Source organism: Zalophus californianus, chromosome 3 (genome assembly GCF_009762305.2).
Source record: "Zalophus californianus isolate mZalCal1 chromosome 3, mZalCal1.pri.v2, whole genome shotgun sequence".
In the NCBI taxonomy this organism is placed as follows: domain Eukaryota; kingdom Metazoa; phylum Chordata; class Mammalia; order Carnivora; family Otariidae; genus Zalophus; species Zalophus californianus.
Genome location: NC_045597.1, coordinates 173107667 through 173396024, shown reverse-complemented (window position 1 = coordinate 173396024; position 288358 = coordinate 173107667). Strand labels below are relative to the sequence as shown.

General features: G+C 37.2%; 2 protein-coding genes and 1 pseudogene across 2 annotated transcripts; all 3 read left to right on the top strand.

Annotated features, from left to right (window-relative positions):
• Positions 1 to 28176: 28176 nt before the first annotated feature.
• On the top strand, positions 28177 to 47727 carry LOC113920304 (annotated as a pseudogene).
• Positions 47728 to 93457: 45730 nt separating this feature from the next.
• ABCA12 (ATP binding cassette subfamily A member 12) lies at positions 93458 to 261249 on the top strand. Its single transcript, XM_027590137.2, has 53 exons — positions 93458 to 93526; positions 106636 to 106729; positions 146841 to 146994; positions 157008 to 157099; positions 160197 to 160294; positions 162911 to 163096; positions 164783 to 164961; positions 170983 to 171095; positions 175477 to 175555; positions 178887 to 179005; positions 180062 to 180168; positions 186470 to 186726; positions 186825 to 186937; positions 188150 to 188274; positions 190149 to 190322; positions 193102 to 193266; positions 193592 to 193802; positions 195351 to 195490; positions 197658 to 197777; positions 200985 to 201075; positions 203200 to 203379; positions 203941 to 204256; positions 207235 to 207349; positions 213066 to 213395; positions 214691 to 214760; positions 214849 to 214983; positions 216360 to 216506; positions 217433 to 217619; positions 219715 to 219933; positions 221119 to 221315; positions 222105 to 222265; positions 223662 to 223898; positions 224625 to 224775; positions 227736 to 227988; positions 228604 to 228690; positions 229486 to 229579; positions 232469 to 232596; positions 235110 to 235197; positions 236917 to 237022; positions 240621 to 240675; positions 241248 to 241425; positions 243328 to 243443; positions 244466 to 244625; positions 245741 to 245994; positions 248016 to 248220; positions 249313 to 249422; positions 249724 to 249865; positions 250821 to 250955; positions 253043 to 253146; positions 254578 to 254670; positions 255959 to 256064; positions 259171 to 259308; positions 260843 to 261249. The coding sequence occupies exons 1-53, from the start codon at positions 93458 to 93460 to the stop codon at positions 260948 to 260950; spliced, it is 7791 nt and encodes a 2596-aa protein (XP_027445938.2). The 3' UTR covers positions 260951 to 261249.
• On the top strand, positions 225244 to 225704 carry LOC118356826 (10 kDa heat shock protein, mitochondrial). Its single transcript, XM_035726720.1, has one exon. The coding sequence runs from the start codon at positions 225349 to 225351 to the stop codon at positions 225655 to 225657; it is 309 nt and encodes a 102-aa protein (XP_035582613.1). The 5' UTR covers positions 225244 to 225348; the 3' UTR covers positions 225658 to 225704.
• Positions 261250 to 288358: the final 27109 nt, after the last annotated feature.

Here is a 288358-nt window from a genome sequence, read left to right as displayed (position 1 = left end):
GGCCTTAAATAAATGAACAACACTACAGCTCGATTCTGGCTAATTATCTAGTCATTGCTGAATTTTTAAGATACCAATTACTGGTCAATTAATTGATATCTTTATCAATAAAAATTAACATAACTTAGGAGTTTACATAGAAAAAGCAGCCTCCTCAATTAAGACTTTCCTAAAAATGCTTTGTCATATGGGCATCCCTTGTTACACATCCACTCTTTGGGATCACTCCATATCTTCCTTTTGCCAATGAAGAAGAAGGCTGTGGGCATTTTTCATCCTGAAGGCTGTGCTCTGGACTCTGGCAGCAAGCAGTTATTTTGCCCGAGATCCTGCCCATCACTCATTTGCTTTTCTGCGTGTGTACTGAGACAGCTAAGGTAGACAGGGGTCAATTTCCCTTCTAAATGAAAACTACTTGAGGGCTTTTTGTGTGCTGACTGCCAATTGTCAATTAAGAGCCAAGAAAAGGAAACCCAAGCAAGTATTTTAACACAAGAACATTAAAATAACTTTACGATTCACAAGAAGGGTTTGACTGACAATAATTCCTTGAGATAAGAAATTAATATATATATGGCTATTTCCCTGTATGGATCAGGAAGCTGATGCTTCTAAAATAGTACATGCTGTGGACTATTCATGACCTTGGTTGCCCCTTCTTGTTAACAAGTGTCAGAGTAAAGACCTCTCTGGAGGTTTTCTCATTTCTAGTCAGAAGTCTTACCTACTTACTGATCCATTCCTTTCCTTACTTGTTTGGAATACATTTCTTTTTGATGTTTAATTAATCTATAGCATGGAATCTTTTTTAAAAATTCATGTTATTTAAGCCATTTTCCTTATTTTGTCCTACATTTCCCCCCTAAATCTTTGTGTTTTGACTGTTATTTTGATACAGTCTCAGGATTATCTAGTAAGTAAGTAGCTATTAATTCATTTACTCTATTGAACAAAACAAACATCCCATCCAAATGGAGCTTACATTCTAGAGAGGGGAGGACCTATCATAAATAATAAACATAATAAATAAGTAAATTACATCATATGTTAGAAGGTGCTACATACTATAGAAAAATGATAAACAGAGCAGAACAAGGACAATGGAGAATCAGGGTTGGGCTTGAAGTTTTAAGTAGGGCCTTCCTGAGAAGGAGTTGAGGGAGCTAGTCCTCTGAATAGCTGGAAGAAGGCAGACAGAATTGGTAAGAAACAGGCCTTCAAGCCAGAGAGTACCTGGCTTGTTGAGGATTATAGAGGAGGGGACTGGCATAGTTGGGGTGGAGTGAATGGAGGGGAACACACAAAGGGAGGCAGTTGAAGAAGTGTGCTGGGGAGTAGCCCATGGGAAGAATTTGTGGGCTGTGTAAGGGCTTGGCTTTTGATTCTGAGTGGAATGGGTGACCACGGAGTGGAAAGCTAGAATCCGAGCAGATATTTTAAACAGGATCACTCTGGCTGGAGAAGAGACTACGTCTGTGATTTGTGGGGGAGAGCTAAGTGTAAAAGCAAAACAAATAAGTGAGAACTATATCAAACCACATCAAACGGAGCAGGGCAATGGGGCTGGAGGGGTGAGAGGTGGTCTGCCAACCCAATTTCCTGATGATTGAAAGTAGAATGCGATAGGAGGTAAGAATGGCTCCAAGTTGTGCCACCCAAGCAACTGGACAGATGGAGATGCCATCAACTGCGAGGGTGAATAAAAGCTGTGAGTGGGTACGCTGGGGGGCTGAGGGGGCAGATCAGGAATTCAGATTGGAATTACTAGCTTTTAGATGTAATTAGACATGAAGTGTTGATCAGGTGGCAGGATATGGGAACCTGGACTTCAGGAGAGAAGTCGGACTTGGACAAGGTATGAGAGTATCAGTGTTATATGCATGTGGCTGGATACTGTTGGGGGGAAACAAAGCACCAAGGACCTATTCCTGGGTACCCCAAAGTTAAGAGGATGAGAGGAAGACCCAGCAAAGGAGACAGCAAAGGAGTGGGTGGCGAGGTAGCAGGACAATCAAGCAAGTGTAGTGTCCTCCTGAAGAAAGAAAGGGTCATGGGGAGGAGAGGCTGCAGATGCCCATTGAACTTTATCCACATCCTGTAACCCTCCTGCATTTTCCTACCCGGAAAAACTATCAAGTAGCCTTGCAGCATGGATATTTTCTTCTGAAGGAAAACACACAGGAGAGGGAATTTTTGTCATTCCTAGTGTTCCCCTACCCCCATTCATTACACATTTGTTTTTTTAAAAGAAAATATTAGTATGGAGTGAATTTTACTATCTAAGAATAAAATGCAGTAAATAGAAACTTGTTGAAATAATTCAAACTACAACCTCTTACTTCTGAGATAATAACTCTGTATTTCACAGAATTCTATATTCTGTATTCTGTTATTCTTATGCATGTGTTAATTTGACTATTTTGATTAGTTCGGTAATCTCTCATATTGGAGGAGCTTGTACTATCCTATTTTACAGATGCAAGAACTGAGGCTTTAAAAGTTACTTATGACTGCCTTTTTGACATAGCCAGTATTACAGATTTCCACAAAGCATATACTTTTCAAATGTGCATCTGTGACTAAAATTTGAAGGATAACATATCTACAAGAAGAATATCAATTTTATCTGCCTTTCTCTCATAAGGGTACTTTATAAAGACATATATTAAAGAATATTTATTCCTAACATTCTGAAAGAACCTTTGGGAAATTTTCACCCAGAAAATATGCAGTCTTTTGCACTTAAAATTCTAAGCAAGGTGGATTTGATATGCATTGGGAAAACCTCTTCATCGGGCAGGTTTGGAATATTTACCAAATCTTAAAACTTTGGAATGTCCAGTTTTGATCCAACAATTCTGCAGTTAGAAGTTTGCCCTAAGAGGGTGCTTGGGTGGCTCAGTCAGTTAAGCATCTGCCTTCGGCTTAGGTCATGGTCCCAGAGTCCTGGGATTGAACCCCCATCAGGCTCCTTGCTCAGTGGGGAACCTGCTTCTCCCTCTGCCTGCTGCTCCCCCTGCTTATGCTCTCTCTCTCTCTCCCTCTCTCTCTGTCAAATAAACAAAATCTTTAAAAAAAAATTTTCCCTAAGGAAATAGAGATAACAAGAGGCTCCTGGGTGGCTCAGTTGGTTAAGTGTCCGGCTCTTGATTTCAGCTCAGGTAATGATCTCAGGGTCCTGGGATCAAGCCCCAAGTTGGGAGAAGAAAGCAGGTGACTAAGCAATTTGTGTGGTAGAATACTCTTTTTATTGCAGATTATATCTCTATAGAGAGAAACACTGGAGGTCAGCTAGTTTTTATGTAAAGGGCCAGATAGAAAATATTTTAAGTTGTGTGGGCCACATGGTTTCTGTTGTAACTACTCAGCTTGGCTGTTGTGGCAAAAACAGTCATCCACAATATGTCCATAAATGGGCATAGCTGAATTCAGCCCCTGGGTTAGTTTGCTAGGCCATGGGGTATGGTAGTTTGCTGACCACTGATCTATAATTGTAAACAATGATTATCTCTAGGAATTATAATTCTTGATTTAATTTTCTTCTCTTTGCTTCTCTACAAGATCATAGTTCTTTTTTTTTTTTTTAAGATTTTGTTTATTTGAGAGAGAGATTGGATGAGCTGGGGGAGGGGCAGGGGAGATGGAGAAGCAGGCTCCCAGCTGAGCAGGGAGCCCAATGTGGGGCTTGATCCCAGGACCCTGGGATCATGACCTGAGCTGAAGGCAGACACTTAACTGACTGAGCCACCCAGGCATCCCAAGATCATAGTTCTTTGTTGCCAACAGAAATACAATTTTGATAAAATGAGGATAAAGCATTTAATTATATTTCATTTTTATATTATCAATGATTTACTGCTATTGATAGTAATTCAATCAGAATAGGATTGGGCCACATAACTATTACAAAATATCAGAAGAATAAATTAAAATAAAGGCAACTCTTGATTACTCAGAGACTGAGCATGTTCTTTTATAGTCTAGTTCTTTGCAATGGTTTAAATTCTGGACCAGCTTTTCCTGCAATGCAGATTTCCTATGCAATATGTGCCCCCAAATAAAAGATGATTTTCGTATTAGCTTTGGAAAAACATAGCTAGGAATTAGGAAGTTTGGTTGGTAGGACAAATAGACATTACATTTCAAAGAATTTTCCAAAACCTAAATTTTGGAGTATCAGAAGCATTCTTTGCTTCACGAGAGGAAGGAACAAAGTCAGTTGCTTGTGTAACTCAAGTAATGTGCCGTGTTCTCAGGGCTTCCAGCCTTGTGCAGTCCATTCAGTGGTGTGCTGGCAAATATTTCACAGCCAGCATTGGTAGGGAAGAGGGGGAAAGAGACAGTGGTGGGGAGGGGGGTGCTGATTTGTACTATTTGCCAATTTCTGTGGTATAAATATTCCCAACTGTGGGCAATTTCAAGCTACCAGTGGGACTCATAAAATTCCTGAATATTTAACAATCCCCTGTGTAAGCCTGTGTGCACCAGCTCCAGCATAGTACTGGGTCCAATTGAAATGAATTGAGGCCCCATCCCACTTATTGTAAAAAACACCAGGCCCTACTTTTCCACCCTGGTACCCCTCCATCTTTCCAGGAAGCCCCAAGTGTGTACATTCTCTCCTGGCTGGGGCTCTCCTGCTGCCTGCTTTTTCACAGTTGCTCTGCTCTTAATCCTCTGGCTGCTGAGGTTGCTATCTGCTGCCATATGGGCCTCAGCCCTAGGCCTTCCTTTAAAGGGCTGTTATAGGATGACTTCTTGTCATTCTCATTTCTGTTCCACCAAGTCTTGCTAGCTCCAGCTTGAAAAAAATTTCTGAACCCTGGATAATACTGTTCTGTCCATCTCCCATCTCCTAGACTCATCCAAGACACTGGTGTCTCTTTCCTGGATGACTGCAGCAGCCTTATAATTGGCCTCCTGTTCATCCCAAACAGTAACCAGAGCCATTAAAAAAAATTAAAATGTAATACTTACAGGTACCAAGCAACAACAACAACAAAATATTTGAATGTAAGAGAAGTCAGAAACCTTTTGCTATCAAGTTGTTCAAATGTCAGCATTTAGTTACAAAACATGTATCAAAAGAACTCATTTTAAAAGAACAATTTTAAATGGGTGTGTGTCCCTTGTTTTTAATAAAATTCGATTTGGTGCGCAGCCACCAGTCTCAAGTGGCAGAGGTAGCATTTGAGTTCATGTCTTTGTGACCAGACAATCTATGCTTGACTCTCAAACAGAACTGACTTTGTGTTAAGAGTAGTGGCCTGAGCACCCAGAAGGAATCTCATTGATCTCACCTGGTGTTGGTCTTTATAGATTCCAGGATGGCTTTGGTGGGATGAACCACAGGGAGTGGTACAAGGGGGACCTTTGCACTTTCACGACAATCCTAGTTGTTGCTGGGGGAATCTGAAGCCTGTTTGGGGGTGTTGGTGATGAGTGGCTTCCAGAGCCCGTGCTCTAGTCTGGCAGCAAAAGTGTGATTTTCTCCCCAGCTCTGACTACTCTTCATAGTTTCAACCAGACCCCAGAGGCCTGACACCACCCCTTCCCTGCATCCCAGAGATAGCACTGGAGGAGCACACAGGAGAGAGACAGTCCTCTACTCAAAAGACTGGCAGTGCAGGACAGACTCTGGGAGAGGTAGGCTGGCCACAGAGCTGTGACCGGCTTCTGCCTGAGGCGAGTTCAGTCTTTTATCACACAGCTCAGGAGACTCCATCGGCTTGAGCCTTACCACTCCAAGCTGCTGCCCTGCCCAAAATTTCCATTTACACTTACTATAGGGCTGGCTATGGAGTCATGAACATCATTTAAATATAATCTCACTTTCGTGTAATAAGACTATAGGGCACTGAGCTGTGCTGTCTTTGTATTTCAATTTTACTATTATGAAAGAAAGGGCTTATTGACAATATTTTTTCCTGACAATTCACTAGGTGCTGTCAACAGCAAAAATCTTAATGGACTTCGCTGTGTGAGCCATATGTGTTATTCCTTTTTTTTTCTTACCCTCAGGGCCATTTGGAACGAAGGATTCTTGGGAAATGGACAACATATTGTCAAGTTTGAAAGCATATGGGGCTGAACAGGATTTTGCTGAAGGCTTGTGGTCTTATAACACAATATTTATAAGCAATTAAGGTTCACCAAAGTCTATAAAAACTTACCACAGCTGTGAATCAAATTAGTGCCTTGACCCACCCAATTAGACAAAGAAAACATCAATATCATAGGGAGGCAGCCAATTCCCCTCCTAGAATTAATGTAAATAAAAATTTAATGAACACTGTTTTCAAACTAGAAGAAGGAAGCTATGCTAAGAGATGCAAAACTGCAGGAAGGAGAGAGTCCCTTCAGGTTTGATTAGTGAACTGACAGGGAGAAACGTTTTTTGGTATCTCAGCTAAATTTTCTTTTAGATTCCAATCAATCTCTCTCCTTTTTTATAAGGACTGACTGCCCATAGATTTAAAGTCATTGCCTTGTCAGTTGAGGTTGAAGAGCAAAGAGTTTCAAGCCTTGTAGTGAGCCATTGCTGAATTATTCAGTGATTTCAAACTATACCCAAATGCAGGTGTAACAGCCAGCCATATGCATGCTGAGGTCCTTCATCCTTGCCAATGAGAGATAGATGTCTCAGATCTTTGGATGGAACAAAAACAATGATATAAGTACTTACTTCCTGTCACTAGTTTCCTGTTCTCATTTCCTCTCTGCTTTCTCTGTTCTTCAGTCAGAGTTTTCAATGACAAAACCAAGCAAGCATGAACTTGACAATAAATTTAAGAAATCTAGATGAGGGAGTTGAAAGTAGGGAAGACTTACAAATTGTCAATTTTCCAGTTGGAAGGATATTTTGGGGGTCTTCTCTAGATGGAAACAAGACTCCCATCAAAATCCTTTTGTACTTTAAGTAGCAACTGAAAGATGCTTTGCTCTAAAATTCTATAAACAAATGAAATTTTAAAAATGTTTTGCTAGAACAACCCTAGGCTTGTCTCAGAGTTATTGCATATATTTATATATATGAAAATGTATTTTATCATTTATGGAGAGGAATGATATAATTATCAGGTGACTAAAAAATAATAAAAACCAGAGAAAATAAAAAAAAATGTTTTGCTAGAAAAGAATAGTGGGGCAACAGGAAAAATGGTTTTCTCAGTTTTCATGCTATTTATTTTGTCTGTATATCCAAAATAATCCTACACACGCTGTGGAATAAGTTGGTTTGATTATTTTGATTATCTTCAGTCAGGCCATTAATAGGTTTGTAGCATGCTAGTTTTACTAGCAGCATGTGTCATAGTCTTGACATCTTTATTTACCCTTGGGATTTAAGAATCATAATGCCTTATTTTTTTCCAGAGTGTACCTGGTGCCCTGCAGACAACTTAAAAGGCACATTTTTTTCCCCTAGATATTTCGGTAGCAAGTGTAAAATAAGCTACCAGAATCTTAGATAAGTTTTTACCAGAGAGGGGTGAGGGATATAATACATCTCATAGATGTGAAGACTTTATAAAAATTATTTGAAGATCATGCCAGAAGTGAGCTCTTAAATTCAAAATGTTGTCATTTTTTTCCTTTTAGACTTGATGTATTTCTTTAAACACTCAGGAAGGGTAAAGGTAAATTATTTGCATCCTTCCATTTTATGGGGAACTTACTTGTTTTGGGAAGTCAACTTGAATATTAAACTCTCCTGGCTTGCACTTCTTGCACCAATTCACCTGTTTGTATTCCTCATTCCTAAAGATATCATGGAGATCATTAGCGACAGGTTTTGTAGAATTCTTGACAAGGAGCCAATACTTGTACTGAATAAAATACATACTTTTTATAATTGATCAGAGAAGGTAAATAACCCATTCTGTCATCACCTTCAGAACCACTGCATTTCTACTAATTGAATTATGTTTTCTAGTGGTTTGAATTTTCTGTTTGAAACAGAACAATGAAACAAAATAGCATCTCTTTTCTCTAAACTTCCCTCATTTATTGAACTCTACAGTACAGAGTGAATTTATTCAATATCATATTTTAGTTATTTAGATATTTAGATATTCAATACCATATGTTAGTCACCATTACGCTTTTTTTTTATCTTCAGGTTGAATAAAATTTGTAGACATTCGTGAGGCATTAAATTGATTTTATTGTATAAGTCAAACTGTAACACATTAATGTTCGGTTAATATATTCCATTTCCCCCACTAATCCATTCTCTGTCCCTCCTTTCCTTTATTTCCTTTCCTTCCTTATGTCCGTATATTTGCTAAATATCTACAGTGTTTTATTCAGAGTTGAGTAGATATCCCCTTCTTTCCAAGGAGCTCCCAATTGTGGGGCAGCTGATGATCTCCCCTTTAAAAATCTAACCTATTTTATGACTCATGAACTCCCTTGATAGAGACATGTTACCTATTATCCATTTGTATACAGTTTTCTTCCATTGTTTTCCACCACATTGCAAGCTATTTTTTGTGACTTATTTGATGTTAATTGCTTCAATCGCTTCTTTAAAAGATACAATTACATTTGTTTTCTTTCAGTTCCCTAGCAACTTCTCAGTTCTTCAAGACCTCACAAAAATAATTCAGGTTGTGGTGAATTCATTAACAAATTCCCTTTGTAATTTAGGATTCTTGTCAGACCTGCCAGTGTGTGCAGAGCATATTAGAAATGAGCATCTTCCTTAACCTGCTTATGAAACAAAAACAAATAACAACTCCTCTTCTTTTAATAATTCTTATTTTACTTTGAAATTGTCCATTGTTACGTTCTTTTAAATGAAAACATGTTGTTTTTTTCTCAGCCATCTTAGATCATAACTGTTTCAGAATTTTCAAGTATCAATAGGTTTACAGTGTTTTAAGGGAAATGTAATATCTGAAAATTTCATTTATTTCCATACAAATTTTTGAACTGACATCAATTTTCTGATGTTCTTTGTTAATTGTGATAATTCTTACTTTGTGAGAGTAATTGATACATAAAAGTCCTACTGAAGTCATCCATCCTTTCAGTTTTCCCAGAAATTAGATTTCTTGCATAATTACTTATTAACCATTAAGTGCTTATATTTTCAGAATACAATGGAAATATTAATCATTTGAATGTTTAAACTTTTGTCCATATCCATGAATATAAGTGCTCAAATGTTATCTAATATTCACCACTAGATTTTTAAAAATATGTATATATTTTAAAGATTTATTTATTTATTAGAGAGAGGGAGAGAGAGAGAGAGTATACGAGCAGGGAGAGAAGCAGAGGGAGAGGGACAAGGAAAGAAGCAGACTCCCTGTGGAGCCCAACATGGTGCTCGATCCCACCACCCTGAGATCATGACCTGAGCCAAAATCAAGAGTTGGTCACTTAACCAACTGAGCCACCCAGGCACCACTAAAAATATATTTCTACCTTTTATTGTATATCATGGGAAATTATTTAATATCTATTTCTTTAGATGTCTTAGTCACTGATATCCAACCTTGGTTTTTTAAAATTTTATTTTGAAAGGGCAACTGGGTGGCTCAGTGGTTAAGCATCTGCCTTTGGCTCAGGTCATGATCCCAGGGACCTGGAATTGAGAGCCCCACGTCAAGCTCCCAGGTCAGTGGGGAGTCTGCTTCTGTCTCTCACTCTCCCCACTTGTGCTTCTCTCATTCTCTCTCTCAAATAAATAGAATCTTAAAATTTATTTTGAAATTATTGCAATCTCAGTAAAAATTTACAAGAATAGTATAGTGACCTCTCTATACCTTTTACCTAGATTCATTATTTGTTTACAGTTTGCAGCACTTACTTTATAATTTCCTAAAGTACTTGGTCTCCCACTCTCTAAATATGTATATAATATACTATATACATATATATGTGTGTGTGTGTACATATGTATATGCATATGTGTATATATGTATATATCTAGATGGGTAGAGATATAGATATTTAAATAGAGATATAATTGTTTTCATGAGCTATTTTTTAAAAAGATTTTATTTATTTGAGAGAGAGAGAGCAGGGGGGAGGAGCAGAGGGGAGGGACAAGCAGACTCTGTGTGAGTGCAGAGCCCGTTTTGGGGCTCAATCCCACAACCCCAAGATCATGACCTGATCCGAAATCTGGAGTCAGACACTCAACTGACTGAGCCACCCAGGCGCCCGTTTCATGAGCCATTTGAGAGCAAGTTGTAGGCATCATGCTCCTTTACCCTTAAATACCTCAGTGTGTGTGTCATAAGAATAAGGACTTTCTTTATTTTACATAACCAGAGTACAATGACAAAAATCAGGAAGTTCAACGTGGATCTTCTATCATTATCTAATCTACAAAACATTTTTAAGTGTTGCAATTTCACTATTTTGATAATGTTCTTTATATATTTTCCTCCTAGTCCAGAATTCAATCCAGAAACCACATTACATTGCATTCAGTTGTTAATATCTCTTTAGTTTCCTTCATCTGGAACAATACCTTAGCCTTTCTTTGTCTAAAATGACATTAATAGGATTTTTAAAATCTTTTTTGTGTGCGTGAGAACATTTTTTTTAAAGATTCTTTATTTGAGAGAGCAAGAGAGTGAGAGTGAGAGAGCAGGGGGACGGGGAGTAGCAGAGGGAAAGGGACAAGCCGACTACATGCTGAGTTCGATCTCAGGACTCTGAGACCATGACCTGAGCTGAAACCAAGAGTTGGATGTTTAACTGACTAAGCCATCCAGGCACTCCTGTGTGTGTGAGAACATATAAGTTCTACTCTCTTAGCAGATTTCAAATATACAACACAGTGTTATCAATTATTGTCACCTTATTATGCATTAGATCCTCAGACCTTATTCATCACATAGGTAAAAGTTTATATTCTTTCATGAATCTCTCTTCCTCTTTCCTCTACCCTGGTAACCACCAGTCTCTCTTCTCTGTTTCTGTGAGTTTATTTTTTGGTTTTTTTTTAGATTCCACATGTAAGTGAGATGATGCAGTGTTTGTCTTTGTTTTATTCCCTTAGCATAATGCCCTTGAGGTCCATTCATGTTGTTGCAAATGGCAGGATTTTCTTTTTTTGCATGGCTGAATAATATTCTATTATATACACATACCACATCTTCTTTGTCCATTCATCAACTGATGGACGCTTTGGAAGGTACATATATAAATGTCCAAACAAGGTATGTTTCTGTACACTGCATTTTCAATAATGCTGCAATGAGCATAGGAAGGCAGTTATCTCATCAATATCCTGTTTTTATTTCCTTTGGATATATACCCAGAAGTAAGATTGCTGGATCATATGGTAGTTTTATTTTTATTTTTATTTTTTAAAGATTTTATTTATTTGTCAGAGAGAGTGAGAGAGCACAAACGCGGGAGCAGCAGAGGGAGAGGGAGAAGCAGACTCCCTGCTGAGCAGGGAGCCCGATGTGGGCCTCGATCCCAGGGTCCTGGGATCATGACCTGAGTTGAAGGCAGAAGCTTAACATCTGAGCTACCCAGGCACGCCTTTCTTTTTATTTTAAAAATTTTGAGGAATCTCCATAATTTTTTTCATAGTGGCTGCACCAATTTTCTACCAACAGTACACAAGGGTGCCTTTTTTCCCCATAAAATGGCATAAATATTTTTGAAGTATACTGGTTAATTTTTTTGCAGAGTGTTCCTAGGTTTATCCCTAGTTTGAGATTTCCTCATGATTTAGGTTATACATTTTGGGGGAGGAATACCAATGAAGGGAAATTGTGTCCTTCTCAGGGCACATATCTTCTCATATCTTTGTAATTTATATCACTTTGTGATTTTATAACTAATTTGTGGGGAGATAGTTTGAGATTATATAAATATCCTGTTCTTCATGAAACCTTCATCCATTAGTTTTAGCATCCATTGATGATTCTTGCCTGAATCAATTATTTATTGATTAATCAGTTGTTTAAAAGGTAATTTTCTGTATCATTTATTCCTTTTACATTATGGTGTAAAGAAGACCTTTCTTTCTCCTTCATTCATTCATTCACTCATTTACTTATATCAGCCTGTATTCTTAGTTTCTTATTTTAATTATTTGGATTACATGCTGTTACTTTCATTATTTAAATTGAGGCACAAATTGTCCAAGTTCAGTTGAGAGCTGCTTTTTTTTTTTTTAGAGAGGGGGAGGGGCAGAGGAAGAGAGAGAATCTTAAGCAGGCTCCACGTCCAATGTGTAGCCTGATGTAGGGCTCCATCTCACAACCCTGAGATCATGACCTGAACTGAAATCTAGAGTCAGAAGCTTAACTGAGCCACCCAGGCACTCCAGTGAGAGCTCCTTTTGAACTTTGTCTTTATAGTCTCATTTTCTTTCATTCAGTGATAAATAGATCTATGAGTTTTCTTTGCTTATATTCATTTGCTATCTGAGTAACAAAGGTGCCATCTTAATGAAATCAAATAGTAGCAGTGGGTAAAAGTATAATATTCAAAAAGTTAAAAACATGACTCATATATAGCCATAGTCAGTGTGTGTTAAATAATTATTTAACACAATAACAAAGGGACCAATAAGATGGTAAATCTGATTAAAGGGGGCATTTGAGAGTCTGAGTACTTATAGCCAGTGAAACACAGAATGCGGAAATAAGACTGCACAGTTAAATACTAAACTGGTTAACGTGCTACACAGCAATAAAACTGTAACCATTTGTATTATCTTTTCTATGAACAGAAATCTGAAAATTAACATGTAATTTCACAGAGACTAGGTACTAACTGATATAAAACAGTAAATCAAACAAAGGTACATTTCTCCTAGAAACTGAAGTAATCCTTGGGTGGGTCTGTTACACAATACTTCCTATTACATTGTAAGAACAGGCACTATCCTTTGCTTTAAGTCCAAATTTTAGATAATTTTCCTTATTACCTCGAAGTTATATTTCTCTTAAAATTCCAAGTCAGACCTTCTGAGTTCTATTCTTGAATTTTGTAAGAAAAATCTAAAATGTTCATTGGTGTCTTTTGTGGATCTTCTTAAATCTCTTACTGCAATTTAAGCCAGTTTCACCTGTGAAGTTAAAATTTGTCTGCTATAATAATCCAACCTGAATGTGAAAACTCAGAAGACTCTTGGCTTCCTTTTCCTTGAAAGAAGTAATTCTTTACATGTTTTCTGTTGGTTTTTTTTTTCTGTTTTCTTATCTTTGAGTGTTTTGTTCTTTTATCGGAATTTTTTTGCTTTTTTCACAGTTGTTAAAACTAGAGTCCCAAACATAATACTGTATTCTGTTAAGTCTAACAAATACCAAATACCAAGTATCTAACCATACCTATATCTGCAAATATTATACAGGGTAGCACCATAGACTTACTATTTTTTTTACCCAACAAATTAAAATATGATATATCCTAAATCATTTATATCATATATAACTAGATTTTTTCTTTACTATTATAAATGTTTATTGTTTACTCATCAATTCATTAATTTAGCCCTGCATTCATTTACTTATTTATTCATTAAAAAATTTAGTATAGTAAAAACTACATAACATCAAATTTACTGTCTTAACCATTTTCAAATGTACAGTTCAGTAGTGTTAAGCATATTCACATTCTTGTGTAACCATCTCCAGGACATTTTCATCTTGCAAAACTGAAACTGTATGTTCATTAAACAATGACTCCCCATGTCCCCCTCGTCCAGCTTCTGGCAACCACCATTTTACTTCATGTTTCTATGAATTTGACTACTCTAGATACTTTTTGTGGGTGAAAACTTAAAATACTTGCCTCTTCATGATTGGTTTATTTCACTGAGCATAATGTCCTCAAGTTTCATCTATGTTGTAACATGTGTCAGAATTTCCTCGCCTTTTAAGGCTGAAAAATATACCTTTATATGTATAGACCACATTTTGTTTATCTATTAATCTCCCAGTAGATACTTGGGTTGCTTCCATCTCTTGGCTATTGTAGATACACTGTTATGAACATGGTTATGCAAATATTTCTTTGAGGTTCTGCTTTCAGTTCTTTTGGGTATATACCTGAGAAGTGGAATGGCTGAATTATATGGTAATTATATTTTTAATATTTTGAGGAACCACCATACTATTCTCCATTGTAGCCACACCATATTCCATCCCCACCAACAGTGCTGCACAATTTCTACACATCCTTGTTTTCTGTTTTTGTGATAGTAACCATCCTAATGGGTATAAAGTGGTATCTTAACATGGCTTGAGTTTGCATTTCCTGAATGATTACTGATGTTGAGCATCTTTTCATATGCTTGTTGGCCGTGTATGTATCATCTTTGGTCACTCAGTCATTTTTAACCATCCATGGAGTGCCTGTTAAAGCCCCAGACTTTGCACCAAGTGCTACAGAAACAAAGATGATTAGAATAAGTTTCTAGATCTCAAGAAGTTTGTAGTCTAACCTGTCAACAGGTGACTCTGAAACAACCTGTCATCAGGTGACTCTGAAATGAAGTAATAAGTATCTTGAGAGAGGTATGCACAAAATGCTTTCTAGTCATTCATCTTACCTTTTATCTCTAGTATTTTTCTTCTTAGTATTTGCTTCTGAATATACTGGTGACCTGGTGGTTGTTCCTTCAGAGATAATTTATAAGTTGCCCCTTTAGCCACTAATACTTACCTTTTATGAGTTAAATTCAACAGAGTTGAATTTCCTGAGGACCCTAATTGACCAAAATAAAATGATATAAGCCTCTCAAGCTAATTTTAGTTACCACACACTTGTTTATGGCCTGTCATGATGCCCAGGATCTGACATATTGCCTCACTGTCAATCCCTAAATTCTATAGGAATTTCTTATCTCTGAAATTAATGAGGAGGTCAATGTTCTGCCCCTCAACAATTGTTCTGTACTTCCTGTCATATAAACATGACTCAAACACTGTACTGCATTTCTTTTCCCAGTCCTTACTCCTTTTTGACAAAGACTTGGGAAGCATCAGGAGAAGGAGGAATACAGAGAAATATGAGAGAAGATCTGTTACCAGCATGTGATTAGTTGACCTGGGATCCCACCTATCCTTGTTAAATTGTCACTGATCCAGAAAATTATTTCAGGTTTACATTGAGCCAGCCATGGTTCTTAAAGTGTTACCAATCCAACTACTTGTTTCAAGCCCCAAACCTACCACCTTTATGGTATGATAATAGAAATCCATTCATTTTCTCTCAGGAAATAGCTAAAATAGTAGCAGAATCAGAGTTATGTAAAGTATAACCTACCAAGGACTCAAAACAGATCTCTCTTGCAAGGAAAGTATCAGTGATTCCCACTAGGCTAATATTTAGCCATTAATCACCAATTAACTTTTGACTTAATTTGTTATATTCTTCAGTCATATATATGTCAGATTGTGGTAATTTGGTATTTCTTAGAAATCGATGCTGCTGCAGTATTCTGGGATAGGCAAAAACAGGGCAACATTTACTCAAATCCACAAAAATAGTTCCAGTTATAGCCTGTCATTTTATTTCTACCTTGAGACAAGATCCTCTGAGTATAAGAATGTGATCCTGTTTATGTATTTTTTAAGCTGGACAAGAATAGATGCTGAAAGTCACAATTGTTACTGACAGTTGAATATGACTTCCATTCTAAAACTTGTACATATTTTGACTTAAATGTCTATTTGGAATAATATTTAAGAATTTGATGTCACTCTGTTTCCTGAGATTTATTTCCTGAGAGGTTTTCTCTGTAAATTATAGCAAATAAAAGAGTAAATACCTAACAGAAATCTGTTATGCCCCTGACAGTTTGTAGTGATACAGTACAATGGTATCAAAGTGCTATCCTTATATAGTACCATATCAATATCTGGGAGCTTTTTATAAAGGCAAATTCTCTTTGAAATGGAAAAGTTCCTTAAAAAGACAGCAGTTTCCAAATGAACCCAAGAAGAAATAGAAAACCTGACTGGCTATATAACTATAGAGAATAAATGTGTAAGAACTATATACTAAATGCTACAAAACTTTACTGAAGGGAATTAAAGAAGACCTAAACAAAGGGAGATACGTGCCATGCGTAAATTGGAAGTCCCAATACTAGGATGACAATTCTCCTCATATTGAATCAATGCAATACCAATCAAAATCCTGGCATGTTTATCCTAAAATATATATGGAAATTCTAGGAACCCAGAATAGCCAAAACAATTTTGAAAAACGAAGAACAAGTTTAGAGGACTAAGTACCTGATTTTTGAAGGTTTACTGTAAAGCTACCAAATTCAACCCAATATGGAGCACATAGAGAATCCAGAGATATATCCACACATACATGGTCCAGTTGCTTTTCACAGATATGCTAGACCAATTTAATGGTGCTGAAACAATTGGATATGCATGTGGGGGAAAAAATGAACTCCTTTTCTTACTTAATACCATACCCTAAATCAACTTGAAATGGAGCTTGAAGGTGAGAGCTACAACTATCAAGACTTCTAGAAGAAAAGATAAGGTAAATAAACATAGACTAATCATTGTGACATTGGGTTAGGCAAAGATTTCTTCAAGAACACACAAACTACAAAAGAAATGCAATTTTATAGACCTGACTCCACACCTACTGAATGATAACCTCTATTGGTGGAGCTCAGGCATTTAAGAAGCTCTCCAGATGATTCTTTTGTACACTATACTTTGAGATGCCTCATAAGTGTAAAAACATAATGCCATGTGAGTAACGAAATTTATCTTCATTCCACCATTAAAATAATTGAAGAGTAGAAGTATGGAAAAGACATATGATTCTCTAAAACCAAACAAAACCAAACAAGACCCAAAATGACAATGAGAGTTGAGACAAATTACAGTGTCCAGCATGGTGCATATCCCAGGAAGCAAGATAACATGGCACAGAGTTGGAGAATAGGAAATAATGAATATGTAGATAATGTTTGAGGAGTGAAAATCTTCAGGAAGTTGAGTCTTCAGATTTTTTTTTAAGAGGGGGGTAAAAGTAAGGAAATTCTGACGTGTGTTACAACATGGATGAACCTGGAGGACATTATGCTCAGTGTGAATGAAATTTTTTTTAACAGACTCAAGTTAATAATTTTAGAATATTTTCCAAGTTCCTTCTGGTGACTGGATGATGCTTTGTTGAACCCAACTCTGCTCTAAGATTTACCACCTGGGTCTCTAGGTTCATAAGAATTACTGAAGGTCTTTTTGTTTACTCCTCTATTATCTAATAATTATTCACTTAATGAATATGTGAAATAATTGAAAGCATACTTCTCCCAGAATTATCAGATATTATCTAAACAGGAACATTTCACAACTAGGTCCCCATCAAAGTGAATGCCTTGTCATTAATTTCACAGAGCTATGTTATCTCTGTCCACACTATGATTTGGGTATTGGTAACTACATTTTAGGATAGCATGTGGAGATCACAAGAAAGCCTCTTAAAACAAACCGAGAGTTCTAGAGGGGAGGGGGGTTGGGGGGGTGGGTTAGCCTGATGATGGGTATTAAAGAGGGCACATATTGAATGGAGCACTGGGTGTTATATACAAATAATGAATCATGGAACACAACATCAAGAACTAATGATGTATGGTAATTAACATAACATAATAAAATAAAATTTAAAAAAGAGTACACCTTCACAAAGCCCAGAAAAATACTTTGTCCATTTAAAATCTGTGCTTCATGGGGGGCGGAGCAAGATGGCGGAGGAGTAGGAGACCTGGATTTCATCTGGTCTCAGGAATTCAGCTGAATAGGGATCAAACCATTCTGAACACCTACTAACTAAACAGGAGATCGAAGAAAAGAATAGCAACAACTCTCTGAACAGAAAAGCGACCACTTTCTGAAAGGTAGGACGTGTGGAGAAGTGAATCCGAGGCGATATTCGGGAGGATAGACGGCGGGGGAGGGGGCCTCCGTTGGCCGCTTCTGGCAAGTGATAGAGCAGCGGAGCACAAAATTGGAACTTTTAGAAGTTGGCTCCGCTGAGAGATGTCGCTCCAGTGGCTAAGCGGGGGGTGGAACTCTCGCGGGACAGTGTGGTCTCAGGACCCTCTGGGTCACAGAAAGACCGGGGGTGCCTGAGTGCAGCAGAGCTCCCAGGTATCAGAGCGGGGAGGCCGGCTGCAGAGACAGAGCCGAGGCGTGGGCTCTCAGCTCGGGGTTGCCATAAACTGTGATCCGCGGCCCAGTCGGGCCACTGCTCCTCCAGCAGGGACCCAACAAGCGGCAGATCTGGGGAGACTCCCCTTCCTCCCCCGGGAGGAGCGGCGGGGGAGCGCACCGCAGGGATCTGCTGGGTTTGGAGACTCCACACGGGGTCGGGTGCCAGAGAGAGAAATGCTCGGTCACAGGCCGGGTGAGCACGGAGTGTGGCCAGAGACCAGGGAGATGGGAGTGACTGATTGCTTTTCTCTGGGGGCGCACTGAGGAGTGGGGCCCCAAGTTCTCGGCTCCTCTGGGGCGGAGATTGGGAGGCCACCATTTTCACTCTCATCCTCCAACACTGTACGGAAAGCTTGCAGGGAACAAAAGCTCCCAAGAGCAAACCTGAGCAGATTACTTAGCCCGGACTGACAAGGGTGGGGCAATTCCGCCTCTGGCAAAGACATTTGGGAACCACGGCAACAGGCCCCTCCCCCAGAAGATGAGCACGAACAGCCAGCCAAGACCAAGTTTACCGATCAAGGAGAACGAGAGAACTCCAGCGCTAGGGGAATACTGCACATAGAATTCATGGCTTTTTTACCATGATTCATTAGTTTTTCAAAGTTAGTGTTTTTAACGTTTTTTTTTGAATTTTTCTTTTTCCCTTTTTCAAGCAACATCTTATCAATCCCTTTTTAAAAAAGAAAAAAATTTTTATTTTTCATTTTTAGAGTCATATTCTATCCCTTCATAGTACTTACCCTTATTTTTGGCATATATATATACATATATATATATATATATATATATATAAGTTCTCTCTTTAAAATTTTGAAATACAGTTTCTTCTAACATATCAAAATATACCCTAAATCTCTAGTGCATGGCTTTGTTCCAGTCTCCTGCCTGATCACATTCTCCCCCCCCCTTTTTTTAAAATCTTCTTTCTTTTTTCAAGCAACTTCTTATCAATTCCTTTTATAAAATCTTTTATAATTTTCATCTTTACAATCATCTTCCATCCTTTCATTGTATCTACCCTTATTTTGTACATATATAAGTATTTCTTTCTTTAAAATTTTAGGAGGCACTTTCTTCTAACAGACCAAAATACACCCAAAATCTAGTGTGTGGCACTGATCTATGCACCAGCCTGATCATATTTGATCATATTCTGTTTTTTTTTGTTTTGTTCTGTTTTTGTTTGTTTTTATCTTTTTCTTTTTTTCTCTTTCTTTTTTCTTTCTTTCCCTTTCTTTTCCCCTGGTTTCAGGTCTTTTCTGATTTGTTTAGAGTATATTTTCTGGGGACGTTGTTAACCTGTTAGCATTTTTGTTCTCTCATTCATCTATTCTCCTCTGGACAAAATGACAAGACGAAAAAAATCACCTCAGCAAAAAGAACAAGAGGTAGTACCGTCTGCCAGGGACCACCTCAATACGGACATTAGTACGATGTCAGACCTAGAGTTCAGAATCATAATTTTAAAGATACTAGCTGGGCTTGAAAAAAGCATGGAGGTTATTAGAGACACCCTTCCTGGAGAAATAAAAGAACTAAAATCTAACCAAATCGAAATCAAAAAGGCTATTAATGAGGTGCAATAAAAAATGGGGGCACTAGGGGGCGGAGCAAGATGGCGGAGGAGTAGGAGACCTGGATTTCATCTGGTCTCAGGAATTCAGCTGCATAGGGATCAAACCATTCTGAATACCTACGAAATCAACAGGAGATCAAAGAAAAGAATAGCAACAACTCTCTGCACAGAAAAGCGACCACTTTCTGGAAGGCTGGATTGAACAACTTTATCCAAAGCTACATATCACAACAGTTTGAATTCAGATGTAGATATGAAGTGCAGCTGTCTTCTGTTAATCCAGATATTAAAGAAATTTGCAAAAATAGACACAGTGAGAGAGGGAATACAAGGAGTGTGAGTGGGAGAGGGAGAAGCAGGCTTCCCGCCAAGCAGGGAGCCCGATGCGGGCCTCGATCCCAGCACCTGGAATCACGACCCAAACCGAAGGCAGACGCCCAATGACTGAGCCACCCAGGTGCCCCGAAGATGTTAGATTTAAAATAAAACAACTAACTGGAAATTATATTAATGTTATCAAGAAATATTCTGTTGGGTTACCAGAAATAAATTCCAAGGAAATTTAGAATACCTCCTCTCAAAGAATTTGTTTGAGAGTATGTATTATTTGCAGGCATTTTTAGATTCAGCGCAAAATATATATGATTCTTCTATTAAAAAAAAATGGGGGCACTAACTGCTAGGATAGATGAGGCAGAAGAGAGAATTAGCAATATAGAAGACCAATTGATGGAAAATAAAGAAGCTGAGAAAAACAGAGATAAACAACTACTGGATAACGAGGGCAGAATTCGAGAGAGAAGCGATACGATAAGAGGAAACAACATTAGAATAATTGGGATCCCAGAAGAAGAAAGAGAGAGAGGGCCAGAAGGTATATTGGAACAAATTATAGCAGAGAACTTCCCTAATGTGGGAAAGGAAACAGGCATCAAAATCCAGGAGGCACAGAGAACCCCTCTCAAAATCAATAAAAATAGGTCAACACCCCAACATCTAATAGTAAAACTTACGAGTCTCAGAGACAAAGAGAAAATCTTGAAAGCAGCTCGGGAGAAGAGATATGTAACCTATAATGGTAGAAACATTACATTGGCAACAGCCCTATGCAGAGACCTGGCAGGCCAGAAAGGACTGGCATGATATCTTCAGAGCACTAAACGAGAAAAATATGCAGCCAAGAATACTATAGCCAGCTAGGCTGTCATTGAAAATAGAAGGCGAGATAAAAAGCTTCCAGGACAAACAAAAACTAAAGGAATTTGCAAACATGAAACCAGCCCTCCAAGAAATATTGAAAGGGGTGCTCTAAGCAAAGAGAGAGAGTAAAAGCAGCATAGACCAGAAAGGAACACAGACCATATACAGTAACAGTCACCTTACAGGCAATGCAATGGCATTAAATTCATATCTTTCAATAGTTACCCTGATTGTAAATGGGCTAAATGCCCCAATCAAAAGACACAGGCTATCAGATTGGATTAAAAAAGAACCCATCAATATGCTGTCGGCAAGAGACTCATTTTAGACCCAAAGACACCCCCACATTGAAAGTGAGGGGGTGGAAAACCATTTACCATGCTAATGGACACCAAAAGAAAGCTGGGGTGGCAATCCTTATATCAGACAAATTAGATTTTAAAACAAAGACTGTAATAAGAGATGAGGAAGGACACTATATCCTACTTAAAGGGTCTATCCAACAAGAAGATCTAACAATTGTAAACATCTATGCCCCTAACATGGGAGCAGCCAATTATACAAGGCAATTAATAACAAAAGCAAAGAAAGACATTGACAACAATACAATCATAGTGGGGGACTTTAACACCCCCCTGACTGAAATGGACAGATCATCTAAGCAAAAGATCAACAAGGAAATAAAGACTTTAAATGACACACTGGACCAAATGGACTTCACAGACATATTCAGAACATTCCATCCCAAAGCAATAGAATACACATTCTTCTCTAGTGCCCATGGAATATTCTCCAGAATAGATCGCATTCTAGGTCACAAATCAGGTCTCAACCAGTACCAAAAGATTGGGATTATTCCCTGCATATTTTCAGACCACAATGCTTTGAAACGAACTCAATCACAAGAGGAAAGTCGGAGAGAACTCAAATACATGGAGGCTAAAGAGCATCCTACTAAAGAATGAATGGGTCAACCAGGCAATTAAAGAAGAATTAAAAAAATTCATGGAAACCAATGAAAATGAAAACACAACTATTCAAAATCTTTGGGATACAGCAAAGGCGGTCCTAAAAGGAAAGTATATAGCAGTACAAGCCTTTCTCAAGAAACAAGAAAGGTCTCAAATACACAACCTAACCCTACACCTAAAGGAGCTGGAGAAAAAAACAGCAAATAAAGCCTAAACCCAGCAGGAGAAGAGAAATAATAAAGATCAGAGCAGAAATCAATGAAACAGAAACCAAAAGAACAGTAGAACAGATCAACGAAACTAGGAGCTGGTTTTTTGAAAGAATTAATAAGATTGATAAACCCCTGGCCAGACTTATCAAAAAGAAAAGAGAAATGACCCAAATCAACAAAATCATGAATGAAAGAGGAGAGATCACAACCAACACCAAAGAATACAAACAATTATAAGAACATATTATGAGCAACTATATACCAGCAAATTAGATAATCTGGAAGAAATGGATGCATTCCTAGAGGTGTATCAACTACCAAAAATGAACAAAGAAGAAATAGAAAACCTGAGCAGACCTATAACCACTAAGGAAATTGAAGCAGTCATCAAAAATCTCCCAACAAACAAAAGCCCAGGGCCAGATGGCTTCCCAGGGGAATTCTACCAAATATTTAAAGAAGAATTGATACCTATTCTCCTGAAACTGTTCCAAAAAATAGAAATGGAAGGAAAACTTCCAGACTCATTTTATGAGGCCACCATTACCTTGATCCCCAAACCAGACAAAGACCCCATCAAAAAGGAGAATTACAGACCAATATCCTTGATGAACATGGATGCAAAAATTCTCACCAAAATACTAGCCAATAGGATCCAACAGTACACTAAAAGGATTATTCACAGTGACCAAGTGGGATTTATCCCTGGGCTGCAAGGTTGGTTCAACATCCACAAATCAATCAACGTGATACAATACATTAATAAAAGAAATAACGAGAATCATAGGATCCTCTCAATAGATGCAGAAAAAGCATTTGACAAAGTACAGCATCCTTTCTTGATCAAAACTCTTCAGAGTATAGGGATAGAGGGTACATACCTCAATATCATAAAAGCCATCTATGAAAAACCTACAGTGAATATCATTCTCAATGGGGAAAAGCTGAGAACTTTCCCCCTAAGGTCAGGAATGCGGCAGGGATATCCACTATCACCACTGCTATTCAACATAGTATTAGAAGTCCTAGCCACAGCAATTAGACAACAAAAAGAAATCAAAGGCATCCAAATCGGCAGGGAGGAAGTCAAACTCTCACTCTTTGCAGATGGTATGATACTTTATGTGGAAAACTCAAAAGACTCCACCCCAAAACTGCTAGAACTCATACAGGAATTCAGTAAAGTGGCAGGATATAAAATCAATGCACAGAAATCAGTGGCATTCCTATACACCAACAACAAGACAGAAGAGAGACAAATTAAGGAGTCGATCCCATTTACAATTGCCCCCAAAACCATAAGATACCTAGGAATAAATCTAACCAAAGAGGCAAAGGATCTGTATGCAGAAAACTATAAAATACTCATGAAAGAAATTGAGGAAGACACAAAGAAATGGAAAAACATTCCATGCTCATGGATCGGAAGAACAAACATTGTGAAGATGTCAGTGCTACCTAGAGCAATGTATACATTCAATGCAATCCCCATCAAAATACCATCCACTTTTTTCAAAGAAATGGAACAAATAATCCCAAAATTTCTATGGAACCAGAAGAGACCCCGAATAGCCAGAGGAATGTTGAAAAAGAAAAGCAAAGCTGGCAGCATCACAATTCCGGACTTCCAGCTCTATTACAAAGCTGTCATCATCAAGACAGTATGGTACTGGCACAAAAACAGACACATCGATCAATGGAACAGAATAGACAGCCCAGGAATGGACCCTCAACTCTATGGTCAACTAATCTTCGACAAAGCAGGAAAGAATGTCCAATGGAAAAAAGACAGTCTCTTCAACAAACGGTGTTGGGAAAATTGGACAGCCACATGCAGAAGAATGAACCTGGACCTTTTCCTTACACCACACACAAAAATAGACTCCAAATGGTTGAAAGACCTAAACGTGAGACAGGAGTCCATCCATCAAAATCCTAAAGGAGAACACAGGCAGCAACCTCTTCGACCTCAGCCGCAGCAACTTCTTCCAAGAAACATCGCCAAGGGCAAGGGAAGCAAGGGCAAAAATGAACTATTGGGATTTCATCAAGATAAAAAGCTTTACAAAGCAAAAGAAACAGTCAACAAAACCAAAAGACAACTGACAGAATGGGAGAAAATATTTGCAAATGACATATCAGATAAAGGGCTAGTATCCAAAATCTATAGAGAACTTATCAAACTCAACACCCAAAGAACAAATAATCCAATCAAGAAATGTGCAGAAGACATGAACAGACATTTTTCCAAAGAAGACATCCAAATGGCCAACAGACACATGAAAAAGTGCTCAACATCCCTCGGCATCAGGGAAATCCAAATGAAAACCTCAATGAGATACCACCTCACACCAGTCAGAATGGCTAAAATGAACAAGTCAGGAAACGACAGTTGTTGGCGGGGATGCAGAGAAAGGGCAACCCTCCTACACTGTTGGTGAGAATGCAAGCTAGTGCAACCACTCTGGAAAACAGGATGGAGGTTCCTCAAAAAGTTGAAAATAGAGCTACCCTACGATCCAGCAATTGCACTACTGGGTATTTACCACAAAGATACAAATGTAGGGATCCAAAAGGGTACGTGCACCCCGATGTTTATAGCAGCAATGTCCACAATAGCCAAACTGTGGAAAGAGCCAAGATGTCCATCGACAGATGAATGGATAAAGAAGAAGTGGTATATATACACAATGGAATATTATGCAGCCATCAAAAGAAATGAGATCTTGCCATTTGCAATGACGTGGATGGAACTGGAGGGTGTTATGCTGTGTGAAATAAGTCAATCAGAGAAAGACATGTATCATATGATCTCACTGATATGAGGAATTCTTAATCTCAGGAAACAAACTGAGGGATGCTGGAGTGGTGGGGGGTGGAAGGGAGGGGGTGGCTGGGTGATGGACATTGGGGAGGGTATGTGCTATGGTGAGCGCTGTGAATTGTGCACGACTGTTGAATCACAGATCTGTACCTCTGAAACAAATAATGCAATTTATATTAAGAAAAGAAAAGAAGAAGATAGCAGGAGGGGAAGAATGAAGGGGAGTAAATCGGAGGGGGAGACAAACCATGAGAGACGATGGACTCTGAAAAACAAACTGAGGGTTCTAGAGGGGAAGGGGGTGGGGGGATGGGTTAGGCTGGTGATGGGTATTAGGGAGGACACATTCTGCATGGAGCACTGGGTGTTATGCACAAACAATGAATCATGGAACACTACATCAAAAACTAATGATGTAATGTATGGTGATTAACATAACAATAAAAAAATAAAAAATAAATAAAATGTGTCCTTCATATCATAAATTTGAAGTAGTGACGATTAAAATGCCTTCTAAAACAAGCAGCTGAAAGCAGTTGAAAAGGGAGTTAATAAAACATATGTATTATATAATTTAACATTTTAAAAATACTTAGAATGGTGCCTGGCATGTAGTAAACACAATACAAGTATTTGATAAGGAAATGAATTCAATAAAAATATGTACATGTATTTATTACTGAACATCTACCCATATGGCAGGCACTGAGCAAAGTGCTGGGGTTAAATGATAGGCCAAAATGGTGGGGTTAAGTGATAGGCCGTTGTCTCCATTGGAATTTAGAGTCTAAAAGTTAGACACTTAGATAATCACATAAATAAAGATAGAATTAATAGTAATAAAGACATATCTGGTGCAATGAGTACATATGATGTAGTCTGATGAGTCAAGAGGTTTCAAAGAGGAAGTAATACTTGAACCAAATTCTGAGTCATGGAAAGAAATTAACTAGGCCAAGGAAAGAGCATGTGTTAATTCTCTGGGTAAGGAATAAAAATGTCACCTTTTTGAAAATGAGAGCAGATTTATTTGACTAATGTAAAGAGTATGAGGTGTACAGGTGCTTACAGTAAAGTTAAAAGGTAGGTAGGTGTTACTTTCTGCAAATCTTTTAAACCATGCTAAGAAAAGGATGGAGATCCTTATCTTCAAATCAGTGAAGGACATCAGAGGTTTTAAGTACAGAATGAGTATGTCTGTGTGAGTGTGTATATCTGCATGCAAGCATGAGTAGGAGAGGATAGAGACAGAGACAGAGAGTGAGACAGAGAGAGAAATCCTAAATGAAAAGAGAATTCTGGCCCCCGTTTAGAGAATGGGATATGGGTGCAGGGGCAAGAGTGAATGCAGGGAGATGGGTGGCTAATACAGTCATCCAGGAAAGAAACAATGATGTCATAGACTAAGGAAATAAAGTGGTAGCTGTGGCTTTAGGGAGAAGTAGATAGATTTGCCTGTTAAATCAATACAGTTTATTACTGCATTGGATTTGGGGGAGAGGTGATAAAAAAAAGCAGTATTAAGGATGACTCATGGGTTTTCATTTTATATGTCCTTCATTGATAAAAAGAAGAGTGGGGGAAGTGGGAGATTTTGGAGTTTGGCTTTAAGTGTTTTGAGTTTGAGGCAGCTTTGTGAGTTTTACTACACTTGATCTTAGCCAAAAGGCCGAGAAGCGATGCTTTGTGAGTTTTTCAAGTAGAGCTATGAAGGAGGCAATTGCTATTTGGGATTTGAGCTCAAAGAATGGTTTGAAGTTGGAGATATGAATTCAAGAGTTAACTATATTTAGTTGGTAATGGAAGCCATGTGCATGGATGAGTTTGTATAGAGATTACAGAGTGAGAGGAAAACAGGGCTTGTGATGAATCCTGAGGAATTTCCATATTTAATGAGTGTATAGAGGGACTAGAGCTTCAGGGGAGACAGATAAGTGAGGAGGGCACCATCACAGGAGGTCTTTCTAGAAAAGTGGGATGATCAACGGTGTGGAATGCTGCTGAGGACTGGTGAGAAGGATTGGAAAAAAAAAAAGAGCAACAGGGCAGTTTTGGGGGACTGTAGGGTCAGATGATAGACTGAAGTGAAATGAAGAGAATGCTCCAGAAAATAGCAAATTGGATCAAACAGACTAATTTCTGTTTAGGAGTAGAGGAGGCTTAGTCTGGAGTTCTGCTTACTGATTCTAAAATGTGAATGAAAAACAGTCCCAGGAACTGGCAGACACCATCTTAACCAAGTGATGCAAATTAGCATCTTCAGTAATAGGATAAACTGATATCCTGTGCCTCCTAATGGGATCATCTCTGAAGGATCCAGCAGAACTTAGGTAGACGTTCAGCCAACAATGCATAATCTGAATTCAGTCATGGGTCAACAGTCAGACAAGCCCAAATTGAATTGGTCTGTACTCTTAAAAATCCATGTCATGAGAGAAAAAGGAAGGCGGAGGCACTGCTTCAGATCAAAGGCGACTAAACCAACACATAACTAAATGCAATGTGTGCTATTGAATTGGATCCTGAATCCATTATTGGGACAATTGATGACATTTGAATATGTACTGTATATTCGACACTAAGAGTCTTATAACAATGTTAAATTCCTGAATTAGATTATATTCCTACTATTATGTAAGAAAACATCCCTGTTCTTAGGAGATACATGTCAAACTATTCTTGAGTAAAGGATCTCAAAGCTGCAGTTGACTTTCAAATGATTCAGCAAAAGTAGTATGTATCTATGTATATAATGTACACACAGACACACACTAAGCAAATGTGACAAAATGTTAGAAATTGCTGACTCTATTCTTGCAAGATTTCTGTAAATTTAAAATTTATAGAAAAGTTCATTGTGCTATTTATGCAGTTTTTCTGTAAATTTGAATTTTTTTCCTAGTAAAAAAATTAAAAATGTATCAACTATCAGCTCCACACCATCTGTTGTTACTTGTTATTCAAAAAAATGTGTCATATACAGATTAGAAAGAACAATTTTGGATATTGTGAGTATTAGTAACAGCATTCATCTGTGGCCATCAGTATAATTTGAACCCTAATTTCAGGGGTTAACAGAGGAACCAGGACAGATTCCCCCCATGAGTTTTCCTTCACAAGACATTCTACTGAAATTGTGAGACCTTTTTTTTTCCTCTCAAAAAATCATCACAATGATTGTACATGAGAACTTAGATAGATTAAGCTAGCATCCATGGATACCATTCTAAGTATAAATCTGGATTCCAGGTATCGTAGGGAACATGGAGATGAATGTGACCATCAGGGCTCTCAAGAAGCATGTGGTCCAATATTGGTGCTCAGACGAGATCACACTACCACAAAAATTTGTGAAAACACAATAAATGAACTTCAGAGGACGAAGAAGACTACAGAGCAATATTTCTCAGACTCTGGATTGGCCATAGTGGTAAAATGTCACCACTACAAAAATGTTGGGGAAATTTACATACAAGAAGGATATGAGAAACCACTTTCACTATCATTTTATATGGAGAGGGCATATTAATACCAAAAACAATGAAGGATAGTATCAAAGTAAAGTTCTTAAAATTAAATGAATTTCATTGTATTGGGAGAAAAAAAGAATAATAAAAGCTCAGTGACTGGTGCCAGCTAAATTAAGGAGTTCTGAGAAGGTCAAAACAGTTTTTTAATATTGAAAGGAAATAAGGGCACCCGGGTGGCTCTGTCGTTGAGCGTCTGCCTTTGGCTCAGGTCATGATCCCAGAGTCCTGGGATCGAGTCCCGCATTGGGCTCCCTGCTCAGCGGGGAGCCTGCTTCTCCCTCTGCCTGTCTCTCTTTGTCTCTTCTGAATAAATAAATAAAATCTTTAAAAAATATATATTGAAAGGAAATAAGACTCACTTGAGTCCTTAAGCAGCTATGCTTGTTGCAGGTAATAGAATAGGCTTTGAGAAATTCACACGTAGGAAACCTACATACAGGAAAAAGGCCTGTGTTATTTTCTATAGCACATCATGGGCATTCAGTGAGCTACACATGCATAATTGGGGTAGAGGTAGTAAATATTGAATTAAGTAATTAAATAGTGTCTTGAAGTCTTGAAAACTTGAACCTAATTTCAAAAGCATTTAAGAAAATGTGAGAAAAGTTGCTTATTTAAGAAAAAAAATTATAAATGTGTGTATATCTATATACCTAGACATGCATATACATATTCCTTCTAAAATATTTGAAAATAATGCTTCAAATTGATTGAGAGAAATACTGAGTTACATTATAGATACCACTGTTGAGTTAATCTGTCCAAATTTCCCTAGTTTTAACCAAAAAAAAGTACACATAATACCTGTTCAATATGAGAAGCAAAGATTAAAAGGCATAATATCAGTTTTGTATAATACTTTGAACTGCTGATAGATGTTTCCAGTGGACATATTTAAAACCAGACTTTTCAACTCAGTGCAACAATGAAACTTATTCTTTTGGACAATTCAGTGAACTCACCACATAATTAAAGAGAGAGCAGTTACATGATAGTAAAGTGAGTTTGTGGAAAAACAAAAAAAATGACCTTGTGCCTTGTTTCCATAAATAACATGTTTGAAAGCAATTAATTTACTCATGGTTAAAACAAACTTGCAGACATTAAATATGCATCCTTACTCTTAGATTACTTTCTACTGAGTACCCTAACGTAAGGTGTGTAGTTAAACTAAATTACATTTCAAATTTTCCCAGTTATGAACTTAGGTTCAATATTTATGACTCTTTTACTATGTATTATCCTGCTAAAGCTTCCGGCAAGTTCACTAATGATGAATGTTATCTTCTGGCTTTCTGACTGCTGTGTCCTAGAGATGCATTATAAAGAGTGAGGTGCATACTTAACAGTCAAGAGGAAATCCTGCACCAAGGATAGTTGTCAGTCAAACCAGCTCTCCTGTTCTTTTTATAAACAGGAATACAAAACTAGAAAAATCTGAGATCTCCTTACAATATCTTCATCACAGATCAGTGAAATGCAGTTCGATCATGATGTCATTAGAATCAGAAATATGTCTTATTAGTGGATTCGACAGAGGTAGATATTTCTTAATATTCTCAAAACATTTTGACTTTGTATCACTTGTCTAGTCCAGCCTGTGGGATTGAATAAGAGACCTGCTTGCTGATCTTATCCCCTCAGTCTTTAATGCATCTATTTCCACACTAGCCATTGTCACCAAGATCTGTGTATTATCTCTGCTATAACTCCTTGCAGAGGAAAAGGAGCTATGAGAGAGTGATGCCTCCGTGTTTTTATCCAGCCTTGCAGTCTTTTTTTTTTTTAAAGATTTTATTTATTTTATTTTAGGGAGAGAGCACGCACATGAGCAGGGTGAGGGGAAGAGGGAGAGGAAGAGAGGGAACCTCAAGCTGACTCCACGCTGAGCCCGGAGCCCAGAACCCCACGAGGGATGGATCTCACAACCCTGAGATCATGACCTGAGCTGAAACCAAGAGTCGACTGCTCAAACAAATGAGCCACCCCCTGCCTTGCAGTCTGGGTAAGTCATCAGTACTCTACTCCGCCTCAGTTTCTTTATCCCCGTTGGAATCATTTCACAGCGCCCCCCCCACCAGGGTGTGAGCTAATAGCACCATAGACATTATGCACATGAAATTAGTACCTCCCTAATGGTATGCCTATCTAGAAAAATAACTCATGGGGATTGAAAGGCATGAATAGAATGCAGGGAAATTGGAGGTATGGTGACACTGGGAGAATGCCCTTAAGGCTGCTTATTATTCAAAGCTTTGGTAGAAAGCCTGAGAGCATAAGAAATAGATTTGAATAGATTAAATCCATTACTCAGGTATTTTCTGAGCTGTGCTTATTTACCCACCATAGAGAAGAAATAGCTGATAAGAAACACTATTGGATAATAGGGAGAGAAAAAGGAAAAATAATAGGAAATGGCTCAGTGGAGCTGTTTATGGCAAGTGCAGTTCATGGACATGTTTCCTATTGTCCTCTGCCCTGAAGTTAGAACAGAATGCCTTTGCAGGGTGACTTTCTTCAGAAGTCCTTGGAATGTGGCTTTATTAGATTTAGAAACAAGCTAAGCGATTTAGAATTAATGTTTAAATTTTCTGTCCTATATTTATTTACAGGGGAGCAATCTGAGATTTAGGGATAGACAACCTAATCCCAAACATAATCTTGGCTCCTATGGCTTTTGAGATGAGTCATCAAATACTTTACTTACAGGAATTTTACTTTTTTCATTTTTTCTTATGCTGCAACTTTATTGCACATCCATAGACTTGATTCTGTTAAGTTAGCTTTTGATTCCTAAAGCTGAATGCCTAAGGTAGGAGAGAAAAAGCTTTAATAATTTTACCGTGTTACATTTTATATTCAAATAAGGTATTATAACCAGTGTGAGCTAAATTGAAAGCACACATGGGGAAGGGGCAGTTAAAACTTTTTTCATTGATATTCTCAGGACTACAAACTCACCAGGGCCACTTTGGGGCAAACCAATCAAATCAGAGTTCATTCAAGTGTCAATATCATAATGTGGAAAGGGCATCCACTCTGTGTGAAGATAAGGGGGAGGGACAAGGCATTATCCACCAATAAGGAATGCCAAGATGGTAGGCAGTGTCTCTATTGCTATTTTTAAAAACTATGTGGGTCAGCATTTGCAAGCCTGGCAAAACAAACAACTATTTCTTCACAGACTAGTACCAGCTCTTTAATGATCAGAAAGTGCCTTGCAAGTTGGTCATGATTATTACTAAACTGGTCTTCTGCCACCATTTTATTTCCGTGTTATTTCATATTTAGGAAATGGATTAATTCTTATTATTTTCCTAATTTAACATTTGGTGTATCTATATACAAATGGTATTAGAACATAAAAACTGCTCTGCAACTTATCTTACTTTAGCAAAATACCAGGAGCATCTTTTCATGCCAGGCCACACTACCCGGTTGCAGAGTATTCCAATTCTGTATGTAATTATTTACAAAGGCAATCCCGTATTGAGGGTGTTCCCCACCTCCATTTTTTCCTGCTTATACAATTATTCATTCAACTTATGTTTTCTTTAGTCTCCAAGTATCAAATTTTATTTTATTTTTTTAAAGATTTTATTTTATGTATGTATGTATGTGTGTGTGTGTGTGTGTATGTGTGTGTGTGTATGTATGTATGTATGTATTTGAGAGAGAGAGCACAAGCAGGGGGAGCTGATGAGGGAGAGGGAGAAGCAGGCTCCCTGACATGGGGCTCAATCCCAGGCCCCCAGGACCTGGGAAGTCAGATGCTTAACTGACTGAGTCACCCAGGTGCCCCTCCAAGTATCAAATTTCTGAACAAATTTTAGAGGGGTGGTGAGTCTGGATACCAGTGGCTTGGCATTAATTAAATGCTGAGGTAAGCCTGGCATGGTCTCAGTACTAGTTCTTAGAGACACTAGTTGACCTGCTAGAGGTAGCAAAAGTTTGATTGCTTTAACAGTACTGATTATCTGTAACTTTGTGTTAAATTTTGAAAGATTTTTAAAATAAATTATATATTCATGTAAACCTTCTATGCATCAGCCATAGTGCTGTGTTTTCTTCTAATATTAAACTTTTATTAGAGTGAGGTATAGAATTAAATAACAATAGCTGGCATTTATTATAAATTTTCAAATTTTATTTGTGATATATATATTACTGTACATATGTGGCAGGTACAGTTGCTGGTATGTATAGTTGCATGTACCATATATGTACTAAGTAAAGAATCATAGTAAAATTAATACTTACATCCTCACCCCTCAAGTTAGGAAATAAAACTTGATTAGTGCTTTAGAAGACCCCTGTGCTATGCCTTGATTGCATCTCCTCCTTCCCCACCCCACCCCCAGTTACCACTGTATTGAATTTTGTCTTAATAATTCCTGTCATTTTCTTAATAGGTTAGCCAGCTAGTTTTGCTATAGGAGTACCTAGGTATGTGCTCCAAAGCAATATATTTACTTTTCCTTATTTTTGAATCACATAGAAGTGGTATCATACAGTATGTATGCTTCTAGGACTTGCTGGTTTTGATCATCATTCTGTTTTTGAGATTCATCCACGTTTATATGTGTAGTAGATTGTTCATTTTTACCAATGTGCTGCATTATATGAACATACCACATTTTATTTATCTATTTTACTGGTAATGACTATTAACCCAACATAGTAGTGCTGTCATAAACATTTCTCTACTTGTCTTCTAGCACACATACGTAAGACTTTCTGTAGACAGTAGCATTCACACTTTTGCCTGAGATACACAGTAAAAAACTGTATTTTTCTTCACAATTCAGTTAGTACACATACATGACATGTAAAGAAAGCAATTTCACAAAACAATACTTACCCTTACTAATTGCAGTGCGTTCTAATATTTCTATTCTATTTCATTTTTATTTTAATTTTGTTTTTTTTAAAGATTTTAACTTATTTTGTTTTGTTTACTTAATTTTGTTTTGTTTTTTTTTAAAGATTTTACTTATTTGAGAGAGAGAGCACATGTGCGTGAGAGAGTACAAGCAGGGAAAGCAGCAGGCAGAGGGAGAGGGAGAAGCAGACGCCCCGCTGAGCAGGGAGCCCGATGCGGGACTCCATTCCAGGTCCCTGGGATCATGACATGAGCTGAAGGCAGATGCTCAACCGACTGAGCCACCCAGGCACCCCTCTGTTTCACTTTTAATTGAGTGTGTCATAACATGCAGTTTGAAACACATTGCCTTTGAATACATACACAGGAGTGGAAGTATCATGTCACCGCATATGCACATGTCCAATTGTATTAGATGATGCCAAACACTTTTCCAATGACCTTTTGTGGTACCATCTTCATTTCTTCATTCATTCTCTCAATCCTTTGACTATTTTTCAGTTGGTCTGCCTGTCTTTTTATTAATTCATAAGGTATACTTTATATAGTTTGGATGCAAATTCATCATCAGTTAAATATATTGTAACTATCTTGGTCAATTTGTAGCTCATTTTTTCACTCTTTTAATGGTGTCATTTGATGAACAAAAGTTCTTAATTTTTCAATCTTCCCTAAGGTTGTTGATTTTTAAGCCTTGCTTCAGAAATCCCTTTTTACCTTGAGGTCATGAAAATATTCTCTTATGTAATCCTTTGAAAGTTTTATACTTTGGCTTATAAATATTTAATCAATCTGAAATTGATTTTTTTATATGGTGTGAAGTAGGAGACAAATTTCATTTTTTCCCAATGGAGACACTAAATTATTTCAGAACTCTTTCCTGCAGTGCCTTTTCATTGCTTTTGCAGTGCCAACTGTATTATTCTGTATGGGTCTGTTTCTAGACTCTGTTCTATTCCATTGGTCTATTTGTCTCTGTACCAATACTATGTTGTCCTAATTATATAGCTTTGTAATAAAACTTGATATCTGGTAGGGTCAGTTTCTTCAGCTTGCTGTTTTTCTTCACTTAACTTGACCTTGGTCCTAAGGTCTCCTATATAAATTTTTAGAATGACTTTGACAATTTCCCCAAAATAAGTTTTGGAGATTTTGATCAGAATTGCTTTGAATCTCTACATCAATATGGGAAGAAGTGACCTTTTTAGGACAGAAAGTTTTCCTAACTAGGAAAATGGTCTAACTCTCCATTTTATTCAGGTCTACTTCAGTGTCTGTTAATATGTTTTATAATTTTCTACAGATAGATCTTTCCACTTACTGAATTTATTTATTAGTACATTATATGTTGTTATACATTTGTTACGTAAAAATGTGATATATTTTAAAATATTTATCTTATATGTACAACTTCTCCTTTCTTTTTTTTTTAAGATTTTATTTATTTATTTATTTATTTGACAGAGAGAGACACAGAGAAAGAGGGAACACAAGCAGGGGGAGTGGGAGAGGGAGAAGCAGGCTTCCTGTGGAGCAGGAAACCCAATGCGGGGCTCGATCCCAGGACCCCGGGATCATGACCTGAGCCGAAGGCAGACGTTTAATGACTGAGCCACCCTGGCGCCCTCAACTTCTCTTTTCAATCTAATAGTCTATCTGTAAATCATTTGAGTTTTATACTGAAACTATCATATGATTTATAAATGATGACATTGTTTTTCTTCCTTTCTGATTTTTATGCTTTTTTTTTTTTCATTTCCTTATTGTAGTATCCTGGAGAAGGTGTCAAGGGAAAAATGAAGGGGGGGAATCAGAAGGGGAGATGAACCATGAGAGACTATGGACTCCGGGAAACAAATTGAGGGTTTTGGGGGGTGGTGGGGGGATGGGTTATCCCAGTGATGGGTATTAAGGAGGGTACATATTGCAGGGAGCACTGGGTATTATACACAAACAAGGAATCATGGAACAGTACATCAAAAACTAATGATGCACCGTATGGTGACTAATATAACATAATAAAATAAATAAATAGAATTGAAAAAAATAGAATACTTTGAAAGGAAGTGATGACAGCAGACATTTTGTTTTGTTCCTGATCTTAAGAGAATCTTCACAACTATTTATCACTAAGTGCTGTGTGTACTTAGTTTTGTTATTTGTAGACACCACTTTGTGCTGTATTAACTTCCATATCCCTCTCGATTACTTTATTACTTTCCACTTGCCCCACCAGCTGGGTGGCCTGGGTGGCTGACCTATATGGACCACTTCAATGGCTTTTCTTGGCTTCTATTGGCTTCTTCTTGGGTTCAGTCACTGGATATGGCTGGCAGTAGAGGAAGAAGTGCCGAGGGTGAAAGAAGAGGTGTCAGAGTTCACCTGGTTCTTTCACTGTGGATTCACCCAAGTCCTTAGTTTACATTAGGGTTTACTCTTAGTGTTGTATATTCTGTGGGTTTAGACCAAAGTATAATAATATGTAGCCATCATTATAGTATCATACGGAGTATTTTCAATGCCCTAAAGATCCTCTGTACTTCACCTGTTTATCCCTCTCCTCCCACTCCTGGCAACCACTGATCTTTTCATTTTTTTCCATGGTTTTGCCTTTTCTGAGATGTCATAAAATTGGAATCATATAGTATGGAGCATTTTCAGACTGACTTCTTTGACGTAGTAATATGCACTTTTGGTTCACCCATGTCTTTTCATAGCTTGATAGCTCATTTCTTTTTAGCTTGAAATAATATTCCATTGTTTGGATTACTACATTTATTCATTTACATAGTGAAGGACATATTAAGAGGCTGTTTCTAAGTTTTGGTAGTCATGGGTAAAGCTGCAAGAAACATCATGTGCAGGTGTCTGTGTGGACATATATTTCACCTCTTTTGGGTAAACACCAAGACATGTAATTGCTGGATCATATGCTAAGAATATGTTTAGTTTCATAAGGAACTGCTAAACCATCTTCCAAAATGGTTGTACCATTTTGCAATCCTACCATGGATGAATGAGCGTTCTTATTGCAGCATTTGGTGTGGTCAGCATTCTGGATCGGGGCCATTTGAAAAGGGTTAGTGATATTCAATTGTAATTTGCATTTCCCTGATGACACATGATGTAGGCCATCTCCAGTCAACTTTTAGTGGGTAATTCTAACCTAATTCCTCTGTAGTCAGAAAGTGTGATGTGTTGGATATCTTTGAAATTTTGTGAGGTTAGCTTCATGGCTTAGCCCATGGTCAACTTTTGTATAATTTTTATGTCTGTTTAAAAAATTATAGGGGCAACTGTGTGGCTCAGTCATTAAGCGTGTGCCTTTGGCTTGGATCATGATCCCGCAGTCCTGGGATCAAGCCCTGCGTCGGGCTCTCTGCTCGGCTTGAAGCCTGCTTCTCCCTCTCCCAATCCCCCTGCTGTGTTCCTGCTCTCACTCGCTCTCTCTCTCTGTCAAATAAATAAACAAAATCTTAAAAAAAAAATTACATTTTCCCATTGCTGAATGCAATATTCATTCTGTCAACAAAAATTTACTGAGGGTCTACCAAGTGCCTAAGCATTGTTTTAGTTGATATAGATACAGCTATAAACAAAGGGACAAAAATTCCTGCATTTTTGGACAGCATATCTAGGGGGAGGAATTAAATTAAAAATTAATTAAACATTGGGTGCCTGGGTGGCTCAGTCGTTAAGCATCTGCTTTCAGCTCAGGTCATGATCCCAGGGTCCTGGGGTCGAGCCCCACATCGGGCTCCCTGCTCAGCGGGAAGCCTGCTTCTCCCTCTCCCACTCCCCCTGCTTGTGTTCCCTCTCTTGCTGTGTCTCTCTCTGTCAAATAAAAATCTTTTAAAAAATTAATTAAACATTAAAATTAAAAAGTGGAACATACAGTATGTTCAATAATGATAAAAAGGTAAGGGGAAAATAAAGCAGGAAAAGGGTCAGAAGTGCTAGAGGCAAAGTTTGTTAGTATTGGTCAAAGATGGCCTCCCTAACTAAAAAAGATGCATTTGAGTCAAGTCTTAAGAAAGAAAGAAAGAAAGAAAGCCATGCAACTATTTATGAAATTGAATACATATTAGCTATTATATTTGCATTTTATTCTAATTATTTTCATCAGCTATATATTCCAGAAATCTATTTTAATTATTTTGTAAGGACTTTGAAAATTTCTAGAAGTTCCTTTTTTTTCTTTTTAATTTTATTTTTAAGTAATCTCTACACCCAACATGGGGCTCAAACTTACAACTCTGAGATCAAGAGTTGTGTGTTCTACTGACTGAGCCAGCCAGGGGCCCCTAGAATTTCCTTTTAAAATCACTACAACTGTTCATATTTTCTCCATCAACCTGAAAATAAGCCTATCCTTTTTCTAAAGAAACTACATTCAAGAGAAATTTTGGAAGTTTCTCCCAGTTTGGATATCTCCTCCCCAAAAATATTGTAACAATGGTGTTTTACACAGTACTTTATGGTAAATTCACGATATTTAAATTACCCATCTTATCTACTAATATGAACACTTAACGACATTTTCCTCCTTAGGGAAATACCTTCTCAGTTCTGAAAAACCAATCTACAATTGGATCAAATATCACTATATATCCCTGAATTTAATTTGTACTTTATTTGATTAAAACTCCCCCCTCATCCTATTAGAAAAGTTTTAATGAGACTAAAATAACTCCATTTTAATACTTAATTTGAATTTTCTAGTTCAATGTAGAATACTTTCAGATATTACAGAAAAAAACATATTTTCTTTAATAATGAATTAATATATGTGAACAAATTATTTCTGGGCCTCAGATTTTTCATCTATAAAAAACGAGCTGGTGTTCTGGTTTATTTTCCTTTTCGATCTTTTCCAGTCTTGCTTACCAATATATCTTCCAAGATAAAGTTGGTACCAGTATTCTTCTTATTGAGGAAAGAATAATATTGGAGAATAATTCCTGAAGTTTGTTTGCTAATGCAGAGCAGGGTACATAAAGGAAAGTGCCTTGAATAGAGATGGAGGGAAGCAGAAAAAGCAAAAGACCTGGAGCCTAACAACATGGTTGGAAGTTGGAACCTGAGGCGATGAAAAAAGCCAGAAGAGTTTTTAAGGAGGATACTTAATATTCAATTTAAAATCTTTTATGTTTCTTCAGTGTAAATTCCCAAATGGTCAGAATGGTATAGTGTAATTTTCAAAAGTTAATAATATGGCTCTCATGCAAATATAAAATGAACATATGTCAAGGATTTTATTCAACTCATTAATTAATGCAGGAAACTGATATTAAGACTAGTTCAAGTGAGAATGTGAAGAATGGTGATAAATATGAAATCAGGAATGTGAAAATGAATTTGCTAAGAGATACAAAACTGGTTAATTTCTTACAGATCAGTAACATTTTATGTTTGGGATCGATCTTTTCTGTAAAGCAGAAATGAATTGTGTCTTTACTGGGCACAATTCATTCTTACTGCTTTGGACAAGAATCCTTTGTGTTACTATCAGTTTTTTACAACTCTGAGGGAGTTGTAAAACAGCCTAGTTAATAGAAAGATAATCAGAGGTGCACACCTGGATAAAATCAGATAATCCCTAGAGGGTCCACTAGACCGTGTGTAGGCCTTCACTGAAAGCACACACAGTAATCTCAGTATTATCTGTTGCTCATTTTAAAGTCATAGACAGTTTTTCTTGGTGGAGAGGACAAGTAGCACCCACTAAGTCGTATGATTATGGTAGAGGATTGAAATACTTGTTTGAGTTGATGTGTTAAGGAAACAAAATAGCATGGACAGAATGGTGTGAGAGTCTATGCACTAATCTAATTAAGTAGAAACTGGAGTTCCAACACTTAGGTGATCCTGAGAACAGAGACTGTCTGGGAAGTCTTGGAAGAGGACATTGGACTGCTTATGAGATGTAACTGGGGGTCAACCAATCTTGTCTGGATTTTAATTGACAAGGAAACCCCAACCACAGCTGACCTTTTGGCTGCACTGTTCATAAAATGATATTCAATTGTGAGAGTTAATTTCCTTCCACTTCTGTGGGGAAGTTTTGGAAAATAAAAAATTCTAAAACCTATTAAGTAATGGTGACATCCTCAAACATAGCAGTGATTACATTGCTTTTCCAAAGGCCAGTCTAACACTTCAACATCCTTAAAGACCATGGCTGTTCCTGATTTGGTACCTAATACTAACAAAATCCGTGAGTAGATAAACAGAGATGTGCTTTTATCAGCAATGGCTTTTGAAGTGCCCTCATAGTGGCTGAGGATTCTTCTCATCTACTTTGTGCCTATCAGAGATTGCAGATCACTGTTTGATAAGTTTGGTGTTAACTAGAGAGATCAGAGATCTAGCTGGATTTGGTTCCAACAACCAAATCAAAATCTGAAGTTGGCTATTCTAGACTTCTTAATGCTACAGTGCCATTTTGTAATCTTTGGGAGAAATTCAGGACTGGTGCCAAGAGATAGCATAGCAGTGTGGTCAAGAGTTCTGGTTCTATAGCCATTTCCTTGAGTTTGAATCATGATTCTCTCTCTTACCAGTTATGTAGCCCTGGTGAGTCACCTAAATTCTTTCTGGCTTAGGTTCCCTAATTGTAAAACAGGATGACAGACATACCATTTTCAAAGAGTTGAAATGAGCATTAAATAAATTTGTGTAAAAAAGCTTGACACATATTAATGACTATATGTATGTTAGCTTTTGTTCTAAATTGACAGTTTTATCTCACAAGATCAAGGTTGAAAAATGTTTCCATGAGTAATATGCTTTCAGATATGTTCAAATACACATACAAATGTATATACACATGTATGTATATGATATATATAATGTATTATATGTGCGTATATGTATGTATGTATATTTACCAGAGGTGTATGGAGCAGAATTCTACTCAGAGAAATAGAACAGATAAGATACACACACACATGCACACACACACACAAAGAGAGAAAACATGTAGCACATATTCTATATATTGTATATAGACACATATATACACAGAGGTAGAGATTGATTTCAAGGAGTTGGCTTCCACAGTTGTGGGGCCTGGCTAGACAAGCCTGATATCCATAGGGCAGGCCCAACAAGCTGGAACTTCTTGGGTAGCAGCTAACACTGCAGAGCACAGGCAAAATTTCTTTTTCTCAGAGAAACCTCAGTTTTGCTCTTAAGGCCCTTCAACTGATTAGATGAGGCCCACCCATATTATTGAGGAGAATCTCCTTAAAATCAACTGAGTATACGGGTGCCTGGGTGGCTCAGTCGGTTAAGCGTCTGCCTTTGGCTCAGGTCATGATCTCAGGGTCCTGAGATCAAGCCCCACATTGGGCTCCCTGCTCAGCAGAGAGCCTGCTTCTTCTCCCTCTGCTGTTCCCCCGCTTGAGCGCTCTCTCTCTGTCAAATAAATAAATAAAATCTTTGAGAAAAATCAACTGAGTGTAGATGTTAACCACATCTGCAGAATACCTTTATAGCAGCAACTAGATTAGTATTTGAGTGAACAAGTGGTTACTGTGGCCTAAAACTAACCATCATTAGAGGCTTTCAATTCCAGATTGCACTCCCTGAGGTCTAGGCTTTTTAGTAAAGGATTATGAGGGACACTTTCATCTGGGCACTACTAGTCCTACTCTGCTGACATCTTTTGTTTTCAATTCTGAGAGATACAATTAAGTAGTTATTTGTTAACAATATCCAGCTACCAATATCCAGAAGTTATTTTTCCTCTATTTTTTCCCACTTGAGAAGTACTTTAAGAAAATTATCAAGAAGTCAGTTGTTCCTGGCACAAGAGTCGGTCACTTTCCATCATCCACTTGGGGCACAACTTTCCTCATAGGAACTGAAGAGAGCCTTGAGGTGACGGGAGGGGCCTTACTTTTCTCCCATTAAGATTCTTGGAATCACAGAATTTCAGAAGCTAAAGAGCCACCCTCCTTCCTCATTTTACAACAGAGGCACAGAAGCCAAAGCAGCCAACATCACACAACAAATTGGTGTCTGAAACAGGAATACAACAAGATTTTCTAACTCCCTGGTGAGGTTTTAATCCCTCCTGATCTTTTCCACTCTCCTTTTCTCGGTCTACACATTTTCCTCAGGTATTCAAAGTATAATGACAAAAAGCTTAGCATTCAACCCAATGATGCTATAAAACATCTTGAGACTTTTTCAGGAAACTTAATGTTAAGTCAGGTAGTTATAATTTCATTTTTTCCTTCTTACTTATAGTAGTGGGGTGAATGGTGGAATACTTGGTAATATAATGCTGTAGATAAGCACAAAAAAATCTAAAGAGAAAATAGATACTTCAGTGTGAATCACTAAAAATGTAAATTAATGTTCATTTCTAAAATGTCTCAACCTATGTAAAAATGGGTAGAAAGCTTTGTTTCATTATCATATAGGCCAATAATAGCTACAAAAGGTGTCATCCAAAACAAGTGGATGTATTTCACGTGAACACTCAACCATATGGACACGGAGGACACAGAGTCTTTTATTAGAATTACCCATGAGCATATGTCTCCTTACATGCTACAGAAATCCTTGGATAATCAAATATCATTCATCTGTCTTAACCTCTAATGCCTAGAGCAGTCCTTGACACATCTGGCAATTAAGAGATGAGATGAATGCCGTGCTCTCCTAGAATTAAGGCCTCTACTTGTAATAGAGGTGGTTGGTAATGACAAAACATTTCCCAGTTCTTTTGAAACGGAGCAAATAACCATTACTTATTAGTTATTTATAAGATATACTTTCAGAAAATAGGTTCAGTGTATTTACACTAGAGCTATCAACAGATGTTTTCAAAGAGGAATGATAAGGCATGGAGATAACATGACATTAAAAGTAACACCATGAATTATTACTTTGTTTCCTCATATATAGTGGGAGTGGAACATGAGCTATATTATAGTTTTTTTGTGAATATTTTCCATTTTTTCCATTAAAAAGGGGCTTAATGATAAAAATAAGAATTAATATTTAGTATTTACTTAGTACTATATTGCACATCTAATTATAAATGTTGGGCTTGTAATATATAAAAAAGCTTTATAGGTTTGTTACATGTACATAGGACTTGTATAGTTATGTTTACACTACTGCAGGGTCAAATGTGCAGGAAGAAAAAAGTGAAATGGCTAAAGCACAGAGGAATTTCTTATGGAAGAGAGATGCAGTAACATGATCCCACCAGTAGACATTGTAACACAGGCAGATCTTAGCTAGGAGGTCCTTTGTGGGGTAGTATTTGTTGAAGGTTGGAACTATTTCCAATTTGGTATTTATAAATCAATCATTCTTTGATAGACCTGCATTTCTTAAACATAATTTGAATTCTAGGACAAGCTCAGTCTCAAGAAGTTCATATGTTTTAGAGCAAAGTCTGTGAAATGTACTCTACTTAAATTTCTTAATTTTCAGTGTTTGGGATCAACCTTAATATTACCATGGAGAGGGTTATGTAATTCTCTGTAAGATTTGAGCCACTGAAGGGGAACACTGTACTTGTCTCTTATGCACTATAGTACTAAACATGTGTAATAATGGTAGCAGCAATTTCCATTTATTTAATGGTCAGCAATTAATTTAATAATATCAAAATATCAATTAACTTAATAAATTCTATTTAATGTAGGCATGGCTCTAGGCACCTGGAACACATTTACAGTATTTGATGTATTTATTATCAGCTTTACAAGGTGGATTTATTATCTCCATTATAAAGGGGAGAACTAGAATCAGAGAAATATAGGAATCTAATTAAGAAGTGGCGGAGCCAGATTTCAAGGTGAGATTTGTCAGATTCCCCTAGGTCTGTTTCCTTTCTTCCATGGGGTCTGCACTCAGCAGATGCTGAATGAATGAATGCTCTTCTTTAAAATCTTTATAAACTATGTGACAGTTGCCCAGTATGCATGTAATTTTAAGGATCTAATGGGACCTTTAAACTTTAAGGAATTAATACTGTGTTCTAAAGTAGACATTTAATTTCTAATAGCACAAAAGCAAACATCTGGGTATTACATTCATTCATAAGGTTTGGGAGTGTTTCAACGGTTCTGATAGACCTTGTTTGTTCACACCTCCACTCAATACATTGATTTGCTATTGTACATCCACCAGGGAGGGGACTCCTTATTCACACATGCAAGATACCTTCTTTTTAGATCATCACTTTGATAAGCACATGTTCAACTGGAATCATCTTGAGTAAGGTTTAGTATATAAAAGTGTGATGAATTGACACATAATTCTCATCATGATTACAAAGTGCAAAATGTAAAATTCTCCTGACCTCTATAGGGAAAGAGTTTTGGCAAGCAATGTAAGTTTTCTCATCACTACAGGAAAGAGTTGGCAAACTGTCACTGACCACCAAGCTTAAATCCAATCTTGAGAACAAAGAGGAAGTGATCCTGTGTTCTATAAGGATAATCTAGAATTTTTATATGGGTCCTTATCTTAAGTACGGTTGAATAAAACAGTGAACAAAGAGTAAGAGTTATAAATTGTATATACCATTTACTGTATGCCAAGAAATATTAAAAGTGGTCTACTTAAATTTTCTCATGTAATCCTCCCACTTAAACCTGTGAGGGAGGCAGTATTAACTTCATTTTACAGATGAAGATGCTGAGTAGAGAAAGTAACTTGCCAAGAGGCACACAAGCAGCAAGGAGTGGAGGCAGGATTCAGACCAACATCTGCCTAATTCTTGTGCGCACATTCTTAACTTCTTTTCAAACTGCTTCTGAGAAGTCTTCCTTGACTTGAGGATTTAGGAATTTGACACAGTATAGGATGTCTGTGAACATCTGAGACTTCACATGCTCACAGCTGACTTTCCTCTCCTGTCCCACAACCCTGCCCCTGATCACCCTCCTCTTCTTTATTTGTCCCTTACTCCTTTTCATATGATCCCCCAAACATGAAAAATTGGCATCTCTCCAGTGCCCTACTGTTTAATTTGTTGCCAAGCTCTGTAACTTCTTCCTGCAATGTGCCTTGAATTGGTCTCTGACTTTTCCTACTGATTCCTGACTTTAGTTCAGAGCTCATTGCTTTCCATCTAGAAACCTGAAGTCATTTTCTGACTGGTTTTCTCTACTCCTTTATTATTCTTGTTGTTCTTGTTAGTACTATTATTGTTATCACATTTTATCATTGTTCTAAGATTCATCCCAAAGTTAAGCTGTGATGATTCCTGTCCCCTGATTTTTAAAAACATCCTTTCATCTCTTTTGCATTTGGAATTATGCCCAAATTTCTCACCTAAGGTTGTGGGGAGGCAAATTGAGACCTCTCTTCCCAGGGGCTATCAGAAAATACTTGGAGATTTTTCCGACCATTCTCAAGTAAGGCTGGAATTGAAACAGTACCAGGAAGTAGTCATATGCTTCTTATCGTAATGAGTCCTGGGTTGTTATTTCACAAGCAGGGCAATCAAGGCCATGTTACAAAGAGAAACATTATTTCCTCATAGGGGACTAAACTGTGTTGTGTTTAGAAGAAAATTAATGTTTGCTGTAGTGAGATGTGTTTGCCTTGGAGTACACTAGGGAGGAACCCAGCTGTGACCTTTGATGGTTCAGCGTCTTCCCCACATCAAGGGAGCAGAACCCACTTACCCTTCCTCAGAGCCTGAAAAATCTAAGAAAGAAAAACTGCCCTAGGATTTGGTTGAAGATCAAGGCTCCAATGCTAGCAAAATTCAAGAAGGAAAGTAGCTTTCTTTTCTTGACAAGAAAGGGGTGCAGTTTTGAGATGAAAGAGTTTGGGATTCCATGTGTGGAGAGTTGAGATTGAAAAGGGATTATGAGGTGATGTTCCGAGGGATCTAAAAGATAAACCATGGCTGGGCATAAGAGAGGCAACCTTCCTCTCCATCACTCTCTCTAAGCATAAACTCATACTCTGATTTTTCCTTTCTCCTTTTTCTCCCCCTCTTCCTCTTTTTAGCACTTATACTCCATCATCTATAAATTAGTTTGATTATTATCTATCTCCCTCTACTAAAATGTAAGTCCCATGAAAACACAGAACTTTATATTAATCACGGTTATCTCCCTAAAGTCTTGAACAGCGCCTAGCTCAAGTTAAGCACGAGTAAATATGTGTTGAACAAACGAAGGAAGGCTAGAATGAAGGAAGGCATGAAAGAACCTTCAGAAGGCACCAACTGTGAAGTTTTTCCCCATCACATATGCTATGAGGGACTGAGTTGGACTCAGTTTTTCTATACAATTCTGCTTGGTGAAGCTTACCTGACTTTTTAAGAAGTAAGTTACTTAAATAAACCTAATATTGAGCAAAAGAAGTAAGGCACAAGAGAAGGCATACAATATGATTCCTGATTCCACTTATATAAAGTTTAAATAGACAAAAGTAAGCTATATTGTTGAAGGATGCCTTCAAGGTTTATAAGGCCACTTAAAAAAAAAAGGCAAGAGAATGATTATCAAAACCTCCAGGATAATGAAAGTTAGAAAGAATGTGTGGTGGTCTGGGCTATTTTCAGCCAGTATTATGTACCCTCACAGCTCCCACAGGTTGCTTGCTCTCAGTTGGTGCTCTTCTGACTTTTCCATGAACTTGAACATATCTCGAATAATACCCAGAGTGGTTTGGAAGGTATTATGGTTACTATTATTGTATAGCAAACCACCCTAAAACTTAGTGATCTAAGAAAAGATTTTATTATGTTCATAGACTCCACCAAAGAGTACCAGACTAATTACTTGCTGATCTAGGGCTTGAATCAAGCCCTGAGTTCCAGTAGTTACTTTGTGTACTCTGACCCTTTGCTTTTCTTTCACTGCGTTTTTTCCCTCTTCATCTCCAAGTATTTTGGTTTTCAGGGAAGCAGAAACAATAAAGGATGCCATTCTCTTACTAGGTAAACTTCAATGCTGGAAATGGCCTTTGACCTGTCTGTTGATTTGTCTGAGAGTTTCCATCCTCTAGACCCTGCCTTAGGCCAACACTTGGTCAAGATGAAGAAAGAACAGAACCCCAAAAAATAAGGTAAGGGAAACAAGTAAGCTGAAACATTAAGTAAAAATTCATTATTACAATAGGAGGGAGGATTGGTTTCTTCTAAATAAACTAGTCAAAGAGAAGTCATAGGTGAGATTAGACAGTGACACGCACATCCTGGAATTCCAGACTTTGAAACAAGGCAATTTGTTGTTTTGGTTATAGAAAGCATCAATGTAAACTCATGGGAAAACAAAATCTAGGATTCACATCGGGTTTTATCTGTCTTCATGCTGAGCGTGCTCTCTTACTTGGATGGGATGTTGACAGATTCGCTAACAGATTGGCTCTAGCATTACAGATTGGCTCTAGCATTACAGAGGCACAAACATCACATGGGGACCCGGTACATTGAGGTTTACAAAGCAACAGGTGAAGATTTTCTTAAAATTGCTGGTGGTACATCCAATGAGGTAGCCCAATTTCTTTCCAAGGAAAATCAAGTCATTGTCCACATGCGGGGGCTCCCTTTCACAGCCACAGCGGATGAAGTGGTGGCCTTCTTTGGACAGCATTGCCCCATCACTGCGGGGAAGGAAGGCATCCTCTTTGTTACCTATCCAGATGGTAGGCCAACAGGGGATGCTTTTGTCCTCTTTGCCTGTGAAGAATATGCACAGAATGCATTGAGGAAGCATAAGGACTTGTTGGGTAAATGATACATTGAACTCTTCAGGAGCACAGCAGCTGAAGTCCAGTAGGTGCTGAATCGATTCTCTTCGGCCCCTCTTATTCCACTTCCAACCCCTCCCATTATTCCAGTGCTACCTCAGCAATTTGTACCCCCTACAAATGTTAGAGAGTGTATACACCTTTGAGGTCTTCCCTATGCGGCCACAATTGAGGACATTCTGGACTTTCCACAGATATTCGAACTCATGGGGTTCACATGGTATTGAATCACCAGGGCCGCCCATCAGGAGATGCCTTTATCCAGATGAAGTCTGCGGACAGAGCATTTATGGCTGCACAGAAGTGTCATAAAAAAACCATGAAGGACAGATATGTTGAAGTCTTTCAGTGTTCAGCTGAGGAGATGAACTTTGTGTTAATGGGGGGCACTTTAAATCGAAATGGCTTATCCCCACCACCATGTAAGTTACCATGCCTGTCTCCTCCCTCCTACACATTTCCAGCTCCTGCAGCAGTTATTCCTACTGAGGCTGCCATTTATCAGCCCTCTGTGCTTTTGAATCCACGGGCACTGCAGCCCTCCACAGCCTACTACCCAGCGGGCACTCAGCTCTTCATGAACTACACTGCGTACTATCCCAGTGTTTGAAAGATATATGGTGATCCTGAAACCGTCAGATATGACAACTTCTAGCAACTTCAGGGGAAGTTTGTCTATACTCAGGCTGCAGTATTCTCAGCAAACATGATTGGACAGTGGACTTTTACCCTATCTTTTGGTAGAGTAAAAAATTTGAGCCAGTGAAGCCAAATCCTTGTAGCAAGCAGCATGCCTGGCTCCTTGCTGATTGCAAATAGGCACTTAAAATGTGAATTTGAAATTGGGTGACTCCATTACTTCCAGCTAACATGGCATCATTGGTCTTTCCTAAGTTTTAAGTCTTGGACAAAAAAAAAATACTAGTGTGTACCATCTCCATCAAGAACTCTGTTATGGAAGCTTCATTTGTGTGTTTCCATTTTTCATTCTCCATCTCCCTGTCTTCTGCACAAGTGTGCCCTCTCACTAAGTAATTCAAGAATAAGGTCTTAGAATCCTTAAGTCACAAACTTAAAAGAAAGAAAAATCGTATTTTCCCACTCAAAAAAAAAAAATTGGAGATTGGTTCTCCCTTCTCTATGTGGTATCTGGAGGCAAGACTGTAGGGTAGAAAAAGGTTCAGAAGAGTTAAAAAGCATAGACCAAACTGGCCATTTATACTCAAAGTGTTATTTGGTTACTTTCTTAAAAATGGATTCTCAAAGTAAAAAAAAACATACACCCATAAAACACTATGATGGATCCCTTATACTCATGCTAGTTATTGGTCTCATTTCAAAGTTTTCTCACATTCACATCTGCCTACCCAGTGGACAAGAAGACATTGTCATAGAGCATGTGGTGAAGTGTTTGCATTTTTAAAAAATTGGAGGCGAGAGTAATAATGTCCTATTGCTTTGGGGACTGCTACAGAGCTAAAGCATCAAAGAATTTGTAAAGACCACCTATTCAGGTTAGTTTACACTTGCCATCAAAAATAAAATCCCCATGTTTAGAACGTTGATGAGAACGTGAAATACCTCTTCAAATACTTTTTCTTTTTGGCGTGACTTCCAATATACCAACCAAACTTGGGGGTTGACATCACTGCATCATTTTTCACAGTGATGACTTCTGAGCCGTCTTCCATCACACAGTGTGTAAATGGCCCTACAGTTTGCACTTGAAGGGACTTTCCTCACAATGCAACGTTCCTTGCTCATTTCTGGGTGGCCACCTGCTTCTTTCTCTATTCCTCTGCTTTCTTGTACCTCTTTGCTGGCTCCAAGTCACCCACACATCTCCACCCCTCTTGACTTCTTGGGAGGCAGGGGGCATCTGCATGGGGAAGATCCCATCTCACATTAGTCTTATTCTTCTTTCTGGCTCTTATCCATGATATGGATTTTAAATAACTTTCAATGGAAGTTAGCAGATAGTCATATATCAACAAAAGAATGGCAGTAGGCTAAAAAAAGAAAAGCCAAAGAAGTCTGGATAACCCATGAACTATTGTTAATTATACTGTCTTTTTTTAAGATGTTAATTTTTGTTTTAAGATGTTAATTATGCTGGGTTTTTTTTTAAGATGGTAGGAGTAGAATTTTAGAAGTTAGAATATAAAGAATACTTCATTTCAGATCAACTAAACTGACTGTGAAATCTTGCAGAACCAGATTCTCTCTCCATATCTCTCTCTTTCTGATTTTTTACTACATTTTGGCTCTTGGTATTTTTGAAATGGTACACTAATTATATGTAAAATATCATAGTTGAGCTTGATTGCGCATATCGTTCCAACAATATCTAATGCGTTTTATTGTTTGCCCAAGGGTTAAATATAATTGTTTTAATTCTTCACTTAAAGAAGTAGAAGGTGAAATGACTGGCACACAAGGTCATTTTCTTCAATATGTAATTTGTTAACCATTCCTAAAGTATCCGGTATTAAAGGCAATAATTTGAACAAGAGTTGAGCATCCAGTTATATATAATAAACTGTGCAGTGAAATATGTCTGCAGGCTAATTAAAGATACTGAGACATTTTACACTGCCTGGTACTTTTTTTATTCCAGCAATTTGGTATATACAGGCCCTGTCGGAGCTTCCAAATTAACGTTTACAGCATGAACATAACTTTGCCTGCTAGACAGCCAATCACCAGTATTGTGTTAAAAACAAAAACAAAAACCAGCTTGTGAATGTGAAAGGCTATAGGGAGAAGTGTCCACGATGGATGAAACCATTAGAAAGGATCCAGAGAGTGTGGCTATTTTGCAATTTGAAACTTTAGAAGAAAGCAGAAATCCATGTTTCAGTGCAAGCCAGGCACTATTTACACAAACCTCCAATTAAAACTGAAATAATATTGTAGTTGATCCTCTACAGTTAGCTTTATTATGGAATAGATTTAAAATCAATACGTGTGAAGTTCAGGAGAGGGTCATTGCATGAAAATGTTGGTAGTAGTAAAAAGTCCTGCAATAAATACCTAAAACATGGAAGTTTGCACTATACTTTGCATTTAGAGATGAAGCTAAAATAAAGACTAATGTTTAAAAAACGGGGCTGTGTAGAGGATTCTTGAAACCTAGATCTTGAGCAAAATTTGGGGGTCTTCTCACAAGAGAATCTACCTATCCCCTTACCTAATCCTTACCTGGTAACCCATTTCCACAGGCTGGGCTCATCTTCACAGTTGGTCAGGGTTAATCTTTCACAGATACCACTTGGTGAGAAGCGGGGGATTTCTCTCTCAGAGACCATCCAGAGATGAGCAGTGCCGCTTTGTTCCTTCACTGTGATTTCCCTCCCTAGGCATTTGAGGTTTTATGCGATCAAGTGTACTTGTCCTCAGTCGTAAGTAGATTGTACAACCTGGACTAGACATAAAGCCCCAGGACGTCCCTTCTAGCCACTGACTCCTTCCCCTGAGTCCTCAGGAGGCCCCTTGGAAAGGCCTTTGCTGTTGAGGTCAGTGTGTTGTCATTTTTTCCCTTCTTATTCTTGCAATGAAAATAACTTTACTTTTTTGTCTTTATTATTAAAGTTTCATAACATTGCTCCTTTTTGTTGCTGTTAGATTTCATTGTCTTTGCCTAAGATCAAAGCTGTTATATCCTTCAAACCTCAGAGATTGTTCCTAGCTGGGTACCAGGTGAATCCCCCACCAGCCCGGCCATGCTGCCATTTTATTCTGTTTTGGGGAAACCTTGGGCTAATTGTTCTCCCCATTATGAGAACATAGATTCTTTTTGGACACATTTGCTGAGCTGAACTGTCTGTCCATCACTGAAGGACTTTTACACTCTCCCTTCTGTTTTTCTACCAGTAGCATGAACAATTAGCACATAGCTGCACAAAGGAACAGATGCATGCTAGAGAACTGACTCCTAATTTTCTAATAAATAACCTTGTAATTAAATACAAACTAATGAATATTTTTATGAGTAATTATTTGTTAGATTCATTTGTTACTGTTTGGATTCATTATGAGTTTTTTTTTTTCAGTCTCTTTTTATTTTAGTTTTTGAATAGGCAATACTTGTATATGGTTCAAAACAGAAAAATATATAAAAAATGCATACTCAGAGAAGTCTCACTCCATTTACCCATTCATATAGGTAACGTTTGCCATTAGTTTCTGGTTTATTTAACCTGTGTTTCTTTTTCCAAAACTTAGTAAAAATGTGTGTTTATGTATATTATGGGTATTCCTTTTACCTTAGGCAAAAGATAGCATAGTACATACATTCTTTTGCTCTTTTACAGTAATAGCAGTTCATAGAAACCTTGTTCTTTTTGTTAGTTTCTGCAGAGTACTCCATGATGTAAATATTGTAATAAGTATTTTTGGTCAAAATATCCCAAAATAAAACTTCAAACTATAAAAATTATACATTGTAAAAATTGTTAAAAGATTAAAAATCTATGGAAGAAGCATATTGGGAAAAACTACACAAAATTAAAGTTAGTATAAGTAGTCATCATAAAATAAAACTAAAAAAGCTAAAACTTCACATGATAAGGTTTATGAATCACTAAAATCTGATACTAGAATAAAATCTGATACCACAATCTTCTTAACAAAATTTAGACATGTCAAATTTGACTTGGGAAAATTGAGTTTGTTAGAAGAGTTTCCAAAGAAAAATCACAATAGCAGAAGCTATAATTGGGAAAATACGATGTTTTCAAGAAATCCAATAGAATAATCATAGCTTGAGAGTAATATTTAAGTTGGAAAAGAGCAATTTCAGTAGAAGTAATTTCAGTTACATTAAAGATAAAAATGGAAAAAAAGAATTAACTGTCCTGTATAGAAAATTGATCAAAGAATCAACTTGGCTTAATGAAATAAGCTCCAAAAATATTTTCATGATGAAAATTGATCATGTTTGTATGATCCTGCTTAACGTATCTTATATGGGATCAAATTTATCTACTGGGGCATAAAGTGGTATCAAAATAAGCTGTACTAGCTTGTCCTAGGGTCCTTTTCTACACTTTTGCCCTTGATTTTTTTCTCATCTCCTCTTCTCTTTTCTAAAGTCTTCGATGTATCATCTCAGAGCTGCTTAACTATGAATCAACTCATCTTTTCTTTGAAGCACTTCTTTCTGCCTCCCTTTTCTCAACAACTCAAAGCCTCTTTGCTCTTCAAGCCCTTGACTTCATCTGGCAGGTTGGACCTCCTTCCTTCCTTTCATCACACATCATCTTTGTTGACATTTGCATATTTTAAATATTCATTAACATGTTGAAGAAAGAACCAGCCTTCCCTGCAAATGCCCTTATCACTTTTCTTTGAAATCTATGCTGACCTTTCTGGCTCCCTGCCTCTTCTCTGTCCCCTCACCTAAATTCCTGGTTCCCCAAAGTATGCTTAGTCCAGCAGCGGCTGGGGCCAGTCCTATTCTTGGTTGGGGGAACTCTAGGAGCCCTTAGTGAGGAGCTCCAATGACTCAGCATTTCACTAACCCTGCTGCCATTTCTAAGTTGGCAATGTGCCCTGAGTTGGTAATCATATTGAGGCTTGTGCTTTGATAAAACTTCCATCATATATCTTAATTCCAGAGTTTGTATTCCTGTCTTCTTACTTGTTGCTTCAGTTTCTGTTTTGATAGCACACTTGGTACTCCTGTCTCACTAAGACTGCATTGTCAGCCTTCTTTAGAGCCTAGAGTCTTACCCTTGACCTGTAGCCTCAGGTCTGGGGGCCTGTTTCCAGAGATTCTTGATGTCTGTCAGCCACCTGACTGGCTGACCTCTGAGTACTACCTGTTCTACACCACCCATTTCCAGTCTTCTATCTACTGGAATGCCTACCCTTTATCTCATGTTGAACTTCCCAGGCAGAGACCACTTGACTAGAATCGTCCCTCATCCCCACACATTTTTCTCCAGATAGGATCCAGGTCAGGTTATACTTCTTTCCATTTCTAGATACTGGCCTCACTCTCTAGCATCTGTTCAATTCTGGGAAGTAATTTCTTGCCCAAGTCTCAGGGTAAGCCTTCATTCCGAATTCCCATTTTGACAAAACCTTTACTGTATTTAAGTACCTAGATTAACATTTTTATTGTATCATTCTCCACTCTTTTTGGAGTTTACCTGTTAATACTTATTTCCTCCTAGGAGAGACTTTTTTGATTGATTAATTTTTATTTATTTGCTCTATAGTGCTCTTAAGTATCCTTAAGATAACAAATAATTCACTTACTATCTACAGTTTCCAAAGATTTCATATCATCACTGTTACTAAAATAAGAAAGTTATCCATAATTAATTTATTGAAAACTTGTCATGTGCCAGTGCATGTAGGAAACAAAGATAAATAAGATAGAGTCCTTGTCCTTAGCTAGCTCAGACACCATACAGTTAAAATACAGTATGGATAAAAGTCCCACCAGGCAAGGAACTCTGGGAGCACAGAGGTAGGCTTGACTTACCTACTTTGAAGTAAGAGTATCAGGGGTTGCTTCACAGCTTATTTGAGGTGGTTTCTGAAGAGTGAGTAAGAGTTGCCATAAAGATAAGGATATGCCTGGCAGAAGAAACAGGAAGGAGGAAGATAGGCAGGCATGCCAGAGCATGGCACAGAGCATGAATAATTTGGGTGGTTCCATTGTAAGCTCTATTGAATGGGGGAAGGGGCAGGAAGTATGCCTGGAGAGACAGGTTGGGGACCACTGGTGAAAGATCTTACATGTTATGCTAAGGAGTTGGGACCTGGTTCTATTGGTGATGGGGACCTATCCCTGACAGTTGAGCAATTCAACTGCCTGTTGGAGTAATCCAGCCCTTCTTGCCTGCCTCAAAATGTATTCACAGCATTTGAAGAATCAGCAAGACTTCTATGCTCCGGAAGTTACATAGTATCAGTGTGACTCTTCCAAAAGGCAGGTATCATTCTAGACATTATCCCTACAGATACCACATTTTACATACAAATATCTTTCCCTACTTTGTAGATACCTTGTAGAAAACTACACTTAATAGCTTAATATCAGATTAACCTGATATCTTGATATTTATTTACTTTACTTACATTTGAATATTATGGTGAGTATAGAAAATTTTTTATAAAAATAGTAACTTTTCACATGCATGCATGTGCATGTGTGCAAAAGAAGGACAAAGAGAAAGTGAGAGATTGGAAGGGTTTTCTGATTTGGCAATGTACGTTTTGTATTTCTCTAAGTTGTATTGATCATGTATGGCTTCTCCCTGTCTTGTTAGGATAAGCTGTTAAAATTTTCTGGCAAAAAACTAACAACTTTAATTTTATCATATGGTTCTATAAAATAAATTGTCTGTCAAGTAGCCATGAAGATATTTCCAAAACTCTTCCCTTTCACAAATATTTTCAACAGCTGTGATCTAGAGAAGCATGAAAAAGTACTGAGAATGGTGGGTTTTCTGCCTTGTTTGTACATGAGAATCTTAGTGAAATGCAGCAGGATGGATCATTTATGTGTTCAACGTCTATTTAGGCACTTATCTAGGTGCTAGGGGTGAGGTTTACAAAGACAGAGGGTGGTTCCCTTTTTTCCAGTGTCACCTTGATATCTATTAGTGACTTCCTTCTCTGTCCTCTAGCTTGAAGCTACTTCAGTCCAGCAGGCTTGGCCCTGCATTCCATTGGGGTGGAAAGTACATGGGCATTTATGTGCTCTTGGGGAGACTACAGCCAGTGAAGGAGCAATTTCCTGTGAAATTGCTTCTGTGCCTGGCTTCCCATTCTCTCTCTTGCTTCCTCCATTCCCTACCAGTTTTTCTTGGGAGCACTGGGGACAGTGGATGATGGTAGCTGTGTGTATCAACCAAGATTCTTCAGAGATGTAGAACTAATAAGAGATAGATACACACATATATTTATGCATATGTACATGCAGTTGATTCTTGTTATTCACAATGCACAGTAGTTATGTTCTGTTAGTTGCCGCAAATACTGAATTAGCAAATACTGAACCATTGGTCCTGGAAGAAATACAGGATTGGGTTCCTGGGGCCACCAGTGGCAACATTTTCCTCAACCGAGCAACACATAACCTTGTTTCATGTGTGTTTCTATTCTAAAGACACCTTATATATATATGATTCATTAACCCTGAACTCAACTCATGCCTAACACATGTCTTTTCTCCACAAGGCATATCCTAGCCTCCCTGCACTTAGAAACACAAGACAGCACTTCAGCGCTATGCTGGGGGGCCATTTTAAACAGCAAAATCAACAAAAAGCACAAAAATGCAAAAATATGGCACTAACTAGACCATGAAAACGATACTTGTTTATAGTCGTGAGAGCTCAAAGAAGGCAGAGATTTGCCTGTTTGACCTCAGATGAAAACATGCACATTGGGCAACTAGACTTTTCACTACTTTGTGCACAATGTCCATGAGTGATTGCAAAACCATCTTGAGTATTGATTTTGGGGTTACTAATAAATTTTAGTGAGTAGGCAAATTAGCAAATACAGAATTCACCAATAATAAGGATTGACTGCATATGTATATATATTGTATGTATGTATATCCATGTGTGTTGCATATGTATTTGTTATATATGCATATGTACAAATGCTATATACGTATGTGTGCAATTATACATATATAAATATACATACATTATATATGATGCAGGCAGGCTGAGTCCCAGGACCTGGAGGAGGGTCCCACAGGACTAGCCAAGAGAGTCCTTGGCTTCATGCAGGATAGAAATCAAACATGAGCCAAAGAATGTGAAAGCAGAGTTTATTGAATAGCGTGGATGACAGGTAGAGAATAGCAGATGGAGAGTCTGTGAGACTTGGACAGGAAAGGAGAATGAGTCTCGTCGTTGTTTAGGGTTAGGGATTTATATTGGAAAGGGGCCCAGGGTACATGTTTCTTTGGGAATCCAGGGTAGGGTCTGATCAAAGGTGAGTGTCAGGTGAACAATAGGTGTTATTCCATAAATCATTGAAGGTAGAGGGCATTGATGCCAGTGTCAACTGAGGTTTGTTCGAAGCTAATGTCCTGGGACATGTCTGGGGACATCTAACATTCTTAGATGTTATTGGGTCTTTCGGGCCTAGGATAAAACTCAGAGAATGACTAACTTCCTTGTTTCCCCCCTTGAAGTGGGAACATAGCTTCTTTGGCTTATTCAGAGGAAAGTATAGAACATGAATAAATGGGGCCTAGCAGAAAAACAGCAGAGATAGAAACTTTCTAAAGTGGAGTCCTTTCAGGTTCCCTGCATTATATACATATATAACATGTGTGTGTGTGTATATATATATATATGTGTGTGTGTGTGTGTGTGTGTATATATATATAATGTATACAAAATGTATGTATGTATATAACATATAATGTATAAATAAGGTGTATATACATATAACATATAATATATGTAATGTGTATAAAATGTATATATACGTTATACACACACACACACACACACACACACACACACACACACACACACACACACACACACACACACACACACATATACAAGCTGGAGCCCAGGCAGGAGTTAATGTTGCAGTCTTGAGGTGGAATTTCTTTTCCGGGAAACGTGTTTTTGTTCTTAAAGCCTTCAACTGATTGGATAAAGCCCAACCACACTAATAAAAGTAATCGCCTTTATTTAAAGTCAGCTGATTATAGATGTTATCCACATTCACAAGATACCTTCACAGCCAACACCTAGACTAGTGTTATTAATAACTGGGGTACTAGAGCTTAGTCAAGTTGCCATAAAAATCAATTCTCACACCATATAAACAACTTTAATCTGCAGTTGGTTTCCCCATTCTTAAAATATCTATGGCTATGCAGCCACCTGGTATCTCCATTGGCAGTTTCCCTGCAAGGTCTTTATCTTATCTCCTACTAGAGATCTTTCTCTTTCCTTTCTTTAAAAGAAGAAGATAACCATCATTTTGTTTCTTGGGATTATGCCCCATGTCTCAAGAAGTTTAGCCAAGTATTTTCGCACATAGCTATAAAATATAATCCAGTTGGCATCTTGTTTTATCTGGATGGGGGATCAGAAATAAAGGGTTTGGGCAGATTTGAGATGGCCTTTGCAGAATGAATAGGATTGCAGGAGGTTGAGCTAGACTGGGTGTGACTGGGGGAGGGACAGGTAAGTGTGAACAAAAGCACAGGCATGAGTTAGGTGCAGAGCGTACTCATGGGAGAGAAGTTGTTCTGAGCTGGCTGAACATGAAAATAGTTGTCTATGGGCTGAGGAAGATGGACATAGAAAAGTGGGCATGGTGCACACTGCAAAGATTCTTGAATGAAATGACGAGTGATGATGTTACAGGGTTCTTGTCTCATGGAGTTGAAGAATGAATCTCGCAGACACAGAGGAGCGAAGTGATAGTTTATTAAGTGAAGGTGAGAACAGAAGAACGAAAAGCTCTCCAGAGTGAGAGGACTCCCGAATGGGTTGCCAATGAGGGCTTTTATTGACACTCTTTTATTTAAGACTGACCAGGAAACTTGCGGCCTCAAAATTCCCATGACATGTTTTGTTGAGCAAGGATTTATGGTAACATCTTTAATGGTTAACTTCTCCTTTGAGGCCTGGTCATTTTTCTTTGTGGCCATTTTCTATTTTCAGTGGTCACAATGTAATTATCATCAAACATTTCAACCCTAGTGGTTGGGGCAGGGTGGTCTGAGTTTTCTTCCTGATCTTTGTTTTTGTTCTGTCTCAGTGTCTGTATATCTGAAATACCCTCAGAGTCCAGTTGGGACCCCTATTCTTTCCCCACCTAAAGTCCCATTCTTTCCCTATTCAATGAGGAGCTATTGAATGAACACAGCAGCTTAGGCATTGTATCTATTTTCATTTCCACCTCTCCCTGCCACCTAGCCTCCCTCTCTTCCTAAAGAAGGCCCTGCCGGAGCTCAAAGTCTTTGAATGCAGCCTGTTGCTATGAGAGCCTGGCTGGAGGTCTAGGAACACTGGCTGTAAAGGGGGAGACAGGTAATGAAATTGAAAAGGAGGATTTGGGGGGCTAAACATTATTAAGTCCTAAAGAGTATGATATATACCCCACTTTTCACTTGCCACCTGAGTGGAAAACCGGGAGAAACTCTGATAAGGCAGCACCACATGCAGACAGGGCTGTCAGGGAAGTGCAGCAGACTGAAAAGAAAGGCATTTGCAAATGTAAAAAACCGCCTTTTCCTCTCCATTCCAGAGAGTGACCCCAAAGAGGGTGGAGTGCATCCTCTATTCTGTTCTCCAGGCTGTGAAATACCGAAATCACAAAGCACTGACTGAAAATGGCTGTTTCCTTTGTTCTCCTGCATACAGCTAAGGGACTTTGGGAGGTATTTACAGGCAGTTCAAGTGCAAATGGATGTTGAGTAGTTCTCACTTTCCAGAAAAAAAAAAAAACAAACCCTCAAACAAGTTACCTCCAGGTGCATCCCAAATGGCATGTTGATTGACTCGGTTCAAAAAGAAATTAGGGATGTAAATGTGTTTCAGAAAATTATTACCCAAATCACAACATCCTCTTCAGACAGTTGTTTGATTGAATACAGAAAAGAACATTAAAAATCTTCCCCAAAAACCTTTGCAAAAGTATTAAATGATAAACTGGTATGAATTCTCTTCTTGCCCTCTGAGAAAAAGATCTTCTTCGCCTTTGATATTAATTCAGGTTTGTTTGCATGTATAATTCAGACACATTTGTAGGTGGCCTTCTGTCAAAATGTCATGAGATTTCATATTTAGAATAACTAATACTTGGAGTGATGTAATGAGTATTGAAATTATTGGCCAGCCAACTGTCACTGGTATCTTAAAGTAAATGGGGTGCAATGTGTCCCAAAGTAAATATGCTTAACCAGACATAACAATAATAAAAATATTTTTCATTTGTATGTTAGTTAACCTTCCCAACTTTTTTTTACTTTTATTGTTTTTTATGCAGACCTACTAAATATCTGAAGTTTCTCTTGATCAAAAATTTCTGCCTTATTAATTGATTAATTGATTCCTTCTATAAATAAAGGTCAGTTATTGTTAGACCCTAGAGAAATGGCAGTGAACAAGACAGTCAAGGATGCTGTTTGTGTAGAGTTTAAATCCTGCTGTGGCAAAACAGACAATATAAATCAAACAGATGTGTAAGAACATCTCAGAGCTAGAGCTTCAGTTCCCCCCTTCCACCATTAAATCTGCCATTGATGATTAATTTCAAAAAACAACATCATCCATCACTTTAAATTATCACTGGTTATTTCATAGAGTTTTGGCAGTAATTTTGTAACATGCATGTGTGAAGTTAGGAGGAAGGAGGGAACAAAAAAGAATGTGTAATTTTTTCTGATGTAGATCTTTTGTAAGTACCTAACAGGTTGACTTTTCTGTGTTCGCTCAAGGATGGTTAATGGATAATTCTGGAAAGATAATGCTATTTTTTTACTTATTATGCCACTGGCCCTTTCATGATGCTCTCGTTTCTTGCAAATTTCTGAGGACTATGAGGAACATGTATAAAAGCCCATAAACAAACAAACAAACAAAAATTGTATTGATCAGCAACGTATTCATTTGGTCAATGAACCAAAATTATATATTGCAAACCGCTCTGAACAAACTGTAGTTTTTGGTACTCAACCAAGTGAAAAAATCCATTATCTTTTATTTGGACTGAGTCTCTCTCTCACTTTCCCTCTCTCTCTCTCTTTGTCTCTCTCTCTCTCCCTCTCTCTTTCACCTTCAGTAGCTCAACAGTCTCTCAAGAACCACAAACTGAAGGCAGGAGGCCAGCATCCACAGGGCAGGACCATCTCTGACTTTAATCCCTTACCCCATTTCTTGGAATTTTGTCTGCCTGTTTTTCAGGGACAATACACTTTTTTTTTTTTTTTTTTTTTGTAAATGAATGAATCACTGCAAAAGAGAATTGAGATTTGGTTACACAGTTAATTGAAGAGATTAACGTCAGAGGGAAATCTTCTTAGGAACAAACCAAGCAGTAACCCATTTAAAAGAAGAACCTGCTGGGGCGCCTGGCTCAGTCGGTTAAGTGTCTGCCTTGGGCTCAGGTCATGATCCCAGGGTCCTGGGATCGATCCCTGCGTCATGCTCCCTGCTCAGCAGGGAGCCTGCTTATCCCTCTCCCACTGCCTGCCGCTCTGCCTACTTGTGCTCTCTCTGTCAAATAAATAAAACATTAAAAAAATAAATGAACCTTCTATATATTTCTGTATGCAAATATGACACAGAGCCCATGCCTCTTGTCTGGTTTCTGTCCTGATATAATTTTCCACCTACAAGAGGTGAGAGAGAGAGAGAGACAGACTGTCTGAGGACTAATAATGGATTTTTTTCATTTGGATGAGTTCTGAAAATTACAAAATTATAGGTCTTAGTAAAAGGACACTGTTTAGAAAGGATTGTATTTTGCCACTTTAATAAAATTTCCAAATATACATATTTTCTCCCACTGTGTCATAGAATGTTTAAATTGTACATTTGGGTCTATGTCCTCCCCATCTTTGGAAAGAACAGCAAATTGTAGTTTTGTAGAAAAAAGAAAAAACAAAAAAAAATTAAAAACACTAGACTTGGAGGCAGAAGACTAGATTATACAATTTAAGAATTCTGAGACTTTGGCAAGTCGCTTCATATTTCTGGGCCAGTCTTTTTCATCTGTAAAACAATAGGTATCCTTAGATGATCTCTAAGCTGCCTTTCAAGCTTAATTATTCACCTCCTTTGAATAATTAAGCCAACAGTAGTCATACCGGACTCCCAGATTCTGTCCCCATCTAAAATGCGCTTCCTTCGTGTCCCGTCTTATTAGCTATGTCCGTTGTCCTCCAGGGAATTATAGAACTACTCTTAGGGTGATGGAAGGGAAGAACATATTTTTTTAAATTAATTATTGGCCTCTTTCTGTGAATATATTGTGTTTGTATAATATTTTTATTAAAATTATTTTCATATGGAACAACTGTATGGAAATGCTGTGGAAAATGAAAAGTTCACTTAAAATCCGTTCCAAGCACATTTTGTTTTGCTGTCTCCACACATTTATTACATGGGAGATTCTTTCCATGCCTCTATTCCAGAGACAGAAATCAGTGTATAATTCTGAAATGATTTTTTTTTAATAAACTGGAGCTGATTCTCAAGTAAAGAAATGCTTCCAGTTTTCATGATTGTACTCATGCCTAGACTATGTCACAGACAGTTCCCTTCTGACAGTTCTTTCCTTGGACCCCACCTGTCACCATATTTCTTAGGGTCTGCTAGTCCTCTCCTTATAACCACTTCCACTTTTGCAACTAACTTCAGACTGCTGACCTGCTAGATGAATCTGCCAGTCTCTTTATTTTAAATAAATCTTTGTGTAGCTGTGCATATATATTTTTTATTTTTATTCACTTTTTTTTTCCGGTGTATGGTTATGTAAGTTCTGACATATGCATAGTCACATAACCAGCACCACAACTAAGATACAGAACAATACCTTACGCCAAAATTTTGTTGAGCTACCCCTGTGTAGTCAAACCCTTCCCCTACCCTGACCTTTGTCAATTACTGATTTGTTTCCTGACCCTAAAGTTTCACATTGTCCAGAATATCATCTAATTGGAATAATACAGTATTGATCTTTTGAATCTGATTTCTTTCATTTACCATAATGTCTTTGAGATTTATTTCTGTTGGTGCACATACGGGTAGTTCATTCCTTCTGATTGCTGAGTAGTAATTCCACCACATGGATGTACAACAGTTTATTAATCCACTGAAAGGACATTTTGAGTTTACAGTTTTTGGCAGTTACGAATAATGCTGCTCTAAATTCGCGTACAAATTCCTATGTGAATGTAAATTTTAACTTCTCTTGGATAAATATCTACTGGAATTGTTGGGTTATATGGTAAGTATGTGTTTAATTTTATTAGAAACTGCCAAACTGTTTTACAGAGTGGCCGTACCTTTTTCACATGCCCACCAGCAATGTACGAGAATTGCAGAAACTCCTCTAATAATACTTGGTATAGCCAGGGTCTTTGGTTTTATGGGTGAGTACTGAAATGTGCCTTTTTTACCACAAAAATGTCTTTTACATTGTGAAACAAAATACTTATTCCAGTTTAATGTACCTGGACTTGTATTAAGTCACCAGTATCTGGAGCAATCCCAAGGATCCTGAGTAGGCATTTGACTTACATCTGGTTAGTCAAGAGGATGTATAAAAGAGATGCATCCCTGAGCAAAGACAGGCTCCCATAATGATGAACTACACATCCCAAGCTATATAGGAAACAAATGTGTAGTTTTAGACTAGCCCTCTTGCCCCTGTAGCCCACTATGAAGGGTTCAGAAACAACTAAAGACTCATCAGATCACACTTTCACACAACTAGGGAATATTTAAAATAATAAGAAGGAGACGTTTGTTTTATAGCACAAATTAAAATGTAGAACTGCCAAGCTTAATGTCAGACATGAAACACCTTTAGTCTTATTTTTAATAGGAATTACATCTGAATCCTTTCTTGGGGTTGACTTCTCTCCTGCTATTTGCCTACTGTATGTCTTTGAAGTAAGTGAATCTCAGATTTATGCTGTTGTGGTGTTGTAGGTGTACATTAGAATAGCTGATATCCTTAGGATGACTTTTGTCCTAATAGCATCTGAAAACCTTATTGACTTCCTCATTTACTAGATTAGCCTAGTACTCATGGCTTCCCCTGTCTTGAGACTCCTTAGAACCTAGTATAGCTGGGTTATATCTTAAATTGGAGTTAGGTTCTCAAGTCAGTGAGAAAGGAAAAACTGCCTGTAGTCCCGGTTACTACCAAAATTCCTTTAGGATGATGCTAAGTTGGAGGCCACCCCAGCATCTCACAGCTGAACTCAACTCAGCCAGTTTTTCCTCCAGCTTTAGAACAAGGTACTTTTTCTTCCGTTAAGCACCAGATGAAGGAGTTGGCTTCTGTTTAGGGGCCATGTTGTAAGAAAACTATCTTCCATGTCTGGGTACCAGAATTCTATTTAGTGCATCTGATTCTCACACTATGAGAAACTCAGAGGAACTGAGATAAACTGAGAGAACAGATTCATGTCTCCTACTTTTACTCATCTTGGGCATACTTTCAGCATATTGAGAGATGGCAGGTGGATTTTCTGGCACCATCTTAATTGTTATTTTTTCTGTCTTTCCTCCTACCCTTTGCCTACCTTCCCAAGGTATATGGTTGGATTTCCATAAGAAAAATATTATAAATGTTTGTAATGCTACTGTTCTGTACTGGCAGTGTAGTCGCTGGCTACTGTATTCTTTTCCATTTCTTCATAATGAAATGGGGAAAAGTTGATAGGTTTTACATACCTCTTGATATCTAATGGCAAACTCGGCCAGCCCTACTCCTGCCCCAGGCAGTGCCCCCTGCAAGTGGCATATTTGATGAGCTTGCCCACAGAGCAGTCATAACCAGCACCGTTGTTGCACTAGTGAGAGACATTCTCTGATGCTGCTTCTCGCCTGAAGAGTTCTCCTCCTGAGGTCTATAAATGCTCAGGCAGATTATAGAGTTGGGCTCATTAAAATCTGGCTGTAGAGCAATGGTGGTAACAGAATATGATGTGTTATTACTTCCATTTTCATTTTCCGAAATGAGCATGGCATTATTCATTGGAGATACATTAGACCTTTTGGACATGTTTTTATGCAATTAACTTCACAGAAGTAAAAATGCCAACAAAATTTCCGAAATATGGTAATGCAGATTTCTAAGTCTGGTTTAATAACACAAAATAACTGCTGTTTACATGTAATAAATAAAGTATGTAGAAATAGGTGAAGACTCAAATGTACTTAATAAACACTTTTAAAAATAGGTAGATAAGAATTGAAAAATTGCTAGCACAAAGCCTTACATAATAGGCATTCATTAAACATTAATCTCCCTGTTTTCTTTCATTTTTAACCCTCTGTATTTAGAAGATGGGTGTTAAAGTCCTATTCATAGCAAAAAGGAAAAAAAAAGTGCTTAAGTAAGAAGAGTTAGTCCTTGGATCACCCATTTCACTGTTTATTTTGGGAAAGAAATGTGGTACAACAGAAATATTATTAACCAGACCAATCTAGACTCAGATCCCAGCTAGCTGTGTGGCCTTAGGTAAACTCTTTAATTCTCTGAGGATTGGTTTCTCATTCTTAGAATAGAAAATAATCTGAATATTCAAGGCAGTGGATGATAACACTGCCTTGCAGAATCATTCTGACAATTTAGGATGAGGCCATTAAATATTCAGTTCATTGCATTTGTATAGTTTTGGTTCCAAGCAACTTTCTACCCATGTAATTTCCTAGGTATCTCTCTCTGGAGGGAGATTTTGTAGTAAGCACATGGGCTTCTGGACCTTCTCAGTCATTTCTCAGTGGAAACCAATGACTCTTATTTACCTAACCATGTTGCTTTACCATAGAAAAAGAATGCACAATTTTTACAGACATAGGCATGCTGGTTACCAGGGTAGTGGGAACTTATCCTAAATTATTATACTTTAGGGGCGCCTGGGTGGCTCAGTCGTTAAGCGTCTGTCTTTAGCTCAGGTCATGGTCCCAGGGTCCTGGGATCAAGCCCCGCATCGGGCTCCCTGCTCAGCGGGAAGCCTGCTTCTTCCTCTCCCACTCCCCCTGCTTGTGTCCCCTCTCTCGCTGTGTCTCTCTCTGTCAAGTAAATAAATAAAATCTTTAAAAAAAATTTAAAAAAATAAATTATACTTTATCTTATGAGTGTGATTGACTTTCACTGCTTCTCTTAGAGACTTTGTTTAGGTGCAGATGAAATTAAATTTTGGAGCCTACAAAGCTGAGGACTAGAAGCTGAAGGTTATATGTTTAGTAACCCAAGGAGATCTTCTGGATAGAATGGGTGAACTTCTTTGCCTGACCACTCTACATCTGCATTCCCATTAAAATTTAAATTTAATCATTATTAAAGTAATGAGCCAATAATTTTAAAAATAAAAAGTAATACTTGGCTTATAATGAAAAACTCCTAACTCCCGCTGCTCAGAGGCAACCACATTCAACTCTTTAAGCTATTTCTTCTGGTGTTCGCCTCCATGTTTCTAAATTGCATGCATCTTGTATTAATTTCTTGGTTTTTAAAGTTTTAGACATTTTCTGTTTATTTCATACTAGAGAAGAAGAGGATTTTGCTACCCTATACACCAACTAATCCATATCCCTACTGCTAACACACACACACAAACACACACACACACACACACACAGACCCCCCCCATATGCTTATATTAAAATTTTTGTTGAGAACAGTTGAAGCATTACAATGGTTATATAAATATTATTCACAACTGAGACATTGTTGAGTATTGTAGTTGTGCATCTTTTTTCTTGCATTAACTTTTGCTTTTTTCTAATTAACGTTGAGGAAGGACCACTCTATAAGATCATGCTGTATAACCTAGTTAATGAGTGCTCCAATCTCAGCAAATGACGTACTCTAAATATTCTACTGGAACAGACTCTGGGGTCCTTTTAAAATGTTGTCCACACCCCCTTCAAATGCCCATTTTGAAATTTATTTACTTAGACCTACAAGCCCTATGCTTTGAAATCTCTCAACCCGGAGATCCTGCTGACTCCAAGGCAATTCCTGGAAGAGACCTTAGGTTTTATTCAAGTACACTAAAAAAATAAAAATAAAAAATAAAAAAAAATCACACTAGACTGTGCTGAGAATCTGGGATGGGATGGTTTCAGCCTCTGGCTGGTGAGCATCTCTTTTCTCTTCTTGCATGTTCTTCTTCTTCTTCTTTTTTTTAGAGATTTTATTTATTTATTTGACAGAGACACAGTGAAAGAGGGAACACAAGCAGGGGGGAGGTGGTGAGAGAGGGAGAAGCAGGCTTCCTGCCAGTCAGGGAGCCCAATGTGGGACTCGATCCCAGGACCCTGGAATCATGACCAGAGCTGAAGGCAGACATTTAACAACTGAGCCACCCAGGTGCCCCTGCATGCTGTTCTTCTTAATGACAAGGCTTATTTCTAAATTCTGAGTTTGGGTCTTCATTTCCTCAACATTTACTACTGTTCTGGATTTGTTATGTTTTTCGCAAACCCCTCTGAATAATTTCAAACATACTAGGATTTTTGTCATGTTTATTTCTTCTTGGAGACAGGTCTCCTGAGGCGTTGGTCCTGCTGTAATGGGGACTGGCCAGTCCAAGGCTGGTGGCACAGCTGTCCTGCTAGGAATCCCCTCCCTTTCCCCACCACAGAGAAGGCTATTCACCTCTCTCTTCCTCGAGGCTCTGTTTCCTGCAGTGCATGTTTTTATCTTTCCTGATTTACTCCTTTGTTTGAGGCAGCATATCCTTCAGTAGATTCCTGGGAAAGGATTCCTGATAGGTACTTCTATTTACATTTTTTATGACCTAAAATATCTTTGTCCTGTTTTCACACTTGCCAGTTTGATTTGGTTCAGTATTAGGGCAGAAATTCCTTTTTTTCAAATTTTGAACACATTGTTCTGTTATTTTCAGCTTCCAGTGTTGAAGTTGGGAAGTCTGATGCTATAACTGATTATCTTTTCATTCTTTTTATTAATAGCTTTATTCAATGATAATTTTAAACTGATTCTTGATCCTTTATAAAAGATGAGGATTTATTTTTTTACTCTCTGATGATGTTTAAAATCTATCCGTTATAGCTATTATTCATGAATTTTATATGATGTGGTTTGATGTAGGATTTGTCTGTGGGTCCCTTAAACCTAGAAATACATGCCTTTTAGTTCTGGAAAATATTCTTGTTTTATCTTTTGGTAATCTGCTATCTTCTGTTTACTCTAAATTTCTGGAACTTTATTTATTTTTAAAGATGTTATTTATTTATTTGAGACAGAGAGAGAGAGAGCTAGAGAGAGAGCATGAGTTGGGGGGGAGGGGCAGAGGGAGAGGAAGAAGCAAACTCCCTGCTGAGCAGGGAGCCCGATGTGGGGCTTGATCCCAGGACCCCAGGGATCATGACCTGAGCCAAAGGCAGACACTTAATGGAGTGAGCCACCCAGGTGCCCCTGGAACTATTATTTTTGAGATGTTGGACTCCCTGGGTTGTTTCAATAGATAAAGTTTTACTATCTTTGTATTTTTCACTATCTTGGTATTTTATTTCTACTTTGTACTTCATTTTTCAATGCTCCCATTTGAAAGGATTGAGAACCTGCCACCGCAAAATATGCCAATTTGGAATGTTGACCCTTTTGAGTTAAAAGCACTTAAGAAACAGGTGGAAGAAAGGTACTCTGACCCTCTCCTCTTTTTCCCCCTAAAAAGAGAAGATAAAACTCCCACATGAAAGATACTTTCCCTGAACATTCTCATCACCAGAGACAGGAATTAAGGCTGAAAAGAATCTGGACAAATAAATCTTGTTAAAATAACCCTTATCTTCCTTTAGCCTTCCTGGATATTTTAGCTACTCATTTCATAGTTACTGTTCTTTGTGCAACCTAGCATATAAGCATGTAGGCCTGACCACTTTGTGGGTCTGGAGGCTTCCATGTACATGGAAAAATATAATTTGTATACTTTTTTCCTATTAATCTCTCTTATGCAAACTTAATTCTCAGGCCCAGTGACAGACCTTAAAAGGGTAGAAGAACAGTTTTGCCTCTTTTACATGTTAAAAGGTTTGTGTTTTTATCATACTTTTAATTTTCTTTCTTTTATTTGTAGCAAAACATCCTTTGCTTGTTTTGTGTATGCTTTTGCTTCTTTTAGATTGTTGTAGCATCTGCTCTTACCTTTTTAACAAAATTAATTTAAATGTTTTAGTTTCCTTTTGTTTCCTCCCTTATCTTTGTTTTCTCTGTGTTTCTTTTTTTCTGTTTGTTGAATTTCTGCCTTCCATGCTAAAACTTCCCTTTCCTGTCTGGTGGTTTCTGGCTGCTTAATTTTAAAGAAAATGTTACTGGGAACTCTGTTTCTGGGAGCACATTTGCCAGTTTGTGGACCTGCCACAAGGTGATTGGATGTGGGTTCTGGCTCTCCCACCAGGACACTCCCAAAATAATTTCTGAAGTCTTTTCTTTTGGGTAGGTCAGTTTCCCCAGAAAGAAAACCTCCAGTTTCTTACCTAATTATATAAAATTTACTGAAAGCATTTTAGGAGTCCAGCAAGAAAAAGGTGCTGGTGAAGGGAGTGGAGAAGGGGGGACTAGCAGATTTTTATCAGCCCTCTAAAAGTTAAGAGCTTTTTGGAAAATGAGCTAAATCTTACTCATTTTAGTATTCTTTGTGGCATTGGGCTAAATCCCTTACATATTGTGACATGGGAGTGCATGGACAGTTTGTCTGGGATATTTGTCACACTCTTGAGTGTATGCCTGAATATCCATGTGCAACCCTTTAAAAACTGAAAGAGGATGAATGGCCTTCACCAATAGAGAAAGCCTGCTCTTGCAGGCTGAGTATCCAGCTGAGTATCCAGCTACAAGATAGCCAATAAAGTAGTTAACATGTATAAAGTACTTAAATTAGTTTCTGGGACAGGAACTATTATTAGAGTCATAACTATCAATGATTTTATTTTATTTTTTTAAAGATTTTATTTATTTATTTAAAATAGAGACAGGGCATGAGCAGGGGGGAGGAGGCAGTGGGAGAGGGAGAAGCAGGCACCCCGCTGAGCAAGGAGCCCAAACCAGGACTCGATCCCAGGACCTTGGGATCATGACCTGAGCTGAAGGCACATGCTTCATCGACTAAGCCATCCAGGTATCCCATAACTATCAATGATTTTAAATCAACTTATTAATTAAATAAATATCTTTTGAGCCTATTTATATATATATATTTGAATAATACTCTTCCCTCAGGTATCTTACAGTCTAGGAGAGACCCATGAAAAATTGATAAATAATTAGATTTACAATAGTATCAAAAATAATAAAATACTTAGGAATAAATTTAACCAAGGAGGTAAAAGAGCTATATGCCGAAAATTACAAGACATTGATGAAAGAAATTGAATACATAAATAAATGGAAAGATATCCCATGTTCATAGATCAGAAGTATTAATATTGTTAAAATGTCCATACTATACAAAGCAATCTGTAGATTCAGTGCAATCCCTATCAATTCCAATGACATTTGTAACAGAAATAGGAAAAAAAAAATCCTAAAATTCATATGGAATCACAAAAGACCCCAAAGAGCCAAAGTAATCTTGAGAAAGAAGAACAAAGCTAGAGGCATCACACTTCCTGTTTGAAACTTTGTCATAAAGCTATAGTAATCAAAACAGTATGGTACCAGCATAAAAATAGACACACAGACCAATAGAACAGAACTGAGAGCCCAGAAATAAACACACATACATATAATCAACTAATATTTGAGAAGGGACTTAAGACTCAATAGAGGGGTGTGTGGGTGACTCAGTTGGTTAAGCCTCTGCCTTCAGCTCAGGTCATGATCTCAGGGTCCTGGGATTGAGCCCCAAGTTGGGCTCCCTGTTCAGCATGAAGTCTGTTTCTCCCTCTCCCTCTGCCCCCTCCCCCCTGTTCATGCTCTGTCTCTCTCTGTCTCAAATAAATAAATAAAACCTTAAAAAAAAAAGACTCAATAGAGAAAGGATACTCTCTTCAATAAATGGTTCAGGGAAAACTGGATAACTGCATGCAGAATAATGAAATTGGGGGTGCATGGGTGGCTCAGTCAGTTAAGTGTCCTACTCTTGATTTCAGCTCAGGTCATGATCTCAGGTTTGTAAGATCAAGCCTTGTGTGGGGCTCCGTGCTGGACATGGAGTCTGCTTAAGACTCTCTCTCTCTCTCCCCCTTTCTCTCTGCCCCTCCACCACCTACCTTTCTAGAAAGAAAGAAAGAAAGAAAGAGAAAGAAAGAAAGAAATTAGACTCCTATGCCAGTCACAAAAATTAACTTAAAATGGATTAAAGGCTTAAATGCATGACCCCAAACTGTAAAACTAGAAGAAAACACGGGGGGAAAAGTGCCTGGACATTGGCCTTTGCAAAAATTTTTTGCATGTAATATCAAATGTGTAAGCAACAAAAGCAAAAATTAAAAAAAATAGTGGGACTACATCAAACTAAAAGCTTCAACACAACAAAAGAAATGATCAGCAAAATAAAAGGGCAACTTACAGAATGGAAGCAAATATTTGCAAACCATTTATCTGATAAGGAATTAATGTCCAATATATATAAGAAGCGTATATAACTCAAGAGCAAAAAAACCAAACAATCCAATTAAAATATGGGCAGAGGGACTGAACAGACATTTTTCCAAAGAAGACATACAGATGGCCAATGGATACATGAAAAGATGCTAAACATCACTAATCATCAGGGAACTACAAATCAAAACCACAATGAAACATCACCTCATACCTGTTAGAATGGCTATTATCAAGAAGACGAGATATAACAGGTGCTGACAAGGATGTAGAGAAGAGAGAACTCTTGTGCACTATTGCTGGGAATGTAATTTGGAAAACACTATGGAAAACAATATGGAGGTTCCTCAAAAAATTGAAAATAGAAGTACCATATGATCCAGCAATCCCACTTCTGGTTATATATCTGAAGAAAATGGAACCACTACCTCTACCTTTAAGAGAGATGTGCACCCCTAGTTTACTGCAGCATTATTTATAATAGCCATGACCTGGGAACAACCTAAGTTGTCCCATCAACAAATATATGGATAAAGAAACTATGATACACACGCACACACACACACACGCACACACGAATATTCTTCTACCGTAAGAAGGAAGGAAATCCTGCCATATGTGATAACTTGGTTGGACCTTGAGGGCAGTATGCTAAGTGACATAATTCAGGCAGAGAAAGACAAATACTGTATGTTCTCACTTACATGTGGAATACAAAAAAGTTGAACTCAAAGAAATAGAGAGTAGAATGGTGATTGCCAAGGGGGGGCGGAGGGAGAAATGGAAGTGGTTCATCACAGGGTACAAACTTCTAGCTGTAAGATAAATAAGTTTTGGGAATGTGCAGCATGATGACTATAATTAACAATATTGTGTTATATATTTGAAAGTTGATAAGAGATTAGATCTTAAATCATCTTTCTCACCACATACACAAAAATGGTAGTTATGTAAGGGGATGGAGGTATTAATTAACCTAATTGTGGTAATCATTTCACAATATATAGATGTATTAAGTCATTGAATTGTACACCTTAAAATAAAATTAACATGTTATATATTAATATCTCAATAGTTCTAGGAAAAATATAAATAATTAGGGATAACACCCGCAGGATGAAAAACAGAGAATGAGAGAATGAATATCTATGTTACTCAAGAGAATAACAGAGACCCAGTGAAGTCACCTTGCTCAAGGGTAGAATGAATCCTTTCTCCACTCAAAGAGAATCAAGGACTCCTTCCTGCCAGGTGTCTGGGGCTTCAACCAATACATATTTGCTTTGTTTTTATTCTACTTCAGAAAGGTGCTCTGAGGCCCTTTAATTCATGTAGCATAAATATTTCCTCTGAGAGGTGGCTCACTCAGATATTTGTTTCCTCCTTGATAGTACATATTTAAAGATGTGCTAACATTTAAGGACAGGTTTTATTTTCATAGAAACAGGAAGTATACACCACTCAGAATACTTTTGATAAGAATTTTAGCTGTTTTCTGTTACCCTTAAAGAAACAAGGTACCCAGAGGACTTTAGCAATAGGAAGCTAAAATGAATAGTATTATCCTGCAAGAGGATTCAATAGGGTAGAGGAAAGCATTAGCACATAATATAAAATGATGGGAAACTAGGTTAGTCCTCTTAGCAGGCTGGACTGTTGTCCTTTGAGGGGCATCTCTGAGACCTACTAATGTGTTTCCACAGTGGCTGCTGATCACCCCTGCATTTCTATTCCTTGCTGAGATCAAGGGTGGCTTATGTTCTCAATAAAGATGCCAGGCTCGAAAAGAAGTTGATTTTGTAAAAACTAGCTTATTGAAAGGAAGATCTTGACTAGCTATTGGCATCATTACCAATATATTGCTTTGCTTATTGGTCTAGCTATTGGCATCATTACCAATATATTGCTTTGCTTATTGGTCATGCGTACAGGGGTCATGCAGAAAGGGAGCTCCTTCCCCAGGCAGTGGCACTCGACTGCCTTCAGTTACAAGGGAATAGAGGAATGATTTAGGCAAATATTATTTTTTCAAAAAAGTTTACTGAGAGCCTTTCTGGTGTGAGGCACTGTGTAGGCCCTGGGACACAATGTGATTCCTGTATGTCATGGATTTTGATAGATATACAATCCAGTAAACGAGATAGCCAGCGATGAAATAAGCACACACAAAATCTAAATTGCAACAGTAATAAGAGCTATCAAATAGATAAGCACAGTGCTATGGATTTTAGATGAGACATTTTTAAGGAAGTGACAAGTAAAAAGGAGTGAGTAGGTATGAACCTGGAGTGGATGCGGGGAGGTGTGTATTAGGCCCTGGCCCTGGGGGTAGGAGGGAGGGTGGTGAGGGGCACTGACAAGAGGCAGGTGGAGAGAATTTGGGAAGAGGATGATATGAACATAGGCATCAGACCATAGCAGCTTTTCACTCTAATAGGTTTTATGGATCATTAAGGTGTTCCATGTTTGTCCTAAACACAAAGGAAAGGCATTCAAGGACTTTAAAAGGGGGTGTGTATGATGTCTTTACACCTGTGTTTTGGAAAAGATCATTGTGGCTGCAATCTGAAAAATGATTTGGAGAGGGAAGGGTGGATGACAGAGCATGTATCACTGATCAAACCTTGTTGAGAACTGTTACATGAAAGCAACATGTACTTTATAAGAGAATAAAGCTGAAAAGGATGTCAAGAAATTTAATCCGATATTCTCTTTTCAGACCAACAGATGTTGCAAACTTTCAGAACAAATGACTTCATAAAGTCTCCCAGAAGAGAAAATCCACCATATTTCTTGGGAGCAGATACTGACATTTGACTTTATTGCCGGGGAGCTCATTTCAGTGTTTTAAAATGCTGTGCGTCTTATTGGATAACCTTCACAATAACATTGAAAAGCAAGTTGGTATCATAATTTCAGTTTTACCGAAGTGGGGTTTAAGAAGTTAAGCACAGTGAGTAGTGTCATATCTTGGGTCATGAAAAATATTTTGTAGCAGTGCTAATTGATGACTTTCTTCCTAACCTTCTGGTTCTCGGAGTTGTCCAGATGACTTCGCCAGAAATGTCCCAGAGCACTTAAAGTTGGACAGATGTCAAGTATAATGTTTTCATTTTGGGGGCATCTCCGTAAAATTATTCTAAGCATGAGGCTACTCCCTCCATGCTACCTCAGTTTTTACTTTTTACATTCACATTATGAGCGTTTTTTTTTTTTACTTAATTTCACCAATCTCTCCTTGTTACTTATTAACCTTTAAAAGCAGGTTTATAAACAAAAGTTTTATGAACTCATACACATTTTGTTAAGTTCTCCCCTTCTCTATATAGACCCAACAAAAGCTGTGCGTCCAATGCAATGCAAGTAGTAACATTTTCAAAGGGTTGATGTGTATTAGTTAACCTCATGGAAAATGCTGTACATAAACTTTGGTCTCTAAGGCAAACTTTGTCCATTTTTTTTCCTTAGGTGATAAAACATGAAATTTATTAATTATTTTAAACATGAAAGTATAACTAATATCTTTCCATAAGGTTTTATTTTACTCTGGTTTGGCCTAGATTTGTAATATTGACTTCCCATGTTTTAGTGTTTCCAAGAAGCTTTAAATATATTTTATGTTATAAAACAATTCTTGGAGAGCATCAATGGGAACACATTCCTTCTTTCTCTCTCCTCCCAATTTAGGCATAATTCTGGTTTAGAATCTGAACTCAGGACTTTTCATTAGCTCTTTTTAAATGGCATTAGAGAAAGTAGTTTAAAAAGTTTGAGAATGCATCATAGTATGGCATTTTCAGAGAAGAAAGTATTCATATCATAAAATGTATCATAATAGATGCTGAAATTCACCTTTGAAATGTTGGCAAAGCATATAATGCTATATCCGGGTCATTCAGCTGTTATTTTTCCTGGATAATGTAGCCAAAACCACTTATTTGTTTTTAACTATAACACCCAAGTTAAGAGAGAAAAGCCTTGGGCTCTTTTGAGATTTTTTACATAAACCTCTATACCGTGTTAAGCTAATACATTTTCCTGGAGAGATTTCTAATTTTACCATCATTTAGTCAAAGTATTTTGAATTCTTTAGATCCCATAATGAGCTTAAGTAGCAGTCTGGATGAGTGAACTTAGTGGCTAAAATTAGTAAATAAATGTTTAAGGAAGAACAGGATAGTCACAGGTCTTAAAGTATCTCTCCCAAATTAGTTAATAACTTTACAGTTTAGAAACTTAGCAGACTCTGTTTTAACCAAGGGCTTAAGATTAATATCTTGATGTATGATACAACTGTGGTGTTAAAACTGTGCTCTGGAAAGAAATTCCATGCTCTTTGATCATATGTACCATGATGGAATAAAAACCTGTGAAAATATAAATTCCATAATGTTTATAAGGTGGGGACATAATCTTTATTCAACATATTTATTATACCTTTAGTGTTTAATAAGTATTCAGTTTTAAGCAACTACTGATTTGATAAATATTCAGTTTTAAGTAACTACCAATTTATTTGACATTTATTGAGCATCTACAAGCAAATCTAGTATAGAACACACACAAAGAAACGTACACGTTAAGGCAGAATTCTGTAATGAATTCTATTACATGGTTGGGCCTACACTGGGTTCAGAATTTTGACTTAAGCAAATGTGTTGGGTCTTCCTAGTCCAGGTGACTTTAACTCTGAAGTTAGTTAGTTAAGTTAGTTAAGCATAATTGAAGTTAACCCAAAGAATAAAATATCCATGAGTCCATATTGATATAAATAAATACTTGAAAAACTATATAAGTGGTATAGAAGGGACAACACTTCTTTATAGAAGAATTTCACTTAGTAAGTGCTGAAGGAAGGTAGGAAATAGAAAATCACTATTATAACAACACAATAATAATTGCTACAGGCAAGACCCACCAATGGATGCTACAATTAGTGGGTGCAAGTTTAAAGAGGAACAGAAGAGTCTCACTGTTAATCTCTTCCAAAGTCGTAACTTTATAGTAAAAAAGCCTTTAAAATAACAAAATATTCTCTTGATTTCCATCTGTATCTCAGTTTTCCTTGCATACAAACCAATTTCAGCATTTTCCCTGGAGAAGAATGATGAGAGTATCTTTAGAGCAGGCATCAAGTGAGAAATGCTTGTAGTCTCAAGATCCACCTGGGTGCTTACTTCTTCAATAAGTTCTGATGTCTTCAAAGTACTTTCTTTGCAAACAAGGTTGTTAATAAGTCTTGTTATGTGGGTATTATTATCTGCAAAGTGCAATATTAAGGCTCTTGTTGTTATTGAAGCTGACTTATAATATGTAACACCTAAGCGCTATTCTTTTTGCTAGAATATCTTATATAAGAAAATGATAAAGCAGTTCTCAAATTTCTTGTATGTCATATAGAGTACTTGTGGTAGAAGAATGATAAGAGGGGCCATTGTCTTTCTTTTTATGGCTAGTAATTTTGCTGTACTAGTCTGTTCATGATTACATATCAGTTCTGTGTATGTTTCTGAGTATACATATACACATAGCATGTTCAATAATACCATTAACAATTTAATTCATATAGTATTCATAAAATTAACATAACTATAATGGTTATGATCTGATATATGATATGATATGATATATATGATTCAGGAGAAAGATGTTCGGCAACATGTTTCTTAGAAAGAACTTTGGATCTAGGATTCATACCTTGTCAAATCTCAAAAATTCTTTATTTTCAACCATGGGAAATATTTGGCAGTTGATAGCTTTTTGTTTGCATTTTTAACTTTTTTTAGATTCAGAACTATAAGAAAATTGTTTTTGTTTTTGTTTTTTCTTAAATCTTAGTGAAGCCTTGTGTTGTACAGTATGACCAGTGTGATTAATAAGAACAAAATGTGTTTGGGGTACTTCATTTTTCCTTAATATATTTTTTATTCACGTTTTTCATTATGAATGGATCAAAGATAATTTATCACACATGTTTTTATACACAATTTTGGAAGTTTTTCTTCTGCAGAAATTCTGAAGATGCAAAGTTGCCATTTTGTTTGCAGTTCCTCCTCTCAGAATGTGAAGATTGCAAACTAAGTCCTTTTCTTGAAATAACTTGAGGCCCAAATATAATAACTAATAGAAAAGCACCATTCTTAAAAGCTATATTATTTATTGTGATAAATACTAGTACATGAAGCAATTCTACAAAGATTAGTATAATTTTAATCTCTATTACTCTGTTTTTATTATTAATTAGAAATTATTAGGCTAAGAAGTATTATATTTGTAACAGTTATGTATTGCTGTATCAGAAGTTACCCCAAAATTTAGTTGTTTAAAATAATAAGCATTTACTATCCTCAGTTTCTATGGGTGAGAGATTTCAAATATCTTATCTTGGACATTCTGGGTCATGGTCTTGAGGTTGCAGTCTAGATGTTGGTCAGGGATGCCGTCATTTGAAACCTTAGCCAGGGCTAGAGGACGTACTTCCAAGTTGGCTTACACAAATGACTGGCAGGCTGGTGCTGGTTGTTGGCTAGAAGCCTCATTTCTCCCTACATGTTCTTCTTCACAGGCTATTTATGTGTCCTCACAACATGGTGGCTGGTTTCTCCAAAACAGGAGACTCAAGAGAGAGCAGGGTAGCAGCCTCAATGTCTATTTTGACATAGCCCTGTGAAATGGGAGGCTCACAAATCCACATTCATTCTGGATCCTCACTGGTCTCTACTAGAGTAGCAGATCTTGTTTGTTCTCTGTACTAGTTACCCCTGAGATGGTACTTTATGATAGTTTGGAGCATCATGCTGGTTCCACCACTAGTGGCCATTTGCCAAGACTATTTGTCTAGTATTGGAGTTTCCCTACACTGCAATATCTTTCTTGTTCATTCAATGATGCTTATAGCAATTGTTTGAAACTTTTCCAGTTTTATGATTCATACTATTCCTTCATAAGAAGTAGAGAACATTTTCTTTAAATTATTGAAAGCAAATGCCTTTTTTCCCTTCAAATATTTGTATATATGTGTAATAGTTTCAGCAATTTAAAAAAATAGTTAAAAAATTTAAGAGGTTAGTTTTCAAATACCTACAAAGTTCTGCTGCATTTAAATTTTTATTTGATATCAGTTCCATGTAATTGCTGAACATCTGCATGCCTTCAAGTTATTAGGGTCTTGTATCCAGTTGGTTCCACCAGAGAAGCAGAACCATCAGGAGATGTATATTAAGAGATTTATTGCAAGGAGTTGGCCTATGCAATTATGAGGGGTGGTTCTGCAAGTCTGAAATCTGTAGCCCAGGATGTCAGGAAGGGCAGGCTGGAGCTCTGCACTGAAGTGCTATCCCCAGGCTGAATCTCTTCTTAATCAGGGAAGCCTCAGTCTCACTTTTTTTTTTTTTTAATATTTTATTTATTTATTTGTCAGAGAAAGAGCGCACAAGCAGGGGGAGCAGCAGGCAGAGGGAGAAGCAGGCTCCCTGCTGGGCAAGGAGCCTGCCATGGGACTGGATCCCAGGACTCTGGGATCAGGACCTGAGCTGAAGGCAGATGCTTAACCGTCTGACCAGGTGTCCCTCCTCAGTCTCACTCTTAAAGCCTTTCAGCCATTGAATGAGGCTCACCCAGATTATCTAGGGTAATCTCTCTTACTTAAAGTGAATTGATTATGGACTTTAATCACATTTAGGCAATACCTTCACATCAACACCTAGATTAGTTTTTGGTTGAATAACTAGGGACTTAGCCTAGCCAAGTAACATGTCTAGACAATTTCAGGACCCAAAGTGTTTGTTCCCAGAATTTCTCCATGTTGCTCATGATCTAATTTTTGTCCTTCATCCCTTTAATCCTAGGGGTTCAATGTGCATGGTTACCTGATATTTTTAGATATTTAAATGGATGGATTCTAATCTACAAAGAAGAGTCACTATAGTCAGTATATTCTAAATGTAGGAAATGCATGTTTGTTTAAGTCATACATAATCGCATTAATTACTTTAAATCTTTGCTAGTTCAGACTTTATATTTACCCAGAACCTTCCAAAGACCAGTCTCCTCTGAATTTAAAGTATAACCAAGAAATCTTGATTTATGCTCAAATAGTTTTTTAAATGCCACAAACAAGTCATTTACTAATGATTTCCTTCTGCTGAAACTAAGTTTTTCTAAAACATGTGTTGCATTTGTTTGATACTACTGTGAATGTATAATTTTCGTATTAAGTCTACCTCTTTTTTTTCACTGACCCACTACAATTATAGTATTTACTTTGGTTCACTATATCATGTTAATGATGTCAAATCAAAGCCTTAATATACGTAAAAGTAAGAATTTCATCTATGAAAAATCATTGCTACAGACAATTGCTACTTGTAAAGAAATTTAACAGTTCTTTTGAGTTTGAGTTCCAGTAGCAGATATGTAACAACTATTATTTTTATATTAGGAGGGGGCATAGATAAGTTTATCAATTCACTAAAAGGCTGAACATTTCTACCACAGATGATCACTTGACACTTAATTGTTCATAAGGCATTCATCCAGATGAAGTAGAAGAGACTTACTTTAATTTTTCAGGGTATCATGAATGTGAACGCCCCAAAATGTTAAATCTTCAGAAAGAATGCCCAGGCCACCTGAGAGTATGTCACAGATCACAAAGGGGTCTGCACTTCTACTCAAACTGCCTTGGGTATAGGAAAAATACAAAGTGGCAATATTTCACAGGCCCTGATATATAATTGAATATTGCTTTGAGTGTGAAATAATTGCTGTGGAATTAATCTCATTATCTTCCCTGATTGTCATTGTTCTGGAGGTTCCAAGTGATCAAGCTTTATTTTAGCCAGTAATAATAGTAATTAACTGTAAGGAGTTGGTGAAATTTTACTCCTTGAGCAGCTGCTATCAGAATTTCTTACGGAGAGAGTACAGCCCTTATTCTAGTGACTTATATATAAGCTTTGGTGTAAATGCATCCCTCTGGAGTCTGGAGGTCAGGAGGTACCCAAGCTTCAGAGAAGGAGGCAAAATTACTCAGGAAAAGAAAAGGAGAGAGATTTAATTGTCCCAGAATGGGATGGGAAGGGGCGAGAGAAGAGGAGAAGCTGGTGACATTGAGAGTTCACACACTCTACCAATTTGTGGCCCCACTAAGGGTACCTATAAGGGCACTAAGATCAAACAAATACTTTGTGTGCATTTTTGCTTTTGGTGTTTTTTTTTTGTTTGTTTGTTTGTTTTTTTTATACACCATCATGGGTTGAGTTTCTCTCTGGGTTGTATAGCGTATTAACTCAAGCAACATGCATAGATATAGGAATTGGGGGGCAGAGAGGCCTTAGCTAACATCTAGGTTGTTTACATTTGCTTGTTCCTTTAATTTAATTCCCCAACAAATCTGTAAACTATTACCCCGCTTTCTAAGTAGAGCATTTGAGCCTCAGAAATTGACCTCGCTGGGAAGTGATAGAATGACCTCTACAGTCATCTCATCACCAGATTTCCTCTGCTCTTTCCCCCAAAACATTCTGCTTCCTTGTTAGTCAAAACAAGTCTTCTTTAAATAAGCTCACAGTGTTCTTTCCCACCCAGAAGTTGGTGCCTTCTCTTTCAGCATGATTTGAAATTTCTCACATGGTCTCTGGTTTAGGGAATGAAGTTGCTATATCAAAATGGCATCTTGTCAGTGACCTCCTGAGTCTGCAGAACCAGTACATCAACAGAACTCCATTTCATAGGCTCCTTGTGCTACACAAAATGCTTGTTGTTTGCGCTAAGCAATGAACTTTCTTTATTGAAAGAGGGTTGAGGGTTTGAGGGTTAAGCTGTAGGTGAGAATGGGATTATGTTTCCCATAAGAGCTTTAGCGGTGGGAAAGTTTGTGCAAGCCTCTTGGAGTGTTTTGAACAAGTTTCTTCTCTGTTATGCCTATATCTAAATCACAACCACTTTCAAAATCATTCCATGATCCAGAGAGAAAGCCCGAGTAGGTGCAGAATGGGCAAGATTAGCTTCATTGTGGTCATTCAAATTGTTATTTTAGATTAAGATGTATTTGTTTTGTGTTTCATGTGAGTGTTTCCTCCTAGTAAGAAGATTAGTGTATGAACTTAGTAAAAACAATTAATGAATGTGCAGTTATTTAATTTAAAATGGTTTCAAATTTGTGTTTAGAAAAATACTGTAGATGTATCTATATACTACAAAATTTGGTTCAAAAGATCTGTCCAGTTCTCTGTAGCAAGACTACTGATATCATGACCATATGCTCCATTTGTCACATGCTATTATTAAGGCACTCATTAAAATGCATATCTGGAGGGCCAGATGTTTCATTTTTATTATGTACCATTTTCTTCACATTTACAATCCATGTATGCTTATATAAAGGCTAAATTTTTATGAATGGTTCTTTACATACTTATGCATATGCTTTGTATATCTAGTTCGTAAAGAATCATATATGAGTATGTATTTATGTTATATAAACACATGTAAAAATGGATATTTTTGAGTATGGACTTTTGAATTTATCCCACCCTATTTAAAAAATACATTCTTTTGTTCAAAAGTCAAACTACAGATACCAATATACATGACAATTGGTTGCTCCCTTCCATTTCTTCCTGATATTTTTCCTCCTCCTTTGTTCCAAAATACTGCTTGTGAAGGTCTGATGAAAGGAAGATGCTATTAAAAGAAGGCATGTAAAGGGGCAGAAAACAAAGACTTTTTTTAATTTAAAATTTTTTTAAAATTTAAATTCAATTAATTAACATACAATGTATTATTGGTTTCAGAGTTACAGGTCTGTAATTCATCAGTCTTCTATAACACCCAGTATTCATTACATCCCATGCCCTCCTTGATGTCCAAAACCCAGTTACCCCATCCCCTCCACCCCACATCCCCTCCAGCAACCCTCAGTTTGTTTCCTATGAGTAAGGGTCTCTTATGGAATGGAATATTGCTCAGCCATCAGAAAGGATGAATACCTACCATTTGCATCAACATGGATGGAACTGAAGGGTGTTACGCTAAGTGAAATAAGTCAAGCAGAGAAAGACAGTTATCATATGGTTTCACTCATACATGCAATATAAGGAATAGTGCAGAGGACCATAGGGGAAGGGAGGGAAAATTGAATGGGAAGAATTCAGAGAAGGAGACAAACCATGAGAGACTCTGGACTCCAGGAAACAAACAGGGTTATAGAAGGGACGGGGTTGACGGGATGGCGTAACCCGGTGATGGATATTAAGGAGGGCATGTGATGTGATGAGCACTGGGTGTTATATACAATTAATGAATTGTTAAACAGTACATCAGAAACTAGTGATGTACTGTATGTTGGCTAATTGAACATAATGAATTTAAAAAAAAAAAAAAGAGTCTTTTATGGTTTGTCTCCCTCTCTGGTTTCGTCTTGTTTTATTTTTTTCCTCTCTTCCCCTATGATCCTCTGTTTTGTTTCTTAAATTCCACATATGAGTGAGATCATGTGATAATTGTCTTTCTCTGATTGACTTATTTTGCTTAGTATAATACCCTCTAGTTCCATCCACATCGTTGCAAATGGCAAGATTTCATTTATTTAATGGCTGCCTAAAATTCCATTATATATACCACATCTTCTTTATCCCTTCATCTATCGATGGACATCTGGGCTCTTTCTATAGTTTGGCAATTGTGGACATTGCTGCTGTAAACACTGGGGTGCAGGTGCCCCTTCGGATCACTACATCTTTATCTTTGGGGTAAATCCCTAGTAGTGCAAACTAGGGTCATAGGGTCATAGGGTAGCTCTATTTTCAACATTTTGAGGAACTTCTATACTGTTCTCCAGCATGGCTGCACCAGCTTGCATTCCCACCAACAGTGTAGGAGGGTTCCCCTTTCTCCCCATCCTCACCAACATGTGTTGCTTCCTGAGTTGTTTATTTTAACCATTCTGACCAGTGTGAGGTTATATCTCATTGGGGTTTCAATTTGTATTTACTGGATGCTGAGTGATGTTGAGCATTTTTTCACATGTCTGTTGGCTATTTCGATGTCTACTTTAGAGAAATGTCTGTTCATGTCTTCTGCCCATTTCTTGATTGGATTATTTGTTCTTTGGGTGTTGAGTTTGATAAGTTCTTTATAGATTTTGGATACTAGCCCTTTATCTGATATGTCATTTGCAAATAGCTTCTCCCATTCTGTTGGTTGTGTTTTGGTTTTGTCGACTGTTCCTTTGCTGTGTAAAAGCTTTTTATCTTGATGAAGTCCCAATAGTTCATTTTTGCCTTTGTTTCCCTTGCCTTTGGAGATGTGTCTAGCAAGATGTTGCTGCGGACGAGGTCACAGAGGTTGCTGCCTGTGTTCTTCTCTAGGATTTTGATGGATTTCTGTCTCACATTTAGGTCTTTCATCCATTTTGAGTTTATTTTTGTGTACAGTATATGAAAGTGGTCCAGTTTCATTCTTCTGCCTGTGGCTGTCCAATTTTCCCAACACCATTTGTTGAAGAGACTATCTTTTTTCCTTTGGATATTCTTTCGTGCTTTGTTGAAGATTAGTTGACCATAGAGTTGAGGGTCCATTTCTGGGTTCTCTATTCTCTTCCATTGATCTGTGTGTCTGTTTTTGTGCCAGTACCATATTGTCTTGATGATTACAGCTTTGTCATACAGCTTGAAGCCCAGAATTGTGATGCCACCAGTTTTGGTTTTCTTTTTCAACATTCCTTTAGCTATTTGGGGTCTTTTCTGGTTCCATACAAATTTTAAGATTATTTGTTCCATTTCTTTGAAAAAAGTTAATGGTATTTTGATAGGGATTGCATTGAATGTGTAGATTGCTCTAGGCAACATTGACATCTTCACAATATTTGTTCTTCCAATCCATGAGCGTGGAACGTTTTTCCATTTCTTTGTGTCTTCCTCAATTTCTTTCATGAGTGTTCTATAGTTTTCTGAGTACAGATCTTTTGCCTTTTTGGTTAGGTTTATTCCTAGGTATCTTACGGTTTTTGGTGCAGTTGTAAATGGGATTGACTCTTTCTTCTGTCTTTTCTCTTTCTTCTGTCTCACTGTTAGTGTGTAGGAATGCAGCTGATTTCTGTGCATTGACTTTATATCCTGCCACTTTGCTGAATTCCTGTATGAGTTCTAGCAATTTTGGTGTGGAGTCTTTTAGGTTTTCCACATAGAGTATCATGTCATGTGCAAAGAGTGAGTTTAACTTCTTTGCCAGTTCAGATGACTTTTATTTTTTTTTGTTGTCTGATTGCTGAGCCTAGGACTTCTAGTACTATGTTGAACAGCAGTGGTGATAGTGGACATCCTGCTGTGTTCCTGATCTTAGGGGAAAAGCTCTCAGTTTTACCCCAGTGAGAATGACATTTGCTGTGGGTTTTCATAGATGGCTTTTCTGATATTGAGGTATATTCCTTCTACCCCTGCAATGTGAACAGTTTTAATCAAGAAAGGATACTGTACTTTGTCAAATGCTTTTTCTGCATTCCTTTCTTTTTATTAATGTAGTGTATCACAGTGATTGTTTTGTGGATATTGAGCCACCCTTGCAGCCCAGGAATAAATCCCACTTGGTTGTGGTGAATAATCCTTTTAAGGTACTGTTGGATCCTAATGGCTAGTATTTTAGTGAGAATTTTTGCATCCATGTTCATCAGGGATATTGGTCTGTAATTCTTCTTTTTGGTGGGGTCTTTGTCTAGTTTTGGGATCAAGGTAATGCTGGCCTCACAGAAAGAGTTTGGAAGTTTTCCTTCCATTTCTATTTTTTGAAACAGCTTCAGAAGAATAGGTGTTAATTCTTCTTTAAATGTTTGGTGGAATTCCCCTGGGAAACTATCCAGCCTTGGGCTCTTGTTTATTGGGAGATTTTTGATGACTGCTTCAGTTTCCTTGCTGGTCATGGGTCTTGTTCAGGTTTTCCATTTCTTCCTGTTTCAGTTTTATCTCTAGGAATGCATATGTTTCTTCCAGATTGCTTAATTTGTTGGCATATAGTTGCTCATAATATGTTCTTATAATTGTTTGTATCTCTTTGGTGTTGGTTGTGATCTCTCCTCTTTCACTCATGATTTTATTTATTTGGGTCCTTTCTCTTTTCTTTTTGACAAGTCTGGCCAGAAGTTTATCAATCTTATTAATTCTTTCAAAGAACCAGCTCCTAGTTTTGTTGATCTGTTCTACTGTTCTTTTGGTTTCTATCTTCATTGATTCCTGCTCTGATCTTTATTATTTCTCTTCTCCTGCTGGGTTTAGGCTTTATTTGCTGTTCTTTCTCCAGCTCCTTTAGGTGTAAGGTTAGGTTGTGTATTTGAGACTTTCTTGTTTCTTGAGAAAGGCTTGTATTACTATATACTTCCCTCTTAAGACTGCCTTTGCTGCATCCCAAAGATTTTGAACAGTTGTGTTTTCATTTTTATTTCTTTCCATGAATTTTTTTAATTCTTCTTTAATTTCCTGGTTGACCTATTCATTCTTTAGTAGGATGCTCTTTAGCCTCCATGTATTTGAGTTCTTTCCAAATTTCCTCTTAAGTGAGTGAGTTCCAGTTTCAAAGCATTGTGGTCCAAAAATATGCAGGGAATGATCCCAATCTTTTGGTACCAGTTGAGACCTGATTTGTGACCCAGTATGTGATCTATTCTGCAGAATGTTCCATGTGCACTGATGCTTTACTATGGAATATTCTGAATATATCTGTGAAGTCTATCTGGTCCAGTGTGTCATTCAAAGCCCTTACTTCCATGTTGATCTTCTGCTTAGATGATCTGTCCATTGCAGTGAGGGGGGTGTTAATGTCCCTTACTATCATTGTATTATTATCTATGTGCTTCTTTGATTTTGTTATTAGTTGGCTTACATAATTGGCTGCTCCCATTTAGGGGCATAAATATTTACAATTGTTAGATCTTCTTATTGGATAGACCCTTTAATTATGATATAGTGTCCTTCCTCATCTTTTATTACTGTCTTTGGTTTAAAATCTAATTTGTCTGATATAAGGACTGCCACCCCAGCTTTCTTTTGATGTCCATTAGCTTTATAAATGGTTTTCCACCCCCTCACTTTCAATCTGGAGGTATCTTGGGTCTAAAATGAGTCTCTTGCAGACAGCATATTGATGGGTATTGCTTTTTTATCCAATCTGATTCCCTGTGTCTTTTGATTGAGGCATTTAGCCCATTTACATTCAGAGTAACTATTGAAAGATATGAATGTAGTGCCACTGTATTACCAGTAAAGTGACTGTTACTGTATATTGTTTCTGTTCCTTTCTGTTCTGTGTTACTTTTGGGCTCTCTCTTTGCTTAGAGGATCTCTAATATTTCTTGTAGGGCTGGTTTGGTGATCACAAATTCTTTTTGTTTCTGTTTGTTCTGGAAGTTTTTATCACTCCTTCTATTTTGAATGACATCTTAACTGGATAAAGTATTCTTGGCTGCATATTTTTCTCATTTAGCACCCTTAATATATCATGCCAGTCCCCATGGTCTACCTTCCCATATATCCCCTCAGATTCACTTCTCTGCATCTCCTACCTTGCAGAAAGTGGTTGCTTTTCTATTCGTAGAGTCGCAGCTATTCTTTTCTTAGATCTCTGGTTGAGTACACAGATGTTCAGAATGATTTGATAGCTATCTAGCTAAATTCCTGGGACCAGATGAAATTAAGGTCTCCTACTCTTTCATCATCTTTGCTGCCTCATTGAAAACAAAGACTTTTAATTCTCTGTACTCTGGCCAATTAGTGTTTGAATCAAGGGATTTTCATCTAAAATATTTTATTATTGATTTGAATTGAAGTCATTTACCAGTCCCTATCCACCCAATACCATTCTTTCAAATGAGTTTAGTAATGACACACATAGGAAATATATAGGAAAATTGTGTGTTGCTCAAGATTGAGGGGACAGATAACTGGGTGACTTGTTTTTCCTATACTGAAGGTTTGGAATTTTAAAATTCTAGGAATGAAAAATTTCCAGCTTATTCAAGAAAAATCTATTTTTCTAAGATAGTTTCTGTTCTATTCAAGAGAATGCATGCTGCCACATGAATATAGAAACCTCTAATATTTGTGATATTCTCTTTTAAATTTCTCTGGGAACCGGTAAATCACCAAAGACTAAAACACATCCTGAAATCGGTTTCTTGTATTTTTTTGTGATTAAGAAAGAAGTGATACTAGATAAAAACAAATATTTGTCTTATAGCTGCTTTAGGTTTTGTGGGGGGAGAAAGATATAAGGTGCAAAGGAAACAATAGTATTTTTCATTTTCATTTTTTCCTCCTAAAAGGAGAATTGATTAAAACTTTCACTGCAAAAAGAGGACTGATCTTTCTTTTTTTTTTAAGATTTTTATTTATTCATTTGAGAAAGAGAGAACACACACACGAGGCAGGGGAAGGGGCAGAAGGAGAGGGAGAAGCAGACTCCCCACTGAGCGGGGAGCCTTACACAGGACTGGATCCCAGGACCCTGAGATCATGACCTGAGCCGAAGGCAGACCCTTAACCAACTGTGCCACTGAGGCACCTCAGGACTGATCTTTCTTAATACTCTACCTCAAATTTTTCCTTAAGTTTTAATAGGTTGGCCCAAAAAGGACCAATTATTTCTTATTTCTTATACCTACAAGATTATAGCAACATATGTAGTAAAATAACTTAATTCAACATACTTTACCAGTCTAACCAAGCAAATTATTACACATCCTGGGTGAGTAGGTGAGTAATCCTTTGCAAGACTGTAAATCACCCTGAAATTCCCAGAGTCACATGGCTCAATGGTATAAGCAAGATAATCAGTTAGTTTATCAAACTGGCTTTACTGACAAGACCATATTATTTGTGATGTGGTATTCTGTATCATTGTACCATCTTGGAGAGAGAAGCTGCCTTATAACTTAGCTTGGAGAGAGTGAGTCTTGTATTAAGCCCCCTTAAAATATGCTTTACTTCCTGGTTTTGTGGATCAGATTTTTACCAGTTGCTTCCTGGCATAGTTCTTCTATCCACATCATCATTGGAGTACCTCAGTGCTGATAAAGTACCTGAAAATCCTGAATCTGACATCTTCCTCACACCTACCTGCTTCATAGCACTGACTATCACCACCTTCTATCGCAGGTAAGGTGGATCTTAGGTAATGAGGTATTAGCAATTGGTGCCTCATTATCTTAAGCCTCTGAGGAAGCCTCACCCTCCTCATAAAAGAAGGATGCTGTTATTTTTGCCAGGAGTTAACTTCAGTTTCTCAATGTATTGCACATTTCCACCTGGGTCAAATGTACACACTTGCCATATTTTCTTATTCATGCTTGCTTTATGAGGGTCTATTAGAGAACAGGCTTTGCAGACACAGAGGCCTGAGTTCAGGTCACTGTTCTGACACTCATCTCATTAGCAGTGTGACCTAGGAAAGCTACTTACCCTATGTTTCCTCATCTGTAGAGCAGAGATTCTAAAATTGTCCTTACAGGTTTATTATAAAGATTAGATACTATATGTGATGAGCATCCCATAGCATCTTTTTTTTTTAAATAAATTTTGTGCCCAATGTGGGGCTTGAACTCATGATCCTGAGATCAAGAGTCACATGCTCTGCTGACTGAGCCAGACAGAGACCCCAATCCCAGAGCATCTTAATGTAAAAATCAATTAATGGTGGGAGGAAAAAAAGTAAGTTGTCTCTGATAGTATGGATAAAAAAAGGAGTAAAATAATGGATTTTGTTACCATCAAAGTTCCTAAGCTCTTTCGCTTCATCATTGATTTAATCCCCCGTTTGTTTCCCATTCAGAATAGAGATTTCAGGTCTCAACCACTAATGTTTTCTTTTTTCTTTTTTTTTTTTTTAAGATTGATTTACTTAGTTGGGAGAGAGAGTGGGGGGAGGGCTAAAGGTAGAGGGAGAGGAAGAGTATTTCCAGCAGATTCCCTGCTGAGTGCGGAACCCAACATGGGGCTCAATCTCATGACCCTGTGATCATGACATAAACTGAAATCGAGAATCAGACACTTAATTGACTGAGCCACCCAGGGGCCCCCCAACCACTAACATTTTCATCCTCCCACAGCATCAGTTTTATCTTGCTTTTTCTCTTTAGAAGAGTTGCCAGGAACTTCCCATTCTGAATCCTCAAAATGGCATCCTGAGTTCTTTAGCATTAAGGTCCCTCACTCTTCAAATTTTATCTGCTACCACTTTAAACCACCTCTTAGATCTAGTCAGGTCAGAGTCCTCACCATTCTCCAAAGATATAGACTTAATCCCCAACCCACTGTTTCTGTCTTCTAGGGGCTCAGAGTGTAGATGAGGAGAAAGACTGACTATGACAGAGGCTAATAAGGAGTTGAGTATCTTTATGAACAGAGGTCAATAGTAAAGTAGATGAAGAGATGATTAATTCATCCTGGAGTTGGGGCGTGGTGGGTGGAAGGGCTGGGAAAGGCTTCAGAGAGGAAGCAACACTTGAGTCAGTTGTTTAAGAATGAGCACGAGGGAGCAGCATGACAAAGCCTGAAAGTGAATAGTCTTCACCCAAGGCATTACAGCAGATGGCAGCAGGGATGATTGAGAGGGCAGAGACATACCTAATGAAGCTGGCAAGGGCCACACTGGGAACTTCTTGGCTGTTCTACCAAGAAGCCTAAAAAGAGCAGCCTTCTTTTTCCTGACTTCCTGGTGCAATAATTCTTTGTGCACTTATTTTGACAATAATTTTTCATTTTCAATAAATTTCTACAAGTGATTTACGGGCCCCTAGAAAACCAGGGAAAACCCTGAAGTTCTTTTCTTTCCTTCTCAGTTCTTCCCACACAGTGTAGTACACAAGATTGGAGGCAGCATCACACGGAGATGAAAAGTATTGATGTCGGGGTTGAGATTCCCTGCTGCTGTTCTCACCATCTCCACTTCTAACTAGGTGAACTTAGGCAAGTTATATCCTCTCTGAATGTCACTTTCTTCCTCTGAAAATTGGGATAATGCCACTTTCTACATGATAGCCCTCCCGTGATAATTCAGTAAGTGCTTAACAAATGTTTGCTACTCAGTTATTCAATAAGCATTATTTACCACCTAATATAAGGCAAGATCTATGTTAAATTCCTATTATACAGTGATGAGTTAAACAAATATAGGCTTTATAGTCTAGTATTTATTATTATTAATGTAGATCTTTAATACTACTAAAACAAATTAATGTGTTTCCGCTGTGTTAATATCCTACTTGTGTTTGGGCCCATTCCCTCTTGCCCTGGTCCTGGAGTGTGCTACATGATGATTGACTGCCAAGAGCTGCCACTCCAGTGTGTATGGTGCCTGTCAATTACACAGTTGTGCGGCCTTGGCCAAACCACCATTCTTACTAGGTTCAGTAGATGAAGTGACTCTGGAGGTGATCCTAGATAAGACCAACCTTAGGAGGATAACCACGCATGTTCAAAACTAATTCTGTGCATGGCTCAGTCAAATTTGGGCTGTTTGAACTGTTCTCCAAAACTTGCCGTTACTGGAATTCAGGAAAGCAGAAAGCTGGAATCCTAGGATTAGCTAATTTTTGTGCAGGCTATTCTGTGATAAAGCTATATATTTTTTGGTCTTACTGTTGGTGAGTGAGCACACAAAAGCAAATACTTCCTAAGTTCTGGTAGACTCCTTGCTTGATAAAGGGATGCATCTGTTGATCACCAAAGTGTAGAATCACCAGCATCAAAGAAAGGGAGCAGAAGCAGATATTATGGTCCAAGACTTGGAAGTCATCCCAAGGACAGCCTGTGTCTGCTGGCCTCTGGCAGAAGCACTGGAACACTAAATAGTGTGGCAGATCACCATGGTCTGGCCGAATAGAGTAATTTAACTTCTCAGTGCGACTATAGGAATAAAATCTGTCAACAGTTTACTGATAAATGTATTCATTCATGGATTGTGTATTGTTCTAATTTGCCCCTGTTTATTTGCTTTTTTTTTTCAGTTTAGCTTTTTGCTTTTTAAAAAACATTTTTCAGCAACGATGTGTCCTGGATATAGCTTATTTCTGGTTGCTAAATTGTTCTTTCTTCCCTCAAGGGGAACTCCTAAAATATCTGCCAAAGCACCTCAATCTGTAGTCAGGAGTAGGGCACAAAGCTATACCTTTCTCTGTACAAAACAAAATAAAAAAGAATTCACTATCTTTAATCTCCTTCCACATTCTCTTCCATTTCCTTTTGGTTGGTCTAATAATTTCTTTAAGTTCTATTCTGATCAGAGATTATGATTCCTGATTTACATAAGCTATAACTTCCAAGATTAATGTTAGCTAAGGCCTTTTCTGAAATGAAATCATAAAAGATGCTTTCAAAAGTAAATTTTAAAAGAAATTTGAAAACCTTAAAGGAAATAGTAGAAGCAGATATGGCCAACATAGATGCCGGAATATAGATATTTAGAGTGGGGCAAAATTTGGAGGTCTCATTGTCTATATACCCCACATTAAACTACTTTGAATTATGTTTTGTGAAAGAATACCCTAGTCCCCAAGTAAGTGTGTGTGTGACATTTGGAGTTATGACATTATGTGCCTTCCATTATAAAGGAATATATTACATATATTAAACACTTAACGCATAGTTTTGAAATTACTTTGAAGAGATAAATCTCCTGGGAAGTCATGGGTTGTAATAAAATACATAATCATCATCAGAAAATTAGAGGTAGTAGATGAAGGTGTACAGGCCAGAGAACAGCCTGAAAGAGAGACTATAACCAAAGTTAAACCAACAACAGAACAACTCCATGATTACACTGGAAAGATGACAAGTAGCTACTAGGAGAAACCATTTGATACTTTTCGAGCTGACCACTCACCTGCATCAGTCACGTGGTGAGTCAGTACTTTTTAAGCTGAAGTAACCTGACTGAATAAAGCGACTCTGTGCACCTGTAATGTCCCTCAACATGTAGAGTCACATCCCCAAATCCCACCTTGACTTCACAAGTGAATAATATTTATTTGGGAACCAAATCATTAGTTGTAGACGGTAACAGATGGCAGATAAAGAAGGCAGGGAGCAGGAGCTCAAGTCATCCGCAAATCTTGAGAAAGCCAGAAGAATCTTGGACACTGAATCCCAGAAGTGGTGAAGAAGAGTATTACTTCCAGAGGCACCCAGTGTCTGAAGAGCACCTTGTCTTTAACCTTATTCAGAAAAAAAATTCAAGAGCCAAGTTCTAGATATTCAGGACTGACTGCCTAATGGGGATTAGGCTTGGAAAGACTCATCACAGTAAGGACAGAGCCAAAGTTGAGGTAATTGGCATGTGCCAACATGGCTCCAGTCAGCCCCAGGCTGGCTGCCATCAACATTGCAGAGTCGACATGGGGACCAGGAAGCTGAACCAGCATTTGAACTCAAACATTGAAAGGATAACTCACACACTGCTTTTACTGATTTCACAAATAGAACCTGTATCAATCATAGAAAGGTGTAAGGAACAAAAGAGGGTTTCACTAGCCTTGGCTCAATATTCAATTAAATTCAGCAGCAGTTATTGACCATTAACCATTCTGAAGTATTTTGATATAAAATATGATCTTTAAGAGTTGACAATCTAGTGGAAAAAATAAGAAATGCAGGGTCCTTGAGAGAAATATAAACAAAGAACTATGCTGGATTAAAGGCAAGCGAGAGGACATCCTAAGGGTATTTCTTAAAAGGCATCATGGAAGATGTCAACCTGAGGATGGTATTGAGAGGTAGAAGCTTAGAGAGGGAGGAGTTTATCCCAGGTAGAAAAGATGGCATAAGCAAGTCAAGGACCATAAAACAGAGCTATGTTTGCACATTGTAATATATATGAGTTTGGCAAGCAGTCAAACATTTGTAGTAGACTATTGAAAAATTGGCTGAAGCCAGATTGTGGAGGCATTGATATCAGAGGGAAGAGGTTGTCATTAAGGTGTTTAAGCAAGGTTACTCCTGGAAACTTTTATGCCAGAGTTCTCCTTCACATGTATCCTGAAATCACAATTAAAATTACTTAATTAGAAAATACCTTGAATAATGTAAGCATAGAGCCTTTTTCTTTTCTCCTAATTTATGATAGATTTCTTTTACTGATTTGGATATTCAAGTGCATTAGAACTCTGCTATATCATAAATTCAGTGATGTCCTGCATCAGCCTGTGTCTTCTTTAATTATAAAAGCCTAAAACAATGTGGCTTTCCTATAATAGATGCATGAACCCCCATCCCCCAAATGAGGGAATCCACTGTATGTCATTTATGCCACCTACAGCCTACCTTTTATTTTCTGCAATTTGTTAACCTAATAAATTGTAACAGAAGGTGAAACCTAGCCAACATAGTTACTTCCCTCCAAATCAAAGCATTCAACTCAACTTTAGGCTAAAAATTGAGACTTTCTCCATGGATTGAGGTTCAGAGTGTTTTAGCTGAGCTCTGGCCTTATTGAGCTAAAACATCTTAATGACAATTTAAATATTATGAGTCACTTTTACAGAGTCTGTAAAATGCTATGTGTCCTGCCTCTGCTACCACAGACACTATGTAGAAAAGAAGGCGAGAGAATGTAGGACAAGTCCTACTGGCCTGGCAAGAGTCCCACCTAATTCCTCATGACGTGTCCAGTGCAGGTGACACCTTCAGGAAGGTGTGGATAGGCAGTTAATTTCATGGAGAGTAGGAGGTGTGGGTTCAGCTTTTTTTTTTTTTTTTTTACAGTAGGGCATTATCTGAATGATACTCATTCTCTCTTGAGGCTGGACTTCATGCAACAAGCAATAACTGGATGTTATTTTAAAATAAGCAAAGCCACTGACAGGTCTGATCTGTGTTTGTGTTTCGGAGGAAGAGCTGGTTGAGAAGTGCTTCCTGGTCAAGGATTAAGCCAAAGGAAAAATCCAGCAGCAGCAGAACTGTGGGTTTCTTACCCAACCCTCAGGAAAGTTATGCCGTGAAAAGGCTTTGACCCATTGACACAGCAAGTTGGACAGGGTAGCAATTCTTCTGTGAGGTGGAGGAAAAGAGAGGAATTCTCTTGTTCGTGGTGTTTGAAGGATGGCTTCCCAGTTTCATCAGCTTCGGGTCCTGATCTGGAAAAATTGGCTAGGTGTCAAAAGGCAGCCGGTGAGTAGAAAAAGGGAAGGGGGGTGCCCAGGGGTAATACTCCAGGCAATCCTAAAATGTGATGTTAATGAGAGGTAACAAGAGAAGAGTTTTAAGCCATTTTCTAAAGCAGGAATAAGATATGTGGAAAACATCCTGAAACTGTATTGTAGCTAATGGGGCAAGTCTAAACATACCCCCAAACCTGCCTTTTGATTTCCATAAGTTAAAAGGGTAAACCAGGACATGCCCTGGGCAAAGAAAAGGATGCATTTTTTGCTGGTTGAGTTGGAACTAGTGTTGAATTCTAGGTTTCAGGCCAAAATGCTTTCAGAACTTTTCTTAATAAATTTAGTTAAAAATGAGATGAAGAAAAATATCAGATGAAAGGAATAATAAATGGGGAGAAAAGCATTTGAAAACCAAAAGTGATGGAAAGCTTGTTTGAAAAGTGAGATATAGAAAGGAAATAGTTTGAAGGTTGTTGGTATAGAAAAGCTTCTACGAAATTTCAGTACCTAAAAATTATTTACTAGAAATGCCAAACAAGAGTCAGTATATGTGCCATGCTTCAAGAGTATTATTGAATCACTTAACTTTACGGCTACAGTCTATCTACTCTTTTACAACATCTTTTTTGTGCTCTTACATTCATGTTTGCTTTTTAAATTACAAAACTAGCTATTAGATCCTCATCAGATAGGGTGTAGGGAGATTGAGAAAAGAATTGGGTTCTGTGGGTTGTCACATATACAGAAGAATGTTTGAAAACCAGAGAAATTCAAAAAGGCACTCCATATATTTCATTTTAGAGTGGTAATTCCCAGCCTCAATGAATAATATAAATATCATGCAGATAATGTGCGTCCTAGAAACCAACATTTCATCCGTGTACCTTATCTCACTTCAAATTTGCTGGCAGTGCCTGACACCTTACTTAAGTGTCCTGATGTCTATATTGAGAAAGAGAAGGAATGTTCACTCACCTTTGTGAATGTAGGATTTAAAATCATAAGATGTTATGTGATTGCACGGGTGTGGGGTTTGGACATAAAATTTTAAATCATTAATATTTTTTAATTAAATCATTAGTGTTCCTTTTCAATTGGAAACAACACAAAAGAAAACCTGCTGTAATTATTCCATGGTAGGTTTTATGTGGAATTCAGCAGGAAAAGAGTCTGGATAGGTGGATGTGGTCAGAAGATGAGAGTTAGGTTCTTGGTTCTGCTTCTCGAAACTGTATGACCTGAGTAGCATAGCAGTTTCTCTGAGCACTGGTTTTCCTCTTTGCAAAATAAGCCCAGGCTCTACCATATCTGTCTCACAGAGTGGTAAGAACCAAATGTGCCACTGTATTTCAAAGTGCTTTACAAATGGTGAGACACTGGGCAAATAGATTATAGAGGGATTTGGAGTGATGTGTGTGTCCTATTTTATTCAAAGTAATGTGAAAGGAAATCCAGGAGAAGGGATTGTGGGAGAGAGGAAGAAATTTATATACAGTATAGCTCTTAAGTGATGAAAACTCACTAGTTAAAAATAAAAGCAGAAAGGGACTGAAAACATATCTGTTGTTGCTGATAAACTGAATGTGAGGTTGTATATTTTCCTTATAATTCCATTTTACCTAAAAATTAAAAAAAAACCCTCAGGTGAATACATTTTTTTCATTGAGAAATTTTATCTTTAAAAACTTTAATAAGTTCTTTCCTTATCTGTAAAGTAGCTAGTATATCAATTTTCTACTTTAGAGTTTTTCTCCATTTTAGTCAATTTCTGCCAGATATGGCATATTTAAAGGAGATGGAATTCAGGCATGCTAAAACATTTTCACCATGATACCTTGTATTATTCTTATGTAGTCAAAAATCCCTAAAAAGCCCCTGGTAATTATACTTTTGCCTAAGGAAAGAGAATACATGATCTATTAGTTCTTTTGGGGACATCAGAGGATTCAGATCTTAAGGCTACCTTGAGACCTAGGACAGGTTAAGTGTTGATTGCAGGAAATGAAATCAGAAATAGTCCTGAATTTGGGGAAATACAGAAGGCCCACTTGAATCCATTATGACCAACTAGAGGGACACAAGAGACTTTTAGAAAATGGTGGTGCCCATTTTAGAAAATAGTGGTGCCCAAAGGAAAAGGAAAGACAATTCTAGGTGGAGGGCAAGAGGGCAAAGACAGGTACATCTCTTCTTCATAGGTTGGCTCGGGCCAATCCTATTTTCTGCTCTTGGAAAGAAGACTTGAGGACACAGGTGGAAAGGATATACGTGTGGTAGTGTAAACAGGGAAGAATGAGACAGTCAAGGGGTTGGAAAGTTAGGATTAAAGACATAAAAGGAGGTGAAATGAAAAAAAATTGTGAAAAGAGAAAATATAAACAAAAGAGAATGTGAAAAGAAGAGGTATAAAATTTGAGGAGAGGACATTGTATATAGTGACTGACTTTGTCATCCACCAAGGAATTATTTAAAATGCAAGTATTTTTATTTCTCTCATAATCATCCTGAATATGATACCTTAAAAATGTAGTTTTATACCCAGGAAAATAGAAATGAAGCTGTGTGACTCTGGAAATGTGTAGTCTTTAGTGAATGTTAAAGAATAATCACTACAAAGACATCCTCCTTCACTGTGTTTTTAAGAGATTCTATCACAAAGCAAGAGGGTGGGAAGGATAGTCTGTAAAGGAAGAAGTTAGGAATCTACTAATGGAGAAACAAATGACATACAAGAAAAAAAACAAGAAAAACAAATATATAGTAAAAATATTAGAGGGGGGATTACTAAGGAAATATATTATAAAAATATATACTAGAATAGAAAGTGAGAAAAAGAATTTCAAACACCTATATAGTCTAAGAAATAGAAAGATAATGGGATAAGCTAAATGTTGAGTTTGGCTACAAAAAAAAAAAAAAGGCAGGATCTTCGATTTTGGAGGTGACCTCCCTCAAAATTGTTCTGAGGGTAAATGTTTCTCTTTAATTTTTAAATAAAATCAAACATCAGAATTCTGAAATATTTGGGATTATCTAACTGCCTTAATTTTACAGGGCCCCAGAGAGTTCAAGGGACTTATCCGAGGTGACACAATGAGTTTAAGGACTCAAAGTCAGATTTCCCCCAAAAAAGATTTATTTTTTTCACTACCTGCTACTGCCTCCCTGTTGCCACTGAGTTGAGTTTCCTTTTCCAACATTCTTGGATCCCTACTCAGAGTTCAGCTCACCAGTGAAGAGATCATGTTTGCTAAGGAGACCTTAGATATTGCTGTTTTTTTAGTATTAGTGGTTACAACAGTTCTCAATTATATGGAAAAAAAAAAAGAATGCTAAAGGAGTGTGAAAAAAATACATTAAGCACCAACAGAAATGTTAGGTAATATAGAAAATCAACTAGATACAGTTGCTACCCTGCTGGGCTTGTAATTTAGTTCTAGAAATAATACAGATGTGAAGATACATTCCACTGGAGATGGTTAGCAACAGGGAGGCTCACCTAATGAGATGCTAGTTAATGATAAGAAACTGAGTCCTGGCACAGCAGAGACTGCAGGATGAAAGACTAGATAGTACAAGATCAGAGTTTATCTTTCATTAAGAAGATGAATTCTAAAGGCATATCAAGGATTGACTTCAGATCTCCATAGAAGAAGAATCTAATTCCAGACTTAGGACAGAAGAAGGAAAATTACCTTGAATTGTTTATTTTAATCTAACTGTTTGGCTAGGGGGTCTCACTTTAGCTCAGTTTTTCCATCATAGACATTCCCACAACTTGACTGATTTCTAACACTTTATTTTTTTTAAGATTTTACTTATTTGTATATTTGAGAGAGAGCAAACATGCACATGAATGGGGAGAGAGGCAGAGGGAGAGAGAGAGAAGCAGACTTGACGCTGAGTGTGGAGCCCTGTTCTGGGGTGGGGGGGAGGGTCAAGCTCATGACCCTGAGATCATGACCTGAGCTGAAATCAGAAGTCTGCACTTGACCAGGTGAGCCACCCAGGTGCCCCTGATTTCTAACCCTTTGGCTAAAAGTTTGATACTTCCTCCCCAACCCCACCTTGCTCATAATAACATCCCCTCACAGTGTCTAGAGAAAGAGGAAGTGCTAGCTTCAAAATTTCGGAGAAGTTGGTCTATGCATTAAAAATAATGTTTTGACTAAAGCAATTTAGGATTAAACTGTAATCACAAATTTAATTCTAAATTGGATTAAAATAAACTAGGTCCTGAACAAATCAGGCAAATACCTGATCAAATGCCCCAGGCCCGTTTACCTCTTCCAGATCTATACCATTTATTCCTTTAATCCCTTTTAATTGTTCAAAAAAATTTAGATCTACCTGTTGATATTGATGCCTGCCGCATAGCAGACATACACATTTTGTTAGTTTAGTAAAATAATAAAAAGCAAATGAGCGCCTAGGTGGCTCAGTCTCTTAAGCATCCGACTCGTGATTTTGGCTCAGGTCATGATCTCACAGTTGTGAAATCAAGCCCCGTGTTGGGCCCAGTGCTGAGCTTGGAGCCTGCTTTAAGATACTCTCTCCCTGCCCCTTTACCCACCCCCCCAGTGGCACACTCTCTCTCAAACAAAAAGCAAATGAGATGAAAATGTTTTAGAAATGAGAGCAATAGAAAAATAAATTAGCTTAAAGTCCAATAAAAGGTTTTGTTTTACTATGCATCATAGAAAATATACCAATCTCAAGAGGTACCTGGGTGGCTCAGTCAGGTAAGTGTCTGCCTTCTGCTCAGGTCATGATCCCTGGGTCCTGGGATGGAGCCCCGCATCGGCAGGGAACCTGCTTCTCCCTCTCTTCCCCACTCTTGCTCTCTCTCTCTGTCACTATCTCTCTCTCTCAAATAAATTTATCTTTAAAAACAAAAAAGAAAAAAAAATTACCAAACTCCAAAATACATTATAATCGTGCCCTCTTTAATACCCATCACCAGGCTAACCCATCCCCCCACCTACCTCCCCTCTAGAACCCTCCCCTCTAGAAACCCAGTTTGTTTCTTAGAGTCCATAGTCTCTCATGGTTCGTCTCCCCCTCCGATTCCCCCCACTATCTTCTTTTTTTTAACATATAATGTATTATTTGTTTCAGAGGTACAGTTCTGTGATTCAACAGTCTTACACAATTCACAGCACTCACCATAGCACATACCCTCCCCAATGTCTATCACCCAGCCACCCAATCCCTCCCATTCCCCCCACTCCAGCAACCTTCAGATTGTTTCCTGAGATTAAGAATTCCTCACATCAGTGAGGTCATATGATACATGTCTTTCTCTGATTGACTTATTTTGCTCAGCATAACACCCTCTAGTTCCATCCACGTCGTTGCAAATGGCAAGATTTCGTTTTTTTTTTTGATGGCTGCATAATATTCCATTGTATATATACAAATTCTAAGGTGTCAATAAATATTGGCTATTATCATTTGGACTACTATATTGAACTGATACTAACTATAAGACCACTTGATAAGAATTCATCCTGGGGAAGATATTTTGAAATCATATTATCAGAGAATTGTTGAAGGAACTGGCATTGGTACCCTAGAGGAAAGGGGACTCTGTCTGTCTTCAAATACTTGCAGAATTCTCATGTGGAAAAAAGGGCCAAACTAAGAGGAATGAGTGTTAGTTTCAGGAAGGAAGATATCACCTTGTTATGAGGGAAAAAAAAAATCAGACAATGTGAGTTGTCCAACAACGAAGTCTCTTGAAATACTGAACTTCTAGTCACTGGAAGCATTCAAGTAGAAGCTGAATAACCATATGGCAAAGATGTTTTCCCTAACTTTTGATATACCAGTAATTCTAGACTTATTTCTTTTCTAGAATATTCCACCCTCTTTCCCATCTGTGGGTCTTCACCCATATGTTCCCTCTGCTTGAAAGACTCCCACTTCTTTCTCACATCCCATCCAACACACATATCCTTTCTTCTGGGCCTGACCCTTTTTCATATTTTAGGTTTTAGACTTAGTTCCCCTTCCTTTATCTTCCTTTTGCACTCTACGTCCTGTGTCTTAGCATCATCTATTACATTTGGTTGTAATTTTTTAATGTTTTCCTTCCTTAAAAGACTGATTTTTTTAATTGCTCTATCCCCAGTATCTGGTACACAGTAGGTGCTCAATAACTCTTTATTGTATTATGAACGTAAGACTCTCTAAGACCATGATTCCATGAAAGGGAATGGAAGATCTTCCATAAATAAAATCCAAGATTTTATTTTTATTGATTTTCAGAATTAGGCAAAAGAATCTCCATTGCATCTTGGAGATTGTACTGATATTCAGTATCATTCATTTCAGACACAACCAACTTCAAACCACACTAGTGCAAGGGACACAAACTCAAATGTCTGTACAGGAAAGAGAAGTAATATGACTGTGTGATGTGGGCCAAGCATAAGACAGTAGGGAATGGTGACATTTATGATGAAGACTAGAGCATGGATGCCCTATTTAAAAGCATTCAAATAGTAGTAGTTTCCTCAAAGTTTCAAATATATGGTAACACTTATTAATTTAAAGTTCACCTGTATCTTGTTTTCTTATTTACTTTCAGTGAAAATGATTTTTAAGAGTAATAAAAATGGTGGACACAAATAGAATCAGATGCCAGCAGTAATTAGAATAAAAAGTTCTGACAAAGTAATGGTATATGAATTCCCTAAAGCCGAAATTATGTGCTTTGCTCAAATTTTTCAGAAAATTAGATTTGAGAGGTTTTCAAAGATTTGAAACAATAGTTCTTAACAAATGCAGAGGCAGTTGTTACTAGGTAATTCAAATTAGTTAATAGGTATTACAGATTGGCTCTAAATGGAAATTTTCAAGTGAATTTATATTCGGTTCATTCAAGGAATTTCTTACAATTTAAACTTGAGATTTTTGAGTGGATGGCTTCTCTGACTTCAAGGTCATTGAAATGTGTGCTGCCATCACTGCTAATTTCCCAAACATTGTCCCCTGTGTACAATGGGATAGGTTCCTGAATATGAAACATGTTTGTTTTTTAACTCTTTTCTTAGCTCTTCATCTTTTCTCTTTTTCTGTCTTTTAAAAATTGGCTCTGGATTTTTAAAAATTATTTTAAAAATAATTTCTAAATTTTAAATTTTGAAACAATTTCAAATTTAAAGAAAAGTTGCAAGAACAGTACAAATAACTTTCTTTCTAGAGCCAATTGAGATTGATGCCCCATTACCTTGGACACTTTGGTGTCCCTAATTTACAAACAAGGACATTCACCTACACAACCCAATACCACCATCAGATCTTTAGACACAATTCAGGCTCCATCAGACGTCCCAACCATGTCTTTTATAACAAAAGATTTCAGTTCAGAATCATGTTCTGCATCCAGTTTTCATGTCTCTGGTCTCCTTCAGTTGGTTAGTCTTTCCTGACTTTCATGACCCTCACACATTTTGAACATTTAAGACTAGTTGTTTTGTAGACTATCTGTTGTCTCCTTATTTTTAGACTCTGGATATTTATCTTTGGCAGGAATACTACAGAAATGATGCTGTGTTCTTATACCTTCAGGAGGTACATGATGTCCCTTTGTCCCATTTTGGGGGGAAACTATTTTGAGACTATGTACATATCCCATTCCTCATTAAAATTCCAATTTATCTGTTTGTTTATGTATTTTTACCTACATAGATTCCCAGATTCCTAGTTTATTCAGTTAGATGTAATTTTTTATTGTCATAATATTTTCTTACTGTTTAAACTTGGCCAGTGGGTCAAACTTGATGCTCGAGTTTGTGATAGGCTGGTATCTGTGTCCTATTGACATCCCCCTCATTTTCATTTTTTTTAAAGATTATATATATATTTTTATTTGTGAGAGAGAGCACGAGCAGTAGTGAGGGGCAGAGGGAGAGGGAGAAATAGACTCCCTGACAAGCAGGAAGCCAAACGCAGGACTCAATCCCAGGACCCCGAGATCATGACCTGAGCCAAAGACAGATGCTTAACCGACTAAGCCACCCAGGCACCGCTCCCCATCATTTTCTGACATTCTCTAAGTGTATCTATCACCTTTCTTTCTTTCTTTCTTTATTTCTTTCTTTCTTTCTTTCTTTCTTTCTTTCTTTCTTTCTTTCTTTCTTTCTTTCTCTCTTTTTTTCTTTCTTTCTTTCTTTTTCATCTATCTATCTATCTATCTATCTATCTATCTATCTATCTATCTATCTATCTCTGTGTCTACATCTATTCTGTAGCTTTGGCCAGGCTTGGAAACAGTGACACTCTAATAACAACAAGCACACCTAGCTCTCAGATGTCTACTTAAAGAAGCTAGGGTTTCTTGGAAACGTGGCTATTCCCAGGGTTGGGACAGAGAAAATACACAATGAGGCAGAAACAACTTTTCTGAAACCAGAAGAAAAGGAAATAAATAAGTTATACCCACAAATTTATAGCTATGTTTCTTGTCTCTTTATGCATTTTGGAAACCAGGCGTTCATACCCATATCTTTAATTCTAACCCAACACTATAGCACTCTTGTTTTCCATGTTAATAATTTGGCTGATGGGTAGTGAGAGACCTGGCTCCTCTTATGGATAATGTATTTACTTTTTGGTCTACCTTCCTGTGTTGAAATCAATCACCTGCTTCTTACCCTGAATAGAAACCTTCCTTACCCCATCTGGGTTTTGACCTCCCATGTTTGACTTCTGAACTGTCTGTTTTCTCTTCACCTTGTTAGGGACGCACCTTCTTCCCTGTGTTATTGTGGTGCCTTCAGTCATAGTGTGGACTAGCCTTTCTCTGGGCCTCAGTGAAAGGATTTTCAGGCGCTGAATTGTTCTGGAAGGGAAAGGGAAGAGAAAGAGAACAGAATGGGACATCTCAATGGAAAATAAACCCTGGAGAAATAAGAAACAAATGCCATAGCCCACTAAGGAATTTTAAACTACTCAGTGTGCATATGCCTTTAGATGTCAGGAATGCGGGGTAGGGGGTGGAACACAAATGAGGTATAGAGGCAAATGTGAGATAATTAAAATATTAGCAAAAATAGGAAACTTTTGAAAACTGCTTTTCCCTTAATTTTCAAGTAGCCCCAATATCTATATGTGTAAAATCAATATATCAGCCCTTTCTCCGAACAAACAAAAATGAGTCATGGCTCATTGGTTTAGTATTTGGATACTTGACACTGCATTTGCTTCTAGGTTGTTTATGATAATATTTAGAATGGTGTTGGGAGCAATCCTGCTGCTATGAAAATTTAAATTTTGTTTGTTTCTTGCTTTTGTGATTAACTTGTCAACCTTAACATTCCCAAGATCACAGTGTGGAGGGCTTTGTGTTTGTTATCCTTCTAAAATGCAGTATGCAGAAATGTTCTCCAAACCTCTCTGAACTAAAAATCTCAGGGGAAATCTTTTGATAATAGATCGCTTATAGACTTGCAGTAGTTTTTACCTATAATAGAGTCCAAATTTCTTAAACTATTCTGATATAGATTGCATTTTTGTCTGGATTTAAATCATGTCTAAAATTAATTTCAAGATTTATCAAAACATCCTCATGGGACCATCAAATTAGATCAACTGAAAGACAATTTAAAGATATCCCACAACATATGCCCTTTATTTGAATGTGAATGTACATTTGAATGTACATTTGTGTTGGTACAATTGGTCTCAGCTACTCACTGAATTCTCATGAGGTTGCTATAGAAAATGAATAGATCCTCCTGAAAGTAACTATGGAGCACTAAACCTACCCAGATGATTTTTTTTTTTAAAGAATTACTGTGACTTCAAATATAAAGCCAAGAAATCCACAAACATAGTATTTTTAAACCCCAATTCTTTATAGTCTACATTTCAAATAAGTCACATAAAATAAAAATGGTACCTGTATCTAGGTCTTTGAAGAACGGACTCTAATTTTTGAATGTATCAGAGACTAAGCTAGAATAACACATCTTATATTTCTATAACACTCATATTTTTCTGATATACTTTCTGTAAGGCATTATTTTTTCCTCAGAGTAGGATGATAATTAAAAAAAAATCTAGCCCAAGTATCTTGATATTCCGATCCTCATCCCCTGTTCTGCTTCCCAACTGGGTATGTGACTTTGGGTAAATTAATGGATAAAGCTGTGCTAACCTTCTGCACCACAGAGAATAAAAAAGAAAGTTGGATCAGATCAAGGCTTCTTAGCCTCTTCTGTGCCATGGATGTCTGGCAGTCTGGTAAAGCCTATGGTCCTAAGAATAGTGCTTGGAAATCAATAAAATAAATAGAAATGCAAATAAAACCAATTGTATTGAAATTCAGTCATTAAGGCATTACAAAGCAAATTTATGATATGGTAGTATGTGTTTCTTTATTATAGCACTAAATAAATAAATATGGTAAACCCGTAACTACTATAATTTTTAATGTCACCATGAGTAGAAACAGACTTTTGAGGTATCTGCAACAACACTAATGTGATTTGAAAATATCTGTGATTTTTATTTGTGACAAAGTCACAAGTACTTCTAAGAACATTGTGGGTGGTTGCCTACATTCATCATTAATGGAAATGCTAAATTTCAATCAAAAGTTAGAGAAAATAAAAATGTGATTTTTTCCCCTTTTTTTAAAAGATTTATTTATTTATTTATTTGACAGAGAGAGAAAGAGAGCACAAGCAGGGGGGAGCAGCAGGCAGAGGGAGAGGGAGAAGCAGGCCTCCTGCCGAGCAGGGAGCCTGATGCGGGACTCAATCCCAGGACCCTGAGATCATGACCCGAGCCGAAGGCAGACGCCCAACCGACTGAGCCACCCAGGCGCCCTGTAATTTTTTTTCCTATCCAAGTTTACAAATGCCCTGAATTCTATCTATTAGTTCAAAGGAACTTGCCAACAAAAATATTCTAGGACTTTATAAACAATCCTCCTAGTTAGGTCAGGGGGCATACATTTAGAGCTGCTCTGCTTCAAGTGTGGTTCATGGACAGCAGCAACACCATCACCCACCTGCAGCTAGTTAGAAATGCAGAATCTCTGCCTGACCTCAGATCTACTGAATCTTAATCTGCATGTTTCTAAGATCCATAGGTGATTTGATGTGTATATCAATGCTTGAGAAACACTGCTACAGATGAAGCTGTTCAGCCTGTCTGGGAGCTTTTCAGCTATGATCAAGTATCCTAGGATTTCTTAGATCTACAGTCAACTTCTTCCATTTGCTAAAAACTTGCCCTTAAACCTGTAATCCATGAAGTTGGTCACAGGCCTGTCAGCAAGGACAACAGTGCTGTAGACACACAATGGAGATTTTCATAGTTACTTAAGGATCAGTAATTGAACAGGTCTAGATTGTTTTGAAGATTCGAAGAGACCCAGGCAGTAGTTTGAGATTTGTCAGAAGCAGATTGTCTCTGAAGTGGTGGGGAGTGGGGGAGAAGTGGTAACAAGTCTGCATAACCAGACAGAAACATAGTTCCAAGTTGAACTTTATTAGGTATAGGCGGAGCTGGAGAGGGAGGTTTTTGTCTCATGGAGTTGAAGAATGAACCTGGTTGACAAAGGAGAACGATCAAAATGATAGGACTTTATTAATCAAGGATACAGAAAAAACTCTCAGGAGTGAGAGGGGTCCTGACCAGGTTGCCAACGTGGGCCTCCACCGACAGTCTTTTATTTAGAACTGACCAGGGAGCTCATGGCCTTAACATTCTTGGGACGTCTTTGTTCAAGTAAGGACTGGTGATAACATCTTTAATGGCTTGCTTCTTCTTTGGGATCTGGTCATTCTTTGTGGTCCCAATGTGACTGCCATAAAAAGAACCCACCTCTGACGTCCAGGGCAGGGTGGTCTGGTTTATTCCCTTAACTCTGGTTTCATTATGCCTCGGCATTTCGGGGATTTTTGGTGAGCCTAGTCATGTAGTCCCCCGACCTGTCCCTCCCTACCTAACCCACTTGTCCCTTACTCATTGGCAGTGTTTGTTCTGTAGGGTTTGGCTGAGCACTGTAACTGTTTGCATATCACAGTTGATGTTCTTGCAAATAGGTAGTTTTCACTGCTCTGGAACCAGTTTTATGCGTATATAAAATATTAAGTAGTTCACATCTTATGAACTGAATAATGTCTACATGGGAAGAAAAGCTACTCCTGAAGTGTCTTATAGTGAAATCCTCTAATAGAAATTTCGATGTAGTGTAAATTTATTGATCATCTGTTTTGTACCAGTAGAAATTCAGAAATGAAGAAGACACTGTTTCTGCCATAAAAGAATTGCCTATTTATTGTAAGCCAAGTAAAAAAATATAGATAGGTAGATGAAAAGATGATGCAATGATAAAAGCAGATGCAAGATACTATTTATAGTGGTATGAGGGCGTGCATAGAACCTTAAGTTCCCATTTACTCATTTACTCATTGACCCACCTATTCATTCATTCCTTTACCCATGTTTATTGAGTCATTATCCAATGTTGTACACTAATCTTTATGGCTGACTGTAGAATGCTGACACTGGAAGTGGTAAGATAGGTCTAGGTTGAGATTATTTTGGGGTTTTGTATGCCCTGTTTAGAATGTTGAACCTCGGGGCGCCTGGGTAGCTCAGTCGTTAAGTGTCTGCCTTCGGCTCAGGTCATGATCCCAGGGTCCTGGGATCGAGTCCCACATCGGGCTCCCTGCTCCGCGGGAAGCCTGCTTCTCCCTCTCCCACTCCCCCTGCTTGTGTTCCCTCTCTCGCTGTCTCTCTCTCTGTCAAATAAATAAAATCTTTAAAAAAAAAAAGAATGTTGAACCTTTTCCAATAAGCAACTAAGATTTTTAAGTAGGGAAATTACTGATAAGATTTGAATTTTAAGATCATCACTCTTGGGACAGTCATGAGAGGTGACTCTAAAGGGGGCTTCAGAAGCTCATTTTAAGGAAAAAAGCAGTCTTGTGTTCACTTCAAGTTCTCTTGTAGTTTTAAAAATCTCTCATTCCATTCTAATTAATAGTATTTACAAGCAAATACCTGGTTTGTGTTGGAATTTTATATGTTGTACTTCTTGTCAAGTTTTTAGTTCGGTAAAATAATTAACATTTTTTTCCTGTCATTATTTTACAGCTTTGGACCCTTGTCTTGATTTTATGGCCAGTCATTATTTTCATAATTTTGGCTATTACCCGGACCAAATTTCCTCCAAGAGCAAAACCAACGTGTAAGTAAATGAGATTTGTTCGTTTCCCTAATTTTGGGATTCTTTTTTTTTTTAAGATTTACTTATTTAGGGGCACCTGGGTGGCTCAGATGGTTAAGTGTCTGCCTTTGGCTCAGGTCATGGTCCCGGGGTCCTGGGATCGAGCCCCACATCGGGCTCCTGGCTCAGCGAGGAGCCTGCTTCTCCCTCTCCCCCTGCTCATGGTCTCTCTCTCTCTCTGTATCTCTGTGTCTCAAATGAATAAATAAAATCTTTAAAAAAAATTTACTTATTTATTTCAGAGAGATCGAGAAAGAGAGAGAGTGTGTGTGTGCACAGTGGGGAGGGGCAGAGGGAGAAGGAGAGAGAATCCCAAGCAGACTCCTCACTGAGCATGGAGCCTGACACGATGCTCGATCTCATGACCCAGGTGCCCCTAATTTTGGGATTCTAGTTAAAATTTATTTTGATACCACCTTAGTGTTTTATTCTAAATTTTTAAATAGTGTTTCCACTTGGAAGTATTTGTATAAATACCTAGCCTGTTTTTTTCTCCAGCTTTTTGAATCAGTTAGAAAGGTGAGCCTGTAATATTTATCTAAAAAATTATGAAGCATGTAGGAGCCAAAATATATTTTAATCTTTGTAAAATTTTGACTCATTTATTATTCACCCCATTAAGCTCATGGTATGTACAGCACAATCAAGTAGCAATCTCAAGCGATCGTCCTTTACTTTTGTATTGTAGCAGAAACCATAGACTGGTATTTGATCAACCAAACAAATGATATGCAGAGTACTATACAAGTCTCTTATCTTTCTTCAGAGCTGGTATGAGTGGTGCAAATGTATCAACACATTTCTTTTGAAAGAACATTGTTTTCCAGTTAGTACTATTTTAGCTCCATTACTTTGTCATCACCCAGTTGAAAAATGGGCACAAAGCCAACTCAGACCATTATTTTCTTTTGGATCCAGAATGGAGATGCAGGAAAGACTCAGAAAAGTCCTCAGAACTGAGGAGGATGAGTTTTTTAACCCCAATGATCTGATCAGTGTTGTTTTTGCTTTTGTTCTTAAACTTTGGAGCCAGTTTTCTTGGTAGAGGAGTGAAGGTTAGGTGAGATGCGTGATGTTTCACAAAGCAGTCATCTTCTAAAAGCTTCTCATAGACCAAATTTCTGTAAATCACATTGTATTTCAGATAAATTTTGGTGATTTGCTTTATACTGAATTATTTGTAAAGAGAATAATGAACTAGTGACTTTTAAAAATAAGTGTTTGCAATCACCCAGTCCTAAGAAGTAAGATGACAGCCATGGTGGAATCTTGATTCATACACAATAGAATAATTTGGAAGAGAACATCAGTTCAATTAGTGTTAAGTATTAAAACTCTTGGTACTAGAATAAATAATTCCTTACATTTGAAAAGCACCTTACCATTTCTAAAGGACTTTTGCTCAAGTTATTATGCAGAGTTGTTGTTGAAATTTTATTAGGTTGTTTATAAAAGCAGCATAATTTTGTTCTCTTCATATTATGCATATATTAGTTCTTTATAACAGATTAAGTCCATTGTATATTGTTGAAATTTATGTATTCTTGCCTATCTTAAATAGCATGGACTTCAAAAATAATGCATTCAGCACATAAGGACAAACACTCTTTGAACTATTCTGGTTTAAGATGCTAATTATCAGTTCACTAATGATAGTGACAAAAGGAGCTTTGTTAGCTTCTTTCAACAACTTATTTCTACCAATTTCTTGTTTATAAGGATTTTTCAGTTATGTAATAAGCTCCTCCTACAAAACTTACAAGACAGAAATATAAGGTGTGTGAGTGGGAATAGTCTTAATTGGTGCTGCCTGATGGGATTTAGAGGTTTGTGGAGAAAATCATGGAGAGCTCTTATAGTTCCACTAAATTATGAAGAAAAAAATTGGAAAAACCATGTGATGAGTGCCTCAGAGACCTAATCTTTAAAAGGTTCTGCAAAAACACAATATCCAGAAGGAGATGAATAACCACCTTTTACTATGGTCTTATGATCATATGCTAATAATAATTAGTTATGAGGTGATTGTCTTTTTGTTTATGGGTAGAAGAGAAGAGAATTATAGGGAAGTTCAAACATTGGAAGTATTTTTGCTAGTCTCTCAGACCTTATAAGACTCAGTTAAAAAATAGTTTATTGTTTTTATTAGAACTTTATGAGAACTATTAGAGGGAAAGTACCCTCTCACTTTACAGAGGAGAACACTGGGACCCAGAGAGAATGTAATTTGCCAAAATTCAATCATGTGGGATAGGAGAGAAAGGTTTTGGAACCTACCTTTACCTTGTTCTTGGGATTTGTCTCATATTTTACCCTCTTATCCAGAGAGCCAAAATACAAATTGTGTCCAAAATGTCAACTCATCCTATAATCAAGTATAAAATATAATTTTATAATTGCAGGTGCTATCTGTATAGCAAATTAGAGAATTAAAACTAGTATGGGTGCAGTTACATTTTTTTCCCTGTCTTCTGGTAGAGAGGGAATAACTCCAAAATGAAAGTTTGGATTCAGGGATTTTTATTCTTTTTTTTAAATTATTGTTTTTCTTTGTTTCTCATATCATAGTGGAAGATTAAAATGAGTTCATAATAATAAATGATAAAAATAAATATTTCTTGATCTCATATGTGCCAGATGCTTAGGGAGGTAATGGCAATATTATTCAGTTCACAGTGGAGAAAACCAATGCACAGAGAGATTAAGTAACTTGACCAGGATTGCACGGTTAATAAGTGGTGGTGTCAGGATTTGAACCCAGGTCAGTCTGGCTCTAGACTCTAGTTTTAAGCTTATGGATTTACATTTCTTACATCCAGGAGTCAGTACTAATTTCTCATGTTGCATTATTTAGGCTTCACAAAAGTAGACTACAAGTTAGAGATTAGGTATAAAAACCCCGTCTCTGTCTCTATCATGAAATCAAGAAATATGGGGGGAAAGGTGCATGCTGATGTATGAATCAGAGTTATCCTAAATATTAGTATGCAGTGGAGAATGCTGTTTCTCTCCGACTAATTCTGCCTGAATCATTAGTTGTAATATCGTGGAAACTGGGTCCTGTTTAACAGAGTTAAATCCTTTCTGGGCTACAGTGACTGCTTCAGTGCTAGTTGGGCGACAGAGAAATGAAGAAGAAACTCCAGGCTACACCCCAGCTGAAACTCAGCTATAGTGAGAAAGGACTTGTCATCCCAAGGGCACATTCTGCTCTCAGAATAGCTGGGCAGATATGTAGGACTGATATATCATTCAGAACAAATATAATTAGTGATTCAAAGGGCTCCCTCCATAGTTTTATTGACTGATGGATGTCTGGAGAAGTCTGGATTTTTGGTGAGTAAGGAAGCTGCTGCAGTCTCTACCAAGGTGAGCACCTGTCCTGAGCATACTACTTACTTTTGGCATTGTTTGCCTTCACTTACGCCCTTCTGGGTTGTCACAAACAGCTTCGGTAACTAGCTTCTGCAAATAGTAAGTCCCAGGTAAGGAAAGCTTCCCAAGCCCGGCAGGTGGGCCAGGATGCTTCTTGTTCAAATAAAGAAATGGGCTCAGACACCACATTTGAAATAGTTGCAACCTCTTAGAATCTGTACATGCAATGACTTGTCAGGAGGCAAACTTTAAAGCCGAAAAATCATGCTTAGGAACAAAGACAAACAAAACAAAACAAACCCTCCAAAACGCATTTAGACTAAGCCCAGCTATAACATAGTGAGTTATCTTTGTCTCCTTTCAACACACACATGCCCACAAAGTGCAGGCAAGCAGTTCCTAATTACCGTGGAGCTCACTACCTTTCAAGAACAGAAAAAACCCTGCCATAATGAGATAAGTGGACTCCAAAAATTGCAGTCTTGCCAAATAAGGAGTCACATTTTTATGAAGTTAATGAAAAACAATATTTTCAAGTGGTTGAAAATACCACTAAAAGCACAATGGAAATGATACTGTGTAAGTAGGACCATAGCCTGGATTAAACTCCGATTATCTCGAGGCCATCACTTCCTAATAACTCGCCTTCTCCGAAGAGAAGAAATTCAGCCCATCTCACATCTGAAAATGAGCTGGTGGAAGGCAGGAGCTAACTGCTCATTGTATTACATTCAAATGTGTGCTAGCACAGGGTTATCCTGAACACTACCCATCTGGATGTAACTCCATAGCTTTGGTAAATGCACGATCACCATGACCAGCATGTCTTTTGACCTCCAGAGCATACCTTTTGTCTTCAGGGTTGCAATAAAAGTAATAATAGGGGTGGAAATTTATTGAACACCTTAGTACGTGTCAGACACCATGCTGAGTACTTCACATATATTTCCTTAGTGAATACATCATCTCTATAAACTATGTAGTATGATTTTCCTAATTTTAGGGATGACAAAACTGAGGCACAGAGATGTTAAGTAATTTACCCATATTCACCTGGGCACTATGTGCCCATGCCTGGATTTTAAACACAGTTTTACCTGCAGATACAGTAGTTGTATTCAAGTTGTGACCCCCAGCAATGGCAATTCTAAGGTCCGGCTCATTTCCGTTTATAGCACCTCCTTTTTCTTTCTCATACCACCTGTTAGCACTACCATAGATGGAACATGGCTATAAAAGTGAACTCAATCAGCTTTTCTACCTGTCAACAGCTCTAGGAAAAAAATGTGAGAAGGAAGATTGAAATTATTGATTAATTGGTGGCTTGTGGGATCCCTGCATGTTGCTATACCTACAGTCCCTGAATTGTTAAGAGGAAGTTATTGTGTGGTTTTATGTTGAAAGAGCCAATGAGGCCTCTTACTCGTGAGGGTTGTGACAGTCAGAGGAGCCAGGCTTTTTCTGGCCCTGCTCTTGCTTCTGACTTTCCATGTGGCATGTTTTCAGGGAGAGGTTGGCAAATGCATGAGGACAAGATTCCATTCTGGGGTACACCACGCTCTCCAGCATGCTCAGGATTTAACAGTAATAGCTGCACCCATAGTAAATAATTTCCTTTTCTATTTTGATTGGCTCAAAATTAATGCAAGTTTTGTTCTGGGAAGCTCAGAACTCATCATCATTCATCTCCTGCCAGGTGTTGCCCCATCCGATTTCTCCATTCTCACGTGTGCCAGCAACACCATGCAGTCTCTCAGGTTAGAAACGTCTGAATCATTCCTGACTCCTCCCGTTCCTTCACCTCCCATAACCATGAGCCTTCAAGACAGAATCAATCTTGTGAAATGTGTCCTGGAGTTACCCCTTCCTTTCCATCCTTCCTGCAGTCCCTTGATTCAAGATCTCATTGTATTATGCCTGTGTATCTTCAACAGCTTTTTATTTTGCGGGAGGGGCACTCTGGAAGCCCAGCCTCTAATTCTTCCCATAGTGTATCATCAGATAATCCCTTAAAATATTCTTTGGGTCTATTAAGTTTCAACTCCCCTTTATCCTACTTTCAAGACCTTCATAATCAGGATTCATCCAACTTTCTGTTCACTGTGCTCTGCAGTTGAGGCCTTTGCCTAGAGAGGCAGTGTCCAAATATCTTCCATACACCCCATGCTCATTCCCACTTGGACACACATGCTCATGTCTCTTCCTCCTCGTCTATCAAAAGGCAAGCTCACCTCTAAGGCTTACCCTTTTGCCTTCCCTGATCACTCAAAATTCCAATTATTTTTCCTTTATATGTCTCTTGTGGATGTATGGGCTAATGGTGGATTTTGAATGCTTTATGCTTTAATCTCGACTCACTCATTAGACAGATAGTACATTAATAGCAGAAATCATGTCACAGCATCATACTAATATCAGATATAGCATGATTCCTACCAGAGAGAACAAAATAAGAATGTAATATATCATTTGGAATTTAGTGCAGTTTGAAAGATATGGGTGATTGGATTATAAAATTCCATAATTCCATAATAATAAAGCTCAATGTGAATCTGATAGAGGTAAAGGACAAGAAGTTAGCTTGCTTTTGGTTTGGTTTCTACTTCTCAGATCCAGGTAAATCTGTGCCATCAAAAATATCTCTAATGTTAATACTGGGGCAAGAAAAAGTGTATAAAGCTCTGTCACTCCTCCCCAGGTAGATCCACCTGGGAATTTCCCTAACAAATACCTAAGAGTTCATGTGAATGTATACAGAAAATTTTTGTGTGGGAGAGATTTATAGTCTGCTTCTTGCCTAAGATTCAGAAAATGTTAGAGCAACTTTTGAATTTCCCAGCGAAAGCCCCATCATTTACTTCTTTCATCAGCAAATCAGTAGTTAACAATATTTTTTGGAAACGTTACTGACCCTTTAGATGGTACCATGGAGGTAAACTCTGTGAAACTCAGAGAAATGGAGACTGTGACTATGTCACCTAGCATTCTGCGCCGAGCTGGAGGAAACCAGCAGGAGGGAGGCAATGTGAACATGGCCTGGGCACACTCCTACATAGGGGCAGCTGCAACTCCTGGTTTTAGTTGCCCATCTCCCCCTGTTCCTAATGTGAAATTCTGCCATGCTCTCGTGCAATGCCAATGGGCACACCCTGATGCCAGATAACACGACAAAAAGATTTCTCAACTAATGCCTCGTTAGGTTTAGTACACAGAGTTGCATCAGAGAGTCGGAAATATCTTGAAGTATAATAAAACTTAATTTAACAAGTAGAAAAATAGGGGCACCTGGGTAGCTCTTGGTTTCAGCTCAGGTCCTGATCTCAGGATGGTGGGATCAAGTCCCACGCTGGGCTCCGTGGTCAGCCAGGAATCCGCTTGAGATTCTCTCTCCCTCTCCCTTTGCCCAACCACTCCCCTCTGCATGCTTTCTCTCTCTCGAAGTAAATAAATCTTAAAAAAAAATAGTAGAAAAAATAAAGAGTAAAGAATAGCTACTGATTGAGTGGTAGAAAATTTCTTGTCTTTTGGTTTTATTTCCCCTGTCCTTTCTGCATCATCCCTACTTCTGATGATTTACCTTATTAGCTTCCCAGAGGTGACTACCCCACTGACATCATCTCTGGGGGCCACATGTCTTCTTTTTTTCACTCTTTATCTCTCTCCTTCCCTTCATAAAGAGCAGAGGGGCTCCTGTTACTCTCAGGTAGGGACTTCTAATACTCAAGTCTATGTGATAAAGATAAATAATTGATTATTTATAAAATTCTCACAAGTACGGGCATCTCACTTGCTGAGGTCCCCAATATCAGTGGATGTTTCCAGTATACCCCTGAAGCTAAGAGCCAGATTCAAGAAAGTTCAACTTATTCTCCTTCACTTATCTGAGAGCACAGAGCCCAGACACAGGCTCATAGGTGAGGGTCTGGCTCCATGGTTGGCTGACGGTGTGTTCTCCTGAGTGACTGTTAAACGTTCTTTTTTTTTTTTTAAGATTTTATTTATTTATTTGACAGAGAGACACACAGTGAGAGAAGGAACACAAGCAGGGGGAGTGGCAGAGGGAGAAGCAGGCCTCCCGCCGAGCAAGGAGCCCGATGTGGGGCTCGATCCCAGGACCCTGGGATCATGACCTGAGCTGAAGGCAGACGCTTAATGACTGAGCCACCCAGGCGCCCCACTGTTAAACATTCTTCTAAGTACCCCCCAGGAAATCTGGCCTAGGACACCTTAGTCATTTTATGTTGCTCTCACTGTTCAACTTTTCTCATTCTCTTTGATTAGGTCACATTGTGTCTTTTGCTTTGATAAATGAACCAGTGTATATTTTTAGAGTAGAGCAGTCCTCATGGAAGAAATGCCATAGCATATGATATTCACTGGTCTTGACTCAGAATTTCATTGTGGATTCAAATTAGAATGACTTATAACATCTTCACATTAAGAAAAATAAAATCTGTGGTTATTTAAAAATAAAATCTTTTGGTTTTGGTTATGTAGTCACATATTTATATGTAAAATTATTATTATTGTGAGAGGCAGTATAAGGGCTTAGAGCACAGACTCCAGGTTCAAACTGCCTGGATTCAAACACAAGCCTTGGATAAGTCTCTTGGATACGCCAAGCCTCAGTTTCCACATTTACATATCAAAGCTAATAATAGCACCCTCCTCACAGAGTTATTGTGAAAATTGAATGAGTTAATACTTGTTAAATACTTAAATAAATGTCTGGCACATATTAAGAGCTGTATTAGTGTTGGATATTTTATATTTATATTATTTATAATATATAAGTATAGGGTATAACATCAATCATTGAGTATCATTGAGCTAATCTAGTATCATATTATTTGATATAAGAAAACTGAGGCTCAGAAAATTTAAGACTTGATTATAGTTTCACATTTATTCTTGCCTCTGTCATGTATTTAAAGGGTACCTGTTATGTCTGCACTAATTAAGAAAACCATGAGCCCTCAGAACAATCAAATCTATAGGAGGTTAATAAGTGTGTCAGAATCTGAAATAAATATGCAATGTGATAAATTCCACAGTAGAAGTAGGCTCAAAAGCAAATCAGCGAGGAGATAGAGTCCAACAACCTTACCTGGGATCAGGGCTGGGACTATGGGGATGCTAATGCAATGCAGACTTTCAGGGGTTAGCAAAATCTCAGCAATCAAGATAATCATATTTCAATACAATATTCTAAAATATAAAAATTAATTTTAATACTCATCACCAGATGGGTATTAAAGAGAGCCCGTACTGATTGGAGCACTGGGTGTTATACACAAACAATGAATCATGGAACACTACCTCAAAAACTAATGATGTAATGTATGGTGATTAACATAACATAATAAAATTTTTTAAAAAGTAAAATTAAAAAATTAATTTTAAAATTCTATGATGAACAAAATGTTAAAATTTTAGATGAAGTCAGGCTCAGTATTACTGACTTTTCTTTTGCCTTGGGCTCCAATGTGGCTCCCATAGCACTGCCTGTAATATCAGGAAAGGCTTCACAGGGAAGTCCTACATCTTAGCATGAGTTTTAAAGAATGAGGAGGAGTTTGTCAACTAGACAAGTAGTGTCTTTGCATTCCTCAAAGACAATGACCAACATGAGTGGGGACACAGGACGTGACCGAGTTAGATGTGCCAGGAATTTGGAGTTTGTTTTGTCTGGAAAAGGAGGATTTTTGTTGCAAGTGGGAAGCTGAGGCTATTTGGTCAATACTAAAAGCATTGAACTTTATTGTGGAGAGAATGAGGAGCCATTGGAACTTTTTACTAAATTAGCTTTGTTTTAAATATATAAGTATAACATATGTATGTTTTTTCTGGTCTTAGATATACATGCTTATTACTTAAAAATTAAATAATGTACTCTGAGTATGCATACTGTAAAAAGCAGAAGTCCTGCCTAATCTTGCCTTCTAACGATAACTATTGTTAACATTTTAGTGTACATTTCCTATTTATATCCTATAAATAGATATACTTAACCACTCTACCTTAATCCAAACCATATAAATACACCTGTTGAAAGATGTGGATTACCCTGGGCTTTCTAAATGGGCATCTAGTAGTGGTGGTGGAGGGGATGGCAGAGATGATGAGCTGGATGATGAATGGATGAGGTGCTGTATTGAGAGGAGCCGTGAGGACCAGACAGTCTACAGAGCTCCCCTGATGATTTTTGATGCAACTTTAAGTTTGAGAGCTATCTTTTCCTTTCTTCTCAGTTATCTTGTAAATCAGTTGCATTTTTTTTTTTTTTTTTTTTTACTAGCTCACTACTGTGAAAGTCAACCAGGGAATGGATTTAATTCTTTGAATAGCTTGAGGGAAAACTTTGCTGGCATGCCTTGCTTCATTTTAGCACTGGATCTCTCACTGTAATCTGCAGGATGCTAGAAGTCTCACACCATTTTTATGTCTTATGTTGAAGATCACATCTTCAGGACAGAACAGTTGAGGAGAATGCCTCCACTCTGAAAGTGCCATCAGATTGGTAACTAAGGAAGGGAGTGTTCATAATTTCCTGAGCTTGTATGTACATGGGTTTGTCAAAGATGATATCATGAATGTAGTTGCATGGCCAGGGGAGTCTAGTTCCATTTCAACAAGTACTCCACACACTAACATAGAATCACTTGCTTCTAGCTTCATCAATATTAGGAGAATGAGAAAATGTCAAAAATTGTTTTGTTATTTTGAGAATTACTGCCTTGTATTAAAATGGTACAAAGATGCTTGTGGAGGTTCATACTCTACAAGATGTGCCTAGGCTGTGAACAATAGATCTGTGTTCTGTCCTCAAGTTGCTTATGGTCTAACTCTGGAGTGAAAACACACACACACACACACACACACACACACACACACACATTATATGCCATAATAGCTTTAAAAAAATAAAAAAGTTAAATGTAACTAAAGTAAAAGTGTTAAACATAGCTCTGGGCACAGTGCTTTGCACATGGTGGTAACTCAAATATTTAGTGATTAATTGATAGTGACATGTAATAACAGTTTGAATACTTAGGAAAAAAGTATTAATAAGTCATATTGGCTATAAAAACTACTGGAAGTTTTAAAAAAGGAAGAGACTGCTATGCGTTAGTGTCATCAAGAATTACCCCAGGACTTAAATTAAGCTTGAAAGGAAAACAAATGAATATGCTAAATATGCAACAAGAAGAGATGTGTCCTTCAAGACTGAGGAAGATCATGATCAAAAACTAGCCAAGGATAGGTAGACTGATCCATTGGATCAACCAATGGAGAGTGTCAGTGCTGTAGAGTGTGAGAGACCATGCTGCTTCTGATCGTGTGAGGCTTTCAACATTCGACGGAGGAGTTTGGATTTTCTCCTTTAGGAAAAGAAACAATAAAAGTCTGCAAAGAACTATTTAATTTTTCTTTTTCCAACATGGGAGATAAACTAAGGGAAATTTGAAAAGGTCTTCCACCATAATTGTTTATCTTCATCCAGATGTTTTTATCATAGGCTCAATTAGTTATCTATTGTCTAATAAGGAATTGCCTCCCCGAACTCAACGGCAACAACAGAGAACATTTATTATCCTCCAGTTCCCATGGATCCCAAATTTGAGAGTGGCTTAACTGTGCGGTTTTGCCTTAGGGTCGCTCATGAGATTGTGTATGATTTTTACTGGAGTTGGCTGCATGATAGCTTGACTAGGGCTGGCAGATCTTATTGCTGACCTGCTTAACAAGTTGGTACCAATTGTAGGTACCAAGTTGGTGGCTCCTCTCCACAGGCTGTTTTAGTGTTTTCACGACATGGCAGCAAGCTTCCCCAGACCAAGCTATCCAGGAGACAGTCAGGCAGATGCTAGCTAGCCTCTTTACAACCTAGCCTCGGAAGCCTCCAAGCATTACCTCCACCACATTCTCTTCATTAGAAACAAATCACTAAGCCTCTGCCCAAATTCATGGGCAAGAGGATTAGGTTCTACCTTTGGAAGGAAAAAGTGTCAGAGATTCTATGGGCACATTTTAAAACCACCACATAGACTAACAAGAGTCATTGGTGCAATAATAGTGTGTGCTGAACATGCTTGAAATATTCAGCCCCACCACGGCAGAGTCATTGTTTGCTTGAGGCTATGCTGCATTCCTAGCACCTAGGACAGTGCCTGCATGTGGAAGCATCATTAAATACTTTCTAAACTATTACTATTTTGTAGATGAAGGTATTTATTTTCAGAGCTTGTAGCGACAGATCTCACTAAGTAAGTGTTGAAGCCAAGATTTAATTTCGTCTTACTACTCAAATCCTCTTTCTACTCCCCATGCTATCTATCAAGCAGAATCATTCATCTCTCTTAGAAACACTCACCTTGCTATTGGCATAGCTAACAGAACCACTCTCTGGAAAATCGCCTGGTACTTAGTCATCACCCAACAAATATTTGTTGAACAAATGAACAAATTTGGTACAACAATACATGAAGGCTAGAGATATGAAGAAATCTGTTCAAATTTACTTACAAGTCAATGGAAGACTGTGAAATACAGGCCAGCACGTGTGCCCCTTGTGCAGGTTATTATTTTGTCCTACTCATTGAAAGGATGCTGTGTTTAAAGTGTAGAAGTGAGATGCGGAGTTTCTGTGTTTTGAGCAGCTTATGATCTGATGACCACCTACAAGGATTCTATGGAGAATTAACTTTATATCATTGCATCATTATTTTGAATATAGTCTCTTTGAGAGTGGGAGTGGAAGAGAGTAGAAATAACTGCGTCTCAGCTAGAATTCCTCTCATATGAGTAGTAGTATGCTTCGATATTTAACCCATAGACAAAAGGATACAAATACATTTGAGTAGAGCATGACATACTTAAGCTCTCACACACCTCTCTACACAACTACTAATGCTATTTACTCTGGCAGAATTTTGTACCAAAATTGAACCTAATCTGCTTTGAAAACTTCACTCACCTCCATTGAATCCTGTTAGTTCTAATTCGCTGTTTTAAGATTGCATGCTAAGCAGAACTCTGAAAACTAGAAAAAACAAAAACAAAGCAACAGAACTTTGTTATAAATCACATTTCTTTCGGCGGCATGCCAAAAGCTGAGATTTAAGGTCTTCATTTTGTTGATTTATCTTTAGTTTTATGTGGAAATTTGGCATTAAGTAGATAATCCAGAAGGCAAATGACAGGGATGAGTGAATCTCAAAGGTGAGTTCAGTTCTGGGTTATTATGAATCCTGTGCTAACATTAGGTAATGTAGCCAAACCTCCAGAACAATAAGCAGTTTTTCTGCAAGGTTAATGCAAAGAGTATCAGATTTTAGCTCAAATAAAACCTAAAGCAAATGAACAAGAGTGGGATTAGGTTAATCTTAAGCATTAGGAAGGTTGCTTAAAGGTATTAGAGCCATGTTTCTGATCCCTACCTTTATTGCACAGATTTCTAGACATCTAGATGAGCACACCCACTGAACACTCAGCTATTCACTAAACAAATACTCATTTATCATAACACTGTGTGGAATCTAAAGATGAAGAACAGAAGCTTTTTAGATAAAAACATCAATAATCAAATTGTGAGGACAAGACTTACCATATCTGACCCTAAAGCCCATAATCTATTACATAGTCAACTTTGATAAGAAACAAAGAACAACAAATGCACCATTTTTTTTTTTTTTTAAATACAATCCTTGGAGGCTAGAGAAGTTAGCAAAGCTTAATGTGAGTAGGACTTAACTGCATCCTGAGGAAGACTAATAGGATAATTGGATTTGCATGAAGAAGACTGGGACATTTTTCTTTTCTTTTCTTTTTTAAGATTTTATCTATTTATTTGTCTGAGAGGGAGAGAGAGAGAGTACGAGCAGGGGGAGTGGCAGGCAGAGGGAGAAGCAGGCTCCCTACTGAGCAAGGAGCCCGATGTGGGACTCCATCCCAGGACCCTGGGATCATGACCTGAGCCGAAGCCAGATGCTTAACTGACTGAGCCACCCAGGCATCCCGAATGGAACATTTTTCAAGGGAAGGAAGGGAATAAACCAAGTTCATGGTGTTGCGATGTAAGGTGAATGGTCTTATTTTGCTTCAGGCATCCTTCCTTGAGCCTCTATACTAGGTTTGTTTTCAGCCCCACTCACCCCTCCTTTATATAATTGTGATTTACTATATATGTATTTATTTGATGTTTTTGTCTCTGGTCTCTACTTCATGAGGCCCCTGCCTAAGCTTGTCTTTTCCACCAAATATCAGCAGTGCCTCCCACTAACAGACACCCAATAAAGAAGTTTTTCCCCCAATTCCATTAGATGCTACTGAGAAATGAGTTTGAATGGGTGATATAGGTCCTAGAGACACAGAGTCTCAAATACCAGGGTGATACCATTAGGATGCCCTTACCTGATAAGCAATAAAGAATGACACATGGTAATAGGAATATTGTGTTTTGTGTTTATTAATCAAATAGCATAGAAAGGTCATATCAGGGTGAGTAGAAGGCTGGAGCAAGAAAAAGAATTACACATTTATTGAAATTACAAAAAGTGGTAGGCATTTGTCACTAACACAACTGATGAAACAAATGGGAAAGAATGATGTTAGGAAGAGTCAGTAGGAGATGGTGGAGATTGGGCTTGGGGGACAAAGGAATAGTTGGAAATAAAAGAGCTCTCCTAGTTTTTAATCTGGGATAATGAGAAAATAGAATAGCAAAAACTATAACAACAGTAATGATTCCTTTATGCAATATTGTCTTTTAATTATTGTAAAAATCTTGAGAGATTCATTATTCTGGTTTCCATTCTACACATGAGAAACTCAAAACTCGTAGGCAAATTGAGCTTACTGATCAAACCCATGGGCCTTTGGTCTGGGTGTTCAATTCAAGTCCCATTTCAACCTTTGGGATCTTGAGAAGTCACTTGACTTCTCTGAGCCTCGGTTTCTTCATCTGTAAAATGAAGATAATCAAAATACCTATCTCATAGCATTTTGCAGAGAGTTAAATAAGATAACACATCTAATAAGATGGCAGGTATTAAGTTAATCTGTTATATCAAAGAAGAGCAAACCTATAGTCTACTGATATATATAGTAAGTGCTCAATAAAAGATTTTGATTAGATGGCTTGTCCAAGATTAAAAAGCTAGTAAGTGAAAAAGCTTGTGAATAGCACCCAGGCCTTTTGATGTATTTGTTATACATATCTGTTGCTATTAGGGAAAAAAAAATAAGGCACAAGGATAGAGTGGTGAAAATATTAGTTGCTTACTAGCCAAAGGACAACACTTGTTTATTGCAATCCATGCATTAAGAAGTACTCATCTGATGTTTGAAGAGAAAAAGAAAACCATGATTCTCACCTTAGTTCTGCCAATCTAAATTATCCTAAGATTTGGGAAGGGATGTAAATTGCTCTTTGGTTTCTATGCTTATGTACTAAATCATATATGTGAAATTTTGCCAAGAGATACACTGGATAAAAATCCTCTTAATGCTAAATTAGTCCTATAATCTTCAGCAACAACCACCGTTAATGGAACTTGTTTCTCTTTGTGAGTCTGCACTTTAAAACTGAAGGCAATAAAGATGTTACATCAACTGTTTATAGTTGAGAAGCCAAGTACTTTTTAATAGAACCAACGTTTGAAAGAATTCTACTCCCTCCAGTAGGCCCCAGACAGCAATCACACAGGAAAGGGAAATTGAGGAGAAAATGTTTTCTGAGAGTAGAAATATTCAGAGGCTTTCTGGCCAGCACATTCATTTGTAAAAGATAGCCCTTGTTTTACTCTCATATCCTTGCTAATATTTGTCTTGATTTCCTTGCATAAGGGGGTTCCTAATAGTTTTAGAGTATCAATAATCCCTGTTTTCATTTTGAGATGTTCTTGTCCCATTCTTTGGAGAAGGCACATGGATATCACAAAACCATAAGCAAGAAAAGATTATACAGTTTATAAGAAACCTAGTTGGGCAAGAGTAAGGCTTAGAAAAAAAAGAAAAGAACAACTTGAGCTATAGCTAAAAAGAATCCAGTCAATCCAGAGCAGGTATTCATTCACTTTAGTTATTCCTATCATATCTCTGGGCCCTTGTTTATACAGTAGAGGTCTGAAGTACCAAAACCTTCTTTGAATGTGTTCCAACCAAGATTTGATTTATTTTTTTCTTTTTAAATTTGTTCCAACTCTTCCAGCTCTTTCAGTGTGCATGGACCTTAGCAGATGCTCAGTAAGTATTTACTAGATGGATGGGTATAGGAGTGCTTTATGGAATGACTAAATCAATGCATCATGGAGGTTTCCCCCAAAATACCAACTCCCTATTTGCTACTAAAACTCATTTGAGGAGCCACTGTGTTACATCACCAACATCATTCAGCATTACTAATAACCAATGCATGATCATAACTAGGAATTAACAAACTTTTGTCCAAGAATAGTTTTCTCCATTCTCATTTCCCTTTCTTAAATTTCACCTCCTCCCATTTATTAAAATCCTAGTTTGCACTGATGACAAATAACCCCAAACTAAGCCTCTGACAGCTCTGTTTCCAAATCTCCCAGTCAACTCATGATAAATGTATCTAATCCAGATCAGCTCAAACTATTGAAATCTAATGGCTTTTCATTATGGTGGAGTAACCCAATTGAAATACCTAAAGAAAAATAATTAAGGAAATGTGGGTTTGTTAGAAGTGTTCAATAAATCTATTACTAACTCTCTTTTCTTCCCTTTCTTCCAAACTGGCCATTTCATAATGCAGGAAATGGATCCCCCATCCTCCGAGTCATCCATAGCAAGAAAATGGTACCATCCTTTCCCTTCACTTTCATTTCCTTAAGTTACCAAGTCCAGTCATTTCTTCCTTCCTAATGAAACTCATCTGTCTCCATCTCCACTGCCACTGCCTTAGTTTAGGTCTTCCCCCTGTCTCTTTGCTAGGACTACAGCACCTTTTTATCTGGTTTCTGCACCCCTGATCTAGCTCCCTTTGGTCTATCATTTATACTGATGCCCATTCTTTTTCTTTTTCTTTTTTTAATATATATATTTTTTAATTTTTAAGTAATTTCTATGCCCAAAGTGGTGAACTTACAACCCTGAGACCCAAAGTTGCATGAGCCAGCCAGGAACCCCTGATGCCAGTTATTTTTCTAAACACGTATTTCCATGCCAGTTTCATGCTTAATATCATTCTGACTCAACATTGCTTTTGGGATAAAATCCAGACTCTACCACATGGCACCTAAAACCTTTTATGTTCACGCCTAACTCTCCTGCACCCTCTCTGGCCATAATCCCCTCCCTATCAGTCACAGCCATGTACTTCACACCCCAGCCACTTTCAACAGACTACAGGAATTGCTGCCGTTATGTTATAAGTGGGGTCCAGAACATCCAATCATGTAAAATGCCTGAGCCTGTTTTGCAAGGATAAGGAAATGACTTGGTGAGCCAGTTGCTCTATATCTGAATTCAAGTTATTGCATTATCATGGAGTTTTATTATACTTCAGCCTTCTCAAGGGCTTTCTTACATTTATGCCTTTGCATATATTATTTGCTCCTTCCCTGTCATTCTCTCTGTGAACTCCAACTTGTCTTTCAAAACTCGTGGCAGGTACGGCCTTCTCCACCCCCACCTGCCCACTTTACCTTCTGCCACAAATTATATTAGCAGTCCAAATTTCATACTTTAGTACCAAATGCAGTGCATGACCCTATCACCATAGCAAGTATCATGCCAATGATAATTATTTAGATACATGCTTGTCTCTTTTCCTTTATCTTCCCGAACCCCTCATCACACACACACACACACACACACACACACACACACACACACACACACACACACACACCATGCATGTGCACACACCATTTAGGGTAAGAATTTTATTTTTCATATCCATATTTGCTCTAAATACGCAGCCCAGTGGCAAGCACAAAGAACAAATTCATAATCGAAATGGAAGCCAAATATCTGCATTTGTAGTAAACCATTTGAATTAATATTTGCTGCTTCATGCTTTCTAATCTGTTAGGAATATCCTAAACTGGGGCACCTGGATGGCTCAGTCAGTTGAGTGTCTGGCTCTCGGTTTCGGCTCAGGTCATGATCTCGGAGTTGTAGGATCAAACCCCGAGTAGAGCTCTGCATTCAGTGGGAAGTCGGCTTCCCTTCTCCCTTCCCCTCTACCTCTCCCACTGCTTTGAGCTCTCTCTCTCTTTAAATAAATAAATAAATCTAAAAAAAAAAAAGATTCTCTCTCCCTCTCTCTCTCTGCACCTTGGCCCTCTCCACTCCCTCCCTTAAAAAAAAAATATCCTAAGCCAATTTGGCCATTCATGATCTCATTAGGTTCTTCTTCATAGACAATATTAATAATTGTCTGATAACTTGAGATAAATAAGCCTATGGCTTTCCTCCCTCACAATCTTTTTGGCAACATTTACAATGACAAGTCTTGCAGTTTGCCATCCATAAAAACATTTATTGGCAAGCATGCACAAAACAGGTCACATGAACCTGTTCATGAAGTTCCATTGAGTCCCAGTTCCTTGTCCTTGCAGGCACTCTACAAAGGCCTTGCTGGAAAGGTGCATTGGAGACACGTGCAACCATATGTCTAGCAACAATGGGCTTAGCCTAGGATCACCTAGTTACTGCTGGAGTACAGGGTTGAATGGACTCCTAGACTACACATAAACTCCAGAGGGTATTAGGATCCTGGGTTTGCTGATCTTCGCACCTTGTTCATGCAAAGGTGGAGGTACATTTATAATATTTTCTAGCCAAGCCACATTAACATTAACTTCAACACCATTCATTTCACCAAATGAAAACTTACTTCTAACACCTCTTACACTTCCTAACACATTCCAGGGCTGCCTGAAATGAAGGCAGGAGAAGCATTGCCTTTGCAGAATGTCATCCTACCTCAGGTCCTCTTAGAGTTTCTCATTTAGATTTAATTCTTCCTGGACTGTGTATCCCTGATTTGGGAACTCCAAAAATTAACTAACAGTCTCTGGATTTTAGGTTAGCATTAACTTCAAAATTAATGGATAGTTGCTAGGTTAAAATTAAGAAACACACTTAACCCACTGAATCCTAATGTTATTTTAAACTGAAGTATCAACTCTGTAATATCAATTAACTCTTGGATCTTATGGACAATCACACTGATTTTTGCCAGCCCCCTCCTAAAGATGGCACAGAGTAAATGGCGCTGACAGCAGTGAATTTTGGCCAGAAGGACTGGTTAACTGAGCAAATACTTTCCTGGCACAGCCTAAAACATTTCCCGTCCCTTACTCCCTTCTATGTTCACCTTCAGTTGTGATTGCTCTCTCATTGTCCTGTCTTCAACCCAGGGGTTCAGACCTCTTCTACCACCATTTTTACTTTTTATGTTTTACATTAAAATTATATAATGGTCTTTTCACTCATATTTGAGGTCTGTCAATTACATAGTATTGTTTGATCCTTCAAGTGCTTATATGTTTAATCTCCTTGTAGAAGCCTATTGATGCTTTGTCAAACATTACTGCCCTTCCTCCTGCCTTCTACTTTCCCTTCCCTGTGGCAATAACTCTATGTAGCACTTTTACTTGCACATAGAAAGTGCTAGAATGTCTATAGAATGGATGAGTGACATTCCAAGTTATGGAAGGGAGAAACTTATCCTTGTATACATAATGCTAACATTAAAGAGATGGAATTTCTGCATACAGAAGCAAATTAATTTAGGCTAGTTCTTGTTGAAGTAAATCCCATTATAAAAATATTTATGCATGAGGAATTAATATTTATTGTGCCCAGGACTCAGGTGAATCTTTTACATATAACATCTCATTTGATCTTTACAATAGCACTTGGAGATAGATGCTACTATCTCCTTTGTGTCCTGAAGAAAAGAGGAAGTGAAATCAATTGTCTCAAGTCATATAGTGGTGAAGCTAAAGCCAGGCTCTGAAGTCCAGGCCTGGGCTAACACTATACAAATTCCCTTTATAACCTATTGCCAAAAATATTTTGAAATCTTCATCTGGTTCACTTAATTTCAATTAATACAACAGCGAAAGTCTAGTACATCTAAAGTACAGGGAGCTCATTGTAATTGAGATTTAGGTGCTATAACATTAGCTTCTTGCATAAGCACCAGACACTGTATCATAGACTCATTGGTTCATTGGTTCATTCAATAATATTTTTTTGAGCTCCCACTCCAACCATATTTTGACAGATCTATATATGGCATAATATGCATTATAAACCCTTGCCAGCAAGTCAAATTGACCTTCATGGAGAGTTGTAACTAATAGGTTCCTGAGTTCAAATGAGCACATTGATCTCTATGCAGTTGGGATAAAAGTTATGAGAAGCTTCTGGCCAAACTCCCTCTTTGGAGGGGTAAGGATTTTAATTCAGCCTTGGTCACTGCATCTTTCAGGTTTAATCTTACAGCCATTTTAGGTCTGTAGAAGACTATCATTGATCTTAGCATTTGTATTTCCTTCTCCAATTTTAAATCTTAGGTTTTAAAGAACTACAGAAAGATAAAAGCAAACATTTTGTTTGAGTAATGAGACAATCAACTATTGTTACTCAGATTGACATTTAATAAGTAAAAGGTCATACGCTTTTTTTGCTCCTTGAAATAATGTTGTCTGTAAGCGTAAGTTGTGATTCACATGTAAATTATATATTGATATGTTTGGTGCAGATTGAAAATATTCTTTATAAGACAAAAGGTGGAAAGAGCACACTCCATAATGATAATGTTAATATGAAAATATTTCCATTTTGAAATAAGGGGAGAAGATGCACAGCAGTTAAAGCTAAGTCATTCAGCATGGCATACCACATACCTTTGTCATTGGATTGAATACCCATTATTATTTTTTTAAGATTTTATTTATTTATTTATTTATTTATTTATTTATTTATTTATTTATTTTAGGGAGCGGGAGATCATGCATGGCGGGGGGGGAGGAGCAGAGGGGGAGGGACAAGCAGACTTCGTGTGGAATGTGGAGCCCGACCCAGGCCCAATCCCATGACCCCAAGATCACAACCCAAGCCAAAATCAAGAGTCGGAAGCCCAACTGACTGAGCCAGCCAGGTGCCCCTGAATACCAATTATAAGCTACTTGACATGCCACCTGAGCTACTATGCCTCAGCCCATCCACCTGAACTAAGGGTTTCGACTTCATTGTCCCCAAGAGAGCACCATGATGGTAGTATATAGGACTTCTAGTTAGAATTAATATAGAAAAACAATGAAAAGCAGTATTATGCTGATCCAAAAGACAACTGAATGTGGTTACTTTTTTCCCTTCTTCTTGCAAATTCTTTCTGGGTTTTCAGTGTAAAGGGACTTTGCCAGATAATCTCTTAAAATGACCAAAGTCGATTGGTGTTTTTAGGTCACAGGATATTCCCAGCCTTTCTCTTTGGTTCCTGTGTTGCCTCCATCCCTCTCTGATACTTTCGTCCTGAATGCTGATGTCTAGATCTCTCATTCTGATGTCTTACTCAGGGACAGCTTCATGCTCAGGACGATTTCCAGCCTTTTTCCTCAATCAGACTTTTACATTCCACTATTCATTTCCCCAGACACTTGTTCTCTCCTAGGTGAATCTACATGTTAATGACTAATAAACACTAATCCCTATGGATAAATCAGATATCCGTTGCCTTACGTATTTCAGGTAACATAATCTATTAATCTGGTTTAAAAGCATAAATATCCAGGGGTGCCTGGCTGGCTCATTCAGTGGAGTGTGTGACTCTTGATCTTGAGGTTGTGAGTTTGAGCCCTACGTTGGGTGTAGAGATTATTTAAAAATAAAATCTTTTTAAAAATATAAATAAATAAATAAATAAATAAATAAATAAAAGCACACATATCCAGGGAGCCATTATTATATGGAAATACCTACATATTGCCAAATTAGGGAAGAATATTTAGAGGTGGGGGTGGGGTGGGGAGGAGGGCTCCTGGACCTCCCAGCTTTCAGATCACACAATATAAACAGATTGATATGGAGGAAAGAGTATGGGATTTGAAACCACAACTCCTAGTTTAAAGTTCCAATTTTGTTTACCTACAAATGCCACTGAGCTTTTATTACCTAATCCATAAAAGAGGAAATGATGCTTATGTCCCATGGTTATGTGAATGAGGCTCAAATATGATGTTATTTGCGAAAGTCCTTTTAAAGCTGAAAAGCATTAAAACACACTAGAGTTACATATAGTTATATATGTTATTATTATAGTAATTGAAAAAGACACTTGCTTAAGCCAACTGTTCAAGATCAAGCAAGTTATATGTATTCCAAGAGCTACAAGAGGACTGGCAGTTAGCAAGGGGCTTGTTTTGGAATGGTGGGTCATAGGCTCAGGTGTTTATGCATCAGCCTCTTCATTGACTCTTCATTGGGCATTGATCCTTCTTGCCCCTAAACTTAGCCTGAAGACCATCAGCCTGGAAGCACTGAGGTGAAAGAAGGCAAGTGCTTGAATAAGGAGATTGACTGCCCCAGGCCTATACTCCTGTGAATTCTGTAGCACAATTATAAAAGTCTTATTGCAAAATATAAACAAAATGATTCATTTTAGTGGGTGGGAGAGACATCCTGTTGTTGGAAGTGAGTCAAGCATGGGGGCTGGGAGGAGTCATACCCAGTGCTGATTTGGACTTTATTCTGAAGGTGGAAAGGCTGCTCAGAAAAGAGGGCATTAACACGTTATGGTGGCATTCCACGTCTCTATCTGGGCACTCACATCCTCTCATCTGAGGTCTACATAACTGTGTAACACTCTCAGTGAGGACAGTTCCAATAGCCTAGAAACAAAAAATATCTAGCGCCTTTTTAAGATTGGTTTTGTGTTAGAAATGGCAAGATCCTCTATTTCATAGTGGAACAGAACTCCATTCTGAATCTCTTCTTCCTGAACACTCCTTTTTTCCCTGTCTGAATTTCCCCTCTTGTATTCTCTTGGGGTCTCCTAAAGACGTGTAGTGTGTGTGTGTGTGTGTGTGTGTGTGTGTGTGTGTGTGTGTGTGTGTGTGTGTGTGTGTGTGTAAGTACACAGATACATATAAAACATATACTATACAATAACAAACATATATAATACACTTAAATGTACAATGTTAAATATTATCTGTGATGCATTATAAAGTAAGTAGTGTGTATCAGAGTATCCCAGGGTTTAAAAGTAATTCACCATTATTTAGGGGGAAACTAAATGTAAATCCCCTCATTTTTGCTTGTTTGTTTTGTCAAGAAGTGAACGTAGCTAGACTAAAGAAAGCCAATCAAGATTAATTTTAACTGGAGCTTTTGAATACAAATATGTACAACATCAGATTTGACAGGGTAATTGGTATCTTCTTTTTCTTGGCCAGAAATTGGCACCATAAAACCAAATTAATGATAAACCAAACGATTCTCAACTTTAATCAACTAATTCTTAATTCTCCACCAATTAATGGGGGAACATCGTAGCATTAGTCAAGAAAAGATTGAAAATAATATAGTTCTGAAGGGAAAGGAAGGAGAGGCTTAACTTACACCTCCTTTGAAGAGTTACCTTGTGATTCTATTAATGTTGGTATGAAATCCCAGTTACTGCAGTAAGCAGGAAAATGTAGCATTGAATGGAATATGGCACTTAAGATACAATCTTGAATTCTCAACAGAGAATCCCACTGGGCATGGGAAAGAATGGTTGTTACTTAATGGCCACTGACTGGGCTGCCTCTGGTGTATCGGATAATTCACTCCTGCCCTGTCTTTCTTTTCTAATCCATAAGATGTAAATAAGATGTAAATCTTTTCTCAGGGCGCCTGCGTGGCTCAGTCAAACATATGCCTTCCGCTCAGGTCATGATCCCAGGATCCTGGGATCAAGCCCATGTAGGGCTCCCTGTTCGTGGGAAGCCTGCTTCTCCCTCTCCTCCCCTTTCGTGCTCTCTCTTGCTATCTGTCTTTCTCAAATAAATAAAATCTTTGTTTTAAAAAGTAACTTTTCTCTTTTAAATCTCCTTGGGCAGTTGTTTCTTAGATTTTTAAGTATCTATTTTTAAAGCATTTTGAAACTTAATCAGAAATGTTTTCATTCTATGATAAATCATTGTAAATTTCTGACTCTTTTAGCTGCATCTTAAGGGGAAAATATCCACTTTATATTTTTTAAAGGATTTTGAGGAACTACACTAGAAGTTATTAATAAGAGACCTCATTTCCTTATCAACAAGCAAGAAAAATGATGTGGGACTGAAGATGCAAAACAGGCCTTCCAAATACAGACAGGTTACTCTGAATTATTATATGTAACAGAAAAGAAAATCACTTTGCAGAGTTGTTGTAAGAATTACAAATGATATATGTCACATAAAGGAATAATTATTAGGAATACAATAAATTATAGTCATCCATTTATCCATTTATCCTTTGGGGCATCCATCCCCAACTAGTATTTTGACATCAGTCCTATTGTTATGTCTAACTTTAATTTCTTTCCAACTGTCTATATTACACCTGATTTCATCACCTTTTTAAATATTGAAAGTTACTGGCCTGGGATTTAAAGTTTCTGTTAACTATTTTCTAAACATTTTATTAAGTAACACAGAATAAGAGCTGTTCAGTGTTGCCAAAAAGAATAATTAAAAAGATTTTGTCTGGTGCTTTGGGGGAAATTGGTGCATGTCTAGTAGCAATTAAGCAAAAGCTGGCAACTTATTTTGTTGACTTGAATGATACAAAACAAGAGGGACAGTGATCGGGAAAAGATAAGACTGAATTGGAAGAGATTAATGGAATTTGCCCTGACTCCACTGTTCCTCTGAGCATAGTAAGCAGTCAATGAAGTCACATCAATTTTGATATTTGCAAAATTGGAGATTGGCTTGAAGTTTCAGATATCTTCCATGTTTCATTTCTATTATTTACCAATATTCTCCAGTACTCGCTCTGGCGGTTTGATATTGAATAGCTAGTAAGACCCCCTCATTTATACTTTATTGTCTCAAAGCCAGGAAGAAAGTGTTGTGACTTCTAGGTTTCAATCCTTCAGCTTCATGTAGTTGCTCACGTTTTTCTAAAAAGAAACCCACCAGTGTCTACAAAAAGGTTTTCTTGTGTCTTACAGCACAGCTTTATACTTCTTTCACCATTTCTAGGTATTGAACTGGGAAGAGGGGATGGTGTGAGGAACGCAATTTCAGTATCTATTATCTCTGAGGATGAAGCACTTGGAGACTTTTTGTATCCTTCTGTTTTTCTCCACATCATTAGGCTGAGAGAGTAAAAGCATCTGCTTGCCTCAGATACAAAAGAGGCTGCTACAAAGTCCACTAAATATGCATAAAAAGAGACAAGAAGGAAAAAAATATAAGCTACTCACCTAGTTCATGTGCTGATTCATATCCCAGTTTATTTTAATTATTAGATGTATGGGAAGGATTTAATTCATTGTTAACCCAGAGAAGTCTAATCCTGGAAGGGCAGTTCCAAAATAGGAAAAGGGGGGTGGGGGGTTGCCTGGAGTGTCAATTACATATAATTCTCAGGTATTAATGACCCCAAAATAAAGATGGGGTGGCTGGGGTTTGTTTTACTAACATGTGAACTCCTGTGTTTTCTCCTGTCCCTCGTTAGTCTACGAGTGAAGAAAGTTATAGTTCTCTTGTCCACCAACAGCATTTCCACGTTATGTCCATAAAAGATGTTCAGTTGGCGTTGAATTGAATGAGTAATGATGCTGCATTGCTAATGTAGATACACATATTAGAATAATATCTACCCAAGAAACGATAGCAAAGGGCAAATTTGTCAGCAGAGCTGCATAAACTAAGACTTTTAAAATTAAGAGGAGATCTGAAGGCAACATTGCTCACAACTCAAAAGAATAACAAGAATTCTCTGATAGCATGCATGTGGTAAAGTCAGAGCAGTCTATTAGATCACGATTCTCTCAAACAGTTAGTCAAGAAGGACAGAGGCTAAACGCAACGCCCCCTGATCTTGTGTTACTCTCATCCATACAATGATGGAGACCACTGACCTGAGTTTGGCAATGAAAGCTGTAGGAGCCTGGGGGAATGAAATAGCACTGCCTCCCTTGGTTATCATTTTTAAAAATCTGAAGAAATTGCAGAATCAAACTGACCCACTAGAAAAGCTGTATCATTTACCATTAATTGTGAGAATATCTTTAAAGAGCTGCCAGCTGGCTAATGGCTAACCTGTTTTGTTTTGTTTTTTTAATGTGAGAAAAGAGATCCTGGGAATTCACATTAGGTGTGGGCAAATTTTTCCTTTAGCAGAAGAAAAAAAAAAAAACAAACAAACCTGCCCAGGCAGTTCATTTGATGTAGTTTTAATAAATTCAGTTATGTCTTTTTAACCTGCTGAAACTCCTTGAAATAATTAACTGAGTATTTGCAGTTAGATAAGCCAGTGGTTGGCACTTTGTGGCACTTGCCACAGGGCTCTGAATGAAGGGCCCTTTAAATAAGTTGGGGAACAAGTTTATAGCAGATAAAAGGTTAGATCCCGGATATATCCAAAAACCAGTTGAGATATGCAAATATGTAAAGTGAGAGCATGTCAGTCGGTTTGAACTGTGTGATGACTTTTAGAAGCCTAGAAACAATTTTAAAACGTATTTATTAATGATTCAGAAGCAATGCAAATAAATGGTACATTTTTGCCAACAACAAGTTTGGGGGATTACGAGAAAGTCTTGAAGGACTTAATTAAGCTCAGTAATGGGGTAAACACAATAGCAGATGATGCTCAATGGAGAGAGGATGGAGGTAATATATAATGAACAGTTTCGAGTTGTGCATTTAATGAGTTCTGAATTAGCCATGCCTCTCAGGAAGAGAGACTCCCAGCTAGTATCATAATAAACAGGGCAAGGGGGACAATGGATTAAAAAACATAGATTAATGAGTTACTCACAACATTTACAAAAAGTGGATGGAATTTATCAACCCAGAGAGCATTGTTATAAAGCTATTCTTGAACTGGCTTGTAGGTTAGTTTGAATTATAATGAACATTCTCTGATATCTCAGTAATTAAAACTTCCTAAATTTTAATGTAATTCCAGTATATAGACGGTTCCCAACTTATGTTCAACTTAAGATTTTTCACCTTTACTATGGTGTGAAAGCAATATGCATTCAGTAGAAACCATACTAGAATTTTAAATTTTGATCTTTTTCCTGGGCTAGCAATATGCCTTAGGATCATCTCTCATGATGCTGGGCACTGGCAGCCAGCTGAAGCTCCCAGTCAGCCATGCATCATGAGGGTAAAAACCAATGTACTTCACAACCATTCTGTATCCATACAACCATTCTGTTTGTCACTGTCAGCACAGTATTCAATCAATTACATGAGAGAGTCAGTACTTTATTATGAAATGGGCTTTGTGTTCAATGATTTTGCCCAACTATAGGGCAAAATGTGTTCTGAGCATGTTGAATGTAGGCTAGACTAGGCTATGATGTTCAGTAGGCTAGCTGTATTAAATGCATTTTTGATTATGGCGTTTTCTTTTTTTTTTAAGATTTTATTTATTTGAGAGAGAGAGAGCACAGAGGGAGAGTGAGAAGCTGACTCCCCGCTGAGCAGGGAGCCCAACATGGGGATCATGACCTGAGCAGAGGCAGACGCTTAACTGACGGAGCCACCTGGGCGCCCCAGCATTTTCAACTTATGATGGGCTTATCAGGATGTACTGCGATCATAAGTAGAGGAAGATCTGTATTATCTTTAAAAAGAAAAGTGTGTGCTATTTCAAACACATTGGCAATCATAAAAACAGCACAAACATTCATGTATGCACTACCTAACTTTATCAAACCGTAACATTTTTAGCCATATTCCTTTCAGAATCATTTGTTTAAAAGAAATGAAACATTAAGGTACCGTTGAAGCCCCTGTGTAAACCACTCAGATTAATTTCTCTCCTGCCTGTCTGCATCCCTCCCCCCCTTCCTGAAGGATATCATTATCATTTTATTTGGTGTATAGCATTCCCATGCTTGTTTTCTATTTTTTACTGTATATTTATATACCTGACTACATTACATGATATTACTTTGCAGGTTTTATAAAAAAATTCTGTGGTTTCTGGGTTTTATTTAACTTTATTGTTGTTGTTGTCAAATAAGTTGTGTTTATTTCTCCTTGAAGCTAGCGAGGAGTGCCCACCATGAGGAACCGTAGGGTGTCTCAGTAAGATGGTGCTAGAAGGAACCTTTTATAGGAGTTGGACTTTGGGTGACAACTGAGGAAGGTCCTAGGAAGCAGAGCTTTGTTCTGAAATGGGGGCCATGAGGAAAGGAACCAGGGATAATTCTATGATTCTTTGCTGAAGGGTGTCCTTGATAATTTCGTTGCTGTGTAATATATCAAGTGTTCTTTCTCTTCTTTCCCTTTTATTTTATATGTCTCCTAGTATAACTGTAAGTTTTTTTTCCAGCTTTATTGAAATATAGTTGACACATAGCATATTAGTTTCAGATGTACAGCATAATGATTTGATATGTGTATATATTGTGAAATGATCACCATAAGTTTAGTTAACATCCATTACTTCACAAGGTTACCAATACTGGATGTAACACCCAGTGCTCATCACATCACTTGCCCTCCTTATTGCCCATCACTGAGTTGAAAACTTTTAAGATCCACTCACTTAGCAACTTTCAAATATATAGTACAGTATTGTTAACCATAGTCACCATGATATATATTAAGTGCCCAGGACTTATTTGTCTTATAACTTAAGTTTGTACCCTTTGACCACAGGTTTTTAAACTTTATAGAAATGCCACCCCAACCTAGCATCTTTTTGCACCATGCTTTTTAGACTGAACACTATGTTATTGCTCAGCATGGCATTTTGTATGTTTATCTCCATTGATTTTTGCAGCTTAAGTGAATTCATTTTGACCACATATTCCATGCATGGATATATCACAATCTATCCGTGGTCTTTTGATGAGCACCTAGGTTATTTTTTCAATTATTTCCAATAGTATTGTGATGGATGTTTTAAATATGTCTCTTGGTGCATGTGTGCACATGTCTCTGGGGTATATACCTACAGCTATGTGTATTTTAGACTTTCTTCAGTGTGGTCAAATGCATTCCATGGTGACTTTGACTAATTTACTTTTTTCCCACCATGGGATGAGAATTCCCACTGTTGTATATCCTCACCAACACTTGGTATTGTCAGACTTTTTAAACTTTTGCCAATCTGATAGGCAAATGGAATCTTGAGGTTTCTATTTGTTTTTTTTTCAGAATTATTTCCTTTTTAGAAAAAAAAACACTTTTTTTCTTAGAAAAAAAACAGAAAATACTAATTGCCATGTTAGCATTTTTTTTTCTCTACAACTTAGGAAAATGCCCCGTGGGAATTTTTCTCTGCTTTCTTTCTTTTTTCCTAATGATGAAAAGTGATTTGATGAAAAGCGATTTTACATAGAAGGAGAGAGAAGGCCTGTAATATGTTGTGGTCACACAGCAAGCCATAGGTCACTTAAATTGTCTCTTTATGATTGGCAGAGGTCTTGGTAAGAGAATCTTTGGTTTAGGAGAAAGGGCTGACAAGATGAGGTTGCTACCTGTCAGCAGTGCTGCTTGAAAGAAAAGGTTGTGACATATATTTTCCACTGGCAGGTTGTCATACGTATCATTTGCAAATAGACAGAATATGAATATCAAAGACATAAATATTACACAAACTGTTGAGAAGTGATAGGATCTGAAACCAGACCCTTTTCTTCCCAAGTGAATTAGACCATCTGTTGAATTAGAGACATTACTAAGCTTCTGTGTTTATGGGACTTTGTTTTTTTCTGCACAATGATCCTGGGAATGTACTTCACTGGCTTTTATTTTTACACTATAACACATATAATTCTCTGTGATAACTGAGTCAGATTTCTGAATGAAAAAAATAGTTGTTAGTAACGTTCTTTTATAGGGGTAATTACTGAAATTCTTTTCTCCATATCATTACTCTTAATGGGTTACTGAGATCACATTTTAATTTCCAAACGTAATTTTCATCTTATGTTAAGTGCTTAATACTTCAGCATGGCTAATCTCCTCTTACAGGAGATTCTTCTACTTGTAATAGTTGTGATGGATGGGTAGTCCAGATTTATGTTTCCTGCATAAGTGAGGCAATGACTCAAGGTGAGGGTCATGGTTGCATAATAAATCATTTGCAAAGCTAGGGTTAGAAGGATGCTTTTTTAACTCTTGCTCCTGCCTAATGCTTCCCTCACTAGAGTAATTCCTAAAATTTCTGCCAATATGTAGTTCCTGGCAATGACTCATAACTTAGCCCAGACCCCAGAAAGGCAAATATTTGGGAAACAAGTTGAAGGGGACACCTTTCTGGCTAACTCCCAAGCAACTTCGGGACAAGACCCATTAGGGATGGGTCACTGGGATGGTGAGTCACTGTCATTGGTGCTCCTTTTCTGGGTGGAAACAGACACACTAAAACCCATTGAATTTCTTGGTGCCTAAAAGTCATGGTTTCTCTCAGTATAGGAAAAGCTGTACCTCCCCTAATATGTTTATTTAGTTCTATTTTATTTGAGGGGCAATCTAAATGATTGTTTCTGTAGTTCCTTAGGACACTCAGATTCAGATTTGCAGCCAACCTCCAACAGCATATAACTTTGGCACGAATTATTGTGCTGGCTTTATTCTTTCCTATGCTTGTTTGCTCTCATTCTGATTTCTTCATTACCTTATTTTTTCCCATTATAGACTGTGTACTTTTATAAGCTTCCCCAGATCCTTCTGGAATGAAATTTCCTTTCCCAAGCAATGTCTTAGACAAGTTTTGCTAAAGGACTCCCACAAATAGTCATGTACAGTTGTAATGGACTTTCACAAATAAACACTAAAGTGCTTGTTGAACTACTGTATTTAAGCCAAGTTAGTGAGGTGGCAGTTTACAAGTAAGTTCTAGTACATCAAGACTCAAAGCCAAGATATTTCCTTATGTTTAAAGTTCCCTACTGGGGGGAAAAATAAATAAATTTCTAGTTCCAGATTCCTTTTCAGTTGGGAATATGTGAGAATATGGGTAAAGGCACTGTTTTCCAAAGTGTGCCCCATGGAATATTCATTCCCAGAAATCTTAAATAAAAACAGGAAGAAAAAGGAAAAAAATTAATCTGTACTCACATTTGTGGAAATGTGGAATTAACTAAAGATATTCAGGTTTTTTACAGAAAAACTTCTCAGAATCTTTAATATGCAAATGTATTCTGGCTTTCCCAGAACAGGAGATGGAGTTAGTTTCCTAAACTCATTTGGCCCCAGAGCCTGGTTTATGAAAATGCTTAGGCTCCCCCACCCACCCCCTACTCCCCCAACCGCAACATCCCATTGAAGACCATCACTGTGGTGGGAAAAGAATCAGTTCTTCCATTCATTCCCCCCTCCACCCCCCCACCTTCCCCATCCCTGTTCAGGTTTTGAGTTAACTCCCTGGATGGCTGAGTGCTACCACTGTGGGTAATAATTAGTGCAGCACATCTCTGACAAATCCCAAGGGATGCGGCCACATGGGAGGAAGTACCTCCACCCTTTACTTGGTGCTAACAGGTGTCGCTGGATCTGTGGAAGGGGGCAGTGTCTCAGGGGAGTCTGGGGCTGACGGGGTGCAGCACAGTGGCTCTCAACCCACTGGCACCAGGTCTTCTTGATGTGAGCAATCAAGCCAGCCGTACACCAATGTGGATCCAGCTTCAGATCAGCCCTGCCCAAAGGCTATGGGGATCTTTCCTGGGTAGCCATATCTAAGAAGAATTAGGAGACTAAGTTTTATAGGAGGAATGTTCTACAATGGAACAAGGATCTAGGGTTCATTTTTCTTTTAACGTTAGATTTGGAAGGAAATAAAATAGTTGCCAAGATTCTGTTTACAAATGGCCATGGCAAGGAAGATTTTTAAAAATGCAATTGTGAATCTTTGCTACTGAAAGACAAGCTTCAGTTGGTTACTGTTAGTCCTGTCTAAAAGACAAATGGACCCCACTCACCCGAGAAGGGCCATAGAACTCAAGATTCCTTGCCAAATGCAAATATTTTTAATAGTATTAGTGAGTATTTTTAAACTTCAGATTCATTCCAAGTGGGAGTTTATTATCTGGCATGTATGTATTACAATTATGTCTCCTAGCCTTGAATCAAATAATTTTGTTTACAATTTAAATAAACCAAGCCATGATCTTTGGAACCCCTCACCCAACAGGGTCTCCTTAACCTTCAGAAAGAAAGGAGGCACATCTCTTCTGGAAACTAAGAAAGATGAGTTATGGAGCCCTTTGGGCTGACCATCAGTTTGAGTGTGTACTTTAGGATCAAAGAGCTGACATCCAAAGAGATAGCAAGGTCCCGAGTCTAAACTGCCTCATCCCTTCATCTTTAAAAAATAATAATAATAATAAGCCAAAGGCAAGAATCTTTTCACACCTCCTATAGCACCTGCAATTTTGTAGCCAGAGTCCCCAAATTATCTTCCCCAGGATACTTTTTGTACATTTCAAAACCTGATGGTTGTGGTACTGGGAGACAACTCTGAGGAAATGTGGGAAAGATCCCATCATGTGGGACACCATCTCAAATGACCCAAGGTTTGTTCTTGGTCTCTGCGGCATAGAAAGATGCCAGCCTTTTGAGTATAGGACCTTCTTACTCACTGCTTTAAGGATTAAGCATCTTGCCGCAGCTCTCACTGCCAGAAACAGTCTACATTTTTGCCAAAGGATTTGAACTTGGAAAAGCACCTGTATGATGGAGCAAGACTTGCCTGGGGAGAATTAGGAAGAATGTATCATGGTGCCACACCCACTGAGTGTGCAGTAATTGAAGCACTGTATGAGGTGATATAGGTACATATTATGAATTACTAGGGAGAGAAACACATCATGCAATACTCCTAACCATTCCTTAGTTCAAGGCACAGAGATGGGAGACCAGGTGGAGCAGCACAGCTCTGCTTACTGTGGTAAATTACACACATGATGCAACAGCAGTCTGATGAGCAGTGGGAACTCCGGATTCCACACGGCCTTCCCTCTCCAGTCTTCACAGTGCCTTACCCAAGTTATCTGATTAATCTTCCCTGTGCCCTGTGAGGTGGCAAGGCCCATTATCCTCCATTAGGTAGATGTGGAAATAGAGACATGGGTAGGTTAATTTGCCCCTGGTGATTTAATGAATCAGCATCAAAACCAGAAGTGGTACCTGTTTTTCAAATTCTGAGTCTTCTCACTCCAAGATATTCTAAAACTTAGCTGAACAGAATGTTGTTTCATTATTGTCGTATATCATGTAGTTCTGGATCCATTTCTGGCACTTAACTTTTCATGTGACCTTAAGCAAATTGCTTGATCTCTCTGAGGTTATCTGCAAAATGGGTATCATGCTTGCCCTGCCTATCCTATAGGACTGTCATGGGGCTTGTATGAAATGAGCATTGTTTAATTCCTCCAAAAAAACAGGAAGTTTTTTGTCTTACCAATGTTTTGCTATTTATTTTCAAACATATGCTATTTATATACATAATATTTCTGACAATTTAGGAAAACAAATGACTTCTATATGCATTTTATATAATGAAAGTGTGATGAGCTTTGAAAATAGGTGGTCTTTCTCTGTCTCTCTCTCTCACACACACACACAAACACATAACCTAGAGATACATTTTTAAAATGTTTAAATGAAATATTTCTTATTTAAAAGAAAACAGAAAGATGACCCTTACTTAGTACCTTACTCAGGGCCAGACACACGGTGTCTGTTCGGTAAATAGTCACTGAATAGATGATGGATGGATTCTCTCTGGATAATAATTTCGGTGGTCGATATTATAGATGTCAATGTGTACTCACTAGATTTTCAAGGAAACTGAGACCTAAATAGCCTATAATAAGTATTACTGGTTTTTATCAGTATTGATTTATCCATTCTTATAAGACACATAAATATAATACAATAGTATCCATTGTACTTACTATCAATTGAACTTACTGTATCCATTGTTATCTATTGAACTTACAGTAATATGGGATAAAATTTGAAATTTTGCCCTATAAATAGTAAAGATAAAGATGGATATTATGTTAAAGTCCTAAGTCATGCAGGCTTCCCGTGACCTTCAGGGGTTCATTCCTTCATTCATTCATATAGTTAATAATTGCTTGCACTGTGTCAAGCATTGTGCTAAGAACTATGTAAGGATTTTTCTTTCTTTCAAGTAGCTTATTCTTTATCTAGTCTCTCAAAAAATGCAATTTTATTGAGCTAATGACTTTACCTGAAGATTCAAGGTCATATCAATATTAAACCCTAGACTGAAGTCTCTCTGGGCCACAAAGATTAAAAAAAAAAAAAAAAAAAAAAGCCCTCATTCAGAGGGAGTAGAATCAGGAAGAGCTAGCGTGTTTGAGTTTACCTGATGATGAGTGGGGGAACAGGACACCTCCCCTCAGTGATCAGGTCTCTCCTCCAAATGGAAAGGACCTGTGAAGAACAAGGACAGTCTTCTGGGTTCCTGATATAACGCCACAAAATAATTTAAAAGACTAGGTTTATGTCATTTATATTTTTAATTATGTCTTTAAAGATGTTATTGAGAATGAAATTTGCTGAAAAACTGCAAGAAGAATAAAAATACTTTAATACATTATTACAAATATCCTTCTGAGATTCATTTCCTTTCTCATATTTTCATTATTTTTATCTGGTTATTTGTTTATAGGTGATGTTTCTAGATATGCTTGTCTCATTTTGTACTCTTGTCATGATGAGAAATTCTTGTGGTGTTTCATGAGGAGACTTACCATTTAATTGATCAGAAAGCCTGATAATGTATTCTACTAATGTGACCCTTTATCTAAAAAGTTAAGAAAACTATAATACCCCAAATGAATAACATCATATTTTAAAAAGTCAGAATTTCCTTCCAAGATACATCTTTCATTTCTTTACTGGGGTAAAGACCAAATTCCTTTCACCTGGAAACACAAAATATCATCTAGGTTGGGTTCTGACCAGCTTTGAGAAAAACACAAAGAAACACAGTGGAAGTTCTCCAATATCTACCATTATTACAATATCTACAAATGTCACCAAGGTAGCCTACAGAATACTCCCTAAGCCTAATGATGTCAAATGGAAGCAGCTTCATTATTGAAAAGACTGTGACATTTCTTTCTTTAATAATATAGTAAATAGAAAACAGCATTTCTGTGGATAGTGCCAATGAGCAATGTGCTCCTGAATTTATTATGCAAGGGGCAAAAATCCTGTGAAGGTGAAAAAGGAAAAGAAGTAAAGGAAAATATTGGGCGAAATGTGCATTCTTGGCTGTACCAGTGAGTAAAGAGATACGGGAGTTGGTGAAGGGAATAGCAGGAGAAAAGAAAAGAATTGGAAATTGAGTCAAAACAGGGGGTGGTCAGTGGAAAGGAAAGAACAAAAGATTGAGAAATAGAGGAAAGGGAATATTAAGGGATATTAAGTAAATTAGGTAAGATGGAGGAAGAGAGAAAAAAGTATGAGGAAGATGTGAAAATAAGTGAGCAAGGCAGGAGAGGGTGAGGGACAAATGTAAGAGGTCATCCCCCAAGGAGTCAGCAGACTAGAGCCTGTAGGCCAAATCCAGTTTGTTGCCTTTTTTTGTAAATCAAGTTTTATTGGAATACAGTCAGACCCGTTAATATCCACGCTATCTCTGGCTGCTTCTATACTACATTGACAGACTTCAGTTATTGTGATGGGGACAGTTGAGTCTCACAGCTAAAAAATATTCACTATCTGACTCTCCTGCAAAAGTTTGTAATCTAATCCTGCTGTTGGCAAACTTTAGTGTGCATCAGAATTATCTAGAGGGCATGTTAAAATAAAGATTGCTGGGGCACCTGGGTGGCTCAGTTGGTGAAGCATCTGGCTTTGGCTCAGGTCATGATCCCAGGGTTCTGGGATCAACCCCCATGTCGGGCTCTCTGCTCAGCAGGAGCCTGCTTCTCCCTCTCCCTGCCAATTCCCCTGCTTGTACTCTCTCTCTCTGTGTCAAATAAATAAATAAAATCTTTTAAAAAAATAAAGACTGCTGAACCCCATCCCCAGAGTTTCTGATTAAATAGATCTGGGGTGGGATCTCAAATTTTTATTTCTAGTAGGTTCTCAGGTGGTGCTGACACTGTTGGTCCAGGACCTGTGCTTTGAGAACCACTGCTCAAATCTTTACATTATGTCACACAAATACTGTTCTGAGTAAGGAATTTTGTGAAGAAAGGAAAAAGAAAACCAAACTTGATCCTCTTTTTTAGGTAAACATAGATGTATAGGTTGATATCACAATTCTTTACAGAGTATATTTTTTTAGATTTTTTTTTTTATTTATTTACTCATGAGAGACAGAGAGAGAGAGAGAGAGAGAGAGAGAGAGAAGCAGAGGGAGAAGCAGGCTCCCAAAGAGCAGGGAGCCTGATGTGGGACTCGATCCCAGGACCCCGGGATCATGACCTGAGCCGAAGGCAGACACTTAACCATCTGAGCCACTCAGGCGCCCAATGTTTTTTTTAAATTCTTAAACTGAATCTTTTTATAATGTTGGTTTCATTCTTAAAACAATTAGAATTGAATCTGATTTAGTTAAAAGCTTAGCTAATTGGTGGTTTATTCTTAAAAATGTATTATAGTTTGGTTTGATTCAACTTCCTGAAATGATGTTGGAATCTGTCAATGTTACTATTATATAGATATTATTGACTGTGTCCATTTTATGAGAATAACGTCTCCCCACCCATGGGTGGTTGCTCAGACCACTTCACGGCCTCTGCTTGGAGCCCCTGAGAAACTAAACCACAGGTGAATTGGGATCTTGCTTACTACTCACCCGCTTCACTCTCAGAATATACTAGAGTCTTCTGGCTCCAGTTTCCCCATGGAATTGCAAGTTCTTCAATACTATTTCTCCTGGAGATAGTCATGAATGTTGTCCTGAGTGTAAGACCTTTGGGAATCATGATACCAAGGAATCGATCTTGCCTTTACCCTCCATCCCAAGCCCCTGAGATCTGTTTTTTGTTTTTTGTTTTTTTTACTTACAAGTAGTGCTGTGGTTTGCATAGTTATGATCTTCCTCTACCTGTGTCCTTAAATCTGTGCTCTGGCTGTGAATGTGGGCAACCAATTTTTAGCTCTAACTTGGCATGCTCCGTGCTTGCTGCACGGAAGTCCTGTGAGGGATAGAGAAATGTTTCTCTTTTTCCTGCATCCTAGCGTTTACGGATATAAAGAGAAACATGATTTTGGAACCTGAAAGTGCCAGAGACACCTTCAGAATAGAATGAGTTCAACTTAGAATTAGCAGCTCTTTAAAACATGTCATGGTTTGATCCCACCATTGCTCTGAGTGGTTACTTCCTGGCACACACGTAACTGAGATAGGCAGAAGACGGGGGAAAAAATTCCATTTTTCCCCACAAGAAGACCACTAAATAAAGTTGAATTATATTTAATTCTGACTTGTTAGTTCTAGAGGATCTCCAGATTGTGTGAAAAGTTGCTATGTATGAGAAACTATATTATGGATATCAAAGAAGGATGTGCATAAATGTATGTCACATGCCTACCATACTATGGTGAATAAGTGGATGCTTAATAAATCAGTGATCGTTGTTGCAACAGACTTCCTTATCTTAATGAGTGTATGGTTCTTAGCTAAAAGGTGATGGTAAAATAAGTAATTCAGGCAGTCCATGCTGTGCATGGCACTGTGTTTACTATAACATGTACACACCCAAACCAATTCCTCATTTGCATGAACCCATTGTAACAGGTTAAATATCAGTTGTCAGAAAATCCATGTGAAGCATGAACTGTCTGTACTTTGAACATTGTAGGGACTTTTAAAAAGGTTTTAAAGCAACCCTGTGATGAATTTTCCTATAAAGTAGGCTTATCTATCAAAATCACAGTGAGGAATCTTGTGGGTTTAAGTGCTTCCAAATTCCTCTCTAATAATTTGAAAGTTATAATCAATGCCAGAGAAACTAAAATTGGATGTCATGTGCCACCTCTTTTCAAATATTCTTCCCATGATGTCTTTCCCCTTTTTTTTTCCTTCTCTTCCTGTTGGATATGGCTTCTCATGAGCTGTTGTTCTCAGCACTGCCTGGCTCAGCCATACCATTACCCTGATAAATGGAATGAGCAAAGGAGTCATCTGCTTCTGTTGCCCTACTATCAGCTTTCCATTCAAAGGACCCACTGCATGTGTTTGAAGTCAAATAGGAATAAGACCATTGGCAGACCCACACTCTGGGAGAGCAGCTGCAGTTGGGATCTATGTAGTAGGGTAGACCACCATCAGTGGTGAAATTTCACTGCAGAATTGTAAAGGTCTTGCTGTATGCAGTCCATTGTGGCAGAATTTTGATAGACAGGTGATGTGAAAAGTTAATGGGCAATTTGACTGCTACTCTCCAGTTCATTCAGGAAATTGCACTACAATGAAAACAGTGAAGGTCCACTTTCCAGTGAAGTTTTCACTGGGTTTAATGTTAGGAGAGATGACGGTCTTTCTGGTGTCAGATAGGGATGCAGCTTAGAAGGTAGTGGTGAATAGTTTGGTGGATTTAAGGTTTTTTCCAATTTCTTCTGAATTTCCAGAACTTTAATTCATACCAGTCTTGTTTCATGTATTAGTTTCCTATGGCTACTGCAGCAAATTACTACAGACTTAGTAGCATAAAAACACCACCAACTTATTGGAAGTGAGATTGGGAGATGGGTGAAATAGGTGAAGGGGATTAAGAGGTACGAACTTCCAGTTATAAAATATATAAGTCATGGGGATGTAAAGTACAGTATAGGGGAATATAGTCAGTAATATCATAACAACTTTGTAAGGTGACAGATGGTAACTAGATTTACTGTGATGATCATTTAATAATGTATATAAATGTCAAATCACTATATTGTATACCTGAATCTAATCTTATATGTCAACTACACTTCAATTAAAAAAAACCCACCAACTTATTATTTTATAGTTCTGGAGATAAGAAGTCTAAAATTTAGTCTTAGTGGGTTAAAAATTAAGGTGTCAGCAGGGCTACATTTCTTCTGGAGGCTCTGGGAGAATTTGTGTCCTTGCCTTTTCTAGCATCTAGAGGTGGCCTGCTTTCCTTGGCTTTTGGCTCCTTCCTCCATCTTCAAAGTCAACAGTACACCATCTTCCAACCTCTCTCTTTTTTTTCCTCTTTATTTCTGGCCAACTTTCTTATTGCCCCTTCCCTTTTATTTCCAATTTTCTGTATGTAGAGCTGTATTTAAGTTACTTAGATCAAATTTTATCTATTATTCGCTCTGCTAATATATTAATGCTTACTTAACCATGTTGCTCTTACTATTTCCTTTTTTTTTAACCTTTCCTCTTTCTTTTTATAATGAAAACAGACTTGTACTGACACCCTTTTTGACAGATTCATGAAGAATTTAAGGTTTTGCGTTTTAATTTTCAGTTTGGAATTACTCTTAGAGTTTCTAAACCTACCTTTTTTGAAAGTTCACTGTCTCCATATACTCCCCAAAAGAGGAACCTAGTGTTTTAATATTATACCTAATTGCAAAAAGGTTTATGCTTTACAGTTTGCCTATTTCTTGACACATATATGCCATCATCATATTTTATAAAGCAAATGTTAGAGTGAAGTTACAAAACCCTTTACTCTTGCAGTTCTTGTTTTCTGTGATCTTTATTGGGAGAATTTATTTATTCCATTATTATGGGTTTTTAAATAGGAAAAAATATTGTGTGTATAGGATAATTAATCCTATTTATGTTATGTTAAATTTTGAGGAGACCAAAAATACTTCCCGGTATCTGGAAGATTGGCTGCATTTATAATGACTTTGATAACAAAAGAAGACATGTACATTGTGGGAAAAAATAGTTACTATATAGTTAAACAAAAATAAAGTGAAATATACCTCCAAGGAAATCCCTCCAGATTTTTTGTTTGTTTTGTTTTGTTTTGAGAGAGAGAGATAGCGAGAGAGAACATGAGGAGGGAGGAGAGAGAGAAGCACGCTCCCCATTTAGCAGGGAGCCTGATGCACGGCTCGATCCCAGGACCCTGAGATCATGACCGGAGCTGAAGGCAGATACTTAACTGACTGAGCCACCCAGGTGCCCCTGTTCCAGGTTTTTAAATATACAGATACTATTTTTTTTAAAGATTATAACTATTCTGGTCATGCTGTTTTCTGATCTACTCATTTTAATTGGCAAGATATTATAAACATTTTCTATATTATTTGACAACATTTTTATTAGCTGCATTGTGTTTTATGATATGGATATACTGTGATTTATTTTTAAAATGCTCTAGCGGACATTCCTGCAGCTAATTCCAGGAAAAGAAATTTGTAGGGCAACAGGCATTTTTACATCTTTTGATACATTAGTGGACCCAGATAGTCATAATCCAGAAGGTAATTTCACAAAACAGAGTTACTACACGTCCTTCCCTTCCAAGGCAAATGCCATAGTGATGTAATTACTGTATTTTGTTTTTTAATTTCAGGTTACCTTGCACCTCGAAATCTTCCTAGTACTGGCTTCTTCCCATTCCTGCAAACCCTACTCTGTGACACAGACTCTAAATGCAAAGACACACCCTATGGTCCAAAAGATCTGCTTCGTAGGAAAGGAATTGATGATGCACTGTTTAAGGACAGGTAAGGGCACTTCCCAAATGTGTTCAGTTGTTTTGAGAGATCAGAATTTGTTTACTTATGAGATATTCAGGAAGCCCTCCTGGGTTAGATATAAGACTTTATTGTCTATGTCTGCAAATGTGGTGATCTAAATATGAATGAATAAGCTGGGTACACATGGAAATTACCATGTTTATGTGGGAGTAAGCATGATCTATTTTAGATGGATTACCCAAACTTTGCTTTTTAAGCTGGGTGGCCAAGGCATTCCTCCTTAACTTCCCTCAGAGATTCTCTATTCCACCTCAAATTGTCAGTGTCACTTTGTCCTAAGCTTGGATCACAAGCTTCAGATATAGGGCAATGTTAGGGGGCATTATCTCCTGGAAACATGACATATTTATATTACTCTATGTGGTACTTCCAGATGTAACAGAAACCAGGAGATGCAAATAAGGAAACTAAAGTTCTAGAAATTGGAGGTGCCTGGGTGGCTTAGTTGGTTAAGCATCCAACTTCTGCTTGGGTTGTGATCTCGGGATCCTGGGATCAAGCTCCGCATCTGGCTCCTCACTCAGCGGGGAGTCTGCTTGTCTCTCTCCTTCTCTCTCTGCCCCTCCCCCCACTCATGCTCTCTCTGTCTCTCTCTCTCTCTCTCTCTCAATTGAATAAATAAAATCTTTAAAAAAAAATGAATAAATAAAGTTCTAGAAATCAAAGTAAATTGAAAGTATACTTAATAAATAATCTTTAAATGAGGTTAATGTGTGTCCTATTTTATGGTGTGAGAGGCAGCTGAAGAATAAAGATAATCTAGACCATTTTCAACATGACTATAATCTCAATTTTCTGTTCTGGGATTCTAAACCTAAAGAGACTCCCAGGAACCCACCCGTCTGTAGAAATGAAAACTGAAAAAACTGTAGAACTGAAAAAGTATTGTTTTCTGAGTCAACCATGAGACAATTCTGGTTAGAGATTTTTTTAAGTGTTTCTCAAGGAAAGATTACATTTATCTCTAATCAGAGATACTTGATCCTGAAATTTAATTTAACTTCCTTGGCATTTAACACTCTCTCTAGTAACATCATTATGATTTTGGTTATCAAATAATATGGGTGATACTTTCAGAGCGAGCAACTGTAAGCTGTTTAGCATAAAATAGAAACATGCCAAGAATTGTCATGGGCAATAGCTCGGAAAACACAATTGTTGAGTTGCTAACTCACATTGGTTTTGTTGTTTCAATAAGTTAATGAGTCTTAATGCTTAAAACATTCTGGTGTTCCTTCATTAATTTATTAATTTATTCAAGAAATAAAGACTGAGAAATTTCTGTGTGCTAGGAACCATTCTAGGCACTATGACACAGAAGTAAATCAGACAAATCCTCTACTTTTTTGTTACTTGCATTCTAATGGAAAAGCAAGCAAAAAAATGAGCAATCAAATAAATAAATAGCATAATTACTGATAATAACAATAGTGCTAGCAAGAAAAGAAAGCAGGTTATGGGCTAGAAGTTGAAAGGTAGGAAGTCAATAGCGTGGCAAGAGAAAGCCTCTGCTAGCAGGTGGCATTTGAGTAGAGACCAGCAAGGACAGGCAGAGACCAGCGACAGCATATGAAGAGAGTGTTCCAGGCAAAGCAGCAGCAAATAATCCTCAGGTGGTGGGTGATAAACCTGACCATTTAGAGAAACAGGAAGTTGGCTAATGTTGCTAAAACGTAGTGAGAGATGATACTTAGGGGTAGGGAATATGTCTGACAGAAACACGGGAGACAGAGCACGCAGAATCAAACATACAGGAAGAGGGAAGGGATTTGCATTTTATTTTTAGTGTAATGAGAAACCATTGGAAAGTGTTAAGCAGGGAGATGACATGACATATTATGTATGAAACCAGCATGTTCTAAGTATATACAAGCATTACCTCAACTAACACCTGCGTAACCTCTGCAAGAGGACCAAAACTAACTCGAGCCTATGCCCTCTTGTGTAATCAGAGTAGAGCTAAGACGGAAGCATGACATCTTGGTTGTTCAACATAACTCATAGTCTGTGTGTCCCCATGTGAGTGGTGAATTAGGCATGATCTGTGCCTATGTTCTAATAGGAAAGGGAATATATTAAACCAATCATCATAACTGGAGAGAGTACAATGAAGAGTACCAGAAGGATACTGAAGGGAAGACACCTTCCATATTTAAAGCACAGAGAGCTTTCAGGTGGAGTAATCAGATAGATCTTCACGAAGGGGTTGTTCCTGAGATAGACATTTCATGAACCAAGGGTTAGAACAGACATGGGAAATATTAATGTTCTTATTAACAAATTGGTTTGCAGGTCTAGCTGGGGCTGTCAACTTTATATCTTTCTTTTTCATGAAGAACCAAGTTACAATGAGGGAAACTGTTAACGATATCTAAGACTACAAATGTACCTTCCCAAAAAGGAGTATTTTTCTGTCTGACATCATAGAGAACCGCACTCACAGAATTGCCTAAGATGAGCCACTGAGTTGGTTTTGGAACTAGAATCAAAGTCCAGCTTTATTTTATCCTCCGTTGATGATTCTCTGGACAGATGACCATGTGCACTTTTTTTGTTTTATTCTAACCCCCAGGTAGTTTGTCTAGCTCAAACTGTATATTGCTGTATATTCAGTATTTTCTCTAAACTACCAAGTAATTGGAACTTAATTTAGAAAATTATATACAATAATAAAATTGCATTAATGATATTTCCCACCATGCTATTAATTTTTATGGTTTATACGGCCATGAAGTGAAACTGGGGCATGGCTACTGGGTAAGCAGTTCCACTAAATTGCTTCCCTTTGGTAAAGGAAGATTCACCAGCATAGCTTCATTAAGAAACAAAACAGTCTTCTTTTTCTGTTTTGTAAGTGCAGGGAAGAAAATGCCATCTTTGGCCTCATCAAAAGAGGCTCCCCATGTTTATTTTAATAGACCGCTCTTCTTCAAGATGCGGTCACACTGCTGCCTCTGCTTGCTGGCCAGTCGCCAAGTGTTTCGATGTTTTTGCATCGGCACCAGCCTTCTGTTATCAAATCCATATTTCTTTAGGCATTAGCTTCAGGATGAGGTGCTTTAAAATAAAAATCCAACACCATACTCAGCATCAACTTGAACTAGCTGTCTGGAAAAAGAAACATTATATTTACGGGTTTTCTTGCTCATTTGTACAACTGATGATCCAACATCACAAGACTTACCCTTGTGGTCCTTCCTCCCTCTGCGCTGCCTCTAAGAATATATCAGAACAGTGGGAGCCCTTGACTGGGCCATCGTTCACACAGCTGGTGAAAGTTGAAAATCATCCTCCAGAGTTCACAGGGTTGTTATTGGGAGAAGTGGTTCAGCATTCCTGAGAATCCCGTGGGAGAACTGCCTCTATGGATTTGCTCCCCTCTCTCTGTCATGCTGACACACGTCCATGACCTGTGGTTTCCAAACTCATACCTCTGCTCCTATTGGCTTAGCCGAAACTTTTAATAGAGCTAACTGTATGTAACTCAGGGATAATTTTATTTTTTTTATTTTTTAAAGATTTTATTTACTTGTTTATTTGAGAGAGAGAGAGTGTGAGTGCAGGGAGGAGCAGAGGGAGAGGGACAAGCAAACTCAGCACTGAGCACAGAGCCTGATGTGGGCCTTGATCTCCCAACCCTGAGATCAGGACCCAAGCTGAAATCAAGAGTCAGATGCTTAACTGACTGAGCCACCCAGGCGCCCCCAGGCATAATTTTAAAATGCCAAGGCTTTTGTTTAGTACTGGAAACTATGGTTGTGTTTAGAAACTGACCTAAAGATATCACTGGGAATGTAAAGTAAGTGGAAGTAGAACAGATGTGTGTCCTCATTTGACTATAAGGATGACAGGGGATGTGTAAGTCACATGCTGTATTAACTTCAGAGTAATTTATAACCATTTTGTAACCATTTTAGAATCATTTAGTCATGTAAAAAATAAAGGGTTAAAGTTTTATCTATCAAAAAGCAAAGTGGGAGGATATCTTAACTGCCATGCAGGGTAAAAATTGTTAATTCAATGAGTAAGAATGTATTGAATGGGTACCGTGTGCTGGAGACTCTGCAAGTCAGGGCAGATACCAAGATGAATGAGTGTCCTGTGCTCTATACAAATTTCCAGTCAAGTGGGAGAAAGACAGACAGACAGACAGGTAAGCAGGTAAATTACCATATAACATGGTAAATGTGATGACTATTTGTTTAGATCTCATTCTGCCCAAAACATGAAACAAAGGGAGTGGATATGTTATTGGAAAGGAGAGAGGTTTGGGTGGGGCGATGTCAGGAGAGTTCCCTAGAGGCCCTTAAGGGTGTGATCATTAAGGACAGAGAGGGTGGTGGATCCCAGACTAGAGGAAGCTGTGTTTGAGATAGGCCACAGAGAAAGAATCCCAGAATTTAATGAAAGACAAATAAATAGAGGCCCTTGTGTAGCTTGGAGAAATAGGCAAATAGTGATGGAAAAACATAAATACCCTTGTAATGTTGCCAGATTAATTGACCTGTTTCAGGACTAGGTAGAACATACTTTGTGTAGTATCACCTGAAAGATACTGTGATATTATCTCCCCCATATTCTATTCGTTTCTGATACACTTCTACCCCCTAAGACATTTCCTCATCTGTCCATCATAGTACCTTTAAAAACTTTTAGAAAGGTATTAGTTCAGATATATATATCCAAAGTCCCTCCTAAGAATATAAAAAATATCCTAGGATGGAGGAACATATTAAAACATTTTCAAATCTTAACTGATAAAGATTTTTGGATTGGTTAGTGGGCCACCTAGAAAAGATGTATATTTTGAACATGGGCAGGCAGGGATTATATCTGAAGCACAGATGACCTTGAAAGAATGAACATTAGGATGAAATAGAAGAAAACAATGAAAAAAATTTAAGATTTTCCAGTGAATGACATCTGCTTGGCAGTAGCCAGGAAGGACAGCTGCATCAAATCAGTAAGGGGGCCTCAATGGCATACAGCGTCCTTATTTGTAGCTAAAAGTCAATAACGAATGTCGTCTGAAGCTGGGATCAGAACTGGCCTAGAGCACATCTCACATCTTCTTTCCAGGTGTCACTATATACCTGTGTAATTATTCTGGGGAAAAGGGGGGGAAAATATAAAAAGTTTAACTAACGCTAGAGGCAAAAAAGAATGTCAGAATTTTCTTTCTAGGACTTGCCATATGTGTCTTCCCTGAAAGCAATTCTTTTTATAGACAAAATTTACCATGGCACACATGGATACCACCTACACAGGTAATCTTCCCACTCACAGGAAATAGAGAGACATCCAGTATGAGTGCAGAAATTCTACCATTATAATGATATCTATAAATGTGACATTTCACAAATGTTACTGTTGGTAGACATGTCTGAGAAGACGTAAAATGTACTCTGGGCCTAGTTTCCCTTCCAGTATCTTAAATTTAACATTTGAATCTGAGCTCTTTCTTTTATTGAATTCCATTCCAAAATAGGGACCTATAAATGCCACTGAGGCAGAATCTACTTCTTCAGAAGCATACAGGAGAATCCCTTAGACATCTCCATGGTACTGTACAAATGTCTGGGTCCCATAAAAGGTAGTTGATTGATCCCATGGACCACTTAGAAATTTAATTCAGACTTTCTTGCACCACCTAGAGGGTTGGATTTTCTGGACTCATGTGAGCCTGTGTGCTGGATTCAGGGGGCTTCTAAGTTTTGCATTTGCTTTAATATTCTTCCCAGAAATATCCAGTATGAGATAGATTCTCGGAGACTTCCTCAGAGCTTTTCGAGTTCTTGAATAGGATTTTTTTTCAGTATCTCTCATTCAAGCAACCTCTAAGAAATTGGAAGGATTTTTTTTTAAACATTTTCTTACTTTAATTCAATTAATTAACATATAATGTATTATTGGTTTCAGAGGTACAGGTCTGTGATTCACTGGTCTTATATAATACCCAGTGCTCTTTACATCATATGCCCTCCTTGAATAGGATTTTTAAGTCTCTGGAGTTCATCCTAGGGAGTGGGAGTGGGGATGAGTCATCACAGAATAAATTCACTTATCTGTAATAGCCTATTGCAGGGTTTCTCAACGTCAGCACTATTGTTACTTGGGGCCAGATAATTCTTTGTTGTGCTCTGCATTGTAGGATGGTCAACAGCATCCCTGTCCTTTACCCCTTAGATGACAGTAGCACCACCACCCCCAGTTGTGACAAGCAAAAAATATATCTCCAGTCATTGCCAAATGTCTGTTGGGAGGAGGGGCTAAAATTGCCCCCAGTTGAGAACCACTTGTCTAATGAAAAGGTGAAGGAAAATGTTTAAGGTAGCAAGAGCTTTGAATTAAGGTTGTGATTCTAGAATCTTGCTCTTTAAGAAACACAAATTAGATCTCTGATTTAGCAGCCTCTGTCATGTGTTCTCATTGTCCCCTGTGCATGTTCTTACTTAGCTATTATTATTGGTGTATTATAATCTCAACTCCTTATTTGATTTTTCCATTATGTTATATATAGTGGGAATTGAATAAATGTTGGCGTGTTAATCAATGAATATGGTAGGTACAGTGCATGATTATACATTATTGTCTGCCATGCCATTCCTGGGTGTTTTCTCTGTAAGGACCTTTGCAGAAACAGATATGCAGCAATGGAGGACCGGCTAAGCTTGCTTCCGTAGCTAGCTGTTCTTCCAAATGCTATTCCTTATTATCTAGTATTCAATGCTTGCCATGTGCTAGGCATCCTCCCATCTGCCAGTGCAGTACACTGTAGTCTTTTCTGAAGAATTTTACAGCTTGAGAAGGGGAAAACTGATCATCACTACAAATAGAAAACTCCTTTTATAAGTACACTTATAAATAAATAATAAAATGAAGAAGGGATTACAAAACCCACAAAACCCTGGGTGAGATCCTTTGCCTTGTCCTACCTCACTAGCCAGTGCTTACAGGTCCAGATCTGTGAATAATAAGGGTACATCCATTTGGTGTCCAGAGATCTTGCATTTTCTAGTATTCCAGAGGGACTATATCTGGAGCACAGATGCATAAGAATGGGACTTCAGCTCCAACCTAAAGGCTGTGTCTGTGCCATCATTTTTTGACAGTTAATATTGGTGAGTGCCCATAATGACAGGGCCCAGACAGGCACTGGATAAGTCCTGTATAGTAGCATCCTACTATACATCCTGTATAGTAGCACTCACAGCTCTTGCAAGGTAGATGTATCATTCCTAATTTGCAGATGAAGAAGGCAATGACTGAGGTGTTTTAGGAATTGGAAGAGCGGGGATTCCCAAAGGTATCTTCTAACTCCAAAACACTTTCTGCCACACCCCAGCATTACTGTCTCTTTTTATTTAATTAGCCATCTGATCTAATGGTCTAATACTGTGCTAGGTGTTTGGAATAAGAAGACGAATGACACATGGTACCTACTTCCAAAGACATCACTGCCTAAAATGGAGAAGTGGCAGGAATAGGTACACAAACAAACACAATGCACTAAAAATCAGTATGAAATAAGTATGTACCAAGTGCTTAAATTGTCTGAAATCATGGAAAGAGTACTGTTTCTCACCTGTCATTCCAAGAAGCATGTAGCGCTCTGCCTATAAGTGTGGTCATGCTAATGAGAAAGTTCAGAGATTACCATTAACTCAGTAGTACTGGCTACCTTCCTGCCCTGCATTAGTAATTTAATAAGGACTTAAAAAAATTAATTATCTTTGCTTGGGGGAAGTAAACAATATATAACCTTAATTCATCTTTTTACCCACAGTGCTCTCTTGTACATTTATTTTGTAATTTCCATTTTAAGAGTTTAGAAACAATAATTTCTGTTGTGCAGTGACAGTGGACACATGCCATCACACCACATTTTGCAAATGCAAAATAAAACTGGGGGGAATTTGTAAGCAGTTGAACAGCAAAGCCCACTTGATATCCTGATCTCTCACCCCAACAAAAAGGCACACAGCAAGGCCACATACAAGGAGAGGGTATCACCTCCCCACTCCAATATGTATGAATGGGTGACAATGTAACCATGGGTACTTCCTGGTCAAGGACAGGTCCTATTTGAAGAGAGGCCTCCATAGTTGCTTGTCTGGAAGCAGCCATTTTACAGTCGAGCAAATTCAGACCTGCTGAGCCAGCGGCTTGCTGGGAAAGGGAGGAGCTTGTCTTTGTTTGGTCTTTAAAGAATATTTGAAGGAATAGCTTTAGGGTGCTTCTCTGAATGTGGGAAGATGGGCAAGATGTCTTCTGTCTAGTATGCAGCTTTTGCTTCTCTAAACTTATATTTTCTTAGTTTCCTATCACTTCTTCTATTTTTCTCTCCCACTCCCATATATTATTTAGTCTCTGTTTTCTCTTGCTTCTTCTTTGCTCATGTTGATCTTTGTCATTCTCCCTTTGGTTTTTGTTGCTGTCCCTATTCCTTAAAATTTTTATGAAGGCAGTTTTCCCCTTTATTTTTAAAATGTGTTGATATTCAGTAGACTTCCTTATAGTATTTCAAGCCTAACTAAAAAAAAATGTTGAGAAAAAGAAAAGTGAACCCGACTTTCTCAAACTTTCTAAAACTTCTGTTGAGAGAAGGGAAAATGTATAGGTCAGTTCTTATTTTTATCTAAGCAGTTTTCCCATCCAAATAGTCAGCATAAGGAATGTAAAAAGATTTAGGGGAATACAGTCATGGTCATGAATAATTCAAATATACATTAAGAATGCAGAACTTTTGGAGCAACCAGTACATTTTATAGAGAATATTGGGAAAACACTAGGGAATGAAAACAAATATCACCTCTTTTTATCATTTTTACTAAAAGGACACACTAAAAAAAATCCCAATTATAAATCACAAAGTACCCTGGAACCATGATTCGGATCTTACTTCTAAAAAGGAGGTTAAATTGAACCACAGCAGTGAGTAGAACTTCTTGCTTTTCACTATTATATTTTCATATCCATCCTTATATACCTTACATAAGCTTTTTTATAAACAACTATGCGAAATTCACCAACTTTTAGGAATTCCAAAAAGTATTCACATCCAGGCATCTGAACTGATTTCACTCTCGAAATATATACATTTATTTTAGGCACTTACTTTAAGTATATCAGGTTTTCAAGAAAATATGATTATCTCCATTTTGATAATCAACCAAACAGGCAGTGAATTTTTCAAAAAGAAGGTTACTAAAGGTCCAGTCATGTTTTCTTCCAAAAGCTAGTGTGATCACGATGTATGGAGATTCCTGGCACCACAATGCTATTATTACCACATTGATACATTCAGTACAATAAAAGATCTACTTACATCATTATACATTCCTTTAACACCTGGTGCCACCTGTAATGACAACAGCCACAGAACTTGGCACAGACTGGATACTCAATAAATGTGTGTTCTTTCCTTTCTTCCTTGAATCTGTCTTATAAGTATTCAGTTTTGATAGTCTTCAAAATGCCATCTATAATTTAACATATAAAACTTATTTTTCTTTCAAGGTTGACAAATAAGCATACCTTTGTTTCAGTCCCTGAAGCACCCTTGGGCTCTTATCTGTTTGAGATTCATCATCTTTTTAAAAGAATATATATATAAAAAATTAAAGATAAAAGAATATATATATTCTATATATATTATATATACGTGTGTGTCTCATGATTACTTTCAATATTTAGCACTAATGTCTTTTTAAAATAATTTCCTTTTTATAAGATTAAAATAAAAATAACTATTTTAAACTTCATCTAGGCCATTTTCTCTGAATAAAAATTTACCTTGTAGGAGATCTTATATACTCACTGGTGTATGGTTAGGTGAGTTCTTCCATTATGATCCTAGAAAGTAGATTAAAAATTTGAAAGTCCTTGGAGAGCCCTGGAATCTGCCACATAATACATTGCTGTAACTAACTGAAATTAATGTGGGTGAAGCTATAGAGTTCTTGCTTTTTCTTCACTAGTGAAATTCTGAGAAAGTCATCCAACCTGGAGAAGGACAGCAATTTATCACTCCAGAGCACCAAAGTTCCAGAAGGAAGGCACACCTCATCGGGTAAGCTATTCTCTTCTGTCGAGTTTAGAGCAGGCCTCTTGGAACAGCCAGCAAGGTCTAATCTTTGAAAGGGTCATGCTTTTAACTTTTCAAACAGAGATGGAATGCCTAGAATATTCCCAAGAGATTCTAAATGTTCCTTAAGGTTGCCTGAGTGTGGCAGTGCAATTATGCAAAGTTCTTGAGAATAATTGGAAATTAAGTTCTTACTAAAATACTTTCTAGGAGCAAAAGCCTAGGTGGTACAAAATAATGATGTTGAGCATCACACACTTCCCCAGAATTGGCTAGGGACTCCAGTCGTCTGCGATTAGATGATGCTGGGATGGTTAGAAAGCCCAGTAATAAAAAAATTACCATTTGCAACAATATGGATGTACCTAAAAGGTATAACATTAAGTGAAATAAGTCAGAGGAAGATAAATACCATATGATTTAAGAATTTAAGAAACAAAACAAATGAACAAACGAGGGAAAAAGAGAAACTAAAAAACAGATTATTGAATACAGAGAACAAACTGGTGGATGCCAGAGGGGAGGTGAGTGGGGTGGGTGGGGTGAAATAGATAAAGGGGATCACTCATCCTGATGAGCACTGAGTAATGTATAGAATAGTTGAATCACTATATTGTATACCTGCAACTAATATAATACTGTGTGTTAATTGTACTTCAATTTTAAAAAAAGTTATTGGATGAAATCTCAGAAATTTGCCCAAATTTCTCATTTTACAAAGGAGGACCCTGAAGCCCAAAAAAAAGTCACATGCCCTGTCTGTGCTTACCATAGACCTGGTTCTAGACCAACAGCCAAGCCGGGACTCTTTCCACGGTACCCTCCTTCCTCCGCCTCAGTGCTCAGTATTCCAGTCTCTCAGTGGGACTGTGTGCTTCCTTCATAGCCCGGCCAGGGGCACTTCACACTTCACTGTTCAGAAAACCTTCCGGCTGAGCTGCCTGAGCCTTACACCAAGTAATTCTGATGCGGATAGTCATGAGACACTCATTAGAAGCCATAAATTGGGAATAAACTCTCAAAACAGCAGGACTGTTTTACATTCATTTGACAAATATTTATTGGATGACTGCTATCATGTAAGCTCAGTCCTATGTCCTGGGGATATATTAGTGAATGAAACAAAGATTCCTGTGTCTTTAGAACGTGATTGGTGCTCTGGAAAAAAAAAAGAAGTACTGTTAAAAATGCCATAGGATATATAAGATTCTATAACATTGTGTAAGTTGGTATAGCCACTGTGGAAAACAGTATGGAGATTCCTCAAAAAATTAAAAATAGAAGTACCACAGGATCCAATAATTCTACTACTGGATATTTACTCAAATAAAATGAAATACTAATTTGAAAAGATACATGCACCCCTGTGTTTATTGCAGTATTATTTACAATAGTCAAGACATGGGAGCAGCCTAAGTGTTCACTGATAGGTAAATGGATAAAGAAGATGTACACACACACACACACACACACACACACACACACACACACACACACAGAAATACACACACTGGAGTATTATGCCACCATAAAAAAAGGATGAGCTCTTGCCATTTGCAACAACAGGAATGGACCTAGAGGGTATTATGCTAAGTGAAATAAGCCAGACTGAGAGAGACAAATACCATATGATTTCATTCATAAGTGGAATCTAAAAAACAAAACAAATGAATAAACAAACAAGAAGAATCAGACCTATAAATACAGAGAACAAACTGATGGTTGCCAGAGGGAAAGAGGTAGGGGAACGGACAAAATAGGTGAAGGGGTGTGGGAGATACAAGCTTCCATTTATGAAATAATTAAGTCATAGCAATAAAGGTCACAGAATAGGGAATAGGGAATAAAATTGATATTGTAATAGTGTTGTCTGGTGACAGATGGCAGCTACACTTGTGGGGAGCACAGCATAACATATAGAGAAGTTGAATCACTGTGTTGTATGCCTAAAACTAATGTAACATTGTATGTGAACTACAGGCAAACAAACAAAAAACCATGACATTAAATAACATACCAATGCAAATAACCAAATGACAAAGATCCTGCGTTAATGTAGTAGGAATACAGTAGTGAGTGGTTCTGAGGAGTTAATGTTCTGTTGTGAATGATCTGAGGGTATTTGGCTGAGTAGCTTAAAGCACAGTAGAAATAAGATCATAGTGTTGTGGTCCAGTAAGGTTTGCTTTGCTCAGTAGCCACAGATTATGTTTCTACCCTGGCCACTCATCTCACAAATGTATTGCCTGATCCAGAGGAATCAATTGGTAAATTCTTCAGCCCCACAGGCATCATAACAAAACCTAGGCCCTCCTGATGATAGATCACTGTATCTTTGAATACTAAGATTCTTTGCTGTGAGTATAACAAAGTATTTCTGTCCAAAATTTATAAAAGGTAACATACTGGCTTACTGAACATCCATGCTATAGGTATGAACATAATCTTCTAGCTAATGCTCCTAACCTGGAACACCCTGCCACATCATAAATAGTACTAGATGAAGCTACTTTGAGAATTACTTAATTAGAGTATACTGTAGTTTGGTCTAGTTGCTTCATCCCATTTATTTGATCTGAAATATCTTTCAGAAAACACTTTGGGGAGGAAAGAATTTATGATCCTAAGCAGATTTCAGCCTCCCAATTGAATAATTAAAAAGAAAACCATTATCACCAGATGTGCATTGGCAGATCCTTTGAACAGATGCTAGATATGATGGATCTGTGGAGCTTGTTAGGCACCTCAAATTCTCTAGGCCTGCACAGAAATGATTCATGTTATTAGGCAATAATATTGGTGATGAAGTTTAATGACATAAACTGGAATGAAAGCAAATGACATCTAAAGGGTTTGGAAAAAACCCAAGAGCAGACCAAAACCATCACAATTTTATGTGAAAAGAAATAATGACGGAATTTGCCATTTTGCCAGTACAAAACTTTCATGGAAGATGCATATTTGAGCACATTCTTGCTGTGGGGGTTGTAAGGGCACAAGTGATATTTATGGATTCTTATGTGAATCTGCCCATTTTTGTGTATCTGTTTAGAATGCTAATCTGTTCTTTCTTCTATTACAGCTACAGTATTTCCCAGTCCAAGTTCTGTTTTGGAAAATACTGGAACAGATACTTTCAATGGCAGTCAAGTCCTTGCCCGGATCCTTAGTTTGGAAAAGGTAATTTCACTCAGTTTTGTAATGGACTGATAATAAATAGCAGTTGAACAAATGCCTCTGAGGTTAATAAAAGGATCTCCCAAGTAGGAAGAGATTTGGGACCCCTCCCATTTGGAGTAGTATCTCAGGAAGATTCTTTTCTCAGGAGCTATTCCATAAAAAAGCTTAATTTTCAGACATTCTGAATTCTTTAACATCTTGGACATTTATTTCTCTGTTAAGTGCCTTAATCAAATTTAAGATTTTCCTTTAGTAAGAAATAAGGTAGCATTATATATAATCTTCTAATTTTCTGAAACAGGGAAGAAAAAAAGGTATATGACAGCAAATGAAGCTTTAATACTCACTAAACTTGCTGCCTCATCCATACAGATAATGCCTTTGGAAAATTTGGAGCTATGGAAAACATCTCCCTAAGTAGTAAAATCCTTTTCTTTAGCATGGTTTGGAGAGTTTACCTATAGATCCTTCATATTTTAAGATTCCAGAATGCAAAAAAGAAAAAAAATTCTATCAGAGGCATAAACTGGCAGCCTGTGAGCTAAATGTGTGTGTGTGTGTATGTGTGTGTGTGTGTGTGTGTGTGTAAGGACTTTAGGAAATTGAATTTGAATACCTTTAGGCAGAATGGGTACCCTTCTGTTGACTACAATCCCCACTTTTCCTTATTGTCTTTCATTCAGCCAGATTCATACATTTATTTGGCTGACCCTTGCTTTATGTGCTCTTCAGAAATTAAAAAGGGATCACTTTTCAACATTTGCTAATAGACTGTCTCTGTCACGCACTGTCTCTCTTTGTCATACACACATATGCATTTTAAATAATGTATTTATGTTTTATGCAGTAGACATTTCTTCCACTTGGATGGAACATAGGATATAGGACATAGCTTTACTTTTATTCATATTCCAGTGATCATAACCTCTGCTGCTTAATATGTCTCTGTTAGTTACCTTTGAATTAACATTCTGTGTAAGTGAGGCATCTCAATATACTGGTTTATGTAAATAAGCCAAAGGACAACATAAAAAAGAATTCCAAGAAAGACATTATTACCCATCAAGGCAATTATGCCAGTGCTGGCTAAAATATAAGACTTTCCCATTCAGTTTATCTAGATGTTGAAAGTCTAGTTCCAACAAGAATAATATTTGAGATACCTGTAGCTCCCTATTTGGCATAAAGAAAACCCCAATATGCCCAGTTAATTCCAATTTAAAGGCTCCCTAAATCAGACCAGTATGTAAATTGGAGAAAGTTATTTTATTCCATTCTATTTCTTACATATTAGTTCCTAGAAGCACAAAGTCTTCACTGGGTCTGTTAAATTCTTTAATATCTAGAGTAACATTGCTATTCTCAAAAATACCGCTTCATTGTATTGAAACTCCCAAGTTCTCTTTCTCATATGGAATGAAATTTCAGAATTTTGTGAGGCAGCACAGAGTCATATATCCAGTGGAGATAAGTCAAAAATGAATTTTCTATGTATAGATACATATTTTTAGAGTAGTTGGAGCAGGGAAGGGATGTAAAAATTAGGATGACATATTGATGCCTGTGTCAGCAATCTCTCTGATTCTTGTTGCTTTCTCTTTACTGCTTTTTGCAACCCTTGCAAAAATGAGTGGAGAAATCATTTTGGAGTGACTTTATGTGTAATGTTAAGAAAGAGGTATGGATGAATGACTAGAAGACTTAAGTGGATCCTGTCTTGCTCTATTCACTTAGAAGTTGCGTCACTCTGGAAGGCAGAGTATAGCTTTTGTGACAGAATCTTAAAGGGGAAGGTAAAGTTAATTGGTCCTCACCTCACAGGGTTATAAGAATTAATTGTTAGGAAGAACCCATTAAACATTATAACTAAGTATAATTGGCTCTGTAAATACCTAAACAACTTAAAGTGGTGAATGTGATCACTATTATACCTGAAATTAGCGCTGTCTCTGTCACTGGTCTGTACTGTGAAATATACGGAGGGCTCATGATTCCATTACAGAAACACTTTCCAGTTATTGCTGTTGTGAATTATATACCTTTATGTGTTTTCATTTATATGTTTTCCTTTTCTCTTCATATGTATAATTCCTAAATGAAGCATTTGCTTTTATAAATGAAATATAATCCATGTTGGTCCACTTCTCTAAAAATCACACTGTGGGTGTTGAATGCCAGAACTCTTCCTCTCTGGAAGTCTTCCAAAGGTGGCAGCCAATTGCCCCATGAAGTGTCACAAAGAGTTAGGACACCCAAGTTTGCTGCTAAATGCCCAGGAAAAACTCAGATTTTTTAAGTCTGAAGATTTTTGTCAGAAGAGATCTGGTGCATTTAGTTTCTCTGGTCAGAGATAGGAAATTAGTTCATTTAAATGAAGTAATCAAATGATATGAATCATTTAAAACATAACAATGACAAGAATTACCATATTCACATATTCTCTTGTAACTTTTCATAAGTAAACCAAATGTATTTTAGTGTTATTTTACTACTAGCTTTAATGCAGGGCCTTTAAAATGGCTATTGTGAAGGCAAGTCAGTTTCCTTGAAGACTAGACTACTTTATATCTCTATTTATTAACATTATTATCCCACTCTTCTCACATATATTTTTAGCTGTTAGAGGAAAATTCAACTTCAGAAGATATACGAAGAGAACTGTGTGAGAGCTATCCAGACTATACCGCTCATTATGCCTTCTCTTGGACAACTCTAGGGAAAAACGTTTTTCACAAATTTTGCCTATCCAATATGACCTTTTTAGAGTCTTCTCTCCATGAACTAACAAACCAGTTCTCTCAGGTGAGTATAAATATTTTAATTTGATCAAGACCTCTTAAGCAATGAAAGGAAATGTATTGTTTCCATTCTTGTATCCACAAAGTGATTCAACCTGAGTGAGAGTAAGTCCATAGCCCACATGGACTGGGAAATGCTGACTGAAATATGTGCTCACCCTTGGCTTGGATTCCTCACACAGAGATTCACACAGTATCTAATTCTAAGTCATGTCTGCTTTCCATTTAAAGGTGCAGGATTGAAATGATTATGCTGTTGAACCAAAAATATTGCATTATGGTTGTAGACACATCTTTGTAGATGGTTTTGCTATATGGTGAACGAAGACTTTTCTCTGAGATATTTAAGTAAGATTACTCAGGCTGTAATGTAAGTTTAATAATTTGACTGTTGGAGCCATGTAACTCTCAGAAATTAGAATAATGGGTTATCTTTTTAATTTTTCTCACTAACATCAAACCTACTTTGAAAAGCTGATTTTTCATGGAACAATATATCCCTCTCCTCAAAACATTGTACATTAGGGGCAAGGACTTTATACTGTAAAGTAGTAATGACCACTTTTATATGCTATTCTTAAACTAGATGCAAAGAAGGCACCCATAGTCTACATTTAATGAAACCCCACATACAATGAAAGATCACAAAAGTACTCAGAATTTTCTTAAAATTTTATAAACAGGAATAAATGAAACATATCCACTTCTGGTATTTTCCTCTTGATTCTCTGAATTTTATTACAATTTTTGTTAAGTACAGAATGCTTGAATTACCTTTAGTAATCTGAGGTTTCTAAATGAAACAGATTAGAGACACTGTTATAATAAGACACTGTTATAATAACCCTAATTCAATATAGTGCACTTAAAATGCTTTCTAAACAAATTGGGCAGTCATGTAGGGTAGAATGTATGCTTAAGAATACATTGTTCAAAATCACATTCTCTGCATGAAAGAACTTGAATTACAACTGAACAAAAGTCTGACTTTACCAGTATGAATGAGTTTATTAAGAAAATTACTTTGGGTTGGAATATAATGAAGAAATACTTTACTTCGAAAGTACTCACTGGATCCTATGATCCAGAGCAGGAGCAAAAGTCACAGTTTTTATTTGTTTGCTTATGTTATAAGATATGACTATTACATAGGTTCACTTACTATAAATCATTTATTATAACTAAAGTTCCTGGTATGGCAACAGAACTTCAGAAGTATTTTCTTCCATTAAGTATGTGTGTATGTGTAATTATAGTAGCAAATATATATAGATTTAAGCATCTCAACCCAAATAATAAATAATACAAAGTTTACTAGAAGATATGTCTGTAACTCCTGAACCAGATCCTAGGGAAAAGCAAAAACATTACTCAGAAGCTAATTTCATTTTAAGAAATTAACTTTAATTTCCAAAAATGCAGTTATAATATTTTGTATAAATATACCTCTGTTAACCAAAATTTTTGGAGGTATAGGAAAAAATCCAATTTTTTGGATTTTTGAAGGATTTTTGAAGGATATGTTTAAGGATATTAGAAATAGTTATAATTTTTCCAAGTGAAGAATGACTTCGAACTATATGACTATCAGAATTATGTGAAAATCTAAATTTTTAATGCTTTTGAAAACAGTAAGCCATGTGATTAAAAATGCTGAACTCCCATTTTGCCCTGTTTGTCATTTTGTAAGATATCAAGTAATCCCAGCAACCAGAAGATAGTATTTCAGGAAATGGTCAAAATGCTGTCCTTCTTCTCACAAGTCCAAGAGCAGACTGCTGTGTGGAAGCTTCTTTCTAGTTTTCCAAATGTGTTCCAGAATGATACAACACTAAGCAGTCTACTTGATGTTCTTCGAAACGCAAATAGGTAAGAAAATGTAAGAATCGAGTAGGACAAATAAGTCTTTTTATATTTTTTAGGGTATTAGTTAAGCAAAGAAAAAACACACTGCAGTCATCAGAGTTATCCAAGAGTATGTGAGGACATGAGGAGGGACACTAATCTTAACAAATCTATTGTCAGTTGTTATTGCAGACCTTCTGAAAAAGAGGTGTGTAACAGGACCAGTAGTAGGTTAGAACATTGGCTCACGCTCATTCAGGGACAACCAGAACTCTGCATTTGGCATTTAAACTGCCCAAGAATAAACTCTCCCATTGGGTTTTAGTTGATACCATTCAATATAAAACAACCTGTTGGTTTGAGTTTTAAACTGAGCCACCTCAGTGGGGTTGGCTCCCCTCATGTGCAGCCAACCTGTAAATGATCTTTCTAAACCTGCATATTGGGTTGGCTTTATTTGACATATATGACCAAAGATTTGAAGTTATTTTTGCAGGAGAAACCCCTTTAAAGGCTATTTTCCTTATAAAAGCATTCAGACTGTGGCCAGCATTTAGAATTTAATGGACTCGCACTTAGGTTTTGACTTGGACTCCTATCTAGCTAATTTGGAAATGTGCATTAAAAATGACAACAACACTACATCCATAACTATCAATTATTGTGTGTCTGTTACATATCAGACACTTTACTGAGCCCCCTATATATACCACATTAAATCCTACAACTAAACTACTAGTTATTTTATAAATGAGCTGACAAGAAGGTCATGAAAATTAAATATTTGATGATTATACAGCAAGGAGGGTTTAAACCTGGGTTTTCTAGCTCTAGAATCCAGTCTGCCTCTCTAATATGTCATTAGGAGCATAATGTATTCCATCTCTAATGTCTGAGATACCAGAAGAGAGTGTTCTCATATTCTTTGGAAAGCTTCCAAGAGCTTATGTTTGTTCAAAGACCTTATAATAAGACCTTATGTTGGTACATTAATCTCATTTGATCCCACAACAATGCTTTGGAATTGAGACAACAGATATCCCATTTTGTAGAAGAGGAAACAAATCCTTTCAAATGACCAGCCCAAGGTTCAAGAACTAGTAAGTGGCAAAGGCAGGACCTGAAGTCAAGGAATCTGAATCCAAGTCCTATGCTCTTTCCACAATAGCCAATCATAACTAAATTACAGAAGAAGCAAGATATTAAGAAGTTTGGTTCTCTAGACTGGTCCTCATTTTAGCACTTAGGGTAATTTTCACCCAGAATTTTGGCACTTCATCCTCTTGCTCTTATTTATATTCTGTCTTAACAAGCAAACAGATAAATCAACTAAAGGAGAATCATTTGAATCATATAGAATAGCAATAAAAAAGAATCAAAGTAACAATCAGACCACAGTAAGACATCACTACACACTCAGTAGAATGAATAAAATTTTAAAAGATGGACAACCCCAACTGTTGGCAAAAATGTAGAACAAACAGAACTCTTTGAAAAACAGTATGATAGCTTCTAATGAAGTTAACAGTAGGCCCCTAGGATGTAGCATTCTACTCTTGGATATTTACCCAATAAAATGAAAACATAGCCCACATGAAGACTGGTACGCTATGTTTACCGCAGACTTATCTGTAATAACTAAAAATTTGGGGTAAAGAGCAAATATCCATAAATAGAAGTGCAAAAGAATTTTAGTTTATTTATACATTGGAATCCTCTCAACAAGAAAAACAGATTACTGAATCATACAATAATGTGAATAAATATTATGAATATTATGCTGGCAAAAGAATCCAGACACCCCCCCAAAAAAAGAACTTACTGGATATATAGATATTATTCAATTTATATGAAGTTCTCAAATGGATAAAATTAATTTATACTGTTAGGAATTAGATCAGTGGATCCCGGGACAACTGGTGGGAGCATGAGGAAACTTTCTGGGGATTATTGAAGTGCTTTGTATCTTATTAGCATGGTGGCTACATGAGTATATACATTTGTTAAAACTCACTGAATTATCACCTAAAATAGGTGCATATTATTGTGTGAATTTTACCTCACTGAAGTTTGGTTAAGAAACAACAAATAAAAAACAAAAATCCCACTAAATAATATTCCATAGGAGGTAGACGATCCAAAAAATACTTTAGAGTTATAAATAAATAAATAAATAAATAAATAAATAAATAAATATTTCAGGCATCATTTTAGTGAAGTAAATTATATAGGATGGGCATTTTACTGTGGTTAATTATCTTAAAATTTAAAATAAAATTATTGTATATTATAGCATTATGCAATACAGCATCTGTCTGGTAATGATTACAAATGTTGTAAAACTGTCTACATAATAATGAAAAAGAACACAGAAGTAGCTAAGAGAAATGGCTTCAAGTTATTTTAAAGTAAATGGCATTTGGGTTACCTGGATGGCTCAGGTCATGATCTCAGTGTTGTGAGACCGGACCCTGTGTAGGGCCCCACGCTGGAGCCTGCTTGGGATTCTCTCTCCCTCTCCCTCTGCTCTTCGCCTCCCCCAGAAGAAAAAAAAGGTAAATGACATTTGACTTTAAACAACTCTTTTTTTTTTAAAAGATTTTATTTATTTATTTGACAGAGAGAGACACAGCGAGAGCAGGAACACAAGCAGGGGGAGTGGGAGAGAGAGAAGCAGGCTTCCCGTGGAGCAGGGAGCCCGATGTGGGGCTCGATCCCAGGACCCTGGGATCATGACCTGAGCTGAAGGCAGACGCTTAATGACTGAGCCACCTAGGCTCCCCTAAGCAACTGTTTTCTTTAAGTGGTCAATATTTAATTTAGTTATTATTGCTAATTTATATACATGTTCTTTCTAATATGGTAGCCCTTGGCTATCTAATATGGCTTTCTAATATGATAATTGCATGTGGATTTTGACTAAAACTCTGAATTTTTAACTTTATTTAAATTGTAAACACTGATATTTGATTCAGTTAATGGTAAATCTTTTTGTATGTTTGAAACAATGTTAGTATATGAACCTACTTTTTCATCTGTCATTATAATGAAATCTAAATGCAGATTAAATATTTTCTTTTCTTTTAAAGATTTATTTTTTTTAGAGAGAGAGTAAGCATGCATGCAAGCAGGGGTAGGGGCAGAGGGAGAGGGAGAGAGATCCTCAAGCAGACTCCCCACTGAGCTCAGAGCCTGACCCAGGGCTGGATCCCAGGACCCTGAGATCATGACCTGAACAGAAATCAGGAATTAGCTACTTAACTGACTGAGGCACCCACACTCCCTGAGATTAAATATTTTCAATGAAAATTTAGCATTTGAGTTGAGATGCTCCAGAAATATAAAATTCATGGTGAATTTTGATAACTTAGAACAATAAAAATCTTTAAATATTTCATTAATTATTTTTATATTGATTAGCTGTTGAAGTGATATTTTGGATGTATTGGATTCAATAGAATATTTTATTAAAATTAATTTCATCTGTTTCATTTAACTTTTTTAACATGACTACTATAAAATTTAAATACGTGACTCGCATTATATTTCTGTTGGAGAGACCTTTTTAAACCATTTTTAAAGATAAATCTTTATTATTGTTATTAAACTGATAGTGTCATTAAGAGCTATAACTTCCTCACATCAATTACTGTATACCAAATTAGGGTCTCATTGGTTTATCTTACCCTTGTTGATCAAGTGGTAGGGGATAAATGAACCCAACAAAAACTTTAGTCATTTCCTTCAAAACTTTTTGTATTATTGAGTTATACATCATTATTAACCCATCACCAAAGCCAGATTATATAATGTTAATCTCATGACAGAAATTAGCAAAAATGAGCAATCTCAAAAAATTCAGGAAGTACATATGGAAAAAATATATGATTGTCACCATTTATGAGAAAGCTGTGCTGAAATACGAATCATGAAAACTCTTTTATAAAATTATCTTTACTTATAGGGTGACTTTTTTTGGATAACTTCCATTTCTATATGATAAAGAGCAGGGGAAAAAGTCTATGAAATGAAATAAAAATATTTTGATCAATAAATGGTTCAAAGGATTTCAGAGAGTATGAGGGCCAGGTGTCATTATTTTTAAGTTAAACGTTTTGTTAGAAAAAGATGAATTAAGTCTGCTGACATTTTATTAATGATATTCATAACAATAATGTTGACAGCTTTAATGATATTGCCAATTGTTCAGTCTTTGAAGGTGTTACTGTGAGACAGCAGATCAGGTGACTCAAGCAGAGGGCCAACTTGGGAGAAGGCTGGCAGAAATCTATAACCTGAGACCTCTATCTGGTCTCCATGGTCACCAGGGTTCAGAAACACCCCAAAGTCTGAGAACCAGGAGATTCTTAGGGCAAATATAAATATTCCTGAGGTATCCACTGTTATATATAGAGAGCAGAGATGAAAAAAATACAGCTGTGCCTCTATGGCCAAACACAATAACGAATTAACAATGCCCGTGGGCTCTGTGCAGAAATGTTCTGCCCTCCTCCTGCCCAGCAATGTCGCGCAAAGTTTCTGTGCCAGAGGCAAGTTGTACAATGGAAAGAACATAAACTTTGAAATTAGACAAAATCAGCTGTACTTGTGAATAGCTGGGTAACCCTGTCTACGTTATGTAATTTTTTGAGCTTTAGCTTTCTGTTTGTAAAACAAGGCAAATAACGTAGACTTTATGGAATTATTAGATGACTAAATAAAATTACATACATGTTTACATACACGTATGCACATATCTATATGTGTACCTCACTATACTAGAAACTAGAAGATACTCAAAATTTATTTTTCCAAATACAGCTTTTATTCATAGCTAGGGAACTGAAATTAAAATGACCTTAATCTAAATATTAAAAATTTCAAAAATATTTTAGAAAACCATGAAAGTATGTGCACATACTATATCTATTGCTGGAGTGAGCCTTTAGATGACTAGGGTACATAGGGAAAAACTGTTAGCTAATTTGTACAATTAACCCTATAATGGCAGATTATTAATGAAGCCTATTGTTCTAGTTACTACTCATGTAAATTAAAGCATTGTCCTTGATTATTGATATAAATCACAGTATTTGAGGCATTCAGATGTACAACGACAACTTTTTTTAATGTACTAATGACAATACAATGTACTTAAGAAACAGTTGTTTCTTAAGAAACAAATTCCTTTTTGAAAATGTGGAATGAACTCACATATAAGCGAATTTGCTGATTGGCCTTCCCCAGTACAGACTGCCCATCTTATTTGTAACATAAAAATTCTAGGAAGATAATGCCAGTTAGTCTCAATATTAATTTTGAGCTACCCCTGGAGTAGTGCCTATTGGACACTTAGAGAATAGAATGCAGTCTTTAATTAGGACAAGCTCCATTTCTTTTTCAAAAACATTACCATTTGTTTAGCAAAAGATAAATTTTAATCAAATGCATAAATAATTTTTATTCCTTATTTAATCTTTACCTTAAAAAAGAAAAAAAGACACCTTTTCAGTAGACGTAGCTATTCCTAACCACTTACTTTTTAAGTCTTAACAGAAACAACTGATGTGAACTTTACTCCTTTACTTTTAGGCTGTTGAGTTCCCAAGTCTTTAGAATCCAGGAAATGGTTTCTTTTTTTTTTTTAAAGATTTTATTTATTTGAGAGAGAGAATGAGAGATAGAGAGCACGAGAGGGAAGAGGGTCAGAGGGAGAAGCAGACTCCCCGCCGAGCAGGGAGCCCGATGTGGGACTCGATCCCAGGACTCCAGGATCATGACCTGGGCCGAAAGCAGTCGCTTAACCAACTGAGCCACCCAGGCTCCCCAGGAAACGTTTTAAAGTGCTCTGTCTGGTTCAACATTTTGGGAGGATTTTGTGCATGAACAGACAAACAAGTAATTAAATGACAAAAGCAGCATCTTGTCTCTTATGGTATAAGAATAATTTTCTATACTGTAGCCATTTTCTCCTTGAATTAACCTTTTGTTTTTGTCTGCAAACCCTGAAATGCAATCTGGTTTAATTGTTTTTCGACTCGCTAGTGCGCTGCTGGTGGTGCAGAAGGTTTATCCACGTGTCACAACTAACGAAGGTTTCAGAACTCTCCATAAATCTGTTAAACATCTGCTGTACACTCTGGACTCCCCAGCTCAAGGTATTGTACTTCCATCTACTATATTCAATTATGTGACACGAAGCCTGTTAGAAATACAAAACAGAGTGCAACCAAAGTAATCATTTATAGATGATATTATTCTTAGGTAGACAAATATGCCTCGACTAAATCTGGATCTCTGGCTAATCAAAGAAAGGGAGAAATGGCTGAAAAAGAGGCTGTGACTTTCTAGAATTTTTATATTTAGGTGAAAATTCTCTCTCTTAGTTTGTAAAACTATGTTTATATAGTATATAAAATAAATATCAGGACCAAGCCTCAATAAATAGATTTCTACCACTTTTTGGAACAAAAACCTACACAGTAAAAAGCAGTATTTTTACCCTCATTTTCAAAGTTTGGCTTTTTAAGCAGGATGAATCTTTCATTGGTAAAAACATATCCTCAAACAACCATCTTGAAAATACATGACAAACATCAGTGTGTGAATAGATTGGTATAAATCTGTCATTCCTAGTAAGACAAGCTAGAGCATGTTGTTAGCGAGTCACGTAATGTCACCTCTGCATATATAAAATAGCATTATATACCACATACATGGAAATACACAGATCTATACACACAGACACATATAGACAAAAATTTAGGGCTGTAAAGAATAAATCTCTACTTTCAAGTACCAGGTAAAATGTTTGGTTAACATTTACCTCTTCTGAATGGGTTTAGGGTTATGTTTTCTCAGCTGAGTTTGTCAGCTTTCAAATATGTGGATTTTACCCTTAGATTACAAATTAAGTATCCTGAGAGCATCAGGTCACAAGCTGATTGTTCATTATACTCTTGCTCCTTAAACTGTTAGTTTTCATATGGAGAGCAAGTTTGGATAGGCTTTGAAGAATTCTCATTGGATGGTCTAACATACCATTGGAAACCAATTTCTGTTAGGCTAGAGCATTTTTTTATATCTACAATTACAGAATTAATGACTAGCTTGCAAGATTGATTGTAGTTAAATTTAATGGTCTTGACAAACACCGGAAAAAAATGCTTGCTCTTTAAAAAAAAAATCCAGGTCAGAAAACTAGACTGTACGCTAACAAACACTATGTCCTCTGTATTTTTTTATTTGCATTTTGAAGACTTGAGAACTTCGAGTTTCTTGCTACCATTCTTTTTCTTTTCATCTTCAGACTCACACCTTATAATTATATAAAGTAAAGGGATAAAGTTAAAAAAAATTCTTACAAAGGACAAAAGCCCATTCTGCTTAGAAGCCAGAGAAGTAAGCAGCACTTCTAATTAACTGAGGCATCAAAACACTTTTCCTGGTGAACAGTACAGCTCAGTTTTCAATATTTAAGAACGGCCATGTCTCATGTCTATGCACATGCTAATGATTTTCACATGTATTAAAACATGTCTTTGGATAGTCAGGTTGACCAGGAAATACATTCAAAGAAATGTGTTGCTGTTTATAAAATTTGAGGTGTTTACAATCATTTTTTTTTTAATTTCTTACACTTGTGACTTCATCGATCTGAAGATTAATACAGTAGCATTAAAGTCAATTCCTGAAAGTCATTAGCTCCAAATCCCTACCTGCTTGAGCAGAAATTTTGTGGTCTTTGAAAAATTCTTCTAGGTATTTCTGGGAATTCTTCAGGGAACTAAAACTTGTCATTGAAGGCTGAACCAGTGACCCTAGCTCAACAGTGCAGGGATCTCTAGCCCCAGGAACAGATACCTGCCATGTTGCCAAGGCCACCTGGTGCTTAGTCTTCATGGCTTATAGCAGTATTTGTGCAACCAGCACACTTCTCCTTTAAGTGTGTACTCATTTAAGTGGGAGTGGGGTGGTGTCTCACTCATTGCCTGGGCTCTCTCTAATGTATGACAGGGTTCAGATAGCTTTGAAAGTCTCATACCGCTCTTTCAAAGAAGGAAAATAAGACATAATACTTTCTGTGTCAATTCTAAGGGCTTTACTATCTTAAATCACTTTCTTCATGAAAATAAGTCTATGAGATAGAATTATTATTCTATTTTACAGACAAAGAAGCTGAGGCATAGGGAGGCTCGGCACTTTGCCTGCGTTAGCCACCCAGCAAGTGACTGAACTGAGATTAGAACCTGGATCTGTCTGTCCCCAAAGCCAGTAGCCTTGAACTCTTTGCCAGATGGCCTTTTATTTACTTTCTGGGACATATACATACCTGATTTCAAGATATTTCATGTGGTCTTGCAAGTACCTGCCATCATCAGACCTCAGAATGGCTCCCACTTTCAGCCACTGTAGAGTTTGACTTATCATGACAGATTCCTTCCCACATAAGTTTTCCTACAACCATCCCCCCATTCCTCTCTGTGCTCTGACTACAAACCTTTCCCATCCCGTCTGTCCGAGATTCAACACACTTTAAAGTTTCCTTAGGAAACTCCTCAGCAACCATGATAATATGGAGATTCTAATAAACAGGAAGAAGATTGTCTCCTAATTTCCTGTCTTAGGGATCTAATTCTCAGCTCTGCCCCAGTGAAGATCCCTGCCTCAGTTAATATGCTTTAGTATTTCCATTTATAAACACGGAGTTTTGAGAACAGAGATTATTTTTGTGACTCACTGAAGTTTGTTCTTTTGCAAAGTAGTAAATTATGTGAAATTACTTCTTTAAATGGAAAGCCATCCTTACTGATGAAGAGGTTATCTGTGTACTAGGTTTCTTTCTATGTCAACGGGTGCCATTTTTAAATATGCCTAATCCTACAAATAAAAAAGAAGTAATATCTATTTAGTACATTATTTCTTCCAAGGTATTTTATAGTCCAGAGGGAAAAGTGGTCAGGGGGAAATGTCCCTACTCAATGTCAAGTCTATCATTGATATGTACAAAATTAATTTCTATTAGTTACTCATTTTAATAGCTTGATGAGGAAGAGAAACCTCATAACCATATAGTATACAAATGCCAATAAACTTGCTCAGCATTACGTAAGAATTCAAACTGAGCAAGATTTGATCTTGGAAAAATGGTTTATATACCTTTACATTGCAAATGCATAAATCTCAACAGAGCTCTATCCTTGATTCTTCTGTATATGCATGCCAACAAACAATAGGTATTACCATTATTAATTGGATTTATTTATTCTGGGTATCTTCATTCTTGGTTCTTTCACTCACTGCTGCATTGCTATCTCTAGAGTAATAAAATTCAGCTGCACCTTGAGCGGAGCACAGGAAAACTCCACTCTGCTGAACAGGAAAACTGAAAAAGCCCCTGTGCCAGGTACTAGGAATGGTACAAACATTACTCATACACCACTGATACAGAGGTGGACGAGGAGGTATTTCATTTAGTGATAGTCTTTTTTACACACATACTAATTTAAATAAACACATTGATCAGCACCAGAAAAGTATGGATGTTTGCATAGTTTTGCAATAGGACCTTTATGGAAAGCCTTTAGAACACACTAACTACGGACAATGGGAGAACTATTAACGCCAGTAATAAAATAGCCTATTGAAAGAAATTGGATCAGGGTTAAAAATACCAGGACTGAAATATACTGGATTATAAGGAATAAGTAGTGTCTCAAGAGAAGCCTGCAAGAATTGATCCTATTTCCCTACAGGGATAAATGAAAGCTTTGGATTTATTTTTATTTATGCAGTAGCCATTAAAAGCACTCTCATGTTCAATTTTTCATGTGAATACTGTTGCACACTTATTCTTTTATGATACAATGTTATGTGGCAAGGTGAATCAGCAACCTATTTAACTTCGAGGGGCAATTCACAGTGTTGAATTAGACCTTCCCATATAGTTTCCATTAGTTAGCTATTGCCTTCCACACTTTGAACCTTCGTATTATTTGAGACCACTCAGAACGGTTCTGTTAATACGAGCCAATTTGCATTCACAGCTGCATTCATTTGAAATCAGTGGCTGCTTTTTGAAAGATGGAAAATATAGATTAGTGATAGCAGATGTTTCCTAAGGCTACATTCTTGACAACTGAAGGCAAGAAATCCAGTGACCTGTAAGACAAATTGGGCCTCATTTGTTTAACATATCACGTGGTAGACAATCTACATTATAGTATTCAAGAGTCACCTGTGCACACGGGTCTTAGGATAAAATAATGTAATGTTTTGACAGAGAAAGAATTTCTTAGAAATGCATGTGCTTCACCATTGGGGTTATTCTGATTAGCAGGCATTTATTACCTATAAATATCTTGAATGTTTCCAACAAAAAGAGCATAGATATGTTTTGTAAAATCCTTTGGAGAAAAATTCTGCAGATTTTTCTGCATTTTCTTCCCATTTATTTACCTGTGATGATTTTTGCTAAGAAAAATAAATCCTTGAAGCAAACATGTTTATTAAACACTTACATAAATGTCATTTCTGTAGGTGGCCCTGATAATGTGACGCATGTGTGGCGTGAGGAACATGGGCGTGAGGAACTATCCCCAAGCAGCCTGGCTGCACAGTAAGTCTTTCTTTGTTGGTCTGCTGGGTTTTTTTCTAAACTAATAGGTAACTTGTCTGAGTAAGCAATCAACACAATTTATAAACATAATTCTTTTATCAATTTGTAAGACTTTGAAATAGAAAAATCCACTATTGACTGACCAAGAAAAGGACATAGCTGAAATGTAGTAAAGTTGAAACTTATTTTTTCAGATTATCCAGTGACATTTTTGGAGAATGCAACATGAGCATCTCTTTTTCAGTTGTAACATTGTATATAACTAGATCCAGTGTGTCCTGTCTGGATCGGTTACCTATGTCTCTGAGGAAAATCTAGAGGGAGGTCCAATTTCCAACTTTTTTAAGGTCTTTCACTATGAAAGTTGTATAAGCAAATTTTTCACATTACAATTTATTTTGGTTTTTAAAAATCACAGTATCTCTTATGCCAGTCAAGGTAATACAAAATTTGTTTGCTTCCACAGCATTCGCGTAGGTAAAACTGTTTATAGATAATTTAATTTTGGACTCTTATGGGGCATGTTAAATATGTTGTCCCCGAAACAGGCAGTGGAAATGACAGCAGCAATGTTGGCTTCTAAAGACCATTAATGTAAGCAGTGCTCTGAAGTCACTGTAATAATCATAGTAGGGAATGCATGCAGGCGCCCACAGAAGCTGACTGAAGTAAATTCCTATAGCTCAAGGCAAATTTAGAGACTAGATGGCCTGTTATGTAAACGTTGTTTTGGCCTGATAAATTATACTATTGCAATTTTTTGACTCTAGTCCCAAAGGATACATTTCTGCACTAATGAAATTTGTACAAATAAAATGAAATACAGGACTTATTTTTAACCATTTTTTTTTTCTGAAATAGGATCTATGCAGTTGTTTATAAACTTTCTATTATTTAATGAGAAGTTCTCGAACTCTGGGTAAATTCTAGGCTAATTCCTTCCATAAACAGCCACATCCTATGTCTGCTTCTACCTTTGTCCTCCCCTAAGGTGGCTGAACCAGGTGCTCTTTCCAGAGCAGTCAAGCAACCTTGGACAATTTCCCCCTAGCTAGGATGCCATGTTCCAAAAAATCAGGTCTTATAGAGCCATCAAAAATACTTAAAAAAAAAAGACCTTTCTATTGAGACAAGTGTATGCTTATACCAAGTTGAAACTAGGTACCTTTATCAGAGCCTTGAGGCATCCATAGCATTGATAATACTAGCACTTCAGATCACAAATTCCACAAACAATGTAGTTGCTGGCAGCCAGCTCACAGTTTATTAGGAAGAATTCAATACTTTTAAGATGGTTCTTGTTGAAACAGATTGATGAAATTAAGTATTTCTTATATTTAGACTTCCTTTCCATTCCCATTTTAAAATAATCACAGAATGGCAATATTTGGCATAAGATAAAAGATGTTTTGGTCCAGAATTTTCTAAAGAAGGCTGCTTAAAAATATTTTTCCCTCACTGCTCTTCTCTCTCCTTATTATTTTTGTCCTAAGGTTATTATTTGTATTATTCTGTGTGTGTGTGTGTACACTCACACAATGTACACATAAGCTCATCTTTCATTGCAAATATTCTTGGAAAATAAGTAGGATTATATACAAAAATACATAAATTAAATGGTTTAAAAGAATAATTAGATATTTATGCTAAAGCAGTGGCACATAGATACGGAATCTTAATTTTCAGAATGTATTAAATGTAATCGCCAAAATCTTGGCAATCAAATGTTCTTCCTGAAATTAAGAGAATGGCTTAGATAACATTTCAAGGTCACTTTTAGTGCAACATTCTTCTACTTCTATTTTAAGCTGGAAAATTCACCATGAGAATCCTTTGTTCATTCCACACAGAAGGTTAGACCAATATTTTTCTTTTGAGCACTATACCAGGATGCAAATGGCTCTATGCTATAATAACTACAATATATGGAAATGGTTACTTTTTTTTTTAGTGTGGAGGCTATCAATTGTATTTAATTTTTTTAATTTTTTTAAAGACTTTATCTGAGAGAGAGAGAGAGAGAGAGAGAGAGAGAGAGAGCATGAGTCGGGGGAGGGGCAGAGGGAGAAGCAGGCTCCCTGCTTAGCAGGGAGCCCAATGCAGGCTCCATCCTAGGACCCTGAGATCATGACCTGAGCAGAAGGCAGATGCTTACTGACTGAGCCACCCAGGCACCCCTATCAATCGTATTTAAATGAAGGTCAGCTATCTGATGAGTTAACTGTGCTCTGACTGCCACATTAGAGATTTCTCTCGCTGTAGATTTTCTCTTTAAAGTTCTTCAAGGATCCTGTAGTATTAGCCCACATTTAAATACCCTAAGACTACTTTGACGTTAATGCAGACATTTTCCTACATGTTTACTAGCTATGCCAGGATAAGTCTCTTCCCTTAGTATTTGAATAAAATCTAAGTTAAACATCTGACAGAACTGGTTAATTTGTGTATTGTGTGGTTTGATTCGAAATAGATGGTCCCCAAATCAGCTATTGACATTTATTCTATCTCTCCTGTACATGAAATTCAATCATAAACACTGAGGGAAGATGTTACAAAATAGAGATGCAGCCTCATAGTTGAAGTGACAGGGCACAACACACACGTATTTACTCACTCATGCTAATGCCTCAGAAATCCTAGGCTATATTCTCACATGCCAGTCAGGTTAAAGGGACACATGAAAGTGGTTAATTCGGAAACACTGAATTGGTTATTTAAAGAAAAGGAAGGAACTTATAGTGTTCAATTAGAGTCCACTATTTTTTTAAATCACAATTAAATATATTTATTTGAAGAATGTTATAGGTGGAAGGGATTAGCAGATCCTTCAGCCCCCTGCATATCATTTGACAAGGGAAGAAACTGAGGTCCAGAGGGGTCTGCCAGATTTAGAGGAGAAAAAGAAAAGAAAAGAAAAACATAGAAGACTCATAGGTTGTTCTTACATTGAAAAATTATCATTTAAAAAAAAGAAAAAAATTATTCATTGTTTATCTGAAATTCAGATTTAACTGGGAGTCCTGTATTTCCTCTGACAACCCTAGCCCCGTAATTTTTTTCTTTCATGTGAACATGCCTAGAAATAATCTTAAGATCACTTATGACTGGATATTAAAATAACTAAATCTAAAGATAATGTCCACAGAGAAGTAAGCGATCAGAGGATGCAGAGCCAGTGTGCACTTAGATCAGATGGAGGAAGATGTTCTACTTCCAGTTTCAATGCCCAAGTCAACTAATGCCAAACAACCAGGGACTTAAATGATCTTGACAAAATAACTTTATTCTCTTTTTAAATGACTTAATTATATATTCTTTTCTAATTCTATAGGCTCCTAATACTGGAAAACTTTGAAGATGCTCTCTTAAATATATCAGCAGATAGTCCTTATATTCCTTACTTGGCATGTGTGAGAAATGTCACTGACAATTTGTCCAGGGGATCACAAGGTAATACTCTTAGTAGTCAAAATGCTGCTTAGGGTTCTAATTCTGTTCTAAAGTAGTAAGTCCTTTAAGACATTTGCTTAAAAAATAGAAAGGTTTTTAAAAGATTTTAGTTTCCATACGCATGAGTTTCAGTTTGGTAGTTTGATATATGAAAGGAATATCTACTTGTGTTATTATATTATTACTTCTGTTCCTGCTGCTAGTACTTCTGGCCACCTGGACAAACTTTAATTTACGATGGCCATGTAACAGAGAATATGATAATGACCACCCAAACAAACTTGCCATGTTTCTGGAATTATTGGTAGTTCGTATAACCCTTCATGGCATTTTCTGTGTCCTTAATAATCTTAGTTATCAAAAAACAATGAAGAATGATAATATAGACTTCCCAAAGCAGGTGTAAATTATATAAACAAAGGATTTTTGTGTGGAAGACTATTTTTACTTCCCACCCTTATACACTTTATTTTCAATTTTCTGCCTACATGGACAACCATGAATATGGCATTTAATCAAATGTTTCTTTTCCTTTTTCAAGAGAAAATACCGAATTTCTCACCTTTTCCAAGGGATCTACATTTACTTTTCCCACACCAAAATAGTTTCTCGAGACTTAATGGCAAGCAAATAGCACACAAGTATTTAAACGTGGTCTCTGTTTACTAGGCATGAATTAATCAAGGTTGGAAGGGTGTATATGTGTCACAGTGATTATGCAATCTGTTCTCCCCCAAACACTTCAACTTAACAGTCTATCCAAAAGTCAGAAATAAAAGCAGATTTAGTTCACAAAGAGCCAAAAGTGTGTAGCACCTTTGCTAGAAATATTTTTGTCTCTAAGCAGAATATCTATGAATATTTTAAAAATAATGAACTCTGTAGTCTCCATGGTTCAAGGAAAGGTTAAATTTTCACTTGTCTTATACTTAGATTGAACTAGGCCATTATCTTAGGAAAAACTTAGCAATAAATTAGGATAAAGGTGTTTTTCAAATGGGTTTCCTAAATGACCTTGCAGTTCACATAAGGTAACTCTTCTCTCTTCCTTTACAGAAAATTTAAGACTCCTGCAGTCCATAATTTCATTTAAAAAATCTTTTCTTCAAAATGGTTTTTATGAGGATTACTTTTCTTCAGTTCCTGAAGTCCTGAAATCAAAAGTAAGTCATGAAAGAAAAAATAAATAAATAAACCTTGACATGGTCTGTAATGCTCTGGCAAGATGTATTTCAGTTTAAGTTTTAAATCTATATCTTCATAAATATTTGTCCTATTTTGACTAGATTAATGCCAGAAAAAGGGGACAAAAGGGTTCTTGTGCTATAAAATGTCATTTTGTTCTTAATTAGTGGATATCTCTATATGAAATGACCAATAAAGACCTAACTGCAGTATTCACATACATAAAGGAATGGCTAATAATATAGTTATCTCATTAAGCTTCATAATTTTGGAATAGTACTCATAATATGATTTCCAATTTAAGTTGGCCTCGGTTTTTAAAACTACAAAAGTGGATCTTAAAAGCTAGTGTTTGGACTTCACAGTGTGCAAAAAGCTCAGAGTTGACTAACCTTATTTTTATTGTCATCAGAAGCAGAAACTAATAAATCATATTAAGATGTATGATATTAAACAAAGGAGGGAAAGCAATGAAAAAAATTTTAAACTCTGAAGTTTCAATTGGTTCACATTTATCTATTATTCTTTGTTTAGCTCATGCATATAGTATACAGGTTATCATGATAATTCACTTCATTTCTTAAATAACCCTAATAAAATTTGAAAGCAGCTTTCCTAGTAAGAACAGCAGTTTAATTGAATTTAGGTAGGCAAGGATAAAGCAAAATTAGAACTGGTTTATTCAGGGCAAACAAGATGACTTTCTGTATATTCAAGATGGTCTAATTAAGCAGGCATCCAAAACATATGTCCATGTGTATTATAAGTAGGTAATGCTAGTGAGGTTACCTCCATTTTCTCCTGATCTTCTAGACAAATCAAAATTTCTAATGCACCTAATTTAGCAGTATCTTAATTTGTGCAAATGAAAAGGAAGTTATGCATTCATCTGGAAAATTCCTACTCATCCTTCAAGGACAAGTTTAAATGTCACTTCTATAATATTAGAGTATTGCCTTTCTCCCTGTTTCTCAGCCAGGATAATGGCTTTGTGTGCACATAATATTTATCCATTCATTCATTCAATCCATCATCTATGGTCCCATAACACTAATCTATTTATTTAAAAGACATAATCTCTAACCCCAAAGTCCTTATAGCAATCCACTGTAGCAGATGGAAAAGCAGACCAATAATTATGACACAGTGAGATAAGTGTTGTGGTATGTGGATGGACAGGATTCTGTGTATGGAGGTGGGAGATTTAACTCCAATTGTACGGAATGGAGGTGGAGAGAAGAAATTTCATGGAAGAGAGAATACTTGCTCTTACAGGCTGAGTAGGATTAGGTTACAGTCCTACATTCCACACATAGAGACCTGCATTTATTAAGACAGAGGTATGAACCTGAAGGACAGATATAGGTTACCTGTAGTCATGTGCCTGTCTGGAGCAGAAGGTGCCTATGGGAGAGGCAGGAAGGGGGACTGCAGAGAGACTGGGCCCAGATCCCAAAATCCTCTTTCTGCTTAGTCACGGAGTTTGAATCTGGTCTGGAAAGTTGTGCATTTGAAGAAAGTAAAATTTTCATTTTAGAAAGAGACCTCTCTGGGAGAACTATGGAGGACAGATTGGAGAAAAGCCAAGTAGGTGATTTCTGCAGTAACCTAAGCAAAAAGTGAGCCCTGTACTTTGTCAGTGGCAGAGAAAGAAGGAAGAAACGGTTTCAAGAATGGGGTAGGAAGTTAGGTGACACAACGTGGCAGCCAGTGGGCATAAAGAAGAGGAGTCTGATAGCAGTGAGATTTCTGGCTTTTGGAACTTATTATTTAGCATTATAACTTGTTGTATAAGTAAGGTCTGTTTCCCTCCTTAGAGGGTAAACTCAGATAAAATGTGGCCTCTGTATCTCTAAGCCCCACATTTAGCACACAGTAGGAGCTTAAGACAACTCATGGATGTGTGAACAAATGAAGGTGTTAAAAGAGAGCCCTGGTGATATAACTGCGTCACCTGGACAATTATTCATTGTAGTTCTCAAATTGTGAAGTCATCAGGCAGCGCAAAATATACACCAGTGAAATTGAAACAATACATTCTCAATCATTTACACTCATGGAATGGGAAATAGATGTAAGAATAATTTAAAACAGCATCCACATTTTGACTATACTGCTCCACTTTGGGGTTACATTATGAAAAATGTTCTAGAAGCCACAGAAGTGGAAATAAACTGCAATCCTGTCCTTTGGGTAGAAAGTCTGTTGTCATTTACAACAAGCATCGTGGCTATCTGCAATTGACAGAACCCCTACATTTCAAGACTATAAGTTCCCTGAGGAACGTTCCTAAGTCTGTCCCTCTACTATTGTATTCTCAGCACCGGGCGTATAGACACATGGAAAATATTCAGTATGTATCACTGAAAGAATGAAGATAAATTCTTACAGTTTTATAGCAAGAGATGATTTAACTTCCTTGCTTTGCCTTCCCTGGTAATTAGTGTCTTAATTGTGACAGTCAGTTAGGGCCTACCCATTCTAAAACTTTACTCATGGCATTTCTAAGAAAGTTTAGACCCTCCAAAATGTCAAATCCTTGCCATTCAAAAGTGACTTCTCCTCTCTAGTTCCAACATTGTACTCTTACTGAGCTTTTGTGTTTTCTCCTTCCTTCATTGTGAGAAGGATAGCTTCCTGATTGGGGAACTATACCTAAAGTGAATATTCCCCATATTGGGCAGAAATATGGGTAACACAATATTTTTATTATAACACCTTTACATTTTTAAGTAGGTTCCTTTCCCCGGCATTTACTTGCCAAGAGCCCAGGAGCACTGCTGTTTTATCACTTTTATACCTATGATATTTTGAGGGGTTTTTTTGTTTGTTTGTTTGTTTTGAGGGGGCATGGGGGCAGAGGAAGAGGTAGAGAGAGAATCTTAAGTAGCCTCCATGCCCAGAGTGAGCCCAATCCAGGGCTTGATCTCACGACCCTGAGATCATGACCTGAGCCAAAATCAAGAGTTGGACACCCAACCAACTGAGCCACCCAGGTGCCCCGATATTTTGAGTTCTTATTTAAATGTAACTTCCATTTCTGATTCAGATGCATTCAGGGACCACACGCACTGGGGAATTCAGTCACAGCTGGACATGGAGTTAGTTATGGGTCATTATTCACATTTGACCTAAGACCTTCTTCACTATGTGGACCAGGGTCATGATAAAGGAGAAAGGACTGTACATGAGGTTCTGACAAACCTACAATCTGGATTTGACACACTTTGGGGTTTTTTTTTTGTTTTTTTTTTTAAGATTTTATTTATTTATTTGAGAGAGAGAGAATGAGAGCCAGAGAGCACGAGAGGGAAGACGGCCAGAGGGAGAAGCAGACTCCCTGCTGAGCAGGGAGCCCGATGTGGGACTCCAGGATCATGACCTGAGCCGAAGATAGTTGCTTAACCAACTGAGCCACCCAGGCACCCTTGACACACTTTGGAAGAGAGAATTTTAATTCTCTGGATTTAATTTAAGAATTAAATCCATGAAGCTTCTAAAAATTTAATGCATGTATTGCTTTTAGAAGAAAGTAGTAAATAATGACAAATACTATATGACCTTCAGGTTGCTCCTTGATGGATGTGCTCCACAATGCATTCCACATTATTGACCCTGAATTAGACCCTTATTTCAGAGAACCAATTCTACTTCAGTAGCATGGCTAGATTTCCAATTTCCCCTTCAATAACTTTTATCAAGGGAAGATTATACTGTATGGACTTTTACTGGTTTCTCATACATGTATGCCAAACTTGCAATTAAAAAATGTATTTGGGGGGCGCCTGGGTGGCTCAGTCGTTAAGCATCTGCCTTTGGCTCAGGTCATGATCCCAGGATCCTGGGATCCATCCCCGCATTGGGCTCCCTGCTCCGCAGGAAGCCTGCTTCTCCCTCTCCCACTCTCCCCACTTGTGTTGTCTCTCTTGCTGTGTCTCTCTTCCTGTCAAATAAATAAATAAAATCTTTAAAAAATGTATTTGGGTCAAAATATATACATGTATATATTTATATATATATAAGTTGAATATATATATGAATATATATGAATATATATAAGTTGAATATATATATATATTTTTTACTCTACTGAGTAAAACTCACATTTACTATACCCTCAAAGCTTGATTAAAACAAATTCATTGGGCTACCAGTATTTATCCTTTTCTTTAAAAAATCATGAAAAGTCACTGAAGGATGTGACAAGAAGGCTTGACTCCATTCATTAGAAGTTTAATCATATCTATTATTTGGAAAATCAAAGGAAAGAATAGAGTGGCAAACACATAGTTACAGCTGGTAAAACAATTGGACCTGTAATGGAAATTTTCTCATAGCAGTAAGACTAGTGAGTAGAATTTTAATATGCATGAGGCTATTTTAGATGGTTCAAAGCCAGAAGTCAATTAGAATATTAAATACAGTAAAAAATAGACCAATGATATTTACTATCAAAGATGATCAGTGTTTAATTGCTAGTGCCTACATGTAGTTACTATAAATCTTTCATCTAAGACACATAATCGTACCTTTCCCATTTGATATATGGAAAGAAACATCCCTAAACATTTGCCTGTATCATAAAATACTTCATTTCTATTGAAATGCAACTTCTGATTGAAATTGAGTTGCAATGAATGACATATATATTTGCTTCCTTTGGTGTTGCTCCAAATTATTTGACTTCTATTTCTCTGTCTTTTTTTTTTTTAAGACAGAGGAGGGGGAGGCACAGGGGGAGAGGGAAAGAGGGAATCTTCAGCAGACTCCACACTCAGCATGGAGCCCAATGTGGGGCTCAATCTCATGACCCTGAGATCATGACCTGAGCTGAAATCAAGAGTGAGAGGCTTAACTGACTGAGCCACCCAGGCATCCCAAATTATTTGACTTCTTAAAAAGAATAGCTCCAGGGTGGCTTCCAAGCACTACAGAACTTTTAAGCACTTCCAAGGAACAAAGGCACCCAGTTTCCCTCAATAGGTAAGAGAGTAGAAGATAATGTCCAAAACAGTGCAGACACTTCTGAAAATCCAAGTGTATTCCCATTCATATTTTAAATGCAGTCTTATTAAAATGCATGTGATTCACATGCTGCATTTTAAAAAAGCTTTTTTCTTGTCAATGATTTTTTTTAATTGTGGTAAAATACATGTAATATAAAATTTACCACCTGAAGCATTTTTAATTGTACAGTTCAGTCTTGTTAAATGCATCCACATTGTTGTGCAACCAATCTCCAGAACTCTCTTAATAATTCAAAACTGAATCCCTGTACCTATTAAAATAACACATCTTCCTCTCTCCCCTTAGCCCCTGGCAACCACAATTCTACTTTCTGTCACTATGAATTTGACTACTCTACATTCCTTATTTAAATGAAATCATCCAGTATTTGTCTTTTTGTGACTGGCTTATTTCACACATCACAAGGTCCTCAAGGTTCATCCGCATTGTGGCATGTGTCAGAATTTCTCTCCTTTTTAAGACTGAATAATATTCCATGTGTATCTATATACTACATTGTGTTTATCCATTCATCTGTCAGTGGACACTTGGATTGTGTCTGCCTCTTGGTTATTGTGAATAATGTTGCTATGGACCTGGGTGCACAAATATTTGTTTGAAACCCAACTTTCAATACTTTTGGGTATATACACAGAAGTGTATATCCACAGAAGTGGGATTGCTGAATCATACCAGTAATTCTGTTTTTATTTCTGAGGAAACTCCATACTGTTTTCCACAGTGGTTGCATCATTTTCCATCCCCACCAGCAATGCACAAGGGTTCCAGTTTCTCCACATCCTTCCCAACACTAACAAGTTTTCTTTCCCTCTTCCTTTTTTACTTACAGTAGCCTTCCTAATGCGTACGAGGAAGAAAGACTTTTTTTTTTTTTTTGCCAAAACTGCTTTGCTCTCTGCCTTTCCACATGACTTAAAACATATACTAAAATATAAATTAGTTGAAGTATTTGTGATTTAAATGAGCTAAAACTAAACCACATTTTTTTAAACCTTTGAATCTACAAGATCTGAGTCCAGTGGGGAAATGCAGGTCTAATAGTTCCAAAAGTTTTATAAAATTCTTAAGAAAGCAATAAACTCAAGTCACAGAAAATAATGCTTCGTGGTAAAACTTGCCAAATGCCAACTAAAAAAAACATATGCACAGTGTTTTTTTGAAGTAAATCAATTTTGGTTACTTATTATCAACTACCAAATATTTATAATAATATAACTAATCTATTTCCCACTCCTTCCCCTTTCTGGAAAGCTCTCTCAACTTCGAAACTTGACCGAACTTCTTTGTGAATCCGAAACTTTCAGTTCAATAGAGAGAATGTGCCAGCTCTCTGATGTGAACTTTGGGGACCTATGTGAAGAAAGTGCATTTCATGTGCAGCTCCTTGAAGCAGCAGAGTTTGGTACCGAAATAGCAACCAACTTACTGTACCATGACAATATTATATCTCAAAAACTGAGGGATTTGCTTACTGGGGATCCAAGCAAAATGAATTTAAATATGGATTGGTAAGTATCTTCATTGCCTGTTTCCTTGGGGAAACCCCTTCTCAAATAATTATGGATATGCTTAGCTCAGCTTCTTCTTCTCTTCTGTTTTGTTCCAGGTTGCTAGAACAGGCACTGCAAATGAATTACTTGGAAAATATCACACGGTTAATGCCAATCATAGAAGCCATGCTGCATGTCAATAACAGCGCAGACCCTTCTGAAAAACCAGGTGCTTCCCCCCCCCATTTATTTTAAGTGTTGTCTTATAAGAATGCATGTGATTCTCATGCTGCAGTTTAAGAAAGGCTTTTTTGAAGTTCCCAACCAAACCTGCTTTGTATCTGCCCTTATACATGAGAAATCTGAAGCTTTAAAATATGGTTACTTGTCTAAAATAAACACACAGAACGCCAGCAGAGGATGAAATAGGGAAATTCGATTTCACAGCAAAAAGATCTTCAAAATTTTAACTAGTTAGACCATTCACCTTTTATTTCTCTGATATATTAAAGTGCATTAGCTAGGATGGAATTTATTTACTTCCATGAAAATAATCTGATTTAAAAAATAAAAAGATGCACTGCTGTCTATAGAAATCTCAATTCAGAACCTCCTATTAGTATTCTGAGTTTGATGCCCCATGCAATACTTTTCTTCTTTGCATAATACCTCATTACTGAAAAGAAAGGCATTCAGAATTTTGGACAACAGACAGCCACAAAATTCGAAGGGCACTAAGTCCAAAAATAAAGAGGGTGTATTTGCATAAGGGATACTTCATGAAGAAATCGAGAGATATTTGCAGAATGGAGATTATAATCTGCTAAAATAAAGTCAAAATATCATTTGTTATGCATTAAATGACCCAGATATGAAAAAATTATAATCACTGTCCTAAAAAAGTTTGAAGTTAAACACATTCTATTTAAAAGTGAGGTAATGATTATTAAAAATTCTTGATAAACTGTAACATGCTGGGCAAAGTTAAGCAAATGTGCTCTGCAGCATTATGTTGTAGATTTAGCCAACCTTGTCCTAAGTTGACAATATTATATGATCCGAGGTTGAAAAGCATTTTGAATTTGTGTGATGTTTTAAATCAAATGGAGGGATATATATTTACTGCATGTGATCAAAGTCTGTGAGGAAATCATATTTTTTTTAATCAACCTTGTGTTGTAGACATCTAAGGAAAATTTATAACCCAACAATCTGTTGCCTTGGGTCAATGATACCATAATTGGAACAAGTCTAAATCAGATAGAAATAGATCCTAAAGATGCAGGGTTCGCCAAAACTGAGAGATCTCTGCTCCTGACACAAGGCATGTATGTTGAGTGTATGTTTTAGTCTAGAAGACTTCTCTTATGTTAGTACAACAACTTAAAAAGAATCACATTGCAACCAACACGCGTATTTTCTTTTTTTTTTTTTCTTTTAGGTCAGTTAATAGAAATGTTTAAAAATGTTGAAGAGCTGAAGGAAGAACTGAGGAGAACGACAGGCATGTCCAATAGGAGTATTGACAGTCTGCTGGCCATTCCTATCCCTGAAAACAGAGCTGAGGTGGGGCGTAATATAGTTGTACTTATAGCCAGATCTTAAAAGTTTAAATCATGTGTAGTATTTGTTGAGCACTTATCAGTAAAACACTGAGAAGTTGCTTGCAGATCTGGTGAATTTTCCATGCAAATGATAAAATTAGAGGCTGAATTCCTTGTGGGGTTAGAAGAAAAATCCTAAAGCAAGACGATTATTACTATCTTTTCCTTTCCTTCTAGTTTTCCTTCTCCTTCATCTTCCCTCCTTTGTGCTCTCCTTTTCCTTACCCCTAGATAGTTTTCTTAAATAAGTGGTGCCTCCAATAATTCTGTATATGCACAATCACAATCACATTTTCTGAGATAAATTTACACAGTCTGTTATAATGACATCAAAGTCAGATTTCAGTAATCTAATTGGGGAAAAAAAAAACAGACCATTTACAATTTGTTGAAATGAATACTCAGTTTGGCTTTTTAAAAGTCCCAGGACAAAACATAGTATATAAAATAGATAGGATCCAGGGAACTCTGGGCAAGTTTGTGGGTATAGTGAACATGTTTGGGTATGACAATGAATAATGTCATTTCCTCATAGGCTGATAATAGGGCTTTCCACTTGAAATGTCTCTTCTTTTATCCCTTTTCCAAGTCCATTGTCTGGAAATGTCATAGAAATTTTCCAAAAGAACTGCAGATCTTAAGGCCTCATCTGTTCAAAACTTACGCGTGACAGAGTGTGTCATTTCTAAGCACAGCCCAGCTATTCTTCAATATCGGACAAAGTTTTTGAAAGCCTTGAAGACTGCCTTAGGGAAATATTTAGGTTTACTTGTGTCCTGTTCACTGGTTCCCTCATACAAAAATTAAAACTGCTTTGCCTTCCCTCTTGTTCTAGCAAATAGTCATTGACCTTTTCCCTTTGATCTCACCTTTGATCTAATTTCAGTAATCAAGTGTTTGGCTTCTGAAGAGCAGGTTGATTTTAGTAAATAAAAACACAAATGAGGAGTGTACATTCTTAACTACTTTCAAAAGGAAAGAGAGAAGAGTTTCAACAATCTTGAATTTCCTAAACTTTTCTCTTGATTTCAACTCAACAGCAATAGAGTCTTCTTACTTCTCATATACACACCTCACTTTTCACACAGCATCACTGTCCAGGATGGTTGATTCACATTATTATGTAATTCTGGGCTTTTTGTTCTTTGCCCTTTATCTCTTGATAGACATACCCAGAGGTTCTTATGTAAGATTATAACTTCAAATTATTTTAAAAACAAAATGCAATTTAAATACACTAAATAAAATTTTAAAGGAAAAATGAGTCTTAAACGAATATTTTTCCCAAACTTAACTCCTGATCAATTCTTTCTTGGTGGATCACTCACTCAGTTGTTCAAACAGGAAACCTCAGAACCATCACGACACTTCTTTGTGTCTTTTTCTCCATCTTGTTTTTTAAGCTTTCCAGTAAACTCTGGCTCTCTGTAGTTTTATTGCGATTATTTATTTATTGTGATTAGTGATTTAGTTTTGTTTTAAAGATTTATTTACTTATTTGAGAGAGAGCGAGCGAGCGCATGAGCAGGGAGGAGGGGCAGAGAGAGAGAGAGAATCTCAGACTCCGCGCTGAGCACAGAGCCCAACATAGAGCTTGATCTCCTGAACCTAAGATTGTCACCTGAGCTGAAGCCAAGAGTTGGACACTTAACCTACTGAGCCACCCAGGCGCCCTGTGATTAGTGCTTTAAATGAAAAAAATATATATATATATTTGACTTGGAGTATAATTTATCATATTTTTAAATGAAGTCTAAGAATAAAGAAAAACCTTTCTTTTGAGAGATAGTTCTCAGAGGATTCACAACTGAATAGTTTTCTTCCTCCAACTTGCAGATTATTTCTCGTGTGTTCTGGTTGCATTCTTGTGATGCTAATATGACCTATTCCAAAATGGAGGATGTGATGAAGGAATTCTGCAGCCTGCCTCTTCCAGAAAGATCCCGGCAGTCTTACCTCATTGGACTCACCCTTCTGCACTACTTGGACATTTACAACTTCACATACAAGGCAAGTTGCTATTGCTGAAATATTTTATATTCACAGTTTAGTACAAATACATTTGATTACATGAGTATGCTCCCTGATACTGTAATGAATGAGATCCATTTATCTAGCTTTTGGAATTATAGCTTTATTTTAGAGCTAAATAGGACCTTAGTGATCATATACTGCAAATTTGCACATTTTATAGATGAGGAAATTAATATTATTGCCTTATTAACTCTCAGTTTGTGTATCCAAGGCCATGTATTAAATTTAATATATATTATACTAAAGTATGAAATACAGATGTGTGTGTGTGTATATACATATATATTTTTACAGTGAACAAGCATTAATTTGGTAGGATAATAAAGATTAGAGCAAAGTTTGTTGTTTTTTGTTTTTTTTTAGTAGGGGCTTTTTTGGTCTTAAAAATTTGTGTGTGTATTTTTCCCATCAATTTAGAAAGAGGCTACTATTATGCAGTACAACAAAACAAATGGGTCACTATCAGAGTTTAGAAAAGTCAGCAATGACTTCATCTTACAATAAGTACATGCTTCATAAGTACTTGTGTAATACAAAACTGAAAGAAAAATATAAACATAGAAGAATTAAACATCTATTTCACCTATATCTATACTAGATCAAAAATATTTACATGTTACTGCAAACACTGAAAAAATGTTTTTCCCTTTAAAGTAAGAAAAACCAGAAGCAACATGGCTGACTTTTGTTGTTATAGCAAAGGGAGTGAAAATGTTTCAAGACTAGTTATCAATAATCCTATTCTGGGTCATCATTTTCTCACACCTATATTTCTGCAATGGCCTCTTAATTGGCCTCCCTGCCTCCATACATGCAACCTCCCCACCACCACCCTACCCCACCATCCCTAAGCAGCCAGAGTGATCCTTTTAAAATTTTAAGTCACATTATGCCAACCCTGTGCTCAATACCTTCCGGTGGCTCCCCAGTCCCTACAGGGACCCCATGATCTGTAAAACCACTCCCATCTCTAAAATTCTCTTTCCTACTTGGTGACTCATTGGGCCCATGACTGCTACATGGAACCACTCAATATTTCAAATGCCAAGAACAGTGCCAGGCCCAAAGAGGCACTCAGCAAATATCCATTAACTAGACAAATGGTTATTTTACATAAACTATAAACTAAAATGCATATGAAATGAAATTATTAATTTTATTCATCTAAAATGTTAATCCTTATTTTATATTGCCTCTGCAGAGCAGATATCAAACCAAATATTTTTTGTTAAGTCTAGTAATTAATTATGTGCATTTGACAAGCAGAAGACCATTCCTACTTCTTTTAAGTATTGCAAAGAAAAATAATGAAAAATTTCTCATCACTAGTCAATTTATTTCACATCAATGTAGGAATGGCCAGAATGTAGGAATGCCCAGAATTTTGGCAGAATTGGAAGAAAAATTGTAATGTTGATTATAATTTAGAAAAAATATAACTGAAATTAGTAGCTGTGTTAGTGAGTTGGCTGTGTCTTCACAGTGTCTCTCCAACTGCATCTTGTGCTCATAATGGTGGTCTTTGACTTTACTGGACATGTAAAGAACTTTCCCTCCTCATGGACCTCACACATCTTTCCCGCCCTGCCTATAACCTTCCTCTGCTTATTCTCCTCTGTTTTGCTCTCCATTGGGGTGCAATGTGGGAAAAATCTTTCTTGAATCTTAGCGAAACTCTCTAACCTCCTCATATTCCCCAGTCTTTTTTTATTGATTTGTTTGAAATCTGTTCCTTCTATTAGACCAAGGCTCCTTGAGTGGAGGGATGGTATCACTTGGTATACCACCATATACCCATCTCCTCACCATGCTGGGGACATAGCAGGCACTCAATTAACGTTTGGTGATTAAATGAATGAGAGGATGAAATTACTTTAAAATTTTAAAATATTTCCAGTGTATCTTCATGCTGCAGAAAAGCATTGTGGGATTATGATTAAACTAGAATTACATGAGCTTTTTGACAGAGCTTTTCTGATTTTAAGGATCATATTATATGATTTTTGAGCAATAGTATATCCACGAAGAGTTATGTAATTGACATTTGCCCTTCTGACTTTTAAAATCATTTATTTTTGGCAACTTTATTGGGGTATAATTTATGTACCATAAAATCCACTTATTCGAAGTATCCAATTCAATGATTCTTTTAGTAAATGTATGGAATTGTGCAACTATTACCACAATCTAATTTTTGAACATTTCCATCAATCCAGAAAAAAAACCTCATGTCTATATGCAGCTACTTCTGATTCTGACCTCTAGCCCATGCGGCCCCTGATCTATTTTCTGTCTCTAGAGAATTTCCTTTTTTAGACATTTTATATACACTCAATCATACAATACGTGGTCTTTGTGTTTGGCTTTTTTTTACTCAGTATAATGTTTTTGAATTTCATGCATATTGCAAGATGTGTCAGTATTTCATATCTTTTTATTGCCAAACAGTATTCTAGTTAAAGGATGTACATTTCTTTTGTCCATTCATTTGGATCATTTCTACTTTTTTGGCTATTGTGAATGATGCCACTATGGACCTTCTCATACAAATCTTGGTGTAGACATGTTTTCATTTCGCTCGGATAAATACTTAGGAATATAATTGCTAGGTTGCATGGTAAACTTATGTTTGAGTATTTAATTAACTTCCACATTTTTTTCCAAAGTGACTATACCTTTTAAGATTCTTACCAACAGTGTGTGTGGGTTCCAATGTCTCCACATACATCATTTATTTTTATTCTGTTCCCGATAGGTGTTTTTCCCTAGAGAAGATCAAAAGCCAGTAGAAAAGATGATAGAACTCTTCATGAGGCTAAAAGAGATTCTCAATCAGATGGCTTCTGGCACACATCCGCTGCTAGATAAAATGACATCCCTGAGACAAATGCATCTGCCCAGAAGTGTTCCATTAACACAGGTAGGAAAGTCACCCAGTAATGTGCTTATTGGGAAATTCCTCTTGTCACAATAACTTTTATTTGATATTAGTTCTAATACATTCAGCTACAAAGATAGTACATTGAGAAAAAGCACCTGCAGGAAAACTCTTCTACTCCGGCAAAAGTTTTTGCCACTTAAGTCAGTGAAGTTCAGCATTCTGCATTTACATTTGGGAAACATGTTTTAAAGGAATTATGGAAGCTATAAGGATACTTTAAGCATTACCAGGTTTTCTTCTGTATTGTTCTCAGCAGCGTTTATAGCTTTCTAATGTTAATAAATGGTGGATTTTTATCTCATAGGCCATGTACAGAAGCAACCGGATGAACACACCCCAAGGATCATTTAGCACCATCTCCCAAGCATTGTGTTCCCAAGGAATCACCACTGAATATTTAACTGCCTTGCTGCCCTCTTCTCAAAGGCAAAAAGGCAACCACACCAAGGATTTTTTGACTTATAAATTAAGCAAAGAACAGATTGCTTCCAAATATGGAATTCCCACACATACCAGTGAGTATACTTCAAAATCGGCATAGTAACATCATCTCCTGACAACATTGTCTACTGTAGCTTAGCCTTTTATAATCAATAAAGTATTAGTTTTCCCCAACACTACTGCAGCACTTACCACACATCAAACACGTTTGCATATTAACTGATTCACGCTTTACAACAAGCCTAGAAGGTGTGCATCTCCATCTTACTAAGAGGAAATGCACAAACAGACTAACTGGCCACAGTCACCCAACCTTAAAGTATCATAGCTGCAATCTGAACTCAGCGGTCTGCTGCAAAGACTAGCCTCTTAACCACAACATTGAGAATTTGTCAGTCACAACATCACCGTCCTTGCTAGTAAATAACACAAAAACATGCTTTAAATCTACTTAGGTCAATGTTTTTCTTAACTTTTTTGAGAATTAGAAAGTTGTATCACACATAGAAAAGTTCTGAATGCAGCAGAAATATAAACGTGTAGTGGCACATCAACCCCACGATGCTTGAGATGCAAAATTCCATCAGCTGGGCTCTTCCACATAATATACGGATGTTTAGTATAGCAATTGGATTGACTCATTTATTCATCTTTTTACTCATTCAGCATTCATGGGCCAACTCTTATGTATCTGGTACTAATATCCTAGTAGCAGATTTTTGTATATGTTTTTAAATTAAGCACTGGTGAGGTGGATCTGTTGGAAGATATTCTGAAATGTGATTTTCAACCTTTCTAACTCCTCTTGGCAAAATGCCATCCCTTATCATAGGCTTATTTATTGAGTTAAACTTTCACACCTCAAAAAAAGAGATTTGTTACTATACTTTCTTACTTTTTTCCTTTTTTTTAATTTTGTTATGTTAATCACCATACATTACATCATTAGTTTTTGATGTAGTGTTCCATGATTCATTGTTTGCATGTAACACCCAGTGCTCCATTCAATACGTACCCTCTTTGATACCCATCACCAAGCTAACACATCCCCCCACCCCTCTCCCCTCTAGAACCCTCAGTTTGTTTCTCAGAGTCCATAGTCTCTCATGGTTCGTCTCCCCCTCCAATTCCCCTCTTCATTTTTCCCTTCCTGCTATCTTCTTCTTTTTTTTTTAACATATAATGTATTATTTGTTTCAGAGGTACAAGTCTGTGATTCAACAGTCTTACACAATCCACAGCGCTCACCATAGCACAACCCTCGCCAATGTCTATCACCCAGCCACCCCATCCCTCCCACCCCCCACCACTCCAGCAACCCTCATTTTTGTTTCCTGAGATTAAGAATTCCTCATATCAGTGAGGTCATATGATACATGTCTTTCTCTGATTGACTTATTTTGCTCAGCATAATACCCTCTAGTTCCATCCACATCGTTGCAAATGGCAAGATTTATTTTTTTTTTCTTACTTTGATAGTAGAGGCCTCACAACTGTTAATAATAAGGGAAGCAGAAGGCATGTATCTTTGGGTGTGATAACAATAATCTGTGTCAATTTACCATAAGGAAATAAATTTTAGATATACATACTAAATGGTTTTATTCACTTTTTCCTTCCAGCACCATTTTGCTTCTCCCTTTATAAAGACATCATTAATATGCCTGCTGGACCTGTGATTTGGGCTTTCTTGAAACCTATGTTATTGGGAAAAATTTTGTATGCACCATATACCCCTGTCACAAAGGCAATAATGGAAAAGGTTTGACCATTATAACTCAAAGTTTCTGTCTAGAGTACTAAGATGATTTTTAAAGTAATCAACTTCCAAATTTACTATAGCTGACTCAGCTTTCTTTATATCTTACCTACTATTACCCTTGGCTTTCTGAAACTCTTAATTCTCAAACTGCCCTGTAAATGTGTAAACAATGTAGATTGGTTGGTAGCCCTTTGAAGAGACATGAGCCATGTTGACACTTGAGAATGAGGTTAGTTGAAACAAGACCTCAGATTTTTCAGCTTATTTCCAAAAGCAAATTTTTCTATAACTGGTGTCTAATTTTCAAAGTGTGTAAAAATAATGGCACTAGAAAAAATAATATTGGGGCATTATATAACTAGTTTGAACAAAAACAATCCTGGGGCACCTGGGTGACTCAGTTGTTAAGCGTCTGCCTTTGGCTCAGGTAGTGATCCCAGGGTCCTGGGATTGAGCCCTGCTTCAGGCTCCCTACTCCGCGAGAAGCCCGCTTCTCCCTCTCCCACTCCTGCTTGTGTTCCCTCTCTCGCTGTCTCTCTCTCTCTCTCTGTCAAATAAATAAATAAAATCTTTAAAAAAAATCTCTAAATTATAAATTATTGGCTTCATATTAGATTGTACAATTCAACATGTTATGTTTATGTAAGAGATAGAGATTGAGAAAGACAACATTATTCATAGTAACTATACTTAACATCTACCTAATTTAATCATAATTACATTTCTCTCCAACTTTTAAAGTTAGCTTTAATGATTTGAATTATTAACTTGCTACTTTTAAAATGACAGTGTGAAAGTAAAAAAAAAAATCAGTTTTACCATTAATTGGTCATTACACCACAGTTTTGGTGAATATAACATTATTTTAGGTCTATATAAAAATAGATATGAGTTCATCACTGGTTTCTAGAATGTTCTTTGTTTCTATTGTTTGCATTTTAATATCTTATTTGCTTTATTGGCTACACTTCTGTATAATTTTTGCATAAATGAAGTCATTACCTGCTTATTTCCTAAGAGCAGTCATTTTTTGTCTTTCCTTTTTTTTGGTTCCCTTTTTCTCTCTCCTTGATCTTACTTTTTCATTTATGTAACTAATGATTTTTAGCATTCAAGGATGTGTTTTTTCTGTAATTTATACACATTTCTCTAATTCTTTATAGGTTATTATGCTATACATACATTCATATATTTTTGTCATTGTTTGCATTATTAAAATGAGGTTACATTGTATTATAATGCTTTTCTTTTTTGTTTTTTTGGGTTTTTTTTAAGATTTTATTTATTTATTTGAGAGAGAGAGAATGAGATAGAGAGAGCATGAGAGGGGCGAGGGTCAGAGGGAGAAGCAGACTCCCTGCCGAGCAGGGAGCCCGATGCGGGACTCGATTCCGGGACTCCAAGATCATGACCTGAGCCGAAGGCAGTCGCTTAACCAACTGAGCCACCCAGGCGCACATTATAATGCTTTTCTACATATTGTTTTACTCACACAACAATACCTTGTGGAAATTCTTCCAACTCAATTGGTATAGTTTAACTCATTCTTTTTGAAAATTGCAAACTTTTTCATACCATAGAATTTACTCAGCCAATCCTCAGCTGTTGGGCTTTCATTTTGTTTCCAGTGTTTCCTTTTTATTTTTTTGTTAAAGTAAATAATGTGACAACAAATACTCTCATGCATACTATTTATACAGTGGTATTTTTTATTTCAATGAGATGATTGTTCAGGATTGAGGAATCGAGGAATAATGTATTTTATTTAAGGCTGTAACACATCCATTTCCACCAGCAGTATATGAAAGCATGCTTCCCATATCCTTGAACTACGGTGTTTCTGTAGTAGTAAAGTTAAATGTATCATTGGGAAAAGTGAATAACTTCTGGGAACTCCAGAAGGTGTGTCTTGATTTTGACTGTAAATTCACTGTGGACAGCAAAGCAAACCCTACCCTTTCCAGAATTTTTAAAAGTGATCTTGACCCTATTAAAAGATGCCATTTAAAAACTTCTATGTGGGAAATTTCTGACATTATTTTTTTACTAACTCCACTTTTAGAACTGTTTCTTAAAGCTATGTAACAAAACAACCTTAAGATCCCCTTTTTGAAATATAGGGAAAATAATAATGGCCCAGATCTATCTTTGTTTCTTTGTCTTTTAGTCTAATGTAACTCTGAGGCAGCTGGCAGAACTAAGGGAGAAATCTCAAGAGTGGATGGATAACTCGCCACTTTTCATGAATTCTTTCCACCTGTTAAACCAGACGATTCCCATGCTCCAGGTAGGAGACGGCTCTTTCTCTTTCATAGGCACTATAATTCTTTGAGATTTTAATCACTTCACTGTGGGAATGGGCAGATAGTAACTCAGAATCCATATTCAACATTTTAAATTGCCTGTCCTCCACAGAGAAAGTCTGAGACAGGGTAACAGATCTGTCACTCACATTCAGAATCATCCTCATCTCCCGTGGTGCATCCTCTCTCTGTAATTCGGAGATAAGCTATCTTACAGGTTGAACTTGAGGCATAAATAGTGACGGCAATCTTGTTTTCCAAAAATAAAATGCGGTAAAAATAACTTAAAATATGCGTATTTTGTTTGTTCCTTCACTTTAAATTATTTTTTGCTATTTTAACAGAACCAGAGTTCCTGTAATAGTAAAATTCTGGAAAAGAACATTAAATCTGGGGAGTTCTTTGGTTGAAACATATGACACTCTAGTTGACAATGCAACTCAAATCCAGTGCACGCTGGTTAAAAGGTGTAATTGGCAATTCTTGCAAAAGATGCGGGGTTTTCTGAAGATGATGAAAATAATGTGGGGAAATGGTCCAGTGACAAACAGAGCTGTTGATGAGTAAGGATGGAACAGCAGAGTCAGACCAGTTACCAGCTAGAGAAGAGAAAACTGGCAGGAAGGAAGGCGACACAGGAACTTCAAGAGAGAATGGCTTGCATATCAAAGTATTGAGAGAGGACCAAGGAAGATTAATGGAGAGCTAAAATATATTTGCCCCCCTCCCCAAAAAGGCCTTCTTATAATCATGCTCAAGAAGCTGGACATAGAATAAAGGATTTGTAGCACACAACTTTGTCAGAAAAATTACACCCAAAAGATGCTTTGCTCAGTCTTTGTTTTGACTAACAATTAGCACATAGTTACAATTACAGTCTGGCTTTTATTGTAAATAATTTATTAAGTTTATATTATAATATTATAAATAATAAAATACATATCTGAAACATATATTTAATAATTTAATTAATATAAAAAAGTAAACTTTCATCAAACATCTTCCCCACAATTTACTGTTAAATTTGGTTCTAATTTTAAGTATGTTCATTTTAAGTGGCCTCTTTTTTTTTTTTTTTGGATGAATCTTATGTAACAAAGACCATTTGAGTACTACTTTGTTGACATATATATTTCCCTAAAAGGAAGATTGCTTCTTTTTTCCTAAAACTTTTTTTCTGTGGAACAGAAAAAAAAAAAAAACCTACACATATGATTTCATTAAGGAAAGTTTTGTTGGCTAAAGCAATGAATGAACAAAGGACATGACCTATGCCTAATAGTTCCAAAGTGCAGGAATTTGCTATGGAAAAACTCTGGGACCATGTCCATAAAGGGGCCATCATCTAATGGAACCAACTTTATTCTGTTCTAGACCAAAATAAATCCTTATTCTCAGTTATTGAGGACAAACTTATTTCAACAAATGTACACAGAATTTGAAATTTAAAGCTTTTAGCATCACACCTGGCTTTGCCAAAGTGAACCCCTAGGAAAAGGTGTAAGACACTCGATCTACAGTTTATGAATCTCTAAAATGAGTATCTTGATAGCCACTGCACAGATTTGTGAGGATCATATGTGTGGAAGCATGTAAAAATAGTATTACGTATCCTAGGACTGATCGCAAAAGTAGTGGTGGGAGAATGGCCATACTGCTCGGTGGATCATCTCTGAATTGCCCCTGACACAGTGCTTTGTTTATTACTAATGCTCTGATTCAGTTTTTCCCTGACACACAAATTACTTCCTGGTAAATAGTGAGACTTTAAAGGACTTGGGTAGCGTGGTATGAGCTGTGTCATAGCCATTGGTCTACATGCTGCCAACTACTCTTAGACCCCTCAGCACCTATGGACTTAGCGAATTAATTCTACTGTATATTTGCTCTGTTAATACATATTATTCTTAATCGTGTATCTCCATGATAACAAAACTGAAGATCTTGGTAGGAAGGACAGAATAATAAGAGGTACTGACTTGTCCTCTAAAGGGAAAACCAACTTAAGCCTGGCTCACATAAAAACTAGCCCATGAATTAACACATTAGATAAACATTTTTTTAATCAAGTTGAATTCTCTGCCTTCAACTTTCTCCTTGGCCCTTACTAATTTTGTGTCCTTAGGGGACCTCAGGGTGTTATGGAAAACTGTGCGAGAAAATTAAGGTAAAGTGTCTTAGTGCCCAGCACACAGTAACATCTCAGTGTTACCTAGTTGTACTTCTACAGTGGTAGAAGCTATGTCTTCCAATTTGGAAGATAGCTGTAACAGTCTTTATATGTCAAAGCATTTATGCTTTTTAAAAATTTTTCAGTCTTTCCATGGATATAGAGTAATTTAAAGTTTTATCATCAGTTCATTTTTCTATGTTCACATAATTGTGCTTTTTACAATATAAAATGATATTATAGCAATTTACATTTGACTGTTCAGATAAGATGAGTCATTCATCCCTGCTTTACAGAAAAGTAACATGAAGCTGGAAAAAACCGAGTGCTTGCTGAGAGCCCATAGCTAGCTAGGAAGTAGTAGAAGTAGGGTACCAAACAACTGTGATATGAAATTCCATGTAGACATCACAATTTTTTTTAAAGATTTTATTTCATTTGACAGAGACAGAGGGAATACAAGCAGGGGGGGAGTGGGAGAGGGAGAGCAGGCTTCCCCCCAAGCAGGGAGCCTGATGCGGGGCTCAAATCCCAGGAACCTGGGATCATGACCTGAGCCGAAGGCAGACGCTTAACGACTGAGCCACCCAGGCACCCTTAGACATCACAATTTTTTAAAAGTTGTTTTAGTTTGTTTCAGTTGAACAAAATTCAACTATGAAATTCAACCACTATAATTGTGCACAGCATATATCAAAAAACAAATGATGTGATAGCCATGGGTAAACGGACTGTTATGTTGAATATAATTTCTTACTGTTGATAATTAGAGTCAGATCTGGTTACTTTAGCATGCTTACCAATTTGTGTCTATAGATAAGAAAAACCCAGCCTTTCTAGTGATTAGCAGCCATATACCTCCTCTTTCTTTCTCAAGGATCTGTATGTGAGCACTACTAGGTGATGCATTGATAATGCAGAGTGGTGGTTACTTCATTTCACTGCAGGTATTATTAGAGAGACAATGATTAGACGTGTTTTCTTCTTGTATTGAAACTGATTCCCTATTATTATTTGTTAGAATACTCTAAGGAACCCCTTTGTGCAAGTTTTTGTGAAATTCTCTGTGGGACTCGATGCTGTTGAACTATTGAAACAGATAGATGAACTTGGTAAGTCCAGATCACAAAACTTTTGTTCACTAATCATGTCAAAAATGGGAAAAGCATGGTTGCATTTGAAAACTTTTTGTTTTCTTCTGTATTTGATTTTTAGCTAGTTTTTCTAAGTAGAATCCTGGATATATCGATCCATCTTTTCCCCAGATAGTTGTATAATTATAAGTAGTAACAGCTATTTGGATACCCAGTATCTGCAGTTAGTTTCCACAATTACATACTTCATATAAATGCAGCTTTTCCTACAATCATTGGTAGGTTGCTAGAAATAAGAGGACACTTTTTTTTTGATAACTTGAAGAAAAGCAGGTCCTTAAGGACAAAGGAAGATGAAATGGTTTATGTCTGGCCATATTTAACATTTTATCTCCGGGGGCCTCAGTTATCACTTTGACTAACCCAGAATATACCTGGAAGAAGTTATTGAGTTAGCAAAAGCAAAACAAAGCAATGAAGATACTCAAAATCAACTTAGATCAGTATTCAAGGTTGGATCCTCCTCTCACGGTCATTTAAAAGGAACAGGCAAAGAGAATCAAAGGAAGCTATCTGAACTTAGGCATTCCCTCTGCCACATCCCCACCTTCAACCTAAGGAGTGCAAGACATCTAATTCAGTCTGTGTCTGATTCACCGTTGCTATGCAACCACAGGGATGAGGAAGGGATTGAGAGCATCTGAATTTGGCTGCAGTAGAGCAAGTGCCCCTCCTCCTCCCTGGTGCTACTGGGACATAAGTGACGTAGGTTGTAAACCGGTAGGGAAGAATTATATTTACATTTGTCTTGTATATAGTTGTGTGCACTTTATGATAGTTGACTGAATTTGATTAAAGAAAGATGTTGGTGGATTTATTCTCTATGAGTATCATTTGGTTAAGAAACCATTTGATCAAAATATCAGAAATATATTACAAAGTTCTTATATGAGTTTTATCTTCCTAACTTTAAATATAGGAGGGGAGTTCTAGAATTTAAAATTAGACTCAAATGAATGTAGCAGTGAGACTTGATGTTCCTATAATTGTACGTATAACTTGGTATCTAAGAGTTTGTATAGTTTGAACTGAGGGAGCCCTGACCCTCATAGCTCTTCTTTGATCCTCTGGGCCAGCATATCTAAGGAATCCTTGGTGGTGTGTTGATTTCCAATGGCCGCTGTTCAACCACAGTTTTACCCCTCCCCCATCAAACAAACCATTTCACTTTAAATTCTAATGAGAAATGCACTTAGTTTAAGTTGCCCTTTGTGAGGAATTAAGTGTTACATTGGACTGTGGAAGAGTCATGTTTGGGTTTTGTGAGGAGGGCTTTATGATACTCACAATATTCTTGGTATTCATGATGATCGAGTCAGTGAAAATTTAATTGGCCAAGTGATTTATTAACTTGCAATCTCATATTTACCCTTTGTCTCAGTTGACTTCCTCATAAGGAATCATGAAATTGAAGAACAATTAAATCCTCTTTTCTTCCAGAGTAATTACCTGAAATAAAATCTTGGTCATTTTGTCTAGATTCGTACAGATATCAATAGAAATAACTCACATGAGGTGTTAAGTCAAACAGTTTTAGAAAGTTGTCCACTCTGTGGCATAGATTCTCACAGTCTCCTAAGAAATTATTCTGTAGCACACCTTATTTAATGATATAGTTTATTTGTTCTATACATTCTACATAGATTTTCCTTTGTTTAAATTCTTACATTCACATTCCCTGAACAAAGTAAGTGTGTCCATTTATTGGAAACTTCCATCTCTAGTTTTCTTCCTGACTATATGTGGATGTATTTTTTTAAATTATTCACCTTTAGTCACTGGTTAACTAAATTGTAGCAGAATATACTTTTAAGTTGGCTTGTATCACTCATTGAACTTGGGTCTCCTTTATTGGTACTAGCTCAAAGTTTTCTTCAATGAATATTTGCACACCTGGACACATTTTCCCAGGTGTTACTAGGTATTTTTATTACCAGATATTTTAGAGTAAATTCTACAACTTCCTATTACTCATAATCTAGTATAATGGTAAGTACTCACCCAAAAGTCAGTATTTTGTCTCATTAGTACTAGAAACAACATTATAATATATATTTTATCTGTTTTGCTTTGCTTTTTTAGATATTCTAAGGCTGAAATTAGAAAACAGCATTGATATCATTGATCATCTCAACACGCTATCTTCCCTGACAGTAAATATTTCCTCCTGTGTATTATATGACCGTATTCAGGCAGCAAAAAGCATAGATGAAATGGAGAGAGAGGCCAAAAGGCTTTACAAAAGCAATGAACTCTTTGGAAGTAAGTGTTATTCTACTAGAGTTTGAGTTTCTCTTTGTACTAAAATTGGCCAAATTCTTCCCTTACCCCTTTCATTGAGAACTCAGGAAAGTAGTCTGGAGGGGGGGAGGGTCACTGTTCCCTCTGATGTCCTTAGAAACGAAAACGTTTCATGTAGTCAACCCACTATATTGTCTGACAAGATTTCCACAAATGTGTGATTTTGTTGGCATGGTTAAAATGAAGACTGAAATGGATTACATAGTTACAGGGTGAAGTTGAGTCCATAATCAGTCAAGATTATTCATTTTATTGTGTTTTTTTTTTAATTTTAGTAAGTGGCTTAGAATGATATATTTAATCTGGCCACTTAGTTTGTAATTATATTCTCAAACTCCTGCTTTGAATCTCTGAAGTTGTCACTTCCAATTAGCCATCTTTTCTGTAAATTAGGAGCCTGAACTTACGGTCACATTACAAACTCAATTGCCTCTTTGGCTGCCCCCTAAGTATACTCTCCAAACAATGGACAATGTCAACCATAAAATAACCTTTCTGCTGTTGTTGCCATTTTATTTTTAGGTGTTATTTTTAAGCTTCCTTCTAACAGAAGCCGGCACAGAGGCTATGACTCTGAAGATGTCTCTCTTCCTCCTGTCATAAAATATACCATCCGTATGAGTCTCAAGACTGCACAGACCACAAGAAGCATAAGGACCAAGATTTGGGCCCCGGGGCCACACAATTCTCCATCCCATAACCAGATCTATGGCAGGGCTTTTGTTTACTTACAGGATAGTATTGAGAGAGCAATCATTGAATTGCAGACTGGAAGAAACTCCCAGGAAGTAGCCGTCCAGGTCCAGGCAATTCCATATCCTTGCTACATGAAAGACAAGTAAGTCTGGGCGGCCAGAGCCCCTTTAATAGCCAGCCACTTTTTTGAGAACTCATTTCTGCATATTCATTCACATGGATCAAGTGAAAGAGATCTCTTTCGTGAAATTTTTGTCAAATGCTTGTTTCCAGGAAAGGGTCCACACCACAGGGCACAGCTCCACTGCAGCTGCTGATTGTTACCAAAATGATGGTCAAGTCCTTACCAAATGATTCAGGTTTTCTTAATCATAACCCTTAGCTTTCCAAGGACTATGGCCCTTGAATCAGCAGAATTCAGACCTGAGTGCAGGGCTGCATGATTTGGATGCTACCCACTCTCTACTGGTCTTCCCTTTCTCCAAACAAGACAATCTTAACATCTCTTCCGACTCTCAAATTTTATTAAAAATCTACAAGTGCATGGCCAATCTTAAGGAAGAATTTTGATAAAACACATCATTGATCTCTAAGATAAATATTATGCTATCTAAACCTATGTTATGCACTACCAGTCCTCTTGCTAGGAATCTTCATCTAAAATGGTTTGCTGGGGTGCCTGGGTGGTTCAGTCGGTTAAGCATCTGCCTTCATCTCAGGTCATGATCTCAGGATCCTGGGATTGAGCCCCGCCTCGGGCTTGCTGCTCAGCAGGGAGAATTGCTTCTCCCTCAGCCTCTCCCCCTGCTCCTGCTTTCTCTCTCTCTCTCTCTCTCAAATAAATAAAATCTTTAAAAAATAAACAAAAATAAATAAAATGGTTTGCTAAATGGACAAAAAATGCAAAGACAGCGTTTTAGACAACTGAATTTGAATGGTCAAGAAATCTGCCAGTGAAGTAGCAGTGACTGGCTCCTCCACTCTGACCACAGTCAGGCTCATCCTCCTACGTAAAAGCTGGAGGCTGAATATTACTTTAAAGAAATTGCACTTGTTATCCAGCCCAATTACTGCAGTTTATATACAATTCAGATGGTTCTGGACTTTTTTTTTTTTTCATTTTTCTTTCTATCAATACGTCTGTCTCCTTTGGCTGCTTCAAGAGCTCTAGATGAAATGAGGTCATGTAACCCTCTGTGCAGCAGCGATACGGGGAGACGGATGAGGATTCCATCCGCGGGTTGTCAAGGTTAGCTGTGTGTTGTGGAGGCCAGTCAGTTCCTTGCAGCCTGAACTGTGTGTGAACTGCAATGGCTTGCATGAATAGCAATGACCTGTGGGTTCAATTAAAAGAAAATTCTCATCTGTTTTCCTGCTCATCTTTTTCCCCTTGTAAATTTTGGTACCTAGGATGGTGGGTACCTGGATTTTCTTTTCTAAGAAGAAAAGTAAACTGTACTCCGCCTTCTTCATGGGAGAATATGATCATAGTATCTTCCATATACATATAAATTCTTTATTGCATACAAAGTGCTCCCACATATATTGTTTCCTTTGTTCTACCCAACAACCTCAGTAAGGTAAGCAGGAGCAGGTATCATTAACCATATTTTCCTGATGAAAAAAACTGAAAACCAAAAGGGTTAAGTAACGTGTCCAAAGTTGTACAGCTAGTACCTTACTGGTCCTTCAACTAGGAGACCAGCATTTTCTCCTTATATTAAACCAAACCTAAACCAAACCAATCTTAAAATACACAATCGCTTGGAAGAAACATTACAGGGGATATGTTATTAATTAATGAGGGCCGTTGCCTAATTCTGGGGCCAGAAACACCATTAGGGCTGGACCTGAACCAAAAGAAAATTCATTCAACAAATATTGTTTAAGTGCCTACCCCATGCCAGATAGTTTCCCAGGAATCAAAAAAATTGGATATGGCCCCAACCCTCACTCTTTCCTCATCCAAGAAAAAAGCCCAAATAACCCTCATATCTTTGATGGTGATACACTTCTGATGCTAAAGTTATAATGAATGATGGTGATGTCATGGTCCATTAATATTTGCATTTTTCATGAGGAACTTCAAGGTAATTCCTTAGCCTTACAGATTAAAAAGGAAATGGCCTTGGTATCGTTCTCCAAGTGAAAATGTCAGTGGAGCCTACTATGGAAAACAGGTCAATTTAGAGTTCCTCTCATTGAAAACTACTCATTTGCCTTACCCCATAGAAAGGTAGCTAGTGCCAGAACCATGATTCTCAAACTGTGATCCCTGGACCAACAACATGGACATCACCTGGGAAATTGTTTAAAATGCAAATTCTTTATCACACCCCAGATACATTAAATCAGAAGCTTATGGGTGAGGCTCAGAAATCTGTGTTTTAGTAAGCCCTTCAGGTGATGCATGGTTAACTTTGAGAAACACTGCATTGGAACTTTCTGGTATCATAGGCAGACCACTCAGGAAATATATTTGGAGCCTGATGAAGCCTTCCAGTGACTGCCTAGTTTAACACATTATCAGAAAAGACATTGCTATACTGTGTATGAAACATCTCCTGGAACATTATTTTGAAGAATCCAAGTTCTTTGTTTGCATTTTAAATTGAATGCTTTGAGTTTTATTTTATTTCATTTCGGGAAATTTAGTTTAATAATAACTATGAGCTTCTAAAGAGTAGATAAATACAGTAATTTGGGAAGATATAGCTTTTAGCCTGATAAACCAGTCATCATCTAATTTTATATCTGCCTTTTAGATAAGAATTTCGTTTAGACAGAAGGGTTTTGAGCTTTGCAATTATATCTATGTAATAATTATTTTCCTAGACAGGACATACTCAAACATGCTCTAAACAATATGGTAATTTTATCTAACAATCCAGAGCTGTTTTTCACTTTTGCAACATTACAGCAAGAAAATCATGGGCGTACTGTTAAGTCAGCCTCACACTTCATAAATAAAGGAGCAATATTAATGACTATGCTCAATTTCAAAACAGGAATGTAATTCACTGTAAGAGAGGATGTGTTCTTTTTATATATTACGATCTGCATAGATGATACCCATTTGGTTCGCTGAATTTTTGTTTTTATGTTTTTGTTTTTTTACAGCTTCCTAACCAGTGTCTCTTATTCTCTTCCAATTGTGCTCATGGTTGCCTGGGTTGTATTTATAGCTGCATTTGTAAAGAAGCTTGTTTATGAGAAAGATCTCCGGCTTCATGAGGTATGTCGAGAATCTCCTCTTATTATGAGTAAGATCTATTTGCGTAATAATTACTATGATTTTCATCATGCCCTATACAAACTCAGAAAGGCTGACCCATTCCTCGTGAATTTAAAAAGAAAAATATTTTATGAATCATAAAGGCAGCTGATATGGCAATATTCTGTTTTCTCACAAAGTTACATAGAATTCATTTTATAAGTGCCTCTAGAAAATGAATATAAATAATTCTGAATAAAATCTGAGTACAATTTATGATCCTAACAGTAATTTTGTCCAAGAAGTTCCTATAGGACTTAGGATCTAATGCAGGAAGTTTAAATAATAACTAGTAAGGCAGGAAGACTGTTGGCATGGTAACTAAATGAGTCCGAATGGAAATAGATACAGATATATGGACATAGACACAGACGTAGTTATAGACAGACAGATGGCTTGTTTCAGCTCTCATGAAGCAAAGTCTCCTTCCAGCATACCTTGTCTTCTTCAATTATCTTCCCTATCTTCCACTGACTCATGATTTAGAGCGACTAAGAATTTTATGTTATGCTCCTGACTAGGTGAATAATATAATGATGAAAGACAGGACCTGGGATATAAAGCATGATCTCTTCTGGAGCACGTTCCTCATCATTATCTCCAAATCCCAAACATCTTACTTCTTTTTAGAATTTATGAAACAGCATTGTGTGATTTGGGCATTGTATTGGAATAAGAACTATGTTATCTGCCCATCCTGTAATGAGTCCATTCTTACACTCACTCATGGAGCAAAAAGAAAGCAGAAACACTTCAAAACTGGGGCACAATAATTATTGCAAGGCCTGGCTGACAACCTGACATAATGAGGTTAGAGTAACCTGTTAGCCCACTTGCGCTTTCCAGACTGACTTTGCCAGTGCTTCCAGGCAATTGATTCTTTCTCCTCACAAGGTACAAATTACTGTTTCATGTTTCTGTGAGCTCAGCATCAGGCTTCCAGGGGTGTCTTAGGGTTTGAACCTATACTTCTTACCTTTTCTATTTGAATTCTGGTTGATTCTCACAGCTGCATTTTTGTATTTCAGTTATAATTTGGTAAACCTCTCATCAACTGGTTTGAGTTCTGTTGTATTCAGAACTCTGTGCAATGCTTTCTTAATTCCAATTTAGAAACTTGAATCCATGCCCTAAACCAGAATTTTGGTTGCAAGCACCTACCTTATGTTTCTCTTTCAGGTTCCTGGTACTCAGAAGTGAATCTTCACAGATTAAAGGGAAACTTTAAAGTTGAAAACTGTGATAGAAATTGAGTTCTTTTCCACTTCAAAATAAATATCTACCTTAAAAATAGAATTTGTAGTAGAAACACACAGTAAATATAAGTATTATATTGTGTATATGTTATACACACACTGTATTATTTTGTGTTTGAAGATGATGCTCTTTGAGTGCATCTATGGATGCCACAAAAATATCAAAGCATAATGAAGAGTTCTTTCTTAATTGAAGACATGAAAGACATACTTTTAATGATGATTCAATTTCTGTTTGGTAGCTTTGTGTCTTCATTTTGCATGCATCTACTTTCAAAATTTAACTACCTGATCTTGGGGGTCAAAGTCATATAGTACAAGATCACTGAACGTGGAATGAGACAATCGGGCTTTGAGTCTTCCAGTTCACTTGGGCTCAATCCATTAAACTTTCTAAGTCTTACCATCTAGGCTTAATTCAGCGATACATTTCCAGAATATGGCTCTCTCATTGCCACAACAAGAAAGGCATTCAATCATCCATATTTTTTATCAGTTCTAAGGTCAAGATTTTTTTCCTTGCTTCTTAAAGCCTCTGAAATTGGGATGCATTTGATAAGGTGTCATCATTTATTTGGTGGTGATTTTTCTTTCTTGCTGCCATGTCAAATAATAGCATGTCTTTAAAATCAGCAGCATCCTAAATTCAAAGGAGGTCAGTCTATTTGTGAGATGAATTGATGGAACTGGGACTGGAATAAGTGGAATATTTTCAATGCCTCCTGCTCAGCCTTTCTGTACTGCCCATGGTTCTCATCTTCCCTCCTCCTTTTTAGAAGTGAAAAAGCTAAGCCCACTGAGAGGTGACTTGCTGAAAACTGCAGAGCTAGTTAGTGGTAGATCTAGGTCTGGAACTCAAATGTCTTGACTTTCAACCAATCCTTTTCCATAGCATAGCTGCTTTCCCTCTCACAATCTTATTTTGGTAGCATAGACCCTTAAAGACTTGAAGATAATGATGGAAAATCTCTTAGGTTACCAGAGACTCAAAATCACTTTTTAATACCATCATCTTAATATTCACTAAGTTCTAAAGCTTTTAATTCCCTACATCCTTCTCATTCCAATTAAATAAAAAAAGGTTAAAAAATTACCTTTTTCCTTCTGTAACTGTTCTTAAATCTGGGCAAGAAAACCAAGTTAGTTGCTATTTCAGTGAAGCCATTAATCCTTGACCTTGTTATAGTATGACTCCAGTGAATTCCTTTAACTTGTTAAAGGAATTAGCACAAATATTAATGCCCAATAAGTTTGTCAATGAAATTAAGCCTGTAGTTTAAAAAAAATTTTTGAAATGGATTTCAGTTGGGTTTTGTTCTGTGTTCCTTGTTTTTAACAATTAAAATATTAAAGCTATACAAAAAATTGATTTACAACACACAGAAAAATAGTTTTTGACAGTATTTTCTTGATTTATGAGTTAGCTTCTAATATAAGTCATTTATGGGGATTCTAATGCTTATATTCAGCTGGAGACACAATTTGGAGGTGTTCTTTCTCAGTTCATAGATAATCTAAAATATCTGTGGTCTGGAGAGATGTTACCAAGAATTATGTAAGGGATTTTAGTCCTTTGGTGCTTCACTTTAGACAATGTTTATGTCTCCTTGATAGACACTATCCATCATACTCGTGGGAATTTGGAACATTTCAGGTAGTGATCACAACATCCTTTATATCTTACTAAAAAGCAGTAATATAAATATCTAGTGTTAAGAAAATTTTTTTAGTTTAGGTATAAAATGGTATCACTCCTTATAAATTAGTGCTTGACATATGTGAATGTTTGTGATTTCTTTCCCTGAAAGCATTGTCAACCCCTCTGCATAAGCTTCTCTCGAATGTGGCAATATATTTATCCCAAATCTTACAGAATCTCTTCTCATTATTTTCTGCCATAAACTGGAGCAAACTCTGACCACTGTGTAGAGGGGTTTTCCTTGAGCAACAGGTTATCAGATATTGATGAACTGCTTCAGGCAGATTTGGGAGGCTTGAGACAGGTGATTCTTTGATTGCAAAGCTGGCACCTGACATATGTCACTCTGAGGAGCATCTAACAACATCCAGGAAAGCACAGCCAGACTTTCTCCATGGGCCATTTTCCATCAGCAAGTTTGGTCTTGTTTATTATAATGAAGTTGGCCGTGAATCTGGATAATTTATGGATGACTTACATGCTCTCATTGCTCTTTCTCTTTATGAATAACAGCTGTTCTCCTCATGGCATAAAATCCTGAAGTTTAACACTGAAGTTTCATGCTAGAATGTTAAATAGTGAACACTTTTGGGTGCACCTAACTCAGTCCGTTTCAGTAAGAAGCAGTGATCATTCTCCAACTCTACCAACTCTCAGGAAAAAGGAATCTGATCTCGAGTCTTGAAAATTTCAAAATTACAGTGATAAACACCTTTAGTCTGGTCTTCAAGTTTGCCAGATTATCTTTTAATAAGGCTATGAATGGAGAATTTTCTAGATATATAATATATATTTTATATATATATATTTAAAATTGTTTTGAAGCTCTCAATTTTGGGGGAAGGAAAACATGTTTGTGCACACCAAGTCAGCTTTATTCCATGTCCTTGATAGTGTCCTAGATATTTTATATCCACCTTGTGAAATATACTGACATTGTCTCCTACTGACACACTGCTATTGGAGAGAAGATATTTTTCATATAAGGCACATGAAATTAGGTGGTGAATATCAGCTTTGGAGTAGTTATAGGGGTCCCATAACTCTCCAGTTAATTATAAACTCAGTTAAATCTCAAAACACAAATAGGAAAGGCAAATAAAAAGAGCTAATGTGATCGTGGTCATATTTGAATAGGCGAGTGTCTCTAAAGTGCAGTCATCAAACATGACACGGTAATTTTCTCAAATGGGTTGGGGAGCAGAGAGAAAATTTCGAAAATAAGACCTGTGAGATATTTTCTCATACCGAAATGTAATTTTGTTTTCAATGATAGATGTGCAGCAACTGGAAGAAACCTTCCATGGTGCATCTTCGCTCCATGCTGGATTTTTTGTACTTTGACCCCCACTTCCATTCCTATGGAAACATAAGTTGAGTCTATACTGCAAAGGGCGGAAGGCCTGGGAGGAGAGAAGCAGTAAGGAGGGAGGAAGGTGAGCAAGAGGTCAAAGTTAAGAGGAAAAGTCACAGGCTTTTTCTCAGTGGTGATTAACTTAAGGCCCACAGCTTAGACTGTTGGCAGTCAGGTGGCTGTTTCCATGGCAACAAGAGGAGCAGCAGAGTTATCAAAATGTGATAAGTTGCAAAGGCAGAAAGTAAAATTCACTATTTTACGTGTAGAGCAAAAGATTCGGCACCTTCCTTTTGTTTTGTTTTTTTCTAGACTAGTTAGTTTTAAAGAAGGAGGACATTGAAAATCCTTGAATTTACCCAAAATACTGGATTATAAAGCTGTTAGTGGAGCTTTTCTTTTGTTCTTTTTTTAAAATGGACTGTTAGATTCCTAAGCTTAGCATTAATCATGTATTGTTAAAACTAGAAACCAGGATATCCAGGTTCCCCCGAAGTGCAACATGTCACCAAATTCAAGACAGCTAAGATCCAGGGGAATTTAGATCTTTCAGAATCCCTTTGAGCTAATGGTCAAACACATCCTGCTGGTCTGTTTGTCTACCTTGGTGGAATGCCTTGGTCTCTAGGGATATCACTGAGTTATTAAAAAATATAAATTGAGAGAGAGGTATGGATGATCTCAGATACATGAGTTCATTTTGGGTGCATGAATGTCTTTTTGGAAAACAAAGATGACAAACCTGCCCTAAACTCCCAATGATCTTAAGGATGGGGAAACTGGGCCAAAAGGCAGAAAGTCTCCCTTCAAAGTTTCCATGTTTTAATTCTTAGGAGTCAGGTTTATGCTCTTTCTCTCAGGAACAAGAGTACTGATTGTGTTGTCCATTAATGTTTCGTTTAAAAAAAAAATGGAGCTTTATTATCTCAGTCCCTACACTGAATTTGAAATAAACCATGTTTTTCTATGAGCTTGAAATATTCATGACTGTACAAATGTCAAATTCATGTCGTAAAATTCTGCAGGAGACACCATAAATTTTGATAATCTATTCTAAACTAATTTAATCTGGATACATCTTAGATACCAGTTATAAAATGAAATTGGAAAAAAAAAAGAACCTCACCATCCAAATCATCCATTATACTGGGGTACTCTGAAAGCATATAATTTAAAATGGGCCAATATAAATGGTCATATTAATTTTACATAGCAAGCATGGACAAATCCTTGACTTATGAAAATCATTAAGATGCCTAGTTCCATATATATGAAGAGTTTCGTGGGCATTTTGTCATGGTGCAGAAATAATTGCTATTTGAGAGAATACTGGCTCAAAAAGTGGCTAACACTTTTTCCTTTTCACAGTACATGAAGATGATGGGTGTGAATTCCTGCAGCCACTTTTTTGCCTGGCTTATAGAGAGCGTTGGATTTTTACTAGTGACCATTGTCATCCTCATCATTATACTCAAGTTTGGCAATATTCTTCCTAAAACAAATGGGTTCATTTTGTTCCTGTATTTTTCGGACTACAGCTTCTCAGTTATTGCCATGAGTTATCTTATCAGTGTCTTCTTCAATAACACCAACATCGCAGCCCTGATTGGAAGCCTCATATACATCATTGCCTTTTTTCCATTTATCGTTCTGATTACAGTTGAGGATGAGTTGAGCTATGTAATAAAAGTATTCATGGTGAGTCAACTGTCACAACTGAATGGCCAGGGTGTGATAAGAATTGATTCTTCTTATGTTTTTAGACTCTTAAACTGGAAGTTCATTTATCTAATTGAAAAGTTCTGTGATTGCAAAATAAGCTTAACTGTCCTAATGATAGTTTTTCTACATTGTTGTATACTGTACAAGCATAAGACAATGAAAAAGAGACTTTTCTTAACAGCACTTCTGTTAAGAAATAATTTCTGGGGTGCCTGGGTGGCTCAGTTGGTTAAGCGACTGCCTTAGGCTCAGGTCATGATCCTGGAGTCCCGGGATCGAGTCCCGCATCGGGCTTCCCCGCTCAGCGGGGAGTCTGCTTCTCCCTCTGACCCTCCCCCGTCTCATGTACTCTCTCTATCTCATTCTCTCTCTCAAATAAATAAATAAAATATTTTTTTAAAAAAAGAAATAATTTCTGAAGAAAGAGTAGTTAAAATGTAATGTGTTACATTTTAAAGATCATCAAAAATCCTGACTTCTTCTCTGGTTCAATTCCTTAAATATCTTAAAACCTTTATTACTGGAGTTATTCTCCTATATGAATAATTTTCACCGTTTTCATAACATTCAATATTACTTACAGGCATAAAGACAAATGCACTGACTATATAATCAATTTTGAGTTCTTTTCTGCCTGTTCTAATTCAAAAGTATTGAATTAATTTAAGAAATTTAATGAAATCATTAAAAATACTTACTTTGAAATTTGGAAAGCAGAAAAATAAATCTCACTGAGAGTCATATTGAAACTTTGGTGTTTATGGAAACAGTGTTAAATAACTTTCATTTAACATTGACTGCTTTGGGTTAAAAGGACATTAAATTTCTAATGTGTTGCATTATAAGTATTCAATCAATTCGTATTTTAGTATATTTTCATTCGTAGTACTTCTGTTACCTGTAATCAATTTATGAAGTAAAAACATCCTCTGGCTCCTAATCATTTATTTGATTTTAGTCTTAACATTGCATTACCCTGTAATTTCCTATTTTATAAATTGCTAAGCAATATTTACCAAGTGTAGATATATATTTTGGATTTTTGACAACTATCTTCCAAGTTGTAATTTTTCTGCATTTGTTTTCTGCTATTCCCTCTTCTCTTCCTTCAGAGTGGTAGCGGGCTTGCTAAGGGACCTCTGTATTTTTAAATATGCTTAGGGAGTTAGTGTCAATTTTACCTATATTAAGTGTCCAAAGTTTTAAGTATGTTTATATCCCTCTTGTACAAAATCTATAAGAACTATCATTGCTGTTTATTTTCTTCACAGAGTCTCCTGTCCCCAACAGCATTCAGTTATGCAAGTCAGTACATTGCAAGATATGAGGAGCAAGGCATTGGTAGGCTCACTTCCTTTAAAACTGGATTGTAGCATTCACAACTGCAGTATGTCTCACAGAAGAATAAATATATGTGTTCACTTTTTAGGTCTTCAGTGGGAAAATATGTACAGTTCCCCAGTTCAGGATGACACCACCTCATTTGGCTGGCTGTGCTGTCTAATCCTAGCTGATTCTTTAATTTATTTCCTTATTGCTTGGTATGTCAGGAATGTGTTTCCAGGTATGAACATACTTCCAACAGATATATTTTTCTATAGTTTTCATAACTATAAATCAGCTAATATATATTTTCTAATATTTGGTTTGCCATCCCAGAACTAACCATGATTTTCCAGGATGAGATAATGCACTGGTGAATTCTTTCTCTAATGTTCCTTTATTTTATTTTATTATTTTTATTTAAATTTTAGTGGGTTAACATACAGTGCAATATTGGTTTCAGGAGTAGAATTCAGTGATTCATCACTTACATACAACACCCAGTGCTCATCCCAACAAGTGCCCTCCTTAATACCCATTGCCCGTCTAGTACATCCCCCACCTACCTCCCTCTATCAACCCTCAGTTTGTTCTCTACTGTTAGGAGTCTCTTTGGGTTTGCTTCCCTCTCTCCTTTTTTTTACCCCCTTCCCATATGTTCATCTGTTTTGTTTCTTAAATTCCACATATGAGTGATATCATGTGGTCTTTGTCTTTCTCTGACTTATTTCACTTAGTATAATATACTCTAGCTGTATCCACATCATTGCATATGGCAAGACTTCATTCTTTATGATGGCTGAGTAATATTCCATTGTGTATGTGTACCACATCTTCTTTATCCATTCATCGGTCGATGGACAATTAGGCCCTGTCCATAGTTTGCCTATTGTTGATAATCTGATGTTCCTTTAAAGGATGGAGTGGATTAAGAAGCATGGAATCCAGTCTTTTCAAATGGGCTTTTGACATGTGATAAAGCAAAAACCAGATCTCTTAATTCTAAGGAGAATTTACCAAATTCTAATGGAAAACACTAGTTGGGTCCCCCATCCTAGGTCTCAAGTAGTCATCACTTTTAACATGGTTGGGAGCTTTTCCATTCAGCCTTATTGATAATTGTACATTTTCCTAATGTTCTAAATGAATAAAAGAGTATGCTTCCATTTATATAAAATTCCTATAAAAGACAAATATGTAAAGATAGAAAGCAAATCAGTGATTGCCTAGAACTTGGGGTAGAAGCAGGGGTTATCTGTAAATGGTCATGAGAAAAATTTTTGAAGCTATAATGTATGGATGGTGGTTCTAATGCATGGATGGTGGTGATGGTTGCACAACTTTATATTTACTAAAAACCATCTACCCCTACACTTAACTGTGATGACTAAATTTTATGCTGTATAATTATACCTTAATGAAGCTGTTTTTAAAAAGAATAAAAGAGAGCTTATCTTTTTTGCTTTACTTTGGAAACTGAGACTACACTTTAGTTTGATATAGATCAAAAAAAATGAAAATACTTTCTGAACCATGTATAACGTTCTGTTGTTTAGTTTCTGATGTTTCATGTTAACAGTCAACTAATTTACTCTTCCTAATACATTTTCATTACAGGTACATATGGTATGGCTGCTCCGTGGTATTTTCCAGTCCTTCCTTCCTATTGGAAGGAGCGATTGGGATGTACAGACATGAAACATGAGAAAAGCAATGGCCTTATGTTTACTAATATCATGATGCAGAACACGAACCCATCTGCTAGTAAGACAAGTAGGTCAACAACAAGCATTATTATGACAGAAGTGATGTAAAATTTACATGACTAGTGATTTTAATTAGGTTTTTCTAAATGGCAAAATTATCCTTTTAGTCATGGATGAATATGTCTACACATATGTGTTTAGACTCTTATGGAGATTAAATTGTGGCTTTTTCTGGGCTCATTAGCTCAGTTGGTTAACATATGGAGCTAATTAGGCCAAGATTGTAGATCCCTTTGTGGTCCAGTTAGACACACACAGAGAAAAATTTTGTTCCTGGGCCACAGTCTACATCCCTAACTCCAGCCATCTGTCACTAGTCAAAAAGAGTAACCAAGGTACAAGTACAGATAATTTTTCATAACCCATCACCAATACTGGACACAAACAGTTGAAAGCTCATGACTTACTGACATTGGGTAAGTAGTGCCATCTTTACAAAGTAAGGATGACCCATATCCATGGTCTATTTGTGATGCCTGAAGCACATGTAGATAGTAATCAGTGAACTGGAATCTATAAACCACAGAACTGAGCTGGCTTTGTCACTATAAAATCACACCTTGTAGACATTTTTTCCATAAGTTGGTATTATCTTTTCTGATCAGAGGAACAAGACTTAGACTGTCTTTTTAATATTCAAGATCTGCTGAATAAAGGGCAATTCATTATTATGATACTGTATTCTAGGACTACCTATTCTGACAGAAGGCTAATATCACCCTTAGAGAATATGGTTCCTCACCCTCAATCATTCTTTAACCAGATGAGAAGGAGGCTAAAGATAATAGATCATTTGTTTCCAGAATTTTTACTTAGAGGGCTGTACTGTTATACAGTCTTCAATTTTTAATTAAGCAAAAATCTAGCTCTAGCTGCATTTTCCTTCTTTGTGAGCTTGTAACTCTTCTCTTGATTTCCCTCCAGGTCCTGAGTACATTTTTCCCTCCAACATTGAGCCTGAACCTAAAGATCTCACAGTTGGGGTTGCCCTGCATGGGGTCACAAAGATCTATGGCTCGAAAACTGCTGTTGATAACCTCAATCTGAACTTTTATGAAGGACACATTACTTCATTGCTGGGGCCCAATGGAGCCGGGAAAACTACTACAATGTATGTTACTTTTTGAACACTTATTGTCGTGGAAGCATATTACTTAATATTTCCTCACCTCTTTCATAAGAATAATGTAATTACATCTCCCAGATGGATTAAGATAGCTCAATTTGTTTACTATAGAATGTAGTCTAAATCATAGGTCCCAACCTGGGAGCTCAAAGGCCAGATCAGACCCACCTAGTACGTCTTAAAATGTTTAACTCAGTGCCAGTATTTTAGAATGGAGAAATGTCCCAATAAAAAGAAATGTTCTTGACATTTCTTGGATAATAGGAAGTTCGGACAACATTGGTTCCACAGTCCTAGGTAGGGACAATTGGTTGGGACTTACTGGTGACTGTTCTCTTAAAGGGAACATCTGCTTTCTGATTTATTCCTGTTCCCCACAAATCTGCACTGTCTCATATGCCCAGTCTGTTCCATTTATTTGCATTTCTATTCTGGCCCATGTATAATTTTGAGTTTACACACTCTGCTATAAACACACTCAGCCCCAGCTGCTCCTTGCCTTGATTCATGAAGAAAGAAAAGAATCACCAGCCATCAGATATAGATCAAAAAGGCTAGGAGCGGTACATGGGCTGTTCTTTCTCACTCTTCATTTAACTAGCATTTTCCTGTGTCCAAAAGGAGAAGAGATTCAAATGTTTTTAAAGTGACATTCTTTTGAATTTTTTTGTGACTCACCACCAATGCTCCGCATGGCTTTGCTGGAAGTCAGCGCTAAGATGCCGTTGCTGCCCTGGCCCTTGTTTGAGAAAGTGTCAGTTGCTAGATATCCTATTTAGTATCATCATAAGTAAGCTCAGTGACTGCCAAAATATATTCAAATAATTTTTCTTTTGTAAATAAGAGGAGACAAAGGACAGTTATGAAATGAGTGAATGTGTGCAGTTGCTTTTATTTATATGGCCTGTTTAAATTCAAAGTTGGCTTTCTAGTGAGCATACAGTGCTTAAAAACAGGATTTCTAATAGACAATAAAAGACCAATGAAAAAAAGAGATGGAGAAGGCTTTTGAAGAGGATGTAATTTTGGCTGAGAAAGTCTCAATTTTATTCTTCTGAATATAAAGAATGAAGTATATTGTTTGTAGTTCAATGTGTTTTTATGGGAAGAATTGGCATATAATATCGATGCCCTATTTAATCCACGATAGTCATTTAAGGTCTATTATGCACAAGGTACAAGATACTAGTTAGGTACTAAGAGAGAGAGTGGTGAGAAAATATGTCCTTTGCCAGACTCGTGGAGCTTACATTTTACTGGAGAAGAGGGATATTAAATAGTTTCCTGGTCTACTAACCATCTGAAAGATGATGAGCAATCATCTGATAAGATAGAGAATAATCACAGTGTAGAGAAAGGGACTGAAGGTGACCGATGTTCACATGGGAAGGTGAGTTAAGAGACTACGGTGGTCGGGAGCAAGTGGTGGTGTGGCTTGCGCTGTGGTGTGGCTGGGAAAACGGGACCTATGGGTGGAGGTAGGAAACAGAGATGGGAGGAGGATGCAAACACAACTTCTGGATCCCAGGCTTGTGCAACCAGTATATAGATTCATCATATGGTGAAAGAGGAACATCAGTGGGGACACGGTGTGAGGGCAAAGATCCTGAATTAAGTTTTAAACATGTTGAGTTTGAGGATCCTGTAAGACATCTCATGGAGAAGTGGCACTATCTGTTGGATGTATAGCACAAGCCTGGAACTGAGTGATGAGGTCTCGGCTAGAGTTAAAAATTTGAGACTCCATGACCTAGAGATACCATCTGATACCAGGGAAGTATGTGAGTTTGCTCAAGGAGAGAGTGTAGTTGCAATTAAAGTGTACAACCATGATCATCATTGCTACCACGGCCCCATCCCCATCATTGTCACTGGGTAGCATTTATGTAACGCTCTAAATAATTAAAAGCTTAAAAGTAATTTAATGTTTGTTCCCATTTAATACTATTTTATTTTATAGCTTGATCTTGCCTGAGGAAATACACTGTTAATATTGTTGGCTAATGGCTGAGATACATTTAGCCCTAAAATTTAGCTTAAATTTTGGTTAACACCTAATTCATCATTTCTTCATTTTCAGCTCCATGTTGACTGGGCTATTTGGAGCCTCAGCAGGTACCATCTTTGTTTATGGAAAAGATCTCAAAACAGACCTGCACACTGTACGGAAGAACATGGGGGTCTGTATGCAGCATGATGTCTTGTTTAGTTACCTCACTACCAAGGAACACCTGCTCTTATATGGCTCCATCAAAGTTCCTCACTGGACTAAAAAACAGCTGCACGAGGAAGTAAAAAGGTCAGTTATAGCAGCAACCAGGATGTGCATTGGTAACGCCTCTCAAAAAGAGGTCAAGCTATGGTAATAATACCAGTACGAACATTTGGTGACAAAACAATTAGTTTTTAGTTTTTCTACTTTTCTGGTATTGTATACATTTTATGTCATTATCTTCACCAGCCAATTATTATACTGAAACTATATAACTCTCTTCATCTCAGGCTACCATATTGCCCTAAATCCTCTGTTTCTAATAGCTACTATACCAGGCCAAGCCTCCTGACTGGACACCCAGCTTCTCCTCTCCCTTATATAGTTTATCCTTCAAAGAGCAGCCAGGGTGACCTTTTTAAATGGCAGATAAGACCATATAACTCCAGGGTTCAAAGTCCTCTCTGGCTTCCCACCGCACTCAGTGTGGAACTCTGTAATGTCCTTGTCAAGGCCAAGAGGCCCTACATGCCTGCCCCATCTCACTTCTGATGTCATTTCCTTCCACTCTCCCCGCATTCACTGTGCTCTGGGCACACTGGCCAAGTCACAGGCTGGCTTATGTTCTGGTCACAGGGCTTCTCACTTACTGTTTCCTCTACTTAGAGCAGTCTTCCCCAAACAGCCATTTGACTCGCTCCTCCACTTTCCTGGTCTCTGATCAAATGTCACCTTCTCTGAGGGGATGACCATATATAAAATAGATGCTTAAAATAACATGCCACAGGCAATCCTTATCTCATGTTCCCTGCTTCATGTATTTTTTATTGCACTTGTCACTACCTGGCAAATTATAAACTTACTTGGAAATATGTTTCTTGACTAAATTTAATCTGCATCCCTTCTGATACATACACACACTAGAACCTAATCTCCTTATGAGTAGGAATATCATCTCACTGCTTTCCTCTAGAAACTAATAAAACGGTCTGGCACAAAACAGGCAGGCCCTCCATAAATATTTTTAGAGAAACAAATAAAAAAATGAGCCATATATTCCCTGGTGGTGTTTTCTGGGTATTAACTTTGTGCCTCCAACTAAATGATAAACAATAAAAAAAACTATATCATGAATCCTCAATAGTGTATTGCACCTTGCTGAGCACATAATAGTTGCTTAGTAAAGACCTATTACTTAAAGTGCTTATTGTATTTTTTAAATATTCAAATATTTTATCTGTCAAAAATAACCACCACACATTATTTTTGAAGGACACTAAAAGATACTGGACTGTATAGCCATCGTCATAAGAGAGTTGGAACATTGTCAGGAGGAATGAAGAGGAAGTTATCCATATCTATAGCTCTTATTGGTGGATCACGGGTAGTCATTTTGGATGAACCATCCACTGGAGTTGACCCATGTTCTCGCCGAAGCATTTGGGATGTTATATCCAAGAACAAAACTGGTATGAGTACCCTCTTATAACTTCTGCACCCAGCAGGCCTAAATTTGCCCTCTGGGATGCATGCAACCAACTTTACACCTTTTCTGTTTCGAAGCTCCATTAAGAGTCTCAGATGGGGTCTTCCCCTTCACAATTTTTCTCTTCCCACCACTAAATTTCTGGGTCAGTTAGTTAATATCCATGTAGTTGAGGATGGTGAGTTGAGCACTTCACTGGCCCTTCTGAGAGCATGCACATCTGATAGAAGTCCCAAATTCTGCCTCCAGGAGCTTAGAATCTAATTAGAGATACCAAACATACACAAACGAAAATAAACTGAAAACAGACTAAACAAGTGCTAACAGGATGTGAAGCAAAGAAGCAATCAGCGTAGAGTGGATTAATCAGAGAGGAATATTCAAAAAGTCTTTAAAATTATTGCTTCTTCATCGTGAAGAAAGAGGGGGAGAGAGACAGAAACAGAGAGAGGAAAAATGAAAATGAAGACAAGGGAGCAAACTAAGGAAGGATTTGCTAACACGCACACTCTAAATGATGGACATCTAGCCGTACGGCATGGCAAATGCTTATTAGCTGCCAACGTATAAGAAAACAGATATTTAGATATTTAGTAACACCCTTCTGAATTTCTCTTTATTCTGAAAGCTCCTTCTGGTCAATTTTTCAGGTATCTCATAAAATGTGCCTCTTCTCCTCATAAATCACAGGATTTACTTGTGCGATTTCTGTAGATCTCAGGAACTGTGTCTTAATTTTTCATTCTCAGTGGTTCTTCTCTGTATTTTCAAGCCAGAACAATCATTCTGTCAACGCACCACTTGGACGAAGCTGAAGTGCTGAGTGACCGCATCGCCTTCCTGGAGCAGGGTGGGCTGCGCTGTTGTGGGTCACCATTTTACCTCAAGGAAGCATTTGGTGATGGGTATCACCTCACACTCACCAAGAAAAAGGTTTGTAAGAGAGAAAATACACCTCATTATAGAGTCATAAATTAATTTTTGTGTGAAATGGAGGCAGAATCTCTCCAACCTTATTAATTGCTAAAATTCATCATTAATATGTTAGTTTCATGTTTCTCAAATTTAAGGGAACATCAGAACACCTGGAGGTCTTGGTTGAGCCCAGATTTCTGGCCTCACCCCAAAAGTCTCTGATTCATTAGGTCTTGGATGGGGCTTCACAATTGACTACATTTCTAACAAGGGCCCAGGTGATGCTGATGCTCCTAGTCTGGTATCTCCCAACAAGAACCAGGGCACTAGGTTTTTACCTTAGGATATAGATCCTTTTTTTAGAGGATCTATATCCTAAAGTTACTGATGGAGGATGAGCCTATTAGTTTCCCTAGCATTTCAGTCTATAAGGCTAAAAATTAGATTGTTTGCATTAAAGCAAATAAAGAGAATATGCAGTTGTGTATGCACCTTCTGATCAGTACCCCTCAAGTGGCAATGTGAAGACTAACTAAGGCCAATGATGCTTTGACATCTTTGAAGAACAGCTGCTGACTAAGGACCCCTGTGCCACCTAAAAATAGCATGATTATCAATACTGTGCAAGATGTGTATGCCATTAGGCTGGCTTTGACTACAATCATTTATTTTGTATCTGAACATCCTGATCTGACTTCCAAATAAAAAGCAGTTTATTTTTATATTCATTAATTCATTAAGACCTATATATATTAGGTGTGTTTTATGCCTTAGTGTGTGCTCAAGTCACTGTTCTAGACCTTGGGGATACAGCAGTGGACTGATGATATTAAAATCTCTACCCTCGTGGAGTTTATATTCTGATAGAGTGTGTGGAATTAAGTGTACTATTAAGTCTATTATCGGGTGATAAATGCTGTGGGTAGAAATAAAGCAGAGAAGGGGGAATAGAGAATGCCGAGTGGTGCCGTTTTACGTAGGGTAGGAAGAGAAGGGTCTCTGAGAAGATGACAGTTGAGCAAGAGTTGGGGCTTGGGAGAGAAGGACCCATGTCATTATCTGGGGGCAAAGGAACAACAATTGAGAAGGCCCCAAGGAGGGTGTGCCTGAGGGCAGAACACTCCCACAACACAAAGCAGCTGTTGTGGCTGGAGTAGAGCAGATGAGAGGGCAATGAGTAGTGGGCAGTGAAGCTGGAGAAGGGACGGGGCAGGCGGGAGAATGGAGCCAATAGAACAGTGACTTGCAGACAGCTCTAGGGACTCCCGTGGGACAGGGAGCCATTGGAGGAGGGATGTATCATCTGACTCAGGTCTGGGTGGCCCAAAAGAGTCTCACCACCCTCTGATGAGGACCCTTGGGCGTCACTACGGTGTAAGGACAAAGGAGTGGTAACTTCTGGTTTTGTCCCTAGAGTCCAAACCTAAGTGCAAATACAACATGTGACACGACAGCCGTGACAGCAATGATCCGATCACACCTCCCTGAAGCCTACCTCAAGGAGGACATCGGGGGAGAGCTGGTGTATGTGCTTCCTCCATTTAGCACCAAAGTCTCAGGAGCCTACCTGTCACTCCTGAGGGCACTGGACAATGGCATGGGTGATCTCAACATCGGGTGCTACGGTATTTCAGACACCACCGTGGAAGAGGTGCGTTTCTTCTTTTTGAAGCTGATATAACTTGCTGTTCCCTGAGAATAAATATGCACAGTTCTTTAAAAAGAGTAAAGAGGGCGCCTGGGTGGCTCAGTTGGTTGGCCGACTGCCTTCGGCTCAGGTCATGATCCTGGAGTTCCGGGATCGAGTCCCACATCGGGCTCCCTGCTCATCAGGGAGTCTGCTTCTCCCTCTGACCCTCCCCCCTCTCATGCTCTCTCTATCTTATTCCTGCTCTCAAATAAATAAATAAAATCTTAAAAAAAATTTAAAAAGAGTAAAGAAATATTTTAAATAAACCTTTCACAACATCAGAAAATCTTCAAACTATCTCAGTACCGTTCTTATGTAAGAGTGACTTCTGAAAACAAACACGTTTATCCAATTAGAGAACACATACCTTTCACATACCGAAGTGTTTACGTAGGAGGGGTGGGGGATGACTGAAACAGGGGAAGGGGGTTAAGAGATACAAACTTCTAGACATAAAATAAGTAAGTCACAGAGATGAAAAGTACAGCATAGGGTGTATAGTCAATAATACTGTAATAAAGTTGTATGGTTAAAAAAATGTTCACTCAAAGTCACTGTTAAAAATATTCATTTAAATTCACACTTGTTTGTCTCAATAAATGTGATAAAAATTCAAAATCGAACTTAGGAAGTAGAAAGGACATGCATATTTTATGTTAATGAAGTGTTCCTGGCTTCTCTTTCTAGGTCTTTCTGAACTTGACTAAAGAGTCACAAAAAAATAGCAGTATGAGTCTTGAGCACTTAACACAAAAGAAAATTGGAAATTCCGGTACCAATGGCATCTCAGCTCCTGATGATTTATCTGTGAGCAGCAGCAGTTTCACAGACAGAGATGGTATAAATCTAATGTGCATGTTTTGCTTAATTCCCCTAAATGACATAAAGGAGAAAATCACAGGGCAAAAATTCAGCTTCACATTTTCTTTCTAAATTCAAAAGGAATAAAGAAATATAAGCTTTCTTTTTTTAACATACCAAGTATTTGTTAAATGAAATCAAATTCTCTATTTCAAAAATATTTCGAAGAATGGGAGAGAACTTGTTATGGTGGTGGTGTGTACTCCTTATACCTGCCGGAAGTCATTTTCAAGGTGTTTACTACAATTTCAGATTTGTGTTCGACAAGTTAAAATCCTTCCTGTAATTGCTGCTGTCCAATAATGGACAAAATTACCTTGTAAGGTAGCTGACTGCTATTAAACATATTCAGCAGAGGAGTCATTGGAAAAAAGTATAATAAAAGAGTCATCGCTCTTTTGCGGGGAGGAGCGGGGGAGGGGGTAGGAGTGAGCGCGCCTGCGCGCTGGGCGGCCTTTTCCCACGTTCACGTGGCCGAAGGGTCGTACTGCGGGTCTTCTTGCAGAGGCGGCAGCTCCAGAGCGGAGTACCAACTGCGGCGGTCGGCGTCATGGCAGGGCAGGCGTTTAGAAAGTTTCTTCCCCTCTTTGACCGAGTTTTAGTTGAAAGGAGCGCAGCTGAAACTGTAACCAAAGGAGGTATTATGCTTCCAGAAAAATCTCAAGGAAAAGTGTTGCAAGCAACAGTAGTAGCTGTTGGATCGGGCTCTAAAGGAAAGGGTGGAGAGATTCAACCAGTTAGTGTGAAAGTTGGAGATAAAGTTCTTCTCCCAGAATATGGAGGCACCAAAGTAGTTCTAGATGACAAGGATTATTTCTTATTTAGAGATGGTGACATTCTCGGAAAGTATGTGGACTGAAATCATTATTAAAATGGCATGAAGTGAAGCTGCCCATTCCAGTGAAGTTGTGAAGTCTTTCATCATGTAAATAATTTTCATGTCTCTCTTTTATAATAAACTAATGGTATCCAAACTAAAAAAAAAAAAAAAAAAAAGAGCCATCACTCTTTATGGGGCCTCATTGGGAAACATGTCTAATCTTTCCCTTCTGTGAACAATTCAGGTGATGAGAATATTCAGGCTCTGAGGAAATGCTTTTGGGGGAGGTCTCAGATTTGATGAAGTCAGACTCCATGGCTAAGAACCTATAATAATAGGTTCCCCCCCACCCACCCAATTCCTCACACAAGACATGTTTGAAAAATCGTGCTTCTTGATATGACTGAGGAATTGGGCTCCTTTGAAAATAACTTTTATCCTCACTTATTCTCTTTCTGACAGTTAATTTCTGCCTTTGGAAACTATTTACTTAAGGAAGCATATAGTAAAATGATGTATAAATTATGGAATAGTCATTTCAACAGTTTGCTTAACTTGGAAAAAATCTCTAGGAACAGAACTTTTAATTAAACATTTGCCTGGCTCTAAAACTTAGAAAAGATCATCTCTGATGTTTGCGTAGTTCTGGAACTTGGGAGTCTCAGTTGTCCTCTGCCATATTCCTCATTTATCATCTTTTGGGGAATATAATTGTCGAGCCCATGGAATTGAGGACTTTGATTAGAAAGTGGTCATCTGCTTCAGGAAGTAAACGTTATGTATTTGCCTCTGCATTTGTCTCATAATTTGAAACTATTCTTCAGTCAAAATGTTTCCCTCACTGACATTATCTTTTAGAAAGCACATTTGCTCCATTTGATACACCTGTAAGTCATCCACATGTAATTTCTCAAGAAACAGAAAAGCATACTAATTAACTTAAAATATTCAGCTCCTTCTACAATTCCCCTTTGCAGAGATATGAGTTTGCATTTAAACTTGTTCACTCTGTTTAATTGGAATTCATTTTAAATTAAGCAGCTTTGTATTTTTCCTTATCAGCTAAATGAAGATCATGATTTTTTGTGCTGTATAATTTGTGATGGAGAATTAAAACTATCCACAGACTTGACAGTCATCTTATTGCATGTAGAGGAGTGCTTGGCGGCAGGCCCTCGGAGAGAATGTTACATTTTAGGGAGGGCTATGGGATTATCGGTTGTAAGAGCACCATAGAGGAAGCAACAGTTTATGGCTTCCACGGCTCCTCTTATGTTCAGAAGCCAGGGAATTTTTCTCCACACCTGAAGAACATTTCCCGAGGTTGGGGGTAATGTAGACATTTATTTCCAATGAGTTCTTTTTTGTGACTCTAGTGGTAAAAATGGAGTTTTGAAATGCCATATATAATCAGTCCAGATGTCTAAAGAGAATGTAATGAACGAATGTTTGAACTAGAATCACACTTTGGAGGAGAGCATTTCCCTTTTCCCAAGTGTAAGGAGAATTCACAGGACCTCACCTTAGAGTGAGAGCCAGTTAGGCTTATAATCACTAAGTTACCCACAGTAGGAATGAGTTTTTAGACTAGGCAGATGTTTTGGTTGCCATTTATTTTTTTTTTAAACTGAAGTTATATGTTGTATTAGTTTATGTCATATTAGTTTCATGTGTTGGTTTCTGTTTATCTTATTTGAATTCAGTCTCTTGATAGAAGCTATCTCTTGACTATCAGTAATTAGCAATACATACCGAGCAGGCATTGAGACTTTGGAGATCGGGGACAATATTCATTTGTCAAATCGTGAATCTCTCCCTTTGACGTGTAAAATGATTATGTATATAACTACTAATGTTTTGTACATAGTGATTTATAATTTGCAAAGCATTTTACATAAAACTCTATGACTTGGAGAGGCTCAGTCCCAAAGTTAAAAAAGGAAGAGCTGGACCTCATCTCAGAACCTTTAAAATACAAGCTATTCCTACCACATCACATTATACCATCCACCCATGGTTTTTGAAGTTACCTTGTTATGTGATTTATCATGTTTCCCAGAACCGTATCAAACCTCTCTCTCTCTATTTCTCTCCACCCCCCCCCTTTTTTTAATCAGACAAAGTCCTGACGAGGGGAGAGAGGTTGGGTGGTTTTGATCTGTTACTGAAGAAGATCATGGCTATCCTCATTAAGAGGTTCCACCACACCCGCAGGAACTGGAAAGGTCTCATTGCTCAGGTTATCCTCCCCATCGTCTTTGTCACCACTGCCATGGGCCTTGGCACACTGAGAAATTCTAGCAACAGTTATCCAGAGATCCAGATCTCCCCATCTCTCTACGGTACCTCTGAACAGACAGCCTTCTATGCGTAAGTTTCTCTCCTTTAAAACATCTCCCCAGTGCCTCCAGAGGTGCGGCTGTGCCCCCATGACTGCATGCAATGCTGAAGAATAAAGAATTATGAGGCGCTGTACCTGATTCTGCCAAAGGAATGGACGGTTTTGATTTATTGCAACATGACAGTTCTATTGCCAAAGAATAACTTTTTAAGAGTTCCTGTGTTTGTCTGAAAGTAAATTTATTGTAGGTCTTTATTTTTAATGACAAGACTTTAATCAAGAAAACCAGGCTAGGTGTGGCTTCCCAATCTGTTGTAATATATAGCAAATAACTTTTTAATGACCTCACAAATATAAGATAGTAGGTCGGAATTCTGCATAATTTGGTATTATTACATATATACAATAGGTGACCACTAAATGTATGTAATGTTTGGAAAATAACAAGGCAGCCGAAGAAGGATATGTGCTGATTTTTTTTCCATGATACTTACTTTTTTTTCCTGATACTGAGTCTTTCTCGGGTTTTTAAGAAGACTCTCCCATACAGCATATTTTATTTTTCCAAATTATTCATAAGTATGACTTTAATATGAAAGAGTAGTGGAGGATCACAAATTTGTCCCTATCCTTTACTATTACAGGAATTCTCACCCAAGCACACAAGCCCTGGTCTCAGCACTATGGAACTTCCCTGGCATCGACAACATGTGTTTGAACATCAGTGATCCGTAAGTGGTTCTCGGGTTTTTTCGTTTTCTTTTCCCTTTCTTTTTGACACTCCAGTTTGTGCATGTACATGTGCACGTGTGGATGAATGGGTGTGTGTTGTAGGCTGGAGAAGTGCCGCCCCTGAGGGAGATCTGTATGAACAGATTTTCTCTCTCCCCTCTAATTCATTCCGTGGCTAAGCTGTGCTGTAATAATAAACATTAGGGGCATTATAATTTGTAGAGTTCTCTCCTGTACATATTTCCCTTTAACAATCACAACAACCCTGTGAATTATTAATCCCATTTTTAAGATTGGGAAACTGAGGTTCATGAAGACTGAGATACTTGTCAAAAAACAATATAGATTCTAAGTTGTGCAGCTAAAACTAAGATACAAGTCTTCGGACTCCAATCCCTGTCTTTGCACTATGTAGTGTTTCCTATTCGAACTTCCAAGATGGTACATGGTGCATGTGAACCTGACATTGGTGCATTATTTTGCTAAAGTATCCCCTTCCTGTCAGAGGACAGGATGAAAGAGCAGAGAAGAAAGGGGTCAAAAAGCCACATCCTGCCACAATAAAACAATTCAGTGAGCTTTGGTTTCAACACTGTTCTATCAATAAGTGTCCTCTCTTATCCCCTGTAAAATGTCAAATCATTTGAAAATGGTAGTGTAATGTATATTTGAGTTATGAAAAACCAGCAAACTATACCTAAGACTGTACACCTGAATTTAATACCAAATACTCGTTTGTATGCTCATACATAAACATGAGAACACATACATACCTCACTCATTTTTACTTGCAGAAGGTGTTTAAAGGAAGACAGTCTGGGAAAATGGAACACCAGTGGGGAGCCTATCACCAATTTTGGTGTTTGCTCCTGCTCAGAAAATATCCAGGTAAGATGGAATTCCATTTCAGTGAAGTAGGAAAAAGAAAGGAATAAATATTGAAACTTGAAAGATCTATCCAGGTTACCAAAGAGTCAGTATAATTTCATTTTATGGAAGCTAGTAGCTCAGAGATGTGGAGCAGGGCAGCTCAGAAATATTGCCTTTGAACTTCAGGTCACTGTTTTAAATCCATCTCAGAATAAATTTCCAAAGGCAGGTAATTCTATGACAGTCTTTGTGGAAACCAACTAAAAATGAATTTTTGGTCTCAGTTCAGTTCTAACCAGAAAGTTCTATGTTTCAGACAACAAAGCCACCACAATTGTCATATTTGAAAACAGTAAGACTGCCCATTTGGGGTCAGCTATGAAGTCAGCAATGTGTAAGTCCAGAACAGAACTCCATTTGTCTTTAAGGAGCACCTCCAGCATTCAAGAAAAATCCACGGCCTGATAGAAACAGAAAAGATTATCCAACCATCCCTTATGCCATCTGTATTTTATAGATACACACCTTACTTTTCTGGGCCTATCAATTTAACATACTTTTAAGAAAACCAAATTCACTAGGGAAATGAAAGATTGTTGAAGAGAAGAGGTTACTGTTAGTTTCTGAGAGTGACTTTGTGGTCAATTTACTTCCCCACAGTAGAGGAATCTAGCAATATTTTCTTAGTAGCATTATATCATTGAACCTTGAACTCTTTGCACAATATTTTGGAATGAAATGTTTTCTGTAAATGCAACCTATTATTGTGTTCTCATGCAAGACAGTTACTAACAATGAAAGCTGGGATCCCACAAACATCTTCTGGAATCCTTGCATATTTCAATACCAGCATTACCCAGTACTCAAAAGAGTTTTCTAATCCCTCATTTAATCTGGCTAATTTCTGAAATTCTTAATGTATTTTCCATAGTTCACAGTAAGAGTCAATTTAATATTTAAAGTTGGAATCTAGATAAATTTCATTAATCAAAGGAAAAAATGAGAGAGAGAGAGAGAGAGTCAAAGCAAGAAACAGACTTTTTTTAATTATAGAATAATCTGATGGTTACCAGAGAGGGTGGGGTGGGGAATGGGTGAAATAGGTGATGGGGATTGAGGATCGCACTTGCTGTGATGAGCTCAAGGTGATGTATGGAACTGTTGAATCAATATATTGTATGCCTGAAACTAATATGACATTGTATACTAACTAACTGGAATTAAAATAAAAATTTTAAAGAAATATATAAATAAATCACCAAATATGTATATAAAACTTTTGACAATATCTACTAATGCTGAAGATATACATAAACTATGGGATCAGCAATTCCATTCATGTTATATTCCCATCAGAAGTGTGAATATGTTCACCAAGAGGCATATACTAAACATTCATAGCAATACTATTTGTAATAGCCACTCAGATTCCCACCAGCAGTAGAGTGGATAAATCAAATGTAATGTATTTTCACATTGGAATTCTATATACAGCAAAATGGGAATGCTTGATCTACAACTATACACATCATATGGAGGATTCTCACAAGTGAATGATGAGTGGAAAAAGCCAAATACAAGAGAGTATACATAATATGATTCCATTTATATTAAGTGCAAAAACAGGCAAAACTATTCTGTGCTGGATACTTTGGGAGTGGTAGTGATTGGAAGGAAACATGATGAGGGGCCTTCTCCAGTACTTGCATTGTTTTGTTTCCCGATCTGGTTTCTGGTTACATGGGTGTGTTCAGTTTGTAAAAAATGCATCAAGAAGCATACTTATATGTGCTTTTCTGTACATATAATTCAACAAAAGATTAAAGTTAATAATTACATTGCATACATAAGGTGTCTCTGTGGAATCAGTAGCATTCTATAAATGTGATCTAAATGTTGACCCAACTTGATGTGTAAGGTGAAATTCAGCATTCATTTTTTAGAGCAGTCTGAAACTTTCTGCTCTCAGTGCACGTGTGGTGCTAGCCTCAGGCTCTGGGACATCATGTGAAGGGATGGAAGGAAAACTGGAAAAATGCTAGGCTTCTCCCAAACTAAACTTCATGTCAGAGAAGCATGGGAAGCTTCAGTGAAAAGTAAGTGGTCAGGAAGTGCAGAAAGCTTATGAGCATAAAAATAAGTGGTTAAAACTAAGCTCTGAGGTTGGTTAATAGTAATGTACCAATGCATTTAATTTTGACAAATATGCAATGACAGTAATGTAAGATGCTAATAATAATGGGGAGAACTGGGTGAAGGGTATACAGAAACTCTATTAAATTTGCAATATACATATATGTGCATATAGAACTATATAAGCAACTTTGCAATATAAACAAAATTTATTTTGATATAACTTTAAATTTACATATGTAAAGATTAGGTTTAGATTTATTTAACATTAAGTTATATAGATTTAGATATATGTAAACTTGAGCTCTGACACTCAGGTTTAGTACCTTAAAAAACGATACAATACAAACTCATCCACTGCTGTCCCCTGAGAACTTATGTCCCTTAATGTCATCTTTTCAATTCTAGGCAAACATTTTTTCTTTCCTATAAATTATCGAGGGAATTTTGAGTTATCTTAGAGTTTAATGTTATTCTCCACGCATATCAAACTTCTTAGTACAGTGAAAAGAAAATTGCACATTGGTTAAGTTGTGTTCTTTTTGGCTTCAAGTGAGTCCTAAACATATGTATGTGTTCTATATAAATAATAACTACTCTAATTTCTTGGAATAGGAAGATGCCTTCCTTTTCAAAGCTCTTCAGAGTCAGAAGACAGTGTTATCACACTCCACCTGTTGCAGCAATAGACAAGTCGCGAGACCAAAACTTCTTGACGTTGTCTATTTGATTTGCAAAGCATCAAAGAACTTAATTTTTAACTTTATTTTTCAGGAGTGTCCTAAATTTAACTATTCTCCACCTCATAGAAGAACTTACTCTTCTCAAATAATTTACAACCTCACTGGGCACCGCTTGGAAAATTATCTTATATCAACTGCTAATGAGTTTACGCAAAAGAGGTAAAAACACTCTATAATATATTAATTTAGCATATCTTGCTTTCAAATTTTAATGGCAACTGCCTTCTGAACTTGAGACAATAGATGAAAATTTCTGGGGCACCTAGGTCGTTCAGTCTGTTAAGTGTCCGACTCTTGGTTTCGGCTCAGGTCATGATCTCAGGGGTCTTGATCTCAGGGAGATCAAGCCCTGCATCAGTCTCCTCGCTCAGCAGGATGTCTGCTTCTCTTCTCCCTCTTCCTCTGCTCCTCCCCCTGCTCATGCTTTCTCTCTCTAAAATAAATAAATCTTCTAAAAAAATAGATGAAATTTTCTATTGATTATTTATGTGGTTAAATTCTCTATTTTATCAAAACAGTCTTATGTGTGAAAATTCTTTAAAAAATATCAACCTCCTCAAATTAAGACTCATTTTAAGAAATTAAAAAGCACTGGAGTTTTTTTTTTAGGCTGCAAAAAATGTATTGTTAAACTTGTACATATTTTTTTTCCTTGAGACAAAAATGTTATTGACTAGATTACACCAATTTGGAGAGGGTTTTTTTTTTTTTTAACTTGATCCCAGGACCCTGAGATCATGGCCTGAACTGAAGGCAGACACTTAATCAACTGAGCCACCCAGGCATCTCCAGTTTGGAGAGTTTTAGGGCATGGCTTTAGGTGATAATTGGCCTTAGTTCCAATATAAATATCTCAAATTTAGATTGTGCTAACTGTGTGTGGATAAAATGTGTCCATGTATAGCAAGGCCACAGGCTCATACCTAAGCCACCCGAAGGTTTGCCATGGGTGTAAGGTTGGTAAGCTTGTGTTTGGGATACTGTGGATGGATCTGGAGGACACTATGTATGCTAAGTGAAATAAGCCAGACACAGAAAGGCAAATACTGCATGGTCCCGCTTGTATGTGGGATCTGAAATAGTCAAACTCACAGAAGCAGAGAGTAGAATGGTGGTTGCCAGGGTCTGGGGGTTTCGAGAAATGGGGAAATGTTGGTCAAGAGCTACAAAGGTTCATTATGCAAGATGAATAGATTCTGGAGAGCTAATCGAGAGCAATGTGACTGTGGTTAACAATACTGTATTGTATACTTGAAATTTGCTAAGAGGATGGATCTTAAGAGTTCTCACCACACACGCACATACATGCACAGGCATGCAGGTGCACACAAAAAGAAAATGGTAACTGTGTGAGGTGATGGATATTTTAATTAGCTTGATTGTGATTATTTCACACTATATACATACATCAAAACATCACGTTGTATACCTTGAAGATCTACAATTTTTATTTGTCAGTTATACCTCAAATAAGGCTGGGGGAGGGAGAGTTGGTCATTTTGCAAATAGCTACTGTTTCATCCATTCCTCTATCTCTTCCCTCTTTTATTTCTCAATGTGCACAAATGACTGTTCACTGTAAAATAATTAGAAACTACATATAAACAGAAATAAAACCAGATATAACCACTTTTGATTGTATATCCTTACAGAAATTTTCTAGACACAGATACATGTAAATTTTTTCAACAAAATGAGGTTTATTAAAAACAAACATTTCTAAAACCTGTTTTTTAAAAAATAAACAATATACTGTAGTGTTCTTGGCATGTCAAAAATACAGCTCTATTGGGCTTCTGGGTGGCTCAGTCGTTAAGCGTCTGCCTTTGGCTCAGGTCATGATCCCAGAGTCCTGGAATCGAGCCCCACATCGGGCTCCCTGCTCAGCGGGGAGCCTGCTTCTCCCTCTCCCACCCACCCCCCCGCTTGTATTCCCTCTCTCACTGTGTCTCTGTCAAATAAATAAAATCTTTAAAAAAAAATTACAGCTCTATAACATCACATTTAGGATGATAGTCACAAGATTAGTCTAGTGTGACTGCACCATTGTTTATCTAACAAACCTAATTTGGGACATCTAAACTAATCTATTCTTAAAATTACTGTTTGAATTTTTTAAATCCACTTTTTATTTTTAAGAGACTGAACTGATGCGTACCAGGCAATTATATAGGCACAATTAACCTACAGATACCCAGGAAGAGAAAAAGTATATACCACCAGGGGACAAGCTAGGGGGGAAAGTCTGGAGAATTGAAGAAAACAGAGCCACTTGAAAAATTATGAGAACTGATCTTATATCACTTTAGTATTAAATCACTTCTTTAAAAAGTATTTTTAAGGGCTAAAATACTATAATTTTTGAGATGGTGGATGATCCAGTTAAGTTGAAGGAATTGCTTAGATTACATATCACTTATTTTCAGAATGATTACTCCACATTTGCAATTGTTTAAAAGGACTTTTTACTTCTAGTTATAATGTACACTTTAGATTAAAATATGATAAGAGAAATCAATAAAAATGTAAAATATTTGCCAGGCAGTATTTACTTCATACTTTAAATGTGTTCCTAATGGAAAGAAAACATTGAGCCCTTGGTTAAACAATTTAGGTCCATTTATGAATATTTTCTCCATTAAAAGAAATATAAATTTTGTTATTCTATATAGGTATGGAGGTTGGAGTTTTGGGTTGCCTTTGACTAAAGACCTTCGTTTTGATATAACAGCAGTTCCTGCCAATAGAACACTTGCTAAGGTAAATTATAACCTTTCTTCTGGGATGTCATACAAATGAGAATGTGAACTTGAAATGCTCAAGCATTTTCATGAGGCCAAAACAAAACATGGGTGCAATCAAGTTGAGAAGCTGTTTGGCATAATGCTTTCCCTGTAACACCAGGGTTCAGTCCTGTGTATTTACCCCAGGGAAACACAAGCACCAGGGTATATATACAAAAATTTACATAGTAGTGTTTCTCATATTAGCCAAAAACACAACCCCAAATGTCCATATACAGTAGAATAAATGAATTGTTGTGTATTCATTCAGTAGAACTTTCAGCAATGAAATGAGCTCAGTTCCATACAAGCAGGTAAATATCCCAAACATTACTAATAAACAAAAGAAAAAACAAAAAGAAACACTTAACCATGATTTCATATGCCATAAACTTTAAGAGTAGGCAAAACTCGACCATATTGTTTAGAGAATATCATGATTTTGAGGGACACAGAGAATCCCAGAGAAGATATTCTGGATGCTGGCAATTTTTGTTCCTCAACTTGAGTGATGGTTCAATGGGTGTACTCCTTTTATAATTTTTTATTAAGCTATACATTAAAGTCTTATGCATATTTCTTTACGTATATATCATATATGGTTATCCTTGTTTCTTACAGAACATGGATACTTAACAGAATTTGATGGAGATAAATACTCCTATTGGCTTTCCTTTTTTTTTCTTTTTTTTAAACTAGATCATACCTATGCTTTGAAACAAGCAAGAGTCACAGACTCACACATATATGATCTATTGGAGTCAGGAATTTTAAACCATCCTTCACATATTTATCATTTGGTAGTAAGAGACATATATAGACTTGGGGGAAGTAGAGAAACTAATATTTATTTAGTAACTGTGATAAGCCAAGGACTAGAATCACCTGTTACACAAACTACCCGATTACGTCCTCACAACATTCCTATGAGATAAATATTATGGGGCCTATTTTAACTGGTTTTCCTAAGGTCATATAGAAAGTAGACAGTAGAGTTGGAGATTTGAATGCCCTCCCCCCACCATTTGTTCCTTTTCTTTCTCTCTCCACACACACAGTCAACATTCTTGCATAAACGAAGAGTTCTAATATTAAATAACTTCTCTCGTGTGATTTTAAATTATCAACTGGGTTTCTTGAATTGAAACACAGCAGTATTTTAAAACCCTCTGTTTTTGACAGAGAAGGTAAATACCATAACTCACTTCTGTGTGGATTATAACTAGGAATGGAAAGTTAGTGCTAGAATTTCCAGATTATCAGTCTTTTTGCTAAGGACACAATGTTTGTGTATGTATTTAATTTCTTTGTACAGCCTGACCTAGATGCCATTTGTTGTTATTATTATTATTATTGAGGATGCCTTAGCTCTAGTCCCACAGAGATGGAGATGTTAACGATTTCTCCAGTTTATTTCCAGTTTTGCCTATGGAGAAGGTACAGAGTAACTAATAACTTACTGCTATCACACAGGGGAAACAAAATGTTTTTCCCAATCTCTGCCCATCTCTAAATTGGAAACATAGAGGTGTGTAGTCAACACTCTGGGGAATGGTTGTAATCTTCCAAGATAAAAAAAGTTATTGGGAAATTGGTGCTCTTCTTTTAAATATAAATTCTGTGGGCTGTCAGATGTAAAGGCAGCCTAATTTATTTGAACACAATACTGATCTTGCCTCCTGTTGGAATTTAACAGGTATGGTATGATCCAGAAGGCTATCACTCACTTCCAGCTTACCTCAACAGCTTGAATAATTTCCTCCTGCGAGTTAACATGTCAAAATACGATGCTGCCCGACACGGTAAAGTTACTTTTGCAGAAGCTTCTTATATTGCAACTTTTGCCTCTCTCCATATAAAAATGCATGTTAGATCCTGTTTCCTCCAGGTATTTTATGGTATCTAAATCACAGATCTTTAAAAGGAGTCTGAAAGTGGTAACTACCACCAGATGGAACATTCTGGATAATCTCCTTAACTTCGGGTTAATTTAGTTTCCTCATTTATCAAGTTAGGATAATGCTTACTTCATCCTTATTGCTGCTCTCACATCTAGTAGCTACAACTCATAGGAAAATATTTTATTTCTATTTACTTGTATATAGGCTAAGAAATTAAAAATACTTAAATGTTAATAATTCTAAACATGAAGCCAGAACTTTTAAACTAAAGAGTTCTGCACCTGACCCAAACTGTTATCATTAATTGAGCACTTACCGTATGGTATGTGCTTTATGTGAAATATTGCTAATCCTTAAAAACAGCCTTTCAGGATGAATATTACTGGTCTCTGCTATTATTTCTCTAGGGCTCAGAAGTGAGATTTGAACCCAGATCTGTATGACTCCTGTCTCTTCATTTTTCTAATACTTCTCTGAACTCAGCCAGGTCTCCTTCCATTGGATTTCCCAGGAGGCATCCACATAGTTTTCAAAACAGGGTTTGGGATTTGAAAGAGACTGATTTACTTTTTTCTAACTCAATTACTATTCGTCAAACCATTTCATCTTCTTAAGCCTGCTCAAATTATTTTCCCACACTGATCCTAAAAATTAATAATGATAAAGATGGAGAAAAATGAGTAACCTATTTGCTGGCCAAGACTGCGTTTCTAGCCAAATAAACAGGCTAATAAATAGCCCTATTAAATAGAAAAAAAGACACAACATATCTTTCAGAAATGCCAACTTCTGTTTTTCTTTCATCTCCTTACTGTTGGGCAGAATAGTGTGTGCTGGATATTCTGGTGATTGTAGAAGTAAATTACAGAGTCAAATACTCATTCTAGCAAGAGAATCCTTCAGTCTACATTTTAGAGACAACAGTATTTTTTCCCAACTGCTTTGGCATTTTCCTAGAAGGAGGAACCATGAAGAAAATAACATGACTGATAGATGGTCCTTATCTAGAGCATCAATAAAGGGCATAGTCAAAAGTGGCAAGTTAAATTAAATGGTGACTAAAGCCGGATGGGTTTAGTATAACTTGGTTTGAAATATGATGGAACACTTGACTTTTGGTAGGATGTCTTCATCAGAACAAAGGGTGTTTGTTTCTGTGACAGATAATGAAAGTATAAGAGCTGTATAAATGCTAAGTAGGTGAGAACAAGAGACCAATGCCACTTTTGAAGAATCGGCTTTTGACACCTGTGTTCAGGTTTCATTTATTAGTAGTATTCTTTGCCAAGACCAAAGCAATCTGGATCACTCTGGACTCTAGCAGGCTTGTTGTTCCTAGCACTGCATTTTTTAAGTTAGAGAATTTAAAGAATTAAGGATTCTGGAACATAAACTTTATATTGACCCTAAAAGGAAATTTATATTTTAGGTTTAAAAATAAGGCTTAGTTTGAGTTATATAGCAATTAGTAGTAATGTGCCATATATATATATAGCTTTTCTTGTGTAGATTCATGAAAGTGATAGCTTTCCACCCTCTTGGGAAGGAGTTTGATTTTCTTCAAAGAAGAAATCATGTCACCCTAAAATACTTCTCTTGTTTTTTAATGCATGTATGGGGTCTGCCATGGTAATACTGTCTTTAAAAATCAACTCAATTACTCTCCTGCCTTCTTGCTCCCCCAATGACACTAGCTGTTTTAAGGCATGTTTGTTGAATTCTGAATGAATTGGGATTTTGCTTAGCTGTAAAACTGATTTAATTCTATAATGCTAGTAAATATCTTTTAATTAGTTCTCCTTTGTGATGTCAATATCTATTATTTTCATGGGGTTCCCTCTAGTGGTTAATTTAACATGAAAATTGTTTTCTTCTCAAACAATATAGGTTTGCTTGTTTTCTCTAACAAATGTTCTACAGGTACGCTCTGTTCCAAATATACTGACACATCATTCCCTCCACCCTCATGTTCATTCTAACCCTTTATTGCATTAATAGTAATGGTCAATGGGAAGCATCTCATTTTAGGTTGACAACTTATAGAGACAACAGAAACAGATAATGTGTTATTTTTAATGTATATTGTATATGGGGGACATCATTGAAATTTTAAGATTCAATTTGATTTAATAAGTATTCATTGACTGATCACTGTACTCCAGACATTATGCTGGATGCTATAGAATCCACAGAGAAGATTTCCATATGCATCCTTAACCCTAATGCATTTACTTGAGCTTTCTGCTAAAAATATGTATAAAACAATTGGTTCAGCAGCATTTTTCATAGTGGAGTAAATGCATTTGCAAAGATTCCTCTGGTGAAATAGAGTAAGTTCTTGATTCTGAAATACCAAGCAGAAATAAAAGAAATGTTTTCCCCCTGCCTATATTATAGTTCAGCAATAAGGTTTAACTAGGGCCCCGAGGAAAACTGAATCTCAATAAAACAAAGAGACCATTAATTTACACAAAAGATAAGAAAAGTGCATTCCCCTATGATGTGATTAAAGTTATAGGCCGCATTGATTGTTGTTTCTTTGTTTTGCTTTAATTTATTTTTTCTAACATGTAACAATTGCAGAATTCAACGTCAAAATATGTCACATTCTACTTAGTAAAAATTATAAATTTAAGTTAATGGAGAGAATATAACTTTAGAATAATTTCTATTTGGCTGCTGTGAAAGGGTCTTTAATATCCTGATATAATAAACATATACTATGTGAACAGTAAATGAGAAAGTTCTTGCTTGGCTTTGGACTCTATATTTTATTAGCCATTTTGACTATGGCTAATTATGGCTACCAACATCCTCTGATAAGGGGAGAAAAGAACTTTGCTTCTAACTCGGAAACTATAACTGACTATGGGACATCCCGATAATTTAGGATTATACTGGATTTAAGTGACTACTTTTTCAGAGCCAGCTAGTTTCTCTGAATTCTCTTGGATCTTTATGTCTCAATGAAAATCCCTCAGGGACAGCTGAAACCCCCAAGCCTTACCCTGGTAGAGTTCTAGAACAATAGTTATTTTGGAAGTAGTAAAAGAGGAGGGATCTTCTCAGGCTACAGTATTTTCCCAGCAAAAGACAATAAACAGGGATGGGGTGGTCAGTGTTTTTTAGGAGATCCTCATATAATTGGTCTAAATACCAATATAATAAGTGCTACTGAAATACAAACATATGTGATTAGATGGAGAGAATAAAATGGAAAACAAAAATGTAATAGAGGGGAAATGCTATATAAGAAATGTAAATTCTTGCCCCTTCTCCCAAAATTCCATGCACAATGTGAAAGCATTTTTTTTTTCTTTTATGTGAGTGCCATTAATTGTATGGCATTGATGAGACTGGGTGGGGGGAAATAATTTTCCTTTAAAATAGTATCCCCAAAGTAAAATTACAGCATAAGGAGGAAAGTATTATGTATTTTTCATCCAAAAATGGGTATTTCTGAATATCTGTTAATGAAAAGAACTGTCTCTTCTTTAAGGCATCATCATGTATAGTCATCCCTATCCAGGAGTGCAAGACCAAGAACAAGCCACGTAAGTAGAAATATCTGGCATGACTACTCACTCCTCGGCATATAGTCAAGCTTCTGTATAAAGTACTATAATTGGAAATCACAGTTGTATCTGAATGAATGTCAGTCTAGAAGTGCTGTTTATATAAGTCACTGACCGGGATAAAAGGAAGTTTCTGAAAGTCTGTACAGTGAGGTTGCCAAGTGAGCTTGCTTTCTATAGAGTCAGAATCTGCTGCTTTTATAAGTCAGGTGCATAAGTGCTTCATCATTTCCATTTCCCTGCATAGCATTTAAGTACTGTTTCTATGCTCAAGAACTGTATATTCCTTGCATACACCCAGTAACTCTTGGAGACCGGGGTTTATTTATTTATTTTTTTACCAAATACCCCTGGTCAATTCCAATGCACTAGAGTTATATTTATCTGGGGTCATATGTAGAAGATACTATCTGGCTGCCTCGCAGGAAGACTTATTTGCGTCAGAGCCAAATCTTACACTGTTTTGTTGATGGTTTTAGTCATGAATCTTTCTGAAAGGAAAAGAGTTCCAAAACTCATGGATGCTTTCCTCTTCCTATTGCTAACTACAGAATGAGCAGCTTAATCGACATTTTAGTGGCGCTCTCCATCCTGATGGGCTACTCTGTCACCACGGCCAGCTTTGTCACCTATGTTGTAAGGGAGCATCAGACCAAAGCCAAGCAGCTGCAGCACATCTCAGGCATCGGTGTGACATGCTACTGGGTGACAAACTTCATTTATGACATGGTGAGTAACTTGCGTCATTGCAGGAAAGACATGATTGATTTGGGAGAAGACATCAGTTTTAGGGGCACCTGGGTGGCTCAGTCGGTTGAGCGTCCAACCCTTAGTTTTGCCTCAGGTCATGATCTCAGGGTCGTGAGATCGAGCCCCATGTCAGGCTCCACGCTCAGAGGGGAGTCTGCTTGAGACTCTCTCCCTCTCCCTCTGCCCTCCCCTGAATCAGGCCCACTCACACATTCTCTCTCTCTCAAAACAAATAAATCTTTTTTAAAAAAAGAAGGCATTAGTTTTTTTTTTTTTTTAAGATTTTATTTATTTATTTGAGAGAGAGAGAGAATGAGAGATAGAAAGCACGAGAGGGAAGAGCGTCAGAGGGAGAAGCAGACTCCCCGCTGAGCAGGGAGCCCGATGTGGGACTCGATCCCGGGACTCCAGGATCATGACCTGAGCCGAAGGCAGTCGCTTAACCAACTGAGCCACCCAGGCGCCCCAAGAAGGCATTAGTTTTATTCACCGTACCTTGTTCAGATTATTACAAGTCAGTAAATTAAGAAAAAAAAATTTGCATCAGTCTTACAGTCATCCAATAGTTAGGGGAAAGATCCACCTCCCCTCATTCTCTGTGGTCTGAGGACCATCTATATCAGATTCCCCATGACATTTATTGAAATGCAGATTTCTGGGCCCCACTCCAGACCTGCTAGTTCGATATCTTGGGAGTGGAGCCAGGATATGTATTTTTAACAAAATCCTTTAAGTTGTTTTATGCATACTAAAGTTTGAAAGCCACTACTGTGGAGAAATAGAAGTTAGCAAAATAGCCTTGCCCAATGGTACCAAATAATCAAGCTTATAAAAATTTAATCAACTAATAGTAAAAAATTTGAAGTAGCAGTCCCTGATGAATGACATATTAGAGAAGATTAGTTGGGACAATAAAGGATGAATTTCATTGACAGCTTTCTCATTTGCATAAAATGGTCCCAAAGTTCAGATGGGTTTTCTTGACTCCAAATGTGCCAGTATTGGCAAAAAGCCCAGGAGGTGGTATCCATTTGCCTGGTGATTATGGCAAAATTGTCTGAGTTGCTGTATAGATCATTGGCTTGAAGAGCTGGAGAGTAATTAACTTTGTTAATGTATCCAGTGAGGTTTGAAATGTGTTTGTTAAAGAAGTCAAATCTAAAAAGAATCATAATGACTCTTTTGGATTTAATAGGAGCTTTAAAGCCAAGAAAGCTTAAAGTACACATTTCTGTGAAAGGCTACTTACTACTTAGATTTGTTGTCATATATCTGGTGCTCATTCCAATATAAGAGATTTCCCCCTCCCCAAATTAAATTACCATCTCCCTCATAGTGTGCATCTTGCTGCAACCTGCACATTTTTTATTTCTGTTTGTCCATAAAACACTGAGTTCTTTGTTCATATACCTGTGATTCCAAGAATGTGTGGAACCCGCCACCCTCTGTTTTACACACAGAGTGGCTCACATTGATAACCAAGCCTTAGAAATCAACCACCTGACAGTGTTGTGGCATTCAAAATGAAATCAATACTTTGAGGACCGAATCTAATACCAAGATACCTGACTGTCTGATCTTTCTTACTGAACCTCTGTCACCAAAGGATCCCAAGTCTCAAAGCCTGGAGGCAGGAACACCAGGGACTCCATGTACATCTATAAAGATGGAGATTGGCTTGACCTTCTATTGCAGGAGACAAATTCTAGAGTGAAATCAATGTAAAATAAGCTGAACATTGCAAGCTACAGGAACATAAATAAAAATTCATTCCTTCACCTATTTCAAGGTCAATTTGTTACAGTTTTAACTAGATGGGCTATTGATGTTTTTGGAAAAATATTTGCCATATATTAAGCCTTGTTTTACATATTCCCATAGGCGTTCTACTTGGTACCTGTAGCATTTTCAATTGGTGTCATTGCAATTTTCAAGTTACCTGCCTTCTACAGTGGAAACAACCTAGGCGCCGTATCTCTCCTACTTCTGCTCTTTGGGTAAGCTTCAGTGAAAGAAGAATGAACAGAATTAGATGTTCCTAGGCACAAAGAGAACCTAAATCTAATTAGCTAATTTACAGTTGTCTTGGGGTTTCAATAGCCATGAGTGATGACTAATAATACATTACACTTGCTAGTCCACAGTTTGTAAAGTACAATACTTCTGAAAATGAATGTTGTTGTTATTAACAGTAATGTCTAACATTAATGAGTACTTACTAGGTACCGAGTGTCATGCTTAGCAATCTACATATGTAATCTAATTTACATAAAAATGGACGCTTTAGAATGATCAGAAAAATGTGTGTACATGTATGGATTTATGTATTGACAAATCATGAGTATATAGCATCATAAGGTATGTGTACTCATGTATATTTTATTTATATTTTTATAGATGCCTAACACACACACTATATTATTTCTGTATTAGGGCAATACAGGTAGTACAGGTTGATATAACCAGTGCTGGGCATAGCAGTTCTGTCTGCCCTGAATGCATGGGTAATATCCATTGACTTAGCAATGTAGCTGATGATGGATTACTTTGTCTTTAGTTCCTCTTCATCACTGGAAAGGTTGCTCCAATATTTGCTTAAAGCAGGACATCCAGCTTCTGAGCATTCCATGTCTGCTTAGCTAGCTTTCAAATGTCATTATTTTTTCTCAGCTTTAAATTGTAAGATTTATATTGATTAAACTCTTATTTCTGAGAAAACAAACAAACAGACAGAAATTTCCCTGGGTAGGATAACACCATGTCTAGAAGGAATTAATTTGTAGTTGTGATGATCTAGAACTATTCAGGTTTCCTTAAAAGTGAAGCTTCTTACTATCACCACTTAAAAAAATACAAAGGATTTGTAAAAAAAAAAGTCATAAAAGAGAGATCTAATTATAAGAGATCTAGCCAACTTATCCCTAATGTTTATTTTCAAACCCTATCAAAGGTTTTGTTTGTTTGTTTAAAGGATAATGATTAAGGCATAATTTTAATCCTTAGTATTATTAACATACAGGTATGCCACATTTTCTTGGATGTACTTGCTGGCTGGGCTCTTCCATGAAACAGGAATGGCTTTCATCACTTACGTCTGCATCAATCTCTTTTTTGGCATCAATTCCATTGTTTCCCTGTCAGTGGTATACTTTCTTTCCAAGGAAAAGCCTAATGATCCGGTAAGGTCCATTATTAGTCTGCTAAATTTCAATAGACGTATGAAATGCTTCAACATGCTCAAGGTGAAAAGATTTTCTGTATTTTGCATTATCTAATATGAAAGAGGAATTTCATTTAATTCTATTAGATTTAGTAGAGTAGAAACTACAGCTTTTTAAAATTCTTTTTAGGTTTCATCTAGGTTAATGCCTATGATTATATTTCCCAGTGTCAAAACTAGTGACATTTGATAGGGCTTGAGTGGGGTGATGGAGGTGAAATCAAGTATATTGTATGACACTGTAAAAATCATGCAACCAATTGGTCAGCTACACTTTTTACTCCTTAACAAATTGTTATGTTATGGTAGTAACAAGGACAATGGCTTAGTTCTATGACTGTGGGTTAAGATTCTTTTGAACATTCATAGAGAACAAACCTCATTCATTCCCTTTCAATCATGTATTAGAGTCTGCTTCATTGTAAGCATCACTTTCTGTTCAGAGCTGACAATTATAATTAGTGAGAAGGGAAGCACTGACAGTGCTAGGCAATTGAATAGGAAAGAATAGAGAGGAAATGAAGTGAACTAAGGAATAGACAAACACACTCCAGGAGGAAGAAGACAATTCATGAGTTTCAAGTGGTTGGCCCAAGTGTGAATAAAGTGAAAATGAGCCATTTGCTCCTCATTGAGTTAGGTCGTCTCTCTTTTCATCTCACTTCACCATTTTAGTCCTTCTTCAAGTACGAATTACCTAAGGTTCTAAAACTTTACCTCACCAAATTCCTCTTCTACTCAGGCACGACCAATACCCTGTATCAGATCCCAGCACCTTGGCTATTTCTGCATTCCTAGGATGTAAGACAGGGCTAGAAGTGATTTTGCCTCCAGGATTTGGCCTGACCATCGATCATCTCAAGAAAAAGATAATCCTTTTCTGCTTGTATTTTAGTCATAAATCTCTACTGTTTGCTTATAGTAAATACAAGGAAATTCAGCATACATGTGAAATAATTGCCAATCTAGATGAATTTCTCAAGCTTTAATATTTGTCCACATCTAGTTTTACATTTTTGTCAATTTGTTAGAAGTCTAACACTGAGCTTCATTTTTTTTCCCCTCTCATTTCAGACTTTAGAACTTATTTCTGAAACCCTCAAGCGCATTTTCCTGATTTTTCCACAATTCTGCTTTGGCTACGGTTTGATTGAACTTTCTCAACAACAGTCGGTCCTAGACTTCTTAAAAGCATATGGAGTGGAATACCCAAGTGAAACCTTTGAGATGGATAAACTAGGTGCAATGTTTGTGGCTTTGGTTTCTCAGGGCACCATGTTCTTTTTCTTGCGGCTCTTAATCAATGACTGGCTAATAAAGAAATTCAGGTAAATAAAATGAAAACATAGTGTTTGACATCCATGATAGAACTCAATTCAAAATATTTAGGAAGGGGTCCATAGTCATCTTTCCATTAATAAAATGGAAATGTTGTGCTCAAAAAACTTAAAAAAACTGTAACATAATTCACCATTCATTTCATTCAGTAAATAGTTATCAAACCTTACTATGTATCTACAAGTATTGTTGTAGAGTGAGAGAATAAAATTAAGCTCAACCGTTAGCCTTAAAGAGATTAAGATTCAGTGGTGTAGAGAAAATACATGTATAAACAAAAGATGTAGTGTTTGAGTTGAGTTTAAAAGGATGGATAGAAAGTAGAAATGAGGAAAGAGGACTGAGTGAGCAGCATATTAGCAGTGGGTTTAGGAGAAGAAGATTGAGTAAAGAAAAAACAGAATCATAAATAAAAAGAAATACACATACCATTGACCCAGCTACTCCATTTCTAGGATTTTTTTTCCTACAGATATGCTCACACTCATGCAGAATTATGTATGTATAAAGTCATCCATCATAGCAACCATTCTTAATAGCAAAAGAATGAAAAAAACCTAAATGTCCTCCATGTAAGGATTGGTTCAATAAATTATATGTTTTTTCATAAGTGAAGCACTATGCAGTTATTAGACTGTACAGTTCTGTATGTAATATTTGGGGTTACTGCTGATATTATTAAGTGAAAAATGCAAGTTTCAGAACTTTGTGTAATGTTTATTACCATTTGGGTTAGAAAAGAACTATAACATATACATACATATGCATAGACTATCTCTAATTATGGGTGCCCTACAGAGTTGAAGGAAACTTACTTTTCACTATATATTCTTCAGTACCTTTTTAATACATGATGTGCACGTATCACCTGTGGAAAAATAAAACTTAAGTTAAAAATAATGAAAAGAATGACAAGAGCAAAGATCAAGCAAAAAAATCTTGGCTTGTATTTGAGAAATGAGTAATACAATGTGATTAGAACATAGAATAAATGTAATGAAATAGTAGGAGCTCAAGCATGTGGCCAGAAGACTATGGAGTCTATTGGATACTCGGTTAAAGAGATGATTTGGACTTTATTCAACAAACAAATAGGAGTCTAATAAAGGTTTTGACCAGAAAGCAACCTGATCAAATGATGGTTTAGGAGATGTGATTCTGTGGAGGTCCTACAGATTAGAATGGAAGAGTCAGAGATACTGGAGCAGTTTGAGATTCCTGAAGAATTTAGGTGAGAAAGAGTGAAAGCCTCTGATGGTAATGGAAATAGACAGAACATGATCGATGACTGGGTGTTACAGGCATTTCCAGTGCTAGGAGACTGACATGAGTGGATTTTGGAAAGGAGAAGATTCAAAGAAAACATCACAGTTGGACTCTCTGGGGATATCATTAAAAGAAACGGGGACATTGGGAGGAAGACCTGAATTGATTTGTTGGGTTTTTAAATTTGGTTTGGTTTTGTTTGCTCTATTATATGTTAGGCAAGATATTGAGGTGGGTTTGAGACTTAGTTTTCAGGGCCGATAACCTTAATATATTGGCTAGATCCTAGGTAAGACATTCACAGTAAACAGAACATAGAGGAACATTCATGTCACTGATGATAAAAGAAGAAATAAAAAGGATTTTTTAAAGAAGATGATAAGTGATCGTGGGTTTATAAGTGTTGGGTCTTACTAATGACTCTGGTCTCTCTTGTAGGAAGTAACTTTCAAACCCAAACTAACCTCCTTGTTACTAAAATTAGGATTCTGAATTGTAACAGTGGATCTGAAAGCATTTAAGGCATGGAAAGCAGAAGCTGTTTTCCAAACACCATATTGAATATGGTGAAGGGCATTCATACTAATTTTTAACTTATTTAAGTAGTATAATGCATAGCAAATTTAAAACAAACCTAGTGTGTGGATTGCTCACTTTTAGTAAAGTGAGAACCTGTTTAGACATGTCAAATTGAGTGATGCCATTTCAGAATCATTGATGCAGAATCACTGGGTCCATTTTTTAGACTCTTCTTCAGAAAATTTAATTCTTCACCTGTAATGGAGACAATAGATGAAGACGAAGATGTGCGGGCTGAGAGATTCAGAGTGGAGAATGGTGCAAGTGAATTTGACCTGGTCCAGCTGCATCGTCTCACAAAGACCTACCAGCTGATCCACAAAAAGATTATAGCTGTAAACAATATCAGCATTGGGATACCCGCTGGGGAGGTGAGGAACACTGCTTCATTCTGAACGGTCCTTTATATTGTCATATTAAGTGACAAAAATCTTTATCTTTTCCTACTTTTTTTCTAGAAAGATGGAAGTCACCCCCTGAATATTTTGATAGATTCCGTATATAAAATTTACACACATCCATGTGTTACTTACCCTCTAAGTCTTCCCTCTTAACAGGGAGGCTTCACCACTTCCCAAGTCTGGATCCCCATCCCAAGCTGCTGTCCTCCCTGGGGTGGCCTTTCAGTCAAGATGCCTATGCCGGGTGCTCTCTTCAACTTTCAGTTTTCAGCCATCTGTGAAAGACGAGTGGTCAGAAGTGAGGTCCTAGAACAGCATCCATACTTATTCTTGCTGTTTTTATAGAAGAAATATTGGGGCACCTGGGTGGCTCAGTCAGTTAAGCATCTGACTCTTGATTTTGGCTCAGGTCATGATCTCAGGGTCATGGGATTGAGCCCCACATCAGATTCCACACTCAGCGTGGTCTGCTTAAGATTCTCTCTCTTCCTCTTCCTCTGCCCCTCCCCCCCATAAATAACTAAATCTTTAAAGACAAAAAAAAAAAAAAGAAATACTAAAGCAGCTTTGAAAGGAGAAAGAGAATGTGAGCATTTCTCTCAGTTTTTAGATCAGACCTGCAAACCAAATGCATCAAATCTGTTCAACAGCATAAAGAAATTATTGCTTCAGCGGCTTATTCAGTAAAGTTGTGATTTTGTGTGAATAATGTGAAATCTATAAATATAATTACTTTGTCAAGTTAGCATATCCTACTTGTGGGATGTTTTGTCATGTCACACAGATAACATAATATGTAAAATAAGTCCTATGTATATATACAAATGTTCAGATGGTTAAAGGAAAAAAAGATATGTAAGTAACCATTTGTTTTAAAAGAGAAAGTTTTATCAAATGCCAACAGAACACTACAATATCCATGAATAACTCCAATGATTTGTTTTTCTTTATAATTTATTTCACCCAGGGAGAAAGAGGAAAGGATGTAATAGTAACATGTCTTTGGTTTGGATTAAGATTTATATCTTTTTTCTTTTTTTTTTTTTTGCTCTCCCAAACCAGTGCTTTGGCCTTCTTGGGGTGAATGGAGCAGGAAAGACAACTATCTTCAAGATGCTGACAGGAGACATAATTCCTTCACATGGAAATATTCTGATAAGAAATAAAACTGGGTATGAAAAACCATGGCTTCAAGTTATTGAGCACAACATAGTGACATAAAAAAAATAATAATTAGAGTGAACTCTTTGTTATTTTGTAGTTGTATTGTTAAATCCTTAAGGAAAAAATAGCTATTCCAAGAGGTGGAAATTTTTAAATCTTTAAGTGTGATATGATGGTGGGATATTTTACCTTGTTTTTATTAGAATCACCAATCACCATGACCAAAATAGAGCTGCCTTCCCCACATTTGGGGACTAGCAGGGACATACCTTTTGAAACTCATCTGTGTCTTTGCTTCTCTCAACTCAGCTCCCTGGGTCATGTTGACTCACACAGCTCCCTGGTTGGATACTGCCCTCAGGAAGATGCCTTAGATGACCTGGTGTCTGTGGAGGAACACCTGTATTTCTATGCCAGGATACATGGAATCCCAGAAAAAGATATTAAAGAAGTGAGTACAAGTGTGAAAACTAGTTCCTTTGAAAACCATTACTGCTTCCGCTCCCTGCCTCCCACTCTCACGACTCAGTCGACATCTGGAAACCTATGGCATTTTCTTGCTGTCAGTGTCACAATTCCCTTAATTGTGAGTATCAGTTGGATGCCTTTGAACCCAGCTGCTTAAGCTCCTTGACCTGTGTTTGCTCAGAACTATCCGGTAAAGGATCACACTTGCCGTAGGCTCAGGGCTGAGCATTGGTTGGTGATGTCTGCACATCCTACAGTGTTTAGATAAGTTCTGAACATGGGATTCCCTGCAAACTGCCCACATAAAATCGAACAGCTTCCATTTTGATTGTTTAAATGTGGTTTTGTGCTTCACTGCCATCATTTGCTTTTTTAATGGAATGGCTAACACTTCGGGCAGCTTTCTCTATTTCTGCAACACCGAGGACCTGTTGAAATCCTCCTAGGATTCCACTCTTTGCCAGAGCTGTTTAGCTACAGAAATAGCCTCAAGAACCCACGATTCCTAAGTTAATGTGCTAAAGTTTTGATACTGGGTCATTTTTAAATAGACACAAAGCCTTTGTGACAAACTGCCCCCTCCCTCCGTAAGAAGAAAGATGAAACGGTGAGCACAATCCAGTGCCTTGTGAAGGGTAGAATTCTGTTTTAGTCCAATCCAATTGTAAACACACCCACACATTTGGGGGGGAAAAATGGGAAAAAAATCCCATTTGAAACTAAGCCTCCACAGAATCGTTTTTATCTCTTTAAGGGATTATTAATTTTTAGGTGCACCTTTGAAAGTAAAAATATGTTGGGTTTAAATGTTTGAATTGTCTTCAGTATGTATTTCTTCATTATAGAACTTTCTTTCACAATTATCTTTTTTTCATGTAGTGCTGTTAGGGTGTTGGCAGGGGAAGGTCAACAACCTAACTCCTGTTTTCCACCCACAGACTGTACATAAACTCCTTAGGAGACTTCACTTGATGCCCTACAAGGACAGAGCTACCTCTTTGTGCAGTTACGGCACAAAAAGAAAATTATCCACCGCACTGGCCTTGATAGGGAAACCTTCCATTCTCCTGCTGGTAAGAGGATCACTGTGGAAAAGGGGACTGCATAATTAGACCCACATACCCAATAGTGTGTGTAACAATTTATTGTCATCGTTGCTTTACTGAGGTCTCGCTATGTGCTGGTTATTTTACAAAACATTTTACATATACCGCCTCATTAAGGGAATTTATTTTTTTTTAAGATTTTATTTATTTATTTGACAGAGAACGCAAGAGAGCACAAGCAGGGGGAGCAGCAGAGGGAGAGGGAGAGGGAGAAGCAGGCTCCCCGCTAAGCAGGGAGCCCGATGCGGCGGGGCTCGATCCCAGGTCTCTGGGATCATGACCTGAGCTGAAGGCAGACACTTAACTGACTGAGCCACCCAGGCGCCCTCAATCAGGGAATTCGTATCAGCAAAGAGCTATGGCTACTCCATTTCAGAAGGAACATTTGTGGGAATAGGAAGTAGTTGAAACAAATATAGGATATTCTAATAAATACGTTATGGAATATGGAAGAATTTGATTGTACATTATTGAAATCTGTTGTTAGTAAACTCATCAGGTGAACCAATGTATTTTCCAATTTCTCCTAAAATGGAAAGACACGTTTAGGGCGACGTGTTGTGCTAAAATTTCATTTCCCTATTAAAAATATGAGTTACCTAGTTTGGGATGTGATTGACAATATGCCTTTCTATTTTATTTGAATTCTTTGGAGGAAAGAAATGCATTCCACATTTATATTTTGGTTAAGAGCTGGAAAATTAAATTCATCACCTGGAAATACAAATTACCCATCAAGGCAATCCATGTGACATCCAGCTCTTCAGGCCAAACATTGTGAAGGGGCTTATTTCCAAGAAATGAAATTGCCCTTATTTGGAAGATCCCCTTCATTCAAGGAACTCCAAACTGCAGAAGAGTTTTAACTGTATGCGATACAAATTTAGTTATAAATCACCACATTATTCCAGGGATTAAGTCCTATAGAGGACCAAATCATTTAAACCGCCCATCTAAAGAATGCACAACCTATCTTTCTTTACCAGAAGCTTATAATGCATTACATCCCTACCCATCAATGCTTATGGTGGAATTTTATTGTCTAAGTGTCCCTTAACTTGAACAAAACAATCCTTAGGCACCCCTGTGAGATAATAGAGGTAAAGTACTTAAAATGTTTGAAAGCGCTATGCAAATGTTATATATTAATGAGCTGAACTGAAATACAGGCTGTGAGAGAAAGCTATTATATTTTCTGCCATATGCATTTGCCCTATATGCTGTCGTCTGCCTTCAAAAATAGGAGCAGTGACAAGATATCCTTACCTGTTTCCCCAAACCAACACTCATTCCTTTAACCTCTTACTATAAAGACAAGCCTCAGGTAATCCTGTTCCATACTCTCCACTGCAAATACATATCTTTAATTATGACCTAATCTTGACCTCTAATTTGTTAATTTAATCATCTCTCAGAATCTATTATTGCTTGTTTAGATTATCCATTTTTACATTTTGAATTTTGTGTCCAAACAACTTTCCAAAACATCATTTATTTTAAAATATAATTTGTATTTTCTACATGGCAATTTCTGCAAATCTTATTTTTATCACTCCAAAGAGAATTCAATTTCAATTAATAACATAGAATTTAAAATATTCCTCAGACGTATTAACTGAAAAATCAAATTGTGTTCTGTGGGCATCACAAGCTATATTATCACTCAAAGCCACAATTCTGCTATCAGGAGTAAGGTAGCAAGCAATCTTGTTGATGTAGCTTCAGATGTATCTGTGACAAAGTAGTATTAATGCAGAAACTCCACTTTGTCAGGAACTGATGCAGATCTTTTTCCAAAGAAATAAGAGACAAGTGTAAAGTAACAGGGTATCAGCTTCACTGAGACACTTTTTAAAACAGATTGACGATTTTAAATGATTAATTTTGAGCTTTTTGACAGCAGCAGAAAGAAGCCTATTAAGTATAAAACAAGTTAGTCACAGAACTTCGCAAAGTGATTTCTGTTCTAGGCAAGTGAGACGCAGTGATTCATGTAAAGAACCTCATCAAAAATTAATTAATTTGATAAATTTTTCTTGTAACTTTCTATTAAGGATGAGCCGAGCTCTGGGATGGATCCTACGTCGAAACGGCACCTCTGGAAGATCATTTCAGAAGAAGTGCAGAATAAATGTTCCGTCATCCTCACATCTCACAGGTAAACCGAGTGTGGGAACTTGAAAGCCACTGACAGGATTTTAGGAAGAGAGATGGGAAGAGATAATCCTATGTAGTATGTATTGCTAATAAATCCACAATTGGATTAAAGTATTTTATGTTTATAGTCATATGAGCTAGTCAGGCAGGTTTCATGTGAGAATCCAGCTCCTGTGGTGGGTAGGATAGGGCCTAAGCAATCTTTTTAAAAACAAATTTCTCTTAGGGCGCCTAGGTGGCTCAGTCTGTTGAACGTCCCCCTCTTGGTTTCGGTTCAGGTCATGATCTCATGGGTCTTGAGATCAAGCCCCGCTTCCGTGGATTCTGCTTGAAGATTCTCTCCTTCTGCTCCTCCCCGCCACGTGTGTGTGTGTGTGTGTGCCCACGCGCTCTGTCTCTCTCTCTCTAAAATAAATGAATAATCTTTAAAAAGAAATTTAAAAATAAAAAGTAAAAACAAATTTCTCTTAAATTAAGAGGAACTTATGACTCTCTTAATTTAACTGTTACTCCCTATTGCCATAAAGTTCATCATCCTCAACCTGGCATGAAAGGCCTCTTGTTGTCTGGCCTCATCTAAATTTCCAGTCTTTTTTTTCCTGTGACACCCCCACCCCATTCAGTCAATCTGAATGATTTAGTAATTCCACATACACTCACCACACTTCCCTATCACCACACCCTCTCTTTGCCTGTGCTTTCTACCTGAAATGGTCTTTTCACAAAATCCAAGTTCTCATCTCCCTGGCCTCCTCCATGAAGTAGACCCTTCCAATCAATTCAATAAAAAAGCTACTGAAGCATTTTATCTGTGCCTTTCTTGTAAGGTTAGCCTTGTATTAAAGTTATCCCTTCACTGCAATTATATAGTAGGAAAAGTTCTCAATTTATTTATAATTAAGAGACACATTCATATCCTAGCTTTCCTGGCACACTATATGTTCTGAAGCCAATCTTTTCATTTCCATTCACTTTTGTATGAAGTGGAGAGGATCTCTATGAGTTGTCATAGTTCTTGAAATGAGAGATTATATAATCAAGTACAGGTTAACTAGTTATAAATAACAAAGCATAAAAGCCAACTGAATATGGAATATGAAGCGTCATGAAAAAAGCTCAGGATTATTTTGGAAACATTTCTCAGGGAATGTAGGTCTTGAGCCTAAGCTTGAAAGAGGTTGAAAGAAATACTGTGTTTGATGAGAGGGCATTCCAGGTGAGAGAGATGGCTTCAAGCTGCAGAATAAAGAGTAATAAACCCTATGTGAAGACATTTAATTTATATTTTAAAATGTATTTTTTGTGTCCTTCAAGGGAAAAGACATTTTAAGGAACTAAAATAGTGTTTCTAAGGTGCCATAATGAAACATTTAAGCTTATGCTTATGAGCACTTTTCTGTGCCCAGAATCCTGATGTGATTCTGTCTTTCAGCATGGAAGAATGTGAGGCTCTCTGTACCAGGTTGGCCATTATGGTGAATGGAAGGTTCCAATGTATTGGATCTTTGCAGCATATAAAGAGCAGGTGAGGAGCACCTCGGTGGCTCAGTTGGTTAAGTGTCTGAATCTTGGTTTCGGCTCAGATTGTGATCTCAGGGTCGTGAGATGGAGCCCCACGCTGGGGCTTTGCACTCAGCGGGAGTCGGCTTGAGATTCTCTCTCCCTCTCCCTTTGCCCCTCCCCACAGTGCCCTCTCTATCTCTCTCCCTCTCTCTCTCGAAAATAAATAAATAAGTCTTAAAAAAAAAAAAAGCAGGTGAAGAACAATTGCGTTGTTTAACATATGGTGTGGGGAAGTCAATCTAACAGTACTGTACTTACCTTTTGAGGATTATTCAATAGCTTGTCCTGTGAATGAAAAGTCAAACTGGAAAGAAAAAGTTGATCTTCGATTCACCTTAAAATTAAATTATCTTACTAAAAGGTCTTAAAAAAAATCTACAACATAAATACTCTCAGTAAATAGTTTTCAAGAATTTACTCAATAATAAGTTAGACCTTGACAAGTACATAAAGGCATAGATTTTTATGTAGCGTGTTCATGTACCATTTGCACAGGCTTTTAGTAAGCTGTTTAACATTTTTACTGCATTCAAAACCTTTTAATCAAGAATACAATGGGGAAATGTGCACAAATATCATATTACCAAATTAAAATTAAATTAATATTTTATATTTGCGAGAGTGCATATGCATTTATACATATTCATGTTAATTTCCAAACTTCAGGGTGTTACTTTATACCTTTATCTGTATAACTCGGCTCCTTATAAAGTAGTATTAACCAAGATAAGTAAGAAAAACAGATGAAAGCGACATTATAGATTGTTCTCGGAGAGTCTATTGTGACTTGTTTACATATTCTATTTTTGGGCAAACAGTTAGCTAGCATATTGATTTATTATTCATTTTTAAAACCCCAGTGACTTTAATCTTCACTTTGGACGCAAATCTCCAACAACTTGCCTTTTAAGACCGTGTTTGTTTTAAATTAGAAAATATTTAACCCTAGATATTGACAGCAATTGCCAATTCGTTGATGTCAATGAAAGCCAAGTTTTTATGTTTTCTTTCTAATGCAGCTTTTGTCCAAGGAGTGTGACTTTGTATAGTGGTAGAACTAAATAAAAAATCATGGCAATGCACTATTTCCAGTTGCAACATACCTTGAACTTTTATGGCAAAATGGCAGTCTTTATATAAGAAAAGGTGCTATAATGGTCAGCTTGGGTCCTGTTTCATTACCTAGAATTCCAGGGGTGTTATTTCAGCAAAGTGTAACTCATATCACATTTTGCACTTTTTCTTTCTAGGTTTGGACGAGGATTTACTGTCAAGGTTCACTTGAAAAATACCAAAGTGAGCATGGAGGCCCTCACAAGGTTTATGCAACTGCACTTTCCAAAAACATACTTAAAAGTAAGTAGGAAATTGTCCTGCCTTTTGATCTTGATTGGTTCTGATAGTCATAATCTAATATGGATGCTTGCCATTTTCAAGTTGAGCGTAGCTTTATTATTAACCTTAATATATTTATTAGTTCAAGATACGTAAGATACTCTGGGGGCACCTGGGTGGCTCAATCATTAAGCATCTGCCTTCGGCTCAGGTCATGATCCCAGGGTCCTGGGATCAAGCCCCACATCGGGCTCCCTGCTCTGCGAGAAGCCTGCTTCTCCCTTTCCCATTCCCCCTGCATGTGTTCCCTCTCTTGCTGTGTCTCTCTCTGTCAAATAAATAAATAAAATCTTAAAAAAAAAAAGATACATAAGATACTCTGAAACACACTTAATATGAACAAATAGAATCTTCAAATTAATTGTATAATTTTATAGCTATTTAAAAGTAATGTAGTCCTGGGGCACCTGGCTGACTCTGTCTGTAGAATGTGCAACTCTTGATCTCAGTGTTGTGAGTTTGAGCCAGATGTTGGGTGTAGGGCTTACCTTAAAATAAACAAATACATACATAACATACATACATACATAAATAAAATGTAGTCCTTTTATATATCTTTATTTCTTCCTCACAAAGACTTTATGACCATACTATTAGTTTTTGAGTTGTATACATACCTAGTTTACTAATTATATATGTTAAGGAACTGAGGGGTGACAGATATTATATGATCAAGGATATTTCTTCTTACAAAAAAAAAATGTAGAGTTCCAGAATGTCATAGCTAGAGAAGATTATCTTCTTGCTCCTCTCATTTGGAAGATAAGCCATAATGGTTTGAACAGAACTGCTTGGAAATCAAGTTCTTAATTCCCACACCAGTTGAAACATTGTCCACTTAATTTCATCTTGTGTTATATATATCCACAGGATGGACAGGCACAGATATGTGTGTATATCTCACATAGCACATACTTAAACGCATGTGACCAAAAAAGCTATCTTTATAACGTCTTGGATGTACAGGTAGTTTGTACAAGATGATTATAGCAAATGAATGTTTTTAAAAGAAATCAGGTGAGGGGACGCCTGGGTGGCTCAGTTGGTTAAGCATCTGACTTTGGCTCAGGTCATGATCTCAGAGTCCTGGGATTGTGTCCCACTTTGGGCTCCTGCTCAGCAGGGAGCCTGTTTCTCCCTCTGCCCCCCGCCCCCCCCCCCCCGCTGGTGTTTTCTCTCTCTCAAATAAATAAAATATTTAATAAAATAAAAATAAAAGAAATCAGGTGTGGAATGGTGGAAAGAAATTTAAAGGCTTGGGCCGAAATCCAGCTCTGGCTGTGTGATTTCCAGCAAGACATTTAAAGTCTCTGAACCTCCTTTTTGTCCTTTGTGAAATAGAAATAATGACATCTACTTCACAAGATTGGTGTGAGAAACAAATGATAAAATGTCCACAAAGCTATTTCATAAACTATAAGGCACCATATTAATGTGCCGTGATTGGAGAGAGCAAAAGAGAGTGCATTTTTTAAAACAATTCTTTTATCTCTATAAAATACCTTTGCCTTGACCTCCCAAACCTTGGCTGACTTCTCCAGGAAATAATACGATTTACGATTCTTATCAAAGTCCATTTACTACCATATAAATTAAAATAAAATTTAAAAATTAAAGGACACTTCGCTTTACACAAATCACAACAGTGCTTTTTCTTTTGATGACTTTCCAGGTTGAAATCTGTGTTTATTCACTGAGTGATGAGATTACATTCACCTTGCTCTGTTCCTTGTGGACCAGGGCTATACAAAGCAAATGCAGTGTTCATAAAAGTCTCATTTCTTTCTAAACAGACCATTCTTTACAAGTACGTGGTGGTTTCTAGATCTCTAGAAGAGAAATAGCAAGAGCAACATTTGGGGATTAAAGATAAGTAAGACAGCCTGGTTGAGGTGTCAGGTGTGATGCATGCACAGGTCGATGAGAGGGTTTAGGCAGGGAGCGAAGGAGTGAGAAGAGGAGGGGTTTCCAGCAACAGAAGTCTGGAATACCAAGTGAAATTCACAGTCTTGGTCTGATCCATAGACGTTGCAGGGGTAGGTGCTGGAGTAAGAACATATCTTGATCAAATAGTGCTCAGGAAAGATTCTCCTAGCTGCTGTGTGCCATAATGTGTGAAGGTATGCAGGTTCTAGGCCACGGAAGAGGCTGGGGAAGTTACTCAGATATGGAGTGAACATTGGTGCAAATAGAGAGGAAAGGTTTAAATGTGAGACTCATCTTAGAGGGAAAACAAATAGGATATGATAACTGATTAAATATGTAGAAAAGCAGGATGTTAAAAATGTTCCAAGGAAACAACAGATTACTAGTAGATGGTGATACTATGGACTAAAGAAAGAAATTGGAAAGAATTTTAGGGTGAGTTAAGAAAGAATGTGGTATTTTTTTTTAAGATTTTATTCATTTGAAAGAAAGAGAGCTCTGGCACGAATGGGCGTGAGTGGGTGGGGGGAGGGGCAAGGGAGAGGGAGAAGCGGACTCCCCACTGAGCAGGGAGTCAAATGTGGGGCTCCACCCCAGGACCCCGAAATCATGACCTGAACAGAAGGCAGACACTTAGCCGACTGAGCCACCCAGGCACCCTGAATGTGGCATATTTTAATGACATTTTTCCTTCACAATGCTTTTGAAATCTAGCCTCTTTAGCCAATATAAATTGAACAGTTGTAACTATCCCTAGCCTTTTAGAACAGTTCTAACATTAAAACAAACAAACAAAAATTTCTAAATGTGATACCTGAATTGAGCTGAGCATAATCTGACATCTAAAATACCATTTCACAATATTTTTTCCTAGGCAAGACTATAAGGACTTTATAAGTACACAGGAATGTAGAATACTTTGGAATTGTCATTAGGTTTTTAATTCATTTCCTCTTTGACATGTGTAAAACTTTTCATCTCATCTTTGCAGGTTGTTAGCTGCAAAACATAGCCATCCTTTACACTGATTGTCGTGATTGGCAATGGAATGAATTCAGTATTAGCTCTTGTTCAAGTTATGTCTAGTCAACTCAATATTACCTGACATTGCAGAATAAATTTTTCCCTTTTGTCCCCACAGGATCAGCACCTCAGCATGCTAGAGTATCATGTGCCAGTCACGGCAGGAGGAGTAGCAAATATTTTTGATCTGCTAGAAACCAACAAGGCTGCTTTAAATATCACAAATTTCTTAGTGAGTCAGACTACCCTGGAAGAGGTAAGCGGGATACCACATTCTGTGTGCATAATGTCACATATTAATTATTACACATTCTGTTTATTTCTTTTTAATAACATTCAATGTGTTTGTAATTGAAACAGTATCTAAGCTTGCACCTGGAAAACTTAGCTTAATTTATTTTAACTGTATTTTGGGATGTTCAGAAAAAGTGTGAAAAGCATTAACTATTTTTTAATGGAGAAAAGATTTTTCCTTTCTACAAGACATTTATATCCATTAGGTTATATGAATACATAAAGCAACAAAATGTTATTTTCACCTGTAAAACAAATAGATATTAACACTTTCCTCACTTTCTCCTTTGTTAAGTTTCTTTCTTCCCCCCAACCCTTGGCTTCTTAAATAGCATTATTCATTGGCTTCCTGGGTTAGCATAGGATGGGGGTTTCTAGAGAAAATTCAGTGCCAGACCTGTAGACCTGCTTAGATTCAGGCAACGAAAGTGGTAAATGCAGATTTTTTTTTTGTTTCACTCATATCATCTGTCTTAATTACATTATATTCAATAACTAGATGCTTTACGGGTCATCCTTCATCATCTTTGCACCATGTTAATTTTGTTAATTTTATATAGCTCAACCAACCTGATGTATAGAACATTTAATAGCATCTGTTGTCACGACGGGTCTAAACGTTAGGCCTCAGGGGCCTCTAAGTGCTGCATTTTATGGATAATTTTTTATGGGGGCTTTAGGCAATTATGGCTTTACTGACCCAGAAAATTTACCCTTTGACTTATAATCAACTACTAGGATCATGTCTGACACAAAGGAGACTCTCAGTTTCTAGAGGAATCTATGACTAATAGACTTAATGATTTTAAACCAAGTAATAAAGTCTGTCTGTTAAATAATTGGCTTTCTGAACATAACGTGGGCTCTCTATACAAGTTTTATTTTAGTACGTTAACTCTTGAAACTAGTGAAATTTTTCTCAACATCACCATATAAACATTTGTTAATGGCTTGGCTCTGGTTCCTGGATTATACTTGATAGAGATATTAATGTAAATCTTATAAATACAGATACGTGGTTATAGATATTTAATTATAGCTTTAGATTTATAGTATGATTGTAAGTTGTAGACATAGGTTTTATTTTCAAACTCCAGTTAAATTTTTTTAAAGATTTTATTTAATTTTGAGAGCGAGAAGGAGTGTGAGTGGGGGGAAGGGCAGAGAGAGAGGGACAAGCAGACTCTGCACCGAGCACAGAGTCTGACATGGGGCTCGATCCCATGACCCTGAGATCTCAGCCTGAGCTGAAATCAAGAGTGGGACGCTTAACCAATTGAGCCATCCAGGCAGCCCTCCCCCCCAGTTAAATTTGAACATCTAAAAGGAATACTAGTGAGAGTGCATTTCTGTGTGGACATATCCCTATAATATCTAGTTTTCTTCTTTTTTTTTTTTGTCTTTCCCTGTGTGTGTGTGTGTGTGTGTGTGAATTAACCTTATTTCTTCCTTTGGCTTACCAAACACTAATGACTTTATTTCCCTTGAAAAATCAGGTTTTCATCAACTTTGCCAAAGACCAAAAGTCCTATGAAACTGCTGATACCAGTAGCCAAGTTTCCACCATAAGCGTTGACTCACAGGATGACCGGACGGAACCGTAATACCACCAGCAAAGTCAAACTCAGCAAATGGCCAATGGCTTCCTTTTAAGGAAGAACCACAGAGGATACTGCTTCCTCAAACTATCTTCATTTTAAAGTAGTATACTGTATGGAAGGTACAATTGTGTAAGACTAGCAAGTAACTAATTGTAAGTGGAAAGTTTTTTTTCTAAAGTCAGTGAATGTTGCTACCGAAATGAATTTTGGTAAACTCAATACTCTGAGTGTGCTAATGTATATGTTGGTGGTTACAATGCAAAGGTGAAACCACTTGAAGATAAATGTCTTAATTTATTACTTTTAATAAAAAGATAGCTTAAAAGGCATGGTTATTAGTAGCTGAAAAGTAAGAGTGGAGAAGAAAAGTAAGATAATTTGGGGTAGATAGAATTGGGAGAACAAACAAAATAATTTATTTCCAGAAAACAACAGAATGAGCATCATCATCAGGTACAGATTAACAATGGCAGGAATCACTGGGCACAAGGTCTGCAATGTACGTGATTATGTCATTTTCAGTGCCTGTAAATATGTGGGGATATGCTGAACCCCAAAAGAGTGCCTTTCCACAAGAATGCCATAGGAGACAGTTTACCCTGGTGGTAAACAGAACTTTGATTTATTCCTGCCAGGCCTTAACAGTAGTAAGGTACTGAGCAGAGCAAAATCTACTTGTTCTTCACGGGAAATGGGTGTGTCAGCTGAAAAGATACAAATCCTAAAAACTGATAGGAAATGCATGTGCTGCTGGCAGGCAACATTTTTCTAAGCTCTTACAGAAACCCTCATATTGTAGGTCTCTCTTGCAGGAAACATTCCTGTGGAGAGAAAATGAATATGGAGATAAATTTCAGCTAATCACTTGGCTAACCCAGAATCATGCATATGGCTATAGGATAGACTTCATAATAATGCCAAATTATATGGCCCTTGGGAAAGGGGTCTTATGTAACGTGTGCGTGTGTGTGTGTATTGTGTGTGCATGTGTGTGTGTGTGTGTGTGTGTGTGTGTATGCACATTTGTCAACTTTGGCACGATTTGTATTGGTTTCAAAAACCAATAAATTCAAAGTTTAGAAAAAATAATTCATGAAGTCATTTCACTTGTTAGGGAAGATTCAGGAACCTAAAAATTGGAGTCATGTGACCTACACGGTCCCACGTGATCAGGTTCCTGCTCACCTCTCCACCTTCATTCCTTTCTTTGTCTTCTTCTTCTTTAGGTTATGGCCCCGCTGGCCTCTTTTCAGTTTTTCCAGTGCACCAAACCCCTTTCCATCTCTAGACCCACTACTTGAAATGTTCTTCCCTCCTCTTTGTTGCTAGACTATGCTAAAAGTCCTCAGAAATGTTATTCTTTCTCACAGAAGCTTTCCTTTTCTACTTACTCAGTTTAAGTCCAGTCCCTCTGTTTTAATACTGTACTTTATTGTACCTCCTACTTTTCTGTCAGAACATGCATCCTAATTTGTAACATATCCAGACTAAAAATACACATCTTAACAGATGGCAACAGAATTTCTCTTAGGATAGAAAAAGCCTGTACTGAGTATAATATGTAGATAAGGCTTTCGGAGTAGAAGTTGTAACTCAGAGAGCATGGATGTCTTCAGGAGCCCAAATGACAAAAAAGGTGGTCAGCCTCCAGAAAGAATAAAAGGATTTGTTTACTGTTCATGGTGTTTGTTATTGTGGGTGGTTGGCTGGTTGCCTGCTTGTTTCTGAGCAATGGTAAGAAGGGAGGCAAAGGACAAGGAGAGAAGTGGAGGAAGGAGAAAGCAGGGAGAGCTGAGTATTAAAGAGAGAGACGAAAGTCCAGTGAGAAGGTGGAGTGGTTGAACGGACTTTTAAAACCATGAATATCCAAATCCATTTTCACATTCATTCACTGTGCAACCATGCTATGAACTGTCCTCATGACTTCTAAATCTTCATTGAAGTTAACCACACTTACTAATGAGTGTCAAGTAAAAATTGAGGAATGGATGGGTGGATGTCTTCTTTGAAAGAGGTGAAGAACAAAATCCAACAATACATTAAAAAAGTCGTTCACCACAATCAAATGGGATTTATTCCTGGGATACAAGGGTCATTCAGTATTCACAAATCAATCAACATGATACATCATATCAATAATAGAAAGGATAAAAACCATATGATCATTTCAGTAGACTCAGAAAAAGCATTTGACAAAGTACAAAGTACAACATCCCTTCATGATAAAAGCTCTCGACAAGGTAGGTTTACAGGTAATATACCTCAACATAATAAAAACCATATATGAAAAACTCACAGTGAACATCATACTCAATGGGGAAAAACTGAGAGCTTTCCCCTGAAGGTCATGAACAAGTCAAGGATGTCAACTCTCACCACTTTTATTCAACATAGTACTGGAAGTCCTAGCCTCAGCAATCAGAAACAAAAGGCACAAAAGAAGTAAAAGGCACCCAAATTGGTAAGGAAGAAGTAAAACAACATGATGCTATATATATATAGGAAACCTGAAAGACTCTACCAAAAAAAAAACTACTAGAACTGAAAAATGAATTCAGTAAAGTCATAGGATACAAAATCAATGCGCAGAAATCTGTTGCATTTCTATACACTAATAATGAAGCAGCAGAAAGAGAAATTAAGAAAACAATCCCATTTACAGTTTCACCAAAAATAATAGATACCTAGGAATAAAAGAGGTGAAAGACGTGACTTTAAAAACTATAAAACACTGATGAAAGAAAATGAAGATGACACAAACAAATGGAAAGACATTCCATGCTCATGGATTGGAAGAACAAATATTGTTAAAATGTCTGTACCATCTAAAGCAATTTACACATTCAATGCAATCCCTATCAAAATACCAACAGCATTTTTCACAGAACTGGAACAAACAATCCTAAAATTTATATGGAACCACAAAAGACTCTGAATAGTCAAAGCACTTTTGAAAAAGAAAAGTGAAGCTGGAGGGATCATAATTTCAGACTTTAAGTTATATTACAAAGTTGTAGTAATCAAAAGTCACAAAAACAGACACAAAAATGTGGTCCTGTCACAAAAATAGACATACAGACCAATAGAACAGAATAGAAAACCCAGAAATAAACCCACAATTACATGGTCAATTAATCTTTGACAGAGCAGGAAAGAATATCCAATGGAAAAAAGATAGTCTCTTCAACAAATGGTATTGGAAAAACTGGTCAGCTATAAGCAAAAGAATGAAAATGGACCACTTTCTTACAGCATACACAAAAATAAACTCAAAATGGATTAAAGACTTAAATGTAAGACCTGAAACCATAAAAAAATCCTAAAAGAGAGCGGAGGCAGTAATGTCTCTGACATTGGTGATAGCAACATTTTTCTAAATATGTCTCCTGAGGCAAGAGAAATAGAGCAAAAATAAACTATTGGGACTATATCAAAATAAAAGCTTCTACACAGCAAAGGAAACGATCAACAAAATTAAAAGGCAAGCCTACTAAATGGGCAAAGATATTTGCAAATGACATATCCAATAAAGGGTTAGTATCCAAAATATATAAAGAACTTACACAACTCAACACCAAAAAAACCCAAATAATCCAATTTAAAAATGCGTGGAAGACATGAAGAGACATTTCTCCAAAAAGACACCCAGATGGCCAACAGATAAATGAAAAGATGCTCAACATCACTGATCATCAGGGAAATGCAAATCAAAACCACGATGAACTCTCACCTCACACCTGTCAGAATGTCTAAAATCGGGGCACCTGGGTGGCTCAGTTGGTTAAGCGGCTGCCTTCAGCTCAGGTCATGATCCCAGGGTCCTGGGATCGAGCCCTGCATCAGGCTCCCTGCTTGGCGGGAAGGAAGCCTGTTTCTCCTTCTCCCACTCCTCCTGTTTGTGTTTTCTCTAGCTGTCTCTGTCTCTCTCTGTCAGTTAAATAAATAAATAAATAAAATTAAAAAAGAAAAAAAATGTCTAAAATCAAAAGTTCAAGAAAGAACAACTGTTGACAAGGATGTGGAGAAAACTGTTGTGCACTGGTGGTAGGAATGCAAACTGGTGTAACCTCTGTGGAAAACAGTATGGAGTTTCCCCAAAATGTTAAAAATAGAAATACCCTATAATCCAGTAAACACACTACTGGGTATTTACAAAAAAATACAAAAACACTAATTAAAAGGGACACATGCACCCCTATGTTTATAGCAGCATTGTTTACAATATCCAAATTATGGAAGCAGCCCAAGTGTCCATCAATAGATGAATAGATAAAGAAGTTGTGGTATATATGTGCAATGGAATATTATTCATCCATAAAAAAGAATAAAATCTTGCCATTTGCAACAACATGGATAGATCTATAGAGTAAAATGCTAAGTGAAAAAGAAAGACAAATAGCATATGATTTCAATCATCTGTGGAATTTAAGAAACAAATGAGCAAAGGAAAAAAAAAAAAGAGCAAGACAAACCAAGGAATAGAATCTTAACTACAGAGAACAAACTGCTAGTTACCAGAGGGGTGGTGGGTGGGGGGTGAAATAGGTGATGGGGATTAAGGAGCACACGTGTTGTGATGAACACTTGAGTGATATATGGGAGTGTTGAATCACCATATTGTACATCTGAAACTAATAAAACACTGCATGTTAACTATATTGGAATTAAAATTAAAAAAAAGTGCAAAACAGTGACTGCTTCACCATAGAGAAGCCTAAAGTCAGAGGCGACCCTGAGACAGAGGCCTGGATATGCAGAGTGGAGCTTCTGACCCCACAGGTGATGGATCTGGGGGTTCCCAACCAATCTTATCTACCCCTCCATAGGCAGGGAGGCCCGAGCTGGCCTCCGCACTGTAGACATTGCACTTTGATTTGAGTGTTCATTTAGACATGAAGCTCTGTGAGGACAGAAAATCTATTTTGATCTTCCTAATTTTCCCACCCACACACACAATGAATATTTGTGGCACTCGAAAAATATTTGATGGTTAAATGGATGAATAAATAAACGAATGAGAAACAAAAAAGAAGCTGGCATGATTGGTATGAAAAACAAGCTTCCATTTTCAGTATAAATTTCTGAAATGTGGGAAAGTTTCCCAAGGGGTAGTTTATTCATGGAGAAGAAAAAGGAAAGATGATGTTTTATTCCAGATTAAATATTACAGTGAATCCACTAGCGTGGGAGGATTTTGGTATATTCTTGGGAATCAGAATTCTAATGCTTTGCTTTTGTATATTTCTGCCCATTATTTCTTCTTTGTCTTTTTTTCTGTAAGGATGTATGGCATAAGAGCTTCATGACACCTCTCTAGATAAGTAAGGAACATACATGAAAAAGTGTTTGAACCCACATGCCTTTGGATTTCTTTGCAATAGAGAAAATGTTTTGAGAATTCCCAGTTCTCTGAGGACAGCCTCCACTCTGGATAACATGAACAGAATCTGCTTTTTCATTTGAGTTATGTGAATTACTTCTGAGGATTGTGGCAATCTTCAATTCACCTATAAAACCTGAATATTAAAACACTTGGTGCAAAATCAGAAGAATAGAAAAATGATATGTACAACTGCTTTCTCCAATGATGCTCTCTGCCTGAATGATGGATCCACTCTCCTCGGAGATAATCCCTTACTCGAACAGCAGGTGTCCTCCTGGGTGAGGGTGGGGGTGACAGAGCAGGTTTGCATTCTCCTAACCCCCATAGGACCTTGGGAGCCTGCTTGCTTCATTAATGTAAGCTTCTCGATGAAGTTTTTAAATATAATAAGGCAAGCTAAAAGTGAATGATAGTATTTCCTTTGACATCATTTGTTACAAAATTAATCCCATCCCTCCCTTGCTTATAAACCCAGACTGGTTTTCTGTAATCTGTAAAATGAAACCCAGGCTCTTTAACCAATTCTCAAAGTATTTTATCATCCAGCTCCCAACGCTTCTACTTCTCTTCTCCGTGTAGTTTGTGCTCCCACTTCAGTGCATTTCTTGCTGTTTTCTATTACGTTAGAACTTTTTTTGGTTCTATGGCACTTTGCTCACACTGCTTTCTTCTTGAAAAGACCCCTTCCCTGTCCCCACTTAGCTTTTATCTAGAAACTTCTCTTAATCTTAGTTACCACTCTTCTACTGTGTTTTCTTTTTAAGGAAACCTGCCCAGAAAGCCTCAGGCTGAGTTCATTGTTCTATCCTCTGTTACAAAAGCATTTTGTGCAAGGCTCTGCAGGAAGCTATCCTGTGTTGCCCACCTCCTTCCACTACACTCTAAGTTCCTTAGAGTGGTGAACTCCTTTCCTTCATCTTTGTATTGCCCACATCCAGCCCAATATCCACATATTGTTACTCAATAAATCTCTGAAAGACCAAAGAAGTCCATGTCAATTTAGAAATATTTTCATAATTTTTGTTCTAACTTTTTTGTAGTTATGTTTGTTTTTAATTTTAGAAGAGTAGCCATGAAATTTTAAAGTTAACTGCTGGGGGAAAATATGCAGATGGCCAATATTTTAAATTAAAATGATCCCACATAAAACACAAATCAATAAAATGCCAAGCATTGGACATACTATTATTTTATTAATAATATTGCCTAATACAACATTTGCCCAATGATATTAAAATAAAAATACTGTTTAAAATAAAATACTTTCACCCAGATAGAGTGATGCTTAATCACCCTCGTTGCAAAGTGGAAATACCAAGCTAACTTATATAGTTAAAATAACGGCAGCTACCACTTACTGACAATTGTTATGTGTGAAACACTGGGTCAAGTGTGCCATATTTATTGTATTTTTATTTACTTCTGACAACATACTTTCAACTTACTAACCCCTTTCTATTGACAAGGACACTGGAAATTGGAAAAAGGTCATTATCTATTCCAGAATAATACAGCAACAAAGTAAGTTTGACTCCAGGTACTATATTCTGACATAGATAAGGAAAGAAAGGAAGAAAGGAAGAAAGAAAGAAAGAGGAAGAAAGAAGAAAGAAAGAAAGAAAAAGAAAGGAAGGAAGGAAGGAAGGAAAAGAAGAAAAAGCAAAGGACAGAAAAGAAAAGAAAAAAGAAAAGATTGGCTATGCTGATTTAGATACATAAGTACACCAATAATTTAGGTATGCTATATTTATGTGTGTGTTGACCTGGTAAGTGAACTGGCCCCGGGGCCCCTAATTACCGCTGCCTTGACGACTGCAGCATGGATCTCCGGCATGAATGAAAAGACCCTGTCCCTGACTATCCTCTTCCCCCGAAGAACCTTCTGGAAAATCCCTAGCCTTCAATTTTGCCTCCTCTGAAATTCCTCACAAAGAAATCCAACCATGTTAACTAGACATACAAAGATTTACTAATCATTTCAATTTATTTTAACTTAAAAGAGTTTGCTTGGTACTTACTGGGATTTTGCTGTTGTTTTCAATATAGCAGATAATTTTGTTATTTGATTTATTTTATTTATTTCCCTATCTTATATCTGTTTTTCATTTTTATGTTTTATTATTCCATTCAAAGGGAATAGATTCAAAGAATCTCCCAGTGTAGGAAACCAGCACTATGAAATGGTATATGCCCTAAACAATTTATGTCCAAAGTGGCTCTTTTGATACCACAAAATAGATTTTCAGTTCTTGTTACCTGGGGCCCATTGAGAAGTCTCTAGGTAAAAGAGGAAAGGCTCTCACTTAAACTACTGCTCTTGGCAACTCAGAATCCTCAAAGGCAAAAGCTCCAATAACCAGCCCAAAAGAAATATTTAGTACTACCAGAGAAGTTTCCCTTCCCTTTGTCTGAAACAATTCAGCCAGTAAATGCAGATATTTGTTAATTAAATATTACTGGACTAAAAAATTGGAAGCAAGATGCCCCAACCAACACACATGGTAGTTCAAGAATGAAATAAATGGAAGGTCCTAGCAAAGGAAAACCTCAGATATAACTCGAGATTTAAATCCTATAAATTTCTGTCGGATTCTTTAGCGAGAGGCACAAACACACATTAACTAAGCTAATGATTTTCCTTTTTACCCTAACCTGCTTTAAGAACTTATCTGATCCCTTTTTAGGTAAAGCTTCAGAAGTATTCTCCCATTACAGAGGTCTTCCCAAAACCCTTCCTTGATAATGAAACTAAAGTATGGCTCATCTTATTAAATAATTTATCTTTATTAAAAAGGGAGCTTATAACCTATCTTAGCAAGTATGACCTGTCTAGCGTATCAAGAGTCCTCCGTGAATAGAGGATCTATAATATGACCTACATGTGTAAAATATGTTATCTATTGAGTACAGAGAGTTAAACACTTTTTAATTAATAGTATTATTCTTTTGCAAATCTAAGGAGAGAAAATAGGCTGTCATAGTATAATGGACCTTGTAAGTTGGCCCCCATTTATCCTTACCTTCTGTTTTCATGTTCATGAGCCATCAGTTCTTACTTGAGTGTGCATAGGACCTATGACTTGCTTCTGACTCCACAAAATATGGCAAAGGTGATTACATCACACAAGAGTATAACATCTGCCTTGCTAGGAGCCTCTCTCTCTCTCTCGCTGACTTTGATGAAATAAGAGGCCAGGTTGACTTGGCAAGGCATTGAAGGCAGCCTCTGGCCAACAACTGACAAGGAAATGGACTCCAGCTGACAGCTAGCAAGAAACTGAGACCCTCAGTCCCACAAACTGCAAGCATGTGAAGGCTGCTAACAATCACCTGAGTTTGGAGACAGGTTCCTCTCCAATTAAGCATGCAGATGATAAATAGCCCTGGTCAATACTTGGATTGCAACTTTGTTGATAACATTCTTCCTTCAAATAATCCTTCCCAGAGTTACTCATTACTCATTACTCACTTAAGTATGCTATTAACGATCCTATTCACCCTGGTCTTCGGGATGATTTTTCTTCCTGTCTCTCTGCTTAAGATATTAACTCTTTGACTAAATTTTGTCCATACCTAAGTTATAAGTTATAGAAGGTCATCCTTTGGACCTATCCATATTTTATCAGCCACTGATGGACTAATCTCAATTTAATAATAGCTAAGTTATATTACAAGGTATATAATTTCATTTTTTTATAATGCAACTTTATATGTATAAAATCACCTGACCTCACAGGAACCCCACGAAGTGTTATTGCCCCAGATGAGAAAAGAGGATCAAAGTGATTAAATAACTCACTTAAAGCAACAGACACATGTATTATAGTATCTAGTAATATTTTGTGTGTGTCTTAAATTCTTTCCCAATCCCTCTTTTCTGATTTCTGTGGTTTTCTTGCTCCTGTGCAAGGTTATCTCCATGAGGTTGCCAATGATGGTGGCCCCATACCATCCCAGCAATTAGGGTGGGCAACTGACCCGGGATGGCCAGAGTACCTGACTTCTCTTGACTGCTTTATTAGTTTAGAAATTAACATGTGACCCAGTGAAGTTAGTCAATCATTCTCAAATTAATATTTAAAATTTGGAGGGAGAGATATTTCCCTTTCCTGGGATTGCTGGGTAGAGATGAGTCTAGGGCTCCCATCTTTTCCCATCTTATCTATAACATGGAAAGAGCTTGCATCCCTAATGAAGTCAAGCAGAGACAAGCAGAACTGACAAACAGAATAATGGACAAAGTCCTGCTGACATTTATTTAGCCACAGAATCCAGCCAAGCCTGAAGGACTATTCGGGCAGCTATGGAGGACACACTGTAGGGAGGCAAAGAAGTCAGGCCAATCTAGGAAACTAGTGCAGCAAAATTAGGCAGTAGCTGTAGAGATGGTGAGAAATGGTCAGATTCTGGATATGCTTTGAAGGCAAAGTTATAACTTACTGCCAAATTAGCAAGGAATGTGTAAGAAAAAGGGGAGTCAAGGATGAATTCAAGGGTTTTCACCTGAGCAACTGTGTAAATGGAATTGTCATTTGTTGAAGAATGGGGAAGCTGGAGAGGTAAAGGCAGGTTTAGGAGGGAAAATCAAGAACTGGGGTTAAGGTACGTTAAGTTTGATAGGCTTATTAAACATTCAATAGGAAATGTTGAGTGAGCTGATAGATCTATATATCTGCAGCTTAGGTAAAGGTACATACTGGACAACAGGGGTTAAGTCATTGGTATATAGATGGAAACTCAAGTTACAATTCTTGATGGGATTATTCAGGGAGATGAGTGTGCCTAAAGCAGAAAAACAATCTAAAGAGAGCATCCTGGGGCATTATACTGTTTTTGAGGGAGAGAGGAAGATCCAGAAATAATTTGTAACATGCAAGTCAAGAAAGTGTTTCTTAAAAGTAGAGAGTGACTAGGGCACCTGGGTGGCTCAATTGGTCAAGCATCTGTCTCTTGGTTTCAGCTCAGGTCATGATCTCAGGGTCGTGAGATCAAGCCCCGCTAAGGGCTCAGGGCTCAGCATGGAGTCTGCTTGAGATTCTCTCTCCCTCACCTTCCCTCTCTCTCTTCCTCTGCCCCTCCCCTGTTTCTCTCTCTCTCTCAAATAAATAAATAAAATCTTAAAAAAAAAGTAGGGACTCACCTTGTCAAGGCAGCTGCTAAGTAAATTAAAATAAGAACTGAAAATTGGCCATCTGATTTGACATATTCATGTGTGGGCTTGACAAGAGAAGTTTCTGTGGAATGACATATAAGAAAGCCACAGAAATGAGTGCAATAAAAGATAGGAGGTAAAGTGGACATGACGTATATAGTTAACTTTTTCAAGAGAGTAAAGGAAAGGGGAGCAGAGAAATAGGTGGTAGTGGGAGGAAAATTACCAGTTACATCAGAAGAGGGATCTCACATGTTCTTATTGGGGCAGGAAAAGGTCAAGTTTGCCAGTGATAGCGTCCTCTGCCTCTGATAGTCTTTGGAGTGGGCAATGCCCCTTGCTTCTTCGGTACTATTTTCCCCATAGGACTGATGAGTAAAGCCTGGGCTGACATAACGTGTAATCTGGTCTTTCTTGGCTTGGTCAGAGCCTGGTAGTGCTTCCTGGCTGACTCCTTCCTCTCCCTGGGCGGAACAGTTCACCCTTAGCTCAGGGGTCACCTGGTCCTTCCAGGGGGACACCATGATAGGAACACTGCTCTCAAGGCAGGGACCACGCCACGCTCCACTGAAGGTGGCTACACTGAGACCCAACAACTCCTTTATTGTACCATCCTGCTCAGTCTAGTTTACTTTGACGGTGCCTATCCCAGAGGGATAGACAGCAGCTCGCCTTTCACATTAAGTTTATTTGATGAAAATTTAACACTCAAGGACACCCATGCTCCCACGGCAAAACCCAGAGAGTAGAAAATTATCATTATGTTCACTCTCCTCTCCTCTTGCCTTCTCTTTCTTCCTTGTCCTGCACTTAATTCCCCAAAACAGAAAGCAGGTAAGCTTTCTGTACATCTGATCCCCCTTCCACAAAGAACAGCAAATCCTAAGATAGAAAACATTTTCTTTTCATTATAAGAAAACCCTGTGATCTTGAACTCATTCTCTAGTTTTCCAGGCTAGCTTATTAACTGAAATGGGTCAGAGAGAGGAAAGTCAAAGAAATATAGCAAATCCATTCTTAAAATAATGCCCTGTCCTTCAGAGTCACTCTCCTGCCACATATGCCTATTGTGTTTGTTATAAACTGAAGAGTACCTTGGCTTTTTCCTCCACATTTTTTTCCAGAACTTTTCCATTTGCTAATTTCCTCCCCTATAATCTTCCCACCCCCTAGCAGATACATGCCTTGGGCTACACAGGAACGACATGATAATCAGAAAGACAAATGAGAAAAAGCTCCAAAGGAAAGGGCTACAGCAGGTCTATCCAGACAGATCTTCCCACACACACTGGCTTGTGTTACCTTTCACTACATCTCAGTTCTGCAGGCTCAGAATTGTACCTTTACAGCATAAAGGGGACATATCTCCCATGGGTGGACTCACATTAAAGTCCAGAACACTGATGGATAAAACATGAGTGCCAGATTATTGATTTACAATGAGAACTTGAACTGAACATCCCTATCCCCCAGCTGATGCATTTTCTCTCCCCACAAGCACACTGCCTAGGAAGTTCAAGCTTTCATCAGAAGGTTGCTTGCTGAGAATAGACTCAGGTCAAGCTGAATTAATTATATGATTCCAACATTTAATGTCGTCAAGCCTCAAGCCTGGAGCATCCATTTACATAGTGTGATATACCTTCAAAAGACCCATCTTTCATTCTGGAAAATTTCTTCCCTCAGCTCAGAGCTGAGTCCTGTCATCGTTTGTCTCTGAGAAGCTCTTTTCAATGCTTCTATGACCAACAAGCTTCCTTTTTGACAAAACTTATTTCTTTAGACATGATAATATAGCACTTTCCATCAAGATACAGTTTTTCAAATGTAGTGATTTTGTGCCTTCATTATTTATTGATTATAAAACTTAACTCAGAGCAACATGCCCAAACTTCCCTCATAATTAGAATCACTCAGGGCCCTTCGTTAAAATATATATATACACATATATATATATTGTTATTATATACATATGGGCGCCTGGGTGACTCAGTCGGTTAAGCATCTGCCTTCGGCTCAGGTCATGGTCCCAGGGTCTGGAATTAAGCCCTGCATCAGGCTCTCTGCTCAGCAGGGAGCCTGCTTCTCCCTCTCCCTCTGCCTGCCACTCCCTCTGCTTGTGCTTTCTCTGTCAAATAAATAAATAAAATCTTAAAATAATAATAATTATATATAAACATACACACAGATTTTCAGGACTTTCCTTGGAGATTCTGATTCAGTAGGTCAATGATGAGGGGACAATTTGTATTATTAACAAGCACCCATGTGATTTTTATCTACAGGGAAACTGGAGAACCATTGTTTTAGAAGACAATCTAACGTGTCTTATTTCTGTGTTCTTGACTGGGCTCCTCACTATGCCAGCCTATACCAACAGCACATACATGTATCTACACATCCATAAGCAGCTCATAAAATTGACCATATCAGATCTAAGAGATAGCGTAAAACAAGGATTAGAGAATTGCTTCCCAAACTTAAGTATACATATGAATTGTCCAGGAATCTTATTAAAACACAGATATTGATGAGTAGGTCAGGTATGAAGCCCAGGATTGCTCCTCAGACACACTTTGAGACTAGAGATTGACCTTGGAAACAATTGTCTTGGTTCAACTCCCAGTTTTGAAGTTCATCACCCAGTTTTGAGGTTCACCTCAAGTTGTCGTAGCTGGGTGACCTTGGACAGCCCTCTGTAACTCAGTTTCCTTGTTTTAAAAGTGGAGATAATGCTAGTATCTACCTCACAGGACTGTTATGAGGATTGCATGAATGTCACAAGTGCTTAGAAGAGGCCCTGTGGTAAGTTCTGCATAAATCATAACTTTCATTAATATCTTGGTTCCACAGCTTTTTTTCAGCTATCAAATTTTGCAATTAATGCAGATTTAAAGACATTTTTGTTTATAGTGTGTCTTCTAAAGAAAAAAAATCATAAAAGCAAAATATTTTATGGATAATGTGGTGACCCTTTATGCTTAACGTAACGGTTTTATAATGACCTCTATGCAGTTTATTGATTCCAGGAAGCCCCTTAACTGAATTTCATTAAGCCCATTCCTCTTAAGGTATCTTTTCAAGCAGAAAAGAGTTACAACAGAAGACCTCTGGAAATGACAAAATCATTTCCATCTTAGTCTGAACTGCAGTTGTTATGAAACTATTTCTTTGCTTCATTTTTTTCAGGTTAAATTTTCACAAGAAATGATCAAAAGTATATTTTTGTCTTAAAAAAATAATTTCCCTAATTTAAGATGATAAACTCAGCTCAGTTTGGCACATATTGGAACTCAGTAAGTGCCTGTTGAATAAATGGATGCATGGATGGATAAATGAAAGAATAAATGTGATAAATCCTAAAAATCCTATTTCAACTTTCCTCTCAACAAAATCTAGCTTCACAGTATAATATTTTAAAAGAAAATTACTTTTGGCATACTTTATTATGGTAACTTCTAACTCAGTGATGCTCAATTTGAGCTGTCCATCAAAATTACATGGGGAAATTACACTGATTCCAGAGTTCCACCTTCCCTGGAAAATCTGATATAACTGATCAGGGTGTGGTGTGGTCAGTGGGAGTCTTGAAAGGGCTCCAAGGGTTTCTAATGTACAGTCATGGTTGAGATCAATAGTTCTGTCTTCTATGGATAATTGATATCTCACTGAAAAAGTTCAAAAACAATATGTAACTCCTCACACTCTTATCAAATTTATATTAGTCTTTGGTTCCATAGATAGAATTATATATTGTATTGCCCCAATATAAATCCCAGGTACTAATGTCCCTTGAAAACTTGCATTATAGTCATGCCATTAAAATTAGAATTGGAAAGAAGAGCCTTTTGAGACATCAAATAATGGTTTAAAATGATGTGGGGGCGCTTGGCTGGCTCAGTGGGAAGAATATGAGACTCTTGATCACGGCATAATGAGTTTGAGCCCCACATTGGGTGTAGAGATTACCTAAAAATAAAAGTGAGAAGGGGTGCCTGGGTGGCTAAGTTGGTTAAGCGGCCGACTCTTGATTTCAGCATGGGGCATGATCTCAGGGTCATGGGATCGGGCCCCGATAGGGTTTCACACTCAGCGCAGAGTCAGCTAGCAATTCTCTCTCTCCCTCTGCACCTCCCCCTGCTCACGCATGCTCTCTCTCACTAAATAAATAAATAAATAAGTAAATAAATAAATAAATAAAATATTTAAAAAATATCTTTACAAAATAAAATAAAGTGATGTGAAAATTAATTTATGCCCTAGCCTTTTTTCTCTTAAACTTATATTTAAAAACTAAGGTGGCTTTTTAAAAAATGGGTATGCACCAACTGCCACATGCAAGAGAAAGACACAGTTGAATCTCTTCGGGGTCATTGTTTCCCCCCCTCAAACAGCTCTTCCCAACAACTATGCTATATAAGATTATCACGATGATCATTCTTCTGCTTTTTTAGCCAGGTGGTTCTACAACCCTTATAGGTACCAAAACAGCTTCTAAAGTATTTGTCCCATCTGCTTTTATAGTTGTTGCTCTATTCTTTCTCATTTTCTTAAAATATAGTGCAGGATATGAATCATGTTGAGCTGTTCTTAAAGAGAAGGCTTTGTCTCAGCATCATATGTGAATCATTTAAATCTTACCTAACAAACCAATTAAGGTATTAAGGCATAATGTTATGTACCAGTGAGTAAAAACTACCACAGAAAACTGAGTTTTCCTAGTAAATTGATTTACTTTCACAAAAATGGTGACTTCTATCTCTGTAGATTTTAGACTGGAAAAGTACAGGGTTCATTACAATACTTTAGTGAATTATATTTTTTATACATTGTGAATAATTTGTCAGTTTTTAAAATTTAAACATCTTTTAATAAAAGCAAGGAGTGCAACAATATAATATATATTTTTAATATTTTTAAAGTTCCATTAAAGTAACATCACATAAATAGATGGATTAAGATTTAATAGAGGTAAAATTTTGCTTCTCAGTTGAAAACTAAAAAAATAAAGCAGTAGGCATTTATAAAATACTTTCTCTCATTCCTCATTTTCATTATTTCATTAAGATGTTTATGTGAATTTTAAATTACTTAATAAATATATTTCTACAGTCTCCCTCAAAATTTAAAATATTACAGACAAGATTAAAGTAATTTTTTGACACCACTCCCAATTTAGGCTCCATCTTTGTCTCCCCAGAGATAACCACCACTGTGGTTCACTCCTGAACTTTTTAGAATTTTAAATAAACTTACAAATGAGGATGCATATGTACATGGCAATAGAAAATAGAGATGCAAAAAAAAAAAGAAAATAGAGATGCTGGCTCTAAGTCCAAGCTCTGCTGAACTCACCATTACTATAAAAACAGAATAATAGGTAAATAAATAGGTAAAACAAAACCATAACTGGACTCAACAATAAGATAAACAGGCCCATGGACCAGAAACAGCTGAAATAAGAGCCAATAGCAGGCAGTCGTCATGGCCCCACATTCAACCCCTGGGGAGCAAAAGGGACTAGAGTTAGCCCAGGTGAGCTGAGAAGTACCATAGCTCAGTGACTTAAGCATCCTCAGCAAATCCCTCTTCTTCAAAGACAAACAGTGAATTACCTTAGCATATATAGAAAATCAGATCCAGAGGGTAGACATAAGACAATTTGTAAATATCTTCTTGAAAGTGGAGAAAGGTCCCATACATCTGTCACACTCTTCCTCATCCATTTCTTTTCCTCCCTCTATTTACTACTGTTTTCCTACAAACTTTCAAGGGTGACTGTGGGATCTGTACATGCCAATGCAGACAAAACTGGGGTACAATGTCTGTAGGGAATTTAAAAATAATAATAGAACCAACTGTAAGATACTGTTTTTTATTTTCACTTAGCTCCAGCAATTCCAAAGAAGGTCAGTAATAAAAGACTCCTACCCCAAAACATCTTCTGTTGATATAAATGCTAAAAATTGAGGTGGCTACTACTGAGTTTTAATAATAAATATACATAAGCTTCAAATTTTATCCTGGGCACCTGGGTGGCTCAGTTGGTTAAGTGTCTGCCTTCTGCTCAGGTCATGATCTCAGGGTCCTAGGTTTGAGCCCCACGCCAGGTTCTCTGCTCCACAGGGAGTCTTATTTCTCCTTCTCCCTCTGTGCTTGCGCTCTCTCTCAAATAAATAAATAAAATTCTTTAAAAAAAAAGAGAAAGAGAAGTGATTTAGCTTTTGATAACCACTGTATTTTTTATGGAGGAAAATTTGGAGAATTTTTGTTTATAAGTCCAGGACAATTCAGAATCCCTCGAGTTTATGCGGGTATAATTTCTGCCCCCAAGGCCTCTGGAACTTTGTATTCCTGCATGTAAACAGGTATTAAATAAACAATGATAGTACTGTGATTGTAAAAATGATGAAACAGCACTTGTTACTTGCATTCTGCTTTTTTATGTAGCCACTTTGAGTTTTATTTATGTTCAAACATTTTTGACTGCACAGGCATTTGAAAGCTGCTAGAATCAATTCCAAAGAAAGAAAGATGTGGTGAGTATTGGAATTGCTGGAATGTATTGCAAAATGAGAATTCTATAAATTTTTGACAAGCTTTTCCTTATTTTTAAGACTTACCCTATTTGTATAATTGTTGGTTCGAGAGTAATATTCAAAATTAAAATTAATAAAAAGCGTTCTTAGACTGACGATGAGCAAAGGTAGATTAAACAATCTGGCTACACTTGTTAATGAACTTAAGTATACAAAGTGTATTCTACTAGAGCCACTGGCAAATTTGCAGAAGGTGAGGCTTGAACATGAAACCATAATGTTATTATTATTCATTTAGCAACAGATCACTGTGTAGATAAGTTATTTTTCCCTTTTTATAACAAAAAAGTTAAGATCATTAAAAAATATCAACCCATCTTATTTTTCCTTTGTTGAACATATTTATTTTAGTCTCTAAATTTGTTAGTATTTTTTTAAAGGCATGGCTACATGTGAATAAAATAAATCACTGTTTTGATTACTTTTCTGGCGACTATTAGTTTTATTTCATGATAATTATTAAAAATAATTTTGTCAGATAGGGGAGGGAGATGTTAAAAGATGTAAAAAGGAGATGTTAAAAGGAAAAAGAACTTTGTCTCAAAGTCAAATATGCTAGGCAAACACTGCTCACCGGCAGTGAAATCTCCCACTTTCTGAAGCTGATGGCTACGGAGGTGCTGATGTAACAAAAACACGGTTTTGAAACTGAGAATGATGGAGAAGGTTAATACTCTCAGTATTATTTATATCAGAAAAAGAAGAGTTAATTTATCCTAATTCATTTCCAAATGGTGAAGTAGATTTAGACTAGAGTTCACAAATGGGCCATCCAAAAACCAGATCCTGTGCAAAGACATGTTTTAAACTACACAGTGTTGCGGAGAAGAAGAGCGAGCCAGCACATTACATTCTAGGTTTGGGTTTGAAATTCAAATTTCTAGTCTTAAAAAATTGCAAGATCTGACATGACAGGACGCTCCACCTTTGCATGACAACAATTGGCTAGAGACGTGGGTTTTGGTGGAGCACGATGCCTGCCCCTCCCACAACGTAGACATAAGGATTCCCCCTGGCTGTGTTCATTCCTTTCTGCACCTGCCCTAAGAGGCCTATAAAACTTCCCCACCAAGTTTACCCTCCTCCTGCCTGTCCCCATTTTAGTTTTTAACCAAATAATGCTCATTGGACATGAACCTTCATTCATTCATTCATTCATTCATTCATTTAACAAACATTGGTTGAACACCTACTATGTTCTGGGCAGCAGAGATACAGCAATAAACCAGATGAAGTATTTACCCCTACGGAGCTTACATGGTGATTGGGGAGGAACGTGGGACAGAAAACAAATGTGTAGTGATATATTTTCAGACAGTGGAAAGAGTGGCTGACAGAGTGGAACAAGAAATTCTTGCTACATTATCCCCCAGTTTTGGTGGGGGACTGGTATAGCGTATAGTTACATGCACATTGGAGAAGTTATTGATGTTGAAAATTTGAACAGACAAGGTTTCCCTATTTGCAGGAAAGGGGAATTGGTGGTTTCATTTGCTTGCAAATACGAACTCTAAATATAAATGGGAGAACGTTGCCTGCTTGGCTGAGGAACCTTAACTCTCCTTCAGCTTAAGAACATGATTAGAGGTAGGGAGAACTTGCAAGCTTAGACACTCATAATGCTCCCTTAACCTGCTCAAAAGTGTTATTATCTGCTCAATCATTTATTGGGAGGACTATATAACATATCAAATAAATCATATCAAATATTTTAAAAATGGTTACGCTATTTAGAAGGCAATAAAATATCATATAATTTAAATATTAATTCTGTCAAATACCATTCATCAATTGCATCCTAATTTTGAATGAACGAAATACTTTCAGAAATTACATACTTCCCAGTAGCTGAGGACTGTTGGTTTTGTGCTCATTATTAGATCATTGCTTATTTCCTTTGATAGTGACTAGGCAGAAGGCTTGAGGTTTGTAAATAAAGAACTTGCTGCTAGAAAAAATGTCATTAACACTAGAACGTATAGATAAAGAAGAAAATAGAATTTCCTTCCATGGGGTGTTTTAATCATTGAGTGCATCACATCAGCTGTGCAGGTTTAATTTTATGCTGAAGGATATATTCTGGAGATGGAATAAGGAGTTCTTTGCTGATGGAACGATAAGTAGCTTGAAGATGGGGATTGGAACGGAGGGTTCTGAGAGCTTATAGGAACTGGGAACTAAGTAAGACTATTCACTCAGCTATTTGCTTACTTTCTTTAAGTGACTTAACAATAATCAAACTACATCCTCCGCAGCCAAACTAAAGAGAATAGATCCTCAAAGAGCTGCTTCCAGAGACAATATCCAAACCTGCCCAGCAAGTCCATCCCACAGCCAAGTCCCACACTCACAGCTCCCCATCCAGATTCCAGCTTCTCTAGAGTCTGCACAAAATTCCCTTTTTGAGTGTAATTAAAGACCATATTTTCTGGTCACAGTTCAACATATGTAGTTATTAATAGATTTTAAACAAATATCTCACCCTCCTTTTATGATTTCTTAGGAGATATTTTAAGTGTAAATTCTTAAGTATTATTCAGATGTAAGGCACAATTAGTATTGTTTTTATTATATTACAAAATTTTAAGATGAGTAAAGAAAAAATTTACATGGCAAATTAGTGATGAAATTTGAATGAAATTGGAAGGTAGACCCCATGTTGCTTTGAATATTAGAGGAACAACCACAAATGAATCAATATGAGCCCTGAGGTGTTGCATCCTTGTCATGCAAAAAATATAATGGGTTCTTTTATCTGATTTAGCCTTAACTGAGAGTCCCCCTCCCCCCTCCCCAGTTCCTTAGCAAAGTAGAATTTGAAATTGATATCAAAACCCAACTTTATATGTATGTTATAATTTGTAGTGTGTGATTACACTAATAAACTGTATTAATGTAGGTTCAAAAAAAAAATCCCTTTTTGAACCACCATCTAACTTCAAGACAAGCTCATTTTGCAGAAAGAACAGCCTATTATATCACCCAAATAGACAACACAACAGAGAGGTCAAAAGACATTCTTTAAGAGCAAACAGTTTTCTTCATTTTCTTGGAAAGGAAAGTCTATGCAGAGGATACTTTCCCTCTGGATCGATATTATGTGTTTTATCCTCTTCAAAGTACATAACATTCACTAAGACTTTCAAAGAAAAAGTAATATACTGCAGTTAATTTATAAGTGGATGCATGCAGGGTATAAACTTGCTAACTGAAACAGCATACTCCTCCCCTGATCATAAGAATTACCATAAAAATACAGACAAATAAAAAACAATGAACTAGGGAAAAAAAAACTAAACTAAACTAAAAACAATCAAGGCCTTTGAGTCAGGTATGATTTTCATAACCATTTTTGTCTCACGGTAGGTGGTTCTAGTTTTTAATTCCAAATGAATCGGTTCCAATGTTAGCTTTCTAACCACATGGGAGATTTTTATCCTTATCTTTATCCTCAAAATTGTTGCTGTCATTAGCATGATGGAAGATCTAGCTGCCCCTTCCTGATACCATCTGTCCTTGGTGAAAAGTAAAGAAAGAGTTCTTCAAAAAATGGTTTACCTTATTATTTTATTTCATTTAATTTTCTCCTTCTTCCTCCTCTTCTCCTTCTCCTTCTTCTTCTTTGCCATAAAAATCTGAATAGGGTAGTTATTTTAATTTTAAAATATATTTCTAATGTAAATACTTTGTTTTTTTTTTTTTAAGATTTTATTTATTTGTCAGAGAGAGACAGAGCACAAACAGGGGGGAGGCAGAGGGAGAAGCAGGCTCCCCGCTGAGCAAGGAGTGCGATGTGGGACTCGATCCCAGGATCCTGGGACCATGACCTGACCCGAAGGCAGCCGTCTAACCGACTGAGCCACCCAGGCGTCCCAATACTTTGTTTTTCAAAGGAGTTTATTCTGGACAGTTTTTACTCAATTACTTTAATAATTCTTTTCAAAGAAAGATTTCATTATTTAATATTTAATATATTCTAGGGTCTAGTTTTGCAGGTGTGAAATGTTTCAGAATTAAAAGGAAAACAAAACTTGGTCAAGTGTCTCAGAAATCATCTGACTGTAAAACAGACCTGATGGAAGGAAATCTGCACTTAATTCTGTAAGCAGATGGAGGACCGTGATATTCTTTTCTTTATAGAACTAATAGATATAAAACTAAACATACTCTTACCATAATATCCAGCAATCACTCCTTGGTATTTTTTTAATTTATTTTTTATTTTTTTATTTTTTATTTTTTTATCTTTTTTTTTTAAGATTTTATTTCTTTATTTATGAGAGACAGAGGGAGAGAGAGAGAGGGGCAGAGGGAGAAGCAGGCTCCCAAGCAGCAGGGAGCCCGATGTGGGGCTCGATCCCAGGACTCTGGGATCATGACCTGAGCCGAAGGCAGACGCTTAACCATCTGAGCCACCCAGGCACCCTGCTTGGTATTTTTTTTAAGATTTTATTTATTTATCTGACAGAGAGAGAGAGAGAGAGCACAAGCAGGGGAAGCAGCGGGCAGAAGGAGAAGCAGGCTCCCGGCTAAGCAGGGAGCCTGATGTGGGACTCTATCCCAGGACCCTGGGATCATGACCTGAGCCAAAACCAAAGCTTAACCAACTGAGCCACCCAGGGCCCCATACTCCTTGGTATTTACCCAAAGGAGTCAAAAACTTATGTCCACGCAAAAACCACACAAAAACCTTAGGTCCACACAAGAGGCCCGTGAATATTTATAGCAACTTTATTCATAATTGCCAAAATGTGCAAGTAACCAAGATGTTCTTCTGTAGGTGAATGGATAAATAAACCATGCTATATCCAGACAATTGCATATTAGTCAGCACTAAAAAGAAATGAGTTATCAAGCCATGAAAAGACACAAAGGAAACATAAGTGCATATTATTATGTGAAAGAAGCCAATTTGAAAGGGTTACATACTAGATGATTCCAGCTTATCTGACATTCTGGAAAAGGCGAAAGTATGGAGATGGTACAAAGATCAGTGGTTCTTAGGGGTTCTGGGGAGGAGGGAGGAATAGGCAAAGCACAGAGGATTCTTAGGGCAGGGAAAATACTCCGTAGGATATTATAATGATGGACACATGTCATTATACTTTCATCTAAACCCACAGAATGTACAATACCAACAGTGAACCCTAAGGTAAAGTGTGGACTTTGGGTGATTTGTCAATGTAGGTTCATCCTGGGTAGAACATATACCACTGTAATGAGTGATGTTGATAAGAAGGGAGGCTATGCACGTGACGGGGTAAGGAGTATATAAGAAATCTCTGTACATTCTTCTCGATTTTGTTGTAAGCCTAAAATTGCTCTAAAAAGATAAAGTAAAAAAAAAAGCTAATAAAGAATTGCTTACAATACTTTCTGTGCCTCGAGGTGGGAAGAATAAAGGCTCTACTTAGAAATGGTGAGGCATTAACACTATGTGGCATGATTTTTCCAAGAATCATAGCCAAGGTTTGACATCTTTGCTGAGATATGTTGAAGGAGTTAGATAAAGAGGCAATGGAAAATAATTCCAAGTAAACCTAAAAATGAGCAAAACTTAAAATGCAATGGTGAAATAGGATTCACTTCTTACCGTAAAGCGTATGTTTTAATTTAATTTTATAACACATTACTGACAGTATCTGCATGCTATTCCCTTATTAGATGAAAGAACCTATGTGTCCAATTTTCATTTTCTTTCCTTCCATTTATTTTAATTTACCAGGGGAGAGGAAACGACTGGGAAATTCATACAGTTGGAAATATACCCACAGCGGTCCATCATAAAATCTCTGAATGATCTTAATCATTATGCCAATTACCATCAGTTTAGTTCTCATTGTTTTTTGTGTCCACGAGTAGGGAGAGACTGGGTGGAAGCCTATAGCTGTGACGTGAGGGAGAGTGAGCCAGATCACTCTGGCTTGCTCGAGCAATCCCTCCTTCCAAGATGCATTATCATTAACATCTTATGGAAAGACCTGTTAAATTGTAAATATCATCTCTAGAAGATATACACATTAAGTCACCATCTGCCCTTAACATTTTAGGCCAGATTATTTTCTCAGATTAGCCTTAGATCATCTAAAACAGAAGAAAGACCTAGAGCAGAGATTCAGAGCACTGGCAGCCCTCTACCCTGATCCAGACCTCCCACATAGTTGGTTCCCAATGGCATAGTGTTGGAGGCAAAGTACTTTAAGTTCCAATTATTTGCCAACATTTAAAAAGGCAATTTCCTTTTGAAATCTGAATTCCTCTTGAAAAGCCACATTTTGCACGATGGTCTCCCCCACCTGCCCCAGACCCCTATCGCCAAGTGTAAATTGTCTTCAGAAATTTAATGGCACGGCTAGTTTTAGGTGAGATCTGCACCCCACAGTTTGTCACAGTTGCTTTCACTTTGGAGTCTCTCCTAACCCTGAGGCTAGTGTTCCATACCTTCAAGAAGCCTTTTCTGACCATTCTAACTGAAAAACTAAACCTGATAACTCTCTACCCCCTTTTTTCTTTTATTTTTGATTATACTTACCATTTTCTGAAATACAGTCGACCCTTGAACAATGTGAAGATTAAGGGTGCTGATCCCATGCAATCAAAAATCTGCACCTAACTGCTGACTTCCCATAAAACTTAACTACTAATAATAACCAACTGGTGACCTGAAGCCTAACTGATAATATAAATAGCCAATTAACACATATTTTGTATGTCATATATATTATATACTATATTCTTATAATAAAGTAAGCTAGAGAAAAATGTTATTAAGGAAATCATAAGGAAGAGAAAATACATTTATAGTACCATAATGTATTTATGGAAAAAATTCTAATCTAAGTGGGCCTGCGCAGATCAAACCCATGTTGTTCATGTGTCAGGTGTAATCTTACTTGCCCACTTTCCTACTTTCTTATCCGTGTCTCCATCTTTTTTTTAAAAGATTTTATTTATTCATTTGAGAGAGGGAGTTAGCACAATCTAAAGGGAGGGGCAGAGGGAGAGGGAGAAGCAGACTTCCTGCTGAACAGGGAGCCCGATGTGGGGCTCTATCCCAGGACCCTGGGACCATGACCTGAGCTGAAGGCAGACGCTTAACCGACTGAGCCACCTAGGCGCCCCATGTGTTTCCATCTTCACTCTCAAATTGAAGTTCCAACCTAGCAGAGATCACAGTATCCCCAAGTGCCTGGAATACTGATACATTGCAGACACCCAATAAATATTTGTCATATATGTGAACACATTTATCATCATGCCTACATTGCTGTTTCTTATAGAGCAGATACATATTTCTCAATACCCATGCCATTATCTTAAGGCCCTGAGATAAGGAGATACATTCTAAGAAATAAAAATACGAACAGTCTTGGGTCTGGTGGTATCTGGGCACTTGGCTGTGTGCATGTAAGAACGATGCGCACTAAACCAATGGCAATGAGCATGATGATTAAGATCATTCAGAGATTTTATCATGGACCACTGTAGGTATATTTCCAACTATATTAATTTTGCAGTCATTGTCTCTCCTCTGGTTTAAATTAAAATAAATGGAAGGAAACATTTTTTTAACATAATAGTGTTCATAAAAGTCCAACCTAACTGATTAAGGTACGTGTTATTTGGAGGTGGGAGGGTTGAGAAAAAGTCTCTGTATAAAGCTATGCTTAAACTAGATTCTGAAGGGTATGTGTATCATCTACATGGGTGTCTATCTGTTTCTGGGTCCATTAGCATTACTGGAGAATCTCTCAAAAACAGGCTTCAGAATTTTTTCTTAGACCCTGAAGAAAAAAAAAAATGAGAAAGAAGACTCAAGTTGAGGGCAGAACCCATGATTTGTTCACTGACGCATCCCCAGAATCCATCAGAATGAATACTGGATGTTCAATAAATATTTACTGACTTAATGGATGGATAGAAATAATCAGATGCTGGGTTCTTAATGGCTGCTTGTGGTTGAACTACTCCATTGGCTTGAACCTAATGTCTTAGCTCAATTGGGTTTCAATGAAATGATTCCTGGTCTTGCTGTATTGTGTCTTGGAGGGAAATCAATTTGTTACCATGAAAAATAATGATTGTTTTAAGACCTTTGCAGTGGCCCATTGCAGTACCTCCAGCTCTAGCAATTTGAATATGATGCCAATCTTGTTTTTCATGTTAGGTTCCATACACATTTTAAAAAGCACATAAAAAGTTTCTGTGTCCTGTCACCAAGACGATCCAGATAGAATTAGACATAAATATTCATTAGAACTTTCCTCCACCTCCCCTTAAAAACACTCCATTGAAATGGAGATTTTGACTTTTAGGATAATGAAGAACATAAAACACCTTTATTTCTGAAAAATTAATAGATTAATAAAATGGCATTTCTCTATTTTCATTAGGATGAGTTTTTTTGTTGTTGTGGGTTTTTTTTTTTTTTTGAAGAAAATTTCAATGTACTGTGTTTGTTTTTGTCAGAAAAGCACCTTATCTTTCAAGGGGGTGGAATAACTCCTTAATAATGTGCTCTAATGTCTGTATTCTCTGTTAATCCTCAGTTAAATGCAGCCAGAATTACATTTATTTTGGTGATTAGTGGAGACTTGGAAGGTCTTCTTTGTCTTTGGTTGAAATAGAGCAGGACTTAGGCTCTGCTCCTTTAGTTGGGGACTTACTAAACAAGCCATCTTAAGTCCCCTTTGCGACTCTCAGAGGTGTTTTCTTTTCTACCAAAAGAAGGAAACAATGAAGGACATTATTACGAGGATTTCTAAATCCCTGCTTATACAGTGTTGCTGAGCAATATTTTGCATTAAGGCTTGTTTGGAGAGAACCTGTAATTCATTTTAGATTAAAATAGAAAACTATGAAAAGAGAAATATCCTTTGACAGTATTCCTATTCTGGAACATTCAGAAGAAGGTAACATCTTTGTTTTGTTGTTTGATTCTTTTTAGTTGTCTCTTTTTACCCCCAAATGGAATTGTCCCACCCCTGGAAAATCTAGATGTCTCCCCAGTAATCAAGCCAAATGAAGAGAGATGATTTAACGTTGCCCTCTGCCTCTCACACTGTGTCTATAAAATCTAGCTTCGGTTTGAACAAAACAGGTGCCCTGGTGTTTTTGGTTCTACATCAGCTGCAGAATATAATTATAGCATCGATGTCTATTTAATCTGATTGATTTTCCTTGTGCCTTTGTCCATGTTGAGGGCCTTGTTTCCTGATTATTTTACTAGTCAGTTGGTCTTTGCCCATTCCATTGAAAGAGCATGATTTGGTTTAGCTCATCACATCCTATTGTTTTTTATTACTTGGAACAGAAATATCATAATAAAGTTTCTTTTCCTTTTTTGAGTATGTTTAAGAGGGGTTTCTAAAATTTACTTGAAAGAAACTCAAGAAGTTTAATTAGAATTAACCTGTGAATCTCCAAAAATATCTGTAATGTACTATACAAATTAATTAGCAAAAACAAACTAAATGTATTTTAAATAAAATTACACTTAATTCTTAGTAACTTTGTTTTATAAAAAACAGTGATAAAACGTGATATGAACTGTTGATAGACAACTGGCAGATTCCCCCCTCGCTCCACTTTTTCCTTAGTGGCCCAGATGACATTCAGCTACAGTCTCAAAATGTCACACATCGTTTTCTTAAATTTCCTTGCAGCTAGGTCATGGGTATGAGACCCAATCCCAGCAGAGTGGATCCAAAGGGAAGTTTGCTCAGAAACTTCTGGAAAAGGCTTTCCTTCCTTTTACAAAAAGATATGTGTAAGGAAACTGCATCTGGGGGGGAGGGGTAGATGTCGTCATCTCTATATGTGATCCCTAAACTATAGCTACATTCTCACATCCACGAGGTTTAAGTACACCTAAGCTCCAAAACAAAACTCTGAGGTTAGAGAGACCAAATACAGAAAGACCTGACTCCTTCATAATATCACTAAGCTGTTGAACCAATTCTGAAAGCACCCAGCTTTTGGACTTCTTTTTTGATGATATAATTATATTACTTTTGCTAAGCCATGTAAGGTGGATATTCTATTACTTGAAGTCAAAAGAATATAAAAAGAAAATCACCACATTAACTGATAGGAAATTTTATTTCTATTATGCAATGCAGAGCTATATCTATATGAAATATTTACCTAAAATCCTGAATCACATTGATTTAAGAGGTATCTATTACATCCTCTTACTGAAGCTAATGCAAACCTCTCCAATAACAATTTTTTTTTCTGATTTTGTACTAAAAACCACACCTAAATAGATTCAGATT

Excerpts from the sequence above, each read along its gene's own strand:
- ABCA12 (XM_027590137.2), top strand. The coding sequence starts at position 93,458 with ATGGCTTCCCAGTTTCATCAGCTTCGGGTCCTGATCTGGAAAAATTGG. Across the intron at positions 186,938-188,149 it reads AGACCCTTCTGAAAAACCAG|GTCAGTTAATAGAAATGTTT; the intron begins GTGCTTCCCCCC and ends TTTTTCTTTTAG. Across the intron at positions 249,423-249,723 it reads CTGATAAGAAATAAAACTGG|CTCCCTGGGTCATGTTGACT; the intron begins GTATGAAAAACC and ends CTCTCAACTCAG.
- LOC118356826 (XM_035726720.1), top strand. The coding sequence starts at position 225,349 with ATGGCAGGGCAGGCGTTTAGAAAGTTTCTTCCCCTCTTTGACCGAGTT.